Source organism: Haliotis asinina, chromosome 9 (genome assembly GCF_037392515.1).
Source record: "Haliotis asinina isolate JCU_RB_2024 chromosome 9, JCU_Hal_asi_v2, whole genome shotgun sequence".
Taxonomy (NCBI): Eukaryota; Metazoa; Mollusca; class Gastropoda; order Lepetellida; family Haliotidae; genus Haliotis; species Haliotis asinina.
This window is the reverse complement of record NC_090288.1, coordinates 5,489,516-5,715,028: the sequence shown is the minus strand read 5'-3', so window position 1 is coordinate 5,715,028 and position 225,513 is coordinate 5,489,516. Positions and strand designations below refer to the sequence as shown.

At 40.4% G+C, this 225,513-nt stretch overlaps 6 protein-coding genes and 1 pseudogene across 12 annotated transcripts; 2 read left to right on the top strand and 5 right to left on the bottom strand.

Annotated features, from left to right (window-relative positions):
* Nucleotides 1-17,790: 17,790 nt before the first annotated feature.
* LOC137296524 (eukaryotic translation initiation factor 4E type 3-like) lies at nt 17,791-32,221 on the bottom strand. Its single transcript, XM_067828325.1, has 7 exons — nt 32,070-32,221; nt 29,577-29,649; nt 27,961-28,055; nt 25,875-25,935; nt 25,359-25,425; nt 20,435-20,590; nt 17,791-18,178 (listed from the first exon to the last, which is right to left on the bottom strand). Exons 1-7 carry the CDS (start codon nt 32,219-32,221, stop codon nt 18,123-18,125), a joined length of 660 nt encoding a protein of 219 aa, XP_067684426.1. The 3' UTR covers nt 17,791-18,122.
* A 10,950-nt stretch (nt 32,222-43,171) lies between these two features.
* Nucleotides 43,172-78,078, bottom strand: LOC137295688 (uncharacterized protein AH6.3-like). 3 transcript variants are annotated; one of them, XM_067827171.1, is made up of 6 exons: nt 77,922-78,078; nt 77,352-77,537; nt 72,589-72,672; nt 52,406-52,503; nt 49,828-50,142; nt 43,172-46,202 (listed from the first exon to the last, which is right to left on the bottom strand). In XM_067827171.1, exons 1-6 carry the CDS (start codon nt 78,010-78,012, stop codon nt 46,026-46,028), a joined length of 951 nt encoding a protein of 316 aa, XP_067683272.1. In that variant the 5' UTR covers nt 78,013-78,078; the 3' UTR covers nt 43,172-46,025. The 3 variants fall into 3 exon arrangements, with proteins under 3 accessions (XP_067683272.1, XP_067683273.1, XP_067683271.1); XM_067827172.1 differs by lacking the exon at nt 77,922-78,078 and adding an exon at nt 77,619-77,743; XM_067827170.1 differs by lacking the exons at nt 72,589-72,672; nt 77,352-77,537; nt 77,922-78,078 and adding an exon at nt 52,665-53,392.
* A 7,792-nt stretch (nt 78,079-85,870) lies between these two features.
* On the top strand, nt 85,871-132,359 carry LOC137295777 (uncharacterized). Of its 3 annotated transcripts, none has more exons than XM_067827317.1 (5): nt 85,871-86,034; nt 121,165-121,312; nt 124,788-124,936; nt 125,571-125,706; nt 126,354-132,358. In XM_067827317.1, the coding sequence occupies exons 1-5, from the start codon at nt 85,959-85,961 to the stop codon at nt 126,598-126,600; spliced, it is 756 nt and encodes a 251-aa protein (XP_067683418.1). In that variant the 5' UTR covers nt 85,871-85,958; the 3' UTR covers nt 126,601-132,358. The 3 variants fall into 3 exon arrangements, with proteins under 3 accessions (XP_067683418.1, XP_067683419.1, XP_067683420.1); XM_067827318.1 differs by lacking the exon at nt 85,871-86,034 and adding an exon at nt 105,527-105,646 and having other exon boundaries at nt 126,354-132,357; XM_067827319.1 differs by lacking the exon at nt 85,871-86,034 and adding an exon at nt 105,544-105,650 and having other exon boundaries at nt 126,354-132,359.
* A 450-nt stretch (nt 132,360-132,809) lies between these two features.
* On the bottom strand, nt 132,810-145,206 carry LOC137295776 (U3 small nucleolar RNA-interacting protein 2-like). 2 transcript variants are annotated; one of them, XM_067827316.1, is made up of 14 exons: nt 145,034-145,206; nt 140,496-140,608; nt 139,389-139,507; nt 138,886-138,953; nt 138,122-138,163; nt 137,659-137,785; nt 137,141-137,265; nt 136,684-136,776; nt 135,813-135,913; nt 135,417-135,551; nt 134,877-134,945; nt 134,628-134,767; nt 134,309-134,388; nt 132,810-132,980 (listed from the first exon to the last, which is right to left on the bottom strand). In XM_067827316.1, exons 1-14 carry the CDS (start codon nt 145,076-145,078, stop codon nt 132,834-132,836), a joined length of 1,404 nt encoding a protein of 467 aa, XP_067683417.1. In that variant the 5' UTR covers nt 145,079-145,206; the 3' UTR covers nt 132,810-132,833. The 2 variants fall into 2 exon arrangements, with proteins under 2 accessions (XP_067683417.1, XP_067683416.1); XM_067827315.1 differs by having other exon boundaries at nt 134,309-134,391; nt 145,034-145,150.
* A 2,466-nt stretch (nt 145,207-147,672) lies between these two features.
* On the bottom strand, nt 147,673-197,899 carry LOC137295805 (contactin-like). Of its 2 annotated transcripts, XM_067827358.1 has the most exons (26): nt 197,817-197,897; nt 195,612-195,686; nt 194,374-194,468; nt 192,336-192,421; nt 190,941-190,967; nt 187,534-187,685; nt 187,242-187,349; nt 174,498-174,827; nt 173,566-173,661; nt 172,500-172,739; nt 171,702-171,807; nt 170,719-170,909; nt 169,302-169,574; nt 168,491-168,784; nt 166,132-166,295; nt 165,275-165,401; nt 164,523-164,696; nt 163,753-163,896; nt 162,979-163,073; nt 161,422-161,517; nt 160,672-160,822; nt 159,710-159,831; nt 152,297-152,486; nt 151,911-152,026; nt 150,894-151,071; nt 147,673-150,505 (listed from the first exon to the last, which is right to left on the bottom strand). In XM_067827358.1, the coding sequence occupies exons 2-26, from the start codon at nt 195,670-195,672 to the stop codon at nt 150,387-150,389; spliced, it is 3,735 nt and encodes a 1,244-aa protein (XP_067683459.1). In that variant the 5' UTR covers nt 195,673-195,686; nt 197,817-197,897; the 3' UTR covers nt 147,673-150,386. The 2 variants fall into 2 exon arrangements, with proteins under 2 accessions (XP_067683459.1, XP_067683460.1); XM_067827359.1 differs by lacking the exon at nt 190,941-190,967 and having other exon boundaries at nt 197,817-197,899.
* A 1,384-nt stretch (nt 197,900-199,283) lies between these two features.
* On the top strand, nt 199,284-201,020 carry LOC137296521 (uncharacterized). The gene has a single exon (XM_067828321.1). It carries the CDS (start codon nt 199,284-199,286, stop codon nt 201,018-201,020), a length of 1,737 nt encoding a protein of 578 aa, XP_067684422.1.
* Nucleotides 201,021-203,225: 2,205 nt separating this feature from the next.
* LOC137296227 (uncharacterized) lies at nt 203,226-220,733 on the bottom strand (annotated as a pseudogene).
* Between the last annotated feature and the right edge of the window lie 4,780 nt (nt 220,734-225,513).

The following is a 225,513-nucleotide window of genomic DNA, read 5'->3' as shown; positions in this document are numbered from 1 at the left end:
GAACAGGAACTCCTCTTTCTACTGTGTATAGGATTAGGAAGAATTTTAAAGAGGGAAAGGATTTTGGGCACCAGAAAGGAGCAGGGAGACCCAGAAAATTGGACTTCTCAGATCGCGTCCGGCTGGGAATTTTAGCGTCTAAAAAGCAAAGGGCAAGCATCTCCAACATCAGGTATGAAATGATAGAAAGGGGATCAACAGTTGTATCAAAATCTACATTTAGAAGAAATTTGATTGATCTTGGATGGGAGAAAAAGACTGCAATTCCTTCTCCTCTCATGAAACAAGAACATAAAGACAGGCGTGTTGAGTGGTGTTTGGCACATGAAAACTTTGACTGGGAAAATGTGATTTTTACTGATGAAAGCTCAATATGGGTATATCCCAATAATGTGAAAATATGGACAAAGTCTGCGTCAGCACCGTTGTATCGACGACCTAAATACAGCCCAAAGTTTCATGTATGGGGAGGGATATCCTTATTAGGAACGATCCCGCTGTGTGTGTTTGAGGGAAATCTGACAAGTCAGCGCCACACTAACATATTAGATAATTTTCTCCTTCCAAGTGCACATGTGTTTTATGGAAATGACTGGATTTTGCAGCAAGATAATGATCCTAAACACACCGCAAAACATGCCAAGCAGTGGTTTCAGGAGAAAAATGTGACTGCATTACCATTTCCTGCATATAGTCCTGACTTAAATCCCATTGAGAACATTTGGGGGATGATGAAGGAATGTGTGAATCAAAAGGGGTTGACAAAAATTGAAGACATGAAGAGAGAAGTGGTCCGATACTGGGACAGCATAACCCACGAGACACTAGCCTCTCTGATAGGAAGTATGCCTACCCGTCTTAGACTGTGCCGTGAAGCTCAAGGAGACTTGATAAAATATTAAATTGTTACCTACACAACATGAAAAGGTCAGTTCACTTTCACAATACATTCAATTTTATCTGATTTGTTCTCGTTTAATAATATGAAATGCTTTAGCTATTCTCAATAATTTTGAACCATACTGTATATAAGTGTATTATATGTTTAAAGCAAGTTAAAACAAGCCATTACCGTTTCAAAATCTCAGCTGAATGTATCTTCGTAACAAATTGGTTAATTAAGCCCTGAACGGAGTATACTCACTGGTATACGACTTTATCGTTATATCATACAACCCTATTACCTTTGATCGAACTCTCAAACATACCTCACGTGTATACCAGTGTATGTACGAACGGGGCATTATTTTTTTTCAAATTGCTACACAATGGACACCAGAAATGGGCTTCACACATACCCATGTGGGGAATAGAACCCAGGTCTTCGGTGTGACGAGCGAATACTTTATGCACTGGGCTACCCCCGGATTGCTGTAGTCTAAGATTATTTGTTTGATGACTGTACAAACAGAGACGAGCCCCGTTGATCCATGTTTGACTTACATGGAAACTGCGTGACTATACATGTGATAACAGATTCTACTACAAACAGAAACTTGCATCATTAGGTACTAGACCAGTGAAGATGTAAATTAGGACAGTACTCGTCAGCATCACCACCAACGATGTCAGTGTCGCTCCCGCAGATGTAGGTCGATGTATTGATTAAAACCCATTGTCAGCTGCTTTCTGTATGTCTGTGACCTCCTTGTCTGACCTCTGATAACGTGGAGATCAGAGTGTCAAGCAAACAACGTGCCTGTTTTCTGTTTCTGGGCACGTGTTATCAACGTGTTCCTTGTCGACAGTTGCTGTTTTACCTGGAACAGAAGTTGAAACGGCGTATATTTGTTGTGTTTTACCTGTGATGTAATGTTACAAATAACCCATTATGCTCTTGAAAATAGGATACGTTATCAGTGATAAGTGTGATAATTGAAATGACGTGTGTATTGTGTGTTGGCAGTGCTCAAGCCTGACCGTATTTGGCAAAGTCTGTCAATATTGGGCGCATGTGTTGAAATGACCAGTGTATATATGGAGTGTCAGTAGGATGATCCATCGTTATCTGGCATAATAGTTGAAATGACTGATGTTTATACGCATTTTACTGTATGATGGCTTGTAAATAGTTGGTGCAATCATCGAAATGACTAGTGTTATATTATGTACTTGGTAGAGTTGAATCTATCCGTATTTGGTGCAATTGTCGAAACGATGTGCATGCATGGTACAGTTGGGGAACCTGTCAGGTAAGGTATAGCACATCAATACAGTGAAACAATCACAAATGCAGTGGTTCTGGTAAAACAATGACGTCATTTTAGATTCAAACGACGTCACCAAACCATGAATGTGTCGCACACTATAAGCATTAAGAAGTTTGGATCATTAACTGTAGCCAAATATTGATGGCAAAATATGTAATACGTGGAGATATAATCATCGAACAACACGAAATCACGGTAAATCTGCCCATGGCGATGATCTTCATTGGTTGTGTCTTCTAGCCACAATACGACCGTCTGTCAAAAATAGCGTCTGGACCAGGCAATCCACTGATTGACATCATGAGTACCAATCTTCGCAAATGGGAACCGATGACATGTGTCAACCAAGTCAGTCAGCCTGACCACCCGATCCCGTTAGTTACATCACACGAAAAAGCATGCTGAAGATCATTCTAACCCGGATCTTCACTGAATTAGTGACTTTTCATTTTACCAGATTTAGATTAACCAGTCATGATAAGTTTCAGGTACAGACTGATCTAAACATTACTCGTGGCCGTTCTAATACGGAAAAAAATAGAAAACACAGAGAAACGCCATACTACGGTGAATAGATATTTCTAACTGTGACGTCATAAGAAACGGTTAGCGATCTACTGTATCTTCCTCAACAATGATATAATGTGATGCACATCGCTCCGACTGCCCAATGAGTAATTGAATGTGTGGTGCAATAATTGAAATAACCCAATATGTTGCTGACATAATGGATTATGTATCAGTCGTACGTGTAATAATGAGAATGACAACTGTCTGTTAAATATCTTTGTAGCGCGACAATACATCAATATTTAGTGCTTTGTCTATGGCACGTGTTAATACACTTGGCGGAATGATAATGTGTGTATAATAGTACACAAGTTAAAATAGGCGGTGTTTATATGCATTTGGTAGTGAGAATATATATCTGCATTTAAATTGGTGCTGCAGTTGAAATGACGTGTTTTTAGATGCACTTAGCAGAGTTAAAGTCTGTCAGTATTTGGTTTTGTATGGGTTATCTGTCATCTCAAATCTCTGTGTTAGGATGATATTAGATTATAGAAGCCGTGAACAATAGTTGTCTCTCTACTGTATTACAATCAACAATGACATAATGCGGTGTATATCGCTTCAACTGACCAATGAGATTTAATGAAAGCTAAACTGGCAAAACACTTATCTAATCTTGGGAGAAAAAAGTTTCCACTTTCAAGATTGCAAGCCCAATCTGAGATATCAGAAAGAATGCAACACAGCCGTTCAGTTATGTATCGTCTTACGATGAAGACAAGGGTTGCCACGACAGGGTGACTGGTATGTTTACCCTGATAAAGATATACCTATTAAACTTGATGGGGTAATGTGTAATAACATTTTGCATGGTGATATATAATACCCTTGGTGAGTTAATGTTCTGTTCCTGATTAGAAGCTGTTTGATGAAGGTTAAAAACATTCAAGTTTATAGGTTTATGATTTCTGTTCGGGACACATTTCCTGTTTCAACGCATCCGTGGCAAAAATTATGAATGATGTATCTCGCTATTTTGACTTGCACGATGTTTTCCCGAGTTTTGTTTCAGATGAACAGTTGCCATGTCTTGCATACACCTGTATGTGACAGGTGTCGTGAATCGAGTTTGATAATTTTACTTTTACTAAAACACCTGGTATCATCACAGTTGGATAGTCGGAATTGTATCATTTACTTTGCACTCAACAGAAATTAAATTCCAGACTTGCATTCATATCATACTTAAAAGGAGATTTATGATATCACTGATAATGCCACGCTTAATTAACTTGGCTAAGTCATAATTAATATAGCTAGTTAGGTGGTGTATAATATCTTTAATATAGTGATGCACAATACCTTTATAACCAATCGCAAAGTGATGTTTAATCCCTTGGTAAGGTGATGAAGGGTCGATCGTCGTCTCTGCCCCATGACGTGTGTATGATACGATAACGTGTGATGATGTAATGTGTGAGTGTGATGTGGCTTGAGTTTCAAGTGATGCATGTGTATGTATATGATGTGATGAGAATGAGGCTTTAAAATATAAAATGCGTACAGTATGACGTGTGTATATTATGATAAAAATGCGGTATGATGTGTGCTTGCTATTCCGTGTGTATGACATCATCTATGAGTTGTATGACGTGAGGATAATATAATTTATAACTGATGTGATGTTTCTTAAGTGATGCGTTTATGATGTGATGTGCGAGTGTCAAAATGTGTGTCCAGAGATCTTCAAATTATGCGAGGAGTTTATGGATATGTGCATATGTGTTGCGTGTAAGATGCGGAGTGTGTCTTGACAGATTTCGAAGTTATGTAATATGTGTCACCATTAATTTGTATGACATGATGCGCCATTGAAATATTTTCTATGTTTTGTATATGTTCCCTACAAGCCACCCCAGGAAAGGTTTCTAATTAGCAGTATGTGTTGTGTATATTAGCACACCTGAGTTGCAATCTTTGTCTTCTCAGTCCTTGCAAATGTGTGGGATATTTAACAATCAGTTATTTTGGAGCGCCGTAATGTATGTACATGTAGATATATTTATAATTAAAGCATATCCACACAGAAACGTCAAATTGTGACTGTCGTGAAGGTAAGAAGGGCGGTGTTTTACACCTTGGCTGCGACAAACATGTTAAATGATGATAGTTGCTGTCTCCCTGACTGCGTCAAACGTTAAATGATGGTACTTCTTGTCTCCCTGACTGCGTCAAATACGTTAAATGATGGTACTTCTTGTCTCCCTGACTGCGTCAAACACGTTAAATGATGGTACTTCTTGTCTCCCTGACTGCGTCAAACATGTTAAATGATGGTACTTCTTGTCTCCCTGACTGCGTCAAACACGTTAAATGATGGTACTTCTTGTCTCCCTGACTGCGTCAAACGTTAAATAATGGTACTTCTTGTCTCCCTGACTGCGTCAAACACGTTAAATGATGGTACGTCTTGTCTCCCTGACTGCGTCAAATACGTTAAATGATGGTACTTCTTGTCTCCCTGACTGCGTCAAACATGTTAAATGATGGTACTTCTTGTCTCCCTGACTGCGTCAAACATGTTAAATGATGGTACTTCTTGTCTCCCTGACTGCGTCAAACACGTTAAATGATGGTACTTCTTGTCTCCCTGACTGCGTCAAACATGTTAAATGATGGTACTTCTTGTCTCCCTGACTGCGTCAAATACGTTAAATGATGGTACTTCTTGTCTCCCTGACTGATTTTATGTGATCCAAGGACTATCCGTGATACAAAGACAGCCACGTTTAACCACGGCGTGGAATCACCGTGAACTATCAGTATCAAACTGGAATAAATTCAGACATGCACAATGAAACAACTGTATACATATCACTCTGAAATAAATAATCTAAGTACCGGACATCAAGCCTCGTTTTCTCCTTCACTCATTTTTATTTGGCGGTCAAACTTCGCTTACAATTCACCTGACCTCTCTTATAAGGACGGTTTTAGAATCTGGACAGCGAGTGATACAATGTAAGGTAATTTGTGTGTGGTAAAATGTGTTTATACTGAACGTTTATGTAAATGTGTACATTGGATTATGGTGTGTATAGGTGTGATATGTGAGCATAATACAGATTATCAAAACATATTTTATGCAAAGAAAATTTACATAGGAATGTAGCACGAAAGTAAGTTTTACATTCATGTATAGTTTTAGTTAGTTTCGTTCTTGATTCTCTGTTTGATGTTCACAAATCATTTGTAAATTCTACAGTATACCGAAAAATAGAAAACAAATATACAAATATCATTCTACTAAATGGCATGGATAAATGTCTGCATTGCTAAACTTGAACCGATATTTAATCAACAGTATTTGTTCACACAAATTGAAAGTGGTTACATGGCTGTAATCTTGTAAAAGAAGTGGAACATAAGATGATTTCTTCTTTCTGCACATATATTCCAACCTGTTTATACAACATGAACTGTTCCTAAATGTTGTTTTTCCTTTAGTTCTAAAATGGGCTACATCCTATAAACTGATATTTAAGGATGTAGGAAAATCGTGCACACTGTGTTGAGTGTTATGTTTAACACATGCTTGTTTTTATTCTCTGGATTGTATAATACAAGCCAGTTTGGACGGAATCATTTATGTACCTGATTTCTCGTCATAATGGTTTCTGTAATATAATGCTCAGACGAAAAATGTACTTTTTCTGCAAACAATCTGAGTGTTCAATCAGGACAATCCACAATATAATTTACACTTAATAAATAAGAAAGGTCCAAAGACTGATCAAGCCTTGTGGCACGTCAGTGGACGGTCGAATATTGAGGACATTACAATGTCCCATACAAAAGTACCGTTTGATGTCTCCGGCCTAAATCACTTTAACTAGTTTAACACGTTACAGTGGATACCACATCCTGTTTGTTTACACTGCCATACACGATCAAAGGCCTTGGACGCATCATAACACATCACCGCTTATCTGAAGCATTCCAAAAAATTATGATAGTTCAAGACGCTGGTGGACAGTGAAATGCCCAGACTCTAGTCTGACTATTTGTACTATAAGTAATGATAAGATACATGGACGAAAAACTTCTATGTCTGCATTGAATATATTATATATAATGAGCTATTGTGGAAGATAATTACACATATCTCTCTCTCTCTCTCACACACACACTCACACACACACACACACACACACACACAAAAAAAAAAACAACAAAAAAACAAAAAAACATGTGGGCCTGCATTTCAATGTATGGCGTGTAGAAAAATAATTCTAATTAAGATTAAAGAAAATGCTTTAAGCACTAAGCTACGCGGAAGCTCCTAGACCCAACTGTGACGGGGAGCTCCTAGACCCAACTGTGACGGGGAGACATGCACGTCACCTCGCTTCAACCAGGGATACCATATGACGCTGTTATAGATTATCCCTGCTGCAACTCGTTTAGTTATATCCACACATCTCATGGTAGGCAATCAGTGTCAGATTAGACATGCTCTTTGTACTGAAATGCTACACAACTGTTTTTCGAGGGTGGGTATAAAGTTTTTCCCTTCATCATTTACCCCCCTTTGACCAGTAAATCAGCAGTAATGCATATTATCACCAGGAAAGTTGACGAGTCACCTGATACTCCGTTGAATCCACTGACACTTGACATATGTAACAAAATGCAACAGGGAAGATGTGGTGCAGGTTTCAAAGGTTTACTTGCTCTGACAAAACCTGGACATAATCCGGAAATACTGGATTCAAATCCAGGATTCTGATATGACTAAGGGCTGTACACTCTAGTTAGCTAATTGCTGGGACAGCTTCAAGACAACTGTGTTAGTGGTTCAAACCTGAATGTGAAAGCTGGATAAACGACATTAAAACTGTCAAGGATAACCATACAATAGGACTTTATTTTCTCAAGTCTCTAAAAGGAAAATGGACAAATTGACCAACATTCTCACAAAGTTTACCTGTTGATTTTATACAACTGCTTTCCTAAACAAAAACGTCTTTCATAAGTAAATAAAAAATACAGGTAAGTTTAATCAGTTGATTCTCTAAAACCTGATAAGCAGGACAGCTTGCAAATCAGTTTATGAATATATAAAATTTCTAAACACAATTTGTTGTTTAGCATATATCAAAAGTTCACACAAACATAATGAAAACATTTCGGGAAAGACAATTTACAGCAAAACTTCTCGAAGTCATAAGGCGTCAATATTTATACATCAATACACATCAAATGAAAGTGGCAATGTACATATGAATGATGGATGATTGAGACAGATACAGTAACACAGACATTGCCAATAACAGACTAACTGCTGGATCTAGGGGATACTGTGAATAACACTGAGGGCGTCGCTGTCAACGAGGAGTAACCCAGGTACTCTCTGTATACCCTGACCAAAATCAGAATACTGAAACCCCATGGATGATTCCATTTCGCATTGTGTTGGTTTTTCTTCCATCGGAGTGGTGATATCCTACCCTGCAGTACCTGTACTGACAACAACCCCTTAAGCATGAATATCAGAGATCACTAAACAAGCACATTCACATCAAGCTGGAGAACCGGGTCTGAGGGTATGGGGTGAGGGTGTGGTACCAGGTCGAAGGTATTGGGTGTCCTTACGGAACTTGTTATGAGTCAATAGCAGTTATCCAGTATTTCAAAACTCACACCCTGGACACATTTGTTGCCAAGTATATTCTTGAAGCAACATCCCCAGCTTCATATCACTAACTCACTACCATCTCTCTCCTTAGTAGTAAATCAAGCACCAAACAAACAAGTTTGAGATGGATACACTGGTTACATAGACAGGGCTCATGTCCTGACTACAGCTCACTGTGGAAGGTACTGGGGATCATTGGCTTCACTGTCAAGGTTGACATGAATGGGTTTTTCCAAGTGTGCCATAGGGCGCTCACAAAGGCTTTAAGTTTGTTTATGCGCCCATTGGAACCAAACTTTAGGTGTAGCATACAAAATGGGATTAATCGAACAAGAATTTTGGTCATTTCATCTTGAAAACTCAGTGGAGATATTTTCACTGTGCAAATTAGAAATGTCTTTAAAATAACTAGATCAAGTATTGCTTATCTGCCTTTGATCTTCCTCATTGAGTATGAGTCAAAAGTCTTCACTTTTCCTCTGACAAAAGAAAATGCTATTTTGCTTGGGAAGTTTTGCTACTGAAAAGAAACATCAGTGTGTCAATTAAACACCATTTAGGACTGAATTCTGGGTAATTTATTGCATATCTGTTTGGAAACCAAACAACATTCTGGTCACAGCTCTATCACATTCTGAAGAGGACTTCTAATACTGACAAAAAAGGAAGAAGTAAATTGAGACAACATTCCTTTCAATAATATCTCCCATCTTTCTTGGCACTGTTTACAATGTCTTGCAAACATAATATATTGTTTTTAAGGATTACTGTAATCCACAACTGCATTTTTATGATGCAAATTAACAAAATGATATTTTGAATAATGATATGAGTAGCACTTTGTTGCAGTTAACTGCTAAGGCGTATATATTTTTATACATGTAAGTATTTGACAAGTCACAGTCAGGCCTCCCGACCTCAGGATAGCAAATAAATTCATGTTGACATGCTGTAGTCAAACTACAACAAATATGACTTTCAGCAAGTCAAAATACAGCTTTCATGAAAAATGTTTTCTCACCCTGTCAAAAAGGTTAGTTTGAAGGCATCAATAGCAGTAACCAGACCACTGTAAAAATTCACAAAAACTCCCTAAACTGACTGAATATGACATTTAATTAAAGTTTGAATCAAGTTAAAAAATATCAAAAACATAAGTTAAAATATACAATAAAATGTTTGTATGGCAAGGGCTGTGTTCTACCAAGCAATGTTAGTGACGTTGTAAGACCATGTTACAGGATGGCAGTTACAGTCACCTTAGCACAATGACTGCTTTGTGGAACAGATGCCCAGACATTGTAACTGCATGATAAAATTGCAATTTATATTTAAGAATTGTTGACATAGTATTTCCAGTGTTACATGTTCACTGGAATGATTGTAGGATTAAACTGTTAGTGAGTGTCACCACTGGGGTCACAAGAAATGGGTTTCACACAATGTGCCCATGTGGGGAATCAAACCTGGGTCTATGGCACAGCTACTAGGCTACCCCCCACCACCTCTTGTAAAATTAAAGTGAGTGAGTTTAGTCTTCCGCCACTCTTAGCAATATTGCAGCCATATCGTGGCAGGAAACCAGTAATGGGCTTCAGACACTGTACCCACACACTGTGCAAACCACAGGTGTCTATTTAAAAAAAACCCTACATAATTATTCTCAAGAAAATATGGTATTTCAAGTGTGAACACACTCACAAAAGGCCAAGTTTTATGGTAGCGATGCTAGTCCCATTTCATCAGAGACGTAGTATTATATGGTCTTTGATTTCACTTTCCTGCAATCATGTCAAGGTACAAAAGGCAATATAATAATATGAAAACTTATATATAAATTTCAATACCTGCTGGTTTACCTTCAGAAGCAAAACAGGGATTTAACTTTAAAATTAAAAATAGAAACATTGGCTTTGTTGAGAATCATCAAAGAGCTGAACAAATTAGCAATCAGAAAAAGTATCCATAAACATAATCTCATTCTGTCATACCTCTATACATGAACTCGACATCCTTGGGTTTAAACCCATTCATATTCAAATCCAGGTATCTGTCAGTACCCATGTCAGCAAGGTCATAATCAAAACACTGTACTAGGCCACACCAATTTGGTTTTATGGATCCGCTGGTAATATTTTTCAAGAATAAGCAAACAAAAAAATATTTTTCCATGCCAAGAAGATAAAATCCAAATGTTAATATGATATAAGTGAAATACTCTTGAACTCAGTGTGAAACCTAAACTATAACCTAACTATCTCAACTTATTTTCAGTTGATATTAACAAACCAAAAGTGTTAACATGGAAACTCATGTGGGTTTTTGCTTTTGAAGGATGATTGTTGAAAAATTACATTTCCCTACTGCCGTCAGGTTTCCTGAGGACAAAAATATGTAAAACAAGAAATAAACTTGGTCTAGCCTTATCAATAATTAAAAACTATGAAAATATCTATCAGTTGTGATATGTGACACATATAATTCTAATCAATAGAAAAATAAATAGATATACTTCAACTGTTACTCTAGATAACGTAACAACATAACTGAACACTTACAATCATAATCTCAGAAGTACAGCTGTAATTACAAACATCATCATACAAAACATATGTCAATAGTGAGGGTGCCATGGGTGATAACTGGCACCAGACATAATTTTGATGTGCCTTTGTGAGAATATTGAGTCTATTCCTTTAGATGATCCAAATAAACTTAAAACATCACAAAAATGGTGTCATTTCAATCTACTGTTGAATAACATTAGTAAATGTCAAGTAAACCTGTAAACTTTAGAGCTGAATTTCCTGAATACTGTGGTAATGGCAAGAACACTTCAACTTCAATTTATCCTGTACCCATAAACTAACCCACAATGTCAGTTATCATCTCAAACAGACTTCCTGTGATGTGCACTGGCATTCAAAATGGCCACCTGCATGTTCAGCTGTATGATTGAGAGTTCCACTAGTAACCAGTTTAATGGGTTTTGAATCATTTCATTTCCTAAGATTTATTGCATTTCCTATTAAATGAATTATGGGGAGTATTATTAAATAATTTCAGTCAAGGAAAATATTTAATTTATGCCATTTTAATACCGTGTCATGGCATATACATTTAGCACTATTTCGATTAAGGATGTCACAATATATTGATACATCAATGCATCAACACATTTTCTATGACGATGTAATTATTGATACATTCAGAGCTGTATCAACACTGAGTTATTAAAGTATCTGTTTACATATGTTTATGTATCGTTTACATATTGCAACTGTAACATGTCTTTTTGATGGTATGAGAGTTCTGATTATTTTCCATGCACAAAGATGGGAAATTAGAACTTTTTCATCTCTTAGGATAAAAATATTGATCCTTTCATTGAAAATAATAAAACATGAAACATTAATGTTCAAAATGTTACTAAATTTACACAATAATGCCACCAAAGTAGGCGTCATGATTCGATACTTATAGATATCGTGATACATATTGATTCATGAAACTTGTGTATCGTGACATCCCTAGTTTAGATCCCTGAAGAGCCACACATTCAAAAAGTCTGTTCTGTTTTCACATGGAAATGTCCACTGTGACAAATGAAGAAAAAACTGCTGCATTGACACATCTGCCATTTTCTGGACAGGATAAGAAAAAGTGTACATGCTGAATTTCTCAGGCGTCAACACAATACCAAACCCTCATGTCACACTGTATAGCTAATTATTGTTTCAGTGAAGCTTAATTTAAAAGTGAGTAAGGTTTCTAAGATGGAGTCGGCAGTGACTGCAGCTGAGTCAGGATGGCATCAAACACTGAACTGGGTGTCGATGGTATGAACAAAATGACTTTTACAATGATACACAGGTCAAGTTGCATGTTTTGTCCATCACGGTTGATTCTGAAGCAAAATTGGGTACAATATGTGAAGCCCAGTTTGGGTGTCCCCAATGTGTTATTGCTGGCATATTGCTAACAGCTGCATAAAACTATACTAAATCTCTGAGGCCAAATAAGGGACCTTTCACAAACTGACCAATGGACGTCAAAATCAAAAGAAGTTGTAAACAAATAGTACAATAATCCTCTGTGTACATTGATGCTCATGATGTCAATCACTGACTTTTTTTTAGACTTGATTATTTACAGACCTCAATCACATGGCTGGCATATTGCCAAGCTGTGATAGATAACAAACAAAATAATATTTTAACAACAAGGAGGTTACCAACACGCTGATTGATTTTGTCATATAGAGTGTGTTGAGTTGTGCTGGAATATTACCCAACATTTTGTGCACTTCAGGTCACAATGTCAGAGAGTTCAGTACACACTGGATAAGCCTGCAGCAACAACATCTGGCAATGGCAATCAAAGAGTTAATATACAAGAACTGACAAAAGAAAAGAACCGTCCTTGCTTGGGTAGAACTGTTACCTGTTCTATAATGATTAATACCCTTGGCCAATACACTTCTCAGATCCAAAACAACACAATGCCTAACATAACAGTCAACCAACACACATGGACAAAAGACGAACAAATTACAGGAAACTACAGATGTAGGGAGAATGTGATGTCATCTCAGAAATGAACTATCGAAGCGAAAGTCAAGGGTGTTTATCATGAGAACGAGATGGCATGCTGGCGATCGAGGGCTGGTCTACCATATTGTCAAGCTGGTGAAGCAATGAATACATTATTATTACCAGACATTTACATATATATGTGACAGCAAATAAAAACAGGTAACATCGCAGAGATTGCTTTTGTACAGATGCGAAATCAAATCCTTAGATGGCAATTAAGGTTAGTTTCCAGAACTAACACACTGGACGTACATTTTCTCATTAAAGGGATTAATTATTCATAAAAGACAACTGTTGGACTGCGCGAATTAGTGGTTGTGTCAAGGGAGGCGGCACACAATATCTGTGATGGCCATGACACCTCTGGCCCTGATGAAGTCAAATAGAAACAATCTGGTGCAGCCTGTTATCTTTACGTGAAACTTTTTGGATGTAATGGCTGCCTTAATAAGTAGCAGAGTCTTCGCAGACTTATACAAATACAGCTTTGCCTTTGGCAAGAAGAATCTGTTGGTGGCCATTTTGACTGATTCAAAATCAACTACCTGAAAATGGATCTCATGTTATACTAATTCAAGATACAATATACTTTGTACTTTGGATTTGGATCCTCAGCTAACATTTGTTTTGGCGAGCCATTTAGAGGTTTAAATACAAATAGCACATTCTTTCCCTACAGCCTAGCCCCAAACAGGTGATGTTAAAGGTCTACTTGAAGTGTAGATATCCTCAGGTTTAGAATCTGAACACCCCATCTCAATATGGCAGTTTTTCAAGTTAAATGTTATTATCAACATTATATTCAGAGTCTAATTGTACGTCTAATACCTATGTTGAGCCAAGGACATATCTGAAAATAATATAGAAATGGAAAATATTTCAAGCAATAAAACTTGTAAGTGAAATTAAGTGTAAGAGTCACATAAAGTTTAAAATAAATCAATGTAGTAAGTGCACATTTACAAAGTTTGACTTGGAACAGATGGCTAGCTCCAATGTGTGTTCCACATGAGGCCGGGCATCTTTGGCATATACTGAATATTACTGTGGATAAGCTGAATTTTGAGGACCCAACAAAAGCAGTCTGTAGAAGGGGGTCAGCTTATCTATGAGACACAATTTCAGTATAATATCTATTAGATACTATTCTCACTTAGCATACTTATGTTTCACATCCAAGACTGCAACTTTGACACTGATTTTAGGGGTCAAGTTAGGGGGCCGGCTTATACACACTATTATACAGTACTAGCTTTAGGAAGCTATGTATATTAGAACTAAAAAGAACTAAAATGTAGATTATTGCATTTCCAAACTTAAGACACAGGATTATCTGCACATGGTGTGTACATCACAGCTTCCATCCAGATTAGCCAGATATTCATGATCACATTTGCTGGAACAAGTCCCTGGACTTGTTTAATATCTACTTACAAATGGCCCTAGCACTACAAGATCTCATTAGGAAAGAGGGTAAATGTCTTGTTGAAGACTCTCACGCTATGTGTGTCTCATTGGCCAGTCATGATGTTGCATGCAGAACTGTTCTACAATACTGGTTGACTTATTGTGATGAAGGAAATCTGGTATTACCTGAATTTGGCACTCTTAGTATAGGATATCAACATGTCCAAACTGGGTACCATGTTGACATGAAACAAAAAGGGTTGGGTCAACAAAACCAGGCTGCTTTCTCGTTCCATATATTTATCAAAGTTTCCACAAAGATGCTTTAGAACAACAAATACAGCCTAAATGCTAGTCTGTCATACTAGTCTGTCATACAGTCTGTCATACTAGTCTGTCATACAGTCTGTCATACAGTCTGTCATACAGACTAGAAAACAACTCCATCCAACAAAGCCCAAGTCTAGAATATATGACAAAGTCGAGAGTTCCATGGTTTCAGAAAATGAAGAACATCTATGGGCTCTTTTTTTTATTGCATTTCATGATTATTTAATGAACATTTTTTTTCTGTAAAATGTCCATTTCAGAGACTAGATGTTAGTCTATCTAAACAAATACAATTTAGGCTCTAGGTTGACTGTGTCAAGATGGACACATAACACAGGGATGAGCGACGAAGAGCAAATACAGAGCTTACAGTGCGTGTTCAAAGACAGAAGTTCTGTGACAAGTCAGGGTTAGTCTGACATGAAGTGTTTAAAATGCTCTTAGTGCACGTACTCATAAATATTAAGTTACATTTTTCAGTAACAGGTTGCACAGGAACATGCAATATATAACTAGCTCCTGCCATGTGGAAAGACTGGATTTTCTTGGTGAAACTTGATCTCCGATTGACAATAATTATATTTAAAAACATGAAGGGGTCTGTTTCACAAAGCGAACCTCGCACTCTGAGTATGGTATGCTAGTGTCAATAAACTGACAACAGCAATTTCCACATTTTGATCTAAAGAATTGTCAGAGAAACAACATTGAAGTCAAAGCAAACCACAACAAAAAAAAGGCAAATCATGTATAATTGTGTAAAAAGCATTGAGAACTGTCAACATATGTAAGTCTAGTAATCCGATCCTTTGGTAACATGATACCCAACAAATAATGTTAGGAATGGCTATAGCACTTATGCCCTCTCTGTCTACACATAATTACCTCAGGAGAAAACACATCAACTGAATATTTTGATGAATTTTCATTTAGTGTAAAGTATTAAACATAAGCCTTAAAGTAATGACTTACTTGTCATAACACTATCTTAAGAAGTCCTTAAGTTAAAAAACTATCAACAATGCCCCAGGAAACAACGACCTCATAAACACTGATCTTGTGCAGTTGCCATTAAGGTTTGACTTGGCATAGAATCCACTCATGATATCACTCTATGTAGGTGGTTGAGAAAATCAATAAAACAATGAAATATTCAGAGTATATTATTTAAATTGCCTCATAAATAGGTAAGTGTGTAGCACATGATTTGAATAATGTTGCATTCATCTATCAATAAATGTTAGCACCACTATTATTGTTTTTAAAACAAACAAAATGAATAAAACACTCAAAACCAGAACCAAGCAACTCACCAGAACCACCAATGTTATTTCAGTACCGCAAACAATTTCATGAAATCATTGTACTTTTTCTATTGTCTTAATATATTTCTTCTCCATATCTCCGAGGCATGCATTTAACACACAATCATTTCCAGAAGTTCAAATTACCTGCCCATTTTATCAAACAATCAAATGTTAAGATAAGGAAAAGGAAAATATCAAGGGAGGACTTACTAGCTCCAGTTTTAGCAGACCTGAAGATGTTCTTTCCATCAAAACATTTTTGGTTTCTTTTGTATCTGTCAGGTTTTTAATGGGAAATTTCCAAAATACGCTAATAAATAGCAAAAGTCGCGGATTGAATGCCTGGTCGTGCCATACAAGAAACATAAAAATATGGTACTTGTTGGTCCCTGTCTGGCGCTCAGTATTAATGGGTACAACATGGAGTGGTTGGCTCAGAGTCAACATGTGTCTGAATTGGGAATTCATTCTCAACTGCAGATGGTATCTCAGTGAGCTGGCACCATGAAACCAGCACAAATCTGGGCTTGTACAAATAGCCACATACACACACATGCAGCCACACATACACATACATTCATGTTATCATGTGAACAAAATATTCATAAGCATGATGTTAAACCCTATTTCCCCTTACCTCACCTCATTAATGCTAGTTTGTAATTCACATTCAGATTGGACTGTTAGATCAAAACGTCCAGACAATCAAACAGACTTATGAAAATCAAGGGCAGGAAATCATAAATCTTGAGAACCACAAAATGAATGCTGGGATTGGTAAAGCTGCATTGAAATGGTTGCCATGGACAAACTGAGGATACAGCTGCTGCAGCACCATTTACATATTTTGAACTGTCAGAGAAATATTATAGTCAAAGCAAAGCACATATACATGAAAATCACACAATTCTGTAAAAGACATTAAAGACACATTTCATATCACCATATAGGACATTTCTTAACCCACGTAAAGCCAAAATTAACACAACAGTGTCACCTGTTTTTTTTTCAAACAATGCAGCAACGGTAGTGAGTGGTAAATGACAACCTCTGTTTTTGTTTAACAAATTAAAGACAAATAGATATTTGTTTGAATCTCAGATTCATAATTGAAACTAGCAACCATTACTTATACTACTTAAAATGTTCAATTATCCAATCAAACTATATATCTAACCACAATGGACTCTTCCTGTTATCAGTCTTTTTCATAGGGCCAGGATATTTTAAAACTTACCAACATAAATATTCCCACAAAATTCAAGAGAGAAAGAAAAGCATTTTAATGTTTGAAAAACATTCATTCATAATGACTTCCTTATACTAAAATACTACAGCTAAAACCTGTCTAAAATTTGTCTTCAAATTCCAGACCCCACTCCAATATTCTCCAGATATTGGTTAAACATGAGAAAAATTATACCCTTAACAACTGTAATTGGATTTTTTACATTTTGGTAGGGTCTTGAAATCTTGACCTTAATTTTTGAGACAAAAAATTATTTAACACATCCCAAAGGATAAGAAACCCTTTGCCCTGATCAAACTTTGGCGACAATATTGCCTTACTGAAATACTACAAAAAGGGAGACAGTTACCATGGTTACTCAGTCCATGGCTGCTGATATTATTACGAGTTTGCTCTGATTTCAAATAAATATCCTCTGTCACATGCAACAGACTGTAACACAATTTCACCTGATAAAAATCAAACTACTAACATGCACAAAAACGTGTAAAAATATTTAATAAATATAAATACATATCTCCCAATGTAGTACAAACAAATCAGTGATGAAACAGCTATGACAAGTTGCACATCATCCTAAGCATGTTCAGTAAATGCACGGGACAGACAATGTTCACTGACTACAGGTTACAGTGTCTGGCCGACTCTTGGCTATTGGTGCTGGAAGAGCAAGACACGTAGTATAAGGCTGTCAATCAGACACAAGCTCCTCCTTCTGTTTTGTTCAACCAACCAGCATGAGATTAGGTGGGGTATTTGCTCTGTGTCCAATCAAAATGGATGTTTGTTAGGTATTCCTAGAGGTTGTTGCTGTCATCGCTTGACCTTGAATGCCTTTTCTTTTTCGAAGGCTTCATGTGATTGGAAGGCTGAAAAATGCAAAACAGAATTTAATCAAAGCCACCTTTTGTTTTAGTTAACACAACACTTAACTGTTATTCCTATTATGTCATGGTGGCCAGGAAATAACAGTTCCATGGACAAATTGGACCTAAGTCCGACTTTAGATACGTATTTAGAACAAACCAAAACAGGAAATGTAATTTTCACTAACGTATTCGAAACTTCATTACAGTTGCAACTGAACCCATTATGGCTGAATGTCTGTAAATAAAGGTAATAATTTCCAGTGTCCATTTAGTGAAAATAACAAAGTAGTCAGTAACATGCATGTCCTCCTTGAGCAGTGGTACAGTTTGCCTCATGGAAATGCTGAGAGTCTGGAAGAATGCGTGAGCCAAGTTGTTCCATTTGTGGACAAGCCTCTGTTCCAGCCATGCCAATGTCACCCACTCTCCACCAGCAATGACTTATCTCCAAATCTGATCCCACATGCTCCATTGATGCAATAGCTGATGAAAGAGATCATTGACATTATTCTGTGCAAGAAAATGCATCAGCACCCTTGCAGTGTGTGGTTGGGTGTTCTCCTGCTGGGAAAAACTATTGCTGAGGCAGTGCAGCAAACGTGGGAACAACGTGAAGCCTGAGAACCTCATCCCTGTACACCGTGGCTGTTACATGTTGACAGAAGACCTGAGGAGGTGTCCAGCGGTGGTAACAAAATGCTCCCTAAACCATCACATTGCCACCACACTATCTGTTAGGACAAGGCAATCTATGTGGTGCTTGTTACATCAATGCTACACAAACAATCGGCCTCTAGCATGGGAAAGATGTGATCATGACTCATTCGAGAAAAGAAGTCATCTTCAGTCAACAAGACACAATCACTGATGACATCAGATTCCTCTCAATCCCTTTCTGTGAGAATTGGCCATCTGCAGTTAATACCTCCTTCAAACAGGTGATGCCTGATGGTATCAAATGCACACTGGTCTTCTGCTCCATCTAATGGCAGCAGGGTAATAGTATATCTTAATCTGTCAAATAACAGTTATAAGAACACTACACAAGATTTGTCATGAATCAAAGTTCAGTTATTAAATGTAACAGCTAATGTCACAAAAACATCACAGGGCCAATAACTGGTGCATCCTGGATGGCAGATTAAAACCCCACCCAGAAATCGAAGTTCCCATGAAATGGTCAACATCAATATCTGGTGTAACCACCATTTGCATGCATATTTGTGTCATGACGAGAACGCATACTCCTTATTATTATCATAAAGAGTACTAGTGGCATAGCCTGCCATTCCCTGTGTAGTGCTTGACCGACATCAGATAGACATGATATTTGTAAACTCTGCAGCCTTACTCCCAAGTATGCTCAATTGGGTTAAGATCCAGGCTACAAGCTGGCCACTCCATTCTCATCGTTCCCTGCTGATGTAGGAAGTCATTCACAATTCTTCCTATGTGTGGCCTGGCAGTGTCATCTTCAGACTGGGGAGGCCCATGATACACAGGAAGATGATGCACAAATGGTTATCTCATCTCTGTATCACTGAGTTCTGAGAGCTGTGAGCTCTCATCAGAAAAAAGAACAGAAGGCCACTGGCATTGATTTCAGTGAATATGAGCACTACAAAGCGATATCAGAGCCTGCTGATGATGTGGGGTCAATCCAGTTTGACTCCTTGTCACGGAGCTCTAAGACTCATAGAGCATAAACGGTGGTGTAAACGGCAACATATGGTGGACACACTTATCCTGGCGTTCTTAATGTTTAAGGTTGAAGATCTGTTGCAGTCATGAATCATTTACAGATAAAAATGTTCCTGAGGTGCCTATCTTGACACTGAGTGGCGACACGAGGGACACATTAGAACATTTGGCAACTTGTTGTTAACGTCATCCTGTACCAAGCATTGTCATTGCTTGGCATCATTCTTCAACTCTCAGAAAATGCCTCATTTTGAAAGCATGCTGAATAAAGATACAGGATCTAAAGTGTAAAGACTGATGTCACTTGGAAACTTGCATTACACACTTTCTACGTCCACTAACACATCACTGGTTCCTGTGAGTTCGTTTTGAGCACTGTTAACAACACACCAAATTTCAACAAAAGTGACGTCTAGTGCAATGTTAATCGATGGCTAGGTTAATACAACACAGTTATCAACATTAATGAAAACTGATGTATGTTAAACCATCAAAACATATAGGTGACCCTTGACTATTGATGCTTAGCATATATAACATGTCATGCTGACTTACATTTGTAAAATATTGTTGTGAATGTAACTTTAGGCAAGAGTTGTCTAACTTTTGTGATGACAGTAGCTGCTTCTGCATGCTGAGACTTTGTGTTCCAGATCTGGATGATGTCGTCGCGATCACGGATGCTAACACTCACCCCACCTATCTCGTCATCTGAAACAAGGAAACACTGTCAGGTGACTGAACATAAATTCAAGGGACACTAATTTTCTATTCCTGCCCAGAGGGTTAATGTTAGTGCTGATTTTCACTTACAATAAACAAATTGATAATCAGAGTCCAGCAACTGATTGTAATCATAAACCTCACCATCAATCTCTGTGGACAATACAGGATACAATGACATTGTGCAAATCAATCAAGCATCAATTAGTACCATGAAGAAGATAAACAAGGATACTTCCTGAGGAAGGGGTCCAAGTGAAAAGGGCTGCATGACAAAAGGGCCACTGAACGAAAAATTCAAACCAAACGCAAACCACATACATCTATTGTTTGTCATTATTTTCTTTCTAAAATTGAAAAAAATATTGTTTCAAAACACGACTAACATGTACAAAATATACATTTTTTAGATGTATAAACTCTTACTATAATAATTTTGAAAAAAGATATTATTATTAATTTTATTTATTCTTCATTTCTTACAGCTTCTCATATCAGTTAGTTGTTCTGTGTCATATATAATCATATATGATCGCTCAGTATACTGATTATTCAATCAATTGCTCCAGCACTAATATGTAATTTTCTGAATAAAAATGATATTTTGTAGTTATCCTGACTCAAGCTTACTTGCTTATCTCTTCATCATGATGAAGGTAGTGGAACACCTGAAATACCTTGATGTTCCCTTCTAAAAGAAGTGGATGTAAAAATACACTCACCCACGAGTAGCCTTCCTTTACCCACCCACATGGTCAACTGATAGGCTATAATTGTCACCCTCTCCTTAATAATCACCTGACAGGAGAATTATAGGAATTCACTGTGCCTGTCAGGGGCGGCTGGGAGGGCTTTCGTCATGAGTGAGGATAAGCATAAAATACCAATTTTCTTATCCTGACTCATGCTTAATTGCTTAGAGAATCCGAGAGAAACGATGGTGGGTCAGGACACGCTGGATTCTGCTGGGTGTCAAAATTGCGTCCAATAATTTCACCCCTAATAGGAACTTGTAACGGCGATAATTCAGTCCCATTCTTCTCATATTCATGTTAAACACTTCCAGGGAATCACATCCAATCAAATTTATCTTCTGCAGAAGGCCTCATTGACTGGCACGTGATGATATCCAAAGCAACTAGTGTATTGCAAGTTTCTGATGCAACTAAATGTCAAGATATAGCAATCAAGACTAGTTGCGACCCTTTTTCATGTACAAGTATCTTCATTATGAGTACAGGGTCATAATCACTCATGCTAGTCTGTTCATGGACTTACCACCATTATACTCCACAGAGCATCTGGCTTTACACAAGTCATGTGATAAATCGGGTGATATTGTCATCATCTTCGGAGGACAGTTAGTTGCTGAGCGACCTCGAGAGGCTGATGAATGCCACTAACATCCCCCGTGGCTATGTCTCGTAGGTAATGGTTGGCAAACACTGTGTTTGACTTCCAAAAGCAGCCCTCCATTACAGTTGATAGTGAGCAATTTCCATGTAGCGCTAGTGTAGAGGCCAAGACTCTGACTTCATGTGGGTTGGAGGCTCACGGTGGATCCAATCCTGCTGCTTTATATGCTCTAAGTATAACAGTTCTAATCCACACTGAGATAGTGTTGCGGGATACTTCTGTAGGTGTCTCAGTAGAAATGGGGATAAATAGGCGCTTGAACTGTTGTCTTCTAGACTTGGTGCAACGTATATCTTCAATGCTCTAACTGGACATAATGATAAGTCTTGTGTATCATAAGGTCCAAGGATTGAAGACAAGGCCGGTATGCGGAACTGTCTGTCCGGTTGACCTGGCAGTTGATTCTTTGCAATGAAATCCCATCGTAGACCCAAATGAGCTGCTTCTTGGTGACTTGCATCAAACTTTGTTCGATTAAAGTCTAGGGCATGAATTTCTGACATCTTTTGAGTCAGCATTTCCACTGAGGTCCGATCAAGCAGCTCATATGCATCACTTGTGAGATGTTGGAGTACCACATTTACAGCCCTTGCTGGAGCTCTAAATATGCATTGTTGATCTTCTAACTTGAAAGAGTGTAGTAAGGCAAGTAAACTCTGGTGCTTTAGTCAGCTTGGTCCCCGTTCTCATGGTGACGACTGAGCTGAGAGCTGCCAAGTATGTAGATGATGTAGAGCCTTTCAGACCTGTGGAATGATGTAGATGGCCTAGATAATCTGCTATCTCAGGATGAGTTGCCTTAATCGCCGGGAATCCCTTCTTCCCAGCGTATGTCTCAAATCGTTTCCACTTGTCATTATATAGTGTGCAAGTGAATTTCCATAAGGCTAAGGTGACTGCTTTCGCTGCTCTCGCCGAATATCCTCTGTATTTCAAACAGGTTTAATATGGTCCGTACATGAAGTCAGAATGCAGGTGGGTTGCTGTGCGCCTGTTTGGTGTGAGGATGGACGAGAACATTCTTCCAATCTGGTAATTGTAGCACTGGTTGTCCTAACTCTTCTATAAGTGTTGGAAACCAAAGTCTCGTTGGTCCAGGAAGGCGCGACCAAGATTAGTTGTAGCCCTTTCGTCTGTTCATATCCTGTGGTGATGTCAGCAGACCCAGTAGACTTTGACACTGTCGTAGTGGTAAAACTTGTTCTTACATCAACTTGAACTTTGATCCACAAATTCTCTGAGACAGCAGTGTATTTCCACGTACTGATGAATCAAATCCTGAGGAATTTAGATTCACATTTCATGCGAGCTGAGTTAGTAGCCTGATCAGAGATGATCTTCTTGAACAGGTGTGTGCATACGCTTCCTCTTCATCCCCTACAGTGAGTGCAGATCTACTTGAGTGCTCACAGAGCAGCAGTCGACGTACTTGAAGATTGTAGTCTTCGTTCTTCTTCAAAACGCTTTCTCAAGCTCATGTAGCATGAGGGCATCTGCATGGAATGGCTGCTTTGAGTGCAGTAATGGCTGACTCGTAAACTTGCCTGCTGTAATGACCAAGGTTGCTGACGAAGTCTGCGTTGTCTGTCGACCCTCATAAGGGTTCCGAAGTGGAGACAATGCAGTTGAAAAGTTGTCTATGCCGGTTGACATTCTGCTTGTGTAGAATCAACGGTGGCTCATCGTAGATATGTCGTTCCTGTAGAGTGACGATCTCATCACCAAAGGACTTCTTCTTCGAAGCATGTTGATTCTGTGATGACTCCGATCAGATGACTTCGTCTTTGACTACGATCATGATCTAAACTTGTTAGGCTGCAATGGTCCCGTCTCCGATGAAATTCTCTTCTGTGGTCTAGGGGACGAGTCACTGGACCCAAGGGGTAGCCCCAGAGACATGCCTAACTGGTCACTGGAATGAATTTCAGCATTTAATAATAAATGGTTATCCGAATCTAAATCATCCGATTTAGACATGGCTAATGAAAGCTAACGTTGTCTGTCAGTCGCACGCCTGTGAACAGAATGAATTTACAAGGTAAATTCAGAAACAGATACATCTCTGCAAAATTCACAGCAAATAGTGGAAAAACATATGGGCTTACACACAGGACCAACTAAGTGCGTGTTAACCGTTGACAGCCGAATCTACACTGCAACCACGACTTAAACAACTGAGACTAAATGTGAGTTGACGAATTACATGCTATATAAACACACAATAATCCCACATTTAACCAATTATGATACATATTCATATACCAAATACCGCATACAACATAAATTTAGTTAAAGGACCGAAATAGTTGAAAAACTCATCGCCATAATTGGGACCCCAGGTGCCTTCGGTCGCCTGCGTCGGGCAATGAGGAGAGAGTGACAATCATGGCCGATCAGCTGACCATGTGTGTGGGTAAAGGGAGGCTACTCGTGGGTGAGTGTATATTTATGTCCGCTTCTTTTAGAAGGGAACTTCAAGGGATTTCAGGTGTTCCACTTCCTTTGCCATGAGGGGGAGATAAGCAAATAAGCATGGATCAGGATAAGGAAAAATAATATATTTCAAAAAGAGTCGCAACAGATGAACTGCTCTGCATGTGGATAACCAGTACGTGAAACTCCCCACAATTTGTACCAGACTGATAACATTTAAGATTGAAAAGCCCCAACGACAACCAACCAGTACTATCAACATTGTCAAAGTATTCTTTAGTTAAATGTAACAGAGAAAAAGATCTGTTTGATCAGCTTTATTTAAAATTACAACTTGGAAAAACTCATAAACTTTGGCATATTGGACCTTGACCAAGTTCACAAGTTACCAAATCATCAAAGTGTCACTGAGTTTAATGTTTAGAGATATTATTGTTCAAACATTAACATGTCTGGCAGTTAGGTTTTTAATTTTTCATACACAAAGTTAACCTCCCAGGCAGAAGGTAATTTCAAACAATGGAATAATACCAAGGTCTCTAAAATATGTTACTTTTGCAAACAGGACTGGTTCCTCATTTGCTGATGAACATTATTTCAATTGGGTTTTTCTTCTGTTTCTAATATTATTTGTTACATTTACCGATATTAATCCCTCCCCCTCCCCCAGCCCCCCAAATATTTATATGCAGAGAAAAATGTAATCAAGAGAATACAGAGATACAATTCAATATAACAACTTTTGAAAGCAATCAGATAGTAGTACGTTCCCATGAAAGCCTACATGCAGCCATGTACAAGTCATGTACAAGTCATAATCCAGCATTATGTCTACAGCCTGTAGTTAATTACCCAGGCCTCAAAGGGCCTGTGTGTACATTGACTCCCTTGTTCATGACAACCTTACCTTCAGCCATGAACTCGGACAGCTGTTCTCCTATGGCTGCTAACAACAGCTCCTTCCATACTGTTGGCTGAAACAGCCCCGTGTTATGTCACCACAAATGTAAAAAATTCAAGATATGTTGATATCACAAAAGCAATATAAAGGTCACTGGTGCAAAAGCTACAACAATTTGTATCACAACAAGTGTTTGCCACTGACATAGCAATGTTCCCCACAACTAAAGATGAATGAAATATAACTAGCTTTATCTTTTGGTCAAATTGGAGATTATATTTTGTGTGATGTAGTTATTACATAACAAGATTTGGAAAAGTGGTCAATGTGTCAAGAGTGCATAACATATTGTGTTAACAAGAATCAAGACATAGGGATGCTACTAAATATATGGGCCCCTGATCTGCACTCACTGAGGGACAAAAACACCCTCTGTTAATAATCATCATAACATATACAGCATAACAAGACTAATGTGCGTTAACAATGGTATTAGCCACCTGTAAGTTGAGCCTCACTTACCGTGTCATGTTTATGACATTTCAGCCTCCAGTGACCTCCCTTGCTGTTGTACTCATCTTCCCTGTAAACAGCAATAGAGGGGTATCAAGTAGTCCTACTGACAAATAGTCTGTCAGACTGTTTTTTTTTTCACTTTAATTTTGATTCTCAGATACATTACATATTTTGAACAATGCAATATATATCACATCCATGAGGTATATGGATATACAGGTACATAGATACATAGAACATCATGACAGTTTCTATAGCGGGTATATACGATTGAAGAAATACGGATGAATGGTGTAATTGGAGTGGCAGGGGAATGGAAATATTCACTGACATTATAAGTGCTTCAGTGCTCAGAGAACAGCAGATAAATGTTTCCACTTCCCAATAGAGGGATCTGTTATATTGTTTATCCCTGCAATATACTCTTTGGTTGTACATATATCTTTTACTAGACTACAAAATCTCTTAAAATAGAGTGCAATTTGTTTAAAACGTGAAACAAACATGAATCTTTTGGCTAGAAGTATAATATGATTTAGTATTTTATTGTTTGAGCACACGCCAAAGATGATAGTGAATTTGTAAAAGAGACATTACACTGGAGGTGGGTATTTAGAAATTATTCTCCATTTTGCCAAAAGTTCTTAACTAAATCACAGTGAAAGAATATATGTGATATTTCCTCTGAGTTTTTTACAGAGATTAATGTATCAATATCCACTAGCTTTATCCTCAATAATTCTTTCTTATCTGTATTGGAAATCTAGTCACTTGTACATTTCCTGTAGTATTTGAATACATTTCTCCAAATTACATCATGCTGAAAGATAGTATTCCAATACTCTTGTACCTTTGGGGTATTGTTGTTCTCAGTCATTTTGTCATGAAGCTTTAACATCATATTTTCATTTAAGATCATATTTTGGTATACACCATCATGTTCAACTGTTTACTGGAACGTTACTAAACAAATGGTTATCTAAGAAGGTTCCTCTTGCAACATATGTCATATTTGGGATTTCACTTTCTTAGTAAAGTACAAATTGTGGAAGTCATGCTGGCTGAGCAGGCTAGGTGGCTGACTTTGTGTCCTGGAGATTAGGTGCCTGACTCTGAGGGTTCGGGTTCTAATCCCAGATGGGACTCTACCAAAAAAGTATTAGAATTTGCACTTCACTAAGAAAATGAAATCCCAAATATGATATATGTTGCATTTGACTACTTTCTGAAATGGCATTGTGTAATCAAAGGTAGCTCTTATTTGTTAACCATCTCTTTTAGATCTGTGAAACTGAGAAATCCATTTTCATTATAAATATCTCTGACACTATGCATAAAAACGAAATAAAAACAATTTTTTCATCAAGTATACATGACTTAACCAAAGTGGTTGAACCAAGATTCGGTCTAAGTCATCACTGTCAAAGGTGTGCTTTTCATAAAATACTCTCCATGCAGATCAAACATCTTTCCAGTAAGGATTGTCGTTGCTAGATAGGCAATTGACAGCATTAGAACCAAGTAAGTGTAAAAGATTTATAGGAAAGGTAACATTAAAGCTTGAAGTTTCCCTCACATTTCAGTGATGACAATTTCAAAGAAATGATGAAACATTCAAAGTCAACCATTTTGAGGCCTCCATCCTTGTAAGTTCTGATGATATTTGACCTTTTAACCTTATGATTTTAATTATTCCATATAAATCTATATATTATTTTACTGAGTTCATTTTCACTACACACACTTGTTGGTTACCTGGCTGTTCTACAAGCAAGTAGTCCCCCTCTTAGGAAATAGCAACAGGTGACAAAAACATGATGATCGTTTGTCAAACAACTTTTTCATTCAGGTGTCCAGAATTATGACACAAAACATCAAAATTGGCCTGTTGATTTGAAAAAAAATTTTGCCTGTGCAAAATTTGGTTTGTTGCAATTCTTAAATTTTGTGTTTGTGAGCAATTCATCAGTCTCAAATGGAATTAAACAGACTAGATAATAGGATTTTAGATAATAGGATATGACTGGCTAATTTCATTCATGACTGGTAAAATTCCAAAAGATGAGGAAATAAACAAGAGGAAATAACTCACCAGACTGGTCGCGTCATGAAGCGCATGAGATGGTAGCTGTAGCGTGAACTCAGCTCACTTGGGTCTGGGATGTTATTGTACACACTCCAGAAACCCTAAAACAAAATCAGACACAACACATTAATCTATGGTACACATCGTACAGTCAGGGGGAGCCTCTTTGAAAAGTAGAGTACAATTTCTACAACAGAATCCTGTGATTTGTGTACCTGGAATATCAGTGAAGTAGCATATCAACACTTTGAGCATCTTTTGTACTGTTGTCATCGCTCCTCAAAGGCACAATGTCATGCTTTTTAGACAACATTTTGTCCATAACATGCATATTGAGGCATATGGACTCACTGTAGCTTCCTACAATGAAAGTCTGATTATTCTTTATTACCTGCCTGAAATTAATAATTGATACTTTGACACGAACAGCTTCCAAGATAATACTTGCCACATATTGAATGTTAATGATTGCTACAAACATCAAAAACTTCACAAGCGGCCGATTGGTATATGGTCTCTGCTCCTTGTTGTTGGTGTTTGCCGAACTGGCCTCAATAACAAGTTGCATTATAGCATGTTCATAAACAGTCTGTGGAGTTCGCTTGAAATAAAGTTCAGTCAGTAGAGGATACAAGGGTCAATTAAATGCAACCTTCAATTTATTCAGTCAAACGTTTTAATTTAATATTGTAATCTTGATACACTATATTTTTTTAAAGAATAAATCACCTGGTAGCTTTGCTGATAGTTCGTATTAATGAGAGAAACACAATGGTGATTTTTAGTGAAGTGTAGCATGCTTTTAGGTTGGATTACCAGCCTTCATTACCATGACGAGATTCCTTGTCAGTTGAGCATCATTACATATGAGTACAAATCTTGAATATGTGCCAGCAAAGACCATATCTTTTCAACATATGGTCTCTGGAGTCATATGTGCTGCACTGTCAAAACAGTTGTGTGTTCGCTTGAAAACAATGATACGAAATTCAAAAGCTACGTGGTTTATCTATTCATCATAACACAGAATTTATCATCCACAAGTCAACTTGACAATCAGCAGATGTTGAGTGTTGCTTCAGTTACTCACTCCACTGACCATGATATCACCTTCAAAATACATTGAGATCGTATCTTGAAATGCTGGACCTGTCATCTTACCTCTTATTTGTCCCTAAATTGTCATCAAAGGACTGAATAGCCTATCTGGATAAATGCATGGAATATAAATGAACTTTAAAGGAGTAGTATATATTTGATACAAATGCTACATTGGAAATGGTCAAATCTTAATGTGTTGTTTCGGTACCTTCAAACATTCTTGAAAAAAAGCTTGCCCAACAGTGCCTGAAATTATCCCACACACATCAGGATAATCAGAAAAACTCAAAAGAACAAATGTAATCTCAGATGATAAGTTTATTCCTCTTTCCAATAACCTGTGTTTTTCATACCAAAATCTGTGATCATCAGAATAAAGTGTCCAGAGTACAGAAGTATTCAGTCAAGAAAGGTCTAGCCTTATGAGTACCATATTCACTGAGTACTCATTTCTCCAAGTAAAGTCTCATCTTACCTATATTGTTTCACTTGTACTTTCTTTCCACAGAGGCTGTTCTTACCTGAACAGTGTTGACTGTGTACAGTTTCTTCAAGGATGCTTCATACTGAGCTGCAGATGTTCCTCGAACTGTCCTGGAAACATATCAGTCACATCACCACGTCTTCCTATCACTTACCTAATAGTAGGTGGGTGGGTAGGTGGGTGGGTGGGTGGGTGAGTGGGTGAGTGGGTGAGTGGGTGAGTGAGTGAGTGAGTGAGTGAGTGAGTGAGTGAGTGGCAGTTAGACTAACAGCTAGTCTCTGAAATGAACATATTTTACTGAAAAAATCGTTCATAGTGAAAAAAAAAATAATATAATGAAACGGAGCCTTGAGACTTCCTTCATTTGAAGCCAAGGAAATCTAGACTTGCCACATTTTCTAGACTTGCATGGGCTTTCTTGGATATATATACTTCAGGGTCTGTACGACAGACTGGGTGGCGGCCTGTAAATAACCAAATCTGGACCAGACACTCCTGAGATCAATGGCAAGAGCACTGATCTATGCAGCTAGGATACATTGACATGTGTCAACAAAATTAGTTCCTGGTAGTCACCTCTAGCGACAAGTATAGGTTAGAGATGTTCAGTTCTAACCCTGATCTTCATGGGTGCGAAGTGGACAGCGGCATCTTCCAATCAAGGCATCATTTAAACTAGAAATTCTGTGTAGTGAGGGCTGCCAAACATCTATCCACCTACACTGTGAATAAGGTTGGTTATCATGAAAGGTTTTGATAACAAAATACGAAATCATCTTTCATACTGATAATTATCTTTGACTGAAATAGCTGGGATCTAACAGTTTCTAAATCTAACTGACTCAGTAATAAAATCAACACAAAGTGGACAACTACCACTAAAACAACTGGGACAAAATGTACATGATACAAATTAGGAATGCAAACATCAGACAGGTTTCAGTGGCAGAACTATTGAGTCTAAGTAAACTTAGTCTCTGTGTTCTTCGTTACACGCCACCACTGAGTCCAATAAACCCGAGTAGAAGGTCGCTTCAGGTAACCTTTGGACGACCTATGACTGTCCTATCAAACGCGGCACAGTTAAATAGATTTAACCAATGAGACAACAGATACTACCTACGGATTGGAGGGACTTACAAAATATTCAGGTCACTGACCAAAAATTCACATGTAACAGTTATTTGATCCGGGGCATATACGCTTTGGTGTTTCTGTTGACGTGGTTACCATCAGCAAATATTTCCACAAGGTGACACCCTTGAACATTGCCAAAAACATTATTTTCAGCAACTGTTTCCTCATTGTTGTCATGGTTGTAACGTGTGCTGTGTGCATCACCCGGAAGCGAGCATACGTTAAATAGCATTCGGGTACAAACCTTTTCGAGATAAAAAGTTCCAATGGTATATGTGAATGTCCACTTTCATGATTTGGTAAGCTGTGTTCTGACTGATCAATCTCAAAGATTACCTGATGCAACCTCCCATAAGATTTTTGTTAGACTCAATTGTGGAGTATAACGAAAAGCACTGAGGCTAAGTTTGCTTAGACTGCATAACTATCCAAAATTTGTTCAAGCTACTGTGTTTTTTCCCAGGATCCACTGGTAACAGACCGACAATTACACATTAAGGAGTTATCTGACCAACCTTCTGTCCATTATAAGATAAACAACAAGCATAACACATTGCCAGACTCTGCAAAGGCCAAGGCAAAAGTAGCATCCGACTTCAGTGAAATGGCATGAACCTACTAATACCTGTGAAGATACAGGTTAGAATTGGAATTGTGTTCAACGGCAAGCTAGTGCAGCCAACATTTGATTATGCGCTTATATTTTGCTAAGGATATATTTCTGCAAATCTTCATCTCCTCTGTAACGTCATTACATTAACCAACAGTAATATTAAAAATGCCTCAACAGTACTGTCACTGTGCTCAACACAGCATCTGAGATATCAAATTACTATGAAAACATTATCATGCATAAAGTGTGTCAGGGTTTTATGATGTGAAGTGGTCATGTGAGGATTATCAGTATAAATTTGTCTCAGAAATTACACCTAAGTGCAATTACCCCATCACTGCAATGAAAATACTGACAACATATATCAAGCTTCTCCTTTTCCACGAGAATCTCGAAGAGTATATTTACGTAACTGTTTACGTTTTTTTCGTGAAATATTATTGGCCAACAGCATTATGTCAACAATTGTGAAATGTTTATTCTCTTAATTGTTATTTTGCACCAATGTGAACTCAGTTCAAACTGAGCAAAAATTGCTGGCAAGTACATATCGTCATTTTGTAGATATTAATCCGCAGTTTCACAATCTGTCAAATACTGTTATTGTTTTAAATGTCCAAGGTTGCACGCACGCGTCGTTTGGTCGACGGTAATTACCTCCCTTAGAATGTGCCATTGACCAAACTGTTCTATACTGAACACTCTCTTTACTCAGGCTGCTCAACATCGAGACTAGCTGTCAAACGAAACTGGCTTCGTGGGATTTTAATGCATACTAACTTGTCCAGCCAAAATGTCCATGGAGTATTTAGCGGAACCCCCGTCTGTTCAGAGGTGTCTATTTCATTGATTGCCTTTCTAGCTAGCTGTGGACTGCCGGGGTAGACCTTGTTTTCAGACTCCCGAACACTGTCAACATTGAAGGCCGCCATTTTTGACCACCTGACATGATCATGTGATCAAAATAGCCATGACGTCAAACTGCAGGTGCGCGAAAAGTTCCATTGGGTGAGCCCAACAAAGGCACTTAAAAAGAGCAACGATTATATTGAATGTTTATGTTTAACACCAGTGTTATAAAATACCATGTGAAACAGAGCAATCTGTCCATATTTTTATGAATAATATCTGTTCTTTCAAGACACTTGAAAAGTAAGGCACTATTTTCCAAAATCCTCAATCCACACTTTGGCTGGACATAATTTATCACACATCCGATACGTTTTCAGTGTGGCTTCTTGATTCACAGGCAAGAACACACAAATTAATACCTTATCAGTGTATGGTTATAAACCGTGTTACAACCTGTAGATGCCTTTAATCAATTCTTTACAAACAAAGGGACTTAAGGAAATAATAAGTATATGAAAAAGGTTAGATAGGCTGTATATTTGTGATTCTAATCGAGTTTGTAGTGCAAAAGCAATCCAGTAACTAATATGAACATCTGTGTAAGCAGCATTAACTGTGATATACAACTGCCTATAAGGTAGCCGCCAAGATAATCATCCGGGTGTTCTAGTTAACCAGGTATACAGAAAGCGCTAATATATGTAGAATTTATACATTTGTTTGTTTTACTACTGTGTACTTGAAATGTATGTCACCCACTGTCGATGTAATGTTGAAGAAAATGGCATGGGTGGCGATGTATTCAATATCATGCATACTCTACAGCAGAAATAGAGATTATCACGCGAACAAGAGTGAGTGAGTGAGTTTGGTTTTACGCCGCTTTTAGCAATTTTCCAGCGATATCACGGTGGCGGACACCAGAAAATTGGCCTCACACATTGCACCCATGTGGGGAATCGAACCCGGGTCTTCGACGTGACGAGCGAACGCTTTAACAACTAGGCTACCCCACCGCCCCCCGCGAACAAGAGAGTCATCATCATAAGACTTATGCCCCGTGAAGGTCCCGGGGTAGAATAGGCCTTCAGCAACCCATGCTTGCCATAAAAGGCGACTCAGCTTGTCGTAAGAGGCGACTAACGGGATCGGGTGGTCAGGCTCGCTGACTTGGTTGACACATGTCATCGGTTCCCAATTGCGCAGATCGATGCTCATGTTGCTGATCACTGGATTGTCTGGTCCAGACTCGATTATTTTCAGACCGCCGCCATATAGCTGTAATATTGCTGAGTGCGGCGTAAAACTAAACTAAACTCACTCACTCATAAGACGAAACGATTGTGAAATTTGGTATTGCTCGAGTGAGAGCAAGGGCAATACATACTTTTGCATAAGTTTTGTATAAGCTTATTAACAAGTTGATCGAGTGTAACAATTTCTCCATTAATATTATCCGACAATACACGGTAAGCAAGTGTGACGAGCCTCGTCGTTTGTGCCGTTCCTTTGTTTAATGATGTCACAGACCACGAAATACAGAAACAATGATAGCTTGGCAAATATGACATGTGCACGCATGATATACTATAGTATATGACAATGGTTATGTCTCACGATATGGATAATAAATTGAGCATATCATGTTCTGGACAAAAACAGTTAGGGATATATATGCAAATTTTGAATGTTGATCTTTTCATTCATCGACACCATGATAAAATATCAATCATGAAAATACCAATATCCCTAGCTTCTTTTGTCCTGTATATGAGCACCCATGCCATGCCATGTTTACGACACGAGTGTCTAAATGTTGGCATTTAGAGTGAGAGATATACCGCTGTGTTGACAAGAGTGTCGTAAACAAAGTATATATGGACAAGAATATGATATTCTGTTTATTATTGAAGTCGTCAATTTGCGGAAAAATATATCCAAATCTACTTTCACACATAGGTTGGCTACTCTGTGTTCCCGTATTTAAAACCCCGCGTTCATGACGTCACGTTAGGACGACAAAGTGATATTTTGCCACAGACCGTATGAAATATATTAACCCCGTTATTTTCTCCCTCGTAGGTAATAATAAGAATTTTACCACTTGTGCTTTTACATATGGTTAAGAAGACCAATGATCCCCACGATCAGTGGAAGTCCGTGTGTGGTTCACCAATCTTGTTTTATGTTTGTTAGCTCCGTGAATCGAACACTCAAGGAACAAATTCTTCCATAAGAAGCATTCGAAGGGGATCAGGTAAATTTTGCATTTAAAACATACACCGCTTGGGATACTTGTAAATACATAAAAATAATGTCTGTGTGTGAATATAAAGAAAATATTTTCCCTGTGGATTCTCTCTTATTCAGAATCAATTAATTTGTTCAACTTTCTAAATTGTCCTCATACATTATTCTACCCCTCACACAACAAACCAAACACCAATACAATAATGTTTGAAGATGCTTTACGTTACATGTACATCTATATACCGAAAGTATTCGTCAGTGATATATATACAAGAAGCCTACATAAAGCATCAAGCCGTAGAGACTTGTGTCAGGGAGGACAATCCGGTTCAGTGGAAGTTTTCCTGTTAAGCGACTTCCGGCGTTTTAGACAAATCGACTTGCCACAAACTCATCGTCACTCATCTCAGTGTACGTCACTAGAATATGCATCTAACTCACCTAAAATCCATAAATGATGTCAGAAAGACATAGTGTCACCTTCTAACTAACACTACGTCAATTCATGCTGGAATTGTGAAGTACATGTTAGTCAAAGAAAATGTCTATATCGGTTGTGGATTAAATTAAATATAAATAAGTTGACAGTTGACTGTCAGCACACTTGTTCGTGCGTGCGTGCGTGCGTGCGTGCATGCATGTAAAGAACCAGTTTAAATCTGTAAATTGAGAAAATGTGAATAAAATGTAAAACAACAGTTTTATGTTGGATTTAATTTTTAAAATTCTGTAAAATGTTTTCATTTCTGAGACTAGATTTTAAACGAGAAAAGCGTAACCCAAAACTGCCCACAGTTCCATGCGGTCAACCTTGTTTTCCCACGCGAAACCAAACCGGAAGAGAGTTGTCTCCCTTGAAGTCACATGATTGCTTGACGAGTCACATGCTTTCACTCTCTCAAGATGGCCGCACAAGGCAGCTTTTTGGCTCTGGTGGTTTTTGTCTTGGCTCTGTTTATTCCCGGTGTGTCAGCATTTGATGCAGGGGATGCCATCGCCCTTGTTTTGGGACTTGTTATTGGAATTCTGGGAATATGTGCATGTTTAGGGTATTATGCACGAAGAAGAGCGTCGTAGATGTTGATCATTGGTGATGTGGGTGTTCACAAGAGAAATCGTGGTTGCGGAGACCACAGAGGGAGACTGTTGTATATAACTCTTCATTTGTGATTTATTCATCGTCAGTTCATGTGAGAGGATCGTAAATAACCCCACGCCTGTTCAAAAGAAATCGCCACCTCCTGTTAACCTACCTTTGGAATCAACTTCTGTACTTGATTTTGTAACGACGAAATGCAAGATTCACAGGAACTACTGGAGTGAAAAGCTTTTATAGCTTATCCATTATTCCTTACATACAGGACAGCGTCAAATATTTCAACTGAACAAAGCAAACTGTGCTTCAATCCTTCCAGCGTCTTCATAATCTTCACTTGTCAGCTTTACGAGAAAGAGGAAAATACTGCCCCACACTTTGTGAAGCTTTCTAACCACGACGTTACTATAAATAACAGCATAACTTATCGTTAACCATATTGGCGCATGAACTTTCTTACCTGTTGACAATCAGTGCTGCAATTTCAAATACTCCTCTCCTTGACATGTCGGTGTATCACTTGATGTGACTGTCACCCATGTAGTAACGCTTACAAACATTCCATAGTCCATGACCATCAACAATGATTTGCTTGATTTTCATTATTGAAATGATTTGGATTTGCGATGATTAAATGCAGTTGTTATTGCTGATCAAATCACTTCAAATTAAGAAGACAAGGTTTGAATGTTGATAATAAAAGCTATACATCAGTAGGTCGAACTTCTAAGTTCGCAGGGTATTTCTGTTGATCTTGATCTTGAATGTTACCCAAAATCTAAAATAACTGTACATTTATGTTCAACATCCCAAAAATATAATCGTGTTTTGTTAGTGTGCTGTATAAACTATGCTCATGTATCAGCTAGTTTTAACATCAATGCCTTATATCATGATTAATAAATTATTCTTGTTTTAAGTTGTTAGCTTTGTTATGAATGGCAATGGCAATTCTAAGCTTTGTGCTCATGTAATCTGCTTCAGTTTGTGCATACATGTCACGATTTATCGTAAAACAACATTTTTATTCTTTATACAATGTCTCGGAGCAAATTTTTGCTCCTTCATCAGGTGAATGTTGAATCAGTGCAAAGAGTGAATGCATGGTACAAAATAAAAAGTTTAGACTCACTAGTGTAAATGAAGACACTTATTTCAGTCAAGAATTCTAAACTGGATATTAATAGATAGTCTATACTCTTTGAAGTGAGTGCATCAAGTGAGTCTAAACTTTTGGTAGTATATACCATGACATATAGACAAAACATCTTCACACAAGGAAAGGTGGGAGAATGTATACAAAATATTTACGAAGCCAATTTGATTGTATTAATGTACAAAAGTCACAATGTATTGTAATGGCAAAGCCAAAACACAATAGGTTGTGTGCGTGTTTTTTGTTGGAAAATATGTTCTTCTCAGACGCACGATACTTGTAACACATGTTATATTTAGGACTACAGTACTAATTCTTGTACTTTTGTTGGGTTGAATCCCATTCTGGATTTGAACCCACACAAGCAGAGTTTGTCACCTAAATGCCAGCACAAAGAAGAAGGTCTGATGCCTTATCCCTGGCTCTGAAGTTAGCCTACCTGTAACCCACATGACTGGGCTTTTTTCAGATTCACAAACAAACCCACTCTGAAATGAAAAAAAGAAAACAACAGACAGGGAAGGCCAATTCCATTTCATGTATATTTTTCATTGTTATTCATGAATATGTAATATATGTTACTACTGTTATGACAGTTACAGGCATGAGAGTAGATCTACAGCTCCATACCAGAAAGTGATCACCTCGGTTTCCAGTAACAGCTAGAACAACACTCAAAATGAAAATAAGTTTTGAACTTTAATTATAGTTTGATGGGTTTTTAGGTGGCTTTTAGCAATATTCCCACAAAATCATGAAGGAGGACACCAGAAATAAGCTTCATACATTGTACCGATGTAGGGAATTAAACAGGTCTTGCGCATGACGAACAGGCACTTTAACATTCAGGCTAACCCACCACCTAGCAAGAAAGTTCATGCATTTGAAAAAAGAGTACACAGTATTTGTTAATTTTGTGTCCATATCATCAGCTTCAGATAAGGGCTCGCTCAAATGTAAGTGTACAGTTGTCAATATCTAGTTCAAGATCATAAATAATGATGCACAGATTTTTGTGTTAATATAAATGTTCCTGAACATATGTGTGAAATTGGACCTTTGTAAAATCCAGCAGGGCATAGGCAAATGTACATATCTCATGCTGATTCTCCGAATTATTACCTCTTTACTGATAATCAGTTTCATTAAGATTTTACTTATATTTGAGGTTCACCTTGATTTTGTAAGGGTTGTGTCAGGAACCCTGAGGGAACCTTTGACCACTCAGACTTGAGGAAGTAGGTGTAATAAAGCGTTCATATATGCTGAATACTTAACTCAGTAATCATGGTAATTGAAAGTCTTGATACTGTTTAGGTGATTTGACAGTCTTGAAATGTTTGTCAGCACAGAAGTAGATTGTTGATCTATATACCAGTGTGTAAGTATATTAGATATCACTTCTCCCAGTGTGCCTGTATGAATGGAGCTTGGCCAGTGACTTGCAGATTATTATCACTGCAGTAACACGTTTCAGGTACCCAGCATTCCATCCTGGTCGAGGGAAATGACTTCACAATCAAGTTAATATGTCCATGATCAGCTTTGGTGAGTCCAAACTTTTGAAAAAGGATGTCGATTGTTGTGAAGAATTGTTCCCAAACCATAACCTGCCACCAGTGATCACATACTGGAACCTAAAATGTAGCCAGTCACAAAGACACAGTCCAAGTATACTTAGTCTCATTAGTTTTTGTTGGAGTGTAACAAATAAGACTGAGGGTAAGTTTACTTTAGACTGTCAAACCGACCCTGAAACAAATATACCCGTTAGTCAGTAACAGTTCGGGAGTCAGTTTAACTTTAGTTACTGAAAATGATAAAAAAAAACACGTCTCTGGCCGGTATGTCATTATACTTTAAAATGGAATTTTATGAACTTTGTTTTTCTGTAAAGATGTCATCCTGCAACCCAAGAGTTTATTCAGTCCACCGCATGTGACCTCAGTATAATTCCCTTCAGCGATTTGAGTTTCTTCAGATTTGCACACACCCTGAAGTAAGAACAGGTGCCTATTTAAATCTAACTCTTTTGCCTGCTTTTCATATTGTTTTGTATTATTATGTAGGTGTGACAGTGAGGTGCATGACACTAGATCTGCTGTAGTATGGCTGCACATCTGAAGCTCCGTGAAAGTGTTAAGAGCTGTCAGAAATTGAAATATAAACATAACCCACTGTGTTTTTGTTCGTCGGAAAGAAATAAAATGTTAACAAGTGGAAATACTTCAATTAAAACCTACTGAACCTTTGTACTCTGAACAATAGTAATCTCTGGGATGACTAATGACAAAGCCACGGGAATACAAACCATGGGAGGTAACTCTAAACGCATGTCTTCTTCGGGATTTGTCAGACGAGACGTTTATCTTAACTGTTGTTAAAACAACCTTGTTAACTGCTTTCGATGCACATAAATGTCCCACGGGATACAATTACATCATATTGTAAAAGTATTTAATAATCATGAAAACCCCACGAATATAATGAAATATCCTCAGCACAAATGCTGAATACTTACATCGTTGCTGTAGAAAAATCTATAGAAGCTCACATATAATGATTTTGAACTCATTACCTTCTCGGATCTCACAGAGACCTAAGAAACTCGTTCCCAAGATAGAACTGTAACTTTAGGAGAGTTTGTTTCGACGTTAACGACGCAATAAGTTACAGAATAGAATTTTGATATTTTGGAGGATTCCTTTTTACTACTGCTGTTCTGATTCGGGCTGCTGCGTGCTTCAGACTAAGTTACAGCCATGCCCTAGCCGTAAAAGGCAAATGTTCTAAACATATATATCATTTTTATAACTGTTTTAAGGGGAGATGCAGGGTAGCCAGATGTTGTATCGAGGGTCGTCACGCCAATCTCCGGATTCGATTCCATGCGTGGGTACACAGTGAAGTCCATTTTAAGTCATCCATCGAGATTCCCAGCGGCATAAAAATCTGTTCACTCACTATTTAAAGGAATTGCGGTGAACAGACTGATCCGACGTAGTACGGGTAAAGCTTGACACCGATACCTGAGTGATCTTAGTCATGATCCTACTCATGTGATCAAGGTGTGATACAATGCACGCGGATGTGGTACATCGTGTACATATCTTGATTGACAGCTCTCTCGTGGGACGGTATCAGGTGTACGTCACTATCCGGGAAAGGACAAGTGGTCAAACAGAAACATGTAGATTGACTGCAGCTACGCTGAGGAGCTGTTGTTTTTGTTTTTTAGTAATATTTCAACATTGTCAAAGCGAGGGGCACGTAAAATGAGCTTCATGAAAATAATCGAACCCAGGTCTTCGGTGTGACGAGCTTATGCTCTCCCTCAGCCCACACACTGACAAAACTGGCAGCTCCAGGAATACGATGAAAAACAGTTTTTGACCATGTCGTGTTTCGTTCTGTCTTCATCTCTCCCAACTAGGGACGATGGGGTAGCCTACAGATTTAAGCGTTCGGTCGTCACGCCGGTCTTGGGTTCGTTTCCTCAAAATGTGTGAAATCCATTTCTCGTGTCCCCCACTGTGATATTACTGCGGCGTAAAACCACACTCGCTCACTCCTTAATCTCCATGGCGTTTCGTGGTCAGATTCTATCCTCCAGCAGCCAATGTAGGGTATACGAGTCAGGGCCTGCTTGAAAGTATAAGAGAACTGTTAAAACGCCGTAACACCGGACAGTGTTTCCGATATATCGAGATGTGTTAGTGAAGTGCGTGAGGTGAGGCTATTAAAGTCTGTGAGAGAGTGAACCTAATTCATTGTTGTGTGCGGCTATAGTTATTGGGTAGTACAGTAGAACACGGATATAACGAACTCCAAGGGACCAAGGGATTTACAAATGTGTGTATGAATAGCATAACGTGAAGATATTTATTCACCTTTTGAAACAAAGATCACTTTTCAACCTACAACAACGACGATGTAGTTCTATCAACAGTTTGTCTGATTCCTTCTATTAACAGCATTTTAAATCACTGTTAAATGTGGAACAGAATTTTGCACTCCCTATCCACATACTCTTAAGACTATCCATGGTTCTTTTCAAATGTAGTAGGTTTAAACTTCCAGTCGATTTGGGAAGGTACACAAATGTCCCATACACTGAATGGCTGTAAATATTGTATGGTAAGGGGAAGATCTTTTGCTGAATATTAGTTTCATATGCATGTATTGCTTGCGTGTGACCATTACTCAGCCATAAGAAATTTGTATGTGTGTTAAACAATTATATGTACAATCCCACATTATAACATTTTTTTATCGGGTTAATGCATAGACTGCTGGTCTCTGGACTGTCTGCCCCAGACTTGATTATTTACAGACCACCGCCATACTGCTGGAATAGAGCCAAGCCTTAAACAACAAACTAACCAACATCTTTTATCTGAAAAGGTTGACAGGCAGACAAGACAACTTTGATACTGTATATAACTCATGTCTATCTATCTGTCTGTCTGTCTATCTAAGACAGCCAAGGGGAGTGTAATAGAAGCTTCACTGGCATAGTCGATTTAGGTCAGGGGACCTCGATGGTCAGTCCATGACGTTGATTCCAGCGTTTTGAAGACCATGAGCCGCCATGAAAGGAACGAGTTCAGGGGTGAGCACCTGGTCGCAGCAGCTGTGAGGTTTCCACGGATGACCAGAAATCGGGAACGGTTGTTCCCACAGAAAGCACCCCACACCATGCAACTTCCGCCTCGGAATCTCTCGACTTCCTGTAGACAACATTGGGCATACCGTTCACGACGTCGCCTCCAGACTCTGTGCCTGCCGTCCGCGAATCTGAGGGTAAACCTGGATTCATCGCTAAAGACTCGAATAAAGTCCTCTGTGTCCATCGGAGGTGACGTTGGGCCCACATCAGACGTTGATGAAATGGCTCACTATATGGACGTCGAGAATGGAGATTGGCAGCTCATGACGTCACACGTGGACGACCCGACCTTGGACGATCAGAAGTGGTGCCAGTTTGTTGTAGACGACCTCGTAAGTCATGCACAGTACGGCGGCTGCATCCCATTGCTCTTGCGACATCAATAACTGATCTTCCCGCTTGCAGCATGTCAACGGCACGTTCACGCTGCACATTTGACAATCGTGGCATTTAGAGTACCGTTAGAACTATGGTTTAAAAGGCCAGTGCCTTCTTGAGGCCAATGCAAACACGTGCAAATGAAAAAAAACGTCGATGCGAAGATCACGTGATCGACTGCACGTGCAAAACATGATTTGGCACTAACGTCATTTGCACGATAAATGGATGGGTTTGAGTGGGTTTTGCTAACGTTTTTCTAGAGTCGAGAGATAGGGATTCCATTTCGGATACATAGATGTATCATCAGGGAAAAAGTATTCATTATTTTTTAAAACTTCATTTTGTGATGTTTCTTTTTTGACTCAGTATATATATATATATATATATATGTGTGTGTGTGTGTGTGTGTGTGTGTGTGTGTGTGTGTGTGTGTGTGTGTGTGTGTGTGTGTGTATAATGCTCCGATGCGTTATCAGCTTCCCAGTAGAATAATCCAAATGTTGCCATACCATGTTGCTAAACTTTTTAAGGTCAATGCCTATTGTATCACTATGATCAGAACAGTGTTAGATTGAAATGATATATACCAAATGAATACAAATAGTAGATAGGCCATATTCTTCTATTATTATTCCATATTTGAAAACACATGCTTTGTTATAAAAAACATTGTTGAATGAATTTTGCATGTGTTTTCAGAGTATTAGATCTATTTATTATTAATTGTATGACGTAAAAAAGATTTTCTAGCTGCTATTACTGACCGTTCAGTTTGTGTACAAACTTTATTCAATCAGTGTGGTCGTTCAGATTTCGTGGCAATACGAGCTGACATGTCGGTGATGAAAATAAGACGTGTCATTGTTTACTTATCGCCCATGTAGCGACGATTTTCTTGTCTCGAGACTGCTTATATAACGTTTCCCAACACTGAAAGTAACGCATACTTTGCCACAGTATCGATGAAAATGCTATGATATATCTGGCGCGTCTCCCTGCAGTGTAGGCCGCCATTCGGCAGTGGTTGCCTGGGTCAGTGTCAGAGTGTTTGCGCAGGCGCAACAGACCCAGGGTGCCAGGCTGATTTGGTTGACACATGCCATTGTATCCAAGTTGCGTCGAACAATGCTCATGCTGTTGATCACCAGATCCAGACTCTGTTCTTCACAGACCGCCGCCATATAGCTGGACATCTGCACTGTCCCTCAAATGTTGGAGCTCGCCCGCTGGGATGCTATAGCTAAAAGGCATTCAGACATAGAACACTAATCCCAACTCAGTCAGTACTTGTAGTCCTTAATTACAGGCTGGGAAACAGCAAGTAAATCTTTCAAAGTCAGATGGCATGTCGGGATCAAACCATCGACATTTCGTCCTCTTTGTTCACACTATCCACAGCACCATGGAGCGGGCACGTTTTTGTGTATATTGTGTCATCCTCGATCGCTGCGCCGAACAAACAACAACAGCCCTGGTCGTGTATTTTAGAAGAGTTTATTACCAACGAACAACAAACAACCCGGAGAGTAAGACGGGAAGCACTGGAGGCGTCTTTAGATCGCTAACTTCGGGATGACAGTGTCATCTCAAGAATATCTCTCTCCTAGCCAGGCCAATAACACAGGGCAAATAAACAATGAACAATTATTGTTCACGTGGATGACATAATGTAATATGTCTTAACACGGAGATATAAGATTTGTTCTCAGTATCATAGAAGTAAAAGAACATGAAAATAAATAAAAATACATTGACGTGATTTGCTATTACTATAAAATATGAGTCGACATTATATTGCATTTCTGTTTTAACACTGCGTAATGTTCATGTCAAATGCATGAATTGCCACTCTTTGAAAACATGGAAAATTTGACTGTCCATAATTTCTACTGCTATCCCCACCCCAATTCTTAAGTTAGGCTGTATCTTTAAGCTTCATTGATTTTTTTGTTACAAGGAACAAACATGCTATATTTAAAAAAATATTGAAAAACATTCCTGAAAACGTATATTTGTAAACATTACGTTGTAGAAATTAATTACTCAACCAAAGGCCAACTCTGGCATTGTTTCCTCTGGAATTAAGCCCAAAATGTGTTATTCTTTGAAATGCATATTCTGCATCAGGTTCGCAGTTATTCTCTCCTCAAACATGCATAATGTCAGTCAAGAACATCCGTCACAAAAAGACAAAAACAAACATAAATCGCACGTAGGAGAGTCAGAATATCATACAAGATATAATACAACAGAATAAAACAGAATTGGATTCGTAACATTGAAGTTATCGCTGTGGTAGGTATGATAGATATTAAACTGAATTTAAAAAGCTTATCTCGCTTATCCGAGACCTCCAGAGATCAGATTACGCGTAGCAGGGAGGAAGACGTTACTTACATGGAATACTGGCTTTAAGAAACTTGGCTCCGATACATATTGCAATAAGGCACATCGTGGTGAAAGCCGCCAACGCCCACATAATATAGCACCAGTTCGGCTGAGATTATTTATCATGTAAGCAGGGGGTCTATTAACAGACTATATCGAATGGTTAAGTCGGCCTAGATCATATTTTCACAAACGACACATGATAAATGACTGTAACGGTACTGTTTGACCTTGACCTTAGTATTCTGACCTTCACCTTAGATTAGCGAGAAGATCACGTGAGTGTCTAAGAACAGTAGTTGCCTGAATTTCCTGGCCGTACTTTTTAAACCAGTCATAACCATTTGTATCACATTCGTCCTTATGGTATCACATTAGTCCTTGTGTTATCATGCCACATCATATGTGCGTTTCTGTACATGGATATATTTTACAGTAAAAAAGTGTAAAACTAACAGTAACCCAGCAGATGTCAAAGACATAAATTAACAGACATACAATATATATATAACACAGTAAATATTCTGATATAATATACATGTGAAACCAAAGCATTAGCAGCTACAAGATACATCACAACCAGTACAGTACAGAAAATTGTTTTGTTCAGTATATTTCTTTGCGTTACAAGCGCCTGCCTCTACACAGACTTACAGAAAAAAGTTCATAAAGAGTATGTGTTAAAATAAGCCCATTTCCAAAATTTGAGACGCTCTAACAATAGCTATAAGCACAGGCCAGTGATAACTAAAACTAAAAATACGAAACTGAAAATAATCACTCCTACTTTGTTACTTAAGGTTCATAATTTCATACAGGTTCATACAATAATGCTTTGTGTTGGATTGTGGCGCGAAATTATAATTGGGTGTATTACATATACGTTTTTGTTTGAATTTTTATGAAATGTTGTCAATGTGTGTTTCACTGTGTTTGTTTAATAACGCAGGCATTCCAAAAAAGATAAGGTCAGTTTCTAACGATTTTGCCAGTATTTAAAATATCAATATTTAAGAAATCCATAAATGAATATTCCTAAACAATGGGAGGTGGCCTCGTGTTACTCATCAACAGAAATGTTTTAACAAAGCGGTTGAATTTAACGAAAGAACTGCTCATCAGTTCAATATTAATTTCTTGAACAACAGGCACTCGTGACTGACGCTTCATATTGTCAATATTTTCCCTGTCTCAACTAACTGATGCATAATAACATTGAAATTTCTGCTTTTGTGTTTCAAACAAAGATAACATAGATGCCCGGATGTGGCTGCAGCAGCTGCAACAACCCTTAACCATCGCATGACGAGGTCCAAACGAGGCTACGTCACGTGACCTGCAACAGGTGCTTTGGAAAGTGGGCGATGCAGTATGACGTTTATTTCTGAACGTTACATTGAACTGGTGGCGAGCAAGTCGATATCCATAACCTAAACCTGATGGAGGTCCTACCGTCAAACTGAAAAAAGCTGCTAATTATGCAAAGTTATCCTGACACTGAAGATACATGTGCTATTTTCATTGCTGAACATTCATATACATCAGTCAGGTCATCATTTGATTGCTTGTATATTGACATCCGATTCACCAAAACATGCGTAATCAATCAAGTTGTAAACCTAAACCGTGTTTATGTAAATGCCTTTAAGAGTCTAAAATATTACGGGGCTTGTTTTCTTTTCAGCGTTTAACATATCCTTTATATTGACATGCAAGTCACGAAATACAACACATTATAACAAGGTCTTGCAAACTCACTCGAGAATATTTTTTTCATATTTTGTTTTCAAACGCAACCCCATGCAACGATCTTTCTAATACAAACCACGCCATAGAACTGTAGTAGAGTTAGGAAACCAAGAGCAACTGCTCTTGGAACAGCCGAAAGTTTTTATTGACTACAAGGTCAAGGACGTGACGTCATTTCCGCTTTTATGAGCCTCGCTACAGAATGGTGCAGCAGAGCATGCCAGGCTGCTGATCCTGTAGCTTACTCTCCTTCACATCTCCGTTCTTATTGATGAGTGGAGAGTTCTCGCTCTTGACTGGTGCGTCCTTGACCTCTAGTTTCTTCAGTTCAGTCTCTTCAGAATCTGTTAGCTTCACAGGATTTTCTTTCTCCTGGAAAAAGAGAGACACTATTTTTCAGTCATATAACAAAAACAAACAAACAAACAAAAAAACCAAACAAAACATTTATCAGAATTACACATGGTTCAAATAAGGGAATAGCCGAAAGTACAAGTGTTCCTTTATTGTATTGCATTGTATTGCACTATGGATGAAACTTTGGAGCACTTGTACTTTGAGGTGTTCCCTATGAGTATATGTTCCAAAGGATAAAGGATGCGATTAACAGTCATATTTGGTGTCTGTGTCCCTGGTATGGATGAGCCACTGTGTACAAGAACCGGCTGAATTCCTTGCAGACCGCGCAAGACTGCTGGATCATTCGGGACTCATAATTCTGGTAAACAAATAAGCTGAACCGAACAAATCAGTTAGTCAGACAGCCAATCGTTTCTCGAGAACCAATCTAACCCTGGCGTTTAAGGTGGCGTTAAAGAACATTCAACACTGCACAAAGTACACTTTCTTAATGTGAAGATGTCAGATGAATGAAAGTAAATCCTCGAAAAGTGGATCTGATAAAGGTATTACAAACGTTATCAAAATGTTACTCTGAGATTCGCAACAATGATACCGTGTTTAAATCAGTATTGAATAACCATTTCTTATGTATAATAACCTTAGGCACCTCATGATACTACAGCATATTTGTTTTTGCCTGTCAGCATATTTTGACATCCACGTTTGTCGTCTCTGGGCATAAAACAAGATGATATTTTCATAACTGAACCGAACCGATATATTTTTCGTTAACTGTAAAGCAATCCTATAGTGTGCAGATACGTTTTGAAAGTAGACTGAAAAAACACAATGGTACCAAATACTGCATGGGACCTACAAGCACCAGCTGGAGTAACTGATCTTGATCAGTAATAACCATTACACTGTTTCCATTAATATATACTGCCATTATCAGTCCTTTAATGATTCATTGTAAACAGGCCGCGAGCCAGACGTTTTTCGGTACAATTAAGAGGGATCAGAAATACTCAAAATGATTACAATTTTGTCCTGATGCTCACAAACATTCATTTACTACCTCCACAACGTGAAAAAACCCACCCAAGTGTTTTGCGCAACCAAGTGTTTTGTTGGACGAGGCAGTTTAAAATTTGAGTTTTCGAAAAATATTTTTTTCAGGGTTTCATCTGTAGCGTATATTCGTGCTGACTGCATTTTGAATTTTGTAAACTGTTTTGTCAGAAACTGGCCACAGTGCGGAGAGTTTCTGGACGTATCGCCTTCCAGAATGAAATTGTGACGCGTCCTAACACTTGCACTTAAACGTTCAACGACGCACCGACATGGAGCTATTAAACTTAAACCTGCAAGAAGTTGTGTTACCATGTCATAAGAATATTCATAACCAACAATAACCGGTATTTGTATGCCTTAAATGAGTAAATATGTCTCGATCCTCGTCCGTATGCGAGGCAGTTTTGGTGAATACAACCTAGATCTTCCTCAGTAATTTTGATTACAATTACATTATTATTACAATAAGTTTCCTTCCAAACTGTAAACAATCAATAATAATACTATATTTATTTCTATTGTGAGAATATAATAGGCTTCTCTCCATGCATGACAATGAAGGCTAATAATTAGCAGATATGCCATAATTACACACGATATTGTCCCAAGGAAATGCCACGGTGTTAATGTGATATGAACACAGGCTGCACGAAATCTACTTAGCGGGAAGGCCGAAGTATGTATTCAGAATAGTTCATCCTGGGCCAATGTGACACTCAAATCAACATAAACACACTACCCCTACTCATATGCCCTCGTTTATCCAGTGTAGAACATGCCCATTATATTGTCCATACACAATACTCTCGTTCCTTTCTCACCATAGCCCCGTTTTGGAAAATGCCTTAATTCTGTTTCATATCTCTCGCTAAGCATAGATTTTGTTTCCTACGAGATTTATATACCTAGTCAGATTTGTTTTGTCACTTGAATCGGTCTTTTAAAAGGGCCCAGATACTTGTCACGAGACCAGGTGTCCTCTGGTTTGAGAGGGAACACAACCACATGAGTTCGGGTTGTCAGATCACAGCCATTACAGAAGCACCCTGGTTCACGGTCCCATGATAAAACGTCATGAGTTAAATGCATGAAATTTTGTTCACATCTTCTTTATTCGAGTGCAAGTATAAATAGCCAAGGGGCCATCAAAACCATTTCAATATGGCCACTAACTTCAAGATGGCCACCAAAAGTTGCGAACAGGCAGCCCAAACACCAAATAAAATATAATAGATAAATAACATTATTGATAATCGGGAATGGTGTGTCCGCTTTTTCAAACCTACTGCATAGGTAGTACATATACGGGAGAAATCTATTGAAAATGAATATGTGACAAACAAACCTACATGGACAATTTTTGTCGGGGTTTGTGTTCAGTATAGTCCTTCACTGAGTGACATTTAGAAGCTTGTATGATGAATAGTAACGATGTTTGAAGAATAAAAACAACATCATCAATATCGCTATGGATGCGTCGTTTCGGCGTAGATGCTAACACCGTCATCAAGCCTCCATGGCAATTCAGAAGTTGTCTACTGATAAAAATCATTCCTGTCCACTGGGCATCATTTCATAAAGCACTAACGTGATCGTAAGTCACTAATGAAACCTTAGTGCAATGCTAAAGAATGGGAGTTAAGGGTAACCTTAGTAAAGATTGCTTCTTGAAATGGCCCCTAGTCAGCAGACCTTTGTTTGTTGTGAAACTTCGCAGTCAGATAAGCTCGCGTGTATACAGCTGTGTATATATACCTCCATATACATGTAAAGGTATATACATATATGGCGATGCATATATTCGCCAACGGTTCCTTCAACATGTAACTACTACGAACTGGAATACGTCTGCAGAATATGCCTTGATAGGATGCAGAAAATCTGATGATTTAGGACATGTCAAAGATCTATGGACGTCATGACAAACCTGGATATTTATACATATACCATAACTTTCAAAATAATACACATTTCGGCATGCTGCCAAAACATGGAATACACCTAATCAAAAGGCCTTGGACATTTCCAATGACCTGGGGCAATGGCAAGGGTAAGGACTATACTGTGGCTTCACGGGGTCGCCTTCAATCAAGGCTAGATAAACCAAGCTGTGTCATACTTATCATTGTAATAAAAGTACTTTTAGTAAGGATCATAATAAACGAAATAAAGAAGCTCCACATCCAGCCTGGGCACATATGCTATCCATATTGTAATCCAGATCGATTTTCTAGTCAAACGTATCGAATTCTGTTAGAGAATACACTGTGAATATGCAAATTGAGTTTATTGTAACATGTGTCATCTCGACCCCATCAACCTGCGCCATGTCCTATTGCTGTAAGCGTCACTGTTTGTCTCCTGGCTGTAGTTCAAATGTTATGATACACCGATTTAACAACGTGTCCATGCACAGATACATTAAAGGATCATGGATGTCTCTATGTATGGACATATCTGGATACATCAGATACATAGATGAAAAAACAGATCAAACGGATTACGCTTTCAAATATACAGATGTTCTCTGCCCACGACGTCTTACAGGGAGTCACAGGGTTAAAGGTTAAAATTCACCTACTTGTGTGAATGGCTGACTGGTCTTGGTGTCGTTGCTAGGTGCAGCATAACTGCTGGGATCAAACCCACCATCCGGGTACTCTTCACTATCATCCTTAACTGGAGGCGGTTTCTTGGGTACGGTGCTCGCCATCGCGGCCAGTGTAGTCCCCTCTTTAAATACTCGCGGCGCAGGAGTCTGGTCGGCGTCAGGAGCTTCCACGATGGGTTGTTGGTCTTCAGGTTTGGCGTCATCGACGACTGCCTCATTTTCTTTCTTCTTGTCCTTCTTGTCTTTCTTGTCCTTCTTGGACTTTTTCAAGAAACCGAACGGCATCTAAGAAAGCAAGTCACATTTTGACACAGAGGTTTCAAGAACCCTGTCAGATGACTTTGTGGCTTTGGTGGGAATATCTATCATGACTAGTCTGTGTAATGTCCAAGGTTCTGTCTGTTCCCATGTAAACATATTTATATTGTTTGTCATATGTTAAAAAAAAAATAAAATAAAATAAAACGAATAAAATAAATATAAATAATAAAATTAGATGAAAAAGTAATAAAAACGTAAAAATAACCTTGTTTCTTATTACCTTTTCAAAAAATATACGGATAGGGCGGGTGTATTTTATTTTTATATTATATTTATTGTATTCGCAAAAGCCTTTGCCTTTTATGGAAATTTACACCTTTTATCAGATGAAAAATCAAAATTTAGAAGTGTGAAAGTTCTTGCACATTTTGAGAGTCAAAGTTGCATTTTGTCTTGTTTAAAAAACAAATGTTCTTATCGTCGTGTCTAATTTTTGGGTTGGTGATGAGAAACAAGATTGTTTTCACAAACAGCCTAAACACAAGGTCAGATTCCACATAAGTCTTGTTCGCATTCTCCGTGAACTAGCCCCCTGAACCCACACACCTCATTAACACCACAGGCCAGACACTATTTGCCCAACATCAATTCTGTATCTTTCTAAACTCACTGTATTTTTCCAATACAGAATGAAAGTGATCCACGCTAGCCATGGTAATGAATCCGAGGATCACAATATCTGAATGGGTCATGGTACTCAACGGTCAGTCGCCATGATCCACCCTAGTCATGGTACTCAACGGTCAGTTGCAGTGCTCCACCCGAGTCATGGTACTCAATGGTCAATCGCAATGATGCACCTAAGCCATGGTACTCAACGGTGGGTGCAATGCTCCACTCTAGTCATGGTACTCATCTGTCAATCGCAATGATCCACCCTAGTCATGGTACTCAACACGGTCAATAAGGTGGGGGTAGCCATGTGGTTAAAGGGTTCGCTCGTCACGCTGAACACCCGGGTTCGAGAGATTCCCCACACTGGCACTATGTCCGAAGCCCACATTTGTTGTCCAAAGCCGTGATATTGCTGGAATATAGCTAAATGCGGCGTAAAACTCAAGTTACTTAAAACTAACGTTCAATCATGATAATTCACCAGAACTACGGTACTCCATGCGAGGATCACAGTGGCCCACGCTTCCCATGGTACCCAACACAGTAACAGAAGTACGAAGTAGAACATGACTAAACTCTCAGTCTCTGAATACATGTCGACAGAAACAAACAATTCCTTTTAAAATGAAAAGTAGTCAAAGTGATAAGGAAGATTCTGAACCTTTGGAAATCTAGACTTCATTTAAATCTTTACCATCATAGAAAGGGCTCAGCGGAAAAGAAACTAATGCAGTTCAGGGACTGTCAGACAGACAAAGTAGAACACTTCATGATATGAAAAAAATATGCAATAAATACACGACATTTGCTATTTGGAACGTTACCTACTTCGCCAGATCAGCTCTACTGGAACCCAAACTTTTGAACCTTACTATAAATATCCAAATTGTTCAGCAGCCTATCATTGTTTAGGTTCCAAGGTTGTGTTGAATCATTATTGTTGATTTGTCACTGCAATGAAACTATTACCAACTCTCATTATTAAGTGCAGATGGAATTACATAAATGAAGAGCTGAACTATCGGAAAATATTATCTCTGACAAGTGGAAATTAACCTTTAAACATATGCGAGCAAACTTATTACGTGATATTTTTAGATATCACTGTGGTACAGAGTGCCTTTCAGGTCCATTAATACGTACTACAGATCATATCTTTGAATTTCCCGTTTTGACATTACTGCTATACCATTTACTACCAAAGGAACTCTCACTGGAATTTGAAAAGAAATACCAGGGCTACTTGATATCTGCTACGTGGTATGTAGGTACTTATTGATATCATTGTCGGTCATTAGTCATTAGTCAAATGGAGATCTGTCATTGACAAATTAACTTTGCAGCACTTTATGGTACAAGAATCAAACTAAATTAACTGTGAAGCATGTCTTGCATAACTGACTTGATACATCAAGTGCATGTAATTACCACTTCCGGATTTGTGGTGTTCTAACATGAACAGTGAGTCTGAAGTGAAACCGGGAAGGTGATTCTGTCTGTCATGCCAGTTGTCCAGTAACTGAACATATTCAATGTCGTTGTCACTTCTCAGTGCTAGCATCGCTAGTCAACAGTGTATTAATGAATTCAAGCGTCAAGGTCCTGCGACTACCTTATTTGTGTCGATGTTCTCGCTGTCGTCTGCGTCTTGTTCCCAGTCCTGGTTCTCCTTCCACTCCTCAGCCTCTTCTTCAATCAGCGGCTCTGACTCTGGAAGTATAACACGACACAAATTCACAACACTCCCCTTGAAATTAACAGTTGTATGAAACTCACACATGGATCCCTTCAGAATTAATCTTGACACGCTGTTGCGCAAACGTGTGCGAAAAAACAACACAAGTAATTCTCCATTTCTGAGTCGAACTTACTCTTGATGTTTTGTTTAGCCCCGGGCTTTGGCTTTGTGCCTTTGAAATTATTTATTTCAAATTTATCAGATTCGCTAGCCTCAACAGTGTCTTGGCCCTTCTTCATTAGATTCTCCGCAAGAGACTTCTTCAGAATATTAGCTTCGGACTTAGACGATTCAAGCCCTCCATATCGGTTGATCCTTTTCAGTGATCTCTCGCATTTACTGCATAAATTCACAGAGGCGTAGTCACTCCGGAACTGGACTCCAAGAATCAGTACAAACAGTTTACGTGTCTCCTCAGCATCGCCGCTCGTGAGGACGATGAAGCTACGACCGTCGAGACGCAGGTTGACGCCACAGACGAGGCACCAAGGATCTGGGACCTTCTTTTTCTTCCCGGCAATAAACACGCCCTTCTTCGCCGTTGGAGGTGGCATATTTCTCTAGAACCACCTAAAGTTGATTTGTTGTCTGCCCGGAAACACTCTTCGTCACAGTTCAAACCTGTGGTGCCATGTTTTCAAGCAGCCTCTTCAGTTGAATACACTAGCCTCTAAATCCTGTCCTCCTCTCAGAAGTCTTGTTTAGTCAAGCCATATGTTGTTATTCTTGTGAATATTGACTATTTTCCTCCCGATGACCTAAAGCATGCTGCATCTCACCTCCGCAGTTATTTACCCATACATCTACGTTGAGTCAACCTACAATCAATAAGTGATGCGAATAACATATTCCTCTGATTACAAGGCATGTTACTAATTCTACCTACCTGGTTCCAGGGATTAGTTTCCGCAACAGTAAGCACTGATCCTGCAAGGCAGACACTACAACGGCCGCGACTACTGTGCAGTGGATGTGGGACATATTAACAGTTTAGACGCCTATAATTGCAGGGATAATTGCTGCTAAATATATAATGCCCTGCATCCAGACTGCGCTCTGACCGGGAATGCATAAAGGGACATTTCACAGACAGTTTCTGATCTTGAGAGTCAATACCGTTGGCACTGCAACACGTGTCAATACCGGTAATCAGTCGATATTGGTTGCATTGCAACAAGTGTCAATACCGGTTGCGCTGTAACACATATCGATACTGCGCTGTTACACGTGTCAATACCGGACGCACTATAACACATGTCGATACTGGTGCTATAACACATGTTAATACCGATACACTGTTACAAGTGTCAATACCGGTTGCATAGCAACATGTCGATACTGGCGTTGTTACACGTGTTAATACCGGTACACTGTAACGTGTCAATGCCGGTTGTACTCAAACATGTGTCAAAACTGGTTGAACAGCAACACGTGTCAACACAGGCCACGCCGCAATACTTGTCAATACCGATTGCAGTGCAACATGTGTCAGTACAGACTGGGCCGCAACACGTGTCAATGCCGGTGCGCTGTATACACTTGTCAATTCCGGTGCGCTGTATACACTTGTCAATTCCGGTTACTTCGCAACACGTGTCAGTACCGGTTACACTGTAACATGTGTGCTACTGATAAGATGCATTGTGCCACAAATGCTAAATATAGGGTACATTGCGCCTTATGTATAAAATGTTGGTTGCATTTAACAAGTGTGGCGATGGCATCATACCAGTTGTGTCATTTACCGGTTACATTTTACCATGTGTGTCAGATTTCGGTGGCACTGTGCAGTATCGGCCATGTAACATTGCAATCAAATAGCATTTACAGCGTACAACGCAGGTGCCATATATCAGTTAGAACACGTGCCATATATTAGTTACAACACGTGTAATATATTAGTTACAACACGTGTCATATATCAGTTATAACACGTGTCATATATCAGTTACAACACGTGCCATATATCAGTTACAACACGTGTCCTATATCGGCAACGTGCCAACGACATATGCACATGTGTCATGTACTACCAAACTATCGGTAACATAGAAACACACGTCTCTTCTAATAACGACCTACGGGTAACATATATCACAAGGTGTCATGCAATAACGACCTACAGGTAACATAAGAGACACGTGTCTTGTAATAACGACCTACAGGTAACATATACCACAAGTGTCATGCAATAAAGACCTACAGGTAACAGAAGAAACACGTGTCTTGTAATAACGACCTAATGTGGTTCAGAGACTGCGAGACAATATATTCCCTAAAGCACTTTAAAAGTACACTGGTCTATGAGATAGTGAATAAGCGAGGGAGTTCAACTGACTTCGTGGTTTAGTCATCTCTAGGCGTTTGTTTGGCAGAAGATGAACTATCGACTGACACAGTTCAGAGATGTTCATTATGGTGGTGAAGACCGTTAACTGGTATGATGTAGGCACAGACAAAGGGACGCAACTCTCCACATTTCACTGGTGAGATTGTGGGCGAAATGGCTGGTATTGCCCTTTTGATGCAGATCAGAGGGGATGCAGGAATCTTCCAGTATCATAGACTGCAGCTTTGGAAGTGGCTGCTGATTATGTTTCCCACCTGATTACCTCCCATGTCCACACTCCTCTGCTTACCATGCTGGAGTCCTGGGGTCAAACGATTCCTCTTGGTGGAGTAAAAATCCCTCTACAGAAGAAATGTGTAAGTGAGTGAGTTTGGGTTTGTGCTACTCTTAGCAATATTCCAGCATTAGCACAACGGGGGACACCAAAATGAGCTTCACACATTCTACACGTGGAGAATGGAACTCGCGTTGTCGGCGTGACAAGCTATCGCTTTACTCTCTAGGCTACCCCATCTTCCTAAGTTATGACGTTATCAGAACTTGCATACTGCTTGACACACGTTTCCTTTTCGTAAACTTGGGAGGGGGGTGGGGGTTGGAATCTGAAGGTGTAAAATCTAGCTGATACAGTGGATATCCAAAGCCCTTGCAGCCATGGCGACAGAAGACTTATACACATACTACGTTCTGGAAGGACAACATTCATTTAGCGAGCTTTCTGCGACATTTAGCCTTGAGATTCCCTCGGAGCCGATGTTCTCAAAAGCAGATTAATAGAGCAATGTCCATTTATGTTCTCAAAAGCAGATTCATACAGCAATGCCCTTTGAAGCTTTGTGGTTAGGCAGGTAGGTAATGAGTGCACCACCATGTTTGGACATGCGATGTCATCATACCAATTGTGTCATTCGCCGGTTACATTGTACCACATGTGTCATATTTCGGTTGCACTGTGCAATATTGGTCATGTAACATTCCAACCTGTCAAACAGCAATTACAGTGTACAACACAGTCGTTAAATCTGGTTGATACAGTGGATATTCGAAGTCACGTATTGCTGCCAAGGCAGAAGACTTGTACACACACTATGTTCTTAAAATAATGGTACAGCATTCATGTACCCAACCAAGATCGCAGAGCAATGCTGTTCTACTGCTGTTCTGCCTCTACAGTCCATTCCATTTTATTGAGCCTTTTAAAGGGAGTAGACGCTCCAGTGCCAGTGAGAGTGAGTGAGTTTATTTGTACGCCGCTTTTAGCAATATTCCAGCAATATTACGACAGGGGACAATGGAAATGGGGGTCTCAAGCTGTACCAATGTGGGGAATCGAACTTGGGTCTTCGGTGTGACGGGCGTACTCTTCAACCACAAGGTTACCCCATTGCCCACGAATCAAAATTCTATTATATACACTGCTATAAAGCAATAACGCATTATACATGGAAATAACTGAAAATGTATAGAATGTCCTACTTACTTTTTAAATCAGTACATCAAATTGACTCCACTAGCGTTTAAACCTTCAAATCCTCGAATGGTTCATTCTCAGAGCCAGTGAATGTACCAGACTACTCAACTAGGTTTATGGGGTCTGAATGGTGACACAAGGTCACCCAGCCTTTGAGGTTCTGCTCCATGCTGGGCACGTTTAACTCATAGATTTATCAATACCATGTGTCATGCTTCTAAGGCCACATTCCTCTATTGTTTCTTCTTCACAATGCCTCCCAGGTTGATGGCCAGTATAATGTTGTTTTATCACCTTTCCTGACTAGCTACATATCACGACTGCCTGGTGGATATAAACTAGACACCACCTGGCACTGGCCAATAGTGCAAGCCTCCGTGCGAAATGGATGCATTGGTCTACATACATATGGGCACACGTTCATACCAATCATACCATGCTTCAACTCGAATTTCGGATTTTAACCAACAAACAGCGGTTCCTTGCAGCACTAAGGGACACAACTGTGCTTAGCAGTTTGCGGAGCCATATGCGGGTTTGACCCCACATTCATATAATTCATAGGATAGTTATTACTATCAAACGACTTGATATGTGTATACCTGGGTGGGCGGATGTACACAACCACAGCTAATGCTGTGTTGCTATGGCCCAGTGGTTAGAGCGTTCACTCGTCACGCCGAAGACCCTGGTCCGATTTCCCACATGGGTTCTATATGTGAAGTCCATTTGATAATGAAGGACTATTGCTAAAACCAGTGCAAAAACTAAACTCCCTCCCTCTCTCCCTCCCTAATGAATGGTTGAACTGAAAGCGACATATGTCAAATGCCATCCTATACGAACCAGTGCAGTAGCAATATGAGGTAATTTAATCTGTTGTCGGCATATTCGTAGTCTCGAATATAAGACATATTCTATGGAATATCGCAGTCATAAAAGTCAGCAACACCATTTGGCATAAATTCGATTCCGACTGCCCAATCAGACATTTCAAATTGCAATAACTACCTTTGATCGATACGTGGTGATCGCGAGAGCAAATAATAACTGGAAAATACTTTTCTCCACACACACACACACACACACACACACACACACACACACACACACACACACACACACACACACACACACACACACACACACACACACATGCAGGTTACAACCGCCAGGTTTGTTTCAAAATTTGTAGCGCCAAATATACCTTTCCAAAAAGATCTACAGCAAAATGATAATTTTGAAGACAGCACATGGTATTGCTCTATGTCGCACGTCATGTATGAAGGCTCTTGCTCAAAGACGTGAAGCCCTTTTCTGGTGCCGTGATATTGCTGGAATATTGAGGTAAAACTCACTCAGTCCTGTAACAGGTGCGCTTGGATTTGTCGGTAGACAGAATTTCACACATTCGTTTGAAGCGATGCTATGAATAATACCAGTTATTATCCCTCGATTAATTCATAATAACTTCATCTATTGCGAGTCATGTCCTTCCTGATATTTAGCTCAAAAAGTGAACACTGCACATATTTAAACATCGTACTTTAATTCCAGGTTCATTCGAGGACAGTAAAAAATGAAATCTTCCATTTTTAGTTAAGTTTCAATGTTTTTGCAGTGTCAGTGGGTTCTGTTTTTTTTATTCGGCATTTTCTCACAATTTTCAAACGTTCAGGGTTGCTTTAGCAAACTGTTAAAAATGTACTAGCCACACCAAATGGACGGATGATAAGATGCCATAAAGTTCAAATACATAATTGAAAATGATTGCTCGGTGTTTGATTGGCTCTGTGTGGACTGTCCTTGATTGGCAGATAACATAAAAACTGGGTTTGTGTTGCATAGCTGCACTGAACCATATCATTGGCTGTTGTATTGATGCTGCACGAAGAAAGTGATAAATTCCACTAGTACAAAAATTTATGTGACCCATAAAGCGAACTAACTAAGAACGGACAAACCAACGATCGCACATGTATCCGTCCATCTAAGGGAAACAACCCTGCACTGCCAATTACGGAATATGTAGAATGCATACTCAGTTTTAACGATAATAACATTCGCATGCTTCACTGGTAACAGCAGTGACGTTGCTGCCGCATAATACACCTTTTTCAAGAAACTAGATCTAAATGATTTTCAAGCGCAAAAGACATTCCAAATGTTCGACAGTGGTATCACCATCAAGCTGGCTGTGCGCTTGTTGTCAATGCTCCCGCTTGAAAAATCAGATTGATTCGCTCGTGTTATACAGTCTGTATGGTTACCTGGACCATAGTTGTATGAGTGAGTGAGTGAGTGAGTGAGTGAGTGAATGAGATAGTTTTATGCCTTTTAAAGCAATATTCCAGCAAATTCCAGAAATGGGCTTCACACATTAAACTTCAGTGGGGAATCGAACCGGGGTTTTCAGTGTGACGAGCGAACGCTTTAATCACTAGGCTACCCTACCTTCCTGATAGGTGTATGATACTCATCTGTTTTCCTAATAATTCATACACAACTTCCACTGTGGGATTAAATAGTAATACTGTCCATCCGGTTTTCGGAAGGATGTATGTTGAGTCCAGTGTTATTCTTAAATGAACTTTCTGTGGAAATCACAAATTGTGGTAAACATAGAATCCAGTTGTTTTCAGATGTACTTCAAGTTTTATGCTTATATTTTCTGATGATGTAATTCTTGTGTCAAATTCGGTGCCAGCTAGACACATCATAAGCATCTAGGTTAAAAGATACGATAGCATTGAAATAATACACGTAATAGCATATAGGGTATTCCAAGATATCCGCCCGCAAACACCAGTGTATGTTGTTTGGGGTATAAAATAAAGAAGACAGTTTAGCAGCATACAGCTGTTTATAACGTGACACAGACTCGACATAGATTTGTCTATCACATTTACAGTTGCTCGCTTCAACTGCACGCAGAAAGCACCGGCGGTATCACGTGCACTTTTGCATTCACCATCATATCAGTTGTCTCCCTTTGAGATATTATTAGTCAACAACACACTAGATTTACAAAAAATACCAAAACAAAACCTGTCACATGATTGCATAATTGAAGACTGACGTCACCGTTATCAATAAGGAATGAAAAAGGTTAATAACATCTGCTGGTAGCACATCCCAGTTGTGCAGGTATTCTAGCGAACAATTAATGTTCTAACGATATCTATTTTTAGGTGAAAGATTGTAGAAATGTTCATTATTGTTCGATGACAATGGTAACGAGAACGTTATTGGCAGATGTGTCGACTCAACTTGATCGGACTATGTAAAATGATCTAAAAGTTCAAAACCATAGTACGAACAAAGCACACAGTCAACAACACTTTGTCCACTACTGGCGAAACATGTTGTATTACCTCCACCTTTGTCTTGAAATAGACGGTTTTTCAGAAGTTCAATATACGTTTATTGTTCACAGTGTCACGTGACGCACGTTTTTCGATGGCGTCGTCGGTGGCGTATTTAGACCAGCACCAATCGAGAGATACCTCGATTACCATTGACAACGTAATTTTTGTATCGTCACCTAAAAACACCTTGGATAATAATTCTACTACCATCATTTGATCTGATTTGTTAACATCATTTTCCAAAAATAGTAAAAACAAGTTCACCAGCATATGCACTGGAACTTGCCAGTGAATCGAAAACATCACTTTTAAATATGGAAAAGTGATAATCTGGTATACACACATGTATCTGTTGTATGTTGTTACTTTCCGTCGGTATTAGTGACGAAACTCCAGAGACATTCACGGTTGGCGATTATTACAGTTATTCCACCGGAATGTCTAAAGGCACGTTTTTATCTACACTTCGTAAACACTGTTTATCCTTGGAATGATAACTCCTCACATTCACCTAACCACTTCTCCACGAGAGATACAAAGCTGATTTCTTTCAAAGAGGAAATGATTTATTCCAGGCAAATTTTGTTCTTTAGACCTTCTTCATTCCACAGAACAGCATTCCACGTATTATTTACTGCGCGTGGAACTTCGCCACGCCCCTATTTGTTCGAGTCAATATCAGCAGATCGAACAGGAAACGTTTTTTAAGAGAATTAATTCATCTTCAGTATCGTTTAGTCGATAAAGGTTGTTTTCGATTTGGATTTTATCACCTTTAAGAGTGGAGAATTTACCTTCATTCCTGGCCTGGTTCATGAATCCTGTGAGTTTTTGCCTAGTGGACTGTTCTTTCTCCGTGAAATCCTGTGAAATGGAGATGCCGTGTCCTTTAAGAAGATTGGCTGATTGTAGGATCCTTGTCCTGTGCCTAAAGTTGAGACAGGTAACTAGCACCGGTCTGGCACCACGTGTCGCAGACGGCAGGCGAGCAACACGGCCAAATTCTGTTATGTCCTTGATACCCATTTTGTTCTGAATAACATCGAGGGCTTTATTTGTAACGTCTTCGTTTGATTCTCCAAATGTCTCCTCGATGTTGTACAGTATTATGTTGTTCTGTCTTGAGGTGTTGTCTAGATGGTCAATTTTGTTTGTTAAACGTGTCACGGTTGTTTTCAGTTCCTCGTTTTCTTCTGTGAGCGTAACCAAATCTTGTTCTAACATTGTTACTTGGCCGAAAAGTTTTTCGAATTTTTTCTTTGTTTCTCGTCTCAAGTCCCTAATTTCGTTTAACGTTTCAGAATCACAAAGTTCTCCCTCAGTATCTTTATGTGTTCTTGGTCCTGGGTTCGACTCAATATCATTGGAAAGTACGAGTAGCAAAGAAAAGAACACAGCCAGATGAAGACAGGTTCTCAGTCCCCCAAGAACGTGCACACCGCGAACTTGGGCGGCGGCTCGCCTCGCTCCCACCGACATTACGGCCACAAATACATTTAAAAAGCATACAGTTCTGGCTCGAAATGTTTCGTGATCACATCCCATCGTATTTGTATACACTTAAACACATTTCTGAAGTGAAATTACGAGTCCAAACTTACGTAAGGCCACAAAAACACTTCATGAAGCACCGTAGATGTGTACGACGCGCTTTACCGCCAGGTAGCGCCCCCTTTGTCATATATTTGAATATTTCAATACAACCAGAGCCCCGACCTAATGAGTCTATTAAGGGAAATGCGATATTTCACGACGTACACAGTTGGGTGTAATTGTAGGCCAATTAATAATATCATGTTGTGCGTTGTTTGTTGTTTTTTGTCTTTTTTATACACTGGTTATTGATTATTGCAACGATGGCGAAACACGTGTGCGTCGTGTCTGTCAGCTTCAACTTCGGGCTAATATCGGTGAGGTACCCAACTGGCTACCCGACACATTACGCTGCCAAACACTTCTGTTATCTCCTTTGTGCAGAGCATCAGGAAGGGTAACAACAAAATACCTCTTTTAACTGGATGCTCTATCCAGTAAACCATCGAAGCGGTCCTGTGTATTGATAACGGGAATCAGTTAACTTACTGTTGTGACCAGGGTCACAATAGAGTAAGTCTCGCCAGGCGCTACTTCGAAAGCTGGTCCCCAGTTCCGCGTGCCAATGCGTGACGGGTCCCATTTACTTCCAGTACGAGACTTCTGGTGACATGCCTGTATTCAAGGACCAGTTCTGGTTCTAAATTGCGCGACCGCCAAATAAGACTTTCTTAGACCGAACCAAATGTACAACCATCCACGGCTGTCACACCTGTAATAATGGGGGCGGTTAGATTGTAAACATTAACGGTTCACAGCAATGACAGCATTCGGAAAGGTTTGAAATGTTGCTTGTCACCGGAATTACTAAGGTCACGTGAAGTGCTGTTACCCACTCAGGAGCCCTATACCCGGCATGCAGGACCATGGGAACGGCTAGTGACTTGAGACCAAAGATGTTGAAACTGATTTGGCTCCCTTAGTTGACTCTGTCTATCGCTTATGGGTTCTATTCCTGTTTGTCTCGATTCTTTGTTTTAACACGAATAGATAGATTCCTGTTCATGGGTTCAACACAACGGTGAATGTGAACACGGTAGGCAAACGGTAGCGCAGCAGATGACCCGTCTTCTTGTATACGAGCGAAGTGAGCAAAAGTTGGCAACGTATTTTCCTCGTTTCGGTTCGAAAAATATTTTTTATGTCAAAATGAAATATCGCCACCATCAAAGGTATACACCCATTTCTGCACTGGGTTGTGCTCTCACATTTCAGACCCCATGTTGAACAAGTACTCCCGTGAAATATTTTCATTCAACAGAATTGCTGCCGTAAGCTGGCAGCTAGGCGGCTGGTGGAAGTCGCGGTGGCTGAGCGGGCTAGGCGGCTGACTTTGTGTGCTGGCGATTAGGTGCCTGACTCTGAGGGTGCGGGTTCGAATCCCGGATGGGACTCAACCAAAAGAAGTACTAGAATTTGTACTTTACTAAGAAAGTGAAATCCCAAATATGACATATGTTGCATCTGGCAGTATAGTTTAAACATATGGAAATGTTCTCCGGGCTATAGCCACATATGCGGACATAAAGTGTCAAGATCCTAAACAATACGTTTCAAAACGTGACATTCAATAGAGGACAACATGTAGCAGGCAATAATATACAGACCTTGTAAATAGAATGTTTGTCTGGACACCGGCTGGCTTGCTGTGGGAAGTTTAAACACTCACAGAACTGGTTCAATAATCGCTAAACATCGTCCATATACTAGGAGTGTCACCGTGCCGGAATGCATACGCTGTCTGTTAACATTCTCCGTGATCACTATGCACAATAGTGGGTAATTAATTGGATAATGCATGTCAGCAATGCAGATTGGTAATCCGGGATCGTTAGCAGTCCGCTGAACTGGTTTAGCAGTATTTGCTTTGATATGGTATTTGATTAAGGTTAGTGAGTTAGGTGGTTGAGTTCAACGTCGCTTTAATAGTATACCATTATGTGGCAGCTTGATGTGGGAGGGAAAACCGAAGTAATGCAGGCGCTTACCATTTTGATGGAATCAACGAACATAGATGCAGAAAAAACCTAAACTTTAACCAGAGCAAACCTTTATTTGAACCCCGATAGTAGGGTTCGGGTGTGCCAAAGCCACATAACTCTGTAAAGAAACCTGCTCTATATGCGACATGGCCATTTACAATACTGTCAAGATCGTGTGTAACTGGCTATGAATTGTCCTTCTGTGGTAGTACTATTAGCAGGTTCCCACAGATTATACAAGCAAATTCGACTCTAAAAGATTAACAGAACGGCCCAGCAGTACGGTTGAACCCAACAAGGGGTGAGGCTGCACCAATCTAGGGATATTAAAGCTGAACAGAACTATAGACACCTGGAGGGGATAAAACCATTGCTATGGGAACACTGAAGTGGTATACACCAGAAAATAATGAAATGGAAGGCATGAAGGGTCATACACAATAACCCAGAGTATGGCAGTATTGAACAGAGTATGGAAGCCATGAAGGGTCATAAACAGTAACCCAGAGTATGGGAGTATTGAACAGAGTATGGAAGCCATGAAGGAACATACACAATAACCCAGTGTATGGCAGAGTTGAACAGTGTACGGAAGCCACGAAGGGACATACACAATAACCCAGAGTGTGGCAGAATTGAACAGTGTATGGAAGCCACGAAGGGACATACACAATAACCCAGAGTATGGCAGAACTGGCCAGTGCATGGAAGTATTGAAGGGACATACACAATAAACCAGCGTATGGAAGTACTGAACAGTGTATGGAATTATTGACAGGACATACACAATAAAACAGTGTATGGAAGTATTGAAGGAACATACGCAAGAAGACAATGTATGGAAGCACTGAAGTGTCAAACAATATTAGTGTATGAAAGCAATAAAGGGACATGCGGAAAAAGATAATGTTTGGAAGCATCCAAGAGGCATTGAAGATGTCTACAGCAAACATACACCCGTAGTATGGCAGCATGAAAGGGCAATACAGCATTAAATTGTGCACAGATACATTAAAGGGACATACATCAGAAAGCTAATCTCAAAAATTCAATGTATGGAAGCAGTGGAGGGTCACCAACCAGAAAACAATGCATGGATGAAAGTACATGTAAACAGAGTCGGAATAAACACAAAAATGAGTAATATGTCTAATTAACAGATTTTCTGCAACTCTTGAACGAATGCTTCAGGTTCCTTGGCAAAGGTTCTGTACACCTTTTAAAACGTTTCATTTAGTCGGCACAGATAATTCGTTCACCCACCTCGTTCTTTGGGAATCCTTTAGTATACTAGACCAGAAAGAACCTAAACAAATTAACATTAAATATTTCAACACGATCTCGACCTGCGATCGCTTGGCAGTAATATCTGTATTAGATACCTGGTATGCGAGAAAAGATTCAACTTCCATCTTTATTTTGTCTGTTTCAATAGAAACACTCTCTAGACAACAGCAGTAAGATCCCCCGAGCTCAAAGGCTTTTAAACAGAGCGTCTATGCCTGTAATGATTACACAGCCATACACCGGTATGTGCAGGTGCGCCCCGTTCTCTTTTACTCTAGATTTCTAGACAGAAGGACTGGCATAGTAACACAGTGGAAGATGGGCGACCGCCAGCACCAGTGAGGAAGAATACACTAGCTGTGCACTTGATCAACTGTTGTGAAGCTAAGTCGTTGTGCCCTTCCGCGAAATAAAGCCAAACCTACATTAAGGTTCGCGGTGGTGGGAAGTATAGCTGAAATCGGGGACGTCTTGGGATGGGTACAAATGATACGCAAGTAGCAGTGGTGCTCTGCTGATTTGTTTCACGTGACAACAAGTCTTTACGCTAGTCTCAGGAAAACATGACGTCACAGACTGATACCGTACATGATCTCATGCACGTAAGCACATGCACTGTAGTGTGATTATTAGCACCACATAGAGTTGGCACCAGTAGACCCTTAAAGTTCGCTCCAATAAAACCTTATAATTGCCTCAATAACACTCAACTAAATATGGCCATACATATCCCAGCAATACAGACTTACCGTGTCCAACAATAAAACCGTAAGGTTTCCAATAATGTGACTTTACAGTTTCCAACTATGTGGCTTTACAGTTTCCAATAACGTGACTTTACTGTTTTCAACTATGTGACTTTACAGTTTCCAACTATGTGGCTTTACAGTTTCCAACTATGTGACTTTACAGTTTCCAACTATGTGACTTTACAGTTTCCAACAATGTGGCTTTACAGTTTCCAACTATGTGGCTTTACAGTTTCCAATAATGTGACTTTACAGTTTCCAATAATGTGACTTTACAGTTTCCAACTATGTGGCTTTACAGTTTCCAACTATGTGGCTTTACAGTTTCCAATAATGTTACTTTACTGATACCATAAATATAATTTTACAGTTTCCGGTAAAGCAAATACACTTGTGAGGGATCTGATCCAGGTTGGTCACTATAAAGCGTCGCTCAGAATAACAAACAGTCTCCTTTGCTGATCGAACTGTAGAAACAGCTTGACACGTCCATGCACAGAATCAAATGGCGAATGTTCAATGTATGGACAGTCAAATCCCGTGATAATTTCAATCCATGACTAATATGACCAAAGTCAAATATACAGTATTACACATCGCCTGCAGTGGAGCTGGTCGTGATACAAATAGACGGACTGGCAGTATTCATTACAACTTGGTTAAAGTCATTGCGGGCATAAACCACACAAACACGCATACTTGAACCTCACAAAACTTCCGTTCAACCATGCATGACGTTTCCGGGTAAAACGGATAAATACTTTGTCTTTCTGAAACATGATTCTCCTAGTTTATGACAAGTTAACTGACATCCAACAAACAGTTTCAGCTCGATTCGTTGTTACGACTCCAGACACATTTTATGAACAATATTATTAATACATTCTGTGATAAATCAACATACGGAAGGAATACTTATCTACATCATGTGATATAGACCGTATCTACATATCTAGCATGCCATGCACGTGCCGGAACTAATTCTGTGTATTATAATTCATAAATATATTCACTTACGGCTTGAATCAATGATATGTATTAGTTATACTTCAGTGATCATAGCGCTCAACCATTCCTTACAGGCAAGATACAATTACCATGGCAACAAACCATCGCAGTTTCTCTCTCACCCGAACATGTGTGTAACAACAATGCCAGACACAATATATACATTTGAAAAATAACCATACATGGTATTTTAAAGTTATTATATCTTTAGGTCAAAACCTAATTAGAAACGGATTTCCAACTGTTCGTGATCATTGTTGATCCCTTAACTTTACCCTACTAATCAAAAAGATAAAATTCGGAAAAAAATAACTTGTCCTGACGTTTTTTTCTATTCTGTCAATACTTAGATGTCGGGTGCATGTGAAAATTAGACTTGATAAGAATTTACACGCATTCTCAAAACAACGAGTGAATGAGTGAGTGAGTCAATATTATTGTCACATGCATCGGCAATAATTCAGCCACATCATGACTTGATTATTGCATTAAAGACCAATAAAATTTGAAGTTGAAAACTGCCGTCGAAGAACAGTTAAAGTACTAAAGTATCACACATAATAAGTCAAAACTAACATGTCATCACAAAACGAAAGAGAACAAGACAATATTAAACAGTCTATAGATCACCAACAACCAAAGGTAGATCACCACACTTTGTCGACCTGCATGGACCCAAACTGGATTTATACCATTCCTTCAGCCATTGGCGACTGTGCTTAGAACTGACCACAGATTAAAACGGCAACAACGCTATGATTGTGTTGTGAAGCTATAAAAACAGTACTAGGCTGAACAAAATATCGCCGAGACACCGCACATGTATTGTCCAAACACTACAACATCCGCATCAAATACTATTTTCGTGCTTGTTTAATGAGGGGAACTTTCTTTAGGGAGGGATGGTAGAAAGTATTACACAAACCACCTGAAACCTTCATCACAACACTAGGAATACAAACTTCACATGGAAAACACTCTGGCACGTGTACCAGTGCCTAATGCACGATAGAGTATTCAAATGCTGTGAAGCTTCAAGTGAGCAAATACCTTAACTGTTCTTCTGTTTCAGACCATCAGAGGCAGTAATAACTCGCTCTTGGTATTCGTTGGGATTTGAATTCATGCATTAGGCGGGCGCACTGCACTTGCGTTTAGTCTCTGACTGATACTATCTGACAAAGTCAAGTCTAAGTAAACTTATCCTCAGTACTTTTCGTCACACTCCACTACCGAGTCTAACAAAACCTTATGGGAGGTCGCGTCAGGTAACCTTTGAGACTGACCAATCAGAACACAGCTTACCAAATCGCGAAAGTGCACATTCACACATACCCTTTGAACTTTTTATCTCGAAAAGGTTCGTACAGGAACGATTCCCAATGTTACTTAGCGTACGCTCGCTTCCGGGTGATGCACACAGCGTACGTACAACCATGACAACGGTGAGTAAACAGTCGCTGAAAACTGTGTTTTGGGCAGTATTCAAGGATGTTATCGAATGGTAAATTAGCTAATTGTAATCGTGTCAACAGAAACCCCAAAGCGTATATATTGTAGGTCAAATAACTGTGTTATATGCGGATTTTTGTTTGTGAAGAGATAGGTGTCAGTGTATATTTTGAAAATCCCTCCGATCCCTAACTAGTAGCCGTTGTCTGGTTGGTTAAATCTACTGAACGGTCTCGCGTTTGATTGGACAGTCATTGGTCGCTTAAAGGTAACCTGACGCGACCTTCTACTAGGTTTTGTTACCCTCAGTGGTGGAGTGTAACGAAATACACTGAGACGAAGTTTACTTAGACTGAGACAAAGTCCAGCCTGCTGTTAAAGCAATGAAAATATATAACGAGGTCTGTAACAGTATTCATTTAATCTAGACTCTCTAACTCTTGTAGAATTCCATGGGTTGTATTGGGTATTTGTGTTTCGGAGTCCGGGTGACAGCAATCTAAGCTGTACTGGATAATCCTAAGCTATTTCCAGATTAATGCAATGATTTTGGATGTACGCAGAGCTTTGTAGTTATCCTGATATAACTTCAAGATAGCGCACAGGCTGTGCCGTTATCAACACGATCTACTTGAGTTATCCTCTCGCTTTTATGTACCCTGGCATGCGAATAATCAACTCGACAACATACATGCTCATAAACACAACGCTGACAACGACGTTACTGCTATTCCATACTGGGACAGAGATGCTGTACCGAACGTCTCACTCCGCAACAATGGCCGCGTGGTCGCATCTGTTGCTCCTGATAATGGCAGCACTGTCGGCCCGGCAACCGGCCATTGATGATTCAGATACTGTCATGGGGCCACAGGAAATCGTATTACAAATAGCTTTCCACTCTGATAAACTTTCCATCATCGACCAGTGATCCCGACCTCACAATACATGACGCGGTCATATTGTAACTGTCATGAATATAGGTGCCATGTTTTGCCGCTATACATACATACAATTTATGCAAGGTTGCAAGAATGGATTTTTATGACACGTATTGCTGCATATGGTGCTTATGGATATAGTAGCTACAAGGCATATATGCCATTTATATAATATTGCTACAGTGACTGTATATGTCGTATACTTTTGCTGGAATGGTTGTTTTGCGTGCGTGTATAGTTGCAACAAATATACGCGATTTTACAATGTTGCTGCAACTTATGTACATCCCGTGTTTATATTACACGTAACAGACACATCATCCCTGTATAAATGCACATGGTTGCAATTTCGCGAGAATGTATATGGTTCCAACTGTAAATATAAAAATATGTTGCATGTACATAGTTGTTATGAAGAACTAATGTAAGTCTTACTAACACGACTAGCCCAGTGAATATATGTTATACCTACAACTCATACATTTCTTTCTAAACTATAAATATGTATGCTTGTATTTATTACTGGGAGTTAAGAAAATATGCAGAGAGACACGTACACACACACGCGTGTCCCCCGCCGTAATATTGATGGAACATTGCTAAAAGCGACCTAACTAAATTCACTCACTCGATCTAAACCTAACCAGCACTTTATAGAACAAAAACTACAAGGTTATAGCTGAGTCAGAAAAGTAACACGAAACTAGGCTAATTGACGTCACTGACAATAACAGTTAATTTAGCATAGACAAAACTAAAACGTCTCCTTGTACCAATACAGCACCCGCTAGCGCCGAATAAAACAATTTTCCGTTATCAGATTAAGGTCCAGATAGGACACCGTGTGAAGAATCACGGATTGTTTATTGATTACGGCAGCATTATTACACCTGTCAGCGGGGCACCGTAACCTGTCGGGTCTAGACCACACCAACCAGTGATTGATGTAATGAGAAACGTCCTAGGGGAACGACGACAGGCAATTATACGACTTTGACCCATCGATTCATAAGTCAAGTCTTACGACCAGCTTGGTTTCTGGGCTTCATTTCAATCCTTATTCTCCCAGTGTAAGTTTCAACGACATGAACGACGCAGACAACTATACTACACTACTGCTTCGTTCGCGACTTACAATGTTCAAACGACGTTAATGCCATTGTCGAGAATAGTCACCGGGAATCAGTCAGATACAGATATGATGATCGTACAGGTGCGAAATCAATAGAACAATTTACATTTGATAAGACAGATAACATGAAATCAATCATTAACACTAAACAAATGAATAAACACCTTATCCCATAACTCAAACCTGTCTATTTTTGTGTTATTGTGCTATCTAGCTGTATTAAAATATGACAAAATGGGAATGTGAATACAGTCGGTTGCAGCTGTAGCTGACAACAATAACATTTACAAACGCACAGCTCGGTAGACAGATGTTTCCAATCATTCGCTAACCACTTTTCAGAACCAAATAAAACTGTTCCACTTACGCGATTTCAACGTATCCTTTGAGACAGATAATCCGTGACGTCACAGTATCCTGCGCTTCGTCTCGAGTGTAAGCTCGAACGCCGACAGTAAGTATATATACAAACAGTTTACACACAGTATACTTAAAGCTTCACCTGTGTGAGGTCACACCTGCGATCGGTCCACGCAGGATTGAGCCAAGAATCGATTCCCGTGTGCATGGAGAAATGTGGTCGTTCTGAACCGCCTACAGCAGGAAGAGCTTGTGGGGAAGAGTGAACCATTTGGACCAATTTTTGACCAGTCCGTCCAGCTTAACGTTTCACTTCCCCCATCTCTGGAAGCTGGCACCAGTGAGAAGTGAGATTATTAACTACATGCGTTCACTGAAACGCTTTTTGGTTGTATATACGCTTCGGAATTGTAATTACTTATTTGCAAAAATGCACACGCTATAGTGTTATCGATAGCTTTCACTGCGACCTACTAGTTGTGTCATTATAGCAGGAATATATAGTATGGAGGACACAGGATGGATTTCACTCCACTAAATTGTACACTACGGGCCCTTCGTAAGAGGTGATTGGCAGGATCATGCGACATCCGGGCAATTATGTATGCCGTTAAAGGGCAGCAGAAAGACTCGTGTCGGTATGCTGTTTTAACGAAGGCTGACACTGGCTCGTCGGGACGAGGTCTGTTGTAATGACATGGAATCAAAATTTCTGTTTGTTTTGACATATTTACTCTTTTCCGTTATTAATACAAATGAATAAAACTCCGTAATTTCAGTTTTTGACTGGAATGTGAGTGAGTAGCTCTTTATGCCGCTTTCAATTCAGTGATATTGTATTTAACGGCAAGCCATGCGATAGTAAGAACTGGATCCACAAAACTGAGCACACGAGGACAGAACCCAGTCTTCGGTGTAACGAGGACTGAACCCAGTCTTCGGTGTAACGAGGACTGAACCCAGTCTTCGGTGTAACCATTTAGCAACTCCATCGCTTCTTAATTGAAGGAGTCGCTTTCCGTTGAAAATAAGATTTTGGGGGCACAGAACGTGGTTAAAAAAGAGACGGTGTGAGTTTTTTTTTATAGAAAAGTCGTCGTTTTGCACTGACCGTAAAAGGTGTACACAGAACATTGACGTGGCTGTCTAATGGAGGGTGTGTGGTTTTATGCTGAATGATCGTCGTTGTACACTGAAAGTGGCAGTATCTGTCGTATACAGAACATGGGTGTGGCTGAACAACGGAGGACACGTGGCTTTACAGTGAAGTCGGGTGTGGTTTTGATACTGGAGGTACGTCATTGTTGTATATACAATCAAGCCTCCGGTTCCTGTTTGTATACATGATGGTTGTACACTAGGCAAAGGTGTTGTATAATGTGGGACGTGGATGTACAGAGAATTTGGCCGTGGTTGTATGATTAAGGAAGTGTGAGCGTGTCGTGATTGTATGGAGTTTAGTTTTATGCCGTACTCAGCAGCAGGTCCTGCTGTATAGTGGCGGTTTGTAAGTAATTGAGTCTACACCAAACAATCCAGCCATCAACAACATGAGCATCGATCTGCGCAATTGGGAACCGATGACATGTGCCAACCAAGTCAGTGAGCCTGACCACCCGATCCCGCTAGTCGCCTATTACGACAAGCATAGTCACCTTTTGTGGCACGCATTTGGGTTGCTGAAGATATATCGGAAATTGTATGGCCTCTGCACTTAATTCAGCACCCATGTACGTTTGCAATCACAGGTTTTCAACACGTACAAAAAACATGACTTTTTCCTGACCCGCAAGATGCACTGACCCATCCAAAATGACAACATGATCGGAATCCATGTTGAGTTTATGATGGTTATTACTCATTTCATAAAACACTGATTCAAACAAAACCCAGGTTTGTACAAGTAAGTACAAGACCCTGGAATGTTTCATGTTGAATGTGAACATTCAAATGTCATTTCGCGTGTCTTAAGTCAATACAAATAGCATACATGACTGTAAGACACCAGCACTCTCCTCCTCATGCCTCATGTCGGTCTCCTGTTCCTCTGAAGGGACAGGCTACGCCATCCTTCGTGTACAGCGGCGTTCGGTGGATCAGGTTCTATTCCTACTTAGGAAGATATGACAGGAGTAACCTCTGTGGCAAGAGAATGGTTCCATACAGGAGGATCGCTTTTGTTGCACACGGCGATGAAGGGTGTCGCAGATATGTTCCAAATGGGTTTAGATCGGGGCTCATTCTGGGGCTGCTTAAGTACGTTCTCTGTGTATACTAGTATATATGAATGGCCGCAGCTGTGCGACAGCAGGAACACAAAGCTGGTATGCAGATGCAATAAAAGACAACAAAGTGCCGCCTTACCGTGCCCGCTGTCGTCCCTTGTGGACAGTAAACCAAGCTTCTTGCTCTTCCCTTCTGTCTTCTTCGCATTCTTCTTGTTCTTGACTACAAAGAGAGAAAAATATTTCAGGGAAACAGCATGTGCATGGTCCAGATAAACCAGTGGTCAACGTTAAGAACAACGCCGGGGTAAGGGACACAATCAACATCCGGCCGGTTCATCAAACCTGACCACCCGATACCCTGCATGTACTGGAAATTCCAGTACTTAGGCCCACGCGAAATTTAACCCATGGGTCAAAATACATGATTTGTTTCCGTATCCATGGGGTTAAATTTGGATTTAAATCTTGGGTGTTTAGAGTGACTTCCCTTTCCAAATGGAGAGACTGTGATGCTCTAGATACTCGCTGTAGAGACTAGTCATTGTATTGGATGTCAGCCAGTGATCTCAACCCTAATAAATTGTGTTGTGCAATTTTCAATTTTGAATTTATGGACCAGTTTTCTGATTACATTTCCATTCTTTTCTCATCACTTTTATCAGAATACTATGCATTATTGTGCATACGCCCCGGGCTTAAATACGGGAGTTCTCGGTATCACCTTAGAGAATACATTAGGTACTGGGTACATAAAAATTATATTTCAACCCGGAAACATCCACCCAACAACAAAATACAAAGTCCATTGTCTAGTCGTTCCCGATGTTTCCGGATATTTCAAATCCGATACTCGGTGATAAGTTTACGTGCACGGATGTACATTGACAAAAACAAAGGTAACACTGGTTTGACAGAAAAAAAACCCAACCAAACAACAACAACAACAACAACAACAACAAAACCCCAAAACAAACAAACCGAAAAACACCTTCAAAATAGAGTAGGTTCCGTTTTAAAGTTTTATCCACATTGACAAGTGTCCGGATTAATCAATAACAACGACAGCTGTCCGAAATCAGGGTCACGAAACTATTTGTGTTACGATGAACCTATAGAAACAACAGTTCAACCAAGCGTACTGACGTGCACGAGAAAGTACACACTTGGTGCTTCGGGATTATTTTCCCCAAGACAACGGAAATAGTCTGTTAAAAAGGCAGGGAAGTACAGGTGGTGATGAACTCTCAAAACAATCATTATTATCATATCAACATTAATTGACTGCGATAATGACTCTGTTTTTTTTTTCAATCGTAAATTGAAAATGAAGTTCCCCTACTGCTTTTAAAAGCATATTTTCAGAAACATTGTGTTCATTTTGATACAACACTACATCTCAAGACTGTATTCTCGATATATATGGTCACTGCTTTTGTCTAGATGAAAACATTTACGACGATATGGAAGTACTTGTATAAAATATATATTTCCAGTGACATTACAAAACATCAAGACATATGACTTGACATGGATATAAATGAAGATAAAAGACATAGGCTGACAATCATGTTACGCATACATTTGGACAACATGTCAACTTCGATTCATGACTCATGTAACCAAAGGACATAATATAAAAGCGAAACAGTTTAACTCAGTTATTCTATATCGTTTTGATTTTATTAAATTTTTAACAACACGAAATCTGAACAGAACACCCGACTGCTGTAACATAAACTCGTTGTTCCAGCAGAGCAACAGAATGAGACCGTTAAACACGATCTACAAAAAAAAAGGGCAAAGTAACGGCGACTGACCTTATACACTACAAGGAGGATCTCCGGCAAACCAGGAGTTACTCAATGGCGAGCTATATATACCCGAGATAGCCCGTCCAGATTTGAAAGCAAGTGGATACCTGCTTTACCAGTTTGACTTTAACAATAGACTTAACACATGCTGGCTATGATATACTAGTCTGATGATTGGTAGCAAGGCTGGCTAGTCAAAGGAAAACTAAGTCAGTTAATTGGAGATTAAAAATGCCCGAGGAATGTTACAGTTGCTGATTTGTTTCGTTAATTATTTTGGGCCAGTCAGCCGTGACCGAGGGGCAATACCCCACACAGATAAATGGCCCCTGTTTGGATAAAATGGAGCTATGACGTAACATGTATTTGTCTACAGTAGCTGTTTTACCGGTTGCGGCACCCTGCATCTTACAGCGCTCGATAGTATTATCTGGGTTCTTGGTGAGTGAGTGGGTGCACTCAGCAGTATTACAGCTGTTTGGATGCGGTCTGTAAATAATCGAGTCTAGACCAGACAATCCAGTGATCAACAACATGGACATCGACCTACGCATCTGACACGTTATGGAATATTTGTGCATTTAAAAAATTATTGACAAATGTAGAAATTGTGGCTGTAATACAGGTGGTCACTCCCGAAAGATTTTTCGCAAACTTTGACCAGCAATGAAATGACTATGAAGAAGCCGACATTGTTCTTGAACCCAGTTTTAAAACTGGGGACGGTGGGGGTATCTTAGTGGTTAAAGCGTTCGCTCGTCACGCCGAATACCCAGTCTCGCTTTCCCACATAGGTACAACGCGTGAAGCACAGAGTCCCTGCCGTGATATTGCTGGATTATTGCTAAAAGCGGCGTAAAACTAAACTCACTCACTAGTTGGTAAGTTCCATTTCACACACCGCTCTAAGATATCTTTGGCAATGTCCCTAAACAAACCTTAAAGAAAATGGAACGCATTATTTATGGCTGTAGATGGTAGATTGGTATGGCAGTAATTTCCACTAGTTAAGTATTCTCCGTTCAACTATTGAATCTGTAGACAGCTTTTGACGGAATGTGTCAAACAGCTCGAAAATGTCGTTCAGTATGCCTCGCGATAACCTTTTCAATATTACGTGATCAGGAAGTCTATTCCAACTGTAGCTTTCCTGATCATTCCATTCGTAAGCAACTCGTACTATTCCGGGAAAAGCAGCGACTCCATTTGCCACCAATCGCCCCTTTCCGAAACTTCCCGAAGACTTGTCTCGGGATAACAGCCACGCTTATCCAAGTTATGTGCGGAAAAAGCCACAAGGCAAACAAATATTCGGCAGTGAGATCCTTCTGAAATATTTCAAATTCTGGAACACTTTCAAAAGTGTATATAGCAACTGACGGGTAAAAGAAACTAGACCAACATTTTAAGTTCGATGTTTTTAATTTTTTTTATACCGAATTTTGTTTCCAAATTACAAAAGCATATCACCCAAACACAGCACACCACTCTGATCCCAAGTGAAATGAAAATGCATTGATTGCCGCCAAAAAATGTTTTAATGGTAAAAAGTGTAATGCACATGCACCACAAGATCGCAGTGCTAATGGGTATAACACCCCTGCCCTGAGTACCCCAAAGACCATAAGGAAGACGATTACATCAAGTGGCATCCCGAGACTAATAGCAGAACAGCGCGAGAGGGCGACTGGCACCCTCCAGCTTGGAGCCAGGCGCCATCATGTGGCAAGGATCACCGGCTGCAACACTAGCAAGGCTCCAGACAAGACTGAGATGAACAGGTGTTACTGTCGACAGGCCAAGGACCGACAGGCCACGAGTTACCACTAACAATTGAGATCGGTACATGTGCTTATTGCATTTACGTAATAGCTTCGTCACTGTGACGTGACGTCAACAGCAGCAGCAGCATCATCGAATCATGTGGTCAGACGACGTACAGTTAGTAGACGACAAGAGATTATGGTATTCGTGTTTATCGACCCTTCCGTGTTATGACCTTGACCCCTCCTCATCGACGTCACCGACTCTTGTTTGCCCGTTCTGTGCAGTTGCAGCACTTACAGAATCGAAATTGGCAACGGATTCTCGTTATTGATGAAAGGCGTTCCAGTTATTCAGAGCTGATGGTCGGGTTCGAGCCTACAGCTGTAGAAGGGAGAGAACTGCTGTACTAAAGAGACAGTTCCATTTGGTGAGGAAATGGGGAAATGGGGTGTTATGCAGAGATTTGACAGCTTATTGCTTTTGACGCAAATTCAGCAGCCCAGTGTTACACTGATCAACTTTTACGTCCTGTTGTACTCCTGTTTCTACAGCAACGTAATGCCAGACCTCATACTCCCAGGATGGTTCAGAACTTTCTTCAGCTGAAAAATGTTAATGTTCTACCATGGCCGGTTCGATCCCCAGACCTTTCTTTCTTTTCTTTTCTTCTTTCACCAACTTAACACCTCTTGGACCACCCAGACCTACATACCTACACAATTACAACCAAAAAAAATAGAAAAACTCACACCCCCATCTAAAATATTTGATTAATGGCCATAACAAATTGCAGTTTCAACATGTAGAGACGTCAAATAGATATACAGGACATTGCAAATATGATCACAGGGTGGTCTGTAAAATAATTGGTCTAGACCACACAATTCGGTGATCAAACAGCATGAGCACCAGTGTATGTCAAACAGGACTGACCAGGAGAGCTAAGAGGTGCGTCCAACCGCCCCGTTAAGCCTAATAAAAACACATGAAATAAATCCATTGTGTAACTAAAGATTTCATAAAAATAACGGTTAGCCTAGTGTCCATAATACGTAGTACTACTCACATAGTTCATGGTTTCTGTTAGTGAATGAAATCACGCTTCCCTGCTGTATTCTGATTCACACCTCTTGTTTACAATTTACTATGACTTGTGAGAGGATCACACGCGCCAAAACGCAGCCCACATGTTCGGTGCCAGTGGAATTCCAGGAATGGCAACACGAGAGCGTTGCACACAGCACGTGGCTCCTCCAAGCCCGCGTGAACATGTGAGTGCGCCATTTTACCAGCCACGTGTCAGAGACTTGAATTTACTTACCATTATTCTTTGACTTGGGTTTCTTTTTTCGGTTTCTTCTTCTCCCACCTACAATAAGCGCGCCCAGGTCGTTGTCAGGTAACAGTGCCTTGTTGATTGCATTTTGTAGCTTTTCTTTGAGGGGCTGGCGCATTTCAGTCTTCACTGGCCGCGAGGCGAGCTTGTTAGTATAGCTGCATGGTGTTCCTAGAACAAATCACATTTCACATATCATCTAAACGTAATTTACTGCAAGTCCAACGAACATTGAACTCGTTGACAACTTACCGGTTTAAACCAGACTTTACTGTTATATTCCCGACGCTAAAACCCTTAGTTTTACAGACACACCATTCCTCTCTCGAACCTCAACTTGTAACGTTTCCTTCAAGGTCGCGCTGAAAGGTTATGACGTCACGTCCGAGTTGTGATTCACCCACATGGAAGGAAGTGCATTTCTTATCACTCATTTATAAACATCAGATAACAATGCCAGCATCCACGCGACGTCAAGGCCAAATATGGCACCCCTACCCGGTAATACCGGAACGGTGGCGGAGGGTTCACCCCCTGATCCCCTGTCCCTCTCACCTGAAGCCGGGCGTAATATTTTCTGCAGCAGTCCAAGAAAGTGTGTCTTGTAACGTTCGTGCAGGAGTCCTTGTATTCGGAGCTCATTCATGCCAAGGGCAGGTGCCAAGTCTCGTGGTGTCTCACGTAGTCTCGTATCAGTTTACACCTGTGTTTTGTCGTTGCATCAGGCATGCCGTTGGTTCTATCTGCGTGAAATTAACATGCACACGTGCTTTCAAGCACGCAAGTTACCTCCCTTTCCAGTTCCGCAAAATGTATTTGCTCTTGAACGCCGCATTGCATTTTTGTTTATGGTATGTGTATGGCGGCGGTCTCCAAATAATCGAGTCTGGAAGAGAAAACCTCTGGTTGATATCATGAGCATCGACTTATGCAACTGTGATACAATGACATGCCTCAACCAAGTCATCGAGCCTGTCGACCTGATTCCTGCAGTCGTTGTGACGTGACGTGACGTGACGTGAGCAGCAACAGTCCAAGTGTTGAGCGTCAAGATTCACACATTCGATACCACCCAGTTTAGGAGATCAGTGTAACCAAGAACACGTGCAACATATAGTAACACTGTGTTATGGAACACGTACAGCTTTAAGGGTGTAGAACAGTGTTATACTGAACACTAGCAGTCTGTAGTTGATAATACACTGTTATACAGAAGACGTACAAGGTATAGGGAGTCATATAGCGTTATATAAGACGCTTGCAGTCTGTAGTTGATAATACACTTTTATATAGAACACGTACAGAGTGTAAAGAGTTATACAGTGTTATATACAACACTTGCAGTCTGTAGTTGATAATATACTGTTATATAGAACACGTGCAGAGTATAGAGAGTTATACAGTTGTGCTAGACAGCGTGCACACGTGCTATAGTAACACTGTTTCCCGAAGGGTGCACACTGTTTTTAGTTACACTGTGCTAGAGCAAGGGTGTATACTGGTAATAGTAACACTGTGTTATATACGGCGGATGCTGGTTAAAGCAACACTGTGTTATATAGGGTGTACACTGTTATAGTAATGCTATGTTATATAGGGTGTATACTGGTATAGTAACATTGCTATATAGGACGGATGCTAGTTATAGTAACACTGTGTTATGTAGGGTGTATACTGTTATAACAACACTGTGTTATATAGGGTGTATACTGTTATAGTAACACTGTTATATAGGGTGTATACTGTTATAACAACACTGTGTTATATAGGGTGTATACTGTTATAGTAACACTATTATATATTGTGTATACTGTTATAACAACACTGTGTTATGTAGGGTGTATACTGTTATAGTAACACTGTTATATAGGGTGTATACTGTTATAACAACACTGTGTTATATAGGGTGTATACTGTTATAGTAACACTATTATATATTGTGTATACTGTTATAACAACACTGTGTTATGTAGGGTGTATACTGTTATAGTAACACTGTTATATAGGGTGTATACTGTTATAACAACACTGTGTTATATAGGGTGTATACTGTTATAGTAATACTGTGTTATATAGGACGGGTGTTGGTAATAGTAACACAGTGTCATATAGGGTGTATACTGGTAATAGTAACACTGTTATATAGGGTGTATACTGGTAATAGTAACACTGTTATATAGGGTGTATACTGGTAATAGTAAGACTGTTATATGGGAAGCAGATTATATAGCTGTCGGACGTGGTAGTTCTACAGGTGTGTCCGGGAAACTGGGCATTACGTTTGACCAGAACACAACGTGGCTAGTTTCCCAGGAACAAGCTGAACTGTTCATGAAGTCAAGAAACTGCCATACACTTTTATGTTAGCTAATTTGAAGTTTGAACTTTACAGCGAACAATATTCCTTTGAAAATATAGTCTAGTTAATAACAAATCAATTCAATGGCATATACAGCCAAGATAGACAAACAGATCAATAGTCAGCCAACCATTCGTATATTACATTGATTGGCATATCTTTGACAATACAGTTTTATTGAGCAAACATTTAAAACTCACAGTTTCCACTGATGACAATATCTTCGACCTCAATACTGCCATGAACACCAAGGCGGCAAAAAGACCAGCATGAAATCTGGCTGAGAGAACTTCTGACCAACTGCTTCTTGGATTGTATGGATGAAGGACATGGGGTTGTAATGGTGTTGTCCCTTTAAGAATGGTGCTCATCATTTTTACCGTTTTCAAACGAATATAGATAAGGGTGCATAATTCTCGGGGACAGGGTGACAGTCTGTCGTCCCTTGCATACTTATTGAATCGTCGAAGATTTTTTTCTCTTTGGAAGGGTGGTAGGCAGCCTCTCCTACTTACCTACCTACCTACCTACTACCTGCCCACCTACCTACCCACCTACTTACCTACCCACCTATCTCCCTACCTACCACCTACTTACCTACCTATCTACCTACTTACCTACCCACCTACCTACTACCTACCTACCTACAACCCACTTCCCCACCTACCTACCTATCCACCTATCTACATACCCACCTATATACCTACCACCTGCCTACCTACCTACCCACCTACTTACCTATCTACAAACCACCTACCTACCTACCTACAACCCACTTACCTACCTACCTATCTACATACCTACCTACTTACCTACCCACCTACTTACCTATCTATCTATCTATCTATCTATCTATCTATCTATCTGTCTATCTATCTAACCAGTAATGCACCTGTATACAAATGGTACAGGGTTTATGGCAATGCACAGCTGTTGTCACAAGAACTATATTTTAGTTCAGTACGTACTTGAGGACACAGTGGCAGCACATATATACATATATATATATATATTGTATGGAATCACAGGAAGAGATTTGACACACTCGAGTACCTGAGTACAAACAATAAGGACACACCCACGTCGTGCTGCAGGTGTATTCACGTCAATAAAAGTTAGGTGAAGTTTATTGTACTTTAAAGCATGTGTCATTGCCGTTTGTTGTGCGGTCTGATGGTTACCGAATATCAATAGTAGCTCCACCCACACGTCACATCCCCGTACAGAACAAATTCTAAGAATATGTCAAAGGGGGTCCGTCAGGATGGGGAACAAGAGATGGAAGACAGAGTCAGCTCTAGAGTTGAAACAGTAGCAGCCTTGTTTTATTCTGGTTGGGGAATAATGGTTGAAACAGTCCCTGTTGATTGTAAATATGTGACAGAGCTCACATCGGGACTGAGTGGCCAATCTTCCCGATGTGGAGACCAGCTCTGTCACTTATAAACATACTCAAGTCGGACGGCGACTCTTCATCGTCGACGTAGTCGCTGGTGAGGCCGTGTGTGTGTGTGTGTGTGTGTGTGTGTGTGTGTCTGCGTGCGTGCGTGAGTGCGTGCGTGCGTGCGTGCGTGCGTGCGTGCATGCGAACCGAATATTTGCTGGATACATTACACAGACTCATCCATTAACCCAAACTCGGGCACAGTGGGGTCCCTATTGTTAAGCCCTGTTTATGTTGACCTTATTGATAATAATAAAAAAAACCTACTCACTTACTCACTCACTCACGGAGAACAAGTCGCCATAAATGAACATCCGGGCAGACAGGACCGAGGATTGGATGGAAACAATATCTGATCTAGACGATGGTCTATCACCTCGGCCGAGTAGTTCGTCGCCAAGAGGTTTGTCGGAGACACCTTCTATTGTTAACGAGTGTCGTAATTGCACAGTGCGAATTTGAACACCAGTGAGCATGACTCAGCCCAGAAATTCTAGTGAATTCTGAACTTTAAAACCTAATCCATTTTTACGGTTAATGTATAATTTTGCTCAACTTGTAGAAATGCATGTCAGTAGCAGAGTGAAACAACAACAAGGAGATAGATATCAACGTGGTGGTATAAACAGGTGGACACTGATATGATATTTTCTAGCCTAACGTGAACACGTACCGGGACGTCATGACCGGCATTCCCCTACATTGCTACGAGCAGAGTTGCGTCCCTTGAATACACACACATACTGACAGTGAGTTTGAAGCTCTGATTTTATGCCATGGTTTGCCAGCACCATAGCCTTGCCCAAGTGATTCAAGCTAATAAAACTAACACCTTGATCACCCCGGTCGTTTCTGTTGCATCGTTCTGAGGGATATACTGACATTCTGTTCAAAGCGTCTTCATGCAAAGCTCATCTTGTTATTTACCATTTTTAATTGACTGTCGTTACTCAGTGCAGTGCTGTCCCATAGTGTTGTCCGGACAGATCTCTGACTCAAAACATACCGCATTAATAAGCCGAGCCTTCATGTACACAATTCGTAGTGCCTCAAAAACGGTTTGCTTTCTAGCCTTCAAATGAGTGTTCTTGCATTCTAGATCAGGCAACTCTGTATTAACTTTCCCAGACGGGATCGATCAGAACACACAGAGCTGTGGACATAAACATCTTTGCAGATCCGTTTTTCGACTCAGTAAGACAATATGTTGCTCGAAATCATATGTACATGTATTTGATGGCAGATGTCTCCAGGGATTAATGGTACAAGTTTGTGTTTTTCGTTAGATCATGGCGCATGTCCCTTGCAGAAGTAAATAATGGGCGCTGCAGATTTTGATTCACTTATATCAGTATTGATCTAGTAGGAAAACATGGCCGTTTCTTCTGTGTAGCGACAACTCAACATAAAGTAGTTAATGATAGGAAGCGTCGCTGAGGCATGGTTGCAGTTTGTGAAAATGAACACTTAAAGGAGTCATGACAATATTTTACAGCCGCTTCTTTAATCACTTGCATTACGAGTTGGGTCCCTTGGATCGGCATCAGTTTCTTCATTCGTAACCGCTTGTATATGTCCCTATTGTACCCGTGAATATAGGTGTTAGAATTGTTCTTCAGCAATCCATGCTTGTCTGACTAACGGGGTCAGGTGGAGAGTTTCGTTGACTTAGTTGACACGTGTCATCGTATCCCAATTGCGCAGATCGATGCTCATGCCGTTGATCACAGAGTTGTATGGTCCAGACTTGATTACTTACAGACCGCCGGCATGTAGCTGGAATATTGCTGATTTCAACAATAAATAGAGAGAACCAGTGTTCATATCACACCACATTGAAAGACAATACTGTTCATACCACCCTACACAGACAATACAGTTTATAGCACCCTAACAGTCAGACAATACAGTTCACACCAAACAACACAGACAATACTGTTCGTACCACCCTACACATGGACAATACTGTTCATACCACCCTACACAGATAATACTGTTCCCACCAACCTACATAGACAATACTGTTCATACCAACCTACACAGATAATACTGTTCATACCAACCTACACAGACAATACTGTTCATACCACCCTACACAGACAATACTGTTCCTACCAACCTACACAGACAATACTGTTCATACCAACCTACACAGACAATACTGTTCCTACCAACCTACACAGACAATGCTGTTCATACCAACCTACACAGATAATACTGTTCATACCAACCTACACAGACAATACTGTTCATACCAACCTACACAGACAATACTGTTCCTACCACCCTACACAGACAATACTGTTCCTACCAACCTACACAGACAATACTGTTCATACAAACCTACACAGACAATACTGTTCCTACCACCCTACACAGACAATACTGTTCCTACCAACCTACACAGACAATACTGTTCATACCACCCTACACAGATAATATTGTTCCCACCAACCTACATAGACAATACTGTTCATACCAACCTACACAGACAATACTGTTCCTACCACCCTACACAGACAATACTGTTCCTACCACCCTACACAGACAATACTGTTCATACCAACCTACACAGACAATACTGTTCCTACCACCCTACACAGACAATACTGTTCATACCAACCTACACAGACAATACTGTTCATACCACCCTACACAGATAATACTGTTCCCACCAACCTACATAGACAATACTGTTCATACCAACCTACACAGACAATACTGTTCATACCAACCTACACAGACAATACTGTTCCTACCAACCTACACAGACAATACTGTTCATACCACCCTACACAGATAATACTGTTCATACCACCCTACACAGATAATACTGTTCCCACCAACCTACATAGACAATACTGTTCCTACCACCCTACACAGACAATACTGTTCCTACCACCCTACACAGACAATACTGTTCCTACCACCCTACACAGACAATACTGTTCCTACCAACCTACACAGACAATACTGTTCATACCAACCTACACAGACAATACTGTTCCTACCACCCTACACAGACAATACTGTTCATACCACCCTACACAGACAATACTGTTCATACCACCCTACACAGATAATACTGTTCCCACCAACCTACATAGACAATACTGTTCATACCAACCTACACAGACAATACTGTTCATACCAACCTACACAGACAATACTGTTCATACCACCCTACACAGATAATACTGTTCCCACCAACCTACATAGACAATACTGTTCCTACCAACCTACACAGATAATACTGTTCATACCAACCTACACAGACAATACTGTTCATACCAACCTATACAGACAATACTGTTCATACCAACCTACACAGACAATACTGTTCCTACCAACCTACACAGACAATACTGTTCCTACCAAACTACACAGACAATAATTTTCATGTCACCCTACACAGACAATACTGCACGCACCACCCTACACAAACAGATGATACCATTCATACCAACCTACACAGACAGACAATACTGTTCATACCACCATACACTGACAGCATACTCGTCACATTTTACATAGACAACCAATATTGTTTGTACATAAGCCCGCGACTGTCGCAAGACACGACTAACGGGACCGCATGGTCTGGCTCGCTGACTTGGTTGATACATATCATCAGTTCCCAGTTGCGCAGATCGATGATCATGCTGTTGATCACTGGATTGTCTGGTCCATACTAGACTATTTACAGATCGCCGCCATTAGCTGGAATATTGATGAGTACGGCGTAACACTAAACTAAAGCCATTAGTCTTTATTTTTTTCAAGATTTCAGAAAATAACGCATCCACGGAAAAAATAAGAAGAAATAAGACCAAAACACATCAGTATTATAAGATCGTTTCCATACAGACGTTACACAACACTTTGACAATAGTCTAAGCCAGGTTCCCATTAAATTATTGACAGAAGGCAACAAGATAGGTCGCGATATGAGTTCCAGGCCCGAATTTCTCACTTTAAACACAATAACCCATTCTGTTCCATCTTAAAATCAAACCTATTTTAACTGATCATACTATACTGAAACAATTGCAAATATCCAAGGCTTGGAGCGTTTTAACTTTGAAAGCGTTGACACATGAGTCATTCATCTAAACATACATTGAATAGATGAAACGAGTCATACATAAACCATTTTCTCTGGTTTATTGTGAATGATATCCATTTGGAAGTTCATCAAACACTAGAAAGAAACATACAGCATATTTTTGCTTTCATCAAACAATCGATTAACCGAGCTTCAGTAACTTGTATATTTTTGTTGTTTAATGTTTACACCAATCTATTATAAATTGTATTCAACTTTAAACGAAGGTTGCACTAAAACAACTACGTGAACGCATCGACACTCAAATGTGCCTAATATTTCCTGTACAATGAAAGTTTTAAGAGCTTGTACATATCGTGTCTTGGTTTTGAGTCTATCCGGAAACATCGCTTAGATTACCAAAAGACGGTGCTCGGTTGGTGTAAGTTAGTTTTCTAAGCGTGCCGCGCAGTCCACCCATTGCTGTAAACGTATGAGCACTGAGCCAAGTCTTTTGGCTCTTACTGTTCATCCTATTAATAAGTTACGTCAGACCTGTTTGGGAGCGACACAATCAATGAAAATATTGTAATATGGACATTACCCCGGATCAGTCCATTCTCTGAGGCGAGTGGTAGCAGTATGGCGCGGGACTGCTTTGTAACTTGAGAGAACAGAGCGAGGCCAGTCGAAAGAGTGAGTCAGGAGTATACAGGGAGATCGCAACTACACGACCGGTCCCTAATGGTCGGCGAGAAATTGACTATGGATAGGATGAGCGCCACAGCTTGGAACTGGGTCGTCTGCTCCGCACTGACCGGTAAGTTGGGAAGATGCCAATTTAAAGACGACCTTTTGTAGATGATGTTAGGTAGGATGTTGCTGAAGCTGACGTTGTGTGGAGGCAGGTGAGAACGCCGGTGGTTCATTCATTCACAGACCGCCGTGTGTACGGACTACAGAAGCCTGGTGTCAATTAGATGTGGATTATGTCAACACGGCTAGTGGTGTAGAGACGGACTTTAAAACCCAGTCGTGACCCATACTGCAGTGTGTGCACCCCAGACGGGTACATGTGTCCAACAGACGCTCATGTCGAATTTGAAATTAATGTTCACCCGAGTCGATCTTGCGACACATGGCGAGAGCGTTGGGTATATATGTTTAACCCCGGTGAGGCGGTACCGAAAATAATGCAAGTTGTGTCTTCCAGAAATTGTGTTGCCAAGCATCGCAGACTTTAATCAGACCATGCATGCAAGCAGTCAATGTAAACAGTTTAGTTCGTGGAGTCCAAACGGACTGATGTAACTCAAAATATGTGCACAGTATTGATTCTTAGATGTAACTTAAAAAATTATGGTGATACTTATTTACAGGTGATAGTCGTTGTGGTTGATGTCGCAGTTCAAACTAGTATCATTCGTGGTGGCAGCTGTCGTGATATCAGTGAATATTGTTTATGGTCGCCACTGGTAATAGCTTATGAAGCATTACCGTAAGCGGTAGTGGTATTAATTTGATATCAAACAAACCAAAGTCGTCCTTGACATTGGTGGTTACAGACATGTCAGTGATGCCACTTAACATCTGATACTCCCACAACGGGTCATCCTCATCTCTCACCAGTGAGAAGTTTCCTTGTCTGGATGAAGAATCGATCGCTGTATAATAATCCAGTGTTGATTTGTTGTTTGAGCTCCCGGGACACTTTCTCTAGTGGCCAAACCTGATTAAACACAAAAAGCAACATACATGTTTTTTCCACCTGTAATTAAATGCATGCGCCATATGTAGGGACTTGCGTCAGTCTTGTCGGTGAGTGATTTCCTCTATCAACAGGAGTCAGCTTTTCTGTATGATATAAACATTTGCTGAGCGCAAACAAAATAGTATATATTAAATGCATACAACGTACGTCGTGTTAATACGTGTGATGGCTGAAGGATACATTGTGTTACATCATGGCTAACTTCAGTCTTCAGCATGTGTGAGGACTGCAGGATACACTGTTATATCATGGCTAAATTTGGTCTTTAGTATATACATGAGGACTGCAGGTGACACCGTGTTATATCTTCAGTATGTGTGAGGACTGCAGGTTACTGCAGGACATCCTTGTCAGTGTTCGCGTTAACGCAGAAACATGCATTTTTCACGCAAAAAAGTAATAAAACCACGCAAAAAATATTTTTCCTGCGTGTTGTGGACGCATACATTTTGATCTACATCATTGTAAAAAGTACCTTAAAACTGTAACATATAGACAAACAATAAATTTTAACATGATTCAGGATGTGCATGAAATTTCACGCGCAAAAGATTTGGACTACATATTTATAATTTTATTTCTGCACGTATTCGTACAAAACCTACAGCGATCACTGCTAGTACATGTCATGTGAGACTGACCTTTAACCTGACTAATTTCAGCGTTGTTTTCGACATGATAAAGTGCACCAATGTATTCTCTGGGCATTTAATGTAAAGGTTAAAACAGTACGATTGGTTCCGAATGCAAGGCAACAAACTTCTCGTCAAAATGCTTCTCAAGCTCTTTGATACACTTTTAATTATGTTGTTAACGTCGCTTACAACGGTTTTACAGCTATAGCGGTGTCCATATGTTTACGGAAGTGACGTCACAAACCACGCTCACTCAGACATGGGTAGGCAGAAAGCCACAATGGTTGATGATAACGATGGGAACCGGTGTAGCATGAAAGGCAAACAATGGTCGGATTATGTACTTAACATTTTATTTCTATCTGATAGACACCCCAGGTCAGTTCACCCTCGAATCTGTGAGACCCTCAAGTAACTGAAAGCATATGAATATGTGGAAAGTGGACACGTTTTTCCGACACAGTACCACAATGTCGATGACAAAATACCTCTGTGCTTGCTGGATATCTGCTACGAGAAAATTATGTTTGTGAGATGACTGTTTAACTTACATATTGAATTGTTAGGAATAAAGAATATATTGCTGATGCCTACTACAAGTGTGTCTGGAAAGTTTTGAAACCACCCTGTTGGTGAGATTAGCCTAGATCAAGGCTGCTTTTGTATGTGTTTTTTATAAGTAGGAATTAATGTGATGACATGGTAACTCAATGCCATTTAAAGATTTAGCTTAGATCAATGCTACTTCTTTATCTGTTTTCATAAGAAGGAAAAGCTGTGATAAAATGGTAACTCAATGCCATTTAGATGCATGTGTTGTTATAGTTGACAAGGAAGGTTTGGGGTGGTGTTTATGTAACATGTATGACTGGCAGGTGAGGCAGATTACTCACCTTTCCTGATTATGTCACTGACAATATGTAAGCAAAGAAACAGTATGTGAGGGATTATTTGTTTAAAATTTGTATTGTTTGAAAGAAATGCGAGACAAACACTTGGGAGTTTTTGCATTACATTCTTGCTTTCATTGAAGTATGAAATCTGGATATTGTCAATTAGATACTTTCCACAAATGTTTTAGAAAAATAAAGGTTGTGTACCTGTCTCATTATACAACACCAAAAGAAAAAAGAAAACCAGATCGGGAGGAGTTGTTACGCATGACAAGTCAACGATCAAATGTATGCAGCTTGTGTGGTTCTCTCGTGTTTATGTTTAACTTCTGCCTACCGGAAGTACTCGGGCGCGTCACGTGATCAAAACACTGACGTCACCGTGGCCTCTCCTATATGTGGACGATCTGTAAATTAAGGTGTCTCGACTCGACAATCATGTGATTGGCATGACATGCTTCAACCAGGTGACCCAACCTGGCTACCGGTCCCGTAAGTCGCCTCGACAAGGAAGGATTGACAAGGAACAAATTCTAACCCAGATCTTCACTGGTCGGATACACCTTACAAGTGACTTGTCATAGTCGGACTTCGGACGTACGTCCCTACAATCTCTTCCGCCTATTATACGTTCCCCAATATTTTCTGACAACTTTTCAAAATTTAATCGAATACAGCGTAATCCGAATTTGAAGTCGTCATATTTGAAATGCACCGTAAATCTCAACAGAACTTCTTTCTGATCGGATAGTGTCGACTGTTAGTGATTGCATTGGTCGGTGATACTTTGCGGGCGTTCGTTTTGATTTTAGTCTAAGCACTAAGACGTTTCAAAAAGACCGTCCGCATTAGTAACGAAGTCTTAAACTTAAGTTATATGCATAGCGCCCTCGCAGTATATCTTGGTGGTTCTATCTTTCCGCGAGGATATCTCCAAGACGTCAGGGGCTGTGGGGTAGCCTAGAGGCTAAAGCGCTCGTTCGTCACGCCGGGGACCTGTGTTCGATTCCTGACATGGGCATAATGTGTGTGTCAAGCCCATTTCTGGTGTCCCCTGTCTTGATATTGCTGGAATATTGCTATACGCGGCGTAAAGCTAAACTCACTCACTCCAAGACGTTAAGTGATCGATTCTTAATTGGACGAAATCAGGGTTTTGAACTAACAATTACAGGTTTCTAAAATAAGAAGAGTGGACGAAGGTTTACAAATTTCATATCTTGTTACATGCGACGAAATTGGTCAATTACGTAAGCGGCGACTAACGGCATCGGATGGTCTTTCTCGCGGACGTGGTTGACAGATGTGATCGTACCCCAGTTTCGTAGATCGATGCTCATGTTGTTGATCACTGGATTGTCTGGCCCAGGCCTGATTATTACATACCGACGCCATATAGTTGGAATATTACTGAGTGCGGCGTGAAACACCAAAGAAATAAACATACGACATCAAATGAATTATATATTGTGAAGGCAGGGACCAAATAGTCGGGCTGCGTTACTAATACAAGGTGGTGTTTTAGTCCTACTTGAGTTTGTTTATGACAATATGTGACTCGTGCTTGTATGTCAGCTGACTGTCCGAGATCTCAGCAATTGTCTGGACAAGCTCTGAATGAAATATAATGAACGATATCACGCCCAAAGTGGTTTAATTGTATCATTCACATTTAAGGACGCGAGTTACAATGCCTCGCATGTCCGTTTGGCAAACTGAGTACACTCGCCGCTGCGGTAATGGCAGTTATGTATCTGTGTTTGCATACACATCTAGCTGAAACTATGACGCATCAGTACAGCAGTTTATGGCGAGAACATCAGTTTCGAAAAAGAACAGTATGTGCCTTCCTGGTTCTTTCTGGAACCGGGTTAGAAATCCCGACCCTGAAAATATTTTTCACATATTTCTCATGTTGCACCAAAGTGCTACTAGGAAGATTCGGTAATCGACAGAGTCCGTAAACATTTACGTTCACTGACGAGAAACCAGTCATTTAAATAATTGTGAAAACAGATTATCAATTTTTAAAATAAAAATTGCCATGCTGCCTCCGCGGCTTAAAGACATCAAAAGCTGCTTAATAAACTAACCTCTTCAGTTTAATAATAAAAATGTGTATGTTGACAAATAAATATATGCAAATTTATTAAGGGTTTAAGCAACCTTATGATCGACGTGGTAGTGTCCGACACGATGCCCGACCAGCTGTACGAACTCACGACACGCATTTCGGACGTTGCCCCCTGTTCTATTTAGGGCATCTACACACAGGAAACGCGCATATGCGTTTTGCCATGTAAGTTGTAAGGACAGAGGGCGTGTCTATTTCCAGTCAGTGATTATACAGGGCCAGTCAGTTGCGACATTCTCACATGTGAACCAACACCTCGTTCAGATAGCATGGTTATTGTATTTTTTAACAGTGATATCCTTCATCACTACCACGTGACTGGGAAACTGGGTGTGTCCAGTTTGGGTTACCATGGTTGTACATGTATACTGATGCTTGAAAGATAGAGACACGGATTTTAACGATCAAAAATATTTTTTTTCAGTTTTCAGGATGTAGTTGTGGAGCAGGTTAACGAAATGTTAAAGTTAGACAGTCAAGCGGCTTATAGAGAAAAAGAGCTTAGCCGGAGCTTAATGCAGTTTTTAATGGGAAACTAACACCGGGTGGCAATTTGCAGTCTGGCTTTAAGTCCTCCAAAACCGAATTTCTCTCTTGTGATATGTAGCATCCAATCAGTTATCGGACTCGTGTAGGTCCGGGATAGAATAAGCCTTCGGCAACCCATGCTTGCCATAAAAGGCGACTATGCTTGACGTAAGAGGCGACTAACAGGACTAACAATTGCGCAAATGTTCATGCTGATGGTCACTGGATCGTCTGGTCCAGACTCGATTATTTACAGACTGCCATATGACACAAAAGAAACACCCACCATTCAAGCCACTGCCTGAATCGTTTGGATTTGCGTGGACTCTTGAGTTAGTCGGGTGAAATGGCAGTCCCAGCTTTTATTTCAAAGGTCGCCCAGGCTTTATGCTAACTCAATGTAAATTTGTGGCAGTTACATAATTATCTCAACTCGTCAGAGACGATGTTCCTGCACACGTTATATTGCCTAGATTTTCACCCAATGTTGACTGACTGCAGTCAGTGGAACACGATCACCCTTTACATGTTAACGTCAACTCCAAAGACAAAACTGACCTCGATTATCCGCTGATACAGATTCCATAGGGTGTAAACGTGAAATAATATGGATGGTTAACTGAACGTAGGCGATGACAGTGGGTGTTCGTAAGCATGTCCAGCCCTATCGGTAGCGCCCGCCACTGACCCGCATAGTAAGTCACGTGGGATTTATTGCCTCGTGTCCGGCCAAAAATCGCTCTCCACGAGTAACAAACGTTACTGTCTGTTCCAGGACTGTATCGATTATATCAGAGCTCGTCAAGGCGGTTCAAAATAGATGGTGAAACAAATATGGCGGAAAGTCTCTGGTGTATCAGTACCGGGATACGATTCAGCAGAATTCACTTGAACAAATAGCAGAACACCCAGATGTTTTGTGTAGTGAATGCTTCAATATAAACAAAACAGTACTTCAGCTTCCTGATAATTTCACATGAAACACGACTACCATTCTGTTCAGCCAGAATTACTATTCCCAACCCGAACCCAAAAGAGTAGAAGTAGGTAAATATGTACAAATAAACACTTTGTCCAGAATTCGCTCGCCAACTGTAACACGGCCAACATTGTTCGATCGCAGTCGTATCAATATCTCGGGGCCCTGCTCTTCCATTATGTAGGCGCGGTGCGTGTGTTATTGGTGGCCGAGGAGCCCATGGAGAATCACGAAGCTAATCACTGGTCAGTGTTTGGAGACATAACATAGGAAGGGGTAGTGGTATTATGTCTTTGGGGCTGATATCTTGCAGCTCCATGGGAAATATGGCTGATTGTGACTGCGATGCCTGTCTGTTGTCGAAGTATTTATGCCTTTGTCATTTATCTTTCCATTGTCAGCATGGATAGATGGATTGGATGGAGGTTCTTCGTACTGGTGTCTCTTTCGTGGTCGTGTAATGAAAGATACTTTTTAAAATTATAGGGCCGGTGGGCTAGCCAAGTGGTTTCGCGTTCGCTTGTGTCGCCAAAGACACGGGTTCGATTCCCAACACGGGTAAAGTGTCTCGGGCAGTGATATTTCTATAATAATGCTAAAGGCGGTGTTATAACATGCTCACTCTTATAATCACAGGGACTGACCGAGACCGTCCGCTTCAAATTCTGAACCAGATTTATTAAACATCAAGTGCTCGTGTTCGAGGTAACCTCCAACACTGTCCATATGTGTTAAAAAACTGACGCTTGTAGTTCATCGAACGGTGTAAGTTCAGTGTTTACAGTGCTTTAATTCACCAGCTGGCCACCAGGGCATGCGTGCTTTAATGTCTACAAGTCCTGAGTTAAATCTGCAGGCCCATTTTGTCAAACTCAAACCAATGAAAACTACACACACAATTCCGTACACAGTTTCAAACTGTTTCTACAAAATCAATAAGCGAAGGCTATGGCGCAGCGGGAAATTTGTATTTTAGTAAAAACTGGTGTTGTCATTCCTCAGCGCAAGACGCGGAAATACCAGGAAGTGAAACTGTAAGTTATCGAATCATGATGAATCATGGATGATTCCAGAGCGTTAATAAAGATATTTAAAAAATGGGAAAGATTCTGGTTGAAAACATTGACAGATAATTTACTGAAGGTCACAAGGGCCTGCAAATATTTGAAACTGCCGGCCCGATACAATAACAACCGACCTTGGGCCTCTGGGCCGGCAGTTATTTCGTACGATGATTAAGATCGGCTTTGAAACGACATTATCGTTATCATTATTATGCAGGCCGTGTAAAGCATGCCATGCAGAGATATATTCAGGGATATGAGTTTGTCCCGCAAAGATGTTACATTAATAACCTATTTCAAAATTGATTTTAAGATAGTGAACCTTGGTTCCTGTCAAGTCCGAAAATGTCTTATTCCAGTTAAACAGTCAGAATATGTAGCGAGCAGTTTTCTATATGAACAAAGACCCGCTCGTAAAACACATCTCAACGTTGATATTCATATGCCACCAAACAAACGAAAGAAATTGTTTGAACAAAGGACGTTGGCACCATAGGATGGTAATAAGGGGCCAAAGTTGATCATGAGTTTATCCTTTTGATATTACAGGGGTTGAAGGCAAATTTGCCGTTTGAGAAATTTCATGATCATGTGTCAAAGCAATTTCACAGCAACAGTGCGTCCTCGAACTGTGTTAAGTTGTCCAGATCAGTATAACAAAATCAATCTTGAATCCCAGGAAGGATGGGTCGAGTTCCTGAGCCAAAAGTGATTTCTCCAACTATTCGGCTTCATGTATTTTCCATTTTACACACAACGCAAATGCTCCTTCGATGTTAAACCTGTTATATGTGATGACACGGCGCTCAGAAACGACTGGCTGTACACGATATCCACTTTGAATTTGAATACTAAATCAAACATTAAAAATTTCAAAAGTCACTCTGACTTCTCGGCTACCGGTAGGAAGTGTTCTTATTTGTAAGAAACTAGCTTCAAAATGGATTTTCTACCGTGCTGGTGAGGCGTGGCTTGCTCACCAGATAGCAGCAGTACAGACCATGCTTGATAGTCACACCTACATTCTTTTCATTCAACAACATGTTCGGTGAGCACGTTGTCCACGCCCTGGAGGAACAGCCTAATGTTGCAACAAACTGATCTGGATGCAGGTACATGCACTGCTGTTTCCATCAACGTAAATGGTGCCTTGTGTTTTGGATGGTTTTGATTGATTGTGTTGGTGGGAAGTGGATTTTGAATCGTTTTGTTACCAATAAGGACAGATATACCGAGGCAAATATCTTCAGAAAGTTTTGCCCCTGCCAATTCTCTGGCTCTGTAGTTTTTATTGTTTGTTTGCCGATCCATAGCAATGTATCATCAAAGCAACAGCACACTGTAATAAAACGTTAAAGATGAGAGTCGGGGAGCTGGGGTTGCCCACTCGCGTCATTCCGGGACAAGCTATGCCGATCAACAAACGTATCAGGCAGACTGGTTTCCTTTGTAATGATGCAGTAGGTTTTGCGTAGGCGCAACAGATCCAGAAAACCAAGCAAATATATTTTGGTGAGTGAGTGAGTTAAGTTTTACATCGCTTGTAGCAATATTACAGCAATACCACGGTGAAGCGCCATAAAATTGGACACTGTGCCCATGTAGGGAATCGAACCCGGGATTCGGTGTGATGAGCGAACGCTTTAACGAATAGGCTACCCTATCACGCCTATATCAAGGAAAGATTCTGTGACCAAGGTACTTATTGACAATACATGCGTTCTGATTGGTCTATGATATGTGACTGGTCTAATATCATTTGAAATGGGACGACTGAAAGGGAAAAGAGATGTCGAATAGAGTTCGTCCATAGATCTCTAACATTCTCGGAACTACTCGGACTGTTAATTATCTGAGTGGGTTACAGAAAAAAATCGTTCTCGGTCGGTCAAGTCCCGGGCGTTTTGTTTCCGGAAAATGACGTCACGAACCGGAAGTTGTACTTGAAGTACGACCGATGGCTAATGACCTCCCTTGCGGTCAAATCAGCGATCCTTGATTTCCGAAACGATGATGTGATCGTAAGTGTATGACCATGGCTCTTCGTTTAGGATGCAGGCAAGACTAATGAGATTTTGTTTTCCGCCCGAGCGAAGTTTTTAGCTAGAGGTATTGAACCCTGCTCCGCCCCAGTGGTCCGTTTTCCCATCCGCCCTTTACGCCCAACCCATGAAACATTTGTGCACATGAGACATGCACTGACTTAGTGCCCTTGAATATTTCTAATCATGTTTAATTTATGCGTTTCCAGTGCAGACGGTTTGAGTTCAGTTCAAATGTGGTTTCATTTCGGGTACATGTAATTCATTTCATTTCTCATGAATTATTCAGTGTTTCTTGGTTCAAAATGAGCAGATACATAGGATACAGTCTTCAATCTTTTGAGATTCTCAGTTAAAATTGGAACGGGTATCGGTAGGTCAGACTGATATGCTTGCTTGCGTGACATCAAGTTGTCCTCAAGGTTAGCCTCAAAGGTAAAGACTAAAGAGGCTTGGCTAGTAGTTGTCGCATGTATGATAAGTATTCCAAATGTTTGTTGCAATTAATAACATGCATACTGGATGATGTAAAGGACTGCCGAGCTCTGTTTCAAGGAAGGTAATGGAAAGCGGCATCCAGATGGAAGAGGTTCAGACTGGTTAGATAAAATATGGGAAGTATCATTTCTAATTATAGCTCTCTCTCTGACAACGTGGCGCTCATAGATAAAGGGAATATACTCGAAAGACACTACAGTCATTTTTCTGGGAGTATAAACAGTTTTGAAAAGTTTGTTTTTGTTGCAAGCAGACAAACCCCCAAACAACATAAAGAATTGTAACCCGCCACGCTTTGAGTAACGGTTTGATGAAATGGTCCTGATCAAACCTTTATTCAAAGTGTTTTGTGTAGGTATGGGGGTTCCCATTCCGCCCAGGCTTTTCTGCAATGCTAAAGCCCCAAATGAAGCAAGTCCAATTCCCTCAGGTTTGGAATCACGAGTCTTTCATCCCACTGGGGCTCATATTCAATGTAAAAATTCACTTGTTTAAAGTAATTTAAGCGTCAGTCTTAGAGTTGCATACTGCTCATAGCTGTGTTACTTTTTTGTAGTGAAAAGAACATCATCGAGTAACTGAACATGATGATGATGTCTATTTAATGGCTTGAGAAAAAGTCATCTTCCATTGATATCACTTGCTATCACATTTATGGGGGCAGTTGGGTAGCCAAGACTTAGTAGTTAAAGCGTTCGCTCGTCACTTCCAGGGCCCGTGTTCGATTCCCCACTCGGGTACAACACAATTTGTTGTGTTACTGTGATATTGCTGGAATATTGCTAAAAGCGTCATAAAACTGAACTCATTCACTCTCGTGTTTCAAGTAGATCTCGCACCATTCTCGACATCTCAGCGCGTATCTGAATTTACCAACACCGCTGTTATTAAAACAGCATTTTCATTATTTCACGCAGTGAAAACTTGTAGAGATTTTTAACCTACTTGGCATGTGTAGGTATCTTTGTACCTGTCGACCCGTGAAGATTCAGGTTAGAACTGGTCCTCAGCAAACCCTAGAATCGACTATCAAGATCGGGTGGTCAGACTCACGAACTTGGTTAACACATCGCATCCTAACGCGTAGATGATGCTACATTGTCAGGTGGAATGCGGCGTTAAACAACCAACCAACCAACCAACCAGCCAACCAACAAGCAAACTTTAAGCCTGGCCCAGTTGATGACTGCGTCGTTATAATATACTGTGTGAGCACGTTTTGCATGCCACCCATCCCTGAAGGCGGGGAGTCTCGCCAATCCCTGATAGAAACAGTGTCCATTTGTTACTGTTTGTGGAACGTCATCCCCGGCTGACCCAAGGAGTTGGGTGCAACGTTCGGTCGTGATTTGTGATTGTGATGTTCGATGTGAAGCAAACCACATTTAGGTCCCGGATCTGATCATGGGCTACCAAAACATGCAACTCTTTTATTTGCATATTTATTTTTATTTTTGCTGCATTATGTTGTCGCGTACTAAACATATATAGGACATATTTGCGGTATTGCCCACGTGCTTATTTATATTCCAAGGAAGAAAAGGTCTCTTCTACCCACACGTGTCTCCGCGTGTACATCATGTATCTCCACCTGGATACTTCTGGGGAAATAGTTCCACAGCAGAAATATGTTTGTCTCCTCATGTAGATTGTCTCCTAGAGTTCATTTAGGGGAGGAATGGGTACAGGAATGCATCGCAATACTTTACGTATCGTCGTGACACAATGGGGAGGACTATTGTTCATGCTTTTACTAGCTCTTTTGAAAACACAATGCTATAATATTTATTGTGCCGGCCTTAGGAGCCGTGACAAGTTTTACTTGTGATAGGGATGCACAATGTCCAGACCCAGTTTCACAAAGCTGTGACAGCGCTATGACTGCCTTAAGTCTATGTTACAGCAAAGGAGGCACGACAGTCGTAGCACTACCATAGCTTTGTAAAACAGAGGCCAGGTAGACAGCTAGTGTCTGATTGCTGTGAAGTATGGGTTTGATCGTTGCACTGACCCTGAGTATAAGGGTTCAAATCCCGCATGTGACTTAATCCCAATAAGAGGTATAATATATACTGACAAAACTTAATCTCAACTATAACGTTAACGTATGTTACAAATATCTGTTGTAGTCAGAGGAATATGACATATTGGTTGAGGAGCATTCTTACAGCTATCAAATTACACTAGTTTTCGTATGTGTATTTTAAGCATTCTATATGTTTTCCCAAGGTGCAGTCAAAACAGTCATCACACCCTGCAAAACAGCCAGTACAGTTTTCCATGCCAGTTTCCTTATAAATCCTGCTTTGCTTCTTTCATATTTCCCAGAAAAAACAATATTTATGTTTATGTTAGTAATACATACCAGCCAAACGTGCCCCCGTCCCCGCCCATAGCTAAGCGGTAGTCATATGGAAAGTAATTTCTACATCCGGGTATCAAGGTCAAATCTCAGATGGTGGGTGAAGGTCGTATGGGAAGTTAAAATGGCTGCCTGAGTTTGAACAAAAGGTAGGGGAGTACAGAGTAAGGGCATGTCAGGCTTGACGGTTTACTTTGTAAGACTCGAGCACTAGAGTCCTCTTGGTGTGAGTGCTTTGCATCCAAGGACGATCTGGAGTTCATTTCTCAAGCAACATGCGAGACAAGTGCACATTGTGGACACGAACCGTGATTTCAGCCAGGGTTATAACGATGCATCGAACTATCGATGCATTGCAATAGTTTGGTCTCCAATAGCAATTAATCGATGATAGGAACGTAAAGCTATCCATAGTATAGCTAACTATCAATAGTTAAATAATTGACGGTTAACTGACTTCACTTGTTTTTCAGCTCTGGGCAGCGATATATTCTGAAAGCATGGCTGTGTGCGCCTCTTCACGAAACGACTGTTTCGGACTTCCAGTTTAATTTTCATTACTCACAGATATTAATTGTTTCCGCAATTTAATCAGACAAAACTACATCTACATGTAACGGGTACCAGTGTTGGGAGTACCCTTTCAGCTCAAGGACTGTGGCTGATTTTGATAGTGGTAAAAGTTTTATAATATCATCTGAAAGTTTCCAGTCAACAACAACATCATCAAACAAAGGAGGGTCACTTGCAGACAACATCGTGTGTGCCCACCGTGCACTGCATGACATGCTCGCAGTCTCTGGGACATTGAAATAACAGCTGACGGATGGTCTGTCGGTGATGCTGAAGGACCTACGTCAATTCAGCAACTTTCCTTGGTGGCACAGGTTTATTTCAAACCCGACGTCCAAGTTCATCCAACAGGTGCTCAATTGGGTTCATGTCTTGGGACAATGAAGGCAAGGTCTGCACACGAACATTTTCATTGTTGATGACGTCACTTGGTACCTTGGCTACTTACGGACGTATATCATCATGCTGATGCTCTGAGACACAAGATGGTGACGACCGCCATGTTGATCCATCAGCCGGACGAAAGATGTTGTCCAAATAACGTTGAGCATTCAGATTGCCGTTGATTACTACCACTTGGGATCGAAAGTTGGCATTTGTAGCACCCCCTCCAAAATGACCATCTTCAAGGACAGTTTGGCGCAAGTGTTTCTCCTTTACTTCGATAAATCCCTTGATGTCCACCTGCAAAGGATACGTTAAACCTGGAGTCATCTGAAAAAATGACAATCTCGAAAGTGATTGGTCCCATTTGCTGCCCATCGTTGTCTGGCATGTCTGAGGCGATGCAGTTAGGTTGGACCACGGTACGGAAGACGACATCGGATGTTCCAAGCAGCAAGGCGTCTTCGAACCGTTTGGGCGCTTACATGACGTTGTCCTGTCCCAGTTGTCCTCCTTGCCAAATTAGCAGCTGCAAACTCGTATATTGCGGTTTTGTCAAGTTGTCGTCACAGGTGGTGCACCAGGTCGCGGACGGTGAGCACTTCCGGTGTCCCGAAAATGTCGACTAACAGTGGATGGATGCACATCGGGGTGCATCCATGGCAATCATCACATCTGAAGCACCTTGGCTGACCATACCGATAGCCGGAGTCCTGTCGTCTTGTATCAAGCGTGGCATTTTGTCAAAGTGACTGAGTTTCACAATTCCTTGTGTTTTTGATGGATGTGGGAGCAGGTGCACAGTGTGGTTGTATTTACGAGAAATTTAAATGTCAAATATTGAGGTTTAACCATCGAAACTCATATGAGAGAAATGCTCCGGGACTTGAACTCGAAATGGGTCAGTATAATAGTCTTTTATCCCTACATTCTCTCTATCTCCGGTAGAACTTTCTAAGTTGCAGGACATCAACTACCAATTACGTTTTTAATTGCATCGGGTGGTCAGACTCGCTGACCTGGTTGGCACGTGTCATCCTATCCCACTTGGCAGATGCTCATGACGCTGATCACTTGATTGTGCGGTTCATCGGACTCGATTATGTTTAGACCGCCGTCAAATAGCTGGGATATTACTGAGTGCGGCATAAAAGTAAACTCACTAGGAAAACTGGCTGAGGTGACCGAATAGATTAATTGCCGAGTAGTGGTAAACGTTCAGCTTCTCTCTCACAAAAAGCTGACACTGACATATTGTATACACCAGTTCCCTCCCTCCATGTTCTTTAAACTTGGTCTACATTGGTATAGAACCAGCACGGACAGTGTGACGTGATATTTTACCTGGGCGAGGCTGCATATCAGTCTGTACCTGTAAACACTGAAAAGGAATTTGGCATGCGAAAACATTTTTCATTGTTATTGAAGCAAACGTTATCTGTGTTTCTTGAATTAGCAGTAGCTTGAATGATATCACCGTCGAGAACTGTTTACATGCGTTATCGTACAATGGGTAATCGAAACGGCGCTGTCTTTCATTTCATAGGACAAAACGTTAATTACTAAGACATGCATCTACAGCATCCGACACACAAAACCTAACACAATAAACCCGATGAGCAATAAACCCGAGATGCGCTGTTCAGATAGAACTCCGGAGCCTTTGTGTCATTTGACCTGGCCCCGTCAAACCAAAAAACGTTAAAAGATCGTTCTTGTCGTTTCCCAACTTGGCGCTCGATATGAAGGAAAGTATACTTGAACTGGACGGCTTCGAGTCAGTTTACATTTCATGTGTGGGTATGTGTACACTACGCAGATGATCTCACTGGTCTAGACTTACATACATCGAGGTAGCCTAGTGGTTAAAGGTTCGCTCGTCAAGTCCAATAACCGGATTCGATTCCCCACACGAGTACAATTGTGAAGTCCATTTCTTATGTTTTCCGCCGTGATGTTGCACATTTTGTAACAAAGTGGTGTAAAACCCAAGTCTCTCACTCGAACACTTAATTGCAGTCAGTTTGCAAGTGAATTAAAAATGACGGCAACAATAGCCTATGTTCATCACACTTTTTCGTAATTTGACTCGATTAATTTGGACGCAGACTGTCGGCGTCATCGATCTCGACGCCCTGTAAACGTTTCACCTGATCACTTTCTATTTCCTGGCTTCAAAGGTGTTCAGATGTTCCCGGGGCATCAAGTCGAAAAAACCCAATCAGTTTAAAAACCAAAGACCTGAAAGCTAGGCGGAATAGGTCGTATACCTTCCTCGCGGTCATGAGGTCATGGTCATTGGTTGCCGAAACAACAGTTCTACCGAGAGTGTTATACACGTGCCTTGACAGTACATCGTGGAGTGTCCAGATCATCGATCTCTTTGATAAATTACTCTGCATCTGTTCTTCCTTGTGTGACAAGTCTCGAAGTATACAGTGCTTAAAATGCCCGTCCAACCAACCGTTCCATCAGCCCTGTGTTTAATAACGATTTCACCGTCACTACCACTGACCCCACTGTGTGAGTGGGTGAAGAAACGGTTAGTGAGTGAGCGAAACCGTGAGAGCGTGAACGAACGAGCGAGTGGAAGGATAAGTGAATGAATTAATTTTAGTTTATGCGTCTTTGAACACATATCCAGGATGAGACCGTCGACACTAACAGAGAACACAGTGTGCAACACTCACACTCATACCCTTTCCTGTGGAACTGACGTGCTTCGTGGAGAAGTAGTTTGTGCTGGGCATTGATGTCAATTAATCCCGTCCAGATTCCCGTTCAGAATGAGTTCGCAGAAATTTTTATGGCTACTGGATGAGAAGGTCGAGTGAGTTGTCTTAAGTTATCCTTGGGCTGTGGGGTGGTCAAGTGTTAAATGTTCGCTCGTGACCCCGAAGACTCGGGTTCGATTCCCCACATCGGTACGAAGATTCTACTCACACCGTAGTTTCCTACCAGTGATGGCTGCGTATCTGTTAAAGACTCCACTCACACCGTAGTTTCCTACCAGTGATGACTGCGTATGTGTTAAAGACTCTACTCACACCGTAGTTTCTACCAGTGATGACTGCGTATCTGTTAAAGACTCCACTCTCACCGCAGTATCCTACCAGTGATGACTGCGTATCTGTTAAAGACTCCACTCACACCGTAGTTTCCTACCAGTGATGACTGCGTATGTGTGAAAGACTCCACTCACACCGTAGTTTCCTACCATTGATGACTTTGTATCTGTTAAAGACTCCACTCACACCGTAGTTTCTACCACTGATGACTGCGTATCTGTTAAAGACTCCACTCACACCGTAGTTTCTACCAGTGATGACTGCGTATCTGTTAAAGACTCCACTCACACCGTAGTTTCCTACCAGTGATGACTGCGTATCTGTTAAAGACTCCACTCACACCGTAGTTTCTACCAGTGATGACTGCGTATCTGCTAAAGACTCCACTCACACCGTAGTTTCCTACCAGTGATGACTGCGTATCTGTTAAAGACTCCACTCTCACCATAGTTTCTACCAGTGATGACTGCGTATCTGTTAAAGACTCCACTCACACCGTAGTTTCTAACAGTGATGACTGCGTATGTGTTAAAGACTCCACTCACACCGTAGTTTCCTACCAGTGATGACTGCGTATCTGTTAAAGACTCCACTCACACCGTAGTTTCTACCAGTGATGACTGCGTATCTGTTAAAAACTCCACTCACACCGTAGTTTCCTACCAGTGATGACTGCGTATCTGTTAAAGACTCCACTCTCACCGTAGTTTCCTACCAGTGATGACTGCGTATCTGTTAAAGACTACACTCCCACCGTAGTTTCCTACCAGTGATGACTGCGTATCTGTTAAAGATTCCACTCACACCGTAGTTTCTACCAGTGATGACTGCGTATGTGTTGAAGACGCCACTCACACCGTAGTTTCTACCAGTGATGACTGCGTATGTGTTAAAGACTCCACTCACACCGTAGTATCCTACCAGTGATGACTGCGTATGTGTTAAAGACTCCACTCTCACCGTAGTTTCTACCAGTGATGACTGCGTATCTGTTAAAGACTCCACTCACACCGTAGTTTCTACCAGTGATGACTGCGTATGTGTTAAAGACTCCACTCTCACCGTAGTTTCTACCAGTGATGACTGCGTATCTGTTAAAGACTCCACTCACACCGTAGTTTCTACCAGTGATGACTCCGTATCTGTTAAAGACTCCACTCACACCGTAGTTTCCTATCACTGAAGACTGCGTATCTGTTAAGTCCCAGACTGAAAGTTTGCCATTACACTCAATTAGCCAGGATGTTACTGTTTAAAAATTCGTTTGAGATTTTGACTTGAATGTTACTCTTTTTTAGAAATACACATTTACAAATACACGATAACATTTAGAACATCACACCGGTAATATTGTATTTTTATCACGTGTTTTGTCGGAGGGAAGGGAACTTGGTCGGAAGGGAGACCCGGTACCCTCGAGTTCCTTCCAGGTAAGGTTAATGTGGGGTCGGGCTGCAGTAACCGGCAGCATGTGGGGGTGGGGCAGGACTTGCGTAAGACAATGATATAATTTACATGTTGTAAGGAAGTGGGGGGTGAACGGTCAAGCGTTAATATCGAGGTCTCTGAGGCAAATGTGTTCTGAAATTTTGGAACAACGATAAGGGTAATTTCTAGTTAAAGGTTAAGCTGTTTTGTTTGACTCATGTCTCTGTCAGACCACATTGCCTAAACTACTGGCGGAAGTATTAAATGTCCAAATGCAGTTGTGCTCTGGGTGACAAAGGCCATTATTCCACCTTTCAAACAATATAGTGATGCACTGGTACGTGGCAAGCGTTAGACGCGAAGGTCACCGTAATGCGCTCTTTGCAGCTATTGTTTAACGACGCCATCTTGAATATGTACTTAGAAGGTCAAGGTACATCCATGTTCATGACGTGTTTGCACTCGCCACGTGTCTGTCAAAAGGCTCGCACCACTTGTCAGGTCGTTTGTATGCACGCGCTCGTTGTTTCACATGTCAGAACACATGCACGTGTAACAGAAGGGAATATCTCATGTGGTCATGAATCATCCAGTGACGTGTAGGTTTGTTTGCTTTCCCGAATCGCATGATCAAAATCGATATGTCATTCATCTCTGTTCTGTTACTGTGAAATTCTATGCTATGTTAATAATACCCTTGTTAATAATGACACACACTTTTATCATCATTTAACCTCTTTTAGTTCGACCGTAACACAGCTGGGATCTTACGGCGCCAAGCGTCATAGCTTAGGCGTCAAGCAACAAACAAAATAACCTTAAGGTAGTTCAAATCTACAAACTTACCCAATGCATATTTTTGTACATGTTTCTGTAAATCAAACTGAAACATGAGTCTCATTAACCAGTTCAAACAATGGGGTTATGAGGCGATGGTTTAGGCAAGTGGTTAAAGAGTTGGTTCGTCAAGCCGAAGTCACGGTTCGATTCCACCTGTAGATACAAAACGTGAGAAGCCTAGCTCTGGCCCTGAAGTCTCCAAACAAACTTATGTCTTTTCATACTTAAGTTTGAATTTTCACTGAAGTGCGAGAAAACTCAACAAAGTGCATTTCTCAAAGAAAACTGCGTTTGTTTTTCGACTCAACTTGAGTTCAAAACTCAAAATATTTGAATCTGCTAGGTAGGTAGGTAACTTATGTTATCATTATGATGATTCTAAAATGTTGCTGAAAGCTATGCGCTGACTCTCTCCCTCTGTACTGCGGTAGTTTATATAGTGAAATTAACAGAAGCCATGCAGTCTCAGGTAAAGTGGGTTTTGTTTAACAGGGCTTCCATCGTACTGAAATGTGACACCTGTTCCAGACGTTTTACCACTTCCTGAAACACAAGCATGGTCATGGTGCTAACGAACACACACGCATAGTTGGGGGCGAACAGGTATTGGAATTACTTTGGTGATTTAAAGTCTGGCCTAGAATTTGCAAGGTATTACGGTAATATGTACACTGGCGCCTGAAAATTGTCGGTGTGTCATCGCTCCGGTTGTGACGTCATCCTATTGTCCACAACCTGTATGTTATTCCGGGTTGGGACATGTCCTGAACAACCGAACCCCCCTACATAAATTGTAGACCATTCCAAACATCCGCACGAAGCAAAAGTTGTGATCGACGGGCGCCACGGAATGCATGTGCACCTTCCGCGTGGAGCCTCTCATCGAAACAAAAGGTCACAGTTCGCGTACCTGCGCATGCTTCCTGCGAATGTTGAATATTCATGGTACAAAAAGACCTCGAAAGCGCGTATTCGTGAAAATAATGCGCTGGGTGTTCGGGGACCTTGGCGTAATACACGATGTTTACTGTTTCGTCGAATGGTACAATAAACCAACACGTGTGGTCCGTGCAAAACGTGTTGCGCCAGAATCAGACCGTCGGTCTTTGCACCACTGTTTGCTCGGCGAGACCAGTGTAAGCACAATTCGTGTCTGTCAGCCAGCTTACGGATCGCTCCTGGAGGAGGCCATTGGTTTCTGATGGAACCAGAGAGCTTACAGATGACGCTCAAGTAGGTATGAGGAGAACATTTACGTAGTGAGTGTCAGCACTGGAATTATTTAATATCTGGCGCTCAGGCTTTATCTCACCTGGTCACTTGTCATTCGTGTGTATTGGTTTTCTTGTGGAACACTTTGTATGCTGATCGTATCCAACTTGCCATGACTGGTTGTTTGAACGTTCATTGTGTTTCTGTAGGCATGCCCTCGTTAATTAGACGATTGACTTAGTGTACACGGAATATAATAACCTTGGAGGAACGGAACAGAATTTCAGCACACTCCGACATTTTAACCGGTAGAGATAGATAGCTTAGTGGTTGAAGCCTCCGCTCGTCAAACTGAAGACAGGGTGCAATTTCCCACATGGGCACTAATGTGTCGGTAAGAGTTCCGTCTGCCTCGTTGTCGTTGATATACGGTGTCTTCTCAACATATGACCGACCAATGAAAGTCTTTTGTTATCGTTGCCATCCATGTATATCAGACATATGGTTGTGGAGCGGTCTTCAACGACCGTCATCCAGTAGGCCAACTGGGTTATACAGTTGACATTCTGTAAATTGTATTCTCCTGTTTAGGTCAAGCATCCATTTATTGTCGGTTTGTTCATGTTGAGTATTGTAGGGGACACATGGTCCAGTCCTTCACGGTACAGAGTTGCGTCCCTTGGTTACACCGGAAACACGTGGCTCATGTCCCAGTTTGGTCCGATTCTAGAATACTGATAAACGTAACGCACACCAAACTTGCTCACTTTAATAAGTAGAATAGAATTTTTAAGTCAGTTTAAAAAATTGGAAGTAATAATTGTATCTTGCATGTCAATTCGCGGTCTTTTCAGGCAATTTGCTGTGCAGAGTTGAACCACCTTGCACACTTCCGAAATACATGATCAAGGGTTCGAATCCCGGTTCGCCCCGACGGGTTTCATCAAGAAGTGCTACCCTACCTTGGCCACGAACTGTACATGCACTTGTTTAGATGTTCTGCAACTAAGTGTACCGGCTCGTCCAGCACATGAAAGAGTTATCATAAGAATTGTGTCCATATTGTGTTAAGCATTTTTTCGACTGGGTTCGAATCCACAGCAGCAACGCATTTAGCTTTAAACTCTTTCGTGGCTGAACATGACGTATTCAGCCTCTTCCTAGGAATCGGACAGAGATGGCGGGCTGGAGTTTAGTTACCCAAACAAATCCTAGGTTCGTGGCGGCAACAAAAGCAGTTCCCCACCCAAGTTATTGACAGAATTTGAGATATGAGCAATCTTGCAATCGATTCCGTCTGTGGATGATAAAGCCCCTTTCAGCGCACGATGTCAGATCACGTGACTGATAGACAGGGGTTTGGAGGGGGGTAGCTGTCGTGATGTATAACACTCTCATAATATGCGAATAGTGTGACTGTAGTTTGGACCGTTGCATAATAAGTCATATTATTATGTGTGCATCCCGAAATTTTCCCCCGGAGAAGAGGAATATCCACGCCACGCCTCCTGTATGTCGATGACAGAAACAAGATGGTATCTGATGTTAAGAGGGGAAACGGGGAGGGGGTGTTAGGCTGAGGGGAATCTTGGTGCTTGGTTGAGAAAGATGAGCCTGAAGCTGAATCTAAGGACGCCACAATGTTTTTGTTTCTCCCCTCAGACACAAATTTCCCCCCGACAGTATTTCAGGAATGTGACCGATCTGATAACTAACAGTTACGAACCGCAAATGTCTTCAATGTACAGATTTAAAACGTCCTTACCAGGAGGCTTATGAACAGTGAAGCATGATAAATCGAACAGCCAGAAATTCTGTACTGTACCCTGCTTCATTTGTACCCGTGAACAAACGTTAAACTTGGCCTTCTGCAACCCATGCTTGTCGTAAGGGGCAAGTAACACGATCGGGTGGTCGGGCGCGCTGAATAAGGTAACCCAGTTGCGTAGATCGATGGTCATGTTGTTGATCACAGGATTGTCTAGTCCAGACTTGATTGTTTACAGGCCGCAGTCATGAAGCTGGAGTATTGCTGAGTGATTCCTTCAACTTAATCGAAATTTCTGAGATGCTCTTTTCCAAGAGTGGGTTTACCGTAAAATCGCATTGGAGAAAATTCTTCGCATCAGACCCGTGAAGGCGCGTGGTAGAATAGGCCTTCAGCAGCCCATGCTTGCTATAAAAGGCGTCTATGCTCGTCGTATGAGGCGACTAACGGGATCGGATGGTCAGGCTGACTGACTTGGTTAACATGTTTCATTGGTTTCCATTTGCGTAGATCCATGCTGATGTTGTTGATCACTGGATTGTCTGGTCCAGACTCGATTATTTACAGACCACCGCCATATAGCTGAAATATTGCTTAGTGCGGCTTAAAACTGAGCTCGCTCTTAAATGAACATCCTCGATATCTCCAGGGTATACGTTCCGATAAGTCTCCACTATACCCTGGACGCATCTACAGCTCTGCCCGATAAACTTATTACCTCCCTTTGTTGGCTCCGCCTTCTCACAGTAGCCAATCAGCTAGGCCGCCGTTATAACCGAGCTTGCCAGTGTCAACAAAGGTAGCTGTCGCAACTGAGAAGGTTTGCTCGCAGTGCGTCCAAGATTTTAGGGAAATCATACAAACAAATTGACAGGTCCGAAACTTTAAAACAACATATGCAAGAACGCCTTCTACCTCTTCCAGGGAACCTCTGCATGGTTTCTGTTGCCAAGTATAATCGGTTAGATAATTCAAAAAACGAAAGTGAGTTGTGATTGGTTCGCTCAACTTCCCAGCGTAGACACCTGATTGGATCAAAAGACAGTCAAGGGAGGTAATAAATTTATCGGGCAGAGCCGTAGATGCGTCCAGGGTATAGTGGAGACTTATCGGAACGTATACCGTGGAGATATCGAGGATGTTAAATGAACAGCTCTACGAAATTTAAATAAATTCCGTTCACTTCAAGGGTATTTGAAAGTACTTTCAGAAAACCTATGCTAGTGTTGTAAAGCCCGAGCAGACCCATTTAGCGCCTGACCGCCTATCTCAATATACCAATCCTGAAGTTCGTGTCATGAGGGTCTGTACGTCGCCGCAATCTGTCGTGCAGAGAGCGGTGGTGTAGCCTAGTATGAAGCGTCTCGCCGAAGACTCTGGTTCGATTAACATCATGAGTGAAGCCCATTTGTGGTGTCCTCGCTGTGATATTTGTTGGAATATTGTTCAAGCGGCGTAAAACTGAACCCACTCACTCGTTATGAAGAGTTACGTCCTTGCAAACCCACTACTGTCGGTTCGAATCTAGGTTTGTCCAAGTTTTGTTTCAAGGTTTGTCAGCACCAAACCTTGGCTTCTTTGGTTCAAATGTCTCAAACTGACGTCACGTAACCTGCTGTCATGTCTCTGGCTTACTGTTATAAGTCATCTTTAGTCACAATGAAGGTGGGTGGTTTTGATCTTTTCAGTCGTTTTAACGTGACAGACAAATCTCAAATTACTTTGTCACAATGAACAATGACCTAACTATACTATCCATTATCCATCCGTTGAGAAGCTTGTATTACCTGCGAAGATCCATGTTACAATTATAATTTATTGGACTTTAGCAACCTCTGCTCGTCATAAGAGGTGACTACATGTATAACGGGATCAGGTGGTCAAGCTCGCTGACGCAGTTGACACGTCATAGTATTCCAGTTGTGTAGACCGATGCTCATGATATCGACCACTGGATTATCTGGACGCAAGATTAATTATTTACAGACCACCATCATATAGGCGCGATATCGCTATTATTGTTACAGCGAACAAAGTATGCTTGTAATTGTTTCTTGCGTGTCTGTTAAGGTATCAGCTGCTTGGGATCAGTTTTGCATTATAGTTCCAAAGAGCCTGGTTTGATTCTTAAATGAAATCAGAATGTATGTTAACTACATTATTCATACTCACAAGGGAGCGAGAATCTTGGATGTTTGTACAGATAGTGGAATAAAAGGAAATCCACCCTTTTTTCAGGTAAAGACAATAATCTTAAATTAGTAGCCAGTAGTAGTCCAGGAATGTGAAGAATTTGGACGTTGTGGACCCTTGTCAGACTGTTCTGCTAATATTCCAAATGAAGTCCTAAAGTTAGGTAACATCGACACTTTCCTTAGTGATGTTGATACGTGTGTAGTGCAGATGGTTAACAGGTGGAGTGAAGCGATGGTTCATCGCGCTAAGATCTGGGTTCAGTTCCCTGCATGGATACACTGTCTGAAGCTGTTCTCCTTTATTCAAAATGCGGCATAAAATGTACAAATGAGCGTGATCTAGAATCCTTACGTTCTTGGAATATATCCAAGTTCGTCGTGAAACATTTACAACTATATTTGAAAGCATGAGTGGGTTTAGTTTCAGTAATATTCCAACTATATAGCGGCGGTCTGTAAATAATCGAGTCTGGAAAAGACAATCGAGTGATCAACAGCATGGTCAGCAATCTGCGCACATGGGAACAGATGGCATGCGTCAACCAGGTCAGCGAGCCTGACCACCCATAACACACCTCTTGCCACAAGCACAGCCTACTGAAGATCTATTCTAACCCGGACCTTTACGGGTCAATTTGAAAAAGAACCTTAATGGGATGTTATCAGATGTTCAGGCTTCTACACTGAAACAGCTTGTTTCCCTGCTTTAAACCATGATATTTTCCAGTAATGATTATTCAGGGCGTTACAGTGAGCGCAGAGCCTGTAGAATCCAGAACCTAAGGTCCGGTTTCGGTTCCCCAGTGGAAGCAATGTGTGAAGCCCATATCCGGTGTCCACCTCCGGGACATTACTGGAATATTGCTAGAAGTGGCGTAAAACCACTCGCTCCCTGAAACGTTCCAAAAGCATGGGCGCAGCAAACCCGGGGAACCAGGTCAGAGTCTGACTGAGCAGGCAAAAGCTGTTAACGTCTGTCCTGTGAGAACTGGAACAGGCTTTAACGAAAGAAGCTGTTTTCAGTGGTACAGGGACACTTTAATTTGCCTTTTTGGTCAATCTAGTTCAGATAATTCATCTGGGAGATATAAGGAAGTGCGCCTTGATTGAAATGTTGAGTGATTGAACGGTGTTTAACTGAGTCAATAATTCCCAATCTGTCTGCCGCGAGATTGAAGTATTGACCACAATCTCTCTGGTCTTGCAAGAGAGAGAGACAGACTTGCTGCTTGGCAAGATGTGAGTTGTACTGGGATGTATTTCTCGGACATGAAGTTGGCACGTATGTGTGTGTGTCACCGTGTAGTACTACGTCAGGAAACTCTGGTGCAAATCCCTGATGCTCGTTTCACCACATTACACTGTAGATAGAAGTACATGTCTGAGAACCGTATCACTGGGCTGCCTCCCACTGGAATCTGTGTGCTGTAACTGGCGCATATACTGTTCAAAGCCGAGTCCACGCCAAAAACAGTATTTTGTCTCTTCCGTTTTGTCTGTAGCTTTCCCATATCTTTTACTAAATGGATTTTAATGTACATGGGAGCCCAGGGGAATTGTGCGTTATAAAAAATGAAACTACCAAATTTTCTCTTGGGCTCCTTTCATGAAGCAACCTTTACTAAGGTTCACCTTAACGCTCATTCTTTAACATTGTACTAAGTTTACCTTAGTGACCTACGGACACCCTGGTGGTCAAGGTGACGTACAGAGCGGTCTTAGCCCTGAGTGGGTTGTCTGGTGTAGACTCGAATATTGAGGACATGGGGTAGAGCAACCTTAACTAAGGTTAACCTTAACTCCTATTCTTTACCACTGCACTATGGTTACCCAAGTCTGAGGTAACCTTAGTGACATGTTAAAGAGTGGGAGTCAAGGTTAACCTTAGTAAAGGGTGCTTCGTGAAAGGAGCCCCTGTTCATTTCGCAGGAAATTGTTGCTGAGTCCGCAATTAATTAACACAGACTGACGCACTCAAACACGCGTATCTTACAGTGATACAGTTTGGGCGATGTAGAACATACCCTCATTACACTGTACTAGCTCTGTCAATAGTAGATTTCCTAGTCTTTACTGGATCTGACTCAGATCTTTCAGAATGTGAAACAGACTTTAATTTCTAACATATCAAACAACCTGCGTTGGTATTACACTGCCGAAGCCTCATTGACTGCAGAGCCTGTGGTCTGACCCCTTTTCCAAATTGCGCGGAAACCCTAAGAATTACGTCTGCTCATTTGATGGCGTTTGGCATTCATTCTGTCACGTGACCAGGTTGCTCTGACCCGGCCCGCGTGACGCTGATATCGTGATGCACGTGCATACTGAAACCTCTTTACCTGTTCCTATGAATATGTTGGTGAATGACTGGCACTATTCCCCGATATAGACATGGGATATAGTTAGTATAAGGCCCCACCCGTGTGCACGAATTGCAATATCTTAACAACCGTGGGCTAGATTCTTTTCATATTGGGTACGTCGGTTCATCAAAGTATGAGAAAGGTCCCAGTCATATTAGGCGAGCTTGACCATCAGTTCAAGGTCACTTTAACGTTTACCCTTGTCAGCGAGATATATCAAGACCTGTTCACTGGATTTTATTCATATTCAAGAGCGTGCATTAAGTAGGGAAGGCGCATGAACCAGTCGGTGACCTCTTACTTTTCAAGGTCATTGCGACACTTAGAAAGTTTCAGCATGTTAAGCCTGTCAGCGAGATACCTCAAGAACCATGAACTAGACAATCCAGTGATTGATACCGCGAGGATCGGTTCCTCTCAGTGAGGTATGTTTTATGTTCCTAAAACTGAATGTACTAGCTTCGGCTGTCTGAAAACAGTAAATAAACAAGAAGCGGTAACTGCTAATTAACAAGCGACCGACACATATACTGTAAATGCAGTTAAAAAGAATCGGACAAACATAACCAGGACTTTGTAATTCCAATATTGTAAACGGGTTGTTAATTAGAGAATCATCACTCAGGGATGCCTCCCAGGTGTGGAGCTCAAACACCAAAGGATCCTTTTCATGAAGGCACGTTAAACTAAAGGTAATGTCTCGCAAATATCAAAGCCGTGATGTTCCTTTTTGCCACTGGCAAGTTTAAGTTTGGTGATCACTTACTTGATTATTTTCACACGGCATGGATCCTGCTCACCTGTGGCCCATCATGGCAGCTGTAACTGCATGATTCAGCTGTCGACAACAGCTTGAATTGTCTGTTAAAAGTTTTGTGTTTGAGAGGACTGTGTAAAGTAGAATGGCACACTAATAGATACAATACACTGGCTGGGGTACAGCACTTAACAACTTCTAGGCAATACATTCACCGCAACATCTGAATGCAAGGCAAAGTATTACACATTGGAGTTGAGTATTGAAACAATACAATAGTGGGTATGTTATTGCTAATACAACATTCTGTAGTAGGCATATCTGTAAAACAACACAATAGTGGGGTGTTCATATGATGTGTGGCAAGCCGTTTTCACACTTGAAAATGCTGGTATCGTACATTGTTTACAGATATCTGCAATGAAAATAGAGATATCTTGAATTTAAGACGTCTTCAATTGAAGATATCGTGAAATGGATTAAAGATATCTCGAATGAAGATAATCAATATCCTGACAGATTATCTTTAATTGAATGAATTATCTTGTAATTATTGTTTTAAACTGATATAATGTATTGAGAAATCATTGACATCCTATGTCATTTTGGAGATATCTTGAATCGGAGATATGTTGCACTTTTTTAGGTACATCTGATAGATATAGTTAGCCGTTTTTAACTTGTTTTATTGATATCTTAAGCACATTTAGAAACATCACGGTGTCAGTAATATCAGAAACTAATTAACGATACCTTCAATTATTTATTGATACCTTATAACTATTATACATGTCTTTAAGTAGAATACAGATGTCATGAAAACAATTGAAAATATCATTAATTTCTTAATACATATGAATCCGTGAAGGTCCGGGTGGAATGGGCCTTCAGGAACCCATGCTTGCCATAAAAGGCGATTGACGGGATCGGGTGGTCAGGCTGGCTGACTTGGTTGACGCATGACATCGGTTCCCAGTTGCACAGATCGATGCTCATACTATTGATCACTGGATTATCTGGACTTGATTATTTACAGACCGGCACCATATAGCTGGAATATTGCTGAGTGCGGAGTAAAACTCAACTCACTCCCTCACTTAATACATAATTATGAAAACAGCTGCCATAACATCGCACTGCAGCAGGGGTGAGGAAAGACAGGCTAACAGCTGGGGCGACTATATTTAGAAAAGAACAATTGCTTCCAGACACCCCTAGCTGTAGAACAGACGACTACAGACCGGTACCGGTGTATCCAGGAATGTTAGGGAGCGTTACGTCTGGTTACGATATGAGTACGGGAACTACAGGAGACATGTACATTTAGAAACAGAGCTGAAGTGTTACACAGAGAGGTCTTGGAAAGGATGTTGTTTCAGTTCCTGTAGTTCATGACAACGTTGACATAGGATGTCAGTCCCGTCCTGACAGTGACATCGGTGTTTGACATATTCCAATCAGTTTTTGTTTGTTTCATTGATGCATGTGTTTGGATGGAAGGTGACCCATCTGGCTAAAGGTTTGGATAGTGTGAATCAGGAAGATTTCCTTTTCGAATCCGAGTTTAGTCACGATTTACTTTGTAAAAAAATGTCAACGCCACATCAAAGTTCGTCGTAAAAGTGAAACCCCAATTTCACTTTCCTGTTTCCTTCCATATAACACTTTGTTACAACGCAGTTTTGTAAAACTGTTAAAACGAGTTCCACAGAATCAACTCGTGAAGCCTTTTTCTACCATGGATTTTCTGGCTTTGAAATTCGATTCGGATTTAAAATTAACTATTTTCGACCAAATTTTTAGTGGGGTAAGGCAGAAGAGGGTGGTGCTGGGGAAAGTGGGGTTGGAGAGAGTAGACCGACTCGCAGAGGTAATTTAGTCTACTCCTTTCGTAACGTAACCTTATCTACAAGGCGTATGAGAATCGTTGAGAGTACAAATGGTGTTTATAAACATGACATACACAACCGTTTAATGTTTGCTGCACATCATGTTCTGGGCCTTTTGCATACCATCATCTGCTCGCATTCAGATACTTCTTCCGATGTGACTCGTTTTCATTAGTGCACATGCGCATCCGAACATCGTTTGTGAAATATATTCCACATTTCTGTTCCTTTTTCTATTGTTCCCCTACATATCCTGTCGTTCGTAACAAAGATAAATGGAACTTACTGTCAAAGTCGACTGATTTGTTTTCACAACGCGAATTGTGCTCAACACTTCAAACCAAATGATGGTTTCGAAACCGAACTTAAAGTTATGTTGAGTTAGGTGATAAAACTGTTTTAGCTTTATCCATATTTCTAATGCAGATTCTGAATCACTGAATGACATATGAGCATCAGTTTCTCAAACGATATTTTGAGACAGTCGACATCATGGCCATGGTGAGTTCACCATTGTTCGTTTGTTTTCCTTCTCTATTGGAAACAGTTCTTGTCATGACGTCACTCCCACGACGATGCCTGGTTATGATGGGGCCCAGGTTATTCCTTGAAATAGAATGGAAATATTATATATATATATATATATATATATATATATATATATATATATATATATATATATATATATATATATATATACAGTATGGTTCAAAATTATTGAGAATAGCTAAAGCATTTCATATTATTAAACGAGAACAAATCAGATAAAATTGAATGTATTGTGAAAGTGAACTGACCTTTTCATGTTGTGTAGGTAACAATTTAATATTTTATCAAGTCTCCTTGAGCTTCACGGCACAGTCTAAGACGGGTAGGTATACTTCCTATCAGAGAGGTTAGTGTCTCGTGAGTTATGCTGTCCCAGTATCGGACCACTTCTCTCTTCATGTCTTCAATTTTTGTCAACCCCTTTTGATTCACACATTCCTTCATCATCCCCCAAATGTTCTCAATGGGATTTAAGTCAGGACTATGTGCAGGAAATGGTAATGCAGTCACATTTTTCTCCTGAAACCACTGCTTGGCATGTTTTGCGGTGTGTTTAGGATCATTATCTTGCTGCAAAATCCAGTCATTTCCATAAAACACATGTGCACTTGGAAGGAGAAAATTATCTAATATGTTAGTGTAGCGTTGACTTGTCAGATTTCCCTCAAACACACACAGCGGTGTGTCGTTCCTAATAAGGATATCCCTCCCCATACATGAAACGTTGGGCTGTATTTAGGTCGTCGATACAACGGTGCTGACGCAGACTTTGTCCATATTTTCACATTATTGGGATGTACCCATATTGAGCTTTCATCAGTAAAAATCACATTTTCCCAGTTAAAGTTTTCATGTGCCAAACACCACTCAACACGCCTGTCTTTATGTTCTTGTTTCATGAGAGGAGAAGGAATTCCAGTCTTTTTCTCCCATCCAAGATCAATCAAATTTCTTCTAAATGTAGATTTTGATACAACTGTTGATCCCCTTTCTATCATTTCATACCTGATGTTGGAGATGCTTGCCCTTTGCTTTTTAGACGCTAAAATTCCCAGCCGGACGCGATCTGAGAAGTCCAATTTTCTGGGTCTCCCTGCTCCTTTCTGGTGCCCCAAATCCTTTCCCTCTTTAAAATTCTTCCTAATCCTATACACAGTAGAAAGAGGAGTTCCTGTTCTCTCTGCCAATGTATTTACATCATCAATTCCTTGATTACACAACTAAAAAATCAACCTTCTTTTATCTTCAGCAGACATTGTTGACAGTGCTGAGGAAAATGACGTCTGCTACAAATTCAGGGGAGGTAACTCTAATTGTACTATACTCAGTAGGCCAAGATGAGTTACCTCCCTTATACCATTACTTAGTTTTAAGTATCAGTGAATCAGTTGAGGTGTTAGGATAGCTCAAAGTAAGAAGAAAAATTCTCAATAATTATGAACCAGACTATACATATACACTATATAGTACAGGGGTGTTTCATTTACGTGAGTCAAAGAAGTTGTTTACATCTTGTCTCGATATAATCCTACACATGCACCCACGTGTACCCGTTAACGTCCACCATCGTCGTATCCAACTTCATCATCGTGGGCAGCGATTAGAACGACTTGGTGTACCTGCTTAAAAGATATGCTGACATTTTGTGAACGGTTTTGTTGTTGTCGTACCTGTTTTCCGGGACAATTGTTTTTAGTCTGTAAGGAAATGATTTCTTGCTCGTTAACTGTAGATGTTACGGATGCCACAGAGACATGACGACTGCCGGGCGTGTCATGTTACGCGTTTCTTCTATACCAGTTGAACTTGCTGAGGCACTTGTGTGTTGCAGTACAGATGTAATTAGTGACAGGTAACGCCTACCATGCTACACAATACATGCTGGCTTGGTTCATCTAGTGTAGTGAGTGGTACTGGGTCGTGCAAAGTTAACTTACCTTGTCATGGAATCGTACATGGTCGGGCAGAGCTATCTTATCTTGTCTTGGCACTCTTACATGGCAGCGCAGAGCCTTGTCAAGGGACTCGTACATTGTCTGTTAGAGTTTTCTAACTTTGCCTGGGCACTCGCATAGGTTCGGGCAGAGTTATCTAACCTTGTCACGGGACGGATTGAGGGTGATGCAGAGCTAACTAACCTAATTATCTGGGCGGTACGGTAGCCGAGCGCCTACTGGTGACAGTGTTCGCCCGTCACGACAAAAACCCGGTTCCTATTCCCCTTGGTACTATGTGTGAAGCTCATGTCTGGTGTTCCCCGCCGTGATATTTCTGGGATATTGCTGAAAGCGGTGTAAAACTTAACTCATTAACGCACTTTCTTAGTTATCACGGACGGACGAAGATAACAGCAGCACGAGTATTTTTTGTTATTATTATAGATAGTTTGATATTAGGTAGATAGATATTTTGTTAACCTATGAAAACACGGGTTTGACTTGTCCTTCAGTTACCCATACTTGGCTACTAACGGGACCGAATTGTCAGTCCCGATGTCTTTGTCGGCACGTCACCCTGTCCCATTTTCCTAGATCGATGCTTATACTGTTTTCACTGGATTGTCTGGTTCGGAGTCGGTTATGCCACACAGTGTAAATATGCCACATGTGTAGCCGAAATCCAAATACTTCCTTTCAATATCTATGACCAGTTACGTCACTGTACTCTTTGACAGATCTTTCTCCTAGGTAGCTGTGGCACGCTTTCAGCTGTTTCACAAGAAGTGGACATGTGTTCATTCTTAGGAGGAAAATCAGCTGGAGAGAATTTGCCACGTCGACAGAAAAATTTCAAGCTATGGGAAGCCAATTACGAAAAAACTGTTGGTCATTCACGACAAAGAAGTGGGGGCGTCGAGTCGAAGGACTAACAGCTACTTCGTTTCCGTGACATTTGTTTCAGTAGTAGCACGTGAGTCATCCCCCAAATTACCGACAGGAACCTCGGGTTCTGGACGCCGTATAACATCAGCTGGATTGCCCCAGATTGCCTCATGAACACGGTGTTTACATGCACTCAGCGCGCAATAACCTCTTCGCTCTCTGTTAAAACGTTACAGCTACTTATGACATTCTTACAAACCTAAACACATAACGACATGAGAAATAAATAGCATACACGTATTTGTTATTCAATATTGTTTCAGTTATAGCGGCAGGACTATGAGATGAGATGAAGGCCCTTTTATCCTTAATTTGTGTAGCGCGGACGAGCATGAGACAAGGTGTTATAGAAGGCCAACGTTATTCTAATTGCTCAGTTGTGTTGTTTTAACGTATGTAGTCGAGTCATTGTCCTGTGGTGTTTTATTGATATTAATAAGACCATCACAAACAAATTGTAATAGCGACACAATACGTGTATATGTACTATCCAAGAAAGATACGCGTAGACGAAATCTGTTGCGGAAATGTTTTCAAACATGTATAACTCTTCCACAATATACTTTAGTGCATGAAAGTTTACACCAGTTTAGAAGAAGGTAATGTCTATGCAATCAAGTGGATACTTGTAGATAACGGAGACGCTGAGCGCGATGGTGACGACATAGCACGACCCGACGTCAGGTTTCATGGCTCTCCGACCAGTATCTTTCAACCTGTTCCATAAAGTTTAGCCGGATATCCTCTTCAGTCGCGCAACTGTAGTACCCAGATGTACCGACTTTTGGGCTGCAGTGGGAACTCGAGGTCTGCCTGTACGTGGACGGTCATTTGTTATACCTGTTTGGTTGTAATAAGCTGCAAACCACGATATCTTGCTCTGACTAACATTCAGACGCCTGGCAACATGTTCTATGTCTCAAGAGTCAAAACGTGACGTAGTAATTTGACCTTGAAACTCCTTCAAAACGAATGCCAATTTCTGCAGGTAATGTGGATTTTTATTGCCAGACAGTGAATGCTCTTTGATGCACAGTATCAAGTGGAAGGTGATTTCTGTTGCGTTGTGGCGATGCCTTTCTAATCCTGGTAAGAAATCTCATCAAAATCAACATTTTCAGGTAAACTCAATTTTTTACTTGTGCAATTGTGTAAAATCATGTTACCAACACTTTGTTAAAAAGTTTGACGATTGTTTGAACACAATAGATAGTTAATAAATTTGTAAAAATACAAATCGCCTTTGGGTTTCCTTTTTGGGATAATATGTTTTTGTTGATTTTCTTGAGAGGTTACCCGTGAACAAATTGAAGACACTCTCTCGGGCCAAGTAATACACCGTCTCGGTTAAAATAGTTTATAATCTCCCTTCCGAACCGATAAAGTTGCTGGTCTGAAGTAGTATACTCAACCTGTGGAAACGTTTTATTATCATTTCGTTGAAATAGCTGACCCCGTAGCACTCAACGCCATACACGGCCAGACCACGACGTACACCACGTCACACGGCCAGACCACGTGACGCACCGCGTCAACATAAAATTTCTGAGTCTCGTGCTTTGATTTGCACCACGGACCTTCTGATCAGAAATCTGACTGATCCACATGATAAAAAAAGTTATCAAAAATGATTATGTCAGCCTAACGTTTAATGAAAAGGAAGTGCAGCTGAACAAAACTACCCTCACAGCCTTCAGCAAGGAGCACGTTAGACTGTTTCGTATCTCAAGCTGGCGTCGTCATAAACTAATTTGGACCTCTCCCACAGGCAGAAAATCGTGACGTAGCAGTCGATAAATCTTACATGTGCCCATACTGTTTTCTGTTGATAAAGGTGCCGAACAACACTTCGAGTTGGGTGTAAACGTTTGCCGTGGTCCTCTCAGATGATCGAAAATACATCTTTGTTCTTTGTCATGAAAACAGAGAGAGTCAAAGTCATTTTGTCAAAGTCATTCCGGCTGATCGGACCCGTGTTTGCCATTCCTGGACAAGCCGAATAGATACGGAAATATACGAGTGCTGACGAGAGGTCTCATTTGCGACCAACAGGTTGTCCAAAAATAAACCAAACGGATTCTCGTAGTTTACGGGAAAATACAAATGGTGACTTGTCTGCCAATTAGCAACTGCCAACCTTGCACCTGCTACAAACACTTCACCATTAAGCAGGGGAAATGGAAGCTTATGCTCCTGGCTGTAACTATCAACACCGGCAAGGAAGTTCACGTACCTTGAACACCTGTAAGACATGGATATGTTTGCAGGGGGATACTGTGGTATCTGTTTGTGTAAAACCCAAAATGTCGCATTGCCCTAATATAATTAACTGCACCTCGGCTACACAGAGCATTGTCCTACTTTGCATGTTAGAGAACCATTCCGTTGGTTAGGAACAGTTTGACTTGACAGTAATCGGTAACATATATCAACATTAATTGGGCAATAGATGTCATTCAGCGTGTAGCTTAATCAGTGGAGATACTTGATCGGCAGCTGAACGTATGGCAGCCAATATATGTTATCTATGTGAAACTAGAACATCTGGATGCACATACAGATGAACACTGTTGTCATCAACCGTGTTTTTCCTTTGCCACGTCAGCAGTATTCCAGCTATATTGTATCGATCTGTGCATAAAGAACTGTAGACCAGACAATTCAGTGATCAACATCATGAGCATCGACCTACGCAATTTTGATAAGATGACGTGTCAACCAAGTCAGCGAGTCTGGCCAACCGATCTTGATAGTCGCCTCTTACGACCAGCATGGCTTCCAAGGACCAATTTTCACCCGTATGATCAAGGGTATGAGCGTAGATTTAATTGTATGGTCCATCTTCTACACGTGAAGGTCCTTACTGGGAGACCGCTCAGCGTGAAACAATGCATGAAATTATATATGCATGTCTCAGAGGCTAGTCTTTTCCTGTTCGCCTATTTAGTCATTGGTCAGCTTAGTTCAGACTTGAACCTTGATCGTTAGGGATCTGGAACATTGCTGTTCTCGGCGTTCAGCTACCTTCACTCTCTGAGCTATGCTCTGATATTAAATAGTGTTAAAAGACTCTTCATGATTTTTTTTATGGACACATTAGTGTTTCTCAGTATGAGTGTTTTTGTCTCCTTTTCAGCTCTCGTGGTGGTGAGGTGTGAATGTCCCCCAAAAGTCCTCGAGATGGCGCAGTTGTGTACGGCCAATCTTGGCGTGGGTCCTGTTGATTCAGGCCCCCACAAGTTTGTTGAACTAGGGGAGATAGAGAAGGCCAAAATGGCATGCAGGTAGGTGCGTGTGCGTTTGGACAGGAAGGTTTGAGGGTGAGTTTGGTTAACGCCGCCGGATAGTTTTCTTCAGGTGGGCATTTAGGAAGAATCCATCGTGCTATTTAACGTATTCCATATAGTTTTACGTTGTGTTGTTATACACTCAACTGAGAATCTTTCGCTTGTTAATTCGTACAGGGGCGGTGGGGTAGCCCGGTAGTTGAATGTTTGAAGCCCTTTTCCGGTGTCTCCGTCTTGATAATGCTGGAGTATTGCTAGAAGCGGCGTAAGACAGGCCACGCTAGTGTGTAGCTTGATATATGAGTACTGCTTCAGATACATAAGCGACATCAGACCAAACTAACCCAGTCTTCTGGAAAATGTGAACCGTGCACCCTTATCCCCCGAGCCGCGACAGTGTTCCCATCACGTCACGTAGTTCTGTATTCCACAATACTGGTTTTCCAATTGTGTCCCCTGCACATGTCAACTCGCGCGTCTCGGTAGTTTAAACAATGTTTGTTACTCGTCGCGTCACACAATGCAGTGGTATGGCTTTATTATGATCAGCTGGGACTATCTGACAAGTAATTTGAAGCAGTGTTTGCGATGGTGATAAATGTTTAAAGTTGTATTGGGCAAGTGAGAAGTGATTTACGTAGTATTTGGACTTGTGGGAAGTGATCTGAATACGTGTTAGGGACTGGAAAATAACAATGTTAATTTTATGTTGGTTTGTGAAACAACCAGCCAACCGCATTGTTAGACTGAATGACCTGGCTGATTGTCTGGGGTCATACCATCGTAGTGTCAAACGTTGATCGAGGCTGAACCAGCTGCGTTTTGCCGTTTTCTTTTTATTTATTTATTTATTTATATTTTTTGTGGATTTTCTTTTGTTATTTTTGGGGTGGGGTGGAGGGTCTGGATACACCTGTAGTCGAATCTGGACAATCCAGTGAACAACATCATGAGCTTCTAGGCATTTGTGATACAATGACATGTCAAGCATGGGTTGCTGAAAATCAATCTAACCCGAATGTGTTGATCGATGATTATGCTGTTGATCACTGGATTAACTGGTCCGGACTCGATTATTTACAGACCACTGCCATATAGTTGGAGTGCGGCGTAAAATTAACCTCACTCCTCCTTAAGCACTTGGTTAGTCCACAGCCCATTTCGGGTTAGAATAACTATGAATGTATATATTAAAAAATATACATATTAATATTAAAATTTCTTTGTAAGTGCAGTCAATTGACACCGGTTTCGTTTTAACATAAGTTAATATTGGCGGCGTATGGTTGTGTGCATAGAGCTCAGGTCACGAATCAAGTTAAACAGCTTTAGACGGGGAGCGTCGTTGGATTTCAAGGGTGGTCGTAGTTAGTTCTAGAACATCAGTCCAACCCACAACGAAGCGCATGTGATACATCAGGTCTCACCCTGGTCATATGAGTTTGTTCAGAATTGCTTTGGTTCACCCAGCAGAAAATGGGTACCCGGTGACATAAGTCGTGAAACCATTAACCTTCTAGCGCCTATATCAGGTAGCTTGGGTAATAATGATCAGAATGTGCGCTTTGAACAGGATATCTAGCCAGGAACAGGCGCGTTATGAATATTCCCATTTTTTTTTATTCAAAAACAATATTGTCGCAAGCAGGTACTTGGTCCACAATCCCGCGACAGCAAAACTGAGAATAACATTTGTTTTTCGTATTTTGTCGAGAATGGGCATTCCTCATGATTACAAGTGATCACCAAATGTGCATTTGCTTAGCAACCAGATTTCTGAATTCGTCTCGGATTACGTTGTGTGTACAGAATAATGACTGGTTGTATTGTGTAGCGAGTATTCATACAAAAGATGTAACTGTAATGCATTGAGGTGCAGATACGTGCAAAGAGCACACATTCATGGGAGCACGTTGTAATGTCAGCAATTATTGTACATAAATTGCATAGAAACCCCCAACAGTACTGATACGGATTCTCATAGTCAGTCCGTGAGGATCCGGGTTAGATCTGGTCTTCAGCAACCAAGGCTTGCTGTAAGAGGCCACTAACGGTATAGGGGTCAGGCTCGCTGACTTGGTTGACTTATCTGACTTATCTGAATTGAGTTAATCGATGCCCGTCGATCACATCAACAGTACTGCAGGCAGAATCTGGACAGTGAGTGAGTTGGGTTTTACGCCGCTTTTTTTTCAGTATTCCAGCAATATCTCACATTGTACCCATGTAGGGAATCGAACCCGGGCCTTCTGCGTTACGAGCGAACGCTTTGATTACTAGGCTACCCCAACGACCCTAAACTCAAACCCATTCTTGTACTGTAATGGACCAAAATTGTCAAATGTAAGATTATTATTCAGGATAACACTTCCTGGGTAAAGTATAGATTCTCCTAGCTTTTCAGAAGGATGACTCCCATTCAGGAGTCGAACACACATACATGAAGACAGCGATCCAGCCCACTTAGCCGTCGCGGCTTATGTAGTAATTGGACAATGCATGCACCTGAACAACTTTAATTATGATCATAACAAAAACACATGAAACTGAATATGTAACATCAGTAATACTTTTGATACTTTAACTACATGGCGTCACAGATTGTTTTGATACTTTAACTACATGGCGTCACAGATTGTTTTGATACTTTAACTACATGGCGTCACAGATTGTTTTAGTAGAGCACATGTGACTATCCTCATATCGAACTGAACAAAGAGGCTTGATGCCGTCTGAATTTGTGGTAGTAAAACAGTATCTGAATTGTCTGTTATTCTCCTATCCCAAGTTTGTTCTTACTAAATGGGGACTGAGGATAACAATGCACTACACTATTTGTAAAGGACATAAACATTTCTTGGAGACACACGAAATCGTTTTACAATCATTTGGAGCTCATTTAGTTCCCCTGTTCACGCCAAAGAAAATATTTGTTTCAAGCGTGTCTAAACTATATATTGTTTCTGCGGTCCACTTGACAGAGTTTTTGGTTCGACCCTCTCGCCATTTGCGTCCTATTATATTAAGGCACTTACTGTTACCCTGCCTGGTCGGTCGAGGTGGGTATCAGCGTTTAACTGCTATATGGTATCACAGTGCTTTAAACCTATGTCACATGTAGTTTAATACGAACGCACATTTATAGGCAAGCCACTACCTTTGTGAAAAGATGTTTAACAGAACTGAAATTCTCAACAATTGTTTTGCAAGGACGCAGCAAAGAGGCCGGATAGCGTGCACAATAGTTAAGGCGTTCACTCGTCGCGTTGAAGGAGCATGTTCAGTGCCCAACATGGTGGGAAATTCTGTCCCAAGCAGAGATGTTTGAATGTTTCTAGAAGCGGTGTATATCTATACTGAACAGCAAAAGAATCGCATCTTTTTGTCACGTTTTTTAAAATATAAGACATAAACATGAATGCTTACTTTTGGGGGATTTCATTTTTTTCCAAACTTGTTACTGTTGTTCCAGGGAGGGCTTGTTTCATCAGACTGTCTCGTGTCTGCGGACTCTGACTGACAACTGCACAGGAAACACGGAACGGGAACATATTCTCCGGATGATGGTGGACCCGGACAAAAGTGAAACCAGTGTCAATTACTTCTGTAATAATATCAAAAGTAAGTGGCCGTATATGATAGCCGACTAAAGGGATCGGGTGGCCAGGTATGGTACGACGATCGATCCCCTTGGGAAGCAGCTACAGCGCTAAATGAGCATTGATTGTTAGATAACTTCATAACGAAGCGATGCACTTCACAAATGGCCGAGATTCTTAGACTTTTATGCAAGACACACTGAAACAAAATCATTGAATTTTTTAAGTCTGGAAAATATATACAGTTCAATGGCTACCTGGCTTCACTGGCGTCTGTAAGAGCAAAAATGTGGGTAGCCTAGTGGTGGTGTAAGTGCCCGCTCGTCACGCTTAAGACCCGGAGATCGATTCCCCACATGGGCAGAGTGTGTGAAACCCATTTCTGGCTGTGTCCCCAGCCGTGATATTGCTGGAATATTGCTAAAAGCTGCGCAAAACTACCCGCTTCCAGGTTCCCGGAAACTTTCTTGAAGCGTGAGCCCAACAAACCCGGGGAACCAGGTAAGAGGTCAGGAGTCCGACGGAGCAGGAAAAAGCGGTCACTCAGTCACTCCTTTGGCATTCAGCTCAAAACAAAGACGTAACAGCAAAATGACACAACAAGCCGATTTTAAGCCAACCGCCGTCATATAGGCCGTGTATTTTCTACCTTTTAGCGTACGAGGCGAACGCCAAGTGCATCGCGAACTCCCATCCAGAGCTGGCCAACTGCACTCACGAGGTGCAGAAGAACTTCAAGACAAAGGCCATGGCCACCTTCAACATGGACGTCATGATGACGTCAACGTGCAGGCAAGTCTCATCCTTTCCCCTGAAAACAACAGTCTGAGATAATTATTACCATTGTGTAGGGGCCAAGTTACGATGTATACTGAGTGAAAGACCACATGACACCCTTGCCAATATGAACAGACTCGCATTCAAACACGTACGCTAAGTCTCGCACGTACGCAAACTTTCACAATCACGCAAACTCTCACACGCAAGTGAACACTTACACGCACGCAAATACAATTATTCCTTCAAAGAATGTAATTTCACCAAACACGTTTGTTTTCACTTTACCTGAAAGCCTAATTCATGCGTCTTTGAATATTAGTTTTCTTTTATGAAGAGCAGCGGTGGGATACATTCGTAACTACTCGTCTCTTTCCGTGACCTACCTTGCCGGAATGACACTGGTAGTTACGAATGCGGTGGGATAGCCTAGCGGTCAAAGCGTTCGCTCCTCTCGCCGAAGAATCGCTTGCCGACATGGATACAATGTATGAAGCCTACTTGTTGAGTATTCAGCTCTTAAAATGCTTTGACCCAAAGCCCAACTCACTCTCACTTTTTCATGATGGTAACTTACCTAGTTCAGGCATGTATGAGAAGGTACTAATTGTTCTAACATTATCGTGAATATTGTTCATAGTAAATGTGTCTGTTCTTTGTAGATTCTTTAAGGCTGCACTGTCGTGCTCCTCAAAGGTGATACGTCGACGGTGTGGTGGCTCTGCTGCCACCGTGGTCAGGACAATCATGCAGGGCTTCCAGCCTCCCAAATGTCTGGAGGTGAAGTTTGAAGATGAGGGAATTTATTCTGTCGGGGACGACGACGACTCAGGAGCAGCCTTTGTCGTCACAAGCCACAGACTGGTGTTGTTTGTTTGTGTGCTGATATGCTTTTTCTGGAGGTCTTAATGTCTTTTCACACGATAGAATCATACAACTTCTTGCTGCAATGGCCTCTTTCAATCAGCATCCTCATCGTCAACATTCTACCTACCCAGGTGCGGCGTCAGTACTGGTTCTTAAAGCCATCGGGTAGGATCTGCCGTGAACGACTGGTAAATATAACATGACTGTTTGGTGGCCAAAAAGTTTATCTTGATCTTAATCTACCTACAGCAGTCGTGGATTTGACATAGCTTGTGTATGCGGTGTATACTATTGAATGCCATGAACTGAACTTGAAAACTGACTCACGTGTGGGCCCCAGCCTATTACATGACTTTCAGCTATGCTGGGGTGGCCTTGTGGTTACAGTCTTCGCTCTTCTCACCGAAGGCATGTGTTCGTTTCAAAATTAGTTCATTTGTGAAACGCATTGCAGGAATATTGCTGAAAACAGCGTAACATATTAACTCATCCCAACAAGGGTGAAGGCAGCGAAACCTTATGTCATTCAAGTTGCCAATTACGCATTGTCCCAGCAATGCGGGACCGTGGGGTAGCCTAGTGATCAAAGCGTTCGTCCGTCATGCCGAAGACCCAGGTTCGATTCCCCACAATGGTGCACTGTGTGAAGCGAATTCTGGTGCCCCACGCCATGATATTGCTGGAATAATGCTAAAAGCAGCGGAAAACTAAACTCAAATCAATTGTAAAAGTGTAGGGGAATCGAACATGGTTCCTCTGTATGACCCCACCGCTCTCGACAAAACGATGTTTCACTTTACCTCCACGGAAGTACGTAAAGTAGAGAGTATTTCAACTGTGATATCTGAAGCGTAATATATTTATAGAATTTATGAACATGTTTGTAAACCTCGACAATCACTCACTGTGAATTGCTACAGCGTATGTTGTTAATTATGTTTGTTGGCGTAGCGTTGTGATCGTTATGAAGTGGGTAATCACAGAGTTGCTTCAGATACTGAGTATACATCTCATGGTTGTTACTTAGGCCTGCTTGAAAATGACAACCGCAGATTTTGATTAGTCGTACGCGAACAAGACTTGTTTGACATCCATTCACACCTCAAATTTTTGAAAACTGTTCCTACGGTTTGTCAAATTTGAATGAATCGTTTTCCAATCTGGTTTCGTTTTAGACAGACAAAGAACGCCTTTATGATAGTCTCAGACCCAAGTCTCACATAGACGTCATGTATACAATCAATGGTAAATATAAAATGTGGTATGTTTAAAGTGGAGGCGGATCCTAGATTTGTGAACACGAATACAAGGCACTGAAACTGATAACAAATGCGGTGCTATTACTAATAGCTCTTTGCTGTGGGTCCGCCAGTGGTAATTTAATTCATCTTACACTGACTTGTTTCATTGTCCTTCATCATAGTCCTAATATTTCTCGACGTTTCATTTTAGCAATGGTTTGGGCTAGCGTAGACTACTCATCTGAGTACTTTTTAAGATCCAGATATATTCACTTGAACTGACATTCACAAAACTTCACATAGTGATGCGCCTTACTCCAAATTAATCCTGTTCCTCCCAAATGTGCTGTTTTGTGCAATAGCCGACCAGCTGGAAAGTGTTGTTTTACCTCGGTTTCAACATTGTTCCAGCTATGGGGCGAAATGTGACCGTTAGGGAGGAAAACCCGGAGTAATAAGGGCTTTGATACACCTTTAGTGAAACCCACTGCCATGGGTACACGATACTGACATGCTTAAAGATATTATTTGGTGAATCAAGCTCCTTTTATAAATAATTATCTACGTAATAGCGTCCATCGTTCACATGGGTATATGAATCGGTATTTCTCTTAGCAATGAACTGTCAGTTCCAGAACTAACGGTATCCGGTTCAAGGATTCTTGACTTGACAGAACAACCCGAATAGCGGCTCACGAAGCGTACCGAGTGTTTACGATCGAGGCCGAGGAGCAAAGATAGGTTTGAAATTAGTTGTGGGCGTACCTTTTTCAAATTGCATCAGTCTCGTGTGACGTCATATCTTAACCCCGCAATGTCTGGCACACATTATTTTGTGGTGAAACTACCCTCATTTAATATTTAATCGTAGAGTTGATGACAAACAGCACGTGTGTTGAGTGCATGTGGTCATAATGATTGGACCCCAATAACAAACTTCAGTGGAGGGAAACATGTTCATATTTCGTAATTTTTGCCCTATTATGAAAAAATTCTTTCTTAAATCATCATGCTGCATGTTTTTATGTGTCAAAAATTGCTTTTACCTGCTTTCAAGTTAACGATATCAAGGTTTGTTTAGGAAAGGCCGCTCACAGAATATAGTATCTTGAATGTAGAAGCCTACCGTACGCTGTGAACTGTTCATTGTAGTCATAAATATTGGCGGTCGAAACAGACATCAAAACCCAGAACATATTTTAGCAGAAACAACCCATTCCGTGCACAGGACAAAAATAGTTTAAAATTACCTCGAAATGAAATCATGTACATGCTATTTAAAGTTCAGTATTCTGTTTCCCACGAAATCATATGGAGCCACACTCGCATAATTTCACTGTAGAGTTACCTCTCTTGGGCATGGCAGGATCAGCAATATGTTGGTTTGTAGTGTGAATGATGTATGGTTTGTTAGCACCATACCAGTGACTTTGTGCTTTCCTCATTCAAGACAGTGGACACTGTTCAAACCGGACTCACTCGAAATAACGGTAATGTGCATTCTGGGGTGTTTGATGATTCTTCCATTGTGGGCGGAAAGTGTGAGGTCTCATGGAGTTCAGTTCTTTTGCTTGTTTGTTCATTTAGTTCCAAATGGTTTGACATGTCCACTAATATCAATGTACATTTATGTGTTCATAAGGTATATCACACGGTCTTGGAATCAGATGTTGATGAATCTTACATGTAGAATAGATACTGATATTCACAATATTTCGCTGTAGCCTCATAGAAGTCTGATTCCTTTTCCCCACCAGATGCCACTTGCTAAAAAACGATGTTAGAGCTAAGATGATTGGAAGTCCCTAACTGTAACCCAGACTGAAGTGATCGTAGCGCTAAAATAGCTTTGTGCAAGTGGTCCCTTGTTCCGAACAGTTTTACCTGAGTAAAGAAGAAACATTTTCAGGCCTGTTCAAGATGAGGGTTATGGGGTCAAGATCGTCGAAATGCTGTGAGGATTGCATCCCTTGGACGTGTCGGAAAACGATGGTGGGTTCGAATCCCCGAATTATGCGCCTTGACGTCATCTATACACGTACTTTCAAAGTATTACTGCGGGATGCCCTCCCCCGTTAAGCAGACGTCTACGATATGCCTAAACCGTTGGTAAACTTCCATCTTACTCTAGAATAATCTTCAATACATTTCATTTGCCATGACAGGGACACATTTCAAAGTTTCATAGCGTGTCCGTCTCATCCGCATCTTCACCGTGTCCTATTCTCATGTATTTCCATCACTTCACCATTCCTTTTAAGCTGTCATCCTAACCGAATACTTGTATGTTAGTCAGTCAGATGGTATATAAGATACATATTCAGAGGAAAAAGTGTCCATGGTCACGTGAACTTCATCATATCAGGTTCAAAGTAATCATGGGATGGATTAAGTTGCTTTTTAAGATCTGTCGTGTGTATACACCAAAACACTTGTGCAGACAGTAACATTCCATTTGTAAGTGTTTTAGGATTAACCAGATCATCTTCAAAAGTATTAGAAAGCTTCATAACACGTGAGAAGAAGATGTTTGTGTGAAAAGAAGACAAACATCGTTTGATTTTTCATATTAATCATATGAAAACGTTGGGGCAAAACTGTAGAACAGTTTAAACTGCCATTGATCATGATGGCCTGATTATACAATTTCTTCAAGGAATGTGTATGGTGATAAAATACCTATGTATCGGTTACTTTTGACATTGAGAATACGTATGTTATTTCTTCTTACCGCTGTCAAAAGGGTGAAACTACCTGTGAAGTGCAGTGTATTTCTTTCTGGGCTAAGTCAGACATATAAAGAAATTGCTTTTAATTACAAAATATATGTTATAATTGGAACCCTGAACCCACAGAAAATCATTTGTGCAACTTAATGAATGTTTTATTTTATCAGTGTAATTTCCGTCAGTAAATGTCCCCATCGCATAATGTGCAGATATGTATCTTTTGATCTGTACTCGTTGTAGTTTCCGAGTAGCTTGCTTAAGATAGTGATCATCACAGGGACTAGTTATTGAAGGGTGGGGTGGGTCTCACCTCGTATACATTGTACAACGGTATACCCGCAGGGATCATGAAAGAAATTATTTCATTCAGTTTGGTATCAGGAGGGCAGCAAAATATGGTAAAGGAAGTTTAGCTGTGTCGTCTTTTCGTCAGTCTCTTTAACTATATTGTTTTCCCTTAAGACCAGCACTGTCTGCAAGTCAGTCACTCGAAATACAAGTCTAGATTTCCTCGCATTTAGGCACCCATCTCACCGTCATTCTTTTTCAGTTTAAATAGAGCACTTTGGGTCTCCAGGCAGGGAGACCTATTTTAATCGTTCGGACTATTATTTATTATTCAACCGTATTTTGTACTAAACAGCCCCAAAACCAATCGCTTCCAAAGTGCTCATTGGCCTGACTTTTGAGTGCGTAAAAAATTCAGAAACAGCAAAGGGTAGATAATTACAAAAAATTACTTCCAGACCATTATTTCTCAAACTACTGGTTCAAAGATCTCCACATTTCCGGTACACGTTCAGAATCAGAATTCGTGTAGCTACTAGTTTGGCAGCCATATTGGATTGAAGTTTTTGGCCGTGTTTTTCAAGTTGGTTAGATATTTCCAGACTAAGCTTTAGTCTGTCCTTAAATTTGACGTTGAGAAACTCGGAGCTCGCCCCATAATTAATGACTGGTCCCTCATCTCTTCAGCTTCATTCTCCTGTTTTGTTGCTCAATCACTTATGTTTGTCGTGTAAATACTGTTGATACATAGTTTATATACCAAAGAGGACATAAGGTATTGAAAATCCTGGTGAATACATCACTCTCTCCTCACTCGTGCACACCAATTAACCTTGAATCATCCTCAGTCATCCAGGGTATTTTATCTCCATTGTATAAATAGCCGTGACTCATTCCCAGGCTCTATTTACGTGACGTCATGATGATGTTTGAGGTAAGCCTGCCATGTGACGTCATGATGATGTTTGAGGTAAGCCTGCCATGTGACGTCATGATGATGTTTGAGGTAAGCCTGCCATGTGACGTCATGATGATGTTTGAGGTAAGCCTGCCATGTGAATATGTTGTATATCTGTGAGTACTTGGAACTATTGCCCTAGCTAGGATTCCGGAATCTGGCATAATTGAAATGGACATTGAGATAAAAAAAATAATACAGGAACGACCTTTCTACACATTTCTGTGGGTTTGATGGTACCATCATGTCCTGTAATCCTTCAGAATGTTTCATCCAGGATTAGAACACTGCCAAACAAGTGGTCGATATGGTGAACACAATGCCCTCATCACAAGTAGCCTCATAATAAATGTGGTCACTTCAAGATTAATATTCAGACACTAATTTATTTTTTTGACATAGATGTGCATATTGTTTTTCATCTCCACTGCCAGTTTTGATACATATAATCTCATAGTATTGCTGTTAGCCTCCCACATGCCTGTGCAGCTACCTTTCGACATGATATGCATTCAAACACTATAAAGGCCTTAACTATTTGTTGTAGACTTTACTCGTTTGGAATAAATATCATTTTGAAGATTCTCCTAGTTGGCTCTAATGTCTTTTCTTTGTCACACAGATCAAGTCCTAGTCAGACAAACTGTAGGTAGGTGCCATTGTACAAAGGAGATACTCTTAGCACCAAGGTGGCTTTGTGCAACATCAGCCTGTCCTGAGAAACCTTGCCTAATTTGTATATTGGAGACAGTGTTTGATTCCAGAGTTCCGACCAGCCCATCCAGTGATTTGAGAAAAGTAAGTGAAAAATATGTTGTCAACCACCTTAGTTACCTGTGTGTGTTTAATGCCACACTTGACAATATTTCATTCATCTGGCCCAGACGACTCTGTGATTAATACCATTTCCTGATGAGGTCATATAGTCTGACCACCAGATCAATGAGGATGCCACATACCGGATATAGTATTGAAGAACTTTCAAGAAGTGAAACAAAATCAGCCATCTCGGTCACAATGATTACAGATCACAACTATGTACAAAATATTTATTGTGTCCTATGATTTTTTCATGATGGGGATGATGACAATGGAGTTCCTGGCTGTCTTGTCCCTCCACCATCGCCCCAGGCGGTGTTCCTGTCCCACCCCTCCCACCAGCATACGCCCGTCCCCTGAGAATTGCAGGCTGTTCACAAACCCCTTCTGTAATGAACAGTGAATTACATTTAGGCATCATCAAACGATATCTCACTTTGAATCATGTGAGCAGGAGAACCCGAGCTTTTAATGATGACAAACTAAGAAACAAATGATGAGAAGCCTCTGCATTGTCCAAGGGACAGATCTGCCCAGCACCGCAGATTACATTCAATATGGGCCTACTGATAAATACACTAGTTTGACACTAAAGGGTATACTGGTAATGCATGGATTTGCACTTTTTGGACAGTGGATACATCAAATCTAAAAACACTCTCCTGGTAAAACCAAGTGTCATATAACAAAAGCAAACCGTCCTTCAGGAACAGACACAATCAAGTCTTCTTTCAATTATGCTTTACAGAGTTGTCCCCCTTACCATGCACAAATCGCTCTGCAACCTCAGCCTCGTTAACACATGAGCTTCATTCACATCCTCAACAGCTTGGGGGCATCAAAAGATTGACCATTACAAACATTGGTAGATCAGTGTTGATCCCCATTAGCCTAAGGGGGTTTAATGTTCCAGTATGACACTTGTTTCCATACCAACCTGTTCCTGTTAGTGTATTTGGCTTAAAAGTGGACCGATGAATTGCGATGAACGCATAAACAAAATAAACATCACTGAAACGCTGATTGTAATCAAAATATCATACCAACTCTGTGAGGTTTTTGCACAATTATGTCCTAAAAATAAGAAAGTTGTTTAACAAACTAACATTTAAAATACTGACACAGTTCTCAGTTTGTTACAAGGGAGGAGTGCAGAGAAAGGGACAGCCTGGTATTCAAGAAGCATGTGCACAGGTGCCAACAATGCTTTTGATTCATAAACCTGTGCTGTCCCTTTCTCTGCACTCATCCCTCGTAACAAATAGTGAACTGAGTTAATACTTCTATGATAGTTTGTTAAACAACCTTTCTATTTGTTGGGCAATAATTCTTCAAAAACCTCAGAGTTGGTATGATGTTTTTATTACAACCAGCATTTCATTGATGTTTATTAGTTTTGGAGCTAGATTGCAATTCATCGGTCCACTTTTGAGCCAAATGTACTATAGTCTGATGAAGAGGATTTGGAAATTTTACATGCATTTTCAGACATGATTCACATTTTGTATACTGCAAGCCCATTTAGATACCATGCTGTACATTACAGGGATCCCCACTTTGACACCTTATCCTGACTGGACCAGTATGTGCTTGGTTCTTTCCAACCAGCTATATCACACCAGGTGCATTCAAACAATGTACCCACGTTGGGAACTTGGGCTACCCTACTGGTGTGGGAGATGCAGAGGTTGCCATGACCAAGAGTGATCACTTACCACAGGTATTGATGCGATGCAGGTGAGAGACTTGAACTCTGCTCCACACTTCCAGAACCTGATGGCTCCATCACGGGACCCTGCTGACAGAGATGGAACACATGTACTCTGGGACAGCCAATATAGAGAGACTATCAATGTATTTCAGATAAATAAACCCAATATTGGAGACCTATTCTAAACTGGATGATTGGTTTAACATCTGCACAGACTAAACAATAGTCAGCATTTCAGTACTTGTTTGTCTTCCATAATAATGACATCTGAAAAACCATATTCATTAATAAAAGACCCTCGGATATCACTGTTTCTGACATACCGGACACAACTACGTCAGTGTTTTGAAGGGAGACAACTGCGCTGATCCAGTTTTCCTGATAACCTCCAGTTTCAGTCTTGTGGGCCTGTTTGACTGTAGTCAGGGGCTTCTTCTTGTTTACACTCCACAATGACACTGAGCTGTAAATACAGTAATTTGAAACTGAATCAGAATGATATGATCTAATCATTATGTAGACAACCATTAATCTAATGAACCAGTAGTCAACTGTACAGGGTAGCCACTTACTTGTCATCTGCTCCTGTGACGAATGTTGACTCGTTGATGAGAGACACACAGTCTATGGAGCCACAGCCACTGCAACACAGGATAACCCAGCACATCATTCATGGGAACAAATACACACACCTTATACCATGTCACAGCAATACCAGATCATTTACTCTCATACAACAATCTCACATAAAGTTCTCTGAACATCTCAATTAAAGGTTGTGTAAGAAAAAAGTAATTTTCAGAATAAAATTGATATTTTATACTTATCCTGACTCGTGCTTATCACACTTATCTCCTCCCTCAATAGTGGAACACTTGGAATCCCTTGAAGTTTCCCATCTAATTGAAACAGACATACAATGCACTCACCAACCTGAAGCCTCCCTTTCCCGCCAATACTGTCGCATAACCAACCATGCTTGTTACTCTTTCCTTCATTGCCTGACAAGGACAGTTGGAGGCACTTTGGCGATAAGTTTTTGCTTATATCTTGGTCCTTTTAAACTACTTGTATTTGTTTGTCTACCATATATCTCAAACATGTCTACTCACACGTGTCCGTTGAAGATGAGTTGCGATTCCTCGATGATCTTCCACACTCGCACTGTCCGATCCCTGCCACCAGATGTCACTGCTCGGTCACGTGTAAGGCTGTCCACTCCAGTCAGACAGTCCTGGTGACCAAATCTAAACAAGAAAACAAAACTTATGTTTTACCCCACTTTCTGCATGATGGCACCAGTGCTGACAACAAACTTCATGATCTTTCAACTTTGAGACAATACTTAATACCCTGGGTTTTAAAAGAAAGATGCAATGGAGACACATGGCTCTGCATCATCAAGGATGCCACATCGATTTATTAATCAACATAACACTTGAAGCTGACTGAATTTCATGAAAGATTTAAGCTATCATCAAAGCAGAATGCTCATCCATATTACTTACAGGGTTTCCACATAAGCCATTTCATCCAGGTTCCACACTTTGACAGATCTGTCATGTGATGCACTGAACAGCTGATGGGAACCCTTACGGAATGCCAAACCCTGCACAGAAACAAAATGTATGCTTGATGATAAAAATGATGGTGATAACTGTAATAATCTGCAGTACAAGTAAACTCTCAATGCATGTAAGTTTGATGTATTACTCATGAACATGATGAAAATGATGCTAATAACCTTAGCAATAATGTGCTCTGTAAAGTGCAAGTAGCGAGTATAAACTCCACATCCATGCTAGCTGGATCTATTACTCCAATCCAGTACTAAACAATTTTACTCCTCATCTCTCAGGGGATAGTATTCCCCTAGCCGCCTGTCAGGCGCTGGAATGTCAACAGTCACCATCTCATCCTACTGGGAACCCATTCACTTCAGAGATTATGTTGAAATATTCTGAAACTTGTGCATGGAGACGCCATGTTTGCTACATGTGCTGGAATGCATGATAGCAAGCTCATGAAACTCTGGAGTCACTGCTGCCAATTAAAAGTCTCCTTGACTAATGCTTCCACCTGACTGTGACTTCTGCTCTATAATCAACTTGTATTGTCTATACTAATGGCAAGTTAACAGTGTGTGAGTTGGGTTTTGCTTTAAGCAATGTATCAGCAATATCATGCCAGTGGACCCCAGAAATGGATTTCACATAAAGTGCCATAAAATTCAAATATCACAAGGTCAGTGTTCTACTGTTCCTGTAGTCCATCACAAGATGTCACTTGCCACATGGAAATAGTATGGATGAAAGGAGACTACCCTTTACGTCAACTGAATGTCATCATCATACACAACAAACACAGATATCTACGTACCGACACTGCATCTCTATGGCCTGTCAGGGTGCTGATAGATTCCATACTGTTAGGGTCCCAGATGTGAATAATGTTGTTCCGGTCTCCTGATGCCTGGGTTAAAGAGAACAATTAGAGAGTAACAAACTAGGAATAACTTAGCCAATATCACCCAAGTGATATCTCCTGTGGATATTATGGAGACCAGTGTTGGATGACAAATAGATATAAAGTTTGTTATGTGGCACTGTTGTTTACCCAACATATTGTACCTGTTGGCATACAGTAAGGAGGCAGCAGTGTGCTCGATATTTAGACTAGTGCTATATTTAGACAGAGTTCTGGAAGCTACTAAAGGGTACTACAACCCCATGGGCGTTTCCCTATATTCTGGTCCAGGGAGTTAAAGAATCTTCTGCATCTGAGTCTTTTTCTTAGGTACATAAGGGCAGCTAATTCTTCTGTCTTTCTCACTCACCAAGAACTTGCCATCTGTAGATATTGCTAGAGAGAGGATGTGTGCCGTGTGTCCAACATGAGTCTTCTCTGTCCCCTTCTTCCCGCCGGGGATCACCTTCAGTTTCTTCCCTGTCTCTGCACACCCTATGTAAACCATACAATCATGTCCTTAGAAGCTGAACTTGCTTGGCTTTTCTAGGGGGTTTGCACATGGTGGGTATTGCCTCACACACCTGTTACTCACAGTCTCCCTGCTCAATCACTGTCTCCTCCTGTTCCATGACAACCTCGTCCCATTCAACTGTTCAATCACCATCACACCCTTTCAAATCATAGTCTCACCCCTGTCAATCAGTGTCTCTCACTCCCATTTCATTCATGCATCACCTCTGTTCAATCACAGTCTCACCCTCCGTTGAATCACAGTCTCACCCCCTGTTCAATCACAGCCATGCCCACTGTTCAGTCTCATCCCCTGTTCAATCACAGTCTCACCCACACACAGCACTAAACTGTACTTTGTATGCCATGACTCACATTTTATCAGAGAACAGTCTTTGCTTCCACTGAAGATGTGCTTTGAATCAGGGGAGATAACTATACATGTCACAGGCAACCGATGGCCTCGCAGTTCCCTCAACTGTGTGGAGTCTGGAAATTCCAGCTGCAAGGAGAACCATCAACATCATGATATCTCCATGGCAACACGTCCACTGTTGGTAAATGAGGCAAACATTATCTACCTTAACAAGTTTTAACTGATAATGAATAGTTAATCAACATATTGAGGACTGCAATAAACACTTTTTAACAACTAACACTTCATCCAATTTAAATATGTTATACATGAAAATTCATAATCCATTAGTATTTGTTAGACATCAAAATATGAGTCACTGAGTGGCATTTGCAGCTTTTGAAAATAATTCCTAGTTGGAATATGGAACCAAGATCAGTTGATCCTCATATGTCTAAGCTAAAACAAGTTCATTACACGTACCAAATCTGCAACTTCTCTCTGGAGTTTGCCAGCTAGTTCCAGCTGAAAAGAAGTGCACAGTCAATCAGTGTTTAGTAATTGGTTTTTCATGTTTACATGAAAACATATGACAACAATAGTAATAGCTGCAGCAATATTCCATCTGAACAACATCTGTCTGAAAATAACTGACCTGGTCTGACAACCCATGGATCTAACCTATAGCATAACCAGCAGTTCAGTTCAGTTATGTCTACATGTCATCAATTATGGCCCTGTTTTTTCTGAAGTTGTCTCTTCACAACACAACACTGTTGTTGACAGCTGAAAGCAAATGATCCGGTCTGGACCAGGCAGTCCGGTGGCAGACATTACATCAAAGTCATCGAGTCCTTACTGCTCAGTCCTTTAAGTGGTCTCTTATGACAAGCTTAGACTGGTCAACACAACCCAAATCTCCACATAGTGACTACAGAAACTAGTGAGTCAGTTTAGTTTTAAGCCACTTTTAGCAATATTCCAGCAATATCACAACAGAGTTTACCAGGAATGTCCTTCATACACTGTACCCATGTGGGAATCAAACCAGGGCCTTTGGTGTGATGAGAGAAATGCTTTCACCCCTGCAGTGACATTTTCTACCCAGAATTCTGACATTTACTGCTGATAGGTACGATGAAATCTAACATAATAAATGTTTTAGAAGTTAGACAGGATGAAACTAAGGAAGAGGCTCTACTTGTCTGAAAGGTGATAAGACATATCTTCTGACACATTTAGCTCACCTGATCCTGTTTTAATCTGTGTGAAATGGCATCCCTCGTCCCTCCGTCCTCGTCCTCACGATCTGCCTCTGTCAGAAAACTCAGTGTTAATAATTCATAAACCATCCCACTAACTGAAAAACACAGGAATAATAATGGTGATAGTGGATGAAATGCTCAATCATCCATTAAAACAGGTGGTGTGAGTGAGTGAGTGAGTGAGTGAGTGAGTATGATTCCTAAATATTCCAGCAATTTCACAGAGTGAGATGCCAGAAACTGGTATGTGACTTCACCTATGTTGGGAATCGAACTCGAGTCTTTGGTCTGACGTGCAAATGCTTCAAGCACTAGCTTACCACACTGTCCCCTACAATCTGATGTGATATCCAAATTATCAAGGGGACACCATTTCAGCTGGAACAACATATCCAAATCATGTCTATCCACAACAATCTGATCAAATTTCCACTGCAGTGTTCTTTTGGTTTCATTCCTATTACTCCATCTCCATGACAACCTACCACTGGCTTCCAACTGGGCCAGATACTGTTTTGTGAGTCTCAGTTTCTTCTCCTGGGCAGTTTCAGCCTCTTCATCTGAAGAAACCAACTCGGCCTTCCTTGTCTCTGTGGCCTCATCACTGAAACAAACCACATAAACAACACTGACTATCACACCTGGGACTATTCGTAAAAATCGTAAAAAACATATTTTCGAATAATCAGATTTTTGTTGTTTTAGTAGAAAACATGAATAAATGAAGTAAACATACCATTAAATTTGACGAATATTCACGAACAATCATGCTCAAAAGTGTAAGCTATGCAAACTGTAAAATTTTAACCACGTTTACTATCAAATTACAATTCCAGTGTCTTTCTTGCAGTTATTCATTTCATTGCATGACAGTATTAAAAGAAACACTAATTAGAAAAGAAAACTTGGTGATTACATTGAAGATCTATATATTTCGACTATTATTTATAATCACTCTTCACAAATCCTCTGATAACTGATAGTGGATATAGTTTCCAATTCCCAACACTAATCAGATGAAGAACTGCCAGCATTCTTAAAGAATTTTTACCTCAACACAGGAATACAGTAATCACTATTTACAGTTTTGTTACTGTTCAGTAATATTTCAAGTACAAGACATAAGCCTATAAATACTCTGACTCTTGACAGAGTGAGTGAGTGAGTGAGTGAGTGAGTGAGTGAGTGAGTGAGTTTTACGCCATACTCAGTAACATTCCAGCTATATGGCGGCGGTCTGTAAATAATCAAGTCTGGACCAGACAATCCAGTGATCAACAGCATGGGCAACGATCTACGCAACTGGGAACCGATGACGTGTGAACCAAGTCAGGGATCCTGACCACCCATTCCCGTTAGTCGTCTCTCACGACAAGCATGGTGGCCTTTTATGGATTACTGAAGGCATGTTTACCCCGCACCTTCATGGGTCTCTTGACACAGAAATGATTTGTGGCATCAATCCTGACCACCCATTCCTTTAAAACTTCTCTTGCAACAAACACGAGTCAAGATTCTTACTTGAACTCAGAATAACCACGAGAAAGAAGTAGCAGCAACAATATGAAACTGAACAACAAAACCCAGCGTACCTGTCGACCTCAGATTCACTGTCGATCTCTTCATCCCAAGCCTTCCTCTTCCTGGCATATCTCAGACCCACATCTTTCTTCCCTGCTGGGCCTGTTGGCTTCTTGAGTTTGCTCTGCAACCAGGCAGTGTGTTCTCACTCAGTGGCTCATATTCAATTCAGCTCCAAATAAACATCAGACACTTTGGTCTGTTCTCAGAGAAAAGATACCAATGAATTTCACCTTTAACAAAACAGTAAACCAAACAAAGTGAAATTAAGATTGTGAATGCTCCTAAATGAAGTTTTAGCTTTCCAAATGAAAATTTAACATGTTTAAAGGGGCACTGATGCAGAGCGAATAATGTTTCTCACTGAAAGGCTAATTACGAAACCAAGCAGCAAATTGGTCAGCGCCCGCTCCCTCGACCGTGATGGACAAAGGGACTGGGCTCCGGTCCACATTAGCAGAATTTCTTCACCCTAAAAAGTGAGGAGGCCGGATGCCCATCGTATGCCATTACAATGTATTTAAAAATACCCATGATATTCCTTATCTAATTGTAACAAAATATCCCAGCAGTGTAGTTTTTTTCTGATGCATGGATGGTACAGTGACTGATCCAATTTGATCCTATATCTGTGTTTTTACCTCGATATCAACTCATGTGATGTGAAAATATGATGTCTTCATACACGTAGCAAGCCATTTTGTTTTCAAGTCCGAAAGATTGCAAAGCTTTATATTCAGATAGTTTTTAGGGTTGGCCCAGCTGTTATAATAAACATTATATGTAAAGTTTGGTAGCTACGACCCTGGTTTATTATCTATGACAATAATAAAACCCACACAGCTGATTTATCTGAATTCATTCGTAAACTAATAACATTAACAACGACTTTGCCACTGGTAGAGAAAATTTTCTTACATTAAAAAACCCCTAATTATACCCATTTACCCAAGTACACAGCAAATATCTATGGGCATTTCTTATGTAACAACGAAGTTCCATTGGTGTCCTCAAAGCAGTTTCTGCCCAAAAATGTTTTCAGGCTGCATGCGACACATAGATTACATCTTCGTTGCTGTATCTCGCGTTTGAAGTTATAAACCTACACGTTATTTGTCATCATCCACTTGATGGTCAGTTAGTGAATTTATAACCGGTATAAATAGTGGTAACACCACTAAAATTACTCGACATAAGTTCCCATTTGGCATTTCTCCTGTCTGGAGTAAATACTCAACATTACAAATTAAGGACTGTAGTGGCAAATGTATTGTATGTTATGTAATATGTGCATGTAAGTGATGCAAGAGGGTTTATCAGCTGAGTTACAAAAACAAACATTGATCAAAGGATTAACCGATAACACATGATTGATTAATTACTTCCACAGCGGATTTGTCAAAAAGGCTGTGTTTATGAGTGTATATTTACGCAATCTATACTGAATACACCCTGTCGTAAAGGACGAGTGTACAACCAACATCCTTCCTACAAAGAATTAACCATCACTGCCATGATTAATTGATTGTTGCTCATTATTGGCTAACAAATGGCGGACATCCTACAATTAGTTGCCAGCTGTGCTGTCCTGGGTGACCAGTGAGATTATGTATACACCAGTGTGAAAATTTCTCAAATGATGTGTCACTTTTTCACATATTAGACTGTTGAAAGACACAAGACATAGAAATTCACTGTAAGTATAAGCAGACCGCATGTTTTTTTTATTAACTTTCAAAATGCATACAAATGTGACAAGGATCTAATTAGGTTTATAAGACAAAATATAAAGACCTACACTGACTTCGTTATTTTTCAGTCCTAACGTTTTTGTTGTTTGTTTTATATATCACTGGCAGATGAGTACACTTCAAGGTGTTTGATTTGTTTCCATAATAACGAAGTAAAATGACTTCATCTTTGTTGATCAGTCTACACATAAACTATCAATTGCGCACATGGGAGTCGCAGCAGAGATCACGAACCAGTCACGAATTCTGGGATATCATCCGGGTACTCTTGGGAGAAAAACAATAACAAAAGAAACCACCAGTCCACAGAAATTGATCTGCATCAGTGCCCCTTTAAGTCTCGTAAATGTATTCAGCTGAGGATAAAAGTTGTTTAATGAACATAGATAGAAATGGTTACTATTGGTTTGTATTACAAGGGGGTAAGCACAGTAGTTGGAACAGTGAAACAAATGCAGTATGTGACGAGTGTTGCCTCACTCGAACCTTACTTGTTCTTGGTGTTACATTTCATGTGCACACCCTCTTGAAATACAAACAAATAAAGCAATTTAAAACTATGATCACATATCATACAACTTGTATCCAATGTTGAATAACAGTCTGAGATATGAATGTTCAACGGGCAAGGTAAAATCATGAGGATTCTCAATTTTAATTTCAGTTAATTCGATTAGCTCTATTTTTTTAAAGTGAAATTCATCAGTAGGTGTTCAGTGCAGCCTGTAGTTTGCAGGAAAATGTAGCCCTTGAAGGTCATATGCAACAAAAACACAACTTTTTAGATTCTGATACCTTTTGGTATGCACTTACCGAAACAAATCATCAGAATTGCCAATTCAGTCTATAAAGTTGATAAAGATGCGATGAAAAAAAAAGCCCACGAAATCAGAGTTCAAATGATTCACTAAATTTCCCACAGTGCTGGGGGGAAAAGTGGTTTCAACAGCTGTGCTGTGCTCTGCCCATAATGCATGTGCAATGAATAGGTTCGCGGAGCTTGAAAGAGTATGAATGCCCAGAGTATGAGGTCATGAGCAGTAGTCTAATCTTGGTTGTGTACACAAAGAAGTAAATAATCTACTCATTACATAAAAAAAATTGTTGATTGTGGTAAGCAGCCTCAGTCACAGAGAAAGCACAATGTCTGGTTGATCGACACCTATATGTCTGCCTGTCTGACTGCTAAAGACAATATGCAATACACAGCTTCAATCAATGACCACATGCAATTTGAACTTAGCACCTATCAGGCTATATGCCAAAAACAAAATAAATTGATTTATGACTTGTGCACCCGAGTCCTGTCTCTGCCACATTATGTAATAGGCAGGTGTGATACTTGTAAACATGACATGTTTTTATGTCTGTGGGTTGCAAACAAACTGCATCCATTTTTCTCGGATGACTGGATTTGACGGAAACTGGAGCAAACTTTTGTTAGGTTCAAGTCCTTTTTTGTACATGGACGAATGACAGTTTCCAGCCACACAGTAGCTCACCATCTCTACTGAGATGATTTTTTATTGGATTGAATGCAAATTCAGAGAACATGTATTTACAAAACCCAACATCGCGATATATATTTACATTCTTTATGGATAACAACTTCTTCTAGTGTATATGATTTTGTTTGACAACAGTATATGAATCCATACTGAAACGATACATCAATAAAAGTACAATAAAAGAACTTGTTATCCCTAAAGAATCTTACTTTCTTGTGACTCGCCATACTTCTAAAATGCCCATCAAACAGTTCATGTATCTGTACACACAAAGAGCCCTCAGCGTATGAGCAAATGAACCAGCCAATCGGAAGCTGTTGTTACACTTGAGTGCACACCCGTCCGCTATGACTGGGTTCGGTCTCCCGAGGGTTTTGTTTCGGGGGAAGTAGACCCATGTACAAAATACTGCACTTTTGAATCGCAATTATATGCTTATAATTTTGTTTATTTGTTTTTTTACAAGCATCAATGTATATTATACGTCATGAATAAGAGATGATTGTGTTTTAATTATGCTTGATATTTGGGTTGCATGTGACCTTTAAGTATGCATGACCGCATCTTTTTATACAGTATCCCAGCAGAACAACATGTTCAGTAAAAGAAATGCTTGTTTAGCTAAACACATCCCTATGAAATGTATCTATATTAACACAACCACTTTGTCCTGTGTATAGCTAAGATACATAGTGTTCACCAACATGTTAGTATCCTGTATATTGAAACCTCCAGTAAGCTAATTAAATACTGAACTCGAAACAGACCCAGAAATAATTCACCAATTAAGATGACCATGGTATGATAAAATCTTGCTTGATATCAGTTTGTGGTGAATTCAAATCACCTGTCCCACATTCACTGCCTCAGTAGCAGGTAGTTATTTGAATTTGGGAAAGAGTTCCGCCCATACCCTCCTCTTTTCACATAGTAAATTTTCTCTAGGGGGGTGGGGTGGTCCTTCCCCAGTGTAATAGTCCAAAATTGAAAGAAGTCCATTGATGGTTTTATATACCTGTTCTAGTTTATTGAATTTATTGAATTATATCTAGGGTGTAGTATGCATGCCAGCTACACGCGTTTTTAATTTTGGTTTTTGACGGTTGGAACCCTTACCGACACATCCTACACTGCCCTAGCCAAAGGAGACAAGAATTTGAACAAACTCTACCTTGCACGTTACTGAAGTGAGGAGCACCGGAAGAGTATTATTGCTGAGAATGTTCGCTATAAGACAAAATTTCAACGTTTTGTGTCACATATATCGTGTGTTCTGATTTTAAATCTTACTTTCGACGTTCTCTTTTCGCTTGACCGTCTAATAAAGAAAGACATCTCTGTTTACAACTTCCACTTCCACACGTGCAGGGTAAAGGAAGTAAGAACAGAGTTACGTTTTCTTGAATTATCACTGGTTACTTTGTTGGTGCGCGCAGTTTGTTATGCGTTCAGACATCTTACAGACAGAATCCCAGCCAACATAGTGTTGAGCTCTCTACACCCTTGAGGTCATGTTGGAAGAGTGCGTGAGTGAAAACGTATCGTCAAATATTCGTATTTGAGAAAGCATTTATGGAAAGAACGACAACTAAAAAGACACCCAGATTCGTCTTTAATGTTTTTATTAGATAGTAAACAAAGTTGAAATCATTCATTTTCGCCTCCGTCGTTTTCGGAAACTCTAACAGGAGATAGATTATCTCAGGTCGCATCTATGGTCAGTACTTGCAGAAGTCTTTGAGGCAATACTTATTACTGAAACTCATCATTTTCAGATTATATATAAAATAAGAACGATTAGAAGGTCTCTGTGTATTGTTCGCTTGTCTGGACTTGCTTGTTGTAAATACAGATCGAGTTACTTACACCTATGTCTTTATCGTTCAGGCTTTAATTAAGCTCCATGACTCATACTTAGGCCTACCCCTACACAATCTCTCAGTGAAGGAAACGCTGGATTTTGACACCTCGACTGATTTCTGTCCCACCTCGAAAACAGGACAATATGATCCATATGATCCATCATCCTCGATATCTCCACTATATAGTGGAGTCTTATCGGAGCGTATACCCTGGAGATATCGAGGATGATGATCCATTTGCTCAAAATGCACGTTTATTTGTTTTAACAAAACAAATTATAAAAGAAACATTTGAATGTAACTTTGTTCATCTCCTCGTGATATGTCCATGCTCATATAACGTATTCATTTGCTGAACCAGAGACCATATACCGGTATATGGTCTCTGACTGAACAAACACATTTTTTCATCTCGGCTAAACAACATGACCTTTGGTTGACTGAAGGGGATAGATTTCATCCATATGAAGTTATCGTTATTTTGTACTCATGTCTTTCTTACTTCTTTCTGTTTGGGGGAAAGTGTCATTCACTATAATACACAAAGCTTCCCATGGTGAGATTAAATATTATATTCACTTTAAACTGTGGCGGATTGAAATCTCTTTCTGTTTGGGGGAAAGTGACATTCATTGTAACACATAAAGTTTGCCATAGTGACATTAAATATTCACTTTCTACTGCTTTGCTTTCAAGAGTCGGCAGAAGAGTGGCAGAAGGCCTAATTCAGTTGAGAGTTATATTTTAGCCATTTCTACCTCAAAGGACAGGTCAGCCACGGCCTGTACAGAGAACTTATAGACTGTCATCTCTTGGCGCGTTGCTCCTTGGGCCAGTTCAGCCCCGGCACGTACAGAGAACTTATAGACTGTCATCTCTTGGCGCGTAGCTCCTTGGGCCAGTTCAGCCGCGACCTGTATATAGACTGTCATCTCTTGGCTACCCCAATAACGCCATTTCCACAGATATGGTCTCAGTTGTACTTAAGGCACCAGTTACAATTAACTCCTAGACCTGGGCTTCGTTCCTCCAGAGACCATATAATAGATATTATATGGTCTCTGGTTCCTCAGATCCACCACGATCTTAGCTAAGGTTAAAGCATGAAAGTTACGATCACCTCAGCGTCAAAATCGTATTGTGGATAAATGTACAACAGAGGGTATTGCATCAAAGCTAGCTCTCAAACTGATCATGAGGACTGCCTCCTGGCTCAGTTGATGAACCGGAGAACAGATAACTAATTGTTCCATCTCCAGACAAATCTATCAAAGCAAGTGTCTGTGAAAAACATCCTGTTAGCAATGTGAAACCAGTGTACTGAGTTTAATTCTGATTTCTACAGTGTCTACAGCTGAATCACGACGAGTCAGCTTCATTTGGAAGAAAAACCGGAAGTGATGCTGATTTTTGAGATTTCCTACTTGGGTAAAACCACAATCCCGTTGACTGGTATTTGAAATCACAAGTCATAGGTAACTTGCGTTCCTTGGGCACAGTTGCACAACTCTCCTGGCAAACGCACTACCGACATCCAATTCGAAGAACATTTCAGACATGTTATTCCTGAAGTTCATAATGACACTAGTGACACATCACCAACACCAGTATGGTCACCATAAACAAATATATATGCAATGTGATTTGATGTGGGATTTGAACCAATGACATCATATTATAATCCATTTTCAAGATGCACCCCTGTCAACCTGTTTGTCTCCCAAACAATACAAAATAAATAGAACAGAAGTCCTTGACTGAAGCCTAAATTTAGAGCGATTTGGCAGTCTATGTTGCATTAACTCCAGATATAGAGCTGATTTTAGCAAGCCCCATGTGTTCCTAATATATTATACAAATATAAGAATGATTTTATTCCCATGATGAAACATTGGTCTAAAGCACTAATATATAGTGACCCTTCAAACAACTTGGCTCTTCACACCTTGATCAGGAAATGCCATGTGTTCTGCAGTCCATGCTTAGCTCATTTTCCGAAAGAACGCAAGACTTCCAGGACTCCATTCCATCCACTTCTAGCAAATAATGAACATGTACACTTCAACATAAATATCCCAAACTATTTATTGTTACAAAAAGATATATATCTTATGTAAAACAATGATTGAAAACAATCAGTGCATTATCAAATCTTCATACATCTCAAAACAGACAAACTGATTTTACAGGAGTATTGCCAGTAGAATAAAAGTGTGGTGGTCATTTCTGGTCAACCAAGGGCGACAGTTCTTGCAAATCAGAGCAGGAGTTAACAACTGTAATACACATATTAATACAATACATACCAATGATAAAATTAGTCACTAACAGAAATACATGTACCATCTCATCTGGATTCTACCTAAAGAAAAACTCCCAAAGCTGGGGTTTTCATGCAAATGTTCAACAAATTATTAATCAATTATGAAATCAAAATAAACATACAGTTTAAAAAACTTATTTTCTTCAGTGTATAACATGAGTTTAATGAAAGTATTCAGCTGTATATTGCTAATTCCTTTTTTAAAAAATTCCAACCCACTCAACATAATCTCCCAATGAGATGAGATTCTGCTAAACCAGGTATTGCCGAAGAGTGGGATAAACAAGACAACTGAGAAAGTTGGTAAGGAGGGCAATGTTTGCTTTACACTATTTACATTATGCAAATGAGAGCCATTATACAATCACAGAACATTTGTTTATGCTCCTTGTTCTGGGGAGAATATAACTTTCTTGTAGAAGACTTCACAAGACAACAGGAATTTGTGCCGAAAATCTCTGTTTTCATTGCATAACAAATGAGTATCTTTCGCTACTGAAGTTTACCTTCAAAAACAGTATTTTCACATCAGAGTTTTTTTCTGTCACCTTCACATCCCTGTGATCTGTAGGTAAAATAGTTTAATGAGTTAAAGAGTATTAAAGTGTAATTAACAGCTGTTTTAGATGCGAGATTCTTTGATGCTTTTATCACTGGTAATTATAAAGGGCATATCACCAAGGAATACACATATAATGATATTAGAAAATGATATTTTACTGATACAATTATTATGTTCTGGTATAACAATAGGAAAAGCAGAAAGTTACATTTTGTGCATTTTGTTACGATTGAAAAATATAATTTGAAAAATATTTCCCACATGATGGAGAGTATTTATACACAAAAAAAGTTGTAAAGTGCCACATTTCTATTTATATCAAGTATGTGGCAGGCATTTAATTCCATGAAATCACAATGTCTGTTTAATGAATAAAAACTGATGACAAACTATATACAATTTGTACAAAATACATGGAAAAATACATGAATCAATAACTACAGAGCTCTTCTAAAACTATAGGTTCCACTGATATCACTATCTAGTCACACAAATATTATCTATACAGTAGTCACTGACATAAGCACCCATACTATTTGACAAACATATGGAATTCTGGTAGCTTAACAAGACTGTAAAATGAATATAGAATGCATCACAAGCAAGGAGATTATTCAAATTTAAATACCCTGTATAACTTGATCAAGAAATTTATGCTTACTTTTACCCAACATTTCTGTACCCTAAATTGGGAGTTAATCCCCAGAAAGAGATCATAAACCTGCACATCCTATTGAATGTAGCTTACAGATGAAAGGTAACAAATTTATAGTTGTCATCGTGTTGTTCCTATTGCTCTGACAACATGAATATGAAATGTGGACACACAATAACTAAAGGTCACATTGATGCTATTACCCTTTAAAGTACTCATAGCTATATTATTTATAGAATGATGAGGTTGTGTAAGTAGATTTTCATAATAAGTTTAAACATCAATATACATATACCCAAAAAACTGATCAATTACAATCTAAATATAAACAAAATTGAAGAACATTAATGATGACATTACCACTTCAAACATCATTATGTTATTACCCTTGAAACTAATCATTACTCTGACTTGCTCCAAACATTAAAAAAAGACAAATGTGATAGAGGAATGTTAATGTCTAAATTACCACTTTCATAACCATTATGCTATTACCCTAGAAACTTAATCATTACTCTGAATGTTACCAGTGTGGAATACGGGACTGAACTGAGAAAATAATAAAAACGGACAAACATATACTTTAAAAAAAACATTACAAAACTACAAAACACCAATCATTTTCTTAAAAAATACTCAACACTTTTCAACAGCATCTAGTTACGCTCACAAACATGAATAAAATTTTAGAACACGAAAATCATAAAATAAACGATTCATTTTCATGAAGCATAAATAGTTTAATACTTGATACACTGGCAAAGAATAGCGAGACATTATGGCAACAGATGCACTAATTTCCCAGCAGACGAAAAGGGACTAGCGAACTTATACGTACTGTAAAAGATTTGTAAAAACTGTACAATGTTAGGTATAAAATGGATGGTTTATGTATACATGTATATACACATGTAAATATATGGAATGTATTGGGCTGGATTTTGAAATCACTTTGACTCAATAATCATGATCAATGTCAGTTTAGATGTCTATTGCAATCAGCTGTGATGGGTGATCTTAACTATGTCTTTACATGACAAAATAAATCATATAACTGTCACGTATAGACTGAGGAATTATCCGCGTCCAAAATCATGAACCAATATGCTGCAAACAAAAAGTTGGGGATCATGTATTCATGAATTTACAATTCATTAAGTTCCATTGTTAATGTTTCTTGTATTCATGAATTTTTGGAGTTGAATCTGTTTTGGAGTAGCATAGCACTGTTCGTGGACTATTTAGGCACGGAAGACAAATGCAGTAAGCAGACAGACTGCTGTGACCAACATGGCTGGAATCACACTGGCGCCACCTGCCATGATGATGGTTGTGCTGCGGTCGATACGCACTTCACCTCCTGAAAACAAAGAACCAGGGCTTAAATTTATCAGCCTAACAATATTTATCATTTATGTGAAAATTAGAGCTTAGGTAATGCTTAGGTAACACCTAATTCTTTCACAATGCTGTGCCGTAACACATGAACAATAGCAATGTGCAATAGGAATGTGTAACATGTTTTGAAGGGTAAATATTGTTGGCCAATTTCCATGTTTTCCAAGCAGTTAAAAGTCACGAAGTTATAGGCAAGAAAGAAGTTCCATTGCAGCAATGTTTACAACAAGCAAAGGTGGTGAATCCATACAGTTCTAGTGAAGAATCCCTATAGCTAACTGTGATTCTGATATTGTAGGGAATCACAATCACAACTGATGACAATATGTTTGCATCATCCAGGAACTCACCAAGAGTGAAGTATGTTGCGGGTGAGCTCATCTTCCCCTGGCCCCCGCGACTGTAGGCAAACACACGCATCTGGTAGATGATATCCTTGTCAATGTTCCCCAGTATCGCATGGTTGTTCTTCTCACAGTCCACCACTTTGGCTTTACGTATATCCTCGGCATTGCGCCAGTATTGCACCTGCAAGCACACAGAAGGTTCTCAAAGGAGTGACTAACTGGATATCTAGAACATTGAAACAAGTGGGAAAACAATTTCTCACCTGAAGGCCTCCTTCTTTACACCTACAGGGGGTTCAATCAGCCATGTTCATTTTGAGTGAGTAAGGTTTTATGCCTTTTTTTCCATATTCCAGCAATTCATGTACACTAGGGTGATTATTCTTAACAGTCTCAAGAGCAAATGGTTTGGCCACATAATTTATTTGGAGTCCTGTCTTGCTGCTTTTACTACTCATGTCTCAGTTTTGGCCGTTTGGTAGAGATCTGTCTACAAACTAGGACTCCGGCCAAGAATATCTGGTGATTCGATTGGTTGGTTGGTTCGTTTGTTGTGTAATGTCAGGAATATTCCAGCTATATTGCAGCAGTCTCTAAAAATGAGTCTGGACCACACAACATGAGCACTGATCCACACAACTGGGATAAGATGACTATGTCAGCCAAGTTAGCAAGCCTAACCTATATGTCAGCTAAGTTAGCAAGCCTAACCACACGCTCTTCATAGTCACCCCTTACGACTATTATGGGTTCCTACAGACCAATTCTTACCTGCATCTTCATGGATCTAACAGGCAAAGGGAGGCTATCCAGTTAAAAGAACACAACATACTACACTACTGCAACATAATGCCATGTGGTTCTGTCCTCCCAACTGCCTGTGTACACATCAAGGTTCCAGGACACATGTACCTACCTTATAAAGCTATAGTGCTTCGTCATACACTTTGTACTGATGCCACAGAAAGACACATACACCTGGGTGTTGGAGTAGGAGAACACATGCACACTTGTACCTACCTTGTACCCTTGTAATGGTTCCTCGTACACCTGCGTACTGACGCCACGGAAAGACACATACACCTGGGTGCTGGAGTAGGAGAACACATGCACTTCTGTCGGGTACAGTTGGGGAGCTGCAAGATAAAGATGCAACTTCAAACCTTTTTCTGGTTAGTCAATAATATTCCATATGACAAAAACACTTTTCAATTTGAACAATGTTACACAGTGAGCAGTGTTACAAATATATGAAGGTGTTTTGAAAACATGGAGTGCTCTATGGTTTAAGGGGTTGAGACACAAAGTGTTGGTGATCTTAGACATGAACTCTGTGTAGTACACTGAAGCACTGAATATGTCTGGACTCATCAAGTGAATACAAGCTCCAATCTTTTAACACACACCAAATCTATCTGTGCTCTGACTGTAGTCCTCACTCTTGGGGCCGTTTCCAGCAGAGTTGTACACTTGAACGTTAACGGTGTACCACGTGTCTGGCTGCAAGCCGATGATAAGGGCGTTGTCAATCTGTCCTTCGTAGATGCTCTGTACAGCCTCAATCTCAGTCTCTGTGTCCTTCATCCAGTAGTTTACCTGCACATTACAGAATGATACAAAATGATAAAAAAAATGATACAGAACAATGCATGTAAATAACGGAGCCTGCATTTGATGAAATAGTTGACACAATGATTAACATCCCATGCCATAGGTCATGATTGATTGCTGATTGATTGACTGACTGATCCCGATCCTGTTAGTCGCCTCTTACAACAAGCATGGTTGCCTTTTATCATATATTGGCAAGCATGGGCTGCCGAAGGCCTATTCTAACCCGGGACCTTCAGGGGTCAGTTGACAAAATGTGAATGAGTTTAGTTTTATGCTACTTTTAGCAATATTCCAACAGTATCAAGGTAGGGGACACCAGAAATGGGCTTCACACGTTAATTTGTAAAACATTCCAGGTACTTTCCTATAGGTTTTAAACACATTAAAGACTCTAAACAAGGATCCACCAGTTCACATGCACCACTGAAAACTTGCTCGTGCACCAGTTACCAAAATCTGCTTGATAACCATGAACTACATTCTCAACTAAGTTTGGATTAAAGTAGTTTCCCCACTACAGTACAAACCTTTTACTAATGAGTATCTCATTTGCTTACGTCATGTTTGATGAAAAATAGCCAAAGCCATTCTAACTCAGTCTCACAGTGTATTTGCAAACCATATCTATGTAAAGAAAACCTGAAGTGATGTCTCTAATTTAAAATTGGGGACAGAAGAAGAGTTTATGACAAACATCTGTGACTGAAAGCCTTATTTCAGCTGATCTTGCGTCTGTACACAGTGACACAACCTGCAGTATGAATACCCGCGACCTAAATCACCATCTAAGTCACTCTTTTCAAATTCAGGTATTTGACGTCAAACGCTATGCTTTTCAGCATGCACAAAATTATTAAAATCTAAATATTTTAGATATTTAAATACTTACCTTACCATAGGTCTTATGCATATTACCTCAAGCTTCGCTAGAAGAGATCAGACAGTCGTTGATTCGCCATTCCCTAGATGGCTACCTCATGTAATCTACGAATGTAGTCACGGAAGTGACGTGATCTCCCCACTCGCGCAAGCGCGAACAATCCAAAATTCACTTTTACTGGCAACAGGAAGGTCCGAAGAGTCCAGAGTGGGGAGGAGCATCCAGCGTTGGGAGGGAGTCACCGCCCTATGGTAAGGTAAGTATTTAAATATCTAAAATATTTAGATTTTAATAAATTTTTAACTTACCTTACCATAGGTCTTATGCATATGGCTTCGACAGATGGATGGTGGTGTGGACTCCGGAGGACCATCCCTCAGCAACCAGTGCACATGCATTAGGAGAACCTGGGAGACCAATGCCAACAGTCACAGGACAAACCTGGAAGCAGGACAAAGAGTAACCCAAGGGAACTCCAAAGAAAAACCGACGCACCCTGAGGGTGAGGTTAATCTTAAGACCAACGGTAAGTAACAGTGTTATTACCTAATGGGCGGACGTCCGGGTAAGTTGCTGGGCAACCACCAACGGACTGAAAGACTGTAGTCCCTCCATGTCCTCAACTGCCAAGTCCCTCAGGTAGTGGGAAGCGAAGGCAGTAGACGACGACTTCCAAAAGCAGCCTTCCATAGTTTGTGGCACTGTGCAATTTCTATGGAGGGCCATGGTAGATGCCAACGCTCTGATCTCGTGTGGGTTGTCCGCCACCGGATGAGGTAGACGCTTGGCATCAAAAGCCGCCAGGATCGTAGATCGAAGCCATAAGGCGACTGTGTTCCTGTTCACCTCCCCTTGCAGGTAGTCGAAAGCGGGATGAACAGTCTTTTAGGGGAACGTCTCTTAGAAGCCAACTTCCGGATGTAACATCTGAGGGCTCTAACGAGACACAGCAGCTCCCCCTCCATGTCCTCAACTGCCAAGTCCCTCAGGTAGTGGGAAACGAAGGCAGTAGACGACGACTTCCAAAAGCAGCCTTCCATAGTTTGTGGCACTGTGCAATTTCTATGGAGGGCCATGGTAGACGCCAACGCTCTGATCTCGTGTGGGTTGTTCGCCACTGGATGAGGTAGACGCTTGGCATCAAAAGCCGCCAGGATCGTAGATCGAAGCCATAAGGTGACTGTGTTCCTGTTCACCTCAGCTTTGCAGGTAGTCGAAAGCGGGATGAACAGTCTTTTAGGGGAACGTCTCTTAGAAGCCAACTTCCGGATGTAACATCTGAGGGCTCTAACGAGACACAGCAGCTCCTCCTCCAAGTCATGTTGTCCCAAGACTGCAGATGACAGAGGAATGGAGAACAGCCTGTCTGGCTGTCCAGGGAGCTGATTCTTGGCCACAAAATCTCACAGGAGACCCAAGTGGGCTGGTCCATGCCTCGACTGATCCAAGCGAACCTGCGTGACGTCCAGGGCATGAATTTCACTAGCTCTATCTGCGGTAGCTAACGCTAGAATGAAGACCGTCCCAAATACATGAAGGAGGCTTCCTCTAAAGGCTTATACGGAGGTCCTCTAAGATGTTGTAGGACGATGTTGAGGTCCCAAACTGGAGGACGAAGCTTAACTTTCCGGTCCTCCAATTTGCAGGCCTTGAGTAGCGCAATAGGATCTGGTACCTTGGAAATCTGTTTATCTGCTTTAATCGAATAGAGTTCAAAGCCGACAGATAAGTCCCCAAGGTACTGCCTCTAAGATGCTTGCAGTTATGCAGGAACAGGAGGAAGTTCGCTAAATACTGTGGAGAAGCTGTCATAGGGTCTTGTGATCTTTGAGCGCAAAAACTCTCAAATGAGCGCCACTTGTCATCATATAAGGACCTAGTGGACATTCGATGCGTACAAGCTAGGACGCTTGCCGCGCACGAGGAGTAGCCCTTAACTCTTATTGCCTTCTGCAGATGACCCAACTGTGAAGATGAAATCTCAGTGGGTCCGGATGCAGCTGCCAACTGTGCGGATGTCGAAGCAGACGTAACTAATCTGGGAGCTGGTATGACTCTCCGCTGGTGAGGAACCATGGCCTGGCTGGCCACCAAGGTGCGACCAAAAGCAGTCGCAGGATCGTGTCGATCGCCCACGCCTGCAGATCCATAAAATGACTGAGTGGAAACCCTGTGTTCCAGGGTGATTAATTTCGCCACTTGAGATGAGTACCCCTTGGCCCTCAAGACTATCACAGATGGTCCAGGCGCAAAGATGAAACCGTGACGGATCCAGGTGCAGTGTCCAATTGTGAGGATGGTACAACAATTGGTCCCACTCTGGAAGCCGATTATTTGAAACGTCTCTCGACACAACATATTCTTTGTTGGAGATAGACGTAGGGGGTGAGATAAGGCGTCTGCCATGAAGATGCAGGCTCCTGGTATGTGAGATACTTTTATTTGGAGGATCAGACTCGACCACGTCGAAGGGTAGAAACGACAAGTGTAGTAGAGGTCGAGGCCTCCTTGACCCTTGTTACCTAGAGGGCTACTATTGAGTTGACCGTATGGATCATCAGTAGCTTGTCTCTCGGTGCTGTCAACCAACAATAGACATGCATCACCGCTTTATCTTCAACCGGGTGATGTGAAGAGATAGAGCTCCACTCCCCCAGAATCCTGCTGCAACCTCCTTGACTAGATAGGCACTCAATCCTGGTAGAGACGTGTCAACCTAAAGATGGTTGTTGAATGACGGCTCTAATATGCAAGTTCCAAACATTGACCAGCGAGTCTACTACCACTGGTGGGGAGTCAAGACGTCCAATGTCGTAAACCTGTCTTGAAATCATGATCAAGAAAACGCTGTCATAGACGTAAGAGTAGATGTCTACGTCTGATCATATCCTAAGGTGACGTGAGCAAATCGAGTAGACATTATCACTGACATAGTGATAACGGACAGAGTACAGCTTGCTTTTAACATCGCCTTGAACTTCGACCCCCGAATCTGAGACGGCGATGTGATGAATCAAATCCCGCGGAGTTAGTTGAAGCTGACTTAACAGCCTGATAATGAAGTACAACTCTCTCAAGATAAGCTTGTATGCCATAAAAATGCGTCATTCTTCGACTTCAGAACAACCACGCTGTACATTATGAATGTGTTGACATTTCAAGAAGTCTACTTATAACTGGCCGTCTGTCCGATCAGAAACTGCCATACATCGCTGCACGCCTCCTGATAAGCAGCGTTGAGACTACTGTTAGAGGATTTCTATGCCGACTAGAGAAATCCAATGCCGCTGTAGACTGCTAGTCTAGAGTGTAAACGACATCTTTCCATTGTAAAATGACTGTAAGTCACTGCAGACAACTTCCTTACACTAGAATCATAACAACACATTCTGCGCAGGGCGTTGTCCCTCGATGACCAATCAAATTGTAGATGTAACGACCCTGGGATCCTTTGCAGGGCGTTGTCTCTCGGGCACCAATCAAAATGTAGACGTGACGTCATCGGTGTAGCAGGTAACTGATCATCATGAAATCTTGTAAACGGTGATACCCTGCTAGCCTATAGGCTTGACCGTAACCATGCTGTTTGCGAGCACGTGTCCAAATGAGTAAAGCGCGCGAAAACCCTTCCGCCGCTTGAAACTGACGTAGACAAATTGTTTTTCAGATAGATGTGTTGGAATTTTCCCCGAAGATAAATGCCGTCCTCTCTTGTAATAAGAGGTGTAGTTAGGCGTGTCACTTTGTTGTTGTCTCGAAAAATCTTCGTGACGAAATGAGTAAAGCACGTGAAAGAAAACTTTCTCCGCTTGAAGTATATGTAGACAAATTGTAACGTAAGGATCTACGGGGATGCGACCAGTCCCTCCCACCTACCGGTGTAGGAATATCTGGTACGGTGATCGATCCTCGAGGCGTTGTCTTCAGACAAGTCCATCGCCGCCGCCGAGGTAGCTGACGCCAGCGCAGACAACGGCTTAAGCATCCGCTTGAGTTCAGTCTCAATGGTCACCTGCTTAGAATCCTGCACTCTATGAGAGAGCCGCGAGGAACCCAATAACCGCTACAGAGATACAACCAAGACAGCCATGCTGCCCGCGAAAACCAGGCTGTCTATCTTGTAATCTGACTTCCTCGACTTACACGCTTAGAAATTCGGATTAGTTGACAATTTCGCATAGACCGCATGTAATACAACCATGGCGTCCGCCACATAGGATGAGGCGGGATGAGTAGTTCCGGTGATAAATGAATTGCTGCAGGGTTGCTGGAATCAGCCGAAGGCGAAGGGCAGTCCGGTAACCTGTCAGCAATCCACTCGACGACGACTGATAAGGGTAGTCAAGTGCCATCACCATCTCCGTCGCCTCCTACTTCCTCGTCGAAGTCCGGGCAAAAACCTCCCAGGACATGGAATTCGAATCACGCCGCAGTGTAAGAGACGGAGTCGATGCATGAGCAGTAGATTCCTTGGACGGGATCCAAGGTGGTTCCGGTGACCGCAAACGCCGAGTTCTAGAGGAACGTCGAGGTGATATGGACTGGGAGAGCAAGTAACATCTTCACCTGGTAGTAAAGCGAGAGTCCACATTCAAAGGGCGTCGGGACCGAGGGGACCGAGAACTCCGACAAAGACTACTGTGGAGGGTACAGGATCACCGACTCCCAGGGAACCTGGAGCGCGATCTGCGCCGAGAGCTCTCTGCCTCCAAGCGCCGAGCGCGCGCTTCATCCAACTGTCGTTGCAAAACCTCTTCCCTGGACAACGTATGCAACACCCTGGGTATACGGTAAGACGCAGGTGCTGGTGCTGGCACAGGGTCCGGCGTCGGTGCTGGTGTCGGGACAGGCGCTGACGTAGACATAGACGCTGGCGTAGGCATAGGTACTGGCGCAGGCATAGGCACTGGCGTAAGCGCTGGCGCAGGCACAGGCGCTGGCGTAAGCGCCGGCGTAGGCTTAGGCGCTGGCGCAGACATAGGTGCTGGCGTAAGCACAGGCGCTGGTGTCGGCATAGGCGCTGGTGTCGAGACAGACGCTGGCATCGCAGCAGCACCGGGCGTGAGGAGGGAGCGCAGAAACCTCTGGACCTCCGGATGAGACAAGCCTCCGGACGAAAACAGATCCACGATGGAATCCGAGCGAGGTGGTTCCGGGGACAAACGTACAGGCGTCATGGACGAACGCCCCATCCCAGGCGTCGGCACAGGCGCTGAAGGCGGTTGTAAGTCAGGGTCGTCCGGCAGAGATCCCAACGACGACGCTGGAGACGACAACCTTCTCTTCCGCTGTGAAAAATGCTTCCTCTTAGCCGCAAAAGAAGCCTTGAAACCAGCAACCAACAACGCCTCGCAGCACTGGCAGCGTCCGTCAAAAGAGCAGGCCAGAGACGCACAATCCGGGCACCAAGGGTGGGGGAATTCGCCGATTCCTGCCCCTAGCAGACGGTGCTAAACTGGCGAGACATACACAGTTAAGTGCAACATACAAAACAAAACAATGCGTTGAAACCAACGCTAGGCGGTAGAAAAAACACCCCTATACCAGAAATGCAGCACCAACGCACCCCCACTATAAAGTAGGCACGCCCGTAAGCTCGTGACAGCGAAGGGCAAACAACCAAAAGGGTTGCCTGCGTACATCGCAACGTGGCACGAAAAAACATATAAATGCAGTGAAACCTGGCAAAAATACTAATCGACATGGAAAACCACATGGAGGGAGAAAACCAGCAAGATATAATACCCCCACGGACGCCATGCCGCACTCACACACGACGCGGGCGAACCCACCCCGAAGTGAGAGAAAAAACAACACGAGGTAGCAAAGTAAGTGCAGTTAAAAGATAACTTACCTTAACACGCACACCTAAGGGATACAAACCATACCTACCCGTGAGGAAACAACTTTATTGAACCACAAAGTAGGTAAACTAAGCGAAACAAAAACGTCCGAACAGACGAACGCTAGAAGTAAAAGTGAATTTTGGATTGTTCGCGCTTGCGCGAGTGGGGAGATCACGTCACTTCCGTGACTACATTCGTAGATTACATGAGGTAGCCATCTAGGGAATGGCGAATCAACGACTGTCTGATCTCTTCTAGCGAAGCTTGAGGTAATATGCATAAGACCTATGGTAAGGTAAGTTAAAAATACTATAATGAGTAAAAAAATCTTAGGTCCCAAATATTCAACAGATGCAGTCATCAGAAATACATGAGGATATTTACATGGTTTGAAAATTGAATTTTAAATCCATCCCTTGATTTCAAATGAAAATTGGCCAGTTACCATGACAACGAAATTATAACCCTTCCATACTTACCTTGTATCCAATGAGCTTTCCCTTCATGAACTTCTTGTTGTCGGGCACAGGGTTCCAGAAAACTACTAGTGAGGTGCTGTTGAAGCTGTCGGCGTAGACGCCACTGGGAGTGCCAACAGGTACTGAAAACACAAGGAGTGAGTGAGTGAGTGTTTAATGGCAGCTGATGAACTCTGAGAACATAAAGGGTTACTGTATCAATCACCACAGTTCAGGACTGGGATAATAATGTGTAATATTACTGTGGGTGTTCAAAACATATGTTAAAAACGAATGTCATGCAATCTACACTACGCCTTCATTCATAACAAGCATGAGGTGCACGTAGTTACATTCTAGGTGCACTGTATATACTTGAAACGGACACTCAAGGTACTGGAAAGGTACACTTTAGCTACTGACAGGTGCCCTCAAGGTACTGGAAAGGCACACTTTAGCTACTGACAGGTGCCCTCAAGGTACTGGAAAGGTACACTTTAGCTACTGACAGGTGCCCTCAAGGTACTGGAAAGGCACACTTTAGCTACTGACAGGTGCCCTCAAGGTACTGGAAAGGGACACTTTAGCTACTGACAGGTGCCCTCAAGGTACTGGAAAGGCACACTTTAGGTACTGACAGGTGCCCTCAAGGTACTGGAAAGGTACACTTTAGCTACTGACAGGTGCCCTCAAGGTACTGGAAAGGTACACTTTAGCTACTGACAGGTGCCCTCAAGGTACTGGAAAGGCACACTTTAGCTCTTGAAAGGTGCCCTCAAGGTACTGAAAGATACACTCAAGGTTTTGCAAAGGTACACATAACATTGCCAAGACACCCAACATTAGCTACTGCCATGAGGAGTCAGATAAATCACTGTAACCTCTGCAGGCAAACTACTTAAGGACTGATTTTCTATTTTTCTCAGAACAAAGCAACCCTTCTGTGCAACAAACTGGCATCTATTGCAAACACTGATACTCACAATCTTCAGCTGATCTGATGAGGGCAATGTGTGATCGGTTTCCACTGCCGAGTTCATTGAAAGCTTGAACCTGAACTTCATACTCAGTATAGAAATTTTCGAGTCCGACAAGAGTGACATAGCTTCCTGTGCTGGGGCCCAGTAATCTTCTCTGTGAAACATGCATTAGACTCTTTTAGTCTTCATGAAACAACAAACAACTTTCAACTTCAGCATACATCAGTGTGCATCAACTGACTGCCACACAAATGGCTGCAAACAATTTGTCCTGTGACTATGGTATCTTTACTAAATCCTTGGCCTCATTTCACAAAACTATTGTAGAGCTACAATTGTCAGCTACCTCCTACACTGTAACAGAGACTTACAACAGTCGCAGTGCTAGGATAGGTTTTTGAAACAAGAGTTTCCACACAGCAGTATTCCTTCTGTCAATTCATGCAAACCAGTGACAAAAACATGACTAATTATCCACAACTGACTGAAAATGGACACAGGTATCGCCTGGTACCTATTCATGTAAGCAGTCTTAATGCCAAGGCCATCCTTGGTCTATACTGGAACTGGGGAGCTATAATCATCGTAGTAAGATCTTGTGTAAGTGGGCCGGGCCTGACCAACCAAGATACATAACTGTTTTGAATCTATTATTGAACATCATCACATATCCTTGCCCAGATAAGGGAGCCATCTGCAGAGCTGTAGGCCAAAAGCAATGCCACAATATCAATGAAGACGATACAAACATACCGTTTCCCACTTGGATTCACTGCCACCGACTGGCTTCTTTCTCCAGAAGACATTGTAGCCAAGCTGCTGACCATTGTGATCCTCAAGAGGCAACGGCTGAAAGACGAAGTGGTCACCATGAACTAAATCCTGTCATAAACACACATCTATATGGATGTCAGAGAAACGTGCTCACTGTGATATTGTACTGATTTATCCACAGAGTTGACATATTAACCAACATAGTTAACTCAACATTTAGTCTTCAGATGAAACCTGTGTATGAGATGCAAAATGCCAACCAAATTAACTTTGAGAGTTTAGAATAGACAGAAACCAATAAGAAAGTTAATAATGAAAATAAAATGTTGATAAAAGTGAAAATGAGAACAAATTTTACAAAGGCGGGCACATTGGTGGTCTTCAAGTCATAGGTTAGCAAACCGACCTGTAATTTTCATGATAAAATTGAGCTTTTATACTTATCCTGACTCATGCATGCTTTGTTGCTCCATCTCTCATGAGTCAGGATAAGGAAAATTTTGTTTTTCTTGTGCTTTTCCATGTACCAGTACATGGATCTTCCATTACGGACTGGTGTTGTTTACTGCATACTGGGTTGGTATATATAATGCACATATATAATGAACAGCAAAAGAAAAGCAACCCTGGCTTTTTGTCAAGTGTTTAAATAGAAGACATAAACATGAATGCTAACTTTTATGAGATTTCATATTTTCGAAAATGGCTTTTCTTTTGCTGTTCGTGCATATTCATGCTATCTTCTCAAGAAAACAATGATCTAAGAATCAAAGAGAAGAAGCAGAACTAATGATGCATATCATAATAAAAATATAGTACACCATTACATTAGGTGATATAGATAATGAAAACAAATGGTAACTAAATATGAACATATTTGAATACTAGCACAGTGAAATACCATGTATGTCTTAAAATCAATGAAAAAAAATCTATCAGCAATTGACAGATATGCATGGCGCCACGTTGAATTTTGTTGAAACAAAAAGGCGAACTCACTCCTGGAAAAAGTATGACAATAATATTTGTTTCTGTGAATTACTCTTTCATTTATCCACAATTTCGAGGAAGCTTGCTGAGTGGGAAAAATGTTCATAACTTGTATACAGATCATACATAGCTTTAACTGAATGAAAACAGCTATATACAGCAACCAGTTTAATTACATGAACTCAACATCACGGGCTAATTCTTCCATTTCCAAAAAATCACTTATCTGCCTTTTGAACTCGCCCACAATGGCAGCTGGTTTGTTTACTTGGATCATTTAGTTACACCAATTAAGTTCTCATTGACTAATTTCGGCTTATCTATACAAGAATGCAGTTGTTTCAATCTCATGGGACCAAATTGCCTTCTCGAGTGTGTATTTCTTGCATATATTTATGAGAAGACATCGTGGAACCGGAAATGAAGTGATGATGACTAACAACGAATGGTACTTCGAATTACGCATAATATTTGAGACGCTACCATTTGACTCACTGGCATTTGACTGTATGTTAACTGACTGAGATGGCCTGATAGTTCTCTTACCTCCCATGTGATTGTGAGGTCACCGACCTTTCCACCTCCTCCCCCGACCTTCTCAGGTGCTTTTGTTGGCTTATCTGACGGAATCTGTATTGTTGCTATGGACAAATTATTAAAAGTTTTATAGTAGCTTCCAACTACAGTACTAAATAATTGGATACTTAATCCAAATATTTCACAGAACCCTGTAAAACAAAAAGTGAATCCATTTTCACATGGTTCAGACAGTTTTCAATCTCATGCAGCATAGCCAGGTAAGTTATTTTTTACGTTTACATACAATCGTGATAGATTAATCAGTATTAAAGGCTGAACCAACCTCTTTCCTTCATTTTCAGCATATCCCTAATCAAGCAAATGAAGCTCAAACCGTAGTGAAAGCAATTAGTACTTTTAGCTGCACATAAGAAAAGAAAAGAAAGTTGACCCCACTAGCACTGGATGGGTAATGGTGTATATAGATTTCAAACTCTTAAACATCAGATACTGTTATGACTAAGGGACACAACTCAGAATGGTGGATTGGAGCACCTAAAACTGGGCCTTCAGTTATCCACTGACTTACATTAGGCCACAGGGAGTACAACCATCTTGATCTTATTGTCTCCAAATGAAATGTCAAATATGTAGTGTGATTACTGTGATCATAATCATCAAATGTGGTTATTTAAGAAAATGGTACCCCTTTTGGGAATCAAATGCTGATCTTTGGAGTTATAAGGATAGCTTAAAACAACTAGACTACCTCAACCCCCAATACTGTAAATAGAAACTTACTAGTTGGGACACTTGGCAGACCAAGACCATATCTGTTCATGGCTCGAACTCGGAACTGATATCCTGCACCAGACTTCAGATTCATCAAGGTCGTCTGTCTCTTAGTTGGGTTGAGGTCATCCATAGCTTCAACTCTCGGGATGCCTGGAATGTGAGTGAGTGAGTGTAAAATGAACCTGCAGTTTTGATTTGGGCTGGCAATGAGAGTGCAGTTTGATCATACATGTGACTGGTATTATGTTGCCATGAAGCTGCAGTTTTAATCATGTGACCGAATTGCTATGACCCTGCAGTTTGATCACATGACTGGTATAGGCCATGCAGTTTGATCATGTGGCTTGGTTTACAATGATAACCCTGCAGTTTGATTACATGAATGAGTGGGCCATATTTATGCTTCAGTTTGATCATGGGAAACACCAAGCTATACTGGATCTCGCTTTTCACAGTATAACATCATTTCAATGCCAGGGTTGTGTACTTGAGACACGGCACAAATGTTAAAACGGTTAGTGCTTTAATTTTTGGAATGAATAAGAAATGTCTGATATACTTTGCGGTGATGTAGCTGTGCCGTAGAACCAGGACTATTTATTTAGGACTTACCTCGCGATCACAAAAATGAGAACTTTTTCAGACAATTAGACAAACCAATGAAACCTCAGTTTATACAATGTGGAAAAGGAGTTTTTCATATTACACAACATTTGAAATATTAATAGGCTATAGTCCCTTAGCTGAACCTAGCTCAGATAGAAAGTCTGACTCACGTTCTTTGAGAATCCTCCACTTGTTGTTGAAATTGGTTCTAAACTCCACATCATAGTACAGGACATCTGCTCCATGATCGTCACCATCAGTCCACATTATTTTAACTGTCCGAGGATTCGAACTGTCAGTGGCCTTTAAGTCCTGGTAGACACCAGCCGGCTCGCCAGGGGGTCCTGAAATAAAGATAGTATGGTACATAAGTTCTTTCATCCAGTGAGCGAGTTTACTTTTATGCCACTTATATTTAAGCAATATTACAGAAATTTGGTGAGATGAAGTGAGACAGTGCTGACAAGCCTAGACACATACTCAGGACAAACTGGCTTCCATATCCATAATCATCAGCTCTGCACAGCAGAGTGTGTGTTTCAGACTAGGTTGTGTGGGCCACCGTTAGGCATACACATATAGTTACAGACTGGTAATTCTTTCAAATGTAAGCAGAAAACATTTCTCAAACACACTGGTATCTGATAAGGTTTACATGAGGTTCAAAATCATCATAAATTCAATTTCAAACCACATTGTCCTACAGAAAAATGGCATACATAAGAACTGACTAATTAGAGATGTAGTGTACACTGAGGGTTGATTATAACAATCTCCATGACTTTTGGGGGAATAAAACCAAATACACCAGAATCTAAGCTGAAACATATCCAATTTCCAGACCCTTCCAGTATGATCATATTTATGAAACTGCACTATTAAAAACCAACATTTGAGGGGAAGGGGGATAACTCCTACTTACCCAGTACTTTGAGAGTAGCCTCAGCTGACACTGTGTCTAGTCCAGTAGCAGCGTTACATGTGTAATCCCCTGCATGGTAGAACTGGGCATTGATCACATACAAGTAGCCTTTTGTCAACCCTGAACCCTAGATGAACAAAAAAACCCAGGATTAATCAAGCCCTGATTCACAAAAAATTGCCTAGAATTCAGTGTAGGTGGATGAATAATTTCTAAAAATCATTTTAAGAATAATCTTGCTATTGATCATTATAATGAATTAATATATTTATTCATCATTATAATGAAAGAAAACAAACAAGTTTAACATAGCAAGATACTGAATTATAATTATGACTCTTTCACAGTGATTTTTCCAAAAATGTTTCCATTTATCTGTCACACAATTCATACAAAACAGTCAAAATCTGGATTTATTCCTGTAAACAGACATTTCTGAAGTTGTCAACCAAGTCAGCGAGTCTGACCATCTGATCCCATTAGTCGCCTCTGATGACAAGTAGGTCAGCTTTTGTGGCAAGCATGGGTTGCTGGAGACCTATTTTACTGCGGATCTTCACAGGTCCATTTTCAAAATGAGTGAGAGAGTTTTTTACGCAGTTTTTAGCAATATTCCAGCAATATCATGTCAGGGACATCCAAAATGGGTCCTACACATTGTGTTCATGTGCGAAATTGAATCCAAGTCTTCAGTGTGAAGGGTGGACACTTTAACTATTAGACTACCCAACCCCTCAAAGCTCCAAAAGCTCTTCTAGCCACGGATAACTTTACCTTAACCAGTAATCGAGATCACAACTTTGCAACTTGTTATGAAGAGTACTCGGATGGTACCGAAAATGCAATATTGTTCTCACCATTCTGTAGTAAGGATTATTGTCGACATCAATGAGATGATCATTAAACATCCAGGAGTACACCATGTCCATGTTCTGGCTGGCTGAAGCCTCACATTTCAGTGTGGCCGTGGAGTTGACATTCACATCCTCACTGGTCGGTCTCACGCTCATCACAGTTTGGGCTGCAAGATGATTTCAAACAATATTTCATAAATGAGCATAACTTATATGGAACACTGACTCTTTAAACAAAAGTCATAAGAAGGTGGGAAAACCCTCCTAGTATCCACATATTTGAAAGAAAAAAATCATCTGACAGTTACTTAAGGTCTGACAGTTTCTATGGAAATCATGAAAAATACAAATGCAAAAAGTCTGCGAACAGCAAAAGGCACTATCTTGGGATGTGTTAAATATCGCAAAGTCTTTTTAAAAGACACTGAATAGTTTTGCTTCATTAACGAAGCCCATTCAGACCTCCCATTTGGAGCTAAATCCAAATTGTTCCCCCAGATATTGTGAAAATAAAAATGCAAAATATCTGCAAGGAGCAAAAGGCACCACTTAAAGATCTGTCTGATATATCAAACAAGTTTTGTTGAATGATACTGTTTCTTAATTATGCTCCAGAAATGAAGCCCACCCCTCCCTTTTCAGACTGTGTCAAAATAAATCCATGTAAATTGAGAGAAATAAAAAAGTCTGTAAATAGCAAAATGCACCATTTTAAGTTCTTTTTGATATAGCTTCCAATTTTTCCTGCAAAATATACTAAGTCAAAATAGAAACTTAACATTCTTTCTTCAGGGCACTATAAAAGAACACGATATGATAAGATGGTTAAATTATTTGATTGCTGCAATCTGGGTGATGTACTTGATACAATGACAGTGCCACAATCAGTTCCATAAGGCTACACTGCCGTTCCAAAACATGGATATACAGAATGTCAAGTCACAAGAATAAAAATTCGACATTTCTCAGTTCAATATTGTGTATGGCTGCCCCGCGCATTCACCACTGCCAAACACTGTCTCCTCATTGACCGCCTGATGCTTGTGAACATGTTTTTGGTGATTCTGCACCATGGCTCTTGCAAGGCAGTGCCAAGTTCCTGCAAATTCTGAGGTTGGGTCCTAAGACCATGAAGTCTTTGCTCAAGTGCATCCCAAATGTGCTCTAGTGGATTTAGGTCAGGGGACCTCGATGGACAGTCCATGACGTTGATTCCAGTGTTTTGAAGGAAATTTCAAGTCAACATCACTGTGAGGTATGAGACCAAGCATTATTATGCTGGAACTGTACACCTGGGCCATGAGCCGCAATGAAAGGAATGAGTTCAGGGGTGAGCACCTGGTTGCGGTAAGCAGAAGCTGTGAGGTTTCCACCGATGACCAGAAATCGGGAACAACTGTTCCCATGGAATTCACCCCACACCATGCAACTTTGGGCATACTGTTCATGAGGTTGTCTCCAGACTCTATGGATGCCATCCGTGAATCTGAGGGTAAACCTGGATGCATCACTAAAGACGACTCGATTCTAGTCTCTCTGGATCCATCGGAGGTGACAATGGGCCCACAGCAGACGTTGACGCTGGTGAAACGTCAATATTGGCCCACACAATATGGACGTCAAGAATGGAGATTGGCAGCCTATAACCGATTTTGAATGGGCTGTGAGGACAGTTGACCTAAACATCCTAGCCCTGGTTCGTGTAGCCGGCAGAAATCTGTCATGTAGGTGACATAGGACTATTTGGCGATCTTCTGCTCATGAGTGGACAACCCGACCTTGGGCGATCAAAAGTGATGCCACTTTGTTGTAGACGACCATACCCAGTACGACGGCTGCATCCCATTGCTCTTGTGACATGATCTTCCCACTTGCAATATGCCAATAGCACGTTCACGTTGCACATTTGACAATCATGGCATTTAAAGTACCATTAGAACTGTGGTTTAAAACTGTTTTTTTCAATTCTTGAGGCCAATGCAAACATGTGCAAATGAAGAAAACTTTGATGCAAAGATCATGTGATTGACTGCATGTGCAAAAACCTGATGTGGTACTGTCATTTGCATGATAAATGGATGGGTTTGAGAGGGTTTTGCTAATGACTTTCTTGAGTTGAAAGATAGGGATCGCACTTCGGATACATAGATCACGGCAAAATAATTCATTATTTTTAAAAATTACTGTGAAGTTTCTTTCTTTACTCAGTATATGTTTTGTTTAATGAACATTTTGTTAGTCATACTCTGGAAATGAAATAATTACGTTCAGGCAAGGAGTTGACCATATCCCCTTGCAGTATATGCAGAGGAAGATAATAAATTATCACATCAACAACAAAACATCTAAATGTATGACTTACTGACGATAGCGAGCTCAGTGGAGTCTTCAGCTGATCCGACGGAATTTGTCACCTTGCAAGTGTAGCGTCCAGCATCAGCCATTCGCACTGATGTTATGTACAAGTTTCCATTCATCAACATTTTGAGGTTGCCAGAGTCACCTCCCTTTGTCAGACCAAGATTACGTCCACCCTTCAACCACTCATATTCCGGAGCAGGAGCAGCCTCGGGGTCACATATGATGGTGACATTGCCGCCCCTTGATGCTGAAATGCCCCGCTGTAGAGGATGCTTGGCAAATGAGGGAGCAAATTCTGAAATGTGGAAACTGACCTTAGAGTCTTTTTCAATTTCTCTGTTAAATTTTAGACCAAACAATTTTCATATAAATGGAAAAATCATACTCAGGAAAAAGATAGTGTTTAGTAAAAACCTTTGTGGGAAATGAACTGCCAGGTCCTAATACCAGTACTTCTCATTTTGTTCAAACGAAAGAAATTATGTGATTTTCAGAGGGTCACCAAACCCAGTGACAAGAATCACTGGGTCAACATTTACTATTGCTACTTCTAGACAGAACTTATGGATAAATGCTTACACTTCCACAACAGTTGTTTGTACATGCAGAGATGTCCTTCAATTTCCAACATATAAAGACACAAATACCACAAACATTCAACATTTCCAGCTGACACATAACCACCTGACAATGTCTTGATCCACAAACATCTCACAATAACTTTCATGCACCTGACAGTGCCATAAGAGACAATTCTATGTTTCTACCTCTACAAACACTAGGCCAGTGACTAAACAGAGTTCTATACCCACCAAGCACCCTGAGTTCAGCTGTACTGTACACAGTATTGTGTTGGTTTGTGGCGCCACACTGGTACATGCCGCTGTCCCTCTCTTGGTTCAAGCCCTGTATGGTGAGAGCGTTCCGGCGGATAGTTAAGTAGCCAGTTTGATTCCTCAGCGGTACCCCATCCTTGTACCACGTGTAAGTGGGTGTGGGTGTCCCTGCAGCCTCACAGTGCCATGTTAACTGTCCCCCCACGTCAGTGTGCTGGTTCCTCAGAGGATATGTGAAGTAGGGTTCGGCTGTGACGAGAAAATGAACAAAAAATATCAGCAATAAATAAATAAATCATGCAGATAATATCAATGTTAAAGTCAACTTTGACTGCTAAAGAACTTCTTCACAGTTGATAACAAAGCATTTTTGGAAATTTATGTTCCCGAGATGAACTTGCGTGAGAGAAACATGTAAGCTCCGGGTCACTATAAATTGCAGTCAGGAAATACTAGGGAATCTGCATAAAGTATTTTTGGGACAGATTCTCAACAGTTCTACTTTTACATCCATGCAGCTTGTTATGCAAAGACCACCACGATTTAGCTCAACCATTGATGAGCATGGCGTAAAACTAAACTCACTCACTGTTATGCAATAGAGTAGTATTCAAGAACAGGGGTTATGAATAAATGTATTATGCATCATTTGCATTGTGTCCAATACATATAGAGAACATCATACTTGTGCATTTGGATGTTTTGTATTGGGTGAGTGAGTTTAATTTTATGCCACACTCTGCAATATTCCAGCTATATGGGGGCAGTCTGTAAATAATCAAGTTTAGATCAGACAATCCAGTGATCAACAGCATGAGCATCGTTCTGCACAATCTGGAACCGATCACATATGTCAACTAAGTCAGTGAGCCTGACCATCCGATCTTGTTTAAGTCGCCTCTTACGACAAGCATAGTCGTCTCTTATGGCAAGCATGTTTTGCTGAAGGCCTATTCTACTACGACCCTTCACAGGTAGTTTTGCATTTTGTACAAGAAGATGTCATTGGAAGAGAGAAACTTCAAGTTTGAAGATTTGGATGTTTTGTATTGAACGACAAGATGTCATGGGCGAAGAGAAATGAGTTTCATTACAAAACATCCAAATGCATGGTATGATGCTCTGTATGAGTAGTATAAACAATGGGGTTCTCTGCTGTATGTATTATATACCCTCTTATCTTGCATTAATCTGTTACTTAATAACAAAAATCACAGCCGTTCAATACTGAATCTAGGGTGTAATGCAGAATTTGATCATCCATATTGCCACCAGTAACCTTAGCACTACCGCCAATGAGTGAGTGAGTTTACTTTTACACTGCATTTAACACTACCATACCACCTCATGATGATGAAGACAAGACAACAGATGATGCTATTTCCTGACTCACATTGAATTCTGAGTATATATGCCTTCTCGTCAGCTTCCTTTGTGGTGGAACTGTACACACGGCACTTGTAGACTCCCTGGTCCTCTGGCGCAACGTTGAGAATGGTGAGAACACGGTTGTGGTCGGAGTACCTCGCCCGTGACGGCATCTCCTTCCCCAATAAGCGGCTCCACTGGTATACCAAGGGCCCCCTGAAGTAAAGAATAAACACACTCAGTACAAGCAGCTTGAAACTGCAGAATCCTCTGCTCCACTGGTATACCAAGGGCCCCTTGAAGTAAAGAATAAACACACTCAGTACAAGCAGCTTGAAACTGCACAATCCTCAGGGAGCTGAGAACAAAATAACCCCATCAATGTTTTAACCACTGGGTTACCCTAACAATGAATCAAGTAAGTGCTTGTAGTGTTAGACCTGAATAAGAAAATCTGTGAATGATGCCATTTATTTAGAATATGTCAACATTAGGTGAGAGAAGAGGGAAACCCCAACAAAAAGTTTTGCTACCTTGATCACAAACCAAACAATCAGAAATCTCTATAGCAGGGCAAGAGAATATTTGTTAGTTGATGAACCCCATACATAAGCTAATTAACAGTGACTGAGGATGGACCAGTCAATCAGGTGACTGATCCTCTGCACATGTACAATGCACAGCTGTGAAGATCTGGGTTAGAATTGGTCTTCAGCAATTCATGCTTGAAGTAAGAGGTACCCAACCTGATTGTGGTCAGACTTGCTGACTTGGTTGACACATGTTATCGTATCCCAGTTGCTCATGCTGTTGATCACTGGATCTACACTTGATTATTCACAGACTGCCACAATATAGCTGGAATAATGCTGAGTGTGGAGTTAAACAACTAAACCATGACGACTAATCAACAGATTCACCTGACCAGACCATCCCATTAATATATTCATGTGAGCACTGTAGGTTTTTTTGGGCCCAAGTCAGCCCCAGAATCCTGGGAGTACTCACGTTCCGTAAGCAAAGCACTCCAGCTGTATGTCTTGTCCCTTCTTGGGCTGTGGCGGGTACACGGAGATGAAGTCATCCTGGATAATGGGTCGGTAGTTTCCTCCAGCTAAACAGATGACCAAGAATGAATGAATGAATGAATGAATGAATGAATGAATGAATGAATGAATGAATGAATGAATGAATGAATGAATGAATGAATGAAGTAGGGAGCTATCCGAGTATCAGTAAGACTGGATCATTACAATACAATTTGATCATGTGTATGGCTGAGCTATGACCTCACAGTATGATCACGTGAAGAACTAGGCTGTGATCCTGCACTTCACATGTGTGATTGACTCAACCATGATTAATCAAGTTGATCATTAAGAACAGAACCACTTCATGTGAAGACAATGAAATTGACTCAACCATGGTTATTCAAGTTGATCATTAAGAACAGAATTCAAGTTGATCATTAAGAACAGAACAACTTCCTGTGAAGACAATGAAATTGACTCAACCATGATTATTCAAATTGATCATTAAGAACAGAACCACTTCCTGTGAAATTCAAGTTGATCATTAAGAACAGAACCACTTCCTGTGAAATTCAAGTTGATCATTAAGAACAGAACCACTTCCTGTGAAGACAATGAAATTAGAAATGCCCAGATACACAAAAAAACAGAGATGACAAGCATAATTCCTGCATACGTAACACAAATATGCAGCAACTACAAAGTACAAGTCACCTAATAAGGCCACTTCAAAGCTGTGTCTAAAAACTATAAGAATGTTCTCTTGTATACCTACCTTTAGTAACCACATCAAGCAAAAAACCGAGACTGGATTTAGTTGGAGTCTGAGAGGAACCAATGTAATTGCTGGTCCTGTCACTACTTGTGAGAGAGACGATGCAGTGATATCTCCCTTCATCCATATCTGTCACCTCGGAGAAGTAAAGCTTGCCGTTGTTCGAGATGAAGATGTAGGACTGCAGACTTGGTCGGATGAAGTTGGCAACGTTGTTTTTATACCACTGATACTTGGCCGCTGCAAACAACCACAGCCTGGTGAGTACACTGCTTGTCTTACACCTTCCAGTGAATGTTCAATTTTCAGAATTTACTTCCTACTTTAATCATTTTTGTTGTTCTTTGAGGAATGATAGATCTCTCTCCACCTCCAACCTCAAATAAAATTAAAAACTTGCCCAAAAAGGAATAATTTCTTCTGTTACAAGCTTAAATATAGTGGTTCTGATGTTGATTTTGGAACCAGTAAGTTGTTGTATTCACTCCCTACAAATAACTTATCATGGCAAATAGGACAAAGTATGAGTAATTTCTAATGACAAGCTTGAGGGTCTAGGGGTCAAGAAAAACTGGACTTGGATGCAGCCAAATCTTGCTAAAGGATTTTCTTCTCAATTATTAACATACCAAAACAAAGCCAGACATAGTGTTTAACACAGAAACCAGCTGTGTGTGAGTGAGTTTGGTTTAAGGATGACCTTAGCAATATTCAAGCAATATCACTGAGGCTCTGGGGATGGAGGAAATGGAGTTCACTTATAGTGCCCATGTGAGGAATCAAACCAGGATCTTCGACATAACAAGCTAACGCTCTAACCACTAGGCTACCCAAATGCCCAGACACCACCAGAAATAATCAAAAGTATCAGTAAAATAGAGAATAAACTTTGACCTCATATCAATAAGATTGTCTCCCTTGTCAGGAAATGACCAGACCTTAGACAATATCATATATGTCTACTATCACAAAAGAAATTAGTGTGATGTCACATTTTGGTTTTTGAATCTGTGTTGCAGATACATCTGAAAGCAACAAACAGCATCACAGATGGTTAATTATTTACCTGGCTTCACTGTGATGGGAGGACAATTAAGCTGAGCACCCTCGTATTCATTGGTCACCGTCGGCGCCACACCAACATTGGAGAATTCTCCCAGATCTGAAGAATTCACGACACAACATAAGACAGACACATTAAAAGCACAATAAAGTTAGCTTCTGGTTGAATGCTGCAATTAATAATACACAACATACAATAAAGATACAAGTCTGGACCAGACAATCCACCGATTGCTCAATCAAGACAATCAGTTGGTCAGTTCTTATGATTGTCAAAGGCTGCTGGTAGTCAATTCTAAACTAGAATCTGCATGCAGATGATGCACAAAGTTTGAAATAAGATAACACTGAAAGGACCAAAGGACAGAATCAGTGGTGATACCTCTCCCTTTCTGTATATTCGAAACTCACTGTTGATGTCTTCAGAACTTCATTATAAGAAGAATTGAATATACTTATTGGCATCACAGGTTAATGCCTTTATAAACTTGATTATGAAACAAGATGAATTTTTTTATTGGCACCACAGGTTGATGCCTTCAGAACCTAATTATACTTCTACCATTCAGTAGTGGGCAGCTTTATAGCAGATCCTTAGGTACCCCCAAATCCTTAATTCATTGTCTCATGCATTATGAGTTAGTGGTATTATTTGGTTTCCTACTGCTACCAATATTCCAGCAATATTCCATCAGGGACATGGCTTCAGCAAAGTGACTGGTCACAAGTCTTTGCCTTGTAGCAGGATTGGGACAAGTCATTTCTTAAAACTTGGTTGCAACAAGTTTTGAGTTTCTGATGTTGCAACTATGTTGCAATCTATAAGTTGTTACTACAAGCTGAGATGTGATAACGCACACTTAGGGTTTTAAAGAGATGATGGCTGTCCAAGCTTAAGTCTCTAATGAGTAAATGTAAACTATTTTGCCAACATACCTCCAAAGGATAGCTGGGCAGTCTTGCTGAGAGCAACTCCGAGATAGTTCGATGCTTTGCACTGATAATAGCCCTCGTCACGAGTAGTTGGATTGTTGATCGTCAGTCGACCATTGGTCAGGGTGTAGCGACTGTCTGTCGAAGCATCCAGTGCGAAGGTTCGATTATCCACAAACCTATACCACTGGTACTTGGCGTCAGGGACCGCATGGGCAACACACTCCATGAACACAGCGGTAGTGGATCCCAGGATTGTTGTGTCGGATGGTTCAACAAGGAATCTTGGTCCACGAGGAATGTCATTGGGGTTTTCAGTGGTGAAACCATAGTCTGGAATAGCAAAAACAGTAAGCTACCAACCCCGCCAAACAATGCATACTTCATCAACACAGACAAGCAATTATTCTCACTTTGAATTATCATTCAAGCTTTCTCGGCTGCGGAGGAAAGAGGAGGAGGTGATAACAAGGTCAAAAGATGCAATGATCAAGGACATTCATTCATACTGTACTCTGATTATTTGTCTCCTTAAACTTGTAACAAACATTGTCATTACATGGGAAAGAATACAGTTCATATGATGATGTCATAATCTGTCATGTGACATCACTGGCCCCCTTTACCCCCATCACATCGGTCACATGACCAGTCCTGTTTGTCACTCTCTCCATAATTTCATAAGCCCGACACGAGAATTGCAAAGAATCCAAAGTGTCTGAGTGTGGTGGTAGGTAGGACTTGACATCATGAGTCAGGATAATTATAAAATATCAATTTTATTGAGAAAATTACAACTTTTCCGTATCCTGATTAATGCTCATTTGCTAAAGAAACTGATGGAATCAGTGGTGGGTCAAAACACGATAGATTCTGGAATCTCCTGGTGCTCTATCTCATGATGATTGGTGTTGAACCATGTACAATTGAAGTCCAGAGCATGTATTTCAGATATCTGTGCTGCCGTAGCTATGGCAAGTAGAAACAGCATAATGTTTGTGTCAACAGTTCGAAGGATGTCTGATCTAGAGGCTTGTAAGTGTCACTGGTGAAATGATGAAGTACAACATTCAAGCCCCAAACTGGTGACTTAAATTTGTAGTGCTGGTCTTCCAGCTTGAATGAGTGTAGTAGGGCAAGTAAAACCGTCACTTTCATCAGCTTGACCCCAGTTCTCCTGGTGGTGACAGGTGAGTGCCAGTAAGTAGGTCAATAGTGTACAACCTTTAAGTCCTCTAGTACGCCATAGGTGACATTAGTAGTCTGCTACTTGGGGATGTGTGACTTTCGTTGAAGTGAAGCCCTTCTGCATGGTGTATGTCTCAAATCGCATCCATTTATCATCGTTTAAGGATTGAGTAGATCTACGTACAACTAAGGTAACTGTCTTTTGTTGCTCTTGTGCCTTATCCTTGATGTTTCAAGGCTTTGATACAATCCATGTGTTGGAATGATGTCCGAGCGCTTGTTTGGTGTGCGGATGGACATGTAGGTTCTTCCATTCTGGGAGTCTCAGTGATGGTTGTCCTAGTAATTAGGCGTGATGAAAGTTAGTAGCAGCATCGTTGTCTATCTCATCTTTTTGATGACATCCAGTAGGAAGACTAGTAGTGAGAAAGCGTAATCATTCCTTCCTTCCCGTGAGATGATAGCAGCTGTTGTCCATGCAAACTGGAGATACAAATGTTGGTATCTGTTGAACCTGGTGGTAAATATGTCTATTTGGGGTGATCTGAATGTCTGACTGTTGAGTTTGAAAGGATTCTTGATGAATTCACTCTCCTGGAGTCATCATGGTTGTAGAGGACGTGATACAACATTTGGCATGATGATGCATGTACCTGGGATGTGGCATGCCTTTATGTAGAGATATAAGTCGTTGTGCCAAAGAGTTCAAAAATTAGCTGTATCAGCATGTAAGATCATGTTGAACCTTGTTTATTTATGTAGAAAGCTACTGTGCCATTGTCTGTGTGGACCATCAGTAGTTTGTTCCTCAATGCTGTTGTCCAGTGTCATACTGCGTTGATTACAATTTTCATCTCAAGGTGGTTGATATGCAGAGTGCGTTCATTGCTCGCCCAATTTCCTGCTGCAACCTTGTTGTCCAGGTTGGCACCCAAACCTTGTAGCGATGCTTCTACATAGAGATGACCGTTGCAGTTCAGCTCTGTCAAATAAGTCTCTGTGCAAAGTTGTGATGTGTGTAGTGGTAGTCTTCCCCTTTAGGTCAAATGCTGCGCTGACGTGAGTAGACTGAGAAGCACAAGAAATCCTCTGCAGTCCGTGATACCCTCACTAACATTCAGGATTGTCTCGAAGACATACAAATGAGCATGTGTATAGATTACTGAGCACAAACGCTCCAAACCTTCCGCCACATAATACTCACGTACGTAGACTGTCCTAGTGGTTGTGTTGGTGTTCTTCAAATGAAGATTATACCGTCATTATCTCATACATTCCCATGCTTCCTCATGTTGGTTCAGGTTGACTGTAGTAACCAGGCTGTATGAAGCATCGAAATAACCTTGTTGAAGTCCTCACTGCTGGTGCATGACAACCTGGTACTAGTGAGAGATGCATGGAGATGAATTGTTGATCCTTCTTCGAAGTGAGAAGAGTAGATAAAATCATCTTATCTTCTTTCAAGTTGGAAGCTTCTGCGTTAAACGGTGAACGGTAAACGGTATGCTGATTTCGCATGCATCGGTCTAGTAGAATAGTTGCATGCCCACATTCACAGAAGATAAATGACCATATCTCAAGCTGTAGTATCCTGACGAAGCATGTGGGGAACCCTTCCTGGTGAAATGCTGAAGGTGCTCGAGTTCAGTCGCCGAGTCGGTTTTAGAGTAAATCGGGATATGTTGATGCTGATATATATGTATGGAAATCATAGATAAGTTGTCTGGGATGTTAGATATCAGCGTAATCGGAGGGAAGGTCAAAACGTCAAGTCATCATAGATCATCTTGTAGGTGTCGGCATCAAAGATGTAAGCCAGCAACTCTCCGATGAGTCATCTTTATTCTTTCGTGGATGCATCTGTGAGTGGTCTGAAAGGATTCATAGAACAATGTCCCTGTGCCTAACTTCGGAGTGATTTTCATGTCTGCATGCATCCCTGGAGCAGTCCGAGACGTAACGTGTACGCGAGACGGCCTATCGTCTCTTGTCCGCGAGACGGTGCGCTCCACGGTACTAACTGAAGCGCTTCCCCCTAATTAATTCAATCACCGTGGAACCACCTCGATTGGGTGCGAACACGATGCAGGGTAATTAAAGCGTCCCGTAAAATCCCCAAGGGTGGTGGGGTACTTGACAGTCGTGAATGAACAGGTTTTTCGATCTCGGATGCCACGCTTTCGTCATTTGCACTGAACAGATTACAACCTGCAGAATACAAGTTGTTTGTCCGACAAAATATTTACAATCATCCTAGGTTGATGCATACTTGGCCTCTGTATTTTCGATTTTTTCGGCACGTGAAAACATCGGGAAAGCAGAATACCACGCCCAAGGTCGGCTGTTTACACATGCCAATTACACAAAAATCAACTCATCGCTCATGAAAAGGTGATTTATTTCATTTGAATGTATTACTGGTGGAAATGTCAACGTATTCATCTTGCAGAAAGTTACAGAATATTTTGAAACTAATACGACCCCTACCGCATCTTGCATGAATCAAAACTTTGCCAATTTTGTCAAAAGTAATCCTGCGAAAACTATTAAATCATTTGCATATTTTTCGGAAGTGACGTACGTCCATTGTGTAACTCCACACAGCACACTGAAAAAAGGCACTCGCGGTGCCAGCCAAAGCTGACATCTCGTACTGATCAAAATTAGTGTTATACTAAAATACCTGCTTCGATATTTCATTACAGCTCATGGTGTTGACATGTGGATATCGTATCTTCCAGAGTACATATCAGTTTATGCCCGCATTAGCGTTTCTGAACCTCTTGAAAGAGAAATGATGTTTCTTTTAAGACCACCGTAAATAGATGTGCATTGTATAAAATGACAGAAGTTGGGAAGAAAACAAACTAATTAGACGGTAACTTTTATAAGGTTTCTGGTGAGCCGCTCAAGCGGCTCACTGATCTCGTGTTTGCTTATTGCAAGTTGAGGATGGTGTTCCTCTGTACGGTCCAGCTTGCGAATGATGACTTGTTGATCATGAAAATGCATATAAGTAACTTGAACCTAATTTATGCCTTCGGAAATTGACATGATTTGATAAAGGCATTTAAAAAAAGAAATCACACTTTGTGACATAATTTCGAAATGAAAAAAGTACGAAAATACAAATTTAAATAAGGAAACATAACGCCCCCTGCAGGTTGTAGTATCTTTCGCCCCCTCTTTCGATCAAACTCCATATGACCTGGCGGATACATTACGCATTCGGTAAGATCATGTTAAGTCTACAAATCATCATTTTCTGAAGAATTGTGCATCATGTCGGCGATTTGCGTAACATCCCTCATCCTGGAAGACATCATTCCTCCATCCCCTTCAGTGTGCACAGTATATTCAGGTAAGAATGTGTTGTTTCACTTACCCTGTACACATACAGGCAACTTCAATTAGATCGAATACATACGTATTTGCATACATACCTTTTCTACAACAAAACTAACAACACACATTACCAGATCTACTTCAGGTAAAAACTGGGACTTTCTTGTTTACACATATTCTATGTATATGCTTGAAACAGAAAAGGTTTTCGTTCCTGGAAGACAGCATGGCCAGTGGAAGACAACCAGCCCCGTGTATAATCCTGCATGCTGCGTTGGACTGGGAACGGCCAAATGCCCGTTTCCGCCAGGAGTCAGCAGAATGAGGGAACACGCACATTCCTGAGAACATTGCATTATTTGTTATAAAAACGAAAATGTATGAAGCTTTCACTGAATGTTTTAGATGTATGCAGTGTTTACGAATGGTGTTTCACAGTAACAGGACATTGGATCCTGTAAGTTTCAGATGTCTGTCTGACCCAGTGAAAATTCACAGGACCCACAGAAAAAAGTTAAACACACATTTCAGATTTAACATTTCTCATTATTGGCTTTGAAATTATTAACATTATATAATGACAAACATTATAAACATAAATTTAGAAACAGTGAACAAGTATTACATGCCACAAATAACAACTTCAGACAAAAGTTATTGTGACATATTCAGTCAGACACTGGGGCCAGCAGGTTGGGGACTTTTGTCTGACCGTTGGCAAATCTGCCAGATTTGTCAGAGGGTCAGACACTATTCGTGAACACTGTGTATGTAGTACAGCTATGTTTATGAAACACAGGTACATATTTCAAATACATCAGTGCGGCGAATTGTCCTTGTCTTGGTTCATCTTTTTGGCCGAATGCAACACAATTAACTTTCATTTGGATTACGCAATTTATTGTATCACACACGTGACACTGGAGTGAAGACTGGGCCGAACGCGGCCAGGCATAGTTAATGACTGTAGTTGGGTATCACTGAATATACAGGTGGAGACAGGCAACAGGTGTGATGCAGTACAGCACGTTACTTCAGGGTGTGTACATCTAATGAGTTTGCAGACAGTTTACACGGCTATCTGGTGGACACGGGGGGCGATTGTGCAATTTCCTGTTTACGGTGCCTTTGTCGTTCGAGGTATATTTTATGATAGCTTGAAAACACATAATTAAATGCTAATTATATGTATTCCGTTTCCTGTTTGTGTTTGATAATCTGTGAAGGCCATAGAAATGTTTATTTTGTGGTGACAAATATTCAAGTCGCATGGAGGTGGGCAAAATAGCGTTTTCTTACTTCATTCCGATTGAACTGATCACGTGATAACGATCTCTCACGTGATAATGAGATGACATATTTATGAGGAAGAAAGGAATAAAATTGTTCCAGATGATTACAAACTCAAAATATTGTCCACTACTGATCGACGACTTATAAACAGATTTTTATTGCTTAATGTTATAATGTTTTTCAAAGTGTTCTGTTTTGGTATGAAGGAGTTATTCTTGTACTGATTATCTTCGAAGAGTACTTGAAAGTGCTGTGCGTGGTTGTCAACACTATCATCGGCTTTCCTATCTTTTACTTTGGTAGATGATTTAAACAGTATTCATAGATAAAAACAATACATTCAAAGCCAACACAGAAATATATATTTTATGTATATGCGTGAAATAGGAAGGGTTTTCCTTCCTGGACGACAGCATGGACAGGAGAAGACAACCAGACCCAGCTACAGTCCAGCATGTTGGTTTGGACAGCCTTTTCAGCCATCATCTGCAGAATGAAGAAATATGTGTATACCAGGGAGTTTTGCATTATTTGTCATAATTACGTAACCTTTCACTGACTGTTTTATATGTATTTAGTATAACTATGGAAATAGTTATATATTCTCGGACACAGGTGCATGTTCAAAATTCTTCAGTACGGCAAATTGTATTTGTCCCCTGACAGAATGAAACACAAATAAATTTCACACAGATTATGCAATATCACACACGACACTGTTTTCCGGCAATGATTAAGCCGGAATGAAGAGGATGCAGTCAGGCATAGTTTATGACTGCAGTTGATTAGCCCTGAATATACAGGTAGGAGACTGGATACCCATTTATTGGGTTTGGAGACAGCATATTTGCAGACAGTTGACACGGCTCTCTTGTGGACACTGCCAGCCACTGTGCAGTTTCCTACTTACGATGCTTTTATCGTCCGTGGTAAACTTAAAAACGCACAATTAAATGCTAACTATTTTGTTTGGTGTTGTTAAGCTGGTAAAAGACAGAATCATGTTTATTCAGTTGTGACAAAAATTCAGTTGATATGTAGGTGAGCAAAATCTGCTCAGGGAAGTGGCATCTTCCTTGTGTAACAGGGATGGCTCGATTGATTTTATTGCTGTAGTTGACTAATAATACAGCTTTGAAACAATGTCAGTCTAAGTAAACTCAGTCTCAATGTTATTCCTTAAACTCCACCACTGAGTTTAACAAAACCTAGCAGAAGGTCGCATCAGGCACCCTTTGAGCGACCTATGACCGTCCAATCAATAGCGAGACGGTTATATAGATTTAACCAATCAGACAACGGCTACTACTTAGGGGCACAGCTCTCTCCACAAACAACAATCCGCAGAAAACACAGATATTTGACCTGCGATATATACGCTTTGGGGTTTCTGTTGACATGGTGACCATTGGCTAATATTTCTGCAAGACGAGATCCCTTGAATATTGCCAAAACACTGTTTTCGGAGACAGTTAACTCTGTTGTCATGGTTGTAATGTGCGCCGTGTGAATCACCCAGAAGCGATCATACGCTAAATAACATTCGGAATCGTTCGGGTACGAACCTTTTCGAGATAAAAAGTTCAAAAGGTGTGTGCGAATGTCCACTTTCGCGATTTGGAAAGCTGTGTTCTGATTGGTCAGTCCCAAAGGTTACCTGACGCGACCTCCCATAAGGTTTTGTTAGACTCAGTAATGGAGCGTAAGGAAAAGTACTGAGGCTAAGTTTACTTAGACTGGAAACAATATATATGAATACATAAATCTCCGTCTAAATAACTCTTTTTTTTATCACATTCACGTCATCTGTTTAAAAGTGGAGAAATCGCATTTCTATAACATTACGTGTTGATGACAATGACATAAAACTTAAGGAAATGAGTGGTAATTCCTGCATGCAGTGTGTTCAAGAATACATTTTGCTTAAACTATTAAAGATCATGCAGTCCTCCGAAGTTACTTACCACTTGATGCGAGTGAGCATATTGAGCACCGGGTCTGCTCCCGTGGCAAAAGGCGTCTCTCTTAGTCGTAACGATCTTGTGGGTAAGGTTTGAGTGTCTGACGAGCAGTGGGAGGAAAGTAGATGTTTCAACGCGATGCCACACCTATGTGCGTTCGTGTACTTGAACAAGTACTTGTATGGTGTAAATCTGCATTGAATATGCTTTCAGAACATGTTAAGTTAATGTTTCTATGAAACTGGCACATATGTGAAAATCGTCGTCAAAACCGACTACTTTTGCCTCTCGAACGTCTGTTGATGTTGTGAGGGCGGTGTGTGTGTCTGTGGCCAGTAGCAGGAAAGTAGATGTGTTTCATCGCGATTGTACACCTATGTGCATTCGTGTACACGAACAAGTACTTATACGAGGTAAATCTGCATGGAACAAGCTTTCAGAAAATATAAAGATCATGTTTGTGTGAAATGTGCACATAGGTGAAAATTGTCGTCAAAGGCTGACTACTTTTGTTCGTGCTTCTGGGTAGCGTCTCTCATACGCGTAACGAAATTGTGAGGCCGTTTGTGTGTCTGTGACGAGCGGTGGGTGGAAAGTAGATGTGTTTCATCGCGAGTGTACACCTATGTGCATTCGTGTACACGAACAAGTACTTATACGAGGTAAATCTGCATGGAATAAGCTTTCAGAAAATATAAACATCATGTTTGTGTGAAATGTGCACATAGGTGAAAATTGTCGTCAAAGGCTGACTACTTTTGTTCGTGCTTCTGGGTAGCGTCTCTCGTACGCGTAACGAAATTGTGAGGCCGTTTGTGTGTCTGTGACGAGCGGTGGGTGGAAAGTAGATGTGTTTCATCGCGAGTGTACACCTATGTGCATTCGTGTACACGAACAAGTACTTATACGAGGTAAATCTGCATGGAACAAGCTTTCAGAAAATATAAACATCATGTTTGTGTGAAATGTGCACATAGGTGAAAATTGCCGTCAAAGGCTGACTACTTTTGTTCGTCCTTCTGGGTAGCGTCTCTCGTACGCGTAACGAAATTGTGAGGCCGTTTGTATGTCTGTGACGAGCGATGGGTGGAAAGTAGATGTGTTTCATCGCGATTGTACACCTATGTGCATTCGTGTACACGAACAAGTACTTATACGAGGTAAATCTGCATGGAACAAGCTTTCAGAAAATATAAACATCATGTTTGTGTGAAATGTGCACATAGGTGAAAATTGTCGTCAAAGGCTGACTACTTTTGTTCGTGCTTCTGGGTAGCGTCTCTCGTACGCGTAACGAGATTGTGAGGCCGTTTGTGTGTCTGTGACGAGCGGTGGGTGGAAAGTAGATGTGTTTCATCGCGAGTGTACACCTATGTGCATTCGTGTACACGAACAAGTACTTATACGAGGTAAATCTGCATGGAATAAGCTTTCAGAAAATATAAACATCATGTTTGTGTGAAATGTGCACATAGGTGAAAATTGTCGTCAAAGGCTGACTACTTTTGTTCGTGCTTCTGGGTAGCGTCTCTCGTACGCGTAACGAAATTGTGAGGCCGTTTGTGTGTCTGTGACGAGCGGTGGGTGGAAAGTAGATGTGTTTCATCGCGAGTGTACACCTATGTGCATTCGTGTACACGAACAAGTACTTATACGAGGTAAATCTGCATGGAACAAGCTTTCAGAAAATATAAACATCATGTTTGTGTGAAATGTGCACATAGGTGAAAATTGCCGTCAAAGGCTGACTACTTTTGTTCGTGCTTCTGGGTAGCGTCTCTCGTACGCGTAACGAAATTGTGAGGCCGTTTGTATGTCTGTGACGAGCGATGGGTGGAAAGTAGATGTGTTTCATCGCGATTGTACACCTATGTGCATTCGTGTACACGAACAAGTACTTATACGAGGTAAATCTGCATGGAACAAGCTTTCAGAAAATATAAACATCATGTTTGTGTGAAATGTGGACATAGGTGAAAATTGTCGTCAAAGGCTGACTACTTTTGTTCGTGCTTCTGGGTAGCGTCTCTCGTACGCGTAACGAAATTGTGAGGCCGTTTGTGTGTCTGTGACGAGCGGTGGGTGGAAAGTAGATGTGTTTCATCGCGAGTGTACACCTATGTGCATTCGTGTACACGAACAAGTACTTATACAAGGTAAATCTGCATGGAATAAGCTTTCAGAAAATATAAAGATCATGTTTGTGTGAAATGTGCACATAGGTGAAAATTGTCGTCAAAGGCTGACTACTTTTGTTCGTGCTTCTGGGAAGCGTCTCTCGTACGCGTAACGAAATTGTGAGGACGCTGTGTGTGTCTGTGACGAGCGGTGGGTGGAAAGTAGATGTGTTTCATCGCGAGTGTACACCTATGTGCATTCGTGTACACGAACAAGCACTTATACGAGGTAAATCTGCATGGAACAAGCTTTCAGAAAATATAAACATCATGTTTGTGTGAAATGTGCACATAGGTGAAAATTGCCATCAAAAACTGACTACTTTTGTTCGTGCTTCTGGGAAGCGTCTCTCGTACGCGTAACGAAATTGTGAGGACGCTGTGTGTGTCTGTGACGAGCGGTGGGTGGAAAGTAGATGTGTTTCATCGCGAGTGTACACCTATGTGCATTCGTGTACACGAACAAGTACTTATACGAGGTAAATCTGCATGGAATAAGCTTTCAGAAAATATAAAGATCATGTTTGTGTGAAATGTGCACATAGGTGAAAATTGTCGTCAAAGGCTGACTACTTTTGTTCGTCCTTCTGGGTAGCGTCTCTCGTACGCGTAACGAAATTGTGAGGCCGTTTGTGTGTCTGTGACGAGCGGTGGGTGGAAAGTAGATGTGTTTCATCGCGAGTGTACACCTATGTGCATTCGTGTACACGAACAAGTACTTATACGAGGTAAATCTGCATGGAACAAGCTTTCAGAAAATATAAACATCATGTTTGTGTGAAATGTGCACATAGGTGAAAATTGTCGTCAAAGGCTGACTACTTTTGTTCGTGCTTCTGGGTAGCGTCTCTCGTACGCGTAACGAAATTGTGAGGCCGTTTGTGTGTCTGTGACGAGCGGTGGGTGGAAAGTAGATGTGTTTCATCGCGAGTGTACACCTATGTGCATTCGTGTACACGAACAAGTACTTATACGAGGTAAATCTGCATGGAACAAGCTTTCAGAAAATATAAAGATCATGTTTGTGTGAAATGTGCACATAGGTGAAAATTGCCGTTAAAAACTGACTACTTTTGTTCGTGCTTCTGGGAAGCGTCTCTCGTACGCGTAACTATATTGTGAGGACGCTGTGTGTGTCTGTGACGAGCGGTGGGAGGAAGGTAGGTTTGTTTCAACACGATGATACACCTATGTGCGTTAATGTACACGAACAAGTACATGTACGGGGTAAATCTGCGTTGAATAAGCTTTCAGAAAATATGAAAATCATGTTTATGTGAAGTGTACACATAGGTGAAAATTGTCGTCTGAAGTCTAATATCTACTGGTATGGCAGCTAACATAAAACGTAAAACTGTTTTTACATCGGTAGAAGTGACCCCCACTCTTAATCGTGTTTTCCAACGATTATACTTCCAACAAAAGTGTAGTCCGTATGAAAAAATGTTATTCGTGATTTTGTTTAAATTTATTATACCCATTTGATGTAACGCAAGAAATATCGCCATGTACATTACGCACGTTTCACACAGTCTCAGACTCAAGACGGATGTTTTGACTGGGCAATTTAGTCAGGCATCAGTTACCTCCCATTAATGACACGCTAACCCGGTCACTTCTACGCGAGACGATTCGCGCGGTTTCGAAGAAAGTAAACATGTTTCAACACAATAACAAACAGGTGTGCGTTGGTGTGCATCGAAAGCTGCATATATATTATGAATCTACGATAAATGAGCTTTCAGAAAATACTAAATGTAAGTTTCTGAAAATTATGCACATAGGTGAAATTCGCAGTTGAATATCGCCAATTTTTGCTCAAATTTTGCACATTTTTGTCATTTTTTGACAATTTAATTTCCTCTTTTTATGTTTTCATTCACGTCATCCAATAACTTGACCATCTGTCAATGACTGTAGCAAACTTTGTTTAATTATTTTCACAAATAACAATTTTAGACATGTTTTTGTGTGACATGCAGAATTTCTCTCTCTGTGATCAGGGAGTCACGCGTATGAGTGACCCCCTCTCAGGTAGTCACTTGTACGCGTAACGGCAGACCGTCTCGCGTACATGTTACGTCCTCTACTGTGGAGTGGTTGTCAGTCTGTGAATGTCATCTTGCTGTATATGTAGTTCAGTTAATTATAACCATAGCTGTCATTATGCACTTGACTGAGATATACAAGGAGGGTTTTACATGATATAGAGATGTGTGTCCAGTATTCAGATTTGTAGAGAATGGTCACAGAAAAAACTTCAGTTCCAGAAGGTACCACACAATGCTGTATATTCACCTAGTCTTCAAATCATAAACTTGATGGAACAATCAATTAAGATTTGGTATGATTTGTATGCCAATTTGTACTCAAACAGGAAAGGTTGCCATTTGTATCCTACTTAATTGGACTTGGTACCATTCTTAAGCTAGGTCTACTTCTCAAAATAGACTTGGTAATACAAGAAACCCTATCAAACCAACCATTCTTATGCCAACATGAGGATAGCAAATAGAACGACTCGGAAAGTGTACACATAAGCAGATAGCTTTCATCAACTTATTTATAAGTGTAGTTGAAGATAGAAGAGCAAATCCCATCTGTTGTTTGGACAAATGGATTTCTCGGCTTTAGAAGAATAAATAATGGGTCTGGCAATGTCAAACAAAGGATTTACAAAGTCTCTGTCTTCCTGGACAATCCTACAGCAATGTCAAACAAAGGACTACCAAAGTCTCTCTCTTCCTGGACAATCCTATAGCAATGTCAAACAAAGGGCTTACCAAAGTCTCTCTCTTCCTGGACAATCCTATAAGCTTCAGTCTGGTCAATCTCACAGATGAAAGACAACTCTCCGGTGGTACGTGTCACCCCCCAGCCATAGTTGTTACCTGCAATGATAACAGATTTCAGTTTGTTTTTGCTTTCTCTTACTGCCCCACTCATTAATATTCCAGACAATACAATCTAGTGATCAACAGCATCCAAAGGAATCCAAATTTTAAAGAAAATGTCAGACCCATAATAATTAGAATATAATAATAGAACATAATCAGACAACAGTCAGTCCATTACTTGCGAATGAGTAGACGACTCGTGCACCATCTTCCAAGGCAAATGACTCATTAAGCCAGAAGTTGAATCCCCGGGAGAAGGTTCCATCACCGCCCCAACTGATTCCCCCTGACACCCCAGTAGTGACTTGACCGCTGGTGAACCACTCGTCCCTGGGGAAGAAATCATGAAAACATGCAGAACATACTCTCACTCCTCCTGATTTGCACATGCATTTGTTGTTAAACACAATATTCATCAATCATTATTCCAGCTGTATAGCTATGGTCAGTAAATAATAAATTCTGGACCAGATAATTCAGTGATTAACATCACAACCATCAATCTGAGCAGTTTACCTCATAAAGTAATATATCTTATATATCAACATTTTTTAGGTCAGTTTTTCCTTTTTCACTTGATGGATCTAACAGTGCAATATTGGGTCCAAAGTACGTTGGAAAAAGGAAAGAAAAGACAGGGCAATTTCAGTTTGGTTCAGTTTGGTACCTGACCAAGACATCTTGGCCTAATTTGGCTCTTTACGGATATCTGAAATCTGGCATGAAATTTATAGTTGCAAAACCTTGATATCACATAGAAATCTCATTTTCATTTCTTTGGCAGTCTGTCAAAACAAACGTGTAGAAAAGTAATGGATGCAGAGGGTCTCAAGAAAATATTACCACATACAGTTTGATATCAAATGTTGTTTGTTTTTATAATGATACATGTTTATACACCATACGTGAGATGGCAGTCTGTACCTGACTAAGTCTGTACCAGACAATCCAGTGATTAACACCATCAGTCGTCACAACTGGGTTACAATGAATGAGTCAGTCAGTAATATTCTAGGTATATGGCGGATGTCAGTAAAATAATCAATTCTGGACGAGACAATGTGGTGATCAACAAAATGAGCATTGATCTGCACAATTGAGATACGGTAACACATGTCAACCAAGTCAGCAAGCCTCATCACCATATCCCACTAGCTGTCTCTTAGAACATGAATGGTATCTTCACGAGTCCAGCTTGTAAAGAGTTATAACCATTGATCCAGAGATCCAGTGATCCATTAAAGGACAGCAAAACAGGTTTAGCAGCAGCAGAAAGATTAGTGACATCAAAGTAAACAATGATCTAACAATGGGTAGATGTGCAGTAGTAACATTAATAATCTTCAACAGTTTTGAAAAGAAACAAAACACAAATTTCATGAATTATGAAATTAACACAATGAACATTTCAAGGCAGAAATAAATGGGTGTAAAAGACTGTAACAAATCATGTCTTCAAATGTCATTTCTGTTACCATGGCAATATGGTTCTTACCACCCCAAAATGGAATCATCCACTAATCCAAATTTCAATTTCAACAAATTCTTGCCCAAACTTCATGCAAACAAATTGTACCAATAACTCAAAGCATTTAGGAATTATCTCAAGAGCCCTCAAATCAGCATGCGGTGCCCTAGTCAAGTACATACTTGACACTTTATCAGCAACATATCAATGCTGCTGTGAAAGTAGTCTGTCATCAAGTTCAGCTTTTCAACATATGTGTCATTATTATCAGATCTTTTACTGATACAGTCCATAGTCACATCAGGTGAACTTTGGAATTAGTGTCCAGAGTTCTTTGAGGCTGTACATACAAACATATCTGATTTCCATCTCTAGAAGGGATATGGAGAAAACTGACCCCAGAATGAAAATGGACCCCCCAAAAATCGAGAAAAAGGCCAAAGCGCAGGAGAGAATGGCCTCCGAACTAAGAGAAAACAGCCTCTGTGCCTAGAGAAAACGACCAACATAGTTGCAGCAAAGGAGATTATACGATTATAGAAAATCCTAAATAATAGTGATTAACTTCATTGTGGATAAGCTTTTACAAATGGATTGTTTGTCTGTTGGTTGAGGTTTTTTGGTTTCAGTCTCCATAATGGTTTACAGCTTTGAAGATTGACTGGTTGTTTTGATAGTCACAATGAACGAACACTTTGATCTACTGTGTATTTTGCAGGTAAGATTAGGTCATGATAGAGATGAAGGAATATCAGGTAGTATCGTTTTGATGAGTGGTTTGTAGCACTAATTCAAACCTTACTTCTTGTTTATTTTAAAAGATTGGAATTTAATTTCTAGTTTTAAATTTATATCTGTGATAAATTAGTTGTTTCACTGTCTACTGACAGGTGTTTAAAATCTACTTTTAATTATCATGAAATTATAACTTGTTTTTAGTCACGATATGACTGAAATATTGCAGGTGTGACTTAAAATACAGGTCAAGACATCCAATCACCCCCTTACTCCCTGTGTACTGATGGACGGACGTGAGAGAGAGAAAACATACTTTCACTGAGTAATGATAATGTGTTCTTCAGTGTGTCAACTGGTCAAGGCGAAAACCTGAAATAATCCTGTCTGGTCATCTGCCACTCATAATTGTTGAGGAGGTGATGACAGTCATACTTGACCCTGATCAGCCAGACAGCACCCATTTAAGAAAGAATTGAAATATTGTGGTTTGATAGATAAGGTTCTTATTTATTCTAGATATTTCTTTGGTACACGCATCACCATATATATATATTATCAATGACTAGAAACTATATAAAACACATAGCATTATAATATATTTTGCATTGTTCAGAAACAAACAAATGAAGACTAGTAAATAAATAATGCTTCAATACCACTTGTAGATGTACAATATGAAATTTGCCAAGACCATGGTATCATTATTGTGGCTGCCCTACTATTATGATATTGACTTAGAGATTAAAAATGTAAAATAAAATACATGCAGTTTTCTTTTTTATGGAATGGCCGTTTTCTCTAAACCCAGAGGCTGTTTTCTCTGAGCCCAGAAGCCGTTTTCTCTAGTAGTGGTGGCCATTTTCTTGTGACTGGTCGCCATTTTCTCGAATTCTATTTTGGCCATTTTTGCTGGGGTTCGTATTTACTATAACCCCTCTAGAAAACAAACTTCAACTAACAAACAGGGACTGTACCACTGATTTTATATACCATGCTATTTCCAAGATCCATCCTCTTCCAGCAGGGAATACCAATGGCGGAATTATTGTGTTTGGTTTGGTATTTTGGTTTTCTTTTGTTAACATGAACATTCCCAAATTGCAGTGGTCAAGATATTAAACCAATTCAGTTGAAAAGCTGATATGCAACAGTCAAAAAAGTGAACATGTTACTATTGAGACTGGGAGGTCAAACTTTGCTCACACATCACCTGATGCAATAACGTCTATATAGGTGAAGTAAACAAAGTCATCACACAGGTGTAAAGGATCAGATCTTAATGACACTTTATCAATGTTTAATTAATTCAACATTTCAAAACACCAAAAGCCCCCAAATCCATGCACATTTCATCAACACAGGCAAGCATCTTTTCTCACTTTGAAGGATGATTCAAGCTTTCTCGGCTGTGGAGGAAAGAGGAGGCGATAAGGCAAAAAAAATACCCATGCACTGATCTCAAGGACATCCATTCCCTCTATATTCTGATTACTCGTCTCCTTACACTTGGTGTGAACATGGTAAAGAATTATTAAATAATGTAATGATGTCATAATGTGTGGTGTGACATTACTGGCTTCTGAGTCAATCTGCTCTTACATAAAATACAAAAGGAATGTCACTAAGTTTCAGTAGCGAAACCAAAGTCTGGATTGGCAGGAAGAGATACAGTAGTCTACAGTTGTAACAATATCAGAGGACATGTAATTTACTTTGTCATAAATTTGGTTTTGTATACATATTTCAACTAAAACATACAGCAAGACTCAAAGTGTTTGCAATGTACAGACTGACAACTTCTAACCTTGATCCTTGAAGGACTAAATCAGAACTATAGTTGACATCCAAAATGTACTGACATAATAAACCAGGCAGACACATGTAAATCTGAACACTCAGATGTGACATAAAAAGACAAAGTGCTGTCTGAATTGTGACACTACTACAGAATTTTGTATCTTTACCTAGAAACTGACTTTTGTCACCTGGGGGATGTGAGTGAGAGAGTGAGTTTCGTTTTATGCCGCTTTTAGCAGTATTCCAGCAATATCATGGCGAGGGACACCAGAAAATGGGCTTCACACATTGTACCCATGTGGGGAATCGAACCTGTGTCTTCGGTGTGACGAGCAAACGCTTTAACCACTAGGCTACCCCACCTCCCCCCTGGGGAATGTGTGAATATAATGATTTGAAATATGAAAGCACTTCAATCTGATAGCTTCAGTCACATCTTTAAAATTGTTGCAGCGTAACAGTGCAGCGTCAGTGTATTCTGTAACCTTAAGTAACTTGCTGACCTAGTTCTAAGCAAGACTGATTGCTGAGGGAAATTAATATAAAATGAAATGACAGAGAACAAAGTAAAAAAGTAAATGCAACAATGCGTGTGCATACTTCCAGACCAACTGCACAATCAACATCATTAATAAATTGATCAACAGCATCCATGTCTAGAACTATTTGTAGCCATGTGGGGCATCAAACCAGGGTCTTGTGGTGTCCAAACACTCTAAACACTGAGCTACCCTGACAACCAACTCAAACTTAAATGAACAGGTAAAAGGGTTTTTAAAAGATGAGGTTGTCTCCAAATTTCTTTAGTATTTTATCCTATATGAATGACGCTGGAGGCCCACCTTACAGAACAAACTGACCATGCTAAAAGGAAAGGCATTTCCATCCAAGGGAGGTAAGCCACTCAGTTCCATACATTCCTTCAAGACGCCACCATACAATGACTAATGTGAACAATGAATTCATTTTTTTCTTACTTTCGCTGGTCTTTCCCCTCCAACCAGTTTGCTATGAAACGATGTTCTGCAATGGTATTGACACTAAGGAGTGCAGCACCATCCTCCTGAAGAAGTCAAACAGAATCAGAATGATATTACATTAATCAATCTCTCAAAGATGTAAACAATGCGAATAAAATCAGAGTGAACAATTAAACTGTTTTAAGCAATAAAACTGTAAATGTTTTGGAATGTATAATACCAGCATTGTTAGGTTTGATATCTGAATACAAACAACTATGTTGCAGAGAAGAAATATGCACACAACATGGATGAATTGATCAACATGTGGGCGTTCCTTATTTACAAATACATCTTTTCTCCCATGACCCAAATTTAAATCATAAACTGCATTATCTTAATTTTCAAAATACCCAGTGCTCAACTATTTCCAAAGTTAGCTTACTTTTTCAAATGTTACTGTAGCACAGACATTTTAGGCTCACAGTCTAATTATTTACATGAGCAAGATATATTCTATATTCCATGTAGACGAAACACCACCTAATGGTCTCATATTACAACAAGAGTCATCAGAAGATGACATATCCCCCCAGCCCCCACATGTTTGAAAGGATAAGTCATCTGACAGTTACTTATTGTGTTTTTAGACAAAGTTTGAACTGTTTCCATGGAATTCATGAAAAATATAAATGCCATATATTTGTAATCAGAAAAAGTCACCATTTCAAGATCTGTCTCATATATCTGCCAAGATCTTTTGAGAGATATGAAGTGGGTTTTCAAGTTATGCTCCGGAAACAAAGTCCGAAACGTGTCCACGGAGACCAAGAAAATAATAAATCACAAAAACCTGTAAACACCAAAAGGCACCACAATAGGTTCCGATTGATATATCTACCGAGTTTTGCAGAAAAATATTGAACGGTCTTCGAGTTCTGCTCCAGAAACGAAGCCCATCACTCCATTTTGAGACTAAGCCCGAAATGTTTCCATGGAAACCAAGAAAATGAGAAATCACAAATACCTGTAAACACCAAAAGGCACCACAATAGGTTCCGATTGATATATCTACCGAGTTTTGCGAAAAAATATAGAACGGTTTTTGAGTTCTGTTCCAGAAACGAAACCCATCACTCCATTTTGAGACTAAGCTCGAAATGCTTCCATGGAAACTGAGAAAATAAGAAATCACAAATACCTGTAAATTCCAAAAGGCACCACTTTGTGGTCTGCCACAGATATTTACCGAGTGTTACTGACAGATATTAAGAAGTTTTTTGGTTCTGCTCCAGAAACGAAACACACCTCTCACTTTTGAGACTATGCCCGAAATGTTTCCATGGAAACCAAGAAAATAAAATACATGTATCACACAAACCTGTAACTAGCAAAAGGCACCACTTTGGGGTCTGCCACACAAATCTACCAAGTTTTGCAGAGAAATAATGAATGTTTTTCGAGTTCTGCTCTGGAAACTAAGCCCACCCCACCATTATACTAACATCAAAATGTTCCATGGAAACACAAAAAAAATAAAAATGCCCAAACTCTGTAAATAGCAAAATACACGATTACAGGTTGAGATTATTATATCTATCAAGTTTGGTGTAAATATTGAACGGTTTCTGAGTTTCCAGAGGGATAAAAATAGACTGCTCGGGGAACCAGTTCTACCGGTATCCCAGAATCCCTGCAGGATGAATGAGTGAATGAGTCTAGTTTTACACCGCATTCTGCAATATTCCAGCTATATGGCGGCAGTCTGTAAATAATCAAGTCTGTACCAGACAATCCAGTGATCAACAACATGAGCATCAATCTGCGCATTTGGGAACCGATGACAAGTGTCAACCAAGTCAGCGAGTCTGACCACCCGATCCGGTTAGTCACCTCTTACAACAAGCACAGATGCCTTTTATGGCAAGCATGGGTTGCTGAAGGCCTATTCTGGTATTTCTAACCTTGGACCTTCTCGGGTCGCTGCAGGATGAACATGTATTGCCACTAATGGTCTTGCTTGAAGGTAGACAGTGTCTAACAGTTCCTCACTCACCCTGCATATAGCGGAGGCCCCTTCATAGTTAGATCTAGGGTAGGCTACAAATCTGTAACATTTATTCTCATTGGAGTACCATTGGTCTGGGCAATCTGAAACAGCCAATCAAAATCATTCTATGAACATTTCATATAATGGGTTAACTATTCAAATTTTATTTTGCAAAGAGGTTTCTCTCAAATCTATATTATTAATAATTATGACACAAATAATAAACAACGATACAGTTGACAATGTCAATGCAACCACACTGTTTTTTGCGGTAAACATTGTAAGGACGTACATAAAAAACAAACAAAACATAACAATATTTCCTGATAATACAGCTTAGAGACAGGATAGGTAATGAATGAGGGAGCCCCGGTCGGTGGCTCTGAAGTATGACCTGGATCCACTATGGTTGTTATGGATCCATTATGAAGTGATTATGATACATATTAGGAATCTTTGTAACAAAAATCACTACTGGGTAATACCCGATAACCATGATGACAAGTTTTGTATCAACTTGCTGTATACTTCACTATAACCATTTAAACAATAAACCAAATCAATTCTTTAACATGTTTAATAAGTTAATTGATCATGACAATAAATTATGTCAACATTATAGGCCAAACTGAATAAAAATGAGAGAGTAACCTGCCTGTCTCGGATACATCACATTTAACATATCTCACTTTGATGAATAAGATCAAATTCAAGTGATACCCTTCCTTTTAAATCATGAATATTAAATTGATCATGAATAACTAATTAAATTCATGAAGAGATACAGTTCTATACATTCCCCAAATACATGAGTGAATCACAACATGCCCATAAATACTGACATGATTGATGCCCTGAGGTTACATGCCCTAAAGCAGGATGTACATTGTCTTCTGTTTCAATATCATTATTATTGTTATTATTATTATTATGGAGACATTTTTGGCAAAGCCAGACATAGCAGGGAAAACTATAAGAAAGATTATAACAATGAAAAGCAACAACCACTCCCATAATGCACTCAACAAATATTCAGTCAATTGCATGACTGTAAGTTCTAACATGTCTTTTAAAGTGCCCATCAATTGCAAGCTCACAAAAACTTGCATTTATCTTAGAGTATATATGACCTCACCACATTTTACTTTTTAGTTTATACAAGACTATCAAAGTTTAGGGTGTTGCCATCTTTTTGGTTATAGTATATAAACTATACACATTCCTGTGAAAGTATCCAGACGTACCAAACAGCTGTTGTGCCTGCACAGAAAAAGCCAAGCTTAACACAAGTAGTGGCCTTATCATCCTGTCATCACTCCCTGCAAAAAGAAAAAGAAAATTAAATTGAACAGAAAACTGAGAACTGAGTGGGTAGATTATCACCACTTTGAGCACTTACAATCTTTCAGCTACACAATGCCAGCTTACTGTTGATGAAACAGGTGTTTTTCACTGGTGAGATCCACAAGCATGTGTATGATGCTGAGACCAAGACACTTAACTCCAGATGACCTGGAATCCAGACTTCAGATAAGAGATTTATTGTATGCAAGTCTGCACAGTCACTGGGTAATGTATACATTAAAAAGTGCACAGAAAACTGGATACAGCACAACAGAATTGTAAAAATGCAATACTTTGTTCCAAAATATAAACTGTCCAAAACATGCTAGACTTAATAACCCTGACTTTAAAGCAGTTATTATTTACCCACAATGTTCCAGTCACTCATTGTGTTTAATCACAATCTGATTAGAATCAGAAGTCTGTTCACTCTAACTACTCAGCTGTCTGAATGCTCTGAGCCACCATGGCTTCTAGTAACACTGTAAAGATTTAATCAGGTGTGGGTTTGAATCCGAATCGGTCCCAATCCAAAAAGTACTAGGATTTGTACTTTACTAAGAGAGTGTAATCCCAAATATAACATACGTTACAAGATCTTAATGTAACAACCTGAGACACATCATAATCCTTTCTGCTCAGCCTTTTCTGCAACGCTAACCCTTAAGGGCATTATTGGTTTCTATCAAATTACATATACTCAGAGACCAAGGGTTGGTCAAGTGAAGGTAATGTACTTCTGTAACCTCTCACAAGACATCAACAAGGCCACCAGATCTAACCACCCAAACCACTGGTCACCTCTGATGACCAGCCAGGGGACAAATACATACCTGGCAGGTCAAGATGTCCAGATAATAAATCAGCAAGTCAGCTGTGAATACATATGGATCATTCAGTGTCTGAGGACCCAAAAAGTACTCACCTAGCCTAAAGGCAACCAAGGGGTACCTACCAACTGAGGTGTTAGACCAATAAGCTGATTTTCTGGTTCACTGATTTGACAGATTATCTTAGTCATGTCTTAATTGTTTTAAGGACAAATCTTCCATCAGGGGTTTTAATTAGCATCCTAATATGCACCAATTAACACATATTGTGTCAAATTGGAATATTCACAACTGGCTAATTAGTCAGGCATGACCAATGATATGTTGCCTGTGAAAATTTTAAGAAAAATGTAAATGGACATGAGTTTTTCAATTAATTCCAACACACCATTTTGAAAATACCAAGTACAGTTAACAGGTACAGGTATTCACATATACATACATGTATTTAGAAATGAGAACATAATCTGAATACTGACAATTGTTTTAGTATAAAAGGAGCAAAATAATCTAATTTTGCCTTTTCTGCTATATACTGACTTTTATGCAAATTGTGACATGAAACTCCATTACATACATATTTACTCTCTCAAGTACTTATTACCAGTTTTAAATAATTTAGTCTTACTGATTTGAATCAAGTGGAAAAACTGATTGCCAAAACAGAACTACCAACACTCAGGATCACTGCAAATGGCAGCGTGGGAGCAAATACTCAAACGTACTTAAGAGTCCTTGGTCTTTGTTTATTTTGCTGAGAACGTGAACAGCACATGGTTGTGTCAATTTACTGAAGCTTTTAGGTATAACTAAATTCCACTGTTAACTAATCACAACGATACCGCGACGTTCAGATATAATATGTCTTACTTTGGGATGGGGGTGAATATTTTCTCATATCATACAGGGAATTCCGAAACATCAAATTTACCCAAACTATTTACTTACTTCATATTAGATCCGTAATACATGTCTCTACAAACAAATGTCCGACTTGGGTAGTCTTATATCATGACATAAGGAAACAAGATGCTAATCTGCTGAAATAAACACATAAAAGTATGGAAAGTAAACGACATATCAGTGTAATACCGTACTGCATATTCCTCTCATTTTGAACCAGTTTATTATCCAACTGGGACACACCTGACAACAGGTAGAATCAAAGAGTGGTCGGCCCTACTGAAGTCATTCACCTGACGCGGTATGCAGGTGAGATGAAGTGAATACCTAACATGTGCCGACATAATACGTAAAATTACACACATATATTACCTGAGTAGTTAGTCCACTTCCGTCTTTCTATGGCGGTTGAAGCTTAGCATAGAATTTAATCTGGGTCACACACCTGTGATTGTAGCGCCCTCTAGCGACACAATTAGGAATTCCTCAAGGGTGAGGTGTCTTTTGAGGTCCTGCCAGGGATTCGTTATTTCTGTTATTGACATGTGTGTATGTGTGTGTGTATGAGGTCATTATCACTTGACTATACATGTTCAATAATTTTTATGCAATAGTGTAGACATTAATTTAACAGGAGCAGGTGCGACTAAAACGTATCATTAATTTTCAGATACAATTTCTTTTAGAATCACTCCTAAACCTTAGAAAGGCCCCACGATGACAATGAATGGTAGGTAACTCTGTCTGACTGCGATGACAAACTGAGCCTGTAAATGATTCACAATTTGTTAATTATTTTACATCGAATCTTGTGAATTTGTTATGTGTGGGGTTATTGGGAGCGAAATTATTAAAAGTGAAATTATATTATCCTGTCGAATGTTTGAAGAAAAAATATATCTAAAATTAAAACCCTGTGAAGTATTTTATGTTGTAGAATGTTAATTATTTATATATTTATGAAACTTACACAAATCAGCAAACAAAAGTCAAGATTCAAACAATTCACTGGATTCAAGGTGGCCAACCGATAAACAGAAACGTATAAACATACAAATATATGCTTACAAATATATTTCATGTTGAGGTCAACTGTGTTTTCTCCTAATAGGTGGTAAAACTGCATATACAGTCTATTGAATGAGAACAAAATGACCATACGACGAAATTGCCGATTAACAGTTTCATATTCAACAGTGCGGTCCGGCGACAGTGGCCTCCTGCATATCAAATGTAAATCACCACGTTCTTTAAGTGAGTTTAGTTTTACGCCGCATCCATAAATATTTCAGCTATATGGCGGCAGTCTGTACTGTGAGTTGGGTTTTACTCCGTTCATAGCTATATTTCACAACTATCACGACTGGAGACACCAGAAATGGGCTTCACACAATGTACCCGTGTAGGGAATTTATCCTAGGCATTCGGCGTGACGAGCGAACGCTTTAAACACTAGGTTATTCCACCGCCACTGCCGCCGTCTGTAAATAAGAGTCTTGACCAGATAATCCAAGGAACAACAGCATGAGCTTCGAACTACCCAACTGGGAAACTAATGACATGTATCTACCAAGTCACGGAGCCTGACCACCCGATCGCGTCAGTCGCCTCTTGCGACATGGAATACGACATGGACTACGACATGGACTACGGCATGGATTACGACATGGATTACAACATAGACTACGACATGGACTACGACTTGGATTACGACATGGACTACGACATGGACTACGACATGGAGTACGACATGGACTACGACATGGATTACAACATGGACTACGGCATGGACTACGACATGGACTACGACATGGACTACGACATGGAATGGACTACGGCATGGACTACGACATGGACTACGGCATGGACTACGACATGGACTACGACATGGACTACGACATGGACTACGACATGGATTACGACATAGACTACGACATGGACTACGACATGGACTACGACATGGATTACGACATGGACTACGACATGGACTACGACATGGACTACGACATGGAATACGACATGGACTACGACATGGACTACGGCATGGACTACGACATGGATTACGACATGGACTACGACATGGATTACGACATGGATTACGACATGGACTACGACATGGACTACGACATGGAGTACGACATGGACTACGACATGGACTACGACATGGAGTACGACATGGATTACGACATGGACTACGACATGGATTACGACATGGACTACGACATGGAGTACGACATGGACTACGACATGGACTACGACATGGATTACGACATGGACTACGACATGGACTACGACATGGACTACGACATGGATTACGACATGGACTACGACATGGACTACGACATGGACTACGACATGGATTACGACATGGACTACGACATGGACTACGACTTGGACTACGACATGGAATACGACATGGACTACGACATGGACTACGACATGGATTACGACATGGACTACGACATGGATTACGACATGGATTACGACATGGATTACGACATGGACTACGACATGGACTACGACATGGATTACGACATGGATTACGACATGGATTACGACATGGATTACGACATGGACTACGACATGGACTACGACATGGATTACGACATGGATTACGACATGGATTACGACATGGACTACGACATGGACTACGACATGGATTACGGCATGGACTACGACATGGACTACGACATGGAATACGACATGGACTACGACATGGATTACGACATGGATTACGACATGGATTACGACATGGACTACGACATGGATTACGGCATGGACTACGACATGGACTACGACATGGACTACGACATGGACTACGACATGGACTACGGCATGGATTACGGCATGGATTACGGCATGGATTACGACATGGATTACGACATGGACTACGGCATGGATTACGGCATGGACTACGGTTTGGATTACGACATGGACTACGACATGGACTACGACATGGATTACGGCATGGACTATGGCATGGATTACGACATGGACTACGGCATGGACTATGACATGGATTACGACATGGATTACGACATGGATTACAACATGGAATACGACATGGACTACGACATGGATTACGACATGGACTACGACATGGATTACGACATGGACTACGACATGGATTACGACATGGACTACGGCATGGACTACGACATGGACTACGACATGGACTACGACATGGATTACGACATGGATTACGACATGGACTACGACATGGACTACGGCATGGATGACGACATGGACTACGGCATGGATGACGACATGGACAACGGCATGGACTACGACATGGACTACGACATGGACTACGACATGGACTACGACATGGATTACGACATGGATTACGACATGGACTACGACATGGACTACGGCATGGATGACGACATGGACTACGGCATGGACTACGACATGGACTACGACATGGACTACGACATGGATTACGACATGGATTACGACATGGACTACGACATGGACTACGGCATGGATGACGACATGGACAACGACATGGACTACGACATGGATTACGACATGGACTACGACATGGATTACGACATGGATTACGGCATGGATTAATGACGAAGACCAGCTCTAACCCGGATGTTCACGGGCACGTTCTTTAAGAAGATATCACTACATTTCTCCAAATGATAGCTCGAGTCCGCGAGCACACTTACTTTAATCACGTTGATTTTTGTTGACCACCATCAATGTGTTTTCCCATTTTGGCCCTCAGGAAAAAACCTGTTGTTTTGTATTGACTGGCAACAATTGAACCGAAAGGTTAGCGTGGTTGAGAAATCCAAACGAAGTAGAAATTTTAAATATCGACCCAACTACATGAAAGGGTTTTGCGAAAAAGGTTCTTATCTTGTGACACCTCCCCGTCAGCTGACGTGGTACAGTAGTACAGGTATAAAGGGGATAATGGATACTAGCGAACTTACGTTCATTAATGAGGTGTAGATAGGCTGAACTGCAACACACATATCTCAGCCTGAAGAAAACAGAAATCAGACAATTGTCTTTATTTACATTTTGTTGAATGAAACATCCATGTACTCAGTTTCGAATGTAGTTCTGTCCGTAGTATTTTTTCCTTTGGTGGTCAAGCCCGCTTACTTTGTTGACATATGTCACCGTATTTTAACTGTGTAGTACGATGTTCATCATGTAGATCACTTGGGTGGACTGGTCCAGACGCGATTATCTACAAGATAGCTGCCACATTGCCGAGTGCGGCATAAAACTACATTCACTCATTCACCCACTGACCTACTCACAGGTATTTACGTAAGATCTGTGAGCGTAAGGAGGGGTTTAATGTTTAGAGAGCATTTAGGGAAATTACGGAGTCTCGCGGCGATTAACAACAAACCATGTTTTCTATTTGCAAATGACTGCCAAAACGGTTGTCCCTATTACCACCAAAACGTGCCTATTAGCTGTAAATAATATAACACTTACTCTAAGAAGTTAATGTTAGTTCAAAATGGAACAGTCCCGTGAAGGTCTGGGGTAGAATAGGCCTCCAGCAACCCATGCTTGCCATAACAGGCGAGTTTGCCGTATGAGGCGAGTAACGGGATCGGGTGGCACATGTCATCGGTTCCCAGTTGCGAAGATCGATGTTCATGCTGTTGATCACTGGATTGTCTGGTCCAGTCTCGATTATTTACAGACCGCCGTCATATAGCTGCAATAGCGCAAACCTAAACTCACTCACTCACTCAAAATGGAACACTTAACCGCCGTTTTCAGCCCAAAGTGTCTACTTTCCCAGATTCCTATATCTTGACTATTCCATGTTCAATGTACAGAAAACAGAAGTTGCTGTGTAAATACAGACCGGGATGGTTTTATGGTTCTGTGTGACATTATATTATGGCAAGTATTGAAGGAATATGATAAAGTAGCGGGAAACAAAGACGCAGAAACAAGCGACTAAAACAAAGGGAAGCAGATCCTGGTGTGGCCATAACACAAGGTCGGCCTGTTTGCCTAGCAACAAGTTTGTTAAAGTAATGTATGTAAATTACACTATGTATCGTAAGATAAAGTAAAGATTACTTATTCAAGCACCGTGCCATACATAGTGGGAGTTGGGGTGCCTGGCCGAGGTGTCAAAGGCTCAGGTTCACTGCTCACTTCACGATCGTGGTCCTATTTTCTGTTATAATTCTTTAAACTGTATGTTTGCTTGTGGTATTCCTTCTCTTTCAAAGGCCGTACTCAGCAATATTCCAACTATACAGCGGCTGATTGTAAGTAATTGAGTCTGGACCAGACAATTGCTTGTAGCAAAATGAAAAAGATGCGTGGCAGAGGAATTTCATTGTGTAAGATTGTGCTGTTAAATTGCCCTTGACGTCTGTTGTGACTTAACCATTTTTTGCTACCGGTATGGGAGATGACTACCCACATTAATACACACATCAAACCTGCCCAGTAGCTGTAAACAGTGTAGCATAACATTGTCTAGGGCGTCTTCCGTCTGAACAGAGATGAAAAAAAATATGACTCGTTGCTAAATCAAAAGCCTCCATCTAATGTGGCTATAATCTGTGTCACTGACAGTACTGCCTTGTGCGTGCGTGCGTGCGTGCGTGCGTGCGTGCGTGCGTATCTGACCTTCCCAATCAAAACTGGAATCTCGGACACAGTTGTCTTGAAGTTATTGTTTTTGACATTCACACTAAAGGCTTAAACCATTGCCATGGTTTCACCAAACACTTGGGCCATCCAGTACAATTGCTGATATATTCCACAAGACAGAAGGTGTAAATGGTCAGACGTTTATTCATGATACATCTCATTCTTGAAAGACAGCTGTTAAAAACACTTTTCTAACAACAAAAATGATTAAAATCCAAATCACATAAATCATGAAGTCCAAAGGTTAAGGGGAAATACTTCGGGGGAAAAGTTGGGGAACTTTTTAGCACCTGGTTTGGATCTGCCAGTGCAGACCATCCAGAGACCACTTGTGTACAGTCCTGAATCCCTTGAATGAGTGAGTGAGTGAGTGAGCTGACTTAATGCCACACGCAGTAATATTCCAGCCATAAGGGAGCTATATGGCAGCAGTCTGTAAATACATGTAATCGAATCTGGACCAGACAATCCAGCGATCAACATGAGCATCGATCTGTGCAGTTGGGAACCGATGACATGTGTCAACCAAATTAGTGAGTCTGACGATCAGTTAGTCGCCTCTTACAACAAGCATAGTCGCCTTTTATGGGAAGCATAGGTTGCTGAAGGCCTATCCTAGCCCAGACCCTCCAATCCCTTGATACAGTGAGGGAGGCATGTCAGATTAAATTGTTACATGTATAGAGTGTAACATGGAAATATCCAACACCATCAGTGAAATGCACTGTTGGTTATCACAGAAAAGGAGGATTCAAAAATATATATTAATATATAAACACCCTACCAATCACTGGCTTAACAATCTGTCAGACCTAACACACTGTAAAAATATACATAAGAATGTGTTTTATCTCAAACAATACCAAACAATATAAAAATGTCTCACACACTAACAAACACATTCATTAAACTGTGTCATATTTAATATCTTACCAGTCACAGGTCTAACAAAATAAATTCTTCACTAGTCACCAACGGGACAATATAAGGTGTTCAGTGGTCTCCAGGGTGCATGGGCTGATGTACCCTTGATGTTTGTATATGTACATACATATATTGCATATATATCTTACCGAACACTTCAATGTTAATTCTGAACTTTCTGAAGCATGAATATCAAATCCTAAACTCTGTGTGAATCAAATGATTCGAATCTTGCATCTTGCTGCTTATCCTGCAGGCAATGTTTTAGTGAAGTCGCCACGAAGTAATTCCCATTCTTGATATTCACAGGGACTACATTTGAATATTTGTCAAAATTTATTTATTGGAATGCAAGGCAAATCTGTGCGTTGCCATCGCTAGATTTTGCGGACGATACAAGAAAAATCAGATTTATAGTTATCTCCCTTCCATCTATTTGCATTCGCATAACATCAGTAATATCCATCCATCATGCAGGATTCAATGTTATTCGAGATAAAGAAGTACTATGATGATATACCGAATAAGTTGCCATTGACAGAGGGGTACATTGAAATGTACCTCACTTGTAAGTGGGGTACATTGAAAATAATAGAAGAGTACTTTGCCAATCAGAAAACAGCATTTATGTGTGAGATAAGATAAGGGTTGATGTACCCTTGATGTTTGTTTGTGTTCCCTCAGCCACTTGGAGCTATATGTATGGTGTATCATATATGACACATTATCATACCTCATACATAAATGTTGTTTTACAACATTTTATCTTGAATTACACTGAGTCACATATGATATACGGAAATGTGTTTTGAATGCAGATGGATTGAAGGTAAATAAATCCGTTTTTCTTGTCATTTGCAAATCTAGCAAAGGTTACAGACAGACATGTAATCGTGCTTCAGATAATTCAAAATTAACATTGAGGTGTTAGGTAAGATAATGTGTCACATATAATACACCATACATATAGACATAAGAACGTGTTTAATCTGAAACACTACCAAACACACATATAACAATGTGTCATATGTAACACCCTAGCAATCACAGATTTAACAATGTGTTATATCTAACAGCATAAAAACAAACAGACATAGGAATGTGTTATCTCACACACTAATATGGTGAAGTGCACGCATGGCAATGTGTATATACACACATTGTATCAGTCAAACAGGCACACACAATCACATACATCATATAACGCTGTGTCACTCTGTCATATCATGCACACACAAATGCTGCGTGATATATAAAACACCTTGCATCAAACATAAACAATTGTCAGTGACAGTGACATCTGTCAATATTCAAAAGACTTCACAGTAGGAGGTCATCACAAGCAAATATCCATTCTCTCTCATTTTTCCAGTTCCTGCCACTGTTTCTGAATAGGCTAACAGTTCATGTCACATTCCAGTATCACAGTTTAAGATGTCCACTTCATCAGTCTGTAGTGGGTGAGTTTTGTTTCATATTCTAGCAGTTTCCCGGAGTATCAAGTGACAGAGATTGAGCAATTGAGCATGGTCTTATACCCCTCTTAGCACATGTTCCACCATGGTTACAGCTCTTGAACATCACAACTTTACATATGTGGAGAATCAAACCTTGCATTTTGGGAAGATAAGCAAACACTTTAACCACCAGACTACCCCATCACCCTTTATAAGAAATATCAAGAGATGATCAGACACTTCAGAGATTTACAGTATAGCCTTGGTCTTTGGTTTGTCGTTTAACACCACACGCAGCAATAGTCCAGCTAAATGGCAATGGTTTGTAAATATTCTAATCTGGACCAGACAATCCAGTGAACAACAGCAAGAGCATCCATCTACATAACCGTGTTACAATGACATGTGTTAACCAAGTCAGCAAGTCTATTCAGTGTAGGAAGCACTTATGGTGACATACAAATTCTAAAGTCAGTTTTCTTTTCTGCTTCTAGATCCTTGTCTTGTTGATTGTCGTGAATGTCTGTCCACTGTTGCCTGAACAACGGGTGCCAGCAAGACCAGTTGGTTCACTGTCGACCAGGCCATGTAGCTCAGAGATTTAAGGCGAGTCAGCATTTCAGACTTCAGCACTGGCAAGTTCAAAATCTGAAATAAAGAAACAAATTACTGAGTTGGGCCAACAGGCAGATTCAGGGTGTGTGCACGGGTGCGCATTTTGTCCAGAAATTTTGTTATATGATCACTGTAACGTGTGTGAAAATGAAATGTGCACCCTTTCTCAAAAAGCTGTATCCACACTGGTTGGGCTCTAACTGCTACTGTCCTTTCATGAAGTGATGTGGGCGTTTGGCATATGAGTCAGCTAGTTTAAGGTCATGTTCAGCTATATTACATGTATATGGTGGAGTTAGGTCTGTAAACAATCCAGTGATCAACAGCATGGTCATCAGTCTACACAACTGGGATACAATGACCTGTGTCAACCAAGTCGCTAAGCAAGCCTAAGCACATGATCACATTAGTCGCCTGTTACGACAAGCACGTGTTGCTGAAGATCAATTCTGAACCGGATCTTCATGGGTTGCTGGGCATATGCTCATCTGGGGAACCCAGAGACCAAACACCCAAACTGTCCCAAATGTGAAATACATCTGTCTGTATATATAAGTGCTACACATTTGGGTGTTAGAACTAAAGTAAATATGCTGCAAATGCTGCAACACAGTGCGTTTATCAATGTCCACTTCAGTATGAGGTAAGTGACCTTAGTTTTACGTCACTATTAGCAATATTCCAGCAATATCATGGTAGAGACTACCAGAAATGAGCTTCACACATATCAGGAACAAACTCTGAGGTGTTGTGTTCCTCATATTACCATCACTTCTAAAGAGCATTCAAAGACGTTAACAAGAAAATTCACAATTGAATACTCATCTGTCAGTTGGTTTGAGTGTATTTATAGGAACAAGGGACTGTTATGGTGTCACTGACACAATGTTTTGTGAGGTTCTGAAGTATGAGAAATGAAGTAACCTTTGGAACTCTCATCTGATATATAAATGACCTATAATCATATACTACGCATTGATAGAAAGGGCAGAACCTTGAAGTGATGGAAATATGAGAGATGTGTAGTGAGAGAAAGTGGAAGAAACAGTTCGCACTTAGAAATTTGAGAAACCTGTACTGACAGGAACCTCAACCGGTTAAAACAGGAGAAATGTGACAAGGTTGAAGTTCAAGAAACTTGAATAGGTTGGAACTGGAGAATATTGAATAGGACTGGAATTAGATAAACTTGTGAGGGTTGAAATTGGAGAAATCTTTTTAACTTACAACAGTTGGAGACAATTCTGTGAAACTAATAATTGCACACAACATCATTTATCAAAACACTCAAAACAGAAGACGGTCTCAGTTTCCATTCACACCCAGAATGTGTCAGAGATATTGTACACAGAAGTATACCTACAGCTTCGAGTCTGGAGGTGGTGAAGGCCAGCTGGGACATACAGGTGAGAAGGCTCTTCGACTGGCAGGACCGAGGTGTGTTTGACAGCAGCACATTACAGCTCTCCAGCAGCCAATGAAGCTGAAACACAGCACCTCCATCACTTTCACAACATCAGCAGCTAGCACTATCATCATGGCATCCACACATCACCATTTCATACCTTTAACAATAATCTCCATCTCATTTAAACGGGTTAGGTTGTTCATTTACAAGTATGCAGGTTCCTAACCAAGAATCACAAAGATGAATAATAAATTTGAGAAGGCAAGCAGCAACTCTGGCACAACCAAGGGAGGCAATTGTAAATGGACCCAATCCATCCAGCGACAGAGTAAAGTTTTATGCCACTTTTATCCATATTCCAGCAATATTCAAATGAGGGACACCAGTAATGGGTTCACATATTGTACTGATGTGGGTTATCAAATTAGTCTTCATCGTGATTAGTGAACGCTTTAACCAATAGGCTGCCCTGCTGCCTAGCCTATTTCATTCAGGTTGCTATGATTACAATATAAGCTGATATTGTGTGGTATCATCAGTGGGTACACTCACATCTCGGACCAACACCAGCTGGTCTATGAGGAATGCTTGAGCCGCATCAAGTTGGGATGTATTCATGGCGCTGGGTGAATTCTTCCATATCTTCCTTCTCTGGAACATCAAAACACATTATTCCTGGTATGTTTATATTCATTATTAGAGCAAAGGGGCGTTCACTGTTTCAGGTGCAATTGAAGCGATTTCTATTCGGTCTGCTTGGAGGAGTCAACTCACTTTACCAGCTTGAAGCTCAGGACATTGTCTTGAATTAATCTACTTAACCAACACCATATCATGGGACCAAGGGCACCATCATAAATAATTATTGTCCCTTCACCTAGTCATCTGTACCTGATTGTTTACCTTTCTGTTATGTGCACGTAGCATTTTGTTGGTGAAACTCAAAACTTGATAAAAATGCACGGCTTTATATAAAACTGCCTCAGACGCCTCAGAAGGAAGCAGATGACACATACCCTACCTCACAACCAGCCCTGACCCAAAGGACTGGAGATGTGTTTGATCAGCATGTTCTGCCAACTAAAACCGTAATGATACTGAAGAAGTGTGTTGCTGCGCATGGATGCCTAATGATTGAAGTCGGACGTGAGATCAGTAAAGCGGGAAACATAGTTGTAAGTTTGACAAGGTGGAATACCTGAGATTGGCTAAAATATGGGTCAAAGGACAATGCTTTTGAGGTCATGAGAAAAGCTAAATTGGCAAGCACATGTTAGCGCTATCTTTAGCAAACATCTCCATGGCAAATCAGCTTTAGTCAAAGATTTACTCAAGTTAAAATATGAAAAACAAAACTCTTTCTGAAATTCTATATATCGAGTCTTTAGGCTCAAAATGGTTAAATATAACATCAACTCTAAACACTGTTAGAAGTACAAAACAAGTGCGGAAATGAATACATTTCCTTTCAAGATGCTGATAATAGTGATATTTCAAAGGCTATTACCTGGGTGTTGACCAGCTGGATGACCCTTGACCTGATGAATGTAGTGGTCATTTTCTTCCAGGCATATCGATGAGATACAGACTTGTTGTACTGCGATGCATGGAACGTCATCACTGCTTCTGAGTCCAGCTCCACCGTCTACATGAATAAGTCAGCAACCATAAACTACACTGCTTGGGTGAACCTTTTACCACCCTTTACTATGGGATAACTCAGTGTAACACACTACTGAAGGATAACCCACTACTGTTCAATCTACTGTGTTAGTAATTTGGAACACACTGGCATTAGTGAGGGAGTAAGGTTTTATGTCCCTTTTAGCAATATTCCAGCAACATCACCGTGGGGGACACAAAAAATAGACTTCTTACGCTGTATCCATGTAGAGAATCAAGCCTAGGTCTTCGGCATGATGAGGATATTGGATAACGAATGCAACAAAAGCAATTGAAGTATTTGTCTCAAGTGAAACAATAGCAAAATAATTATTTAACATATTTTTAAGATGTTCACAGCACTATTTAATCAAGACAATGACCACATTACTCCCAAACAGTGCTGGCTATTTTCCTGCCTGGATTGAACATATATTCCATTTTGCATATCTTGTTTTGATAAATAATTTATCAAGTAAAAGTACATAAGAAAAATCAGGAATCTTTGATCCTAGTGATGTGAAAAATAACGAAATGAATTCACGAAGGGATAGAGTTCAAATCACTGAATACAGGAGTGAATTGTAACAGTCTTAATATATATGCGATAGATATATGATAATATGTAAGATATCATAACTGGGAACTAAATGAGTCCTGAATGGCTATAAAGACAGATCATTCTATGTCAGCACCAACTCACCTTTTCCTCCTTCTCATGAGAAGCACAGACCAGGCCAGAACGCACGTGGCTGTCCCAGTCGCCCAGACACACCCAACAGAAGTGGTGAGAACATTTACAGGTCATGTGACTGCAGCCGCCATCTTTCTCCATCGGGTAGTGGCAACGAGGGCAATTTTTCAGCTTAACGAAATAGGTCATATCCGATTTACTAGTAATCTGTCGACCCATTTCATTACCTGTTGTGAAATACAATTACGGTTGACCACAGGAACTGAATATATGAATGAGTGCAGCTTTGTGCAGACATCTTGTGATATATGTCCTTTATTACTTGCCTGTGGAAGATATTGCAGTGCAATATTTTATTGCAATATTACTGGTAAACACATATAAGATGATCCACAACCTGACAAATGACCCCAATTTGCATATTTGGGAACTCCCCACAGAACGATCCACTTGAAACAAGAGGGAGACAGGTTGTCTGATAAATATCCAGAAGTTCATTTTCCCTGTGCGTTTCACGCATGAATTGTTATAGCACACTCGATTTGGGAACAGGCACAATCCCAACGAATTGCCATATCAAACATCGTATCCAGAGTGGGTAGTTGTTTTTTTATGCCATATAAACTTTGTAAAATTGACGGACTGCACACCGGTCGAAATCATCAAGTTTGTAACTGCAAGTTTTGGGTTTGCGCAACTTGGTGAGACTGATAAATGTAGGTCCACTTGCACTCCTACCACCTTCTGCCTTAATGTGCTTTAAAGTTGCCGTTGAGAGTAAAGTAGCAAGGCTACTTTGTAAAAGAGAATCTGCTTTGGTTGCACAATTTTTGTCCATATACATGAAAACATTGTATGCTATCTCCCTTGCCTGAGAATGAACTATTTGCCCATGTTTTCCTAACTTGGATATTTTTTACTACAACTGAAATCTGTTTAACAGTATTGAGACAGGTGTAAAACAGTAGCGAGACAGGTGTTACACAGTAGCGAGACAGGTGCTAATCACTAGCAGTGTTGATTTCATGTCACAGTTAGCATGTATTGCACATGCATAATCGTCAAGCTACCTGTAGCAGCCAAGTGTACTCGCCCAATTCGTTGTACCGCCTCTCTTGTCACAAATGCGTTCAGTGCGCAGGATTATCTAATATGTGTCTAGCAGTACACTAGTGTAACACCGCTAGATGTATGACATCATAATGGTTCAGAGTTATGATGTCACAATGCTAAAGCTGCTGTCGCAGTGGTACTGGTTGTTTGACTCAAGGAAAACTGGGAGTCCTCACACAGCAGCAGTTTCTATCAATTTGTGCTTCCATGAAATACCATTTTCATTTGCTTGTTAAAAATGATACCAAATCATTCACTCGTTTAATAAAAATGGTATAACACGGAAGGTCGTTTGAGTACAACAAAAACGTGTTTCAGTTCAAAACTGGAATCAAACCCAGGTCTTTGGCACGATAGGTGAATGCTTTAGCCCTAAGGCTACCCCCCAGCCCCAGCTAAATAAGTATATTCCCAATATTCCAAACATATCATATTACCTGTATCTTATCAGGTCAATCTAGTACACTAAACAACAGAAACACTTACGACCACACGGCAACTGTCAAATTAAATTCCCTGATGAAGTTAAGTTGTCTCCAACCCTTCCAAACTTTAAGAGTCATCTCAAAACCTTTCTCTACAGAAAGTTTCTCTAAATTGACTTCAGTACTAAGTGTATTTTATAGTCATTGTTAGCGCTATGAGCATACTTAATGTGAGACACTGTCACAATAAATTCTTCTTTTTCCTTAAATGATGGTGCACCATTTAGTGCAGCTCAAACGTTTAAATTATTATTACGGAAAGCATAATAAATATGACAATCTGCAAACAGAAAAGACTAAGAAACATCTAATAACAATTCCAATCATACCATTCTCCAGCAACATCTTGTAATATATATCGCCATGGCTACAGAGAGCTGGCCAATGAGGTGACTTCTGACAAAGAAGACACCAAAGCTCCCCACAGTGACACAGAACAGGAACTCCATACTGGCACATTCGCTGAGCTGAAACAGAGTCATGCCTTCATCAAAATCCTGTTCCTTAATTGGGATCCTGCCCATCCTTGCTCTGGTAAGTGTAAAGGTTTAACTGCAGTGTTGCAAGTTTACTATATTGTATCCAATCTAGATTATAAAGACAAAGATATTACCAACTGACAAGGCTGTGAAAAATGTAGCATGACCTTACTGGCTTCAAATATTTTAATTTTGATGATTTTTAATTATTTTCAGAATATTTAGACATGTCTGTTGAGCTAGAAATGTCAGTCTCTCAGTGCAATTGATGCAATGTGTTTACACCTTCTCTACAAATTCCATACATTAGAAACTTCTATGGAAAGGTCAAGTTATTGGTGTCATGGGCATTCTAGGGTGCTCTGGCCCACAATGCTGATATTTTATACAAGGGTCATAGAAGGAATCGTGATAGAAGTAATACCATGTATATCTGACTCATCTGCGTACACTGTTTTTCTCTGAAAAGTCAGTAAAATATGCAGGGATCTGTGAACTTTGGAAAAAGGACATTCGGGTACTTAGCAAGTCTTCTCACACTTTTTATCTTGTGGCTTTGCCATCTTGGCTAGATATTGACACCCTGCCTTCGGACACCAGTGCCAGCCCCCTGCCTGAGTCACATGACTCTCTGCACACTGTTGCTGCCACCTTGTGAGAAAGTCAGGGGGAACAAGGGAGGTAACTGTAGCAGGATCCAACTCAGTTTGGCAACCATATTCCTAAAACAACAAATTTTGTTATTGAGTCTCATGCATGAGAACAATATGAATGTTCAACAGACATATACAATATTTACAATTGCTATCTACCAAGTCACTGTAGATCGAGTAGCTGTACGGGAGGTATTCAGTTATATAGCACACTGGTTCTGAGTCATTTGAGTTAAGAATTGAGAATTTATTACGACATAATACTTCTGCCAATAATACTACCTGCACATATATCGATCACAACCATAAACCAAGAGGTTTACATCAAGAGCAGATCTTGATTATTATGATGACACATGATTGATCACACACTCTAACCACAACAAATACATTATTTTATTCAAGAATGATTGACAAAAATCTGCTAAATGTGTCACATATTTAACATCTTGACACCACACATGATATCCTTGCAACCAGTGCTAAGACTATCAACAGTTACCTTACCATGCAATGAAGAGTTGTCCTCCCTTCCTTGATCTTCTGACATAGGTAGAGCTGCCAGCACTGTCGACAAAAGCTGTGTCGACAAGGCAACAATGACACATTGTGTGAAATCCATGACCATTCCTCTCCTTCCCAAGATGCAAAGCAGATTGAGCACTCCTCTATGAGGTCAAAATCAAGGTCAATCAGAGTTAGAAGGTCAATTCTGGCAACACTTGGTAGAACCTGAAACAAGTTATAACACAATTTGACAAAAAAAAACAGTCAAGATATATGTTTTCACTAAAATTTAATCTTTCGGTCATGTGTTTCCATATCCAAAGACCCATGAAGGTCCAGGTTAGAATAGGCCTTCAGCAACCCATGCTTGCCACAAAAGGCCACTATGCTTGTCGTAAGAGGCGACTAACGGGATCGGGTGCTCAGACTCGCTGACCTGGTTGACACATGTCATCGGTTCCCAGTTGCGCAGATCGATGCTCATGCTGCTGTTCACTGGATTGTCTGGTCCAAACTCGATTATTTACAGACCGCCATCATATTGCTGGAATACTGTTGAGTGCAGTGTATAACTAATCTCACTCACTCCATAGCCAAAAGAAATACATGAAAAATTAATGCAGTTCCATTTAAACTCTAGTACCAACAATGGGGTTACTTGAATGATTATTTAACTGAGCTTCATTTGGACTGCAGACCAGTGATGCAAATAATCAAATCTGGAAAGGAGACATACAGTATGTGAAATGTTCTGTTTGCTCATGAATACAACAAATCCGTTTACTCAGGAATGAGACCTTGTTCTTTAATCATGAACAAGGCATACCTGTTTAATAATGAACCTCACCTTCCTGTTTACTCGTGAATATGACCTATCTGCTCATCATGTTTACTGATGAATGTCACCAACATGTTAATCATATTTACTTGTGAATGTCACCTACCTGTCTATTGTGTTTACTTGTGAATGTCACCTACCTGTCTATTGTGTTTACTTGTGAATGTCACCTACCAGTCTATTGTGTTTACTCGCAAATGTCACCTACCTATCTATCCTGTTTACCTGTAAATGTCACCTACCTGTCTATTGTGTTTACTCGTAAATGTCACCTACCTATCTATCCTGTTTACTTGTGAATGTCACATAACTGTCTATCCTGTTTACTTGTAAATGTCACCTACCTATCTATTGTGTTTACTCGTAAATGTCACCTACCTATCTATCCTGTTTACTTGTGAATGTCACCTACCTGTCTATTGTGTTTACTTGTAAATGTCACCTACCTATCTAACCTGTTTACTTGTAAATGTCACCTACCTGTCTATTGTGTTTACTTGTAAATGTCACCTACCTATCTAACCTGTTTACTTGTAAATGTCACCTACCTGTCTATTGTGTTTACTCGTAAATGTCACCTACCTATCTATCCTGTTTACTTGTGAATGTCACCTACCTGTCTATCCTGTTTGTTCTCAAGGTAAACCTCTTCAGCTGTCTTCACTACAGTTAACTCAGAGAAAAGTTTCTTCTGGATTGTTCTGTGTCCATGGAGATCTGCCCGAGACTTTGTAGTCACCCTGAATTGAAAATATATGTAGACAGGGTCATAAGTTTTTATATGTATTCCTCACAGGTGACCTGCAACACATTCCTTGTCATCACTCCTTCAAACTATCCATCATAAAGTAGTTTTCTATCAGGAACAAATTGCTCAAAAATTTAGTTTGATTGCTAATTTGTTAAACCACCAAAGACCTGCCTCAACAAACACAATCTCTGGTGGTGTGAATTTCTTTTGTGACAGAGTATATGAACGACACAATTGATTTCCTTACTTTTCTTACTTTCTAATTGTAATATTCTCCATACAAAACAGATAGAGCTTTTTTGTTCCAGCTTCGTGACTTTGAAAACAATTGGCGATACCAGTGACATGGGAGAGAGAATGAGACATTCCAAAATAATAATCTAAGATAAAACAAAACATAATCACTGATAACCCTAAAATGAAATGGGATCATATTATACTAATGTTAGTACACATTACTTACAAAACTTGTAATGTTTCTTCAATGACTTCGTTGGCAAGGGCAGATAACTCTATCAGTGTGTGTCCTGATCTGGAGGTTTGCTTCACAGCGTTACGAAGCCTGGAGTTCACAGCGCAGATGTCATGTTCGCTACCTCTTCCTTGCAATGTTACCCTGCATGTATATAATTTACTGAGGAATAGGTTCAGTAGCTCACCTTCACTCAATGTAAACTCACATATATCTAAAGGAAACTTCTATTCTGGGTTCTAAAGTATGAATTACTATTACCTGTCAAGACAGTAGAGGCAGCAAGTTACAAAACCTGCTACCTCAAAAATAACATGCCAGCATGTTTCAAGTTACCAGAAACTGTCGTGGGTAAGTAACGTATGTGACTGTAGATTTCACAGACATAAGGATCCAACTTCATTCTTAAAATCAGTGTATCAAAACAATATGTTCAATCCATAAGCTTAACTGACCATCAGGTATTGCTTGCATTGTCTCAACATGATCAGAGATATGAAATAGAATATTAAAAAATTATGAAAGTTAAATTTATTGTTCCTCTATCTCCTAACCCATCATGTTCATTGCAACTCTGAACTTGTGTGTGTAATACTGTTTACATACATTTCACCAAAATGTCATTCCTTAATGTTTATATTAACAACAGTGAAATCAGGTCTCCCTCCAGTACTAACAACTTCCTTTTACATTATTCAGAGCAATCATCATTTACTACTAACTCATAACCTGATAATATTTCCAAATTGTACCTTTCAAGTTGTTATGAAAAAATCAGATATCAGTTACAGATATATTTACCTAAGAGCAACAGTGGTTTGAGATTCAGGGTCAGGCCAAAATCCCAGTCCAGGCGACATCTGACACACCATACACCAGTGACCTTGACTTCTCCCAAGGTTAATGACAAACGTGTAAGGATGGACAAGGCTGACTTCAACACCATGTCCATACAGTTCCACCAGCTTTCTTGGCACAATGTCTTCCATGGCAACCTTGCACACAAAGAAGTTCCCATTGAACACCTGCAGGTGGTTCTTCACGAGTTCCAGTATCTCGCCTGCCAGGTCAGAATGATTCACAGATTCAGCGTTTCTATCAACAATCTCAAAATCATCACCATTATCATCATCTCCCACTTTGGTTCTGTTCTCTAGCACAACTGCACAACCTTTCCCATATTTCTTTGTCCACAAGGAACTTGCTCTGTTGATCTGCTCAACTTCAACCTTGACCTTCTTCCTCCTCTCATCAGTCAAAAACACGTAAGTCTCCTGTTCCAACATGTTAGCCTTCTGTCCTTTCTTCTTCTGTTTCTTCTTCCTTGGACTCTGTTTCATGATCATTGTTTGCAAATCCACTTCCACGACCCTCTCCCGTTTCTTCACTTCCTCCACCTTGTCCAACTCCCACATCCATTCTTCTCCAAATCCTCCTGGGTGTTCCTGTTCCTGATCTGCCTGTTCCTTAATGCCTTGCGGTGAGAAACCAAAATGTGATTCTTGTTTATCTCTCTTGCTGTGGAGTCCTTTACTTTTCTTCAGGGCCTTATTTCGTCTCATATTGTGAGTTGGATCTCCTGAAGATACATTTTACAGAACAGAATTTAAGATACAATATATACTCACAGAAATGAAAATGGGAACCTATGAAAGTACAAATGTTCCATTATTTATTTCCAGAATTTCACTTATAGTGCAACACTTACCTTGTGAACAAACCTGGAAAACAATAAAGGAACACTTGCACTTTCATGTGTTCCCTTATTTGTTTCTATGAGCATATTTCAAATCTATTGTTCCTATTCAATACAGTTTCCGGGAATCTACAACTGCAAGACTATTCACTGCGTATTGACACGTAAACAATTGTTTTGTTGTGTCATCAACAGTGGTGACGTCATTCAAATCATATGGTGACGTAAAGTTAGAATGACGTCACAAATGAGTAACTCCAGATGCTACCATGGGAACCAGCTGAAACGGCAAGCTGATGACACTTCACTGCTGCACCCGTACTCGATGTAAACGAGTGCAGACACTAAAACCCTTTGGTTTACTTTTTGTTTACAATGTCATTGAGTGTTTGAAGCACGGGAATACTTCATTTGATACCTGCGGTGGCTGATGCCGTCGGTTCCAAATGCATTCCAGTGCTTCAAATACTCAATAACACCTGGAAATTGGCCAACACATGATGTTTATCTCCTAAGTGCAACACTTACCTTGTGAACAAACCTGGAAAACAATAAAGGAACACTTGCACTTTCATGTGTTCCCTTATTTGTTTCTATGAGCATATTTCAAATCTATTGTTCCTATTCAATACAGTCTGATGTGGATATGTTAAAGCTATAAACACCCAGTACTATAAATAATTCAATTTTTCCAAGATTCAACAAAACTGCAAAAACAATGACTAAAGAAGGTACAGAACGAGACCATGCCTTTAGTTTGCGACAATGGAAAGTTTGAAACATCAAAGGTTGATTGTATAATTTTCAATATGATTTCATTTTCAACTAACCAAAATCCTGGCCATGTAGGACATTTTATAAATATCACATGCACATATTGGCTGCTAAACAGCAATGGCTATATCCCATAAAACAGACTTACCCCACATGGTCAAATACCTTAACTGATTAGTATTCATGACATTATTTTCCATATATCAATATTTACTAAAACATGGACATCTAAGAACCACTGTCCTTGTACACCCAAATACATCAATGTTACTTGGTTGAAATGTTGTTGACGCAGAGGTACTGCTGAACATAACCCAAAGCACCTTTAAATGAGCTGCAGTCAAACATGTTTTACATTTTCAGATGAATCCTAAAGTAACCTGCTACCAAATTTATCTGTTGTCCACATTTTTTGTCTTCATGAAGATAAGGGCCACTGAGGTAAGCGTTCGCATGTCACGCCAAAGACCCAGTTTGAGTCCCTATGCTGTTAGATACTAAAACTTTACATTTCATTACAAATAACTGCTATTGCAAGAAATATTTTGGTACATGAGCTTCAGTTGTAACTGGGGCAATAGGGTAGACTAGTGGTTTACGCATTCACTCATCCCGTCGGAGGCCAGGGTTCAATTCGCAGCATGGGTGCCATTTGTGAAGCCCATTTCTGGTGACTTGAAAATTCATTCCCTCACTCATGAAAATCCCACAATTCACAAACATAGTACAGTTCAGCAAAGCTTGAAAAAGTGAGCAGGGAATACAGGCAAGAACAAAAGTAAGAGGTGTCTTACAGGGCAGGCAGCTGATTAGTGTACTGAAACAGAAGACATGGAACCTGTATGGTTCCACGGAATGATGCTTGGCTGCAGCAGAGACAAACCACAAGATGATGCAGCTGACATTTCATTTGATGAAGATATTGGATGAGATGCATTGGAAAAGAGGAAATAATTAAAATGATCAAACTGATCATCATAAAAAGCAAGCCAGTAAGCTGGGTTTTATACCACTTTTAGCAATATTCCAGCAATATCGTGTTGGAGGACACCAGAATTGGGCATCACACATTGCAGTGAGTGAGTGAGTTTAGTTTTACGCCGCACTCAGCAATATTACAGCTATATGGCTATATGACATGTGTCAACCAAGTCAGTGAGCCTGACCACCCGATCCCGTTAGTCGCCTCTTATGACAAGCTGAGTCGCCTTTTATGGCAAGCATGGGTTGCTGAAGGCCTATTCTACCCCGGGACCTTCACGGGTCATCACACATTGCAACCATGTGGGGAATCAAACTTGGATCTTCAGCGTGGTGAGCGAACACTTTAAACAGTGGGCTACCTCACCAGCTGCCAATAAATGCACTTACTTAGTGTTCACTACTGGACGACTCGTTTCTGCGAGGTATTCTCATTGTACTTTTTACTATGTGCAGCACTTACACATTGCTGCTGTCAGCTTGCACCACCATTAACTGAGGAATTGCCAAATATCATAACATGTGAACTACAGATAAACAAAATTCACTTGAAATGACAATCAGGCCCGTACAGAAATCCCTTCTACACAGATTACCTGATCCAAATTAATCAGGGCTGGATGTTGTTTCGTCCGTGCTAATGAAAATGAAAACCAGTTTACCAAGGATACACAAATGAATTCATAAAATCAATGTATATGCTTGTAAAGTAAAAACTTACTATCCCAAATTCTTTCATAAGGAATTGTTTTGTAGAATGTTGTTCTGGATGTATACTCAGCTGGTGACCAGAGCTCGTATCGAATCTCAGGGCATCCATGAGGCTCTGCTAGGTTCCTGAGTCTGGAAGTGAAGGGCGGAGAAAAATGTCCAGTTTGTGAAACATATAGTCTCAGGCAACAGTGTTCAAAAGTATTTCAGTCACATCGTGATTTCTCAGCTTAATCAGAAGAAAGGCCTAACTTAAATGGATGTATATGAGCATTGAAATTTAGAAATTCTGATGATTTGAACAAATATGTCAATATATGGTCAAAATACCAATAGGGTGCTTGGGTAGCCTGGTACTTAAAGCATTTGCTGAACATGTCAAAAGACCTAGGTTCTGTTGTCCATATGGGTACAACGTGTCAAGCTCATTTCTTGTGTCCTCTACAATGATACTGCTGGAATGCTGGTAAAAGCGGCAGAAGTCAAACTGACTCACTCAAAATAAAAAACTCAAGGTAAAATAAAGGGAAAAATTATTCACACACAAACAGTAAGGTATGTATTGCTTACATTTTAACAAAACTGGTTGTAAAATGGTTATGAGAAAGTCAGTTTTCAATATGGTCAAATTAAGTGCGAACATTAATCAGAAATTCTATATCTATTCCTTTTAAAAAACGCAAATTTATTTACACAGTTACCCAGTTTGACCTTTCTCAACCAATATATCTAAAGTAATCTAGACACTAGTTACGTGAGGAAAATTATTCATGAAATGGCTGCAAACGGTGGCCATATTGTCTTACATATATGGTTGCTGGTGCAGCTCTGTCTCTGGGGGCAATGTCTTCACCTTCCTTTGGATTGCACGGAAATGCTGGTTGTGATATTTTCTTCTCCTTGTCACCTTCCTTTCGTCTTCTTTCATCTTCCCTCGATTTCGTAGATCAGTAATATACGAGGCATCCTTTCTGGGAGTAACATGAGGCTGGATGTTGTGACTATCCCAGTATTCCCGGCACACAGGAATATTAAAGGACTTGAAATAAGTGTATCCATAGTGAACATTATCAACCAATGTAATCTTAAAGTCTTCCTCACAGTTTTCTTCAGCCATATAGCAAATGGTGTTAGCAACAGTCTCTCGTAGTAACCATCGCTTTCTTTTATTCAGTGAAAAGACAACTGGATCGTGAAAGTTATGCTGAATAGCCAGGTCCCCATCTTGAACGTACTTTTCTGATGTTGACAATATGTTCGCATTCTGTTCTTCAAAATCAGCTGGCTGGATGATTCTGTTTATGTAAACCTTGGTGATGAGGTGATCTTGTATTCCTGTCAATTCTTTGCGATAGAACCTGACTTTCAGTGTGTTCCCAGAGTTCAGACTGCAGTTGGATTTCTTCAGCACCATGATGGAATCACAGTGACTATTAAAGCAAGCAAAGACGAATTAGATTCTTGACAGCATTTAGAAGTTAATGAATATGTAAGGTGAGTACATGGATGGCAGCTTCTTCTTAATTGTAATTGACACAATGTTTCTGGGCTACTAAATCTTTTCCCTTCTTCGAGTGATTGACCACCTCAAGAAGGGGCAAGAAGTAGCCCTGCAACATTGTATTATACAATAAAGAAGAAGTTGCCATCCAGATACTTGTCTTCTACAAGGAAGAATTATTTGGCATTTGCATATAATTTATGTTTACCAAAATTAGACACTTCTGAATTTTTTGTTTTGAAGTTTGGGACGTGTGTGGATCAATCCAGGGTCCTGATCCACAGTGTGTTTACAGTGCTGCAACATACGTGAGCCTGGAGTAAACGATGAGTTCCATCAGCTCACAACGTCATGCACACTTTGAGGATCGGGGCTCAGAAGGGGTTGGATTGGGATTAAGGTAAGGGGCAGGAATGGGATGTAGTTTTGATTGACACTGGGGTGGGATGCCCCACCAGCTGGGGTGGGATGAGTAAGCAATGGTTAAACTCAGCTCAGGTGGCCACATCATATCCAAATCAATTTAATTGTATCCAACTTGTATGGCCTCATCATCAGATTATCAGGCCTGACACAATCATTTCTTCAACTGATGTGTGAGTCATTAAACCAAAACCACAAACATACATTACAACATGAAAACATGTTACTAAAGATGTGTGTGGGAGGTCAGATACATCTAATACAGTCCTTCGACCAGTATATAGCTGTATAATAAATAAACTGTTCCTAAACTGATTAAAATAATTTTGTTGAATCATTTTTTTGTATCTTGGAGACCCTGGTACACTGAAGAACAAGCTCACCTCCAGAGTAGATATGTTTCTACTGAATACAACACTGACGATATTTTGTGCGAGTACAGAGTTCTATATATTGCTAAGGACAGTTGAACTAATTACTTGGATACATCATTGATCGAGGAAGCTCCAGGGCTTGATACACAATATGGGGTCTGATATGTAACCTAAATTAAATGTTCATGGGTTCAATTTACAAAACAATAAAACATACAAACAATAACTAACCTCCAGACTGTCTTTCCTTTTAAAAACCCTTGATCAGCAGTTCACTGGACATAACAATTCTTTGCCAGCTCCGACTCACTTGGAATAATCGAAGAGTTTTCTTTACAAAGACTGGCAATAGAATTACTGAGCCATCATTCTGTTTAAGCCTGTAAAGGGAACATACAAACATGACAGCTGAGAACATAGAGTCAAACAGTCCTCAAAGTTCATCAGGAATAATATATCTAATCACCATGATTAGGCTAGGATACTCATAAAATTATTTTTGTTTCAGAAGGATCTGCCATGATGACTGAAATCAATCTTTGAGATTTCTCAGGAAAGAGTCCTTTTTTTCAACCACACTGATTATTGCACGATAATCAAGATTATGACTGAGGTTAACCTCACATTAGCTCATCATAATAGTTGTCAGAATTTCTTTTTCTGCATATGTATAAAACATTTGTCAGCGTCGACAATTTATTGTCACTGTCTCCAGTAAATCTGGACATACAATATATTTTTAGTTCTGCTACTGGACATACAATATGTTTTCAGTTCTGAAAAATATCAATGTTTTGGTTTACGCAACAGTTACCTCCCCTGAAAGCAGACGCCTTTTCCTCGAATATCCTGATGTCAATATCACAGCTTGGCAACGCTCGAAAACAACACAACAACGCTTGTTGAGATGATTTAACTGTATTCCTGCTCAAAAGTCTACCTTCAACCGTCGTGCTTTACTTAACAGTCGCACTAACACAATACAGGATGATGTTTAGTGACATTACCTGATCTAAATATAGCTTGACAGTTTACGAGTAATGGTGCAATGTTTACATCTGTTGAAAGGCGGAGTTGGTTGATTCTATTTCTGATCGAAGGGGTGGTAGATTAAGACAGTTTATTCAGACACTGGGTATAAAAATACGTTGGCACTCGTTGTGTCTCAGGTATGATCGATACAGTGATGACTGTTTCAAATGCTCATAAAATACAGTCACTGAACCCAGGGATACTCTACAACATAGGTTCCCTGCTGAATCGCTTTGTTTTCACTTCCGACCAACTCCTTCTGCAACGCTTATGGTAAAGCCCCCAATAAAGCAAGTCTAGTTTTTCCCAGGTTCAGAATCTCCCGTCCCAGTATAGGACTCCTTTCACACTTTAGAAGGAATGGTTTGTTTCAATAAAACCTGTATATGTTCAGATACTAAGCGTGTCTTATGATATACACTCTGTAATCTATGTTAGGCGGTAATAAACGAACTACCACCGAAGTAAAATCAGTGATCACCATGAGTTCGGAAGTTTACTGTAGTTCTGCCTTGGCAGGACAATTTTTTTATTTGATCTTTAGCGATGACATAAAGAAACTGGTTTAGCGAATTCTATTTAGTGAAAGAACCGATCAACCCTCATTCGGGTTAAGGTCAACATATCTTCGATAAACAATGGTGTTTGTTATCTTGTGTAATTATACAGCAAGGGAGGTCTCGTCACACACAGACACTCACACACACATAAATTTGAAGGCACGTCACGATATAAGTGCGATAAAAGACAGTACATTGAATACAGCATTGAAACACGTATCGTGAGATCACGAGGACTAAATGTACGTGCTGTACGGTCTCGGGTCTCGGTTCCAAACTGAAGATTTCAACCATTAGAAACCAAACTCCGAGTGATCTATAACCTACAGGGAGACTTAACTTAATTTGGCTTCAACCCAACAGTCACCTTATGGTACCAGACAACTGCTGTAGGGACAGGCCCGCAGAGGTTTTAGGAACTCTCATCTTCGTTGCATGCATCTGTTCTCTAGAAACAGCTTTTAGAACAACTACAAACTACAGGTGAAACTTCATAACAATCTCATGATCAGAGAGACTGATGTAGAGCGCAGCACGTACAGGAAAGCGGCAGTAAAATGCACGTGGACGTCGTGGGGTCTGAAGTGGGGTCAAGCTGGTTGGGCGGGTTCGTGTACCTTTGATTCAGACCCATTCTGCTGTAAAGGGGGCAACGAGGGCTGTGGCGGGTAGATGAGATTCCACGTGCGACACTCACGAATGAAGGGAGGTCAGACGCTGCAGTTCAGTGGCACAATAATTGGACATGGCTTCTACATGGCTTCTGTTCTAGATTAAGGTTCAGTTGTGGACAATACCATTCCCATCGCATCCCTACGTGCGTTGCTGTCCAGGTTACACTGCACTAACTCAAAAACACATGCTCCTGAGCGAGACCCGTATGTAAACATCTGAACCATGCATCCAGTTATTAAAACTGACCATGATTTTAAATATTTATTGCTGTTAATTTTATCAGCATGACTTACGTTCTTTTTGTTGAAGGCATTTTCCAGTAGGTGACAGTTAGTGCGAAACTGGCCTGGGGTATATGTGTTCAGTTTCTTGTGCTCGGAAAATTAGGGTCGAAAATTAGCAGGATACTTTTGCCGGAATTTGTGATTTTATTGCAGTTTAAATGCCAGACCGTACCCATATTCACATGGAATGACTGTTGACAGCCTGTATGTTTTTTTTTAAAAAACTATAACGTTAAATTAATAAAAAAATATATTATTACAGAAGTTTGACCTTCATGATCTTTCACTTGAAAAAGTATGGATGGGTACTGGCCAGTACGACTGCATGAATCGAATATACCAGGAGAACATCCAAGCCACTCGATGTTCCTACCACTACCTTACACACAGCAGGGAGTGTATTTTAATCTATTGCGCTGGCCTCTAATTGCAAGGGAAATCGGAAAATCAAAAAGTGAACCTATATATGCAGGCGTAAGAACTAATAAACACGGTTTGATGATATACACAGTTTGTACAGCATACATGTTTCCTGTGGGCACAATAGAAAAGGGGTAGTATGGGTATCTAGCTCCCTAATTATATGTGGGACTAAGTGGGAACAGAGGAATGATGAATATCATGATCTGTATATGCTTGTCAAATGATTAAATCATCTCAAATAATGCCTGAACATTCAGGGCTGCTCAACAATCGGAAACATTTCAGACTTCTGACTTTGAGTCTCCTGGCAGATTGGATGTTTAGTTTCAATCTTGATTTTCCTCCACACTAGAAGATGTAGTCTTTGCAATAGCACATGGCGGGGTGGCACTAACAAGTTCTTGATGGGTCTACAAATCGCGGAACATTGGAGTCACATACTACCACGCATAAAATGTCATAGCAAAATTGACAACCATCAAGAATTTGCGATTTTCGTCATCTCTCGTCTCAATGCTCGCAGAAACAATATTGAGGATATAATCTTTATAATGATATATGTCACAATATCATCCATGGATACATCCGTGAGTAGTTTATGACGTGCAAATACCAAATTTAAAGCCGGTAAAGCTATACAGAATTCCGATTTTTGGTATCTCTGGTCTCAATGCTCCCAAAAACCGTGTTTTTCTTTGATTGTCATTTTGTCATATACTTGAGGGAATGAGATTTTGAATGGTACATGACACCACGTCATCGACAAAATGGCACATTAGTAATAAATTCTTTAACTTGTCAGTCACGGAGACTTGTAAACATAACATGGACTGAAAGTCGCCAAAACTTGTGTATTGCGTCTTATAGAATCTGCTGTCTCCCTCGTCGCAAACACGATACTTATTTATGACTATAATGTTCT

Bases quoted from the DNA above. Each gene is read 5' to 3' on its own strand.
- LOC137296521 (XM_067828321.1), top strand. From the start codon at position 199,284: ATGGACTACGACATGGACTACGGCATGGACTACGACATGGACTACGAC.
- LOC137295805 (XM_067827358.1), bottom strand. From the start codon at position 195,672: ATGATAAGGCCACTACTTGTGTTAAGCTTGGCTTTTTCTGTGCAGGCA. The intron at 163,897-164,522 runs GTGAGTCAGACT...CTCACATTCCAG, and splicing joins GTGGAGGATTCTCAAAGAAC to GCATCCCGAGAGTTGAAGCT. The intron at 152,027-152,296 runs GTGTGTGTTAAA...TTTATCTTGCAG, and splicing joins TCAGAGCACAGATAGATTTG to CTCCCCAACTGTACCCGACA.
- LOC137296524 (XM_067828325.1), bottom strand. From the start codon at position 32,221: ATGGCGGCCTTCAATGTTGACAGTGTTCGGGAGTCTGAAAACAAGGTC. The intron at 25,936-27,960 runs GTGAGTTATTTC...TGCTGTTTACAG, and splicing joins TTCATGACGCGACCAGTCTG to GGAAGATGAGTACAACAGCA. The intron at 25,426-25,874 runs GTAAGTGAGGCT...GGGCTGTTTCAG, and splicing joins AATGTCATAAACATGACACG to CCAACAGTATGGAAGGAGCT.
- LOC137295776 (XM_067827315.1), bottom strand. From the start codon at position 145,078: ATGTCTTTCTTTATTAGACGGTCAAGCGAAAAGAGAACGTCGAAA. The intron at 138,954-139,388 runs GTAGGTTGTCAT...GTTTTCTGACAG, and splicing joins GGCCCAGTTGGAAGCCAGTG to AGGCAGATCGTGAGGACGAG. The intron at 132,981-134,308 runs GTAAGTGATCAC...TGTTCATTACAG, and splicing joins GCATCGCATCAATACCTGTG to AAGGGGTTTGTGAACAGCCT.
- LOC137295777 (XM_067827317.1), top strand. From the start codon at position 85,959: ATGGTCGGCGAGAAATTGACTATGGATAGGATGAGCGCCACAGCTTGG. The intron at 86,035-121,164 runs GTAAGTTGGGAA...TCTCCTTTTCAG, and splicing joins CGTCTGCTCCGCACTGACCG to CTCTCGTGGTGGTGAGGTGT. The intron at 125,707-126,353 runs GCAAGTCTCATC...TGTTCTTTGTAG, and splicing joins ATGATGACGTCAACGTGCAG to ATTCTTTAAGGCTGCACTGT.
- LOC137295688 (XM_067827170.1), bottom strand. From the start codon at position 53,085: ATGCCACCTCCAACGGCGAAGAAGGGCGTGTTTATTGCCGGGAAGAAA. The intron at 50,143-52,405 runs GTAGTCGCAGGA...TTGCTTTCTTAG, and splicing joins AGAACATCGACACAAATAAG to ATGCCGTTCGGTTTCTTGAA. The intron at 46,203-49,827 runs GTAGGTGAATTT...CTCTTTTTCCAG, and splicing joins CCAGTCAGCCATTCACACAA to GAGAAAGAAAATCCTGTGAA.